The sequence below is a fragment of the Battus philenor genome, unplaced genomic scaffold (genome assembly GCF_028537555.1).
Source record: "Battus philenor isolate CCGP_79_NKW_IND1 unplaced genomic scaffold, ilBatPhil1.0.hap1 SCAF_19, whole genome shotgun sequence".
NCBI lineage: Eukaryota > Metazoa > Arthropoda > Insecta > Lepidoptera > Papilionidae > Battus > Battus philenor.
In genome coordinates this window covers 26,099-311,249 of record NW_027181681.1, presented here as the reverse complement: position 1 = coordinate 311,249, position 285,151 = coordinate 26,099, and the positions used below count along the sequence as shown (strand labels likewise).

The 285,151-nt window shown below is 41.9% G+C and overlaps 25 protein-coding genes across 38 annotated transcripts; 11 read left to right on the top strand and 14 right to left on the bottom strand.

The window, feature by feature from the left end:
• The first annotated feature begins 72,704 nt into the window (after positions 1 to 72,704).
• Positions 72,705 to 75,280, top strand: LOC137921522 (piggyBac transposable element-derived protein 4-like). Of its 2 annotated transcripts, XM_068764311.1 has the most exons (3): positions 72,705 to 72,766; positions 73,137 to 74,754; positions 74,921 to 74,981. In XM_068764311.1, exons 1-3 carry the CDS (start codon positions 72,749 to 72,751, stop codon positions 74,929 to 74,931), a joined length of 1,647 nt encoding a protein of 548 aa, XP_068620412.1. In that variant the 5' UTR covers positions 72,705 to 72,748; the 3' UTR covers positions 74,932 to 74,981. The 2 variants fall into 2 exon arrangements, with proteins under 2 accessions (XP_068620412.1, XP_068620411.1); XM_068764310.1 differs by having other exon boundaries at positions 73,137 to 75,280.
• A 4,159-nt stretch (positions 75,281 to 79,439) lies between these two features.
• LOC137921766 (juvenile hormone esterase-like) lies at positions 79,440 to 82,994 on the bottom strand. The gene is made up of 4 exons (XM_068764587.1): positions 82,965 to 82,994; positions 82,305 to 82,500; positions 80,402 to 81,681; positions 79,440 to 79,909 (listed from the first exon to the last, which is right to left on the bottom strand). The coding sequence occupies exons 2-4, from the start codon at positions 82,479 to 82,481 to the stop codon at positions 79,738 to 79,740; spliced, it is 1,629 nt and encodes a 542-aa protein (XP_068620688.1). The 5' UTR covers positions 82,482 to 82,500; positions 82,965 to 82,994; the 3' UTR covers positions 79,440 to 79,737.
• Positions 82,995 to 87,220: 4,226 nt separating this feature from the next.
• Positions 87,221 to 90,673, top strand: LOC137921481 (juvenile hormone esterase-like). Its single transcript, XM_068764256.1, has 3 exons — positions 87,221 to 87,417; positions 88,559 to 89,841; positions 90,331 to 90,673. The coding sequence occupies exons 1-3, from the start codon at positions 87,238 to 87,240 to the stop codon at positions 90,500 to 90,502; spliced, it is 1,635 nt and encodes a 544-aa protein (XP_068620357.1). The 5' UTR covers positions 87,221 to 87,237; the 3' UTR covers positions 90,503 to 90,673.
• A 9,904-nt stretch (positions 90,674 to 100,577) lies between these two features.
• On the top strand, positions 100,578 to 115,513 carry LOC137921480 (esterase FE4-like). The gene is made up of 3 exons (XM_068764254.1): positions 100,578 to 100,905; positions 111,705 to 112,978; positions 114,747 to 115,513. Exons 1-3 carry the CDS (start codon positions 100,735 to 100,737, stop codon positions 114,964 to 114,966), a joined length of 1,665 nt encoding a protein of 554 aa, XP_068620355.1. The 5' UTR covers positions 100,578 to 100,734; the 3' UTR covers positions 114,967 to 115,513.
• A 3,772-nt stretch (positions 115,514 to 119,285) lies between these two features.
• LOC137921618 (esterase E4-like) lies at positions 119,286 to 125,865 on the bottom strand. The gene is made up of 5 exons (XM_068764417.1): positions 125,495 to 125,865; positions 124,495 to 124,626; positions 122,319 to 122,499; positions 120,137 to 121,377; positions 119,286 to 119,805 (listed from the first exon to the last, which is right to left on the bottom strand). The coding sequence occupies exons 1-5, from the start codon at positions 125,863 to 125,865 to the stop codon at positions 119,286 to 119,288; spliced, it is 2,445 nt and encodes an 814-aa protein (XP_068620518.1).
• A 1,375-nt stretch (positions 125,866 to 127,240) lies between these two features.
• Positions 127,241 to 162,021, bottom strand: RanBPM (Ran-binding protein M). 5 transcript variants are annotated; one of them, XM_068764002.1, is made up of 13 exons: positions 161,786 to 162,020; positions 148,099 to 148,164; positions 140,148 to 140,312; positions 139,474 to 139,664; positions 138,803 to 138,987; positions 138,141 to 138,253; positions 137,240 to 137,391; positions 136,021 to 136,153; positions 135,572 to 135,646; positions 133,885 to 133,956; positions 131,630 to 131,742; positions 131,022 to 131,133; positions 127,241 to 129,138 (listed from the first exon to the last, which is right to left on the bottom strand). In XM_068764002.1, exons 1-13 carry the CDS (start codon positions 161,973 to 161,975, stop codon positions 129,005 to 129,007), a joined length of 1,701 nt encoding a protein of 566 aa, XP_068620103.1. In that variant the 5' UTR covers positions 161,976 to 162,020; the 3' UTR covers positions 127,241 to 129,004. The 5 variants fall into 5 exon arrangements, with proteins under 5 accessions (XP_068620103.1, XP_068620105.1, XP_068620104.1 ...); XM_068764004.1 differs by lacking the exon at positions 133,885 to 133,956 and having other exon boundaries at positions 161,786 to 162,019; XM_068764003.1 differs by lacking the exon at positions 148,099 to 148,164 and having other exon boundaries at positions 161,786 to 162,017.
• Positions 162,022 to 162,934: 913 nt separating this feature from the next.
• LOC137921617 (translin-associated factor X-interacting protein 1-like) lies at positions 162,935 to 172,443 on the top strand. The gene is made up of 11 exons (XM_068764415.1): positions 162,935 to 163,944; positions 164,479 to 164,616; positions 167,578 to 167,765; positions 168,298 to 168,473; positions 168,697 to 168,823; positions 169,064 to 169,172; positions 169,375 to 169,541; positions 169,982 to 170,177; positions 170,601 to 170,753; positions 170,834 to 171,011; positions 172,271 to 172,443. Exons 1-11 carry the CDS (start codon positions 163,003 to 163,005, stop codon positions 172,441 to 172,443), a joined length of 2,547 nt encoding a protein of 848 aa, XP_068620516.1. The 5' UTR covers positions 162,935 to 163,002.
• Positions 172,444 to 172,920: 477 nt separating this feature from the next.
• LOC137921276 (WD repeat-containing protein 89) lies at positions 172,921 to 178,986 on the top strand. Its single transcript, XM_068763935.1, has 7 exons — positions 172,921 to 173,213; positions 174,231 to 174,454; positions 174,586 to 174,761; positions 176,429 to 176,692; positions 177,115 to 177,206; positions 177,376 to 177,478; positions 177,932 to 178,986. Exons 1-7 carry the CDS (start codon positions 173,065 to 173,067, stop codon positions 178,214 to 178,216), a joined length of 1,293 nt encoding a protein of 430 aa, XP_068620036.1. The 5' UTR covers positions 172,921 to 173,064; the 3' UTR covers positions 178,217 to 178,986.
• Positions 178,972 to 184,555, bottom strand: LOC137921277 (zinc finger TRAF-type-containing protein 1 homolog). Of its 4 annotated transcripts, none has more exons than XR_011107471.1 (7): positions 183,518 to 184,555; positions 181,739 to 181,977; positions 180,286 to 180,497; positions 179,835 to 179,995; positions 179,567 to 179,769; positions 179,310 to 179,496; positions 178,972 to 179,202 (listed from the first exon to the last, which is right to left on the bottom strand). XR_011107471.1 is itself a non-coding variant. In XM_068763938.1 (7 exons), the coding sequence occupies exons 1-7, from the start codon at positions 183,713 to 183,715 to the stop codon at positions 179,469 to 179,471; spliced, it is 1,227 nt and encodes a 408-aa protein (XP_068620039.1). In that variant the 5' UTR covers positions 183,716 to 184,555; the 3' UTR covers positions 178,972 to 179,468. The 4 variants fall into 4 exon arrangements, 2 of the variants coding, with proteins under 2 accessions (XP_068620039.1, XP_068620037.1); XR_011107472.1 differs by having other exon boundaries at positions 178,972 to 179,184; XM_068763938.1 differs by adding an exon at positions 181,263 to 181,448 and having other exon boundaries at positions 178,972 to 179,496.
• Positions 184,556 to 188,864: 4,309 nt separating this feature from the next.
• LOC137921440 (SAP30-binding protein) lies at positions 188,865 to 190,463 on the bottom strand. The gene has a single exon (XM_068764201.1). It carries the CDS (start codon positions 190,350 to 190,352, stop codon positions 189,486 to 189,488), a length of 867 nt encoding a protein of 288 aa, XP_068620302.1. The 5' UTR covers positions 190,353 to 190,463; the 3' UTR covers positions 188,865 to 189,485.
• Positions 190,464 to 190,827: 364 nt separating this feature from the next.
• Positions 190,828 to 194,431, top strand: gry (trafficking protein particle complex subunit 11 gry). The gene has a single exon (XM_068764225.1). It carries the CDS (start codon positions 190,956 to 190,958, stop codon positions 194,268 to 194,270), a length of 3,315 nt encoding a protein of 1,104 aa, XP_068620326.1. The 5' UTR covers positions 190,828 to 190,955; the 3' UTR covers positions 194,271 to 194,431.
• Prosbeta6 (proteasome beta6 subunit) lies at positions 194,422 to 195,258 on the bottom strand. The gene has a single exon (XM_068764226.1). The coding sequence runs from the start codon at positions 195,156 to 195,158 to the stop codon at positions 194,460 to 194,462; it is 699 nt and encodes a 232-aa protein (XP_068620327.1). The 5' UTR covers positions 195,159 to 195,258; the 3' UTR covers positions 194,422 to 194,459.
• Positions 195,259 to 195,748: 490 nt separating this feature from the next.
• On the top strand, positions 195,749 to 196,323 carry Dad1 (dolichyl-diphosphooligosaccharide--protein glycosyltransferase subunit). The gene is made up of 2 exons (XM_068764349.1): positions 195,749 to 196,022; positions 196,150 to 196,323. Exons 1-2 carry the CDS (start codon positions 195,815 to 195,817, stop codon positions 196,278 to 196,280), a joined length of 339 nt encoding a protein of 112 aa, XP_068620450.1. The 5' UTR covers positions 195,749 to 195,814; the 3' UTR covers positions 196,281 to 196,323.
• A 2,163-nt stretch (positions 196,324 to 198,486) lies between these two features.
• LOC137921397 (E3 ubiquitin-protein ligase AMFR-like) lies at positions 198,487 to 221,873 on the bottom strand. Its single transcript, XM_068764139.1, has 11 exons — positions 221,341 to 221,873; positions 211,451 to 211,708; positions 204,677 to 204,829; positions 203,970 to 204,080; positions 203,568 to 203,746; positions 203,294 to 203,404; positions 201,702 to 201,901; positions 199,644 to 199,744; positions 199,447 to 199,570; positions 198,817 to 198,976; positions 198,487 to 198,731 (listed from the first exon to the last, which is right to left on the bottom strand). Exons 1-11 carry the CDS (start codon positions 221,638 to 221,640, stop codon positions 198,560 to 198,562), a joined length of 1,869 nt encoding a protein of 622 aa, XP_068620240.1. The 5' UTR covers positions 221,641 to 221,873; the 3' UTR covers positions 198,487 to 198,559.
• Positions 221,874 to 222,551: 678 nt separating this feature from the next.
• Positions 222,552 to 228,202, top strand: LOC137921763 (protein VAC14 homolog). Of its 3 annotated transcripts, XM_068764580.1 has the most exons (14): positions 222,552 to 222,739; positions 223,139 to 223,289; positions 223,633 to 223,863; positions 223,950 to 224,167; positions 224,235 to 224,355; positions 224,432 to 224,555; positions 224,771 to 225,036; positions 225,107 to 225,221; positions 225,293 to 225,398; positions 225,592 to 225,766; positions 225,894 to 226,012; positions 226,374 to 226,453; positions 227,479 to 227,626; positions 227,715 to 228,202. In XM_068764580.1, exons 1-14 carry the CDS (start codon positions 222,639 to 222,641, stop codon positions 227,860 to 227,862), a joined length of 2,103 nt encoding a protein of 700 aa, XP_068620681.1. In that variant the 5' UTR covers positions 222,552 to 222,638; the 3' UTR covers positions 227,863 to 228,202. The 3 variants fall into 3 exon arrangements, with proteins under 3 accessions (XP_068620681.1, XP_068620683.1, XP_068620682.1); XM_068764582.1 differs by lacking the exon at positions 227,715 to 228,202 and having other exon boundaries at positions 225,592 to 225,783; positions 227,479 to 227,565; XM_068764581.1 differs by lacking the exons at positions 227,479 to 227,626; positions 227,715 to 228,202 and having other exon boundaries at positions 225,592 to 225,783; positions 225,894 to 226,437.
• Positions 228,203 to 229,628: 1,426 nt separating this feature from the next.
• LOC137921616 (uncharacterized) lies at positions 229,629 to 230,282 on the bottom strand. Its single transcript, XM_068764414.1, has one exon. The coding sequence runs from the start codon at positions 230,280 to 230,282 to the stop codon at positions 229,629 to 229,631; it is 654 nt and encodes a 217-aa protein (XP_068620515.1).
• Positions 230,283 to 230,369: 87 nt separating this feature from the next.
• IKKepsilon (I-kappaB kinase epsilon) lies at positions 230,370 to 234,290 on the bottom strand. Its single transcript, XM_068764579.1, has 8 exons — positions 233,374 to 234,290; positions 233,072 to 233,299; positions 232,343 to 232,478; positions 231,613 to 231,764; positions 231,150 to 231,544; positions 230,903 to 231,082; positions 230,688 to 230,835; positions 230,370 to 230,597 (listed from the first exon to the last, which is right to left on the bottom strand). Exons 1-8 carry the CDS (start codon positions 234,118 to 234,120, stop codon positions 230,379 to 230,381), a joined length of 2,205 nt encoding a protein of 734 aa, XP_068620680.1. The 5' UTR covers positions 234,121 to 234,290; the 3' UTR covers positions 230,370 to 230,378.
• Positions 234,291 to 234,615: 325 nt separating this feature from the next.
• Positions 234,616 to 240,511, top strand: cactin (cactin, spliceosome C complex subunit). The gene is made up of 11 exons (XM_068763965.1): positions 234,616 to 234,751; positions 235,179 to 235,532; positions 235,628 to 235,865; positions 236,087 to 236,261; positions 237,674 to 237,807; positions 238,121 to 238,273; positions 238,656 to 238,779; positions 238,907 to 239,060; positions 239,420 to 239,881; positions 239,952 to 240,096; positions 240,243 to 240,511. Coding segments are annotated over exons 1-11 (2,130 nt in total). The 5' UTR covers positions 234,616 to 234,749; the 3' UTR covers positions 240,432 to 240,511.
• Positions 240,512 to 241,540: 1,029 nt separating this feature from the next.
• On the bottom strand, positions 241,541 to 242,951 carry ND-30 (NADH:ubiquinone oxidoreductase core subunit S3). Its single transcript, XM_068764249.1, has one exon. The coding sequence runs from the start codon at positions 242,861 to 242,863 to the stop codon at positions 242,069 to 242,071; it is 795 nt and encodes a 264-aa protein (XP_068620350.1). The 5' UTR covers positions 242,864 to 242,951; the 3' UTR covers positions 241,541 to 242,068.
• A 401-nt stretch (positions 242,952 to 243,352) lies between these two features.
• tej (tejas) lies at positions 243,353 to 249,769 on the top strand. Of its 3 annotated transcripts, XM_068764098.1 has the most exons (11): positions 243,353 to 243,457; positions 243,536 to 243,733; positions 244,036 to 244,142; positions 244,809 to 245,365; positions 245,668 to 245,779; positions 245,915 to 246,212; positions 246,450 to 246,631; positions 246,699 to 246,840; positions 246,968 to 247,186; positions 247,267 to 247,380; positions 248,161 to 249,769. In XM_068764098.1, exons 2-11 carry the CDS (start codon positions 243,545 to 243,547, stop codon positions 248,860 to 248,862), a joined length of 2,622 nt encoding a protein of 873 aa, XP_068620199.1. In that variant the 5' UTR covers positions 243,353 to 243,457; positions 243,536 to 243,544; the 3' UTR covers positions 248,863 to 249,769. The 3 variants fall into 3 exon arrangements, with proteins under 3 accessions (XP_068620199.1, XP_068620200.1, XP_068620201.1); XM_068764099.1 differs by lacking the exon at positions 246,968 to 247,186; XM_068764100.1 differs by lacking the exons at positions 243,353 to 243,457; positions 244,036 to 244,142 and having other exon boundaries at positions 243,627 to 243,733; positions 245,219 to 245,365.
• A 705-nt stretch (positions 249,770 to 250,474) lies between these two features.
• On the top strand, positions 250,475 to 252,945 carry LOC137921379 (uncharacterized). The gene is made up of 3 exons (XM_068764117.1): positions 250,475 to 251,024; positions 252,294 to 252,482; positions 252,555 to 252,945. Exons 1-3 carry the CDS (start codon positions 250,707 to 250,709, stop codon positions 252,861 to 252,863), a joined length of 816 nt encoding a protein of 271 aa, XP_068620218.1. The 5' UTR covers positions 250,475 to 250,706; the 3' UTR covers positions 252,864 to 252,945.
• Positions 252,946 to 256,012: 3,067 nt separating this feature from the next.
• Positions 256,013 to 257,300, bottom strand: LOC137921510 (uroporphyrinogen-III synthase-like). Its single transcript, XM_068764292.1, has one exon. The coding sequence runs from the start codon at positions 257,018 to 257,020 to the stop codon at positions 256,280 to 256,282; it is 741 nt and encodes a 246-aa protein (XP_068620393.1). The 5' UTR covers positions 257,021 to 257,300; the 3' UTR covers positions 256,013 to 256,279.
• Positions 257,301 to 259,174: 1,874 nt separating this feature from the next.
• LOC137921615 (hemicentin-2-like) lies at positions 259,175 to 263,280 on the bottom strand. Its single transcript, XM_068764413.1, has 7 exons — positions 263,028 to 263,280; positions 262,137 to 262,461; positions 261,045 to 261,122; positions 260,891 to 260,974; positions 260,583 to 260,717; positions 260,013 to 260,476; positions 259,175 to 259,370 (listed from the first exon to the last, which is right to left on the bottom strand). Exons 2-7 carry the CDS (start codon positions 262,407 to 262,409, stop codon positions 259,175 to 259,177), a joined length of 1,230 nt encoding a protein of 409 aa, XP_068620514.1. The 5' UTR covers positions 262,410 to 262,461; positions 263,028 to 263,280.
• A 743-nt stretch (positions 263,281 to 264,023) lies between these two features.
• On the bottom strand, positions 264,024 to 270,978 carry LOC137921468 (uncharacterized). 2 transcript variants are annotated; one of them, XM_068764239.1, is made up of 11 exons: positions 270,800 to 270,978; positions 270,278 to 270,439; positions 270,024 to 270,174; positions 269,827 to 269,948; positions 269,286 to 269,530; positions 268,973 to 269,103; positions 268,576 to 268,702; positions 268,221 to 268,316; positions 267,944 to 268,134; positions 264,292 to 264,419; positions 264,024 to 264,137 (listed from the first exon to the last, which is right to left on the bottom strand). In XM_068764239.1, the coding sequence occupies exons 1-11, from the start codon at positions 270,864 to 270,866 to the stop codon at positions 264,058 to 264,060; spliced, it is 1,500 nt and encodes a 499-aa protein (XP_068620340.1). In that variant the 5' UTR covers positions 270,867 to 270,978; the 3' UTR covers positions 264,024 to 264,057. The 2 variants fall into 2 exon arrangements, with proteins under 2 accessions (XP_068620340.1, XP_068620339.1); XM_068764238.1 differs by having other exon boundaries at positions 270,024 to 270,186; positions 270,800 to 270,977.
• A 437-nt stretch (positions 270,979 to 271,415) lies between these two features.
• On the bottom strand, positions 271,416 to 276,884 carry LOC137921504 (solute carrier family 22 member 7-like). Its single transcript, XM_068764283.1, has 11 exons — positions 276,655 to 276,884; positions 276,244 to 276,405; positions 275,499 to 275,661; positions 275,141 to 275,262; positions 274,530 to 274,774; positions 274,159 to 274,289; positions 273,655 to 273,781; positions 272,423 to 272,518; positions 272,146 to 272,336; positions 271,652 to 271,779; positions 271,416 to 271,573 (listed from the first exon to the last, which is right to left on the bottom strand). Exons 1-11 carry the CDS (start codon positions 276,719 to 276,721, stop codon positions 271,482 to 271,484), a joined length of 1,524 nt encoding a protein of 507 aa, XP_068620384.1. The 5' UTR covers positions 276,722 to 276,884; the 3' UTR covers positions 271,416 to 271,481.
• Between the last annotated feature and the right edge of the window lie 8,267 nt (positions 276,885 to 285,151).

Here is a 285,151-nt window from a genome sequence, read left to right as displayed (position 1 = left end):
AATATTTGGACAAAACCTAGAAGAGATATCGATTTGTGATAGCCTCGTTGTGATAAGCAGAGCATAGATGGCGCTACTAGTACATTGTATCGCGGTATAGTTGTTGTCGCCTGCGGAGTATTTGTTTACGTAACGAGGTTTGTCCGTAAGCTGTAAAATAAAAGTTCTTTGTAAAATAGAAATTTTTGGGAATCCCTGCAATGATTTGTCGGGATTTAAAAGTTATCACTGTCTATATTTAGAAACAGGTTCATTATGTATACTCCTTTAAAATTCGCCTGAGGTAGGAATATGTTATATTATTATTGCGTATTCTATTTAAAACAGGCGCACACACAAATACACGCCGTATCTAAACTATTGACTTTTGAAAAGAATGTTCCGTAGATCAATTCACAGAAATTGAGCTCTACATTCACCCCGGTAAAACTACCTATAATGAATCATCACCTGCATATTCGTGTTATCCCCCTTTTAAAATCCTATATGGCGGCCAATTCGGCGGGTTAGAACTTAAGTCAGTGTGATGTTAAAACAGACGTTCCATAGTTGTGCCATAGAATATGCAATTATTATGTACTCGTATTATAATCATATTCCATGCGAAATTTAAAAAGGCTTAGATTGTAAACGTACATGTATATAAAAGTATTGATAACGTGATAAGTTTCAAATCCCGGCAAACCATTGCAGAGATTTCCAAAAAAAAAATATACGATTTTGCAAAAAACTAACGAACAAACTTCGTTACGTAAACATATATTCCGCAGGCGAGAACAACTATACCGCGATACAATGTACTAGTGGCGCCATCTATGCTCCGTATATCACAAAGAAGCTGTCACAAATCGATATTTCTTCTAAGTTTTGTTCATAATATTTTATACATTAGTCAATTTATTTTTAATTCATACACGGCACAGTAATCGCGTTGTAAAAGTGCATAGTTGTTAAACACTAAATATTATAGAGTGGACAAATATTTTGTAAACAGGTTGTTAGGAATTTACTTTTGAGGGTAGGTGAGCAGAAATCACTTGTCTATGAATATCTTTCGTCACCGACTGCCGATGGTAACTTCACCTCTTAGTGGTCACCGAACGTAATCAACTTTCAAATTCAATCTTATATTGTTTTATGCGACGAATATCTGACTGTTGCTTACGACGCACTTAAAAGGATGTAAATTTCAGAGTCAGCCGTGTAGCTTGTACACCTAGTGTGTCTATTATGTCTTATATTTAATTTCCGCAATCTTGCACTTGTTACGTAGAACAGAGCCGTTACAGTTTTAGCAATCTCTCAATTCTCTCAATTAGTTAGTTTTTAGCAATCTTTTAATTCTCTCAATTAATTTCTAGCAATCTGGTTACAAAATATTTGTCCACCCTATAATATTCAGTGTTTCACAACTATGCACTTTTACTAGAGAATTATAAAACGCAACCTAATAACAAAAATTGTTTTTTTTTAATCATCGTCTAGCTGTCTTATATCAAACTTCGTGCTGTCGAAGTGCAATAAAATCAAAATGATACGACGTGTATTTGTGTGTGCGCCTGTTTGAAATAGAATTGCAATAATAATATAACATATTCCTACCTCAGGCGAATTTTAAAGTCGTATACATAATGAACCTGTTTCTAAATATAGACAGTGATAAGTTTTATATCCCGACAAATCATTGCAGGGATTCCCGAAAATTTCTATTTTACAAAGAACTTTTATTTTACAGCTTACGGACAAACTTCGTTACGTAAACAAATACTCCGCCGGCGACAACAACTATACCGCGATACAATGTACCAGTAGCGCCATCTATGCTCTGCGTATCACAACGAGGCTATCACAAATCGATATCTCTTCTAGGTTTTGTCCAAATATTTTTATCCTTTAGTCGAATTAATTTTTATGTTATTCATGTCGCAGTGACAGCGCAGTCAAAGTGCATCTAAATCTAGAAGAAATATCGATTTTTGGTAGCCTCGCTGTGATTTGTGGAGCATAGATGGCGCTACTAGTACATTGTATTGCGGTATAGTAGTTGTCGCCTGCGCAGTATATGTTTACGAAATGAATTTTGTACTTAAGCCGAAGGTCTATACCGCAAAAATACAATTTTTGAAAATCCCTGCAATGATTTGTCCGGATTTGAAAGTCATCACAATCTATAATATATTTAGAAACACGTTTAATATATCAACATGAAAATAATCACGATTTATATGTTGCTGTCACGTCAGTGTATTAATGTTATATCATAGCGATGTGTATTTGTACATATTATTAAATTGTGTGTCTGGTACACGAATCAAGCGAAACAAATTGCACTGAAATATTCTCCGAAATAACTATGACATGATGTATGAAGAACGTTTGCCGATGTCCAGTGTTTACGCCGCGTCTGCGCGATCTGCATAGTGACCAAACATTAGGTTTCATTGAAATGAGACACTGCAGCAAACACCTCGAAGAACAAGTAACGTCTTCGGTGTAGCGACAGCTGAATATTGAGAATGAACATTTTAATAAAATCATTTCAAATATTCTTCTCTGGTCGACTGTTCAGTGTGTCACTACGAAAATTGTTGCATTGGGATGGACGTGTCAATATGTTCTGAAAGTATAAACTTTGCTGGGAGTAGGAGTACATTTTAAACAATGAATAATTTTAATATACAACAATTAGAATTTTTAAAACGCTTTCTCTCACAGTATTGTCATTATATTGTTTATTATATCTGAAACTATTGACTTTTTATTAGAGAGTACCGTTAATTATTTGACAGAAAATTTGCTATACCTTCACGCCTTTAATACTTTTGTACCTGCAACCGAACATCACCTGTACATTCGTGCTATCACAGTTTTTGAATCCTTTATGGTGTTTAATTTGGTAAGAACTAGAGTCAGTGTGAAATTAAAGAAGACTTTCCACACTGTCCCGACCGAAACAGTGCGTATGCGCATGTTCGGCGGTTTTAATGGAATATGCAATTATTATTTTATAGATCATATCCCATGCGAATTTGAAATACGAATTTTATTAAACGTTGACATAAAAATATGGATAAAGTAATAATTTTCAAATCCCAACAAATCATTGCAGGGATTTCCAAAAATTGCATTTATTCGGTATAATACCCTTAGGCTTAAGTAAAAACTTCGTTACGTAAACATATATTATTTAGACGACAACAACTATACCGCGATACAATGTACTAGCAGCGCCATCTATGCTCCGCACACTACAACGAGGCTAACACAAATCGAATTTTCTTCTAATTTTTGCTCATTAATGTTTGTACTTAAGTCAAATTAATTTTTATATCATACACGTCGCAGTGACCGCGTAGTCAAAGTGCATAGATTTTAAAAACTGAATATTACAGGGTGGACAAATATTTTGTAACCAGATTGTAAGAAATTAACTTTTGAGGGTAGGCGGGCAAAACACATTTGTCTATGAGTATGTATCGTCTCCGACTGCCGATGTTAACACCACCTTTAGGTGGTCTCCAATCTTGTTCAACTTTCTAATTTCATGCTATACTGCTCAATGCGACAAATATCTGGCGTTTGCTGAGGAAGTATTTCAAAGGATTTTAGATTTATATTTATTGTATGGATTAAAAATAAATTCGACTAATGTATAAATATTTATGAGCAAAAGCTAGAAGAAATATCGATCTGTGATGGCCTCATTGTGATGTGCAGAGCATAGATGGCGCTACTAGTACATTTTATCGCGGTATAAAGTAGTAGGTAAGGTAGGAAAACATACTCGTTGATGAGTATGTTTCGTCTCCGATTGCCGATTTAGATGTCAAGTTTATGTGGTCTCCAATCTTGTTCGACTTTCAAATTTCATGTTATACTGCGTAATGCGACGAATATCTGGCCGTTGCTTGGGTCATACATAAACGATTGTAGATTTCTAGAGACACAAATGAATTTTTGCAATATTGTGTAAAATAACGCCTCGATAGTGTGCAGTATCAGTTTTTTTTAATCATTGACTCCTTCGAAACATTTCTCGTATTTTAACTTTCTAGCAGTATAAATAAAATTTAAAATTAAATGAAGTGCAATGTTATCGCTATACAAACTTTTCAAACTATAAATTAAAATAAAACTAATATTTTAATTTATAGTTTGAAAAGCTTACTTAAAAAGCGTTTATTTATGAAGTAGCAAAGAAAAGGCGTTCAATTCCAAATACAATCGTTAGTAAAACATAACTATATGTAAACTTTATACGAAAAATATCATATTGTTGAAACAGCATCTCTTCGCCTTGTTACCGCTCGACCTAATCTCGGAGCAGTCGTAAAGTTTAAAAGCTGATAAGCCGAGGAAAAAGCGAAAGTCGACGCTTAAGGTAACACCCGCCATTACTCCAGTGGGTTCATTATAGTACCGAACACACAGAGCTGTACTTGGGCAGCGGTAAAATAACTGAGCAATGAGCGTGACAGATGACCATTTGTGAGTTCATTATGATGTGTACACGACGACTTGTGGGCAAAACTTTCAGGTGGTGAAGAATTAGAATGGCTCCCAGCCACGACTTATTTATTTAACTTTAAATGAAATCTGTTGAATGAAGTGTCGCAACGTATTGTTACGTACTGTGGGTTCTGACCCGGAATGAAATACCACTTGTTCACAAAGAGTCCTTCATTCACAAATCCGATGGTCACCCCACTTTAACACAAAGTATACCTTCGCTTAGTCAAAACCTTGCTTTCAAATCGCTGAATGCAAGAAATCACTGCCCAAATAACTTACCAAAAAGTCATTTTGTGTCGCTGATTTTAGATCATGACATTATATCTCAAAAAACAACACTGCACTGTCGGCATGTGGAGTATAACTATTTATACTACGGAGAAGTTTCTAGTAAGTTCGAGATAGTACTCGGTTACAATTTCCGAGAACGGTACACAAAAATCTATAAATAACTTCAATGTCAAGCGTGTTGATGGCACTTCTTGACCTCTTACTTCTTGTTCTGTAACTCGTGCTTTGTAACGGTATGTTAACGCGGTGTGCAGCATCGTTGTTGAAGGCGAGTCGCATTACAACAAGACTGTTATTCTCTTCGCTCAAACAGTGCCAGTTACCAATTGCATGATTGTACGTAGCTTGTACGGCTAAAGAAACACTTGACATCAGTTGTAAAACGAGTCCGGTTGTTTGGACTAGAGTACTTCGGGTACTAGTAGCCCGCCCACTGCGTGAGCGGCAGATACTGTTCACTGGTGTCGGATTAGTAATGCCTATAGTGATAACTGCAGATTTTGGACATATTCATTTGCCTGGTGTTGCCGCGGAGAGTGTAGGGTCATCATTACATGTCTTACGAAAAAGCCGCACGATGGCTGATTTCTAGTAATGGTGGCTAGTAATCGACGTGATATAGCAGCTCGCGTACTTGCAGTTCAGCAAGAGGTATATGCCAAATATTACCCATCGAAGCCGGGTTTAGTTTAGGATAGATTCCGTGGTCGAAATTAGGAAGTGATCGTATCCAGTAGTGGACATCTTAGGACTAAAATGACGTTGATTCTACTAATATGTAATCTTACAGTGAAAAGGATTTTTTAAGTACGGTTATGTACTACAGTGAAAGAACTGATGAAGCTGAAAAGCCGTTTCGGACGTGCGTTGCATTATTTTAAGGTAAAGGATCTCATTAAGTGAGAGTTAAGTTTGTGTGAAATTAGTTTCCTATGGTTTCTTTGAAAGAACTTCTATATGAGTAAATATAACATACAAATACAGCTTTTATCTCTACTTATCTGTTTATTTCAATGCTATAATTGTCTGCAAAAATTGCTTTGGGTGATAAAACCACCCGTTGCACTTTTTAATACATATCTTTGTATATCTTTATTAAGTGTATAATGAAGAGTTTTAAAGGAAATTTAAATTCTTTTTTTTGTCATACACTGGCGATTTAGGTAAAAAACAATTGAAATATCTTTATTTGCGTAGGTATTTACATGCAGTTTTGAATTGTTGATATTTATAAGCAGTCGCAGTAGCTCGGAACGCTGATCTGTTGAGATGAGCCGGCCAGAAATTCAACAGTTGCTCTTTTTAAATGAAATTTAACAATTTTATGTGTACATTGTAACATCAACCATGTGGATGTGTCAAAAAAAAATTCAATAAAAGCTTTTTAAACTTATTACAATAGATTTTTTTAATAAAAAAATTTTAAAACTCAGAGACGGAATGTGTAAGAAACTTTCTGGAACTTTATTTTATACGCATGCACCTAGACACATGAAGGATTTATTGACTTTTTCGAGATGAAATTAAAATGTTACTAGTTTATTTTTATTTCTGATATGTAACTTATGTCTGTCACTGTTTTTCATATAAGCTTTCATGTCTTTTTAAATTTTTATTATTATTTTCATTAATATTTTTTTGTATTCGAAATGCGGCCCTGGCGCATGATGTCTACGCATTACGTACACAATGCAGTAGGTAAACGTTTTCGCGGAGTAGGACAGGCGAATAAAAATGGGCAATTTGGTGTAACGAGCCCGCGCCGCCCAGCCGCCGCCCGCCCACGCACTCCGCATCCGCTCGCAAGAGCGAACCTCTCAATTACTGAACACTGTTAACGTAAATGAGTGACCTTGTTTCTCGCGAGATTTTCTCGACTACCTTTATGTAATCAACTTTCTAGTAAACCATTCAACCTGATTTATTTTTATTAAAAAACATGATAACGGTCATTTAGTTTGAACCACACGACATAACGTGTAATCTCGGAAACGATTCGCGTTCCGATTAAAACCGGGCCTTTTGTAAGTCTATGGGGGAGAGTTATGTCCAGCCGTAAAAGTCCTGCGTTTGAAATGATTATGGATATTTTAGATTTTGAGTTTTTGATCATAGATCTTTTTTTTTTTAATTATTTAGTATTATTTACTGTACACGTAACATCAGATATTTCTGATGTGTTTGTGTATCATGTGATGATCTTTAACAAAGTTGTACATGAGTGTTTCTAAGTTAGTACGACCAATTTTCGACAGATGGCATCACAATCGTTCCAATGAATTTCATATATTGCCGCGACAGTTCATGCTGATTTGAATTTAAACGAAAACAGCTAACAAATGATGACATTTCGAGTTGTGGTTGTGGATATCCAATTAAAAGGAAACTTTGCAATATAACAATTTTTCGATAGTGAACAAAATCAAGAAAGTGACATAAAATGAATTGAATATTTATATAATGTCTTTCTTTCAAATTTATTTTAGTTGGTGGCGTAGCAACACAAGCATGGTACAGCTTGTAATGATATAATATACAATTGGCAGTCTTATCACTGAAGGTAATTTCTTACAGACGATTCCGGTAGGCCATTTGTTCCACTAGCTATGTGGCATGCCTATTGCCTCTAGCCAATCCGCATGCCTGTGTCGGTTACTTTTATTCATCAATAGATTTCCTTATTCCTAATTTATTCTCGTAAATAAATACCGGTCATAGGATGAAACAGATGGCCTTTCATTATTAAAAACAAATGCACGTATTTCTAATTCATTTTAAGAAGATATCAATGTTACTTTTGTCGTTATTGACTTAGTGCTTTTCTTTTGGACTGTTCAAGTCATTCAAAGTTTAATATGACAGAAACATTTTATTAAAATTTTTGTTTAAATAACTTAAAAATTATTTCAGAGTCGTTACCTGGCGCGTAGACACCGAGAAATTTTTATTTAAAAAAATTTATATGTCTCATAAATGGAAAGTGACATGTATTAATGAATTATCGTATGGATATGTTACAAAATTAATAGGCTTTCATGTGATCACAAGTATAAGCAAATAGTTCGCATCTCGTATGGCGGGGTCCAACTTTGCGTCCGAGTGTACTGCTTACCAATGACTGCCCTAGATCAGCGTAATCGTCGCAATACGATAACCCATCGGTTAACGCGAGCGTGTTGCGCGCCCGTTAAGAATTAATGGGCGATTATTTTCGAAACGCGCTTCCAGATGTTCCTTGTAGAAATATCGGGACAAGGCGAAACATGTCCAGGTTTATTTAAAAAGTAACTGTTTATCATACAGATTTCACAAATTGAACACACTTTGGTAAGCTTGGTTTTTACTAAATAACCTTAAAAAGTGGTCAATTTGGGGCTTCATTACTAGCGTTTATCAGATTTAAAGGTCGCCGAGTTCTGCGTTAATAAAAAAAAAATGAAATATCTACAGAACCATCTTTAAGTATTTATAAAATGTCCAATTTCATGTTTTTAATTTGTTAGCACCCTCGCGCAAAGGCTACTGAATTCTCAGTCACAAACAAACACTCCAACATAAAACATCACTATAATTCAAAATGTCACCACCACGCTCGTCCGAAATTATCTTATTAAGGTATATTTTTTTTATAATTTTCTTCATTTAAAAGTTAACATGTATAAATGATTACTTTCATTCTTTAAAAATGTTTAATGACTAAATTGAAAACGGCGCCATCTATCCGCGACGTGTGAAACTAAAACTGTCTTACCTAGTGTAATCACTAAATACTTTATAAACTAATGAAGTAAACATGTTGTTAAGTTTGTAATTTTACCGCTGTTGGAACACAAGCCTCTCAAAAAGAGATAACACACCGCAGTTTACAAATGCCCTGGGCGGACTGAGATATGGACTTCTTCTCATAAATAATGAGTCATGGTGATTTTAAGTAATACGCATAAAAAACATTCGGATAAATATACGCTCGGAATCGAACCTGTAATTCCAAACATACGGACCACAGACCTTAGCCACTATGATTTATTTATGTCACTACAAATCACACTACGTATGTGAATAGTGATAGTACAGTACATATAGCAAATGATCGGTAATAGGTTTAAAAGTTTTAAAGGACTGAATGTATAGCTTATAATCTTAACGTGTAATATACCATATCCAAAAATCAACAATTTTATAAACTTCATCACGTAATCATAATACAGTAAGCTTTAACACATGTAACTATTAAAGCTGTATAAGTTATACATAAATATACTTAACAGGTAACCAGCAAGTACTAAAATTTGCGATAGCAGGTCGCAAGTTCAATTCCCGATATAAAATCCCATATATTATAATTCACACTTTGTGCATTTATTATATATGATTGCCAATACTCTTAAACAAGTTTCCAGAGGATGGGCAACAGAGTCCTCTGCGTACCATAACACATTGCGATCGCCAATCCTACCAAGTGTGGCGATTAGGGCATATCCTTCCAAAGAAATTTTTTTTGGGGGGTGGGCGCTATACCTTGCAAGGGGAGTCTATTGGCTGATATGATGATAACAATAAATTTAATAAAATCAAACTCTCCTGATGATTTCGTCAGCTTGTCAAGCAGTAGCTTTTGAACGCGCACCAATTCCTGATCATCCTAATATCAACAAGGAACGTGTTCCAAAATGGAATAGATTGTATCGTGAAGGAGGAGTGGGTAAAGATGGTATCATGGGAGAAACACTTATGTAGAAAATTGCTCGTGAATCGAAGTATTTTTTTGTGTGTACTGACTACGAACTGGAATTGAGATGTAGAAAGATGAAGGAGTAGAAAAGAGTTAAGAGAAAAGTGTAGTTTGTGTATTTTTACAGTAAATGTCATCTGATGTGCCAAATCAAATGATACTATAGTGATTATTAATCAAACTATTTGAAAGCTAAAATAAATTCAAAGTCTGTGTTCTCGGGGCCTTTGGTACCGGCACCATAGTTTGAGGCATCCGTTTTTCCATTTCGTTTCGATACGTTCATTATATCGCAATGACAATTTCCGGCCGCCATATTGGATCGCTGCCGCTAGCAATCCCCACCGGATATGACGTTTCGATCGTTCAAAAACATCCAACGGTATTTCTAACTGCATCATTCCCTAATTACTGAGACAAATTTATATAACTTAATTTCTTTCTCGCTGTAAAATGTTTTCTTCTTTCATCTGCTGTAAATGATTGTAAAATAAGTTGTCGAATATCGTAAAAATAATAAAGTACGGAAAAGCGCTTTTATAATTCGTTTTACTAAATTATGTAATTAATTATTGTATACTTTCTGTTCCCGCAGACTTTGCACTGCCTGAATTTATTGCCTTGTCGCATTCCAATAGAAAATAAAAATCAATTGAACAGATTTCAGAATGATCATTTTATACGGAGTGATTGTAAATAAAAACTGATTGAAGTTGTGAAATCACAAGTGATTTTAATAAAGAGATACGATCTTTAATTTTTTTTTTACAAAATAACCATTTACAAAACATGCATACATTTCAGCATATATTCTTTCTACATATATACAGTATTTATTTGAAAACATATGTTAACCAATGACTTTTTATCAGATTTGGTCACCTCTCAATTTCTCTGCATCACCTTAGGTTGACTGGTAGAGAATGCCTTCAGGCATTAAGTCAGCCGTTACAAAGTTTTTAAAAAAAGGTGAATAAATACCATTTACAAATAAAATTTATAAATCTATGGCAAAACATCCTGTAAAAAACAAAGTAATTGGTAAGCCTGTAAGTGTATTGTGTATATTTTTAAATTTAATTTTAAGATATAGACACAATGTCCGTTAAAAGTTTATCAAGAAGAAACGGATTCCAAGTCATTTTAAATTCAAATTCAAATATCATTTTTCGAATAGGCATTTACATGCATTTTTGAATCTTCGATTATTTTTCTTTCTTTCTCTTCTTTGAGTAAGCTATCACCGGCTAGGAATGGTGATCTAAGAAGAGCTGGCCAGAATCCCAACAACTGCTCTTTTTAAAAGAAAGTTGGTAATGTTTGATGTATACTTTATAACACCAAACGAGTCAATTAACTAAGTCCTAGGCATTTCGATCAACAGTTAAATGCTACAGCGAGGGTTTTTTATGACCCCGGCTTTTGGGGACCTCTCGTTCCCTTATCATTTTTTGGGACAGGGACTTTGATTTCACTATGTTTTTCAGTATAAGTAAGAAAAAGACCAATACTTAGCCATTTCCGCACATGCAGTGGTAGTCGTGCAAAAAAGTGCACCGCTCGCTAGCCCTCTGATAAATGCGCGTGCGGCAAACAATGCGAATTACACAACTATCACCGTTAAATCACTCAACACGTTTTTCACCGCTCCCCGCGGCATCTTCAGGAGTTATGTTACAAAGTCTCTATCTTTGGCACTAATCGGTGTAACGGAAGTGGCTAAATGTTGGTCCTCTTCTTACTTAGGATGGACTGAACTGAAATAACGCCTGATTCCATTAAATGTTTTTCAGTACAGTCCCATTTTTTTATTCTTTCATCCGTCTCAATACCTGTCGTTCTTTCTTCTTCCTTCGTTCACATTTTCTTTCATTCTTATTTCTTTACAAGCCTTTAATGCATCGCCTTTTATCCTTCACCACATTTTTCACAACATAATTTATTATTTTATATCCTTCTTTACATTTTATTTTACAATGCTCATTTGATTTTTATCGAAAAACATTTAGTAACAATTATAATTTTCATTTTTTTTTATTTTTATATATATACATTTCTCTGTGCGATTTTAATTTTTATTTATATTTAATACCTCCTTTATTGTTTTTCTTGCATGTTACAAGAAAGTGTGTCGGCGTAAATAAGATTTGTTTAATAACATACTTTTAATGTTAACAGGGTTAACAGTCTTTACGGTGGTGCCAAAATCAAATGTTAACTTAGGCTTAATAAACAATACTTAACTTTAGCTCGGTCGTGAAAAAACATGTTCATAAAAGCGAAATAAAGGTTTCGGCTCTTATATAATGTAAAATTACTGTTTACGTTCTGATACTGAACAAAAATATTCACCTTTAGTTACCTTCCTGGCCGCTAGTTTAACACCCCTGGTATAAGATATCTCGTGCAACTTTATTGTATATGCATACACTTAGACACACGAAGGATTTTTTAAGTTTTTTTTAAAACTAAATGTAGGCGTTTAACATCAAAAAGGTTTTCACAAGTTTTCCAATAATTTTCAGACGAGAGATCCTAACATATTTGCTGGCGTGAAAGATAAACGTTTACCGAGGTACTCCACTCAGTTAACGTAACCTCAACTTGGCTCCTTTAAAAACTCGGCGCCGGCCGAAGCAACTTAAATTTTCTATCATGTGTAACTTCAAGTTACTTCGATTTTAAGTTTTCGTATAAACTTTGTTGCGCGCGTTCCGTATCGTCGGAGCGAGAGACCGCTCTGCCCTTCGACAGAGGTTAATTTGCAAAAGTTTAAACTGTTAAAGAAAATTCTTCATGGATTTTTTTTGTCACAAATAAGTTTCACTGTTTAAGTAAAAACGCTTATTTCATCATCATCGTTTCAACTGTAACACGTCCACGGGTGGACAAATATCTATCCCATAGATTTTCAATAAGACCAGATGAAAGTTGCCGCATCCAACATCTTTTGACGACCTCAAAAGGAAACTATCGCATATATATTGACGACCAATATAATGGGAGCATGACGTGGTCGTCGATAAGCGCTATGACGTCTGTGCTTAGAAATCTCGTGCGCATCTATCACTTACATAGTACAAAGCAATCTATTGAAAAGTACTGCCGCAACACAATACTTACCGTCAGAGGAGTGTAACTGGTGAGAGTGGTGATGATTTAAGAGCAATTGAATCTCGGTAAAAAACACGGTAAAAACAAAAAATAAATGTCTTGAGTTAATTTTTATATCACGTTTTTCTATACACATACTTCTTCTATTTCTCACCATATATTCCTCAATGTTATTACCAGTAATGACCTGCAGTAGAGAAACGTGGTCTTCCTGAGTTCCACGCTAGTTAACCGCGCACTTCGAATAGTAGTGCTGGACACGGTTCTGATCTAATTGTTTCAGAGACACGGAGGACTCGCTGACTCTGCCTAGACTTAAACTCAAGGAGAGCCCCTCGTGCATCTGTGACCCTGTGGTGGACCAGACCGTGGTCCACCTGGTGACCAACTATCCCACATTTGGACTCCGAACCAGAATAGAAGAGAGAAATATCGCATCTCTAATGGGTGACAAGGACTGTCGCTCAATTTTTTTTTAAACACTGTTTACTTTTCCAGTTACCGTTAGTATTTTGAGGTTAATTCCATCGTTCCGAGTAATGTGGCAGACAAATAGCCGAAATAAATGCATAATAATTACTACATTGTGATCGTTTAAAAATGCTCATTGTTACTTATTTAAATTAAAAAATTAAACCGTAGAAGTATAACATTTGATATGACTGAATTTCATTCAAATCTCTGGGAAGACATATGTATGAAACTCACCTGAGATCCCGATTTAGACATAAAACGCTATTACCATATACGCCGTCTTTGTCCGCCGCTCGGCGCGAGGAATTCTATAACTCAAGAGCCGCGTCACATCGCGGACCGAATTTATTGACTGATCAAAGGAAAATTCACGACAAACGTTTTTCAACGAGTTGCCTCTCGAAAATGAACCTTATTTGATAAGCAATAAGAGGTGTAAACGTTATAGAAACGGTTAATAGAAAATGAAATACGTCAAGTGCGACAATTTGGTCGAAGGCGTACGATATCGTTAGGTGAGTCAGTCGGTCGGAATGGGGACGTGTGTCGCGTCGCCTTTGTGTTTTTAAACTTAAAATATTACCCGATGAGTCACAGCTGAATCGACGCGGGCTATGTAAACATAATTAATAATGTACTCTTTTTATACCTATGTCCATAATTGGGCTTTGGCATAGGTTGTTAATCAGATCTCAAATGTTATCCGTATTTAATGGAATCAGGCGTTACCTCGCGAAATTCCACCCTAAGTAAGAAAAGGACCAATATTTAGCCACTTCCGCACATGCAGTGGTAGTCGTGCAGCAAAGTACACCGCCCGCCAGCCCGCTGATAAATGCGTATGCGGCAAACAATGTGAATTACACAACTGCCACCTTCAAATCACTCAACACGTATTTCACACCTCTACGGGGCATCTTCAGGAGTTATGTTACACCGATTAGTGCCAAACACAGAGTCTATGAGTGGGCTGGCGGGCGGTGCACTTTGTTGCGCGGCTACCACTGCATGTGCGGAAGTGACATTTAGCCATTGGTCCTTTTCATACTTAGGATGGACTTCCGCAAGGTAACGCCTGATTCCATTAAATGTTTACAATGCCTTTAACATAGTCATTGATTGAAACTACGACAAGAAAAGAAAAAAGTGGCTAATGTCATGTTTTTTATTTCATTGTAGCAAAGATTCAATCAATATCATAATCATTGTTTCAGCCATAGGACATTATCAGCTGGACATAGACCTCACTAAGAGATTTACAATATGACCGGTTCAAAGCGGCCTGCACACACTGTCTTCCGACTACCTTAACTAAGTTGGCTGTCCACCGAGAAATAATTATATCCAAGTTTATATACACCTATCGAAATATGTTACCTAAGTAAAATAATTATAAAGTAAAGCAAGACCCTACGCGTACAGCGATGTTGTGCAGATCTAAAATATTTCCCTTAAAACCAATAAAAACATCTCTATTGAATCTCTTACAAAGCGGACCAACCCGCCCGCCGACAGTGGGGACTCACATGCGTGTAAGTCCGTACATATCGCTGACGCCACCACCTAATCGAAATAGAATTCAAAAAAGCCATCACGTCACCTCGCGGCCCGTATTAATTATTACGAAAACACCCATTACCGCATCGCCATACTTAATTCTCGTCATTCCGCTTTCGAGCCCTCGCTTCTTCATATCCATACATCAAGATGACAACTCGAAATGTCACTATCAAACTAAATTATACTCTATTATATAAGCTAAGGGGTTCAGATTACCTTGTGAGGTAGACAGCGGAGCGTCAAGTAAGAATTAGTTATGCGTTGCAATGTAACATATTGTCTGCGGCCACGCTCCTGCTTTGTTTGTACCGAAATAAAATTTGGTTTACTAATCACCCAAAGCGACCGTTTTCGAGGGACGCTGCTCGTGTCGACGAATTTTCAGCCGCTTTAAAGATCTGTTACCTTTTGAACCGGCTACGATTCATGTAATGCCATACGTGATTTTGTAATAGAAACCTTAATACATCAGTGTATATCTCATTATCCCTTATTATTAATTGTAATATATTTATACAGAGCTATTGCTTATAAGTGCTTTAAATGGGTGAAAGGATAGATCATTTACTGCCAATTCACGAATAGTACACCTTATCAATAACTCTATGGTTTAAGAAATAATACATAACGTCATAACGTCGTCGTCGTAACTCTACCCCCTGCTTCTTTAGACCTCCAATACTTTAAGCTATGTCTATTACCTTAGCTCTTCTGCGGATCTCCTCACTACTAATTAATAAAATAAATAAATAAATTATTTAAAAACAAGCTTAGTTTGTCATTGTAACTTTTCTTATGTATTATCATCGTGATTTATGTCACAGGACATCTACCGCTGGACATAGAGCTACTTCATTGATTCTCTTCAGGTGGAAAGAAAACTGTGTTCAGCGTCTAGCCGTTCCGTAGTCTGCACTCTTAGAGAACCAAAAAGAAGTAAGAGAAAAAGACTCGGCAGCTTAAAGCAGAATCAAACTTAAGGCCCCAGCGACTGCCACTTTATCTTGGTAATTCGTTGAGTTAGGAGTGTTACCTTCTTTGATACAGTTTACAGTTTTATTTTGAAGAGATATTACTAGATATTTGGATAATACAAACGAGTACAAATATTTAGGTACCATGTTGCAAAACTCAGTAAATTTGGAGATAAATATACAACACCGAATCGCAGCTGGCTGGCTAAAGTGACGGGAAATATCCTGCGTTACCTGTGATCGGAGGATGCCAGTGAAGCTTAAAGGCCTGATATAAGAGCATCATGAGACCTGTTCTGACTTATGGGAGTGAAACATAGGCTATGACACAAAGCCATATCCGTTCAGTCCAAGTCGCCGAAATGAAGATGCTTTGGTGGATGTGTGAAGTAACGAGGTTCGGTAACGCGGTAGCCTCGGGGTACGTGACATCGCCGACAAGCTACAAGAGAGTCGGCTTAGATAGCACGAACACGTAAAGAGGAGATCTCCTAAACACACCGGGAATGTCGCTATGGATCTAAACATTTTTGGGTCCAGAAGAAGAGGAAGACCGAAAACAAGATGGGCAAATGCCATAGCGAAAGACATGACTGCCTGCAAAGTTTCCGCGAATGACGTATCCAATTACGCGAGGTGGAGAAAGAAGATAAGGAAAGCAGACCCCATGATCAGATGGGATTAATAATGCTAAGGAGAGAGAGATATATATATATTTCTTGGCTGTTGCAATATTATCCGTGCTGCCTCCAAGAGTATTATTTAAAGAATATTTCTATTTTTGTAAATTTTAACATATTATATACCTTTTCCGATCCCTCTGATGTTTTTCAATAGCGAAATATTCATTTATGTTTATTACACCAAACAAATGTAAAATTTTTAATGTTAAATATACAAGTTTACGGTGGGCGCGTTTTCATTTCCACACATTTAGCTTGCTCGCATGTTGAGATGAATTAGTTTATGAAATTTGTATCTCACAGCCCCGAGGCGCTGGGCGGATGAGAATTTCTATTAAAATATAAAATGTTAAATACTGGCAAACGGTTTAACGGCTTACCGAAATTTTCCTATGTGTTTATTTCTTCAAAGAGCCAAAATCATCAGCAGCAAACATTATAATGACGCGTAATTTGTTGGTGTAAAAAAAAAGATCCTTGCGGCACGCATACGCATATAGCAACGGGACGACTTTACAATATCTACAACAACATGCTTAATCCTTTACTTAGGTACAATTAGATTACTAGCATTGCCGTGGAGTCCTTAGTACAATAAGTTTAAGCAGTAACTTATCATGCTCACCGCAGTAAAACTTACTGTATTGATACAGAATGATTAATAATAGGTATGTAAACTTTGAGACGGTTAACGTTTAGTTCATTTCTTGTTAATTAATATATGGTACAATCTATCTAAAATCATTATTTTCAGAAATAATAAATAGCCTATCATTACGCATAACAACAAAAAATAACAAAATTCAGGTTCTTTCTAACGTCTCTGCAGATTTTGTACTGCCAGTAGTCATTATCCTGTCAGATTCTAATAAAGAATAAAACAAATTTCAAAGTTTTTTGCTGACCGGTGACCTATACATTTACTCTTTTAAAGCTTTTAATTTTAAAACCAATCATTATGTATATCAACTTGTTAGGTAGGGGTTTTGACGCCTATAATTACCTTAAAGCATGGTTGTACAGACTAATTAAGACTAGGGGCCACTCGGGAAAATCATGAACTGATGGCGGGCCGGCCGCCAGAAGTATAGGTAATAATTTTTTTAAGTTTTATTCTGGAATAGAATTCAATATTTTTCGAATGTACGAGAGTATTGTTTTTGCTGTCGGCGGGCCACCGGTATTCGACCGGCGGGCCGCGGTCTGTGCATCCATGTTTTAAAGTGACCACTGATAATAAGCGCTGTGTTTTGCCTATACCACATTGCAGCGTTATGCAGAGCCAATTTTTTTAACTTTCAGCAACGGGCGCTAAAAAAATAGAAGAAAGATTGAATATGCGCGTTTTGAAAAGAGCCGACCACAAACTCAATAGGTTTGTTTTTGTCACCTTCGATCACTTTTTTTAAAAAAAAACGCTTTTTTCCCTTCTTGTTTCCAGTACAGGGATATACTCGCTCCTACTTTCATCTCCCTCTCGCATTTCTCTCTTTATTCCTTCTTTCATCCTTCATATTTTCTATCATATAGCATACATTCAACATACAGCATTCACCCACATTACATTTACGCATCGCCGCCCATCCCTTGCCTTGTGATCACATTCACAAGTACTGTTAACACAGTCATCATTATAATTTCAGTCAAACGATATCCTCTCTGGGCACAGGCCTCTTGCAAGGTTGGACTAACCAGAGCAGTGTCGTGTTATGGTACATAGAAGTCGCTGCTCATCGTCTGAAAAACTTATTTATAGCCAGTGACAACCCTATATGAGGAATACACAAAGTGTAAATTATATTAGATTGTACACCGGGATTGAAGCCGCGACCTACGGTAGCTAGTCTCAGTCCTCTACCGCTGAGCTACCACTGCTCCCTCCATAGCGCCTCTTCAGTTTTAATGTCACCATACACATCTTTATAGAAACCATCAGTGAGTGCACATGCTTTAATTAGAGCTACATACATTAACTTATTAATGTCTTGACTTCACTTGACCAATATGTGTTGCCGATGATGACATGTATATCCAAGACGTGGTCACTTACAACGGGCCTAATAGAAAGACTCATGGTCAATCAGAGAGCAATGGAGAGGTCTATGCTCAGAGTTTCGCTACGAGAGCGAATCAGGAATTAGGAGTTCCGCGGAAGAATCAAGATCACCAATGTAACTCGAAGAATTGGTCGTCGTGCAACTGATGGACTTTGGGGTCGAAAGGTTTTTGAATAGCGACCACGCGCCGGTAGACGCGGCCAGGTCGACTGACCACATAGTTAAGTCTCGGGAAGTTACTGGACGCGAGCAGCGCAAGGCCAGTCATCGCCTGTGTCTTGCAGAGGCAAACATATTTTATTTTTTACTTTGTTAAATAAAACTAATTTATATTTATATATGTTTAGTCATTCGAATGAAAAAATGATTTAAACTTCAAATAACCTGCAAACCACACTTAACAGAATACACGAAGTATGCTACTTTGCAGTGGAGCAGAAAAATATAGCATTTGTTGGTAACAATTGGAGTGTGCCCGCGGAGCCCGGCTCCGTAATTGCCAATTTACTTGCCGAAAATAAATCTCGCGACTCGTTAAAATATAACAATTTCCCCTCTCTTTTTTTTCATTTCAATAAGGCGCAGGCCCTCAAAAGAATACGTGCTCGTATGACGGAGAGAGATGGTTTTAATTGAACTCTGTATATGAATGACAGACAAACACATTTTATTTACTGGCACGCGTAACGAACGATAGAAATTCTTTAATTATACTGTTTGTTGTACATCGACGGAAAAGTACTTGAGAAATATTAGGCGTATTATATACTCTATGTGTATAAAAATGAATGTTTGTCTGTCTGCACCCTATAGATTCAAAAACCATACATCTAATCGACGTAAAAATTTGTTGAACTACTAGACATATCTTCAGGAAGGTTTGTGATTTTTTTTTATTCAATTATATGCATATCAAAGGAACACGTAAACGGGAACATCCAGTAACATATAAAAACAGGCTTAAAGTGAAGATTTTGGTATTTGGCGGCTACTCCGCTCGTGGAACCTCAACGTCGGGTCCGCGGCTGGGGTACATTCTTAACCAGTTAGAAGAATGACATAGTTGAGAACGCGGTTATCACAGGTTGTGGGCAGTCACCGTGGCGATCTGTTGGGGATTGGAGGAGGGAGATGTTCACAGTGGGCGACTATAGGCTGATGATGACACGCTTAAGTAATTAGATATTATTTACATGTAAATGACGTCGTTTGAACCCGCTACAATGTATAGGTCACTCTAAGGTGATGATATACCATGTGAGGATATACCATAATCACCACACTTGGCAGGGTTGGCGATCGCAGTGTAGTATTATGCAGAGGACGCTGCTGTCCATCTTCTGGAAACTTGTAACCAGTTGCAATCCTATATTAAATGCAAAAGTATGAATTATATATAAGACAGAACCCCAGGAATCGAACTCGACACCTACAATCGCAGATATCAGTCAGTTTACGTTTTGTGCTAGAGGATAATAAAAGAAAACTGATTCCTGGGATCGACCAGGTGGTCTAAAAATTAAACCATTGTTATATAAAAGAAGTTATTTGAAACTTAACAGGGTGCCGTGTATTTTGTATTTTTTTAATAATTATCTGTTTAATAATTCATGACTACTTCCGTTACAAGGCTGTCTGCGGGCCCAGAGAGTTTTGATAAGCTGATTGTCGTAGGAAAGTTAGAGGGAACCAAGAGGGCGGTCTCTGTGCGGCCGGTGACGGGCCTCACAATAACGGGAGCATTCAGAAGAACATGTCAAACAGAACTGCGGAGGCAACTCGACGAATCCCCTACCAAGGCTTTCCAAAATACATGCGACCTTCAGCAATAAAGATAAACGAATAAGAAAATTCAAAATGTCTTTATTCATGTAAGCATTTACATGCACTTTTGAATTGTTAATTATTTTAACTTTATATGTAGTAAGATAACACAGACTCGGAACGCCGATCTGTTGAGAAAAGCCGGCCAGAAAAACGGGAATTGCTCTTTTAAATGAAATCTAAAAAAATTTCACGTGTACATTATAATATCAACCACGCAAATGAGTCAACAATACAAGTGTGTGGACATTTCGATTAATTAAAAATGTTAAATTCTATAATAAGTTTTATTAAATAACATACTTTAAAATTTTGATTAAAAAGTAAGAAATGAAAGGTCTAATATATCCCGTAGAACTTTATTATATATGCGTACACTCAGGCACATGAAGGGTTTGTTAACTTTTTAAAGACGAAATTTTGTTGTTGCCAGTTTTTTTTATTTATTTATTATATATGTAAAGATGAAGTAATAAAAACAATTCCATAAACTTGATATTTACTGAATTTTAAGTCTCTAATACTTTGCTTAATTCGGACCCGAAAATAATGTCAAGTATACTCTGTTAACCCACCGCAAAGTTTTCAAATATGTTGTATCAACAGGAAAAAACAATAGAGAACTTTTAAATTAATTTGGCTCTAGGAGGTCTAAGGTATTGATTCATTTCAGACAAAAGGTGTATTGAATCTGGTTTAACCTATAGTATTCGTATACTGTAGTATTATTACGTATACTTTAGAAGCATAGGAATAATTCTACCGCACGTTCACACCTCAGCTGCACTGGGAATGACGTAATAGCGATGACGTCATAAATAAATGACCAAAGAGGGATGTCGCGGAAGTAAAACAATATGACAGTCACCAAATTCAAACGCGCGTTCCAGCCGTCGGCGGTGATTAACGGGCGGCCCCGTCTCTCGACCGTTTGTCCCGAACCTATTAATACACTGGAGACACTCAGTGTGTTAAACGTCATGCTTTATTTCAAAGCTTTGTTTGAATATGGATCTATATAGAGATGTTCATACTCAAAATTCACGCATTCATTTCATTTCATAAACATGTAGTCTTTTCAATTTAATTTTTAATAACCAATTACTCGTATGGTATGCTTATTAATTTTAACAAAGTTAAGAAAAAAAAATGGTAGCTTTGCAATAACGCCATTATTAGATCGATCTAGTATAGATCTAATAATCAATCTGATTCTTACCAGGGACTCGAAATTTAATTTCTTTGAAAAAAATTGTAAAAATGTTAAATTTGGTTTTATGCAAATATGTGAAAGTTCTTGAAACTTTAGAAACTTTGTACTACACGTATGTCTTTATTAAATTAAAATATATCGCTAATTGTGGTATACCATATTTAGAAAAATCAGTAAAGATATAACGAATCAGAAGATGAGAACACAAAAATAAAAAGAAAAGGTTGCAAGACAACAGGGTAGAAGAAGAAAAAATAGCAAAATAGTGGAAGCGTTAGATTAATGCGGCAAGTGGGTGAACGTAGAAGGTCTATATCGTGGTACTCCTTCGATGAGAGGGAGGTCAGTGGACTGATGTAGCTTATAAGCTCTTTCTCTTAGTGCTCTCCGCAAATCACTTTCCTCTACTCCTAAACCTTAAACCTTAATATTTTTTTTAGTTGAGAAAGCTTCGTTCATGACGTTAAAGTTTGCCGTACTGATATCGCTTGGCTTTAAATTCTTCATAATACCAAGGTTTTCTCTGAAATCTCTTCCCTATCCCAACTCTCATCTTTTTCTCCATGTGTAATTTCCTTAATGAAGTGATAAGACTTAAGAATCCTCGAGATAGGACTCCGATTATCTTTATAACCTAAAATGAGGTTAGGGCTCCCAATCTCTATTTACTACAATCTGACAACATAATCAAAGGCGCGGGAAGTGGCTTGGCATGGGCAGCGCAAGACCGACCCTTGTCAATCTTTAGAACAGGCCTATATCTTGCTGTGGTCGTACATCATGAACGTTTGGAATATAAAGTCCTGCTCCATAATAACCAGCTATTTGCTATCGTATAGGTATTATCCTAGTACTGTCTCACCACACATAAGAGTTGTATCAGCTCTAGGTAGACCAAAGCCATAGTTGCGTAAGCGCATTAATGTTCCCGTATCGGCATCTGGCGCTCCAACTAGAACGTACTTACAATAAACATTTAATTATCTCGATGTAATTTCGTGTTTACTGTTCATTGCTGCATAAGTAACGAGTTTGTGCTTTCAGTTAGTTATAATGAAGTCGTAAGTATTTTTATTATTTATTCCCCTCGTAGTTTTATTTAAAATTGAATATTGTAAGCTCGGTTTCATTTAAGTTTATATCGAATAGGGCTATTCTGACATTCTTCTTTTGTCATACACGTCATGAAAATAACACGATAAGGTTAACAAATAATTGTTAATCTATACAAATAATCAAAATTGGAATGTCTGTTTGTAATATTGAAATAGCCGCTTATTACTCTCTGAAATAGCCAAACCGATATTTACAGGACTTATTCTGTCAAGTAACTGAAATAATGAGAAATAAATAGGCCTCTTTTATTTTGGAAAATTTCTTAAACGAAAGAAAAATAATCAACATTTTTTTGTTAAATTTCATGCAGACGTGGTCGCGGAAACAGGTTGTTATTAATAAAATGCGTTCCTTAAGATACTGGACAATTTTAACAATTAAATACAACCTCATGTCACATTAAGACAAGTTGACGTCTTTACAAAATTTGTATGTCTGTTTGATTTGTGTTTTGTATGTCTCCTAAAGTAACACAAACGACACAAGTATCCCAGTGGTGGGCAAAAGCCGTTTTACACTTTTTCCAGCTTCCTCCACCATACAAGTCCTCCAACATATCTAGCTAATCACACCGTCATATTGGTGTCGCGAAAACCACTTACTTTAGATCTAGTAGTACAAAAAAAACACTGGAATAATTGTAATTCAAATTACATTCAACCAGAACATGAAGTTATACAAGTTTAAAAAAATATAAAATCACTATAAAAATTATTTATTAATATGTTTACCTGCAGGTATAAATCTAGATAAAAATGTAATAAGTAAATAATAATAACATGACAAGTTAGTAATCATATATCCTTTATTTTTAAACGGTTTTATTTAGTTCGACCCGTACGGAATTTATTTGGATCAAAATAAGAAATTGAAATTTAAGCACCTTCCCGTTGTCAGATTGATTTGAAATTTGGTACACACATTTAATTTAGATGACAATACAATATAATAAAATCAATAACATTATAAATCTAAGATAGCCGCCGATACAAAATGGCGGATTACGTATTTTTCCTTAACCCCCTCAATATGGGTATCAAATGAAAGGGCTACACAAGTAAAACACGATGATTATGTCAAAATTTAAAATTCAAGATGGACGCCGTTCCAATATGGCGGACTAGGTACAAATTTTTCCACAACCACCACAATATGGGTATTAAAAAAACCGTTTAACTTAAAAGTTTTTAAATGTATTTATCTTCTATTCAGCCGATGGACGGCCACTGCCAGGCACATGCCTCCGCAAAGATCGTCACGACGACCTGTCCTGCGCTGCCGGTACCCAGCGACTCGCCACGACATTAACTACGTCGTCGCTCTACATAGTGGAGCTATTTTTGTATCTATTTACAATTAATATCGGAATATTACTCTACATCGATATTTCTTAAAACAGATTACGGATCATGTGATCACATATGGTAAATCACAATATTTAACGTATAATACTTAAAACTGATTAGTGTATTAAAGATTTTTTTTTAAGTGTACATAGAGCTCACCTGAATTAGGTATAGGCTTTACTTAGATCAGGGCACGCTTAGAGCCCAAAAATTAATTATTAACTTGCAGACCTAAATAATGTTTCACCGGAGGCGTAAGTTGTCGCTTGAGCCGCCAAAACATTGAATTGAACACATTGTTACGCTGTTAATTCAATATAAAGAAAATCAAAATATTATTCATTCGAGTAGGCTGATTACTTTCAAATCAGCAATTAAGATAAAATGTCTGCTTTGTTGTCCCTATAGGAAACTGCCACCGGCTCGGAGGGCAGTTCTGCTGAGAAGAGCCGACGAGAAACTCAACAGTTGCTCTTTGAAAATATAATTTTATAAAGGGCGCGCAACAATAACAAGCAATTTTAATTTTTTTACAACTGTATTGTATTGGCAATTCAATACAGTTTCTTGTATTGGGCTGCTTCGATATCAAATTTAAAGATAAAACAAGGAACACAGCATCCGCAAGAAAGCGTTTTAAGAAGATGCATTTATCTACTACCTCCAAAGAAAGTGAAGCTGAGCAGGTCACGTGGCGAGGTTCGCTGATAACAGATGGATGAAAAAGGTTATAAAATGGACAGGACCACGAGTTACCGGAGCGAGAAGCAGACCTAATGCCAGATAGGCTGACGAGATCCTGGATACCGTAGGTAACGGGTGGCTCCAAGTTGCCAAACATAGAGGAAAAGAGAAAGCTTTGTAGGAGGCTTTTACACTGAAGGGGTCCATACAAAGTTAGTACAAATTTATCAAAACCATTATTTCAAATTAATATTGTAAGACTTGAATTAGAGCTTTATTATCATTACTATTTTATTGGGATTTGGTTATCATCAGCAAAATTAGGCAAAGCCCACATCTTCATCATTATCATCATATCAGTCGATAGCCGATCACTGCAAGGCATAGACCTATGCTCTGACACACATATTTGTGATTTTTTTGTTGTTAATTGCTAAATACATCGGCCTCTTTCTATACTGTTATGAGTTAAATGATATAAATTTCGTAATAGTCATTGAGTCCACCCCAAGGTCCGTTGTTTTTAGGCTATATATTAATAATTAAATATTATAATTTTATGAAGCTCTTCACAGTGCACTTTAGTGGAATTCAGAAACTGTACCGTCACGCCTCCAGTTAGCTGCAGCAGTTAGAGCGCTGCTATTAAGCAGCCAATAATAAAGCTGTAATCGCGCGAACTCTCATGATTTAACGTTTAGTTAACACTTTAACTGCGCAGTTAAAGTTGCAGAGCGGGCGCCCGTGTCGAGTTCAAACGGTAATTGGTTTTATTCCAGTTGCAGTTATAGGAACCTATTAACACAACATTGTTACATGACTTTTGAGATCTTCGTTCAATTTTACCGTTATTTTTTTGGTCACAGATAATCAATAGTACAGAATTGCAATATATATTTAATTTTTATATGACATATAGCTTTACGAGTAAGCTCAAGGTCATCAAAAGAGCAAAGGAGGGGGCTATGGTAGGAGCCTGGCTGCGAGATCGAACCAGAAATGACGAGATCCGTAGAAGAGATGTCATCGATGTGGCTCCTAGAATTACTCATCTGCGGTTAAACGTGTTGAACTAAGACAAATAAAAAGCAAAAATAAACGAACGAAATCAAAATAAAATGTATTGCAGGATCCAACAGAGAAGATGATTGAAGTAAGGCGATGTACGAAAGGAACAGTAAGAAAAGGAATGCAACATACTGTAAAAGAAAAAAAGAGAAATGAATGGAAGATATTAAGAGGGATGAGAGACGGATATGACAATAATATTATTCAGTCAAAAATTATTAATTATGTAAATAGTATAAATAGTCCCTGCTTTAGGGAGAACTAGAGGTCAAAAGGTTTTCGAATGGTGACCACGAACCGGTAGACATGACGAAGGTAGACCCCCAGGGGTTTCTCTTCCTTTTATAAATAAATGCGTTTGAACGAAAGAAATATAATGAAATAATAAATAAGTTACTCTAAAGCACATATTACTGGGGCATACAAAATCGGCACTAATTACCCATGTAAGAAAGGGACTAATTCCGCAAGGTAATGCCTGAATCTATTAAATAATTACCGATGTATCAGCAACTATTCAAAAAAAGCATAGGAATTCGTAGGTAATTTTATCCAAATTATCTCAATAAATTTTTCGATCTATTAACAAATTTCAAACAGCCAAAGTCGGGGATACAAATACGATATAATAATAAATACACAAACGTAACACAAAAACAAACAAACAGCATTAAACTGAAAGATTAAATCGTATAAATGTACGACAAACACTGAGTATAGTCATGAAAAGGGAGCTCGTATGTGATAGTTATACAACTCACTATATAAATGAAGCAGTAGTTACTGCCCTCCGGCTTTGTCCGTCTTATTTTCAAAAAATACTAAATTACTAAAAGTTTTCTGACGGTTTGTTAAGTCATATTGTATAAGTATAAAGTGATCATTATAAAACATGTTACATTAGTATATTATATTTTTTTAATTAGAATGATACAGGCCAAAGGTTTCTAGTGAGATAATTTGTACAAGAATATACAGTATACAATTATTAATTTTAATGCATCGTCACTAATACTTTAAAAACGCTTTTTCTTTGTATATTATCTTTATGTTATTTATTATTTCAGTTTTGGATAGGGTGTACCATACACTAGTTGATAGCAAACAAACTATACATTCACCTCTTTAGAGAATTTATATGTATAACGAACCAACTTGAACGTATATATGATACATAGTACAAGATAATTTGTGTAAGTTTCTATGTATATATTGACTCATCACTATATCTCTGAAACTATAGAATGTAGTGATTTAAAATTTGGTAGAAATATTACTTTTATAACCTAAAAGTCCACTAAGAACGGTTTTTACAAAATTCCAACCATCACGGGGTTACAGGCATTCTGAAAATTACCCTGAATGGAATTTTCGAAATTAAACTTATAAAAGGCAATACAGGCTTCTTGATGCGAGCGAGGAACAACTGTATATACGTACATATCACTTCTGGATAGCTATAGAAAAAACAGGATATAGAAAGATTTGTTGTTCAGTGAAAGAATACGACGAGGAATTGAATCGATCCTCGCAAAGGTAAAGATGTGACTAGATAAACAGTTACTTCGGATCGAAAATGAGGCTTTATTTCTACTTAATCATTATCTCACAACATTCGAGATAAACAAACATAAAAACAAGATACTATAAGAAAAAATAATGTAACAGATATGGGTCAGATCTTAGGACAAGATATTCCACAATGTAAACACATCATAACAATACGAGATTGTTTACTACGTTATTACCCAAGCCGTACTCTCCAACTAATTAGTGAGTAAATAAAACGTATACGTAACAAAACGTAGCCGTAGATATCACGTGACAGGTATCTGTAGCTTTATACGTTATGGACACTAATTGGCGATCGGTTTGGGTGACAAATGAAAATACTGTCTCTCGTATTGCTAACATGTTCATTGTCTTTATAGAAATGACAGGCTGTCTTATGTTACATTGGTGGTATTTGTAAAGCTTGGATATTCTATTGAAAAAACCTTTCATGTATCATTTGTCCGTATCAACTTTTAAATTTCCTAATAACTCTGAGAGAATACAGACCTATTAAATATTGTAATTGTGCAGAATGCACAATGAGTACACGCATAGTCCATAAGCCTCAACATTTTTGGTACATCGCTATGTAATTTCCGTAAAGGAACGTTAACATATTAGCTGGATTTTTTTAATTTATAAGAAATGTACATGTAATTATTAGATTGTATTTTGCTTTTCTCACTTATTTGCTGTGATATACACACCTTAATCAGTTCAATTTTAAATTGCTCTTCTTCTAGTGTGTTATTGACATTGTTTAAATTCATTGATGTCAACTTCGATGACATAGACCTCTCCGTAAGATATCTTTGGACGAATATATCATAATCGTCACAATTGTCAGGCAGACTGGATCCAAGGGAAACTATAAAAGTTTTAAACTTGTGTAAACCTTCATAGGTGTGCTTACTTGCCAGAAAAAGCTTTAAAGCTTTCACACTTACTTCCAATTATTTTGTATACAGTGGCACTCGGAAATAAGTTACATTAATTTGTTATTATTTTTTAGGAAACGACAGTCAAAAAAAATATTATGTAGAAATCTGAATTTTGAAATCGTATTCTTATTAGATTGTCATTCTTTTCATTCATTCATTAATGTATTACTTATGTCTCGAAACTGACAGCAAATCAGTCAATCATTCACTCATTCAAAACTTTTACATGTATAAGCAATCCATCTGTATATTAAACATACACATAATGAAACATGAGAGTTCGTTTCGCACGTGTAGGCGCCGAGTTACATTTTCGGGCGAATAATAAGCAATAGTTGAATACATGTCAAGATCGTCCGATAACGAAAAAAGCTCGCTTCGACGAGCTTCGCAGTAAATAAGAAATCGCTCCCCGGCCCTCCGTCAGAAGTTCGCCCCCGACAGCCGCCATCAGATAATGGCGTCTCGTATGTGCCTCGTATCAGAAATCTTTATTCGGTAATTATTTCTTACCGGACTCGGCCGCTATGACAAACAGATATAGAACAACTGTGGTGGTGTAATTTGAACGTTGCTGCGTACGTATTAAGGCGTAATGTCGCGCCGCTGATCGGATATTAAGTGAAATAATGGAAAACTTTTTCAGGACGGAGTTTGTAGAACAAAGAAAGATAATTGGCTCACGGAGTGGGCTAGGTATGTCGGTGACAAGTAATCTGAGGAATGATTTATCGTCGAACTTTTTTGCTTTCGTGTTTGTTTTGTGAACTACGGAGTACGCTTGTATCTTACCCTTAATTAGAGCAACTTGCGTCACCCCAGTTTGCTTTTTTGTTTCCAAGTCGTCGATGTTTCCTCTCGGCCCGGTAAATACGTACCGCTACACGGAATATACAGGGTGAATGGTAAGTGCAAAAGCTTTATAAGTGTGAATGTACAGCTCATTTGTTGAAAATTAATTTATACTACACCACGGGCAAAAATCAACGGTTTTAGAAATATAACGGTTTTATAAATAACGAAATAATTAATATATTTTCAGTAATAAAAAGCGTTTTAAAATAATTACTGTTACTCTATCTTTATACTTCAGAAAAGGAATGACCTGCCGCATTCCATAATAAATATAAATTAATGTGGCACATTTCATAGTGATCACTATATACAAGTTGGCTGGAAATGTATTTAAAAACTATAAACCTTTTTACTGACAAAGGAGCCATACATTCCTTGTCCAAAAACAACAATTTCTTCTTAAAAACGATTTGAGCGCGGTCGCTCTGTGAATGCAACTGTCGTGGAGTTAGAGGAGGTAATCATGACAGCTAAATAATAGTTGCTGGTGCAGACAAAGACCAGATCATTCACGAAAAGAAAGGGGTATGTACTTGTGAGCACTCCGCTCTCATGTTCCCTTTGTCCTCTGGCAGACTCGGGGAACTCTGTTGCCCATGTTAGATGAAGAAGTAAAGGCGAAGAGATTCCTTCTATTGAAACTGAGACCAGTTTGGCGAGGGTGACCATCACTAGAGGGACTAGAAATGTATTTTCCACTACGTAAAATAAAAAAGTGGTTCTTTTACAAAAACTAAAGCTGGATATATATATACATACACATATTTCAAGTAAGTATTGAGTGTTATATCGGCCGTGTTTTCATACGCCTTTAACGACTATTCTGCTCTAAGATATATAATAAAGATAGATAAAAAGATAGAAATAATCATTACTCAACATTCCTTGACATCACATAAGTACACTCGCGTGGAGACATCACTACCGTTTTTACGTTTTATGTTTGCGAATTCTTGCCTAAGGGAGGGAAACTTTCCTGTGTATTTTTTAGGCGCAATGTTCGCAAGCTAAGCTCCTCCTATGTCTGACAGCAAAGAGACTGTACACTCACGTTGAACAGTGTTAACCCCACCCCTTTGTAAGCATTATGCTAAACGCAAGGGGTAGCGGAAAGATCGCAGCCCTTAACGAGCTTTTAAAACATTATCTAAGAATTATGATGGCTGTTTATTATTCATTATAATTTCCGGTTAGGATAGGCAAACAGTAATGATTGATTCTCGTCTTGCTTCCGCTTTCTCTTACCGGAATTGATTGTTTGCTTTCATTAATGTATTGGACAAATTAAAGCCTCCCCCGTCTCTGTACTAAACTAACGAAAAACTAATTTTAATCATGTTTATTTAAGAAAAGGACCAATATTTATCCATTTCCGCACATCCAGTGGTAGCCGTGCAACAAAGCGCCATGCCCGCCAGCCCGCTGATAAATACGTATGCGGCAAACAATGCGAATCACACAACCGCCACCACCAAATTACTCAACACATGTTTCACCCCTCCACGGGGCATCTTCAGGAGTTATGTTACACCGATTAGTGCTAAACACAGAGTTGTTTGCCGCATACGCATTTATCAGAGGGCTGGTGGGCGGTGCACTTTGTTGCACGACTACCACTGCATGTGCGGAAGTGGCTAAATATTGGACCTTTTCTTACTTAGGATAGACTTCCGCAAGGTAACGCCTGATTCCATTAAACATATTTATTTATTTATATACAAGGAAAGTCAATGAAATTACGAACACTACTGCTGAGAGATAAAAAAATTACTTAAACTATTTATTGTAAAAATAAGTTACAAAATAAACTTATATGCTGTCTACACTGTGTACTTCGAAGTATGAATGAGGAGTGTCTTCCTTAATATCTATTCCTTATAACCCTACCTCTGGTCACGTAGCGCTGCATCGGCAGTTAGTCTTGCGTTTCCACGCCTTCAGTATTTTGGATCGACTCATATTACACTTTAATGGAAGCAGATTCCCCATACGATACGTGTAACAATATAAACATTCAATTACTAATTATAATATATCTCAGGTCCTTATTCTCTACGGAACCCGGATCTAGTGAATATCAATATTACGTGTGTGTCTGCTAGAAAATGGATTCTAACTTACAAACGTAATTCATAGTCGTCCTATAGACACTTTTTTGTGACAGTGACAATCCTATATAATTAATGCGCAAATTGTGAATTATATACGATTGCATTCAGATAATCGAACCCGCGACCTAAGATCACAAGTCTCAGTACTTTACCTCTGGGCGACCACCGCGCGACTGAAATAGAGGTAATAAATAATTGACAGCAATATCTATAAAATTAATCTAATGTAGAAATAAATGACGTTTTGCGATCGTGTGAACGCATCCTAAGTTAATTATTACTATTGATATAACTTCGCTATACAAATAACTTTAAGTACAGAAGGGATTTGAACTACATACTTCAAACCTCTTCTTTGTACTTTTTGTGATTAAAAAACTATTGAATACAATGTGTCATTTACAAGGTCAACGTCCTGCTGGCATCTCTTAAAAAAAACAGGCCCATATTCCGGAACACGTCAATTACGTGTTATTTTCCGCACGCCCCAAAAATATCTATCAGGTGAGAAATCATATCCACGTTAGCTTCCTTTGATCTCTCCGCTTTGATGTTTACTGATTGAGGTTACACGGCCTATCTTTACAAAATGGCCTACCTTTTTCTTTCATTGCATTCAAAGTTAAACTTTATTGTATTAAGAGAGGGTTCAAGTTTGCTTGTTGAGGGCTACGAAAATTATGCATAAGACATTTTGTTTTTCGGCCGCGTCTTTGGCGCAGGTTGCTTATGAATAAACAGGTTATTACAGATCGTCTTTTGCCGAAAATGCTCCCGTAGCGTCGAGGGGGAGGCGCTCTCTAGGTATATACGATGCCATTTTTAAACCTCATCTCTTTTATTATACTGCTATGACAAATACATTCAGTTTATAGTTGGTAAGACATTCACATAATACTCGTACATCATTTACTCATTTATTTATGTATTTCTACCCTCTACAGGTTGATTGGTTAAAAGTGTAAAAGCATTACAGGTTTGAATGTATAACTTATTTTCTGTCAATTAATATACGGTACACATCCATAAGTCGATGCATTCAGAAATAATAAACAACGTAATGATAATTTTCTATCTCGATATGCGATGTTATCTATTTAACTATAAGTAACTTATATATTTGATAATTTGCATTCGAACCTGCTACCGTTCTCTTGAAACACTCCGGCGTCCATAACGGTGCGATACCGATCCCGTTGGTAACCCATGTTTTATAACTCCGGAACCGCCGAAAGATCGAATTATGATTCTATTATTTTCACCTTATCGCACCACTAGGTTAATACACTTATCAAGACCTAGACTACATATTTTAATTGACATGGAGAATCTGTCTTGTTTATTTAATGACGGGAATAAGAATTTTTACAGTAGGCGTGGTATTATTTAACCTCACAGATGAGAATAAATGTAGTGATACTATTGTTAAAGATATACATGTCGTGTGTACAAAGGTCGTTCAGATAACCTTGTAGCCAGGTACATTTCTGCTCTCGAATGCCAGTCCAATTCGGCCCTGTACTCCGCATACATTATATAACTACTCCACGTCACAATATAGTTTATGTTCTTTGTAAAAGCATTAATCTAATCTATATTTCCATTACATTGTTGAACAGGTTTTTTATTTAGTAAAATTCAACTTTAAGACACTCCAGATTCGAACCAGGCATTTCCACTAGTAATTCTACAGATTTTTGCAGTACGTGCGTATGTTTATTACAACAGTGTCGATACACCGAGACATATTCCAACAACGTTTATAAGGAAGCAAGAGAGTGTTTATATCCACCGCTTTGTAAGCGTTATGTTAAAAAGGGTATCCGGGGGAGCGCGCTCGCCTGGAAACCTCTTAACGAGCTTCCAATACGTAATCAGAGAGCCTCTGATTGCTGAACATTGTGTTGTGCGCCTCCTAGCAATATGGAAGCGAACCGGCCGCTGAAAAATTTACTAACGTTTATATATCTGTCCAAATAACCAGAAGTAATTCCAGAGACTACAAATGATGTAACGTGTAAAAAAATTGTGGGAGCAACATTACGTCATCGTCGCATCGAAAAGGGGAATTCCCCGAAATTATAGTTTTCTCGATTTAATATACACACTTATTCTTCGGACTACATGTTGTTAACTCAAGACTTACCGGTTCTAGAAAAAGTTCCACGAATTATTTACAACGATTTCTTCTTATTCTTTTAGCCGATGGACGCCCACTGCTACGCCAATCTCCCCCAATGTTGGTCACAATGACCAACCCAGCGCTGCGTGCAACTTCTTGCAACCCTAACTATGTCGTTGGTCCACCTAGTGAAAGATCGACCAAGGCCGCGTCTATCGACTCGTAGTCGCCACTCGAAAACCTTTCGACTTCAACGACCATCGGCTGCACGAGCGATGTGTCTCGCCTTGTTCAGACGAACAATTCTTCAAGCCACGTCGGTGATCTTGGTTCTTCTGCGGGCCTCCTCATTTCTCGCAGCGAAACTCCACAAGTGACCACCTAACGGATCCTTATATCAACGGCTACACACTTTAGTCAAAGACCTTCGTCTTCAAATATTATAATATTTCGCACGAGAAAAGGTTTCGGAGCTTTCTGAACGCAATCGTTTACAAATAATATTATAATGTAATATAAAAACTTTTGATGAAACACTGAAAGATAGACGACAAACACGAGGCTGCAACTCCATAAGACGGTACGATTAAGTCCCAACCATTACAGTAACCGAAGCAATAAACACCGCCCATGTCTGTCACATAGCTCATCATAAAATGTCCAAAAAGGGTCACGAGAAATTAACGCAAGGAGAAATTGATTATTTTAAACTTTTATTCAAAAAGCATATAACAAAGTCACACTCGAATAATGTTATTTATATTTAGAACCAAAAAATATGTTACTGTATTTTGACACCAAAATGATTGCTATTCGTAATGTTATTATTAAACACAAGTTGTCAATAAATAATCAAAAATAATCAAAGTGGACCATGATTGTCATAAGATCTCAATAAAAAAGTTATTTATTTATTCATGTTTTTATCAACTTTGGATCATTTTCAGTAATCACTTGTACAACAAAGCCGAAAGAGCTTAATTAAAAAACACTAGATTTACATGGATCACTTACGTTCGTTAATCGATTTGTAAATTAGACTCAAATCATTAGGCATCATAAGAAAAAGATATTGAAAGAATTGTCTTTATAGATATAACTTTTCATCATTCCATGGGTTTACCGTGCGGCTGTCGCGTTGTAGGGAGAGGAGTCAGGTATGATTCTAGGAGTTAGCAACCCGCATTGGAAACTTAAAATGGCCTTGCAATGCATTGTCCTTCACCTTCATAAACTTCTCGACCTACCTATCCAAATGAATTTTGAATCGTTGGCTACAAAAAAAAACACTTAATTTAGTTTTACTAATTTCGTCACTAAGTCATAGTATTTTTTTAGCTTAATGGTGAGGTCTTTAAATATATTTGTTTTCAAGAACAATAATTTCCTTTAGTACTACAGCTTCAATCTAAAAGACATCACCAGCATATCCTGAACAACATACTCTGAGGCACGAAAGTTTAGCATTCGACATACGTGAAATGTTATTGAATTACTCCGAAAGAAAAACTGAACGCTTAACACTTGTAGCAGTAAAATAACAACAGAGTTAGCTTTTATTTCTCGACGCGCAAATTCTACTAAAGTGGAAACTAGTCCAGGACAAGTTGTACAAAGGAAGTCGGTTTTTACCTTTACGTTAACTTCTTTGTTCCGGCTTAATTGTTCCGGGGGCGGGCGGGAATTGGCGGCGCTGAAAATTTTAATTAACGCGGATTATACTGATTACTTCCGGCCCGATTTGCTCTCAAAATAAACAGGATTTCGTTTGAAAAGACTTTTAATTATAAGCGATAAAACCTTGGCCGACGTTTCAACTAAGAAATGTTTACTGCGAACAATGGAATTATTGAAAACTGCTCCGGCGGACTCTGTACTCGATTACTTGGAAGAAATATCGATCTGTCCAGACCGACAATTAATTCAACGATCCCGTTATTTAATATTCCATATACCGCATGATTTCAGTAATAATTTTACTACTACTATAGTCCTGTACCATATAATACACAAAACTACAAATATTAACACACAAAAATGTTAAGAAAAAGTTCAAGGAGTTGGTATGACTAAAATCCATTAGAACAAGTATCCAAATTATAGTTTTGTAACGACTGCAGAGGTTTTATACTGCAGCTGGCTTGCAAGAAAATTGACAATGTCATTTATTTCAAAATTTCAAATATCAAAATTATTACATACTAGAATGCCGTTGACGACTATAACAGTCAATACAGGGGGCATTTCAAGTCAGTCTACATCCTGAAGGGAAGTGAAGAACAAGAATGCTCATAATAGTGAGAGCTGTAGGGAAAGAGCTGCTGTGGGCACGCGGCCAGTTTCGTTGCTCGAATTCTAGAAAGTTAAAAGGCGTATTTTTATTGAGTCTGCGTTTCCCTATCCCCAAGCCACGTTAGTAACATTTTGTTTTGTTTCATCAACATACATCCCCATAAGTGTGTTTGTATAGACATCTAATGTAGTTTAAGAAGCTAAGGACAGGTAAATTTATTTACTCTATTTGTTTGTAAAACTAAAAGTATTGTTTCTACTATTATTCTTTCTACTACTATTCTATTTTTTTTCCACCAGAACCTTTTCTGTAGCTTGCCGAATTTTTGACAAAAATCATTCGAACTGATAAACACCTTCGGCGATCTATTTTTACGTAGGTAGCCATACAGTGAATTCAGTTTGTATTATAACCTTATCATTAAATTCAAATTTTTAAAATCAAAAATTACGTGTCATATGTCAAAGCAAAAAAGAAACTAAAAATCTAAAGGCGGAAACTTGTAATGACTCCTTGATGTATATAAGTCATGTGATGTATATATATATATAAGTCACCTCATAAAATGTAATTAGTTTTAAAGTTTCCTGAACTAGTAAAAATAAAATTAAAAATTAAAAAATAAATAAAAACTAAGGACACACGAATTACGTTGATTGTTATTTCATACATATAAAAGCTATAACTAAATTAGCGAATATGACATTCGATTCGCTAAAATATTTAAAGAAATATTAGTATATTAAGTCTAAGGTTGCAAACCTATGAAAGCTATGTATGGTTAACATTTTAAACACCTGACTTCACAAAGAATTATTTCCTCAACCAATCATTTATGATGATCTACACTGGTTTATCTGAATTTAAGGTCCTCATAATATGTGACACGAAGAACTTCACGCGTTTAAAAATCAAGGTAATCATCCTCTCCACCAAGCACAGCGTTTCAAAGTATTAACGGCAGCTCAACGCTTCTGTAGAACTTTATTTAATATTCAAGTCATTTGTTATTCCCGTAGCGAGATTTGCGTAGCAAGGTGCTACGGAATGCTCTACAAGTGTACGGACATTAATTCCGTGAGTACGTGACCGAAATTTTGTCAGAGTTAATATTTTTCTTAACCTTTTTTTGTTGTAATGAAAAGATTTTTATGAGGAACACGATATTAAACTGTTAACTGGATGAAAAATCATCTTTCATTTGTATTCCTTTGCATATCATTGGTACGAGAAACCGGTCTACTTCTAATCTATGGTCTAATTGTTTGTAAGTCTTCCAGAAAGATGATTATAAATAAAAATTAATCAATGTATTAGTAGCACATTGCAAAGTACTTTAGTTGTCTAGAGAGTTGAGGAATCGATACATCTAATTGCAGTGTTAACGTTGTGCGATCACGAGAAAATTCAACAAAGTATATTGTACGCAGAGAATGTAATACGTTTCAAATTATGCTAAGCCTAAAAGTTTGAAAGACGTCATATTTGTATTTTGCCAACGCCATGCTCGTTGATAGGCTATCCTCTTTCAAGAAAGAGAAGTCATAGGATGAAGAACTTTGGGAACGTGAAAATAAAGTAAACTAAACGCTTTTTATTCAAAAATGTATTTTAATTAATAAATTAGTTATATTATCTAAAATATGTTTACTCAATTAGGCATTTATATGCGCTTTTGGATCCTCGATTATTTTAACATTATGTATAGTAAGCTACCACCGGCTCGGAACGCCGATCTGTTGAGCAGAGCCGACCAGAAACTTAACAGTTGCTCTTTTAAATGAAATTTGACAATTTTTCATGTGCACATTATAATATCAATCAAGTGATTGAGTCAACCAACGAAGTTCCACACATTTCGATCAACTAAAAACTCTTGAATGCTTTAATAAGATTTATTTAATAATAAACTCTAAATTTTTTAATAAAAAAGTTAAACATTTAAAACTGTGAAAAAGAAGATCAAGGAAATGTTGTAAAATTTTATTACACATACGTACAGACAGAACTACGAATATTTTAGTTTTAGAGCAAAATTTTAGAATACAAAGTTTTTATTGCCTTATCATCATCATTATGTCATCGACTAGACGCCCACAGCGAGGCAAAGACCATCCCCGAAAGTGTCTACCATACGACCTAAAAACCCTACATTTAACAGTTTTATTTACTTGCATATTAATATATGTATATATATATATATGCACCAATGCCACAAGCCACATTTTATGAGATATAAGAACAAAATAACATATAATTAGTTTTTATTTAATTAACACAACAGTTTAACGAACGAGATTATCAAAGAGCTGGGATCATGAAAATAGCCATGAACATCGGCCGCGTTCGTCCGAACCACTGAACAAACAAAACCACAAATTGAAAACTGCAGACAACTGCATGATTCTCGGGCCGCCGAGCACCGCCGCCGTCACGCGGTGCAACAACATGCGACCTCTTTACTTAAATGAATATAAATTTAAATTGTTTATAATGTTCAATTGTTAACAGTGGCATCATTTAAGCGAAGACGTTGAGAGGCACCACTAAAGACTTTATCATACAAAATATTGTAGATACATACCTTCTATACATTGCTTCAGCTGCAAGATGTCCAATCCTTGACGTAATCCTGAACCCATAAAAATGTTTTTCTTGTTCGCTAGTTGTTTCATCCTTGTCCATGTGTCACATCAATACAGTTAAGGCTCGATACACTTAATATGTACTCTCCTCTGGTTTTCTGTATTCGACCTAATTTTTTAAGTGACCAAATTTGTTTCCAGACGTTATCAATTCTTCCCTCACTTCGTTTTCTATCTTATTATATATATTATGAATTATAATATTGGAATCAAAAACTAAAGTGAATTTGTTTATGAAATGTAAATTCTTCGCTTATTGTTACAAATCTATTTCATACCCTTCAATGTTATCACTATCCGATGAAACACTTTTGCCAACGGCTTTTCCTGTAATCGACAGCCGGAATAGTCATTTTCCGGTAAAAACTTCAAGGCCGTCTTCGATTCGGTTTTTATCTCAATAATCGTGTCAAAACGACTTTCCCGCATTGGCCTTTTCGCTTGGCTATGTGGCCAGAAGTCACACGGAGCAAAACAGGCGAATACGGTGATTTCGAAACGATATCAGTAGAATTTTAGCGTTTTTTTTTTTTCAAAAAACTTTGAGTGAAACTTGGAACGTTTAAGACACAAAACAATCTTTAAAATAGTTTGGGCTGAGCTAAATTATATTCTAACTTTTAACAAACAGACACTTGGAAAATGTTAATATAAACAGTTCTACCGACCTAGGAAAATTTAACTGCCTCCTAATGTTCGGCAGTTTTAAATGACAATTTCACCTTAGTTTTTGTTCACGGTGGCAGGCTTGTTTTCGGATTTTAATTCTATATTAAACTTAAATGCAAGATTACATTAGCAAAGATATAATCTTTGTGTTTTTATATAAATTACTACACTGTACAATTAATTCATTTTAAATAATTCGGATATTGTAAATAAATGTAGTAAATCCGTGTAGTCGCAATTACTTCGACATGGCATCTGAGTTACCAAGGAGCTGGCCGAAATTATGTTTAAAATCGTCTATATACGGGATGTTTCATTTAGCAAACTGGATATAGAAAATAAAATTATTATCCATTGTTCGGTGGCGTCGTTGAGAAATATATTAAAATACATATAATTGTAGAAGTACATTGTGGTTTATACATAAATAATTTAAAGTTATCTTAAGCTATGAAACAAAAACAAAAAATATACAAGTTGTATTAATGTTAAGTACTTGGCGGTAGTCGTAAACTTGAACAAGACATGGATGTTAACTTAATTCTTTTATTAGTCCAGTTTTTTTACATCAAAATAAATACAAAAATACTCATAAAGACTGTTCCATTAAAGAAGCTTGAATCGGTATAGATTATAAAGAAAATTTACTAGTTTAGCAAGCGGAGGAGAACTACTATCCGAGCATGTATTTGTTCCTCAAAATAAAACCAAGCGCAAATACGCATCACTGACGGTGTCCGAATTCAAATCAGCATTCGAATTTTAATTCTAACGCGCAATAATTATTCAAAATAAAATGTGTGATGACTTTAGTAGCCAGAAGTATTTACTACAGGTAAGAAGGCTTCGTATTCCTGGCTTCAAATAGAAATGAAATGATCAATGATAAGTCTTATTTAAAAAGGGACACCTATTGAAACACAATCGTGGCCGGTCCAATTAACACCACTTCTCTGCGTGTAAGCGGTACGCACGGATGACCCATATCGCACCCTTGTCGCATCAACTGCGGGGCTGCGGTCCCCGCTGTCACTCAACATGCGCTGTACCGCACCGGCGCGGCGCTCGGACCCACACGTCGTAGCCCGTAGACCCCTGCGTAGAACGTTTCAAAGAATAATTCATTCGTATTTAATTTTATTTTCCTTTCCCGTATTCCTTAAGTCAAATCTTAAAAATGCTCAATGTAAATGCATACATGACCACTTCAATTGACAGCCGACATTGTATAGTATAACTAGGCAATAAATTAGTTTTAATTTATAACTATTTATTTAATTTCAGCCTTCATCATTTACCTTAAGTTGTAATTACACGCAACACAGTACCTGTAAACTTTGTTGATGTTGTTAGTTCGATCAACGCACAATGGACAGACAGTATTTTGCCGTCATGCAGTGTTATTTTTTATACATATAAAAGCTTGATAATATTTTTTTATTATACGTACACATTCTATTATATGTCACATAGGTAGAAAAATGGTGACAACTTAGTAGAATTTTCTACGTAACCACGAAATTGTAGCTCTATTCGCTGGTCTGATTACGCCCAAATAATGCACTATATCACGACAGCCGAAGCTAAACACACTGCCATAGAACGTAACAGTGGGCCACAATTTTTTCAAAAAAGAGGAGTCATAGGATGAAGAACTTTGGGAATGTGAAAATAAAGTAAACCGCTTTTTATTCAGAAATGTATTAAAATAAATCAATTAACTATATTATTTTTAAAAAAACGTCATCAATATGTAATTAATATATCACTATATTATGACACAGGTAGATGTTTTAAATGCTAGCCTTCATAGATATCACCTTTATGTATATAACCCTCGATGCATACTTTACATGGATTAAATTAAGCAGTGAAATTTGTTAACCCATTTGATTCGACAACGAACGAAAATATATAGTAGCCGTTCGACAAGAATCTAATTTTATTCACTCAATAAACATTACTACTAACTACTACTAACATTGTTGTAAACGGGTCACTTTTGACGGAATTATCTAAGTGACCACAGAAAAAAAACTTAACTGTGTTTGTTGTGGGCCCTTATCAGATTTAGACACAAATGAAATCCTCAAAGCTATAAGTTGAAGAATGCTGCTATGGAGGAGATCAATCTAATTCTAGAGTCAATTAGATTGAGGTCTTATGACATTCTTCTTAAAGCAGAAGTGAGCACTGTAAATTCTCATAAATGGATTATGAACACAAAAAAAATGTTATGACCCTTACAGAAGTGCCTCTGTAGGTGTGTACATTAGGCAACCGACAAGGCCTGACTTTATAAAGTTTAATCATCTGATAAACTGATTCAGTGAGTCGCATTGGGAAGTGTGAAACTCTTTGAAAAATTTGCGCGCCATTCGTTAAATTTTCAACGTGATTACGCTGCGTCAACCAACTTCGGCAATTAAACTAAGTTAGAACAAAGAAGACTGGCTGAAAAGGAAAAAAATAACGACTCTACATAATGACCGTCGCTCAAAGCTACGGCGACCCGTCTGCTACAAACTTAAACTGCTACGCCGTAGAACATTGGAATTCATAATTCTTTCGCTTAACTTTCGCTCCTCACTATTTTCTTAGGTGTAGACATTTGTCTGCTACTGGTTTTATTGGTTTATGACTTTATTTTCCAACTTGAAGAGGTATTTGTCGATTCGGATACTCGCGGAGCAAAAATGATCGTTTTTATAAGGCTTCCGTGTCAAAACAGGCAAATAATTTAGAAAACTCTTTATGTACACGCGCAGATTATTTTTGATCTGAACCTTGTTTTCTTGAAACTCTGACTGGATAAGATCTGTAAAGTTGAGTCAAGAAGAACTTACTTTTTAGTAAACATTAATACTTTATGAGCTCTTTGCTCTATAACAACGTAAATAATACAATGTGATATTCCGCGGACGATTTTTTGCTGATCATGACAGTAACATTTAGTGTATATATATACATGTTCATATAAAGTTTAAAAAACTCCAAATCACTTTGTGGTTTATTTGGACTATGTTTTTGTTTCGAAAACATATTCATTCATAAATACATTTTCACACACTTATGCATAAAAAAATATTTCAAGCTATTTTCTACCTTCGTCACGTTTTCCCTTTAAATTTATTATTTTGTTTCGAGTATTAATTATTCTTATTACGTAGTTTTAAACAGTAGTCTAATTATGAAATTAGAGAAGAGTGTAAAAAATATACTATCATTCATCATTTATCACATTGCGATCATCAAACTCCTACGGACCTGGACACCTTGCTGATCTGCACCTTGGGATCATCAATAAGAAGTTTTTCATGACGCAATGGATACCTCAATTATGAAAAGATGATATACTCGTAATATAGACCTTAAACATTAATTAATTTAATATATTCGATCTTATTTTTATAAACGCAAATTATATTTTTTAAATTGTTGTATCAATTTATGTCAAAAACACTAGTTGGGTGTCGAAATGCAGCAGATCACATGTATAGAGTCCAACCAAGGACTAGTTAAAAACAACCTGCATTTCCAAAGACCTTGTTTTCGTGTGTGTATAAATGTAGAACATTAAAATAAGGCTTAGGAAAATTATTGAATAATAAAAACTTTCCAAAACGAAATTAGCTATGTTTAGAATATTTTACTTATTGCATATTTAATTACTTAGTTTTCTAAGTGTTGTTTTAACCAAATTTGGCCAAATCTTTCACCACGCAGGCCGTTCGATTGTGGAATAATTTACCGCTGAATATAAGATGTGCTAACTCAATACCTAATTTTAAGAAAATGGTTAAGAACCATTTACTAGACCTATAATTATCTATCTCTTAATTAATTTTTTTTCTTCTTGTGTTTCTTTCTGAGGCAAGTACGATCGAACCAATACTGATCGAAGTCAGTTAGATGTTTTTATTTATTATTGTATTATATTTATAATATGTATTAAACTTTATTTATTGTAAGTATATATGTTATATACATATGTATGTATGTTTAATTATGTATGTTACATACATATGTATGTATGTTAATGTTTGTTTGTATATATGAATTTTTTGCACACGTAAACTACTTATTATTAGTACTTTTACCTTTTCCATACTATAGTTGTCTGTAAGAGATTGCCTTGTGTGATAAGACCACCCATTGTACTTTTTTGTATATTATTGTAAAACTTATTAAATGTATCTCAACGCGTACAATAAAGAATATTAAATAAATAAATAAATAAACTACATATACAAACATATTCGTTCACGAATCAAATTGACTCATAATATATGAAATATAGGTGTATAAGGAACGTTCGTAAACCTAGTGTTATAGAAGTCATCCGTCCTTGTGAGTGAACATTGCGATAAGTCCACGCCATGATCTTCACTTCAAAACTAACTTCAGTACACTCAAATTTGAATATAGAATTTTCTGGAAATAATATACGCTACCAATTTTCTACTTTTTGAAATATATTGTCCGAGGTAGAGTTAAATGTAAAAAGGTCACTCAGATTGTGGTACTTGGATCATGCAAAAGTCGTCAGGGATATCCTTATGGGTCATAAGTGCAAAGTGCCTCATTGAGAGAGAGAGGTCTAATGACAGTAAGAGGATAGTGTAGGAAATAAGAAACTTCATTATCATGACTCTTATGCCGAGAGCATACGAATAATAAGAAAACCAATTTTCAGGTAAAAAATATTAAAAGAGAAATGTCGCTGACGTTCGCGCCTTCGTAAACAGAGATATGAAACTGTAAAATAATTGTGTCATACAAAAAAGTTGTGAAAAGAAAAGTTGTGAAATTCGCCGTCGCCCTCGACTCGAGGCCACCTCGACGCTCTCCGCTTCTCAATCGAGATATGTCCCGAGTTACGGAAATTGATAAAGTTTCCTCCCGAACTGAGGAATTATTGAAACTTTTATCGAGCACAACAAAATTCAATAAGTGACTGTCATTGATTGGGAACAGAAGGGCGGGGGGTGTATTAAAAGTTTTTTTTTTCTCGTGTGGTCCAAGTCACGAGCGCTCGTCGAATCCATGTTTACATGATTTTTAAGATGTTACAATAATATGATAATCTCCTGTTGTCTTATATCTTTTTATAAATTTTCTTGAGATACGTAATAATTTGTGAAGTCAAATCGTCTACAAAACCTTAGAGGGCGTTGGATTTTTTATGAAGGGAGCGGTGAATCTAAATGCAACAAAGCAACTCTCAAAAAAACATTTTATATGGTTGAAAATCAAAATTTTTACAAAAAAAATTGTGGTTTAAATAAACATTAAAACGTTTATTAACTGCCACGGGCACAAGAAGCACGTCAAGAGAGAGGTATAATAAATTTTAAATATTTAATTATTCACAGCTCTGCATAAGTCGTTCATCCACAAAATAGACATGCAACCTTAAAGTCCTCGGAAAGAGCTGAATGCAGGTCGATTCCAACCGGTCCTTCTGGTTCTACTATTTGCAGCTGAAATGATGATGAGTGTTATTAAATATTGATAACAGGCGCTTAAAATATGTACTGCTGTGAGGCGGTGAAAGCTCATGCTCTAAATGCTTGTGCTCTAAATGCTCATGCTCTAAATGCTCATGTTCTAAATACTCATGCTCAAAATGGTCCTGAAAGAAGATCAGCGCTGTTGCAGTGTTTTGCTTAATGCTTGGAAGCATGCGCGGAGTCAGTGCCTTGTCTACACAGTGTTGCTAATTGTAAAAGTCCGATATCTACTGACTTATATTATTAATTTGTTACATGTACCTACCGTTGTTATAAGACTTGTAACTACTGTGTTGATCCAAAAATAATTGACATATATTTTGTAATTGAGGATGCTGGAATTTCATTTTCTTGTAAGGGAACCGACAGTCCATGAAATATCCCAACCTTTGTAACGTTTCAGTCAAAGTCAAAATAGCTTTTCAGCAAAATAACAGCATTTGTTTCATTTAAAGCAATAAATAACAATTAAATATCATAGCATGCACTAAGAGAAAGCAACACTTTTAAGGTAATAATGAAATTTATAGAATACCAAATATATAACGAAATAAAAAATAGCAATATTTGAAAAAAAAAAGTTTTTTTTAAATACTCCTGTTTATATATCTTCATCTATATGTACCATACATTACTTATTACCAGCAATGAAATAACACGTTTTTAGTTTATTTAGCCAATTGCACCTGAAATTTTATTTGCATTAAAACAAATAACTATCAAAAACAATTTTATTTAAACTTCAAACAGACTTACTAAAGAATAGTCGAAACTTTGGAGGCATCTAGCTTCAGATCACTGACTCTTGGTACAAAATATCATTGACAAGAACACAACAGCTTAGCATTACTATACATCAGACATACCATTGGAATACTTAACGATCTCTATCGCGACGTACACTGCATATGGTAACAGGGATCTTTGCCTGTCATGGTCGTTTTAACAAACATTTGTTTACTTTACGTGTTACGGGCAGTCGTTTATGCAAAGCGTGTCTGCAAGACGACGAGACAGCGGCTCCCGTACTATTCCGGTTTACGGGAGCAGCATTTTACATGTTTTTACAAGTTGCCTCCCAAAGATCAGCGATGACATAAAGGTTCTAGTGGGGTTTCTCAAGGTGTTGTGGTGACTTGAGTAATGATAATCCTGACACAAAAAGAGTGCAGTCGCAGTACGTGAGCGGTTGGAAAAACCAACCTGAAGAGACAAGACAAGTCTTAATGACCTATGGCAAAATTCGTGCGAAATAAATTTCCATCGAACCGCCTGTGAGTTGGACCGCACGCCAAGCTCGAGTTGTAAGCCTTTACGATGTTTTCTTACAACTAGAGGCCTGGAGTGTTTATGTTCTGCAACGGACGAGTTTTTTACTTTATGAGTGAATTTAGTGCCTTTTTGCGCCGACACAACAGCGCCGCTCTTTACTTGCGTATGTTTCGCCGAGAAGTTTTTACAGGTTCGCAAACTTTTTTATTCTGATCTCACACGATGTGGGGACACCGGCAGCGGCACAGCTATTAATGTTCATTTGTTTTTCACTACAGATGACGGTGTTATTTTCAGGAAACAGGCTTGACAGGGATGGTAGTTGAAATAAAACAGATTTTCAACGAAAAACATCACAGTTAATTTAATTTTTAAAAGTTTCGTTATTTAAAAAATAATCAGCTATTTTTAGTCATTGTAAATTAATTTTATTTCACAGAGAAAAAAAGTTTAGGTAGGCTGTAATTTAACGAATAAAACTCTACAAGACAACAATATAAAGCATTACGTGTAAAATGTGATGCCTTTTTTAACAATACACACGAACTGTATTGGTACGCGGTACGCGGCGCCGAGTCACCTTGGCAATTTAGTGCAGCTCTGTACGATTGCCTTTCTTAACAACCTTATTACTCAGTTACTCCACATCTGTTAGTCTAAATATCTTCTTATTTCTTTTTAGTAAATGGACACTCTCTCCAAGGCATAGAGTTCCCCCAAAGATCGCCATGACAACCGATCGTCCGCTGCCCGCATTCAGTGACTACCTGGAACCTTAACACTATTGCCAGTCTACCTAGTGAGGGGCATACCCATGCCTCGTCTACCTACTCGTGGTCGCCACTTAAGAACTTTGTAGCCCAAATGACCATCGGTTTCACGAGCGATGTGCTCCGCCCATAATATAATAAGACAAACTATTTCTGGACCTACGTCGGTGACATTGGTTCTTCTCCTCATTTCAATTCGATCTCAATTTATATAGTCATATGTTTATTTTTCTAATCGTGTCAATATTTCTTTGAGGCTTTATTTATAATTCACGTATTTCTAAAGAAAACGGCAGGTGCGGAAGGATTCATTATAAAAATAATTAACAATAAAAATTAAGTTCGTGTTGGTCCCCAGGATGTATTTTAAAACACCAGGACAACAACGATGCGTGATAGTTAAACTCAGGTTATGTTCGCAGTTTGCTGGGCTGAACCGGACTGGCAGTCGAGTGCAGCCAGGTGCAGGGTTGCCTTTCTCAACGACCGCTAAACTGTGGTAATCCGACATCTGTCTGTTAATGAATTTGAATTACTACATTGATTATAATCAAAAAATCTGTCTCACTAAACAATAGTATGCTCTAAAAATATGAAAAATACTACGGGAAGGTTATAGAATGTTGTATTCGGGGACACGAGCTCTAATAATGATTATGTAATATTATTCAGGTTGTTGGAAGGTGCTGATTGCAGGCTGCTTAAAACTGGACCAATTACAAATCTCTTGGAACACCTTTGTCCAGCTGTAGACGCCCCATGGCTGATGTAATGATGATGAATACCATCGATGCATTACTGCTTGTCAGTGTCTCCGCTAGTTCTAGGCTTCACTGCAAAGTTAAAAGACTTCACTGAATAACATACCATCCAATGAGAGCAAGCATACAATAAATATACATATGTATGGGTATATATATATATATATATATATATATATATTCGTGTATATTTATATATGTGTGTATATGTATATATATATATATATATATATATATATATATATATATATATATTACTAGCTATTCCCCGCTCACTTTGCTAACTAGATGATTACCTTGCAAGTAAATTTTAACAAAATGCGACCTTAGCTGATCTTTTCTCAGCAAAAGAAATATTTCTACTAAATTTCAAGTACCTAAGCTATATGGCTCTAGAGATATCGTAATGAATTTATTCTAAGGTGTACATCTCTTTTATATAAATAATAAAATCATAAAATAGGCTCCCCAAAAACAATTGTAACAAAAAAAATATTACGGATTTCGAACAAAGTGGCAATTAAGGAATATCCCGGCCGTATCCTCAACGTAAACGAGCGTAAGTCATTAGTCCGGGGAGAGCAGGCATTAAATTCTTGGAGGGAATTGATTAATCGGCGCAGGACAGAGGCGAGTGCGGAGCCCATAAATAAATATAAAATACGGCCTACGGCGTAGCGCGGCGTAGCGCGGCGTAGCGCGGCGTGGCCGTAGCCCTGTCTGCGGAATCGATGAGGGTTCACGTGTTAGTACAATTGCGAACCCGCAAATTATAAAATGGACCCGAGAACCGCACGGAGGTATTTACTAGAAACTTACTTAATTTCCATTATTTACGTTTCTATAAAAATAAAAAAAAATTAAAACTGCGATTTACGACATTTTAAAAATAGTAATCATCATTTCAGCTCATAAGTAAAGTATACAGCCAATGAGTAAAGCATTGACCTTCCCCTAAGATATCTATGGGATCCCGATGTTGAATAATGGTACACAAAGGATGCTGCTGCACATTCTCTAGTAACTTGCAGATAATCCTACATAATTAATGCAAATGTGAATTATATAAGATTGTTTTCCCGGAAGCGAACCCGCGACGTACAATCGTACGTCTCATTCCTCTTCCTCTGAGCTACCGCTGCTCAATAAGGATAAAGACTAGACGTTTGGAGTCGACTGCTAGGCATAGGCCTTCCTCATTAATTTTCAATAGAACCGGCTCGAAATGGCCAACTGCTGTTTTCTGATTATCCGCCTTGTGAGTGGGCCGATTGGTCTGCGGTCTCCACTCCAAAACCTAAAGGTCCCATTCGCCATCTGTTCTGCACGCCATACAAGTGTAAATGTTGCAGACTTGTTTTTATTTGTATTTATATTTGTATTTTAATCATCAATAATAAATCATAGTTTATTATATATCGAAATTATTTATGTGCTGTTGCTCTGATAATTTTTTTATGTAGTACATGCTATGCGACCTTACATATATGATACGCATAGTTTTATGCAGAATTTTTAGTAGTAATTACTTTTTTGTGTAATTCTGAGTAACTCCGCCAAGAGCATACGGTGAAGAAGACGAAAATTGTTTACAAATTTATAAGAAATAATAATACTTTTACATTTTTAATTTATGTAGACTTACCCTCCACCATCCGCGGTCGTTAATTCAGGCCTGAGAATAAGAACTGTTGCGGCCCACGGGCGTGAATTTACGTCTGAACGACTTATCTTTGATTTTCTTTAATGATATAATAAAGTTCCACAAGTTTCCACAAGTATCCGCAAGTTTCTCATTGACATTCTCTGTCGGTCATCATCTTTTTTATCCTACTTCTAAGTTACTCTCTCTCCAAAATTCTGAACCGTTCAATGGTACCAATGGAGACAGTACACCCGCCCGAGGTCAGAGACCTATTTTCGTTAGGTCTTAGCTCAGTCGGCCAATCGACCGCGGTTCCATAGTCCGATGAATAGACAAGTTGGTAGCAGTAAACAGGTCTCATAGCGCAAAGAACAGATGGCAGCTATGGTTTTAGGTTTCCGGAATGAAGACAAGTATGATTACAGCAAAAGACGACCATCCATTAGGCTCTTGTTGAGATCGTTGAAAAAGGCTGAAGCGGGTCGCTTCCAAGTAGTGCTATCAGTACATTATGAAGAAGGCTTTTGTCCAGCAGTTTATATATATCACAGATGTTAGTAACATGTTTATCAGTGGTGATGCCCACTACAACAACATATGTCTCATCTCAAACTAAAAACTAAAGGCTTAGGTCGAACTAAACCAGTGTTACCCAAAGTTGGACCCAGGTTCCTATAAGAGGGCAATTCGATTGTTTAGGGGGTAATTCTAAAGTGGACTCGACGCGCTTTTAACACCTTCTCTATAAAAAAATATGTTACATAGGGGTCGCAAGAATTTTAGATAGGCTGAGGTGGGGCACGGCACAAAGAAGGTTGGAATACACTGAACTAGGCGCTCTTGCTACAATTACTGTGCCATTTCCATAGCGACTTATCCCAGGACTTTAGAATACAAAACTACACATCTCTTCTATGCTTACGTGATACAGATTAATTGTTCTTTATTTTGGATGCAAATATGGAAGATAATAATGACTAAAACGCTGAAGATAGTGGTGATGTCTAAAACATTTGGCGACTGATTCAAAACAACTGAAGACGGATAAGTACACCGCTATTGTAAGGTAGTCTATCATTATATAATGATAGAAATACATACAAAACTACATTACCAGGCACCATCACAGAATACAAAAAGCTAAGGAACTTCTCTAAATAAATTACTACTAAAAATATTTTCAGCCCACGCGTTTCCGGGGTGGCTTATGAAAAAAAAGTGATTTCGCGACAAATACCAAAATGATATACATAGAGCATTAGCACAAGGAAAACGGGGATTAGAACGTCGCCTACAATTGATTCATTGGCGAGGGTCCGGGGCGAGGGGCGGTGAGGCGCGGCGGGCGGCGGGGGCAGGAGAGGTCGCGGAAACCATCAATAAATATAATGTACGAGTGGCGGGGGAATCCCCGCTGCCGAACACCGCCGCGGGTACTCGCGTCTGGTTATCCTCTAAAGTGCCCTCTGTAGCAGCAGCCTGCATTGATCGTGGAGCCTTATAGCGAGAACCTGCGACACTACTTCGCCGATGCAATTTTACTCACAATAGTAAGTAAAGTAAGGTATATAGATACTATATGATCTATTACATATATACTAATAGATATACAGGGTGATTGGTTACAGGTGTAAAAGCTTTAAAAAGATGAGTGTATACTCATTTGCTATTAATTCGTGTACGGTATATACACCTTAGGTAAAAATCAGTGGTTTCAGAAATAATAAACAACGTAACGATAATATTGTAAGAAGCGTTTAAAACTTCGGATGACTGTCTTTTCGGACTTTGTACTGCTAGAAGTTACGGCCTGTCGTATTGCAATGTAAAAATAAACTAAATTGGTATACTTAAAAGATGAATTTACACAGTGTGATTTCCAATAGGTGTGAAACCTTCAAAGCCTTTCGCTAGCAAATCATCTTCTATGTGAGTCGTATATATATGAAATAATGCAAACTGAAGTATTCATGAATATATTTTTAATCGAATCTATTTTCCTATCTAGTCACAGTTATCCCAAGCGGCCGTCACGTAGCGCCGTGATGTATTCAATACGGGTCCTAAACACACAGACCCCTGCCATACGGAGAGCTTGAATACACAAGGCAGAACGATTTCCTGTGCACACCGAGGACCTTACATAAAGTATGTTTTAATACTTTATTGGAACTCCCGATCGCTTGAATATTAGGCGAATGTTAAGATAACTTGAATTATAATTGTATTTAGTTTGAAAACTTTTACGTTTCAGAATTTGTTTTTTTTTTTCAAAGACAAAATATAGCCTATAGGCCGATTGGCAACGATCCTTTGGTGTGAACTTGCAGCATCGATGAAAAGTTGCCAGTTTATGGGTCTTCTGCAGAATTCATTTTTACAGCGGAATTAAACACCAAATAATTTTCTCATTTCCTTTCTTCCATCGTACAAAAAAACATACGGATACACGACGTAGACAATTGAATTTCCTTACATCAGCACTAAGCGTTTTCCTAATACTTTTATAGTGTAAAGAACCAAGGAGTGAAACAACTTACCAGTGTCATTATTCCCGGACAATTATAACTTAAGAGTCATCAAGACAGTATAGGATAGGTTTTTCTAAGCAAGCATGTAGCTTCGTAGACTGCGTCATCGCAAAACCTTAATGAGAATCAAATGCTTCGCCTATAAGGAATAAAAAAATACAAACATATACAAAAACATTACAACAAATCTTAAAAAATTGTACATTATTAAACAGATGTGCAAAACATTTACAATCTAATTTGGTACAACAAAAATATTTTCCTTATTAAAACTAACATATATATAGCTTAAATAAATTTTATAAATATCACATTTATACATCATTGAATATATGTATATATTATATGTAAACTAAGTAGTTACTATACTTTTTTGTTTCCTATATTGGCCATAATTAATTTTAATATTTCTATATAATAACTTGCGTCGCGGCGAATCCTACCAATGTTTCGATCCTCAAAGAATTCAACATGAAAGAGAGGTTATCGTATGCTATAGAAACACGAATCTTCAAGTTCTTTGGACATGTCACCCATAATAAGGACTCAATGGAACATGCGCTGTTGCAACGTGAACTGGAAGGCAAGCGATCCCGCTGCACGCCGACTGTACATAGCGAGGGCAGAGAGGAACAGAGAAGAAGAATAAGAGATTGTTCGTGTACTGTTTTACTATCGATAGGAGAGCCGCTTAACATGCCGACATAATTACGGTCAAAACTGTGTGCGCAAATATATTTAAATTGAACTTTGAAACTAATGTAAGCTTACTATATGTTATGCTGTTGGTTTGCCTATTTGAACTAAATAAATAAGTAAATAGTTTATCTAATAAATACTTATAATTACTGTATGTAGTTAATTTTATGTTGCTATTAGTAATCTATAATATATATGTTCATGTATTTTCGGCATTTTTCCTCACTTAATGATCGCGAAGTCCATCCAATGGTTGTCTAAGAGAAATCGCCTTTTGCAATAAGAACGCCCATTGTAGTAATTTTTTGCCTATTTCATCTGATTTATTATATGTCTTGTTGATGTACAATAAATACATTATTATTTAAATGAAGTACACAAATTAACATTCAGCTAGAAAATTCGAGAAAAATTCACCAATTCAGTTTTTTTTATTTCGTAAAGTACGAGGATGAATTTTAAGAACGAAAAATTTGCGAGTGAAACTGTTGAAGTAAAGCATTTCTTTCTCTATGCAAACCAGTCTCCGTGTAATCTATAAATAATGATTATTGATATAATCACATTACAGCTTATATCTTACATTGTATTATATAGACAAATTTAAACACCCGCAATTGATTTAAGTGAATATATCGACCGTTGATGAAACATCGTGTATGTAACCCACTTTTCTTTGATATATACACAAACGGAATCGAAGAATGCGTGATAGTTGCAATGACTATCCGCCAAGTGCGGTGTTACTCTTTCTTTCCACATAACCGTTATTGTCGGAGCAATCACCATGCGAACATCTGCCACCGTTTCTCTTGTAAGTTACATTCTGTTTTAAAAATGAAGAAACAGTGTTAAAATTCTACAGGTCGCAAGTTAAATGTAGCGTCAAAAAAGAAGCTTTTAAATAAGTTTGCTCTATGTAAGCCATCTCGGATGAAGACAGTATAATTATCAAGAAAACTTGTGGAAATAAAAGACGTTCCATTCATCCCCTATTCAATAACAGCCTGACCCGCCGCCCGCCGCCCGCCGCCCAACGCCCGCCGCCCAACTTGTACAATTATACTAAGTTAAAACAAAGAAGTAGTCGACAAAAGGTAAAGCTTGTGAATCTCCTCGATGACCGTAGCGCTACGAGCCGCAGCGAGTTCGCCCGTAGCGAAATTAAACTTTACCAACTACACCGCCGGCCGCCGGGAGCCGGGAGCCGGGCGCCTGCTAAACAATGATCCCGTTAAATTCGTAGCGCCCGGCGGCTCGGCGGGGCGCGGCCTCCGATGCAGAAGTACAGAAAATGAGATGTCAGTTCGACTTAATTTTGAAGTACCATTAAAAGCAAATGTTAAACCTAATCTTTGACTTTTCAAGCAATCTCTCATGAGAGCAGCTTGACATCCGCTGTTAATAACCGCGTCATTTCTTCTATTAATTGCCTCGATACGTTACGACCCTCTGCTCTCCGCAAAGACGCGTGTTCGCCTGTCGTCTGAATGCTTCAACTCCTCATTTCTTTACTTTGTTCTCGTTATTTCTCGATGTTTATGAATAAAAACACCCGAGAAAGTGCGGTGATGTATTAACCGAAGGTCAATTCCAAAAAAACAGCCTTCAACGAAGAAGAAAATAATAATGGCGAAACAGACATAGTATATTAAGAAATTGAAAACTAAATTGAACATGGATACTAGTTCAAAAGGTTATTTAACCTCAGTTTTTTATCACTTACTAGTCCGCTTTTAACCACGAACAGGCCTGTTGAAAAGCAACGAAATGGTCAAAGATGAAGCATAAACATTCAATAAGTACCTGTTCACTCTATCTAGGAAGCCGACAGATTGTTTCATACTCGAACTGTGAGTACCATCCCTTAGTGAAGAAAAACTGAGTTGTGTCAGACAGCGCTTCTAGAATGGGTTCACACTTTATATCGGACGGTATGCAAGCATTGAGATGTACAGCTCGATTTTCTTAAATGAATTACCATTATGACTCACATAAATAGCGTTTTCATAAATATATTTTACATATTTACAGAGTGATTGGGTATAGGTGTAAAAACTTTTATAAATAATTCCATTCAACCTATATAAAATGATCACACTGAAACTCTGTTGGAATATTCCAGACTAATAACTTCTGGCAATAAAGTCTGTAGGGATGGATAGTAAACAATAATAAGTTTTAATAGGTAATAAATTTTGACAACGCTTTTTCTTACTATATAATTATTACGATATTTTTTATTTCTGTAGTCATTATTTTTTGAAAAGGGCGGTCAACGCGGCGTTAATTGGCCCACCGCTGGGTGGACCAATGACATAGTTATGGTTGAGGGAAGTCGGAAGATACAGGCGAGGAAAGGCCGGTCTTTGTGGCGATCTTTGAAGGAGGCAATTGCCCCGCAGTAAGCGTCTATGGGCTGAAAAGAAGAAAAAGAGCTAAACATTCTCCGTTCAACACCTTTAAACCTTGTTACCAAATCTTATTATTACAATTTCTTTTTTTATAAATGTACATATACACCTCAACAGTGCAAGATATTTCAAACCGCTACCAATGCTGTTATAAAACCATATGAGAAATTAGTAACTGTCTGTTGTTCAATTCGATATTCTCTATCACGCTGCGTAAAGAAATAAAAAAAGTTTTCTTTTTTATTTAATAATTATTTAATAAAATTACCTGAATATGTTTCCTTACAAATGAGGAAACCGTGTGACGGGCCGGCCCGCCCGCCCGAGCCCTCCAATTAAACAAAGTTCCGTTTGAATTCGTAACGACTCCCGGGAAGCGCCCCGCGCGGAGGTACTCGCCCGCGCGTATTTAAACTTCCGTTATTTGCAAATTAAATACACAATTGTCATTTACTTTATACGCTTTGTTGGTGATTGTTACATTACTTTTATATTTACTCAACAACTGGAGACATGGGTGTTCTGTTGTAATTAAGAATGCAGTTTCATATGGCTACATAGCAATGGCAACAACAGATGGCTAGTGCTTTTAGTTCCGAAGTGGAGACCGCATACGAGCAAAGTAAGAAAAGGACCAATATTTAGCCACTTCCGCACATGCAGTGGTAGTCGTGTAACAAAGTGCACCGCCCGCCAGCCCGCTGATAAATGCACATGCGGCAAACAATGCGAATTACACAACTGACACCGTCACATCACTCAACACGTGTTTCACCCCTCCACGGGGCATCTTCAGTAGTTATGTTACACCAATAAGTGCTCTTTGCGTTTGGCACTAATCGGTGGTAGTGATTTGACGGTGCGGAAGTGGCTAAATATTGGTCCTTTTCTTACTTAGGATGGACTTCCGCAAGGTAACGCCAGATTCCATTAAATATGCATACGAACAAGTTCAGCCTAGGACATCGACTCACTTGATTAGAAGTAGGTGTTATTAAAAATCAATGAAGGAAGTCTATTTCTAGCTGTGGTCGTTATACAGCTAGTAGCTGGAAATCACATAATTGTGACGTATTTGATAATTTTAATTTTTAATTCATTAAACATTATTTTCAAAAGGTACAAACAGTTGTTGCTTGAATTCTACTCACCATGATGAAGTTGCAAAACTAACCCCATATTTATTTCTATAACGGTATAATTGAAATGCCTTATCAAATAACTTTTGGTGATTCCGATATATATGATAAGTGTTTCTAAAAAAATGTGACTTTTTTTTTAATTTCCGTCTCCGGAGCCCGCTGCCGATAAGTTCACTCATACAGAAGTACGTCAAGCTAATATAACTGAGGTAACTTTTTCGCGTTCACATTATCGGAAGTTACAAATGTACCGGAAGTCCGCGGCTCCGCTCTGTTTTTCTTTCGGGAGCAATTGAAATTGCTTTAACTTTGTTAGCTTTTATATTCAGAAGGTGGTGTATCGCAGCACTTAAGGGAGCGGGGAGCACACGGCGTATTTATGCTTACATAAATTATTCACGACTCGTCTAACATTCGAGATAAATAAAAATAATATAAATGGTTTAAATATATTGTTTTTGATTCATAAATCGTATTTGCAGAGTCTGCGAGTTCGAACTCTTAAGGCCACGGAGGAGCATCGACTCTGGGCCGCTACTTACTGCTATATTACCGGACTGGGACGCTGCCAAACTCTTACACCGATCAAATGAACACTCCATGAAGTAACCAGGCTCTGAAACTTCCATCGGTAACACCCGTTAAGCACAATAAAAGATCACGCCAGAGAATCTTACCTCTACTAGATAGGTTGCTATTGCCTGATTAATATCACTACTACCAATTAGTAAGCACCAACGCTGAGAGAAGAAGTAGCAGAAGAGAGTTTATCAATATTTCTATCTGGTATGATCGGAGGTTGGCGTATTTTGTGGTATAAATTCTGGTCTTGTTTTTGATGAAACCCGTTGCCTATCGAATGGTAAGTTGCTATTAAACAAGTAAGTTGTACCTTACTTGCTTACTTTTTGTAAGTAATCATTGTTGTAATCAATAAATTTGTATGCTGCTAAATATGAAAAAACAACAGGCGATTGAATTTAATTATTACTATTCCTCCTACTAGTGTTGTGCAGACGAAATGTGTTATTGTTATTATTTGTATATTGGAAAACTGCTTTGATATCACGTTTAAAAAAATTTGGTGTAAATACATTTCTATTTGCTTCCTAGACTTCAAAGTAAAAAAATAGAGGTTACACTGAAACATTATTTATTTATACTCTCTGTTAAATAACGACAGGCCTATAACCGAGAGCAAAGCCTGTCACGGCAGTCGTATTATAATAAAAACACATAGGATAAAACGTCTGGTTATTACACTAAATTTCGTTCCAGCGTTACGTAAAAAAATATGCAATAAATAGGAAGAGAGCGGCGCTTTCGGTTATGGAGGCAATTTGGCGGCGCTACATTGCCCAGTTATCGGCGGAGCGTGTCGTGACACACGGGCGTTAAGGCCGCCGAGCACTCGGAGAGCGGCGAGCGCGAGACAAATTATGAAGCCATTAGCGACCCGTGTGTACAGGTTTACGGGCTCGCACGCCGTAGATCGAGCTCCGCCGTAGCTCGCTACGGTCCGCACGTACAAACGTATTACGTGGAAATGTTCCATGAACCCAAAATATTTTTAACTCGCGGATTGTGCTCGTTGCTGAGTTCACAGAGACTGCTTGTACTTTAATATTTAATGAAATCAGGCGTTATTTTGCGGAAGTCCATTCCAAGCAAGAAAAGGACCAATATTTAGCCACTACCGCACATGCAGTGATAGTCGTGAGACAAAGTGCACCGCCCTCCAGACCGCTGATAAATGCGCATGCGGCAAACAGTGCGAATTACACAACTGCCACCGTTAAATCACTCAACACGTGTTTCACCCCTCCACGGGGCATCTTCAGGAGTTATGTTACACCGATTAGTGCCAAACACAGAGACTATCTATACGCATTTATCAGCGGGCTGGCGGGCGGTGCACTTTGTTGCACGACTACCACTGCATGTGCGGAAGTGGCTAAATATTGGTTCTTTTCTTGCTTGCTTGTACTTTATTCTTGCAATATTTACAATATTGTTAAATTATTGTTAATTTCACTCAATATATTGGAATAAAATGTTTTTTACTACTGTATTGACTAAGGGTACCTATGATTAATAGTAAATGAAATAAATAATTTTTTTTAACACAATTAAAATAATCTAAAGCTTCCTTTCTTTACTTCAAAGTACTTCAGCAGATTATGCATTAAACTTGCATAAAATTAATGTAACAAATACTTTTATTCTGACATAAAACCTATTAAAAGCAATACTCGACATTGGTGAAGGTAATGCGCACAAAATTAAACTTTAACCAAACAATAACAAACTCAGCAAAGAAAAGATTTATTCATTTATTCATATTACTATTCAATTTTGAACATTTATAGCAAATATTTGTGACCACCTAGCGAATAACGTGGAAATAAATCCTGAAATAAAGTAAGGATATTTTAATAAATTTCTGTTTAATAAACTTTTTAGATTAACTGCAGGGTAATTAGGTTGTTTTGTAAACATTTGTCTATTTCATGACGTGCACATTTGGTTCGTGTCAATAATTATAAACATAAAATAATATGTATATTACACTCGTAGTTTGTCCAAATTAACTCTTAGCAGGTACTCGTCCGAGCCGTGTCGTCTGATATTACAGTGACATTATTTTTAAACGGTTTTATTTAGTTCGACCCGTACGGAATTTGTTTATTTGGGTCAAAATTAGAAATTGTAATTTAAGCACCTTCCCTTGTTGTAAGATTGATCTGAAATTTGGTACACATATTTAATTTAGATGACAATACAATATAATAAAATCAATAACATTATAAATATAAGATGGCCGTCGATACAAAATGGCTGATTACGTATTTTTCCTTAACCCCCTCAATATGGGTATCAAATGAAAGGGCTACACTAGTAAAACACGATGATTATGTCAAAATTTAAAATTCAAGATGGACGCCGTTCCAATATGGCGGACTAGGTACATATTTTTCCACAACCACCGCAATATGGGTATCAAAAAACCGTTTGACTTAAAAGTTTTTTAAATGTATTTATTATAAAAAGCAGTATTCATTCTTCACCAAACAAATCATTTTATATCGACGTCCACTGTTTTTCTAACGTTACAAAAAAATCATCTTGTATGCATTCGTGCGGGCAAGTACCGAACTGTCACGCGATCCTCTACGCAGCGCGCAATCGATACCGAACGATACAAAGCATCGAATAGTTTTTACGGAAAACATGATCACTTCACCGTATCTAAGGTATATTGTTCGTTTTGTTATAACAGCGAAATCTCTATATAATCTGTTAAAGGATTTCGGCCGAGACCTGGGATCAGCTCATTTCTGAAACAGGCTTTTAAAGCACCATTGAAAGAACCATTTAAAGTTTGTGAACTCTAGTTATAAGGAAGCTTCTATATATCCTACAACTCGAGTCGTCAGCTTCCTACTACGCGATGGACCCAGCCGCAAAGCCAATCCAAGAATCAAAGAAAACTTTCAATAACGAGTAACATATAACAGGGAATAATAAAACCGCGACGAGTGAGTCCATAAAGTTGGTTGTATGTGTTTCGTAGATCTGGAAACGTGTTCTCGTCTCCAGGTTGAAGAAACCTTGAAGAATTTCCATTAGATACTTAATTCCAGATCTTGAGGTCTGGAATTAAGTATCAAGCTTATGTTTTCCTTAAGGCTGTTCTTTAGTGGTAAAAGAAATAATGTACCTGGTATAAGTGATCAATACTCTGATAATTCCAGTATTTTTACAACCTGTACGTTATTGTTCATATATCTAGTTAACAATAACATACAAGGTGATGAGTTAGAAGGCTTTAAAAGTGTGAGTGGTTTCATTTTGAGTCAATTATTGTTTGGTATATCCTCTCTAATCGATGGTTTCAGAAATAATAAATAAAGTGATGGTAATATAGTAAATAAAACGTTTTTGAAAATTAATAAAGGTTAATTATCTGTGTCTATAGACTTTGAAAGGCCAGAAGACATTTGCCTGTCGCGTTCCAATAGTTCCAGAGTGATCACTTTATACGCGGTAATTGAATCTGAAACTAAAACTTTGGAGCATTAACAAATTAGATATACATTTACCCCTTTATAACCTTTACACCTGTAATCAATCATCCTGTATATGCAATAATGTATGCACATCATTATATTTATACTCTAATATAACGTAATTTATTTTATTTCTTCCAAGTTTTAATCTGTCTTAGACCAGAAGTGTCGTCTCTTCTTATAATAGAGTTATATTCGCTAAAAGTGTAGTTTACCTGGCGGTTGAACCCGGAACCCTCTGCTCAGCCACCGCGTCGCGCAGTCGCCCGTTCAACTCTGAGTAATGTATTCAGTAATTACCGCGGACTCCGCAAAGGTAAATTGCTCTGTAAATTATACGTCGGGAGCTCCGTCAGTCCTCTAATCACTAGCGGAAGCGCCTTCGACCTGTTTCACTTTTAAAAGACCGCGGCTTCGTTTCCGGCACGTGCGCTGCGATTCAGTGGACACAAAGTTTGTACTGCCTTTTGTTTTTTGACTCAGTACGACTTATTTTCGATTACAAGACATGACATAATAAACATCATAATTTTAGTCATGGGAAATCGTCCGCTGTACATTCCTCCCCCATACACCTTCAATAAGACCGGTTGGAATCAGCCCACATCCAGCATCTTCAAACGACCTCAACAAGGATATCAGTGCACCTCGTGGGTAGATGTCTTACGTTGCGTTTGCCGGGACGTGGTCTCCACTTCAGCACCCATCTGTTCTGCACGCCTATTACTTCAACTTGCTGATCCACTAAGCAATATCAGTTTCGGTCATAATAACAAAATGCTTTTTTGTTTTACCTTTGCATATAATACCTTAGAAGAACAGAGATTCTATATCCCTAATTAAATAGAAAAACTGATGTTAAAAGTAAACTATGACATGATACATGGTTATTTATACACCTGCAGAAATAACATTGCACCGACCATCGAAATATCTGACACAAAAGAACCGGCAGGTACAAAGGACGAATTTCACGATCGAGCCAGTCGGGGCTGACGGCGAGATATCCGAAAAGATACAACTGGGTTAGTTAAGGCAATAGAGTTATGTTTGCTCTATTGTGCGTTTCTCGCTTTTTTACATCTTTCACTGAAACCGGCACATGTACAGAGATGAAATACGGACTACAATAAAGGCTTATCTTTCGCTTGGTGGCTTTATTGTTTTCTACCTCACCTCTCTGCACAGCATCGAACCGTCTAGAAATTGCTGGTCTCGGGGAAAGCCGGGAGTTATTTGACTTTACATTGCCCTATGTGGAAGTAGAGCTCATGGCGGGAATATTGAGGATGTACGGGGAGTTACGGCGTGGTGTCCGCGGAATTCCAGTCTATTGTTTGTGTAATTAAGAAATTGTATGTTAGTAGTCATTATATATGCGTTGCGATTTTTCATCTCTGTAGTTTTGAGTACTAGTGGCATTTTAATTCGAGCCATATCAATGACAGGTTACAATATGATAAAAAGTTCCCACAGTTGCCTCGTGTATAAATTACAGTCCTGTTGCACTTTAGTCAGAAAGTAACCATACTCTCGTTGCTTGAAGTGTGGCGTTGTTCGGATAAGCAATTGGGCGATATAATATGAAGGTGCAAGTGTGGCAGTTAAATATTATTTTTACACAAAATGTTGCCATATTTTTGTATTGTTATAGCACGATCGTGAATTTCTGTGTCCCGGCGAGCGCGGATATAAACAGCGATAATTAGCGAAGCTAATACCTCGAGATATTTCCGATAAAGTAGCGCTGCCCCGGCCGGCCGGCGGGGAGGCAGCGTTTTATTGCTTTGATTTATCGTTTTCTTAATAAATATGTCGAGTGTTGCTGGAACGCGCCTTCAGCTCCGTTATTAATTGTTCGCGCGTTCATTACGGTGCGTTGCGCAGCTGTGAGCCTGTGAGCTGTGCGCGCCCGCCCGCCCGCCCGCCCACCGTCACGGCTCGCTCAAATTAATTGTAGCACCTACCTCTGTTTCCTTCCCAACTCATTGCTACATAACATGATAAAACCAATAGCTGTTGAAACGTGGCATGGGCATCTTCTAAGTACTGATCTATTTTTATAAAAATAAATATCAAGTTTTAAAATAAACATTATACTTTATATAGTAAATTCGTTGCACGCAATACGATTAAATGGAACTATTTAGCATCGGACCGCGCTGGTCTACCGTGGGCCCGTGCTGTTAAATGCAAACTTATTGACGAATGTAATCAAATGAAGAACATAATGTACCGTAAACCATAACAATAGCAGCATATAATCACTATTATAACAATAACATATATTTTTTATAAAAAACTGCGAAAACTTTTTGACATTACGACATAAAGTCTGTAAATAGATTACGAAGAAATTCAAGCCCATAAACGCCCACTGCAAGACATTGACTTCCCATAAAGATATCTATGGTGGGGTATAATAATCGCTACACCTAGCAGACGGGTTAGTGATCGCCGTTTAATATTATGGTACACAGAGGACGCTTCTGGTCATTCTCTGGAAACTTCTTCATGAGCAGTAATAGTCCAATATAAATAATGAAAAAAGGGTGAATTATTTAAAATTGTATACCGACAATCGAACCCGTGACTTACGATCGCAAGTGTCAGACCTCGACCGCTGCGCTACCACTGCTGACAATACATTGCTTGTAAGTAACGAGTGGTTGGTTGGTATTAGATTCAGTTGTAGAAGATCCCGCGCGAGGCGGCGCCCGGCGGCCGCGCTCGCGATCGGAGTTAACAGTTGATGATTTGTATAAATAGGGCACGTTCTCCCGCGCGCTGCGGACCAATCGAATTACTCCACTAGTTAGCTGATTGCACCCTGCACGCCCGCGCGCCGCTACGAAACTTTGGATGCGGCACTTATACATTACATTCTTATAAAAACCTTCCTGTACTTCCACGCAAGTGTCTTCATTTGTTTTTGCGGTAGGTTTCCCTAGCTAAAGCAAGACAGATTATGCCTATCTTTGAAGAACTCCTATGCCTTCCAGTTGGCGTCTACCGGCTGACATGGTGATGGTGACCTTCATTTATTTATATTTAATTCCACTTATCGTGATTAAAGGCTTCATCGCTAAACTATTTACATCACAGAAAAAACGCCAGATAATCTGAATGCAATAAAAACTAGAATTATGCTTATATAGCATAAATTAACGTTTGTCAACTTTAAATATTTGCCAAATAATAACTATGTAGTTGACAACTGTGTATGCCTTTCTAAATGAACTACTTGCAATGCCTAAGATGGAATCTATTTATAAAGATACTCATACAGTGTCAATGATTTATAAGCTATATTACAGCTTGGGATATAATTACTCTAACTATATTATAATATAGTATACATATAACATTCTTATAAGTGTATGATCACAGAAAAAATACGGGAATAGGTTTGTTGAAGACTGCTCAAATCACTATGTTTGGAATCTTCGAAGATCCTCATTAAATCAAGCGATGTCATAATGAGAAAATAGTTGAATAAATACTTTCATATTTTTAAAACTATTTTGTGAATTGTAAATAAAAGTCGTGCGGGAAATTACCGCATCCAATCGACCTCTGCATCCCCGACCCACATCCGCGTTACGTTCGACGTCCGTGTCGGGACCTAATTAATTTAAACTTGTTCCTGCCGAGATATATAAATAGTTCGTGTATTAAAAATCGTGTTAGCCATTAGGTTTGCGGTGCACTGCCCACCGGCCGCCACCCGTTCACCACAAACTACTAGTTCAATGTTTGAACGTTTCCCCGCACGCGGATCAAGTTTTCTTGAAGTAACAAACAAGTCGATCGTTCAAACAGAGACTACACGAGCGGCGATTTCTCTGTTCTGCTTGTGCTTTTCCTGGTTAATCATTTAAACCACTTACGCCAAAGTCTTTCTTATCCTCCCACCTTGGAGATAGATAGGAGGGGAAAGCGTGGAGTTGACTTTTTATAAACATATTATATAGCAAGTTATAGGTGTCGAGTAAAGAGCTATGACTTATATTTTTCCTATTATAATTGCCACAACTACTGCGCCCTACGGGATATCTAAACCCACATATACACAGTTCTGTAAGTAAAATAATATTGTTATCGGAATTTCTAGAAAATTCCCTCAGCGATGTAACACCGGAGCGATTTCTCGGAAAATTATTTCTCTGTTGCGAGGGTTCGTTAATCAATAAATATTTCTACATTATTGGAGAAAATATGAAAAAGAATATTGTATCTACGGTATCAGTATCCGATATAGTATCCAGTAAAAATGTAAGAATGGGAATGCACCCTCTACGAGCTATAGAAAACTTATGGTGATTTAAACCCTTGGGCAAGCACAGGTTATCAAATAACGGCGTGGATGCTTGAACATTACCTCGGTAAAGTTAGATATATAAGGCTTTGATCTCCAACAGGGTTTCTTTGGATGCGCCTTTTTAATTTTTTTATTAATGGTAGAATGATTATACATGACAACTCGTGGAATCAGGCGAAGCATAACGTAACTATGTCTACAATAGAAAAAAATGTCGAAGTTATAGAGAAATCGCAATATAACGAAAGCCATAAAGTGTTTCCAGTATTTCTTCACAGCTTATAAACTTGAACGGCAAAGGAGAGGAAACGAAAGTGAATTTTCATGGAAATATGTTTCTATTGAAGAATGCTGCCAATGTCAAGGTCATGGCGCCACACTTTTTTAATCCAGGAGGAAAGGTCATACAAAAAAAGGACGATACTAAGAAACTTGTTGCCCTGGATACAGCTTGTTCGAAAGCCAGATATCACGTCGTGCTACGTATGGATTAACCATAAATCAATTCATGCAAGTACCGTAGTGACAAAAAGATGGTGAAAGACTGAAAATCGCTGTACTCTACTGTTTATGAAGCTTTTAAAAAACACAAGGCAACACCTTTGCTGATAAGATACTTGGGTAACGGTGAATATACAGTGCATCGGGTCTATGAATTTCTTTTTTAAAGATTCATGTGATAGTAAACCAAGTTATTACTAGAAATTTCATTATCATCATCTCAGCCTGCTAGACGTACCACACAGATTTCTAATAGAACTGATTGGAAGCGGACATGTTTGTCGGTCAACATTGTATACGCAGCTAAGGTTGTCCACCTATAGATGGAAGTTCATCGCTGCGCTTTCAGGTCTTTGGTCTGCAGAGGAAATTTAAACTTTCCGTGGCCATCCGATCAATAAGATTTACCTGGGCTATCTTCTTGTTGTGGAGAACGAAGGTTAGTAGCCGTTCCAAAATCACGGGACAAGCCCACTTTAAAAGTCTACATATTGACAGCGAAGAAGAAATGGGTGCGTGTGTGTCTGTGTGCTTTCATATCGTCCAGTTAAATTACAACTTAACGTACAGCCTCAATTTCCAATTTCCGGGCGACGGGTTGCAAATCCGGATCCGTTAGTTACCAAGTCAACGAACCCACCCCGCTTGAATAAGCCGATCAGCTACCGCAGACTTTGAGTTGATTGACTTTACTTAAATATTAATTCCTATAATTACCTTGTTTTAATCGTCGAGTGGGTTGCTTTAAAGGACTTCGCCTTGTTATAATATGTCTCGCTGAAATCCTATTGTATTGTGGTAGACAGATTGTAAACGAAGCAGACTAGACGCGCTCGCATCAAATCAGTGAATATTCAAAATTAATTACAAGTTGACGTCGATCTGCGGCGCGCTGTGACCACGGCTCGAGTACTCGTTATCTGGATCTGTACGAGCAAACATTATTTGAGAATGATAATATTAAGTAAGAAAAGGACCAATATTTAGCCACTTCCGCACATGGAATGGCAGTCGTGCAACAAAGTGCACCGCCCGCCAGCCCGCTGATAAATGCGCATGCGGCAAACAATGCGAATCACATAACTGTCACCGTCAAATCACTCTACACGTGTTTCACCTCTCCACGGGGCATCTTCAGGAGTTATGTTACACCGATTAATGCCAAACATAATATTAGAAAAGCCTTCTTAAATCTCTTGGAACGCATTCGGTACATAATTATTCTGTTAGGTACTCTTAGTCCTAGGTTTATGCATATCTATCAAATATTTCATTCAGGTGCAATAACGTAGAAAAACTAAACATGTTAACTCTTTTAAACTTCCATTCATTCTGATATTTATATAAAACTAGCTGCACGTGCAACTTGGTTCGCGTGGAATATTACAAACATATATATAGTTATATATATGGTTTGGTTTTAATATATATATATATATAGTTCCTTTATCTGAGCTACCTGCCAGTGTAAGTTCTATGAAAATCGGTACAACCATTTAAAAGATTAGCCGGAACAAATTGACAGACAGACAAAAAAATTTAAAAAAAACATAATATTGATATATGTATCGTATATTCCTTCATATTCATGTAATAAAAAGCGGTTATTAATATTACTTACAAACATCCCAATTTTATTTATATAGATGTATACTGTAATGTAATAGTGTACTTCTTCAAGAAAAATTCAAAACAGCACTTTCATTTCCCGAACTGTAAGAACTCTTTGATAATTTAATTTTGTGAATGTTCTGCGATAATCTGTGCAAACAATTCACATTATTTTTTTGAAAAATAATATAAGAAACATAACAAACATACTAGGTCTAACATAAATCTGGATTAATAATGCTTATGTAAGTTAAATGTTACTTTAAATTCAATTAATATTACGAGTGTATTAAAAAAAGTAATTTAATATAGTTTATTATTATACTATAAAGGCTTCCATTTTGTTGTTGAATTGTTTCATTAGTACCGGCGTCTGTAGCCCGCGGACATGGTTCTGTAGTTAGATCCCTGTTGCGGGCAGGGTCTGCTAGAAGATTATGACCCCTACTGCAAATATTCCTCTACCTGTCCGTCCGTGCGATGTGAGTTATTCATGAGAAAGGACAGTCCATCAATATTTTGAACAATGGTCACCGTAACGAACGACCAAGAGAACGATAACTAGGGAAAGTTTGATTATTTAAGTTAAGGATTACTCTGATCCCGTCGGACTTACTGTCTAACACCAAATGACCACATCAACGTTACCTATGCGACCCAGGCTTGAGGTAAATCTGCACGTATATAAAATAAAAAACAAAATTAAAAATGTCCCTTATGCGAATATGCTGTTATAAGCAATTACGAATCGTCAATCAACTTTAAATGTCGGCATTGTTCCCTACAGGAATCTACTATCGACTCGGAAGGCAGTTTTGCTAAGAGCCGACGAGAAACTCGACAGTTGCTTTTTACAAATATAGTTTAATAAAGAGAGTGCGACAATAATTAGCTTCGAGAGTGAGCATCAAAACAACATTTACTTTTACGCATTACCATCAGTATAGTATTCTTGGATAGAAAAATATACTTTTTTAATATTAGTTTCAAGTCTCTCCAGTAACAGATCTAAAATTTGTTTGTGGAATTTTATATATACCATACCTTGCGCCATAAATGATTTATTTATTTGAAAACGAAAACTAGAAGTTTACAGCTTATTTTTTATTAAATGTATTGATGCCTTGTCTGTTTCTGTTTTTTAAATAATTTTCGATGTTAAAACATGGATATTTTCTGTTGAATAAAGAATATTTTAACTTTGACCTACGATTCAAAGTCTCAGCCTTGTATCGCTGGGCTACTACTATTTTTTATTTTTACCTTTTACTATAACATATTATGATTTATTGATGTTGTTATATTAGAAAAAGGCATAAATATTCTAAGAAATAGTAAAATTCTTGGAAGTGAAATGGAGGTTAGTGTATCAGTTTTTCTTTTGCTACAGATTATGTAATGATAAATATCTACCATATCATTATTCGGAATGGGCGAAGATTCGGAATGGATGTCCAATATTTATACGGCGGGGCGGCGAATGCGCCCCGGAAGGCGATAAATCACGGCCCGTGTTAGCCTCCGCCCGCCCAGACTCCCGCCCAGGCTGCGGCGGCTCCGGACGACTGAACACCGTGTACTCAATAAACTTTAATTTACGACACGTGTTTACGGTTACGTAGCCCGTGCGGCGGGCGCGCGCGCAGGACGTCGTCGGGCGCGTTACACCCAGGTGCGAATGTGTTACAGTTTTAAATGCGCCATAATGTATTAAAGGGTTAAGTGGTTCATGATTATGGTACCTTTAAATCTACGCCAATGACGTTGTTAACATACAGGCCGTAATATACTAGGTGATTGGTTAAAGGTGTAAAGGCGAAAGCTTTGAAAGGGTCAATGTACAGCACATTTGCTGTGAAGTAATGTATGGTACACCCTATTCAAAAATCTATATTTTAGGAATAATAAATGACGTAACGATAATAAAGCTTAGAAACCCTTTTTCAAAATTGTGATTAGCTCATAATAAAATTAATTATTGTTTACCATACGTCTGCTACAGAATTTGTGCTGCCAGAAGGTTTTGCACTATATTTTTAATTATTTTCCGTGAGAATAATGTATATGACATATTTCAAAATGATCATTTTATACAGGTTGATTGGAAATAAATGTAAAAGATTTAAAGCTTTTTACTGACAAATGAGCTATACATTCATTCCTTCACCTATACCAATTAGTAATAGTTATAAATAGTTTTATATAGAGTTTGGATCACTTTTTGTACTCGACAGTGTCTAGTATGTCAACCTCATGTGCATCAATGAATATCTCGTTTTTATAATTTAGTTTGCATTGCATATTATTAAGGAACTAACAAAGCCAAGAAACTTAAAAATGCGATGCAAGTAGCTAAAGGAGTAATAATCTGTAAGAGTCAAAAGAGTTGTCAAATTTATAAGTAGTTGTGGTGAATAGCCACATACTCAGGTAAATAATATTTACTTGTAACCCGAAGAGAGAAGAAATGACAGATGGTCATGCAACAGTGTCGAACGTATAGCACTGTACAACAAAACATGAAACAAATGCCAATTGCACACAGAAGGTTATGTTATTTCACTATGAACGACGCTCTCATCATTACATGATTAACCCATATTACTACAGTTATTAAAAGTATCTTAACAGTTGAATTCACCGGTTTAACTTTCCGTGTGATCTTTAAAACTATATTTTTTAATATTTCCTTCTAAATATCTTTCGATTTATTCAGTAAGATTGATGATCATTGCTATTATTTTTTAGCAGGCGCATATCTCGTTTTCATTTCGCTCGTTTAAGAACAAAGAGCATAATTTAAAGTGAAGTATAGAGTTCGACAACTCGTTTGCGCTCACCGCTCGGCCACTATGAGCCGGGGCCAGATAACTCGCACCCACATTATCCCGGGCAGAGTCCACCAGCTTAGCGCAGGTTATCATATCGTAATATTTATTGGGAGGCGGCGCATTAGTCGCAGGTAGATAAGGTGAGTAATGCGGGACACGGGTCGCGGGGCGGGCGGGGCGGGCGGGGGACATTTTTGCGTACCTTGCGGTTAGACATAACTACGGCACAAGTTTTAACGAATTGACTTACAAATAATATTCATAATAAAATTCTGTTCCTTTTATTTTTCATCGGCAATTACTCGATTTTGTAATAATGATGGTCTTTTAAGCCTAGGAAACTAGGAGTGGAGAGATTCTCAATTCTAACTTAAATAAAACACCGTTGTGTGAAACCGTACAACTATTCCATACGGAACGCTACTACAGACTGCTTATATTGACAAAATACCATGGATGTTTATAGCTATATACTAACCCATTAAACTGCTATATCTACAATAAATGACTCTACAGAAAGTAAAATCATAAAAATGAAATTTTAATACATAAGTAAACCAAAGAATACTAAAATATGCAGATTGTACTTTATCTGTGGTATTGTGGGAATCGTCAAGAAGGAAGAGAGGCGACATTTGAAAGGTATGCGGAGAATTATAACGACGATAGTATTTGTGAAGGAGGAATGAAAAAATAATTACCTCTATGTATAACAAAGACCCTAACCATATGTGCCATTAAAGAAAAAACAAAAAAAATCTTCGTGTTTCAAAAACCTAGCTGTTTTATTCATCATTACCTTCAGTGAAATGTTCGGTACATCTAGTCAATCAAAGCTGCTTCTCCACCAAGGATGTGCGATATTACGTAACGAGAGACGAGTCTGTTATGAACCAATAAACCTGCAATTACAGCTGCGTTGAGCTAGTTGATGCTAGAAAATCTAATCTTCGCAGATCATCGTAGGAACTATAATGTCTGTTTTTTAATATCGTACAAGACAATAGGAGTCGCTCGTTTACTATTAACACATCCCTACTTTACTCTGAGAGTACAAACTTTGTTTAATTTCAAATTTACTTCATATTTTATAAGGTTAAACCTATATGTTCAATCTTAGATGGAATATAAATAGTATAGTAGCTAATCACCTTCTGCTTGTCTCGTATACAGCTTCAAGAAATCTCTTTTATTTATTTAATTGGCAATGTCTCGCTTCCGCTTGTGACGTACGCGTCGCGCGCTCCGGCGCCCGCTGCCGCTTGTGAGGCGGATAAATCCCGGAGCCAGTTTTTGGTTTATCGTTACGGTCGGCAGTCCGCTCGGCTTTAAACTATTAATGGGTGACCGACGGCCGCCATTTGCGCCGCGCGTAATGCGGACCTTCAGCGGATGTGCGCACTGCCCTACCCGACCGCAGCTGGACCTCCGCTCGTGATTAGTAAGATATCGCGGGGCAAGTGGACATTTGTTTAAATTATAATCCACCCTGTATTATTTTAATGATCACTGGTGAACAAAACGAATGACGAACGAAAGTGACCCAGTGGCTGAGGTTGACGAGTTGAAGTGACAGTGGGTAAGCCAGTTCTGGGGTTGAGACCACAATCGCAGCGTTGGACGTCCAACCACTGAGTAGACAGATGAAATTGTTAATCGGAAGACGCCGGATGCAGACTGCTTCTAACCGATTCTATATCTACTCTGATTCCGAGTTACAGACGGGAGCAAAAATAGAAATAAATAACATCGCCTCTTTAATGAGCGACGAACAACTGCGCCCGTCGCTCTTAGGTGTTTGTTGAAAGGCGGTAGTACAGAACGCTATATATAAAAACAAGACTCAAGGATAGTACAGGTGTCGGGGAAGACCCTAAGACAAGTAAATTAAGTAAAGTTGTAAAAAAGATATAAATATATTAAACGAAAACGAGTCAATGCTGTGGTATCTAAATTTCCCTGCCCTTCAAAGCGTGATCTCAGAGCGAAAACGAGGGGAAAGCGGTGAAAGGCAGATAATATGTAAACGATTGAAGGATAGATGTTGTGAAAGACAAAAGGCAAGCACGAGAGAATTTGTGAAGAATAGATGAAGAATGACAAGTAAACATTTTAACTGAAAAAACCATTTACCCCAACGTGTATCATCTTTGTCCCCCACATGGCAGAGAGAACGATAGGTCCCCGAAAATAAAATATAAAACTGATTCTTTAGGAAGTCTCTGGGGGAATGCACTTGCGGCCACGCGACCAAGGCTATAATCCCTAAAAAGACCCGTTTGATATAAGCTAAAATCAAATTGTGTTCCAGAATCACGACATTTTAACTTAAAGTTACGAAACATCCAAATGCACCCCGACATGTATATAATATGAATTTTATGTGGCCAGTAACGTTTTTTTTTTTTTCAATAACAACAATTATTCACTTTCATTTGTTTCTCTTTTGCCTTACCATTAGCAATACATACGGCTAACAAAAAATCATAATACAGTGGACAGATTTTGTAATAAAAAGTATTTTTTGTGAAACCATATACTTAAGATTATTATATCTCAACGTCCAAATCACTTTAAGTCCTCTCACAAAAACCGTCGTTTAGTACATGATTTATTGTTTTTCTTTAAATATTGAATAGAATAATCACTTTATTTAAATATTTTAGTATTTATTGATGTGCTCCTCATGAAAATTATCCTGCGAGGGCTCCATTATCGGAAAAACGTTGGGTTACACTGTCTTATCTCACGAATGTGCAGTTCTTATAACAAAATATTTGAACCTGCCGTGGCCTGCCTGCCTGCCGTTGATATCTTTCGAGTCTCATATTTTTCAGATTTATTATTTAGAAACGATCTTAATAATTCATTGTATGTATAACAGATTTATAATTTTACTTAAGCATTTTTAAACACAGCCTGAAATAAAATTACTTTTCGAAGGTAACGTTTTGAAATTAAGATCTCTTTTGGTGTCTAAAGTCGTAAGGCAGATGTATTCTCTTACGTGTGATCACGTTTCTCTTCAACTTTCTTTTTATTTGACGTAATCTGATCTTTCTACAATGTTGTATAAAATAAATTTTTAACGTTCTGTCAGTTTTAAAGCAACACATAACAGAATCATTATTTATATGGCAAATTTCAATGTACCTTATACTAATGTGTAGTGCTAGTGTACCTAAATAAATAAATAATTTATTTACACACAGTGTGATATTATGACATTTTTAAACGGTTGTATTTAGTTCGACCCGTACGGAATTTATTTAGATCAAAATTAGAAATTGAAATTTAAGCACCTTCCCGTTGTCAGATTGATCTGAAATTTAGTACGCACATTTAATTTAGATGACAATACAATATAATAAAATCAATAACATTATAAATCTAAGATGGCCGCAGATACAAAATGGCGGATTACGTATTTTTCCTTAACCCCCTCAATATGGGTATCAAATGAAAGGGCTACACTAGTAAAACACGATGATTATGTCAAAATTTAAAATTCAAGATGGACGCCGTTCCAATATAGCGGACTAGGTACATATTTTTCCACAACCACCACAATATCAAAAAACCGTTTAACTTAACCCTTAACCAGGCTATGGGTTGAGGTCCCCCCACATCGATTTTAGTATGTTTTTCCCAGGTTTTGGTAAATTATTTACCGCAATCTGTCAAAAACGCAAAAATAGAAATATTTTCTATGGTCACATAACAAAATTTGCTTGAATCGAAACGCAAATGTCACTTTTACGGCCATTTTTTTCTTTGGTCGTCCGCTCAACTGTTGTTTCTGTGAAAAGTGCGGTGAATTTTAATCGTAATGGCGGATCGAAGAAAGGTAAGTCGTACAATTTTTTTATATGCTGTAGAATTTGAGTTTTTCTAGTGATATGTGCATAAATTATACGTAAGCACTTGAAAAATATCATGATATAACGAAATAAAAAATGTGGGGAACCATATAACCTTTGCCTGTGAAGGAGGTGCACATTGTGGGAATTATATGCCCATTGCCTGGTGAATTATAATCTTTATTTTGTGCTAACTTTTTGCCGCGGGTTTTCTTTTTTATTTATTCGCTCTACAAATTATGAGGAAATTAGGTTTTGTTTTATCGAAATATAACTTGTGGGTAGTGATAAACGTGATTTGTCATCATCGATTTGTCAGTCAGCATTTACCTACTTTAGTGTATTTTTGTTATACAGGTATTAAAAAGACATCAAATTGAAAATGCGCTTCATGAGATGTTTTCGTCGGAGGACGAAAGTGACGAACATGACAATGATTATACTGATTATGTCCCAAAATCACTGAACGCAAGGTTAAACGATATTCAAGGTATGTCTAATCGACAGTTATTACTATTAGACGGCGATGCACGTCAGTCTTACGAAGAATCACCTAACGAGGAAGTTTCACCTTGTTTTGCACTGTCTGTACCATCGCCTGACTTTCCTGAAGTGCTTGCACCCGCTGTTGATGAAGAAATAGCACCTTATGTTTCATTGTCTGCACCATTGCCTGACTTTCATACTCACCCTGAAATGCTTGCACCCGCTGTTGATGAAGAAATATCCCCTTGTGTTCCAATGTTTGCACCATTGCCTGACTTACCTACTCACCCTGAAATGCTTGCTCCTGCTGTTAACGAAGAAATAGCACCATGCATTACAATGCCCGGACCATCTTCTGGCTTACCAGCTAATATTCCAACTTATGCTGAATTGCAGGCACGGGATAGAACATGGACTACAGATGTTGAAAATTTTGACGAGTTAAATTTCGGCAAGGAAATTGAACCTACTAAATCATATAGCTATCAAAGTCTTCCCATTGAATATTTTAGTAACTTGTTCCCTGATGAGATTTTTGAAATGATCGTCGAATACACAAATAAATACGCGAAGTTGAAACAAAGTAAATTCTGGAGCGACACCCACGTAGACGAAATAAAAGCATTCCTAGCTATAATCATTTTAATGGGAATAAATCCTCAGTCAGATATAGAGCTGTATTGGAGTGCAGATCCTTTTTATAATAACATAGAGATTAGTGGCACAATGACCTGCAAGAGATTCAAAAAAATTTTAGAAAATTTACATGTTTGCGACATTACAGCTCACTTGCCCCGGGATCACAAAGACCACGACAAATTGCAAAAAGTAAGACCATTACTAGATTATCTCAACAGGACTTATCAAGAAAATGCCACCAACTCGGAATCTCAATCAGTGGATGAAAGTATGATTAAATTTAAAGGGCGTGATAGTAAGAAGCAGTACATGCCAGCCAAACCCATCAAAAGAGGTTTTAAGGCATGGTGTCGTTGTGATTCTAAAACTGGTTATCTATATCAGTGTGATATTTATACAGGCAAAGACCAAACACTCAATGAGGAAGGATTAGGTTACAGAGTTGTAATGAAACTTGGAGGAAATTTACCACGAAACACACATTTGGTTTTCGACAACTTTTTCTCCTCCTTGGCTCTCATGGAAGCTCTTCATCATAGAGGTATTTTAGCAACAGGGACAGTGCGAATGAATCGCAAAGGCCTTCCTAAAGAGCTGTGTCCACCAAAACCTAAAACACCTGAAGAGCGAAGACTGGCTAAAGAGAATAAATTGGATCCGGGCGAATTCACATACCGTTTCAGTCACCCTTGTGCTGTGATCAAATGGCATGACACTAAAGAAGTTTTTGTCCTTACAACTGCAGTTAACCCAACCAAAGTGGAAGTGATCCAGAGAACTCAAAAGAACGGGCAAAAGAAAGACATGTATTGTCCCTCTGCAATCGCAGAATATACAAGGAGTATGGGAGGTGTGGACCACTTTGACCACTATCGAAGCTCATACTCTATTGGCCGTAGGTCAAAAAAATCCTGGTTTCGGATATTTTGGTTCTTGTTTGAGAGTGGCATTATAAACGCCTACATTTTATACAAATACAAAAATCCAAATCGTAACAACATACACCGTGATTTCAGATTACGCTTAGCTAGAAGTTTGAAATCGGCACATATCTCAAACATAAAACAAAATCCGGTGGTATACAAAAACAAAAAAGGAGGTGTTTTTGGGGTACCAGACGAAATAAGATTGGCGCAAAAAGGAAGTCATTTTTTATCATTGTCTACGTACAAACGATGCAGGTTTTGTAGCACCAGAAAACAGGATAAGCGGTCAAAATACGAATGCGAAATTTGTAAAGTAACATTGTGTGTTACCCCCTGCATGAAACTGTACCACCAAAGTCAAAATGTAGCAGATGAATAAAACCTTTTTTGTCAATTCTCAATATTTTTTTATTACTGAAATAAAGAATAAGTGTCTAGATGTCATATTTTATTTGTACATTGTATTTTTCTTTCCTAAGTTCTAAAACATGATGTTCAACATTTTAGGCGATAATTTGGAATGGGAAAATCCACAGCATATTGTTTATTTTTTTATTTATTAGACCGCATTGTAAACGACTTTATATAAGAACATGAAAATGACAAACATACTTGTTTATATATATATAAATATAAAAGTTACGTCTAGACAGGCAATGGGATTATGTATTCCCACATGCGTTTTTTCAATTTTCAGCTAAATTTCTAAATATAATCGATAAAATCGCATACTACAGGTTACTACTCATATAAATCTACAAAAAGATCACTATTACTGCAGTATTTGTACGAGGCCTGGTAAAGGGTTAAAAGTTTTTTAAATGAATTTATTTAAAATTATATTTCCATGAATAGCTACTACCGCTTCGCTCCATTTCGACTTGACGTTGATTTCTGGGATATTCTGTCTAATAATTATGTCATCAATGAAATTCGTATTTTTTTTCGTTTCAAGGACCAAAAATCCAGAAGCGCCACGAAACTTAACCAAAGTTTTTAACCAAAATAATTGGCATATGTAAAATCATGTATAAATATTATAAATGTATGATAGTTGCTTTAATACTGGATTGTAATAGGACTAATAAAGTCTCCAGTACACAGCCTTACTCGTTGTAGAATTATTTAATTATATTATATTATAATTATGTTATAATAATATTATAAAAATATTTAAAGCTTTTAGGTCTATATCCAATCATTCTTTTTAGTCGTTTGAATTTTTGACAGCACACTTTTTGGATTAAAACTAATTAGACCATGAAAGTCGTGTAATTTATTTTGTGTTTTATGTAAAATGTAATAATGTAAAATTAAAATTAAAAAACTATTATTATAAATTTTCCTAAATATTAAGCAAGTCATGTTTATCGTATTTAGTTATGCAATCACATGTATATAAGTGTTGTGATGTGGAAAAACACGACTGGAATAATTAATAATATGTTATATTGTAACCGCTGAAAACCAAATAAAACAAAATCATTTCGTGACAATTGCGTCGAGCGGTTAGTTTCACGAGAGACATTTAAACCATACAGCAAAGTCGGTTATAGCCCCGCATAAATTACCGGCGCTGCATTTCAACCCATATTTCACGGGCACAGGATTACGTGAAATATCAACCAAAATAATATAAATATATATATCAAGCGGGGTTTAAGTGGTTTTTAGGATTTTCGCCGCAAACCGTCGGTCCTGTGACTACGGCGTTAATCCTTATTGAATACACAGATTGTTTCGTTCGCGCTGCGGTTTACGTTGAATAGTTTATAGGCAATAAAGATAAAATATGGATTATCCAGAACTTAATTGAATAGTCGAACGTAATGCGCGACCCGTATAATGCAATATTTATATCAGCGCCATCTAGTTGTTGTTTATGGAACTCTTTCGAAAAATATTAAACAAAACTTGATTAATTTTTATTAGCAATTTATGCAAGGAATACGTATTAATCGATGACTCGATTGTTTCTATTTTGAAGTTTGAATTTTAATTTTGTATAATTTCAAATTAATACTCAACTCTTGAGAATTAAATTTACGAATATAAATTAAAATTAGTCGAGTCGAGAATCAAGGTTAGGTTGGCCTGATTTTCAAACACATTTTTACTATCCGAAACAGATTGTTGGTTGTAAATACTTATGCAGGTACTGTCGGTAATGAAAGCAAAAAAAGCAGCGGGATCACAGATCAAAACCATTACGACAGATCATGACACAAAACATGTTACAACTGTCAGTGTTCTTCTTCTAATATATATGAATACACACATTTGTATACATATATATATATACCTGTATTTCTATATTTAAATGTATCATTAATTATGTCAGGTATCAGGTTATGAATTTGGGTCCATTGACCCGTGCCCCATACATAATTAATGATACATTTAAATATAGAAATACAAGTAGCTTGACAATATATATATTATATATTCAAGGAATTTAAATTTGAGGTTTAAAGTAATATTTATGTGACAACAATGAAACATATAAACACTTATTTATAGATCGTTGATACAGAATTTGCTTAGTGTTATCCTAATTTTCTATCAGTTATGGCCGGTTTTTTTACAATTCGGATTTGTAAATATAGGTTCATTTTTACGCAGATTGCGAAGCCCGGGATTACACGAGGTTGAAAAATACCCACAAAGACTAATACCACAAACATAAACTGTACCCAGAGAAAAATAAGAACCATTCACAGCGATTATTTTCGAAAGTCACGTGAATGCCAAAGAAACCAAATTTGATAGAAACTGTAATCATATTGAGCTCCCTGTTTGTTTCACGCGTTCATGCCTCTGTCTTTCAGGTAGCAGACATATTTATATTTAAGATAATATTTTTCATGTTGCTTTTTTACATTGACACTTATTCTATTTCTTATTTTTCTAAACTGACTGGCTCTTCAGCTCTACTTTATTATTTTACAATATATCTTCTCTTGGTTTAATTTTAATTCCTTATTAGTAAGTATTTATGTCAATCTATGTTCTAAATTATTTATCTTCTCAACTGTTTTCCACTATAGTATTTTATATCTACTTTATCTTATATATACTAATTAACACTAAATATACCAGAAGGGGTCAAATGACCCATTGATCAAAACTTCTTATTTTTTGCGTTTGTAAATGAAATGGTCAATATATTATTTGGTTTAATTATAATAAATTTAATTTTCATTTCTTATTTAATAACCATACTTTATACATTCAAGCGGTAAACATAAAGTCGGGTCATTTGACACGCTATGGTAGAAATAGGTACCTAGTAATTGTAGGTATGATTAGTGTTAAATGGTACGAGAATTCCAAAGGCGATTTGAGAAAGACCGCAACAAACTCAGACTGGATTTTAATTTTAACGATTCTCAAGCTTCGTTATCACTGTTAGAAGATTCTTTTACAAGTTATTATTTGATAAACTTTTTACACCAATAACAATACAAATCACGCAAATGTAATAAAACGGTCGGCAAATACGCAGCGCCGCGAAACAATCAATATGTACCGACAGCTCGCTCCCGGCGGCGGGGGATCCCGGCTTAGCAGCCGTTCATTCATTGCATTCGTTCACCCGGTCCCGCTTCCATTCACCGGGGCTTAATAAGGAGCGGTCGGTAAGCGGCTTACTTTCGGCAAGTACTCGGAATTTGGTCGGCGGTTTTGAGACGGTATTGGCTTCCTTATAATACCTTTAATCCTGCGCCGAAATATCCCGGCGTCTCCGTCGCTCGCGTCCATCGATACGCCGCCAAATTCGCCCTTTTTACCCACACATTTACACATATATACTTCGCTTGGGCTGGTGCATTTAGCAGATATATTTATGAAAAATTGTTTGCATAGTAATAGTAGTAAATATAAGAATAATAGCGATGAACGAATGTTTAGCTGTATAAATATGGACAATATTTTCTCTCCGAGACTTCAATCTTCAAGATATGTTAAAGATACTTTACTATTTTTACTTTTTATTTATTTAAAAACTTTTTATACATTTTCATGTGACGGCGAACTTGATGCCGAAGGCATTCTCCGCCAGATAGTCGTTTTGGCGGTGCAAAGATAAATTGATAAAGGCGGTGAAAAGGTGAGACAAGATAATATCATAAAATACTAGAAATAGAATAAATAAAAAGAAAGTAGAATCATTGAGATGGAAGAGAATATATTATGCTAATGAATACGCATAATATAATTATATATAAATATACGTGTGTGTGGGCTTGTGAAAATAATGGTATATATATAAATATATATTCTACTCTATCGTCCAGGGGAGACAGTTATGTGGGATTCCTACTAAAATTATTAAAAGCTAACATTCGCAGAGCTGGTGAAAGAAGTCCAGAAACTTTTAAAAATGCTGCGCGGTGCGTTCGGAGTGTTCGTTTTAATTAATATACATATACCTTTCTCTGTCGCACACATCTTACGTCGCTTTCACACAAAAGTCACATTTGATTGGTTGTAAATAGGGATTGTGTTTGAATGTATAAATATTGTAAGCTCTTAGATTCGTTTACGTAGTTTTATGGTATATATATATAGGGTTTCAGCAAATAAAAGTCCAGTCTGTTCTCTGCACTCGAGTTTTACTTTTGACTCCACGAGACAATCTCCTAAAACGGAGTTATGTCATAGAAATCTCCCGTAGTAGAGCGTGAATTGTCCACGCTACATCCGGTATGTTCATGGTGCTACCACAAAGGTTAAGTGAAAATCGCCGAAGGAAAGGTAACTAAACTTTTAACAATATAACCACAGATAAAATACCCTAATCACAGCCGTGTCCAAGCTCGTATAACATACACGGAATGGCCGAACACAAATGCTCTAACAATTACTGGCTCTAAACTCGGTTTATAGTTTTGAGAGAGTTTGGCTCAAGATCTTCTTCTGTATTTGCTGTAGACTGTTTGCCAGTACTTGAGGGAGTCGCTGTACCGCAGCTGCCCGTACTCGATTTTCTCTCCGATGACCAGCGCTTCAGGAGAGGTGCTGTTCGTTGGATACCACTTGAACGGCACCTGCGCGGTGACCACCGGCGTCGGATCACTGGAATTAGATTAACGATAGCACAACAGTGATGTTGCGACAGCTACGGAGACTTGTGGTGTAAGATCCTTAAAGCTTACAATGTTTCTTTAAAGTATAGAAACGTGGAAAGTAAAAAAAAGTAAACTAAAGTGCATTGAAGCCACAGAAATGAGGGGGCGAAGAATGTTGCATATGTCATGGAGTCAGTATCGCACTAATGTCGTCATTCCGGTCACTCAAGATCAAAAACCTACCATTGGGCAAAATATTTTGGTCACCTTATGTAAAATAAAGTCGACGCCAGGAAGAGATTTGTTGTCCAGGTTAAAGTGAATAGCTTAAATCTAGAAGTCACCCAGATATGCAACTATGGACTCTCACCGGATCGCCATTAAACATACTCGTGCGAAGTTCCTTGGAGAGGAAAGAAGGTGTAAAACTGAGAAAATTACTCGGCTTCTCGTATTATTATTAAGGAAAACAGCTAAAGTAAAAATGATAAGTTCTTACCCGAATTTTGCGAAATTAGTCCACAAAGTTGTCATCGTGTCAATCATTGTGTTCTCGAAGAGAGACGGCAAGAAGCTTTGGCTGAACAGGTAAAAGAGATCATCGGCGTGCGTGGCCCCGGGCGCGTAGCTGTACGGCGGCCCCGACGAGAACTTCGCCAAGTTCCTGTTGCCTCCGTACGCGAACAAATAGCTGTAAACGGACTGGTCGTTCGTCCTTATTGCCAATTCCGTCTCCTCCAAAACTGAGTGGCTGAAGAAAGCGTCGCCTTCATATCTCGCTATCTCAAATAAAGAGTCCTTTGAATACGATCCATCTATCAAATACAGCTTCTCCAACTCCGACACTACCTCTCTCTTTTCTTCCGCTGTTGGGAACGTCAAGTCCTTAGGCAAGGACGTCTCGATTTTAATCTTTGGTATGGTTGTGTAGTTTTCCATGCTCGCCATCAAATATCCCTCGGCGGAGCTAAGTCCTATCATCACAGGCACTTTATTATAATCACCCTTTCTGTAACTTTCATACGGGAGCTCCGAGAGGAATGGCTCTACACCTTCGATCTCTTCCTCAACGCATGGCACGTATAAGCACTCCGATACTATCACGTTGCCTTCTTTTCTCGGAACTCTTGTCACAATGAGCTCGGCGTCCGATTTCTCCTTCAATATGCTGTACAGTTCCATGGGGTCTTCGGTTCCGTATCCCATGACTCGAGTGAGCAGGCTGGCCATGTACACGGGCCGATACTGCATCGCCCACGGTGCGAGCGAGGTGCCGCTCTGCAAGATCGCCTTGTGGAATAGACCTCTAGACATTGGAGAAACTATGTGCAGGGAGACTGAAGCGGCACCGGCGCTCTCCCCAAATATCGTCACGTTGTCCATGTCCCCCCCAAACGCCTTTATGTTCCTCTGTACCCACTTCAGGGCTGCCACCTGATCCTTCATTCCGGCATTACCCGGGGCCTCCTTTATTCCCAAACAGGCAAAGCCCTGGATATTTAATCTGTAGTTGATAGTGACTAGAATAACTCCTTTGGAGACGATGTATTTCGGCCCATACAGATGTCTCGAGCCTGAACCCTCGTAGAACCCGCCGCCGTGTATGAACACCATCACTGGAAGTCGTGACGAAGGCGTCGCGTCCATGGGCGTGTAAACATTAAGGACGAGGCAATTCTCGTGTCCAAGGACGAAGCTCGTGCCGATCCGTTGCGGACATCGCACGTTCTCGTTTATGGCTTCAAAGAGCCCGTCCCACGCTGGCTCGGGGTCGGCTGCCTGAAACAGATCTACCGGTAAAAGATCTTCCTGACTCTGTTATATGGAGTACCTACACCTGCAGTTAACATTAAATAATATTTACCGCATCGAGAGCGCGGAAAACAATAAACTTGAAGAGTGATGGATGTAATACAGAGTACGCGGAAATGCTTTAATTATACTGTGTGCCGCTCTTTTCAAATGAAATTTAACAACGTTTGATAGGCTATAGTATCAACTTATGACGTATGTAAACATTAAAATGAGCAACACATACGCACAACTACTGATATTGTTATTAACTATTCTATATTGTTTTTTGTAGCATGTTTTATCAAATTTTGTCTTTAACCTTCGAAACATAAAATAAAAAATAAAAACTTTACCAATTTTTTCTAACTTATGTGCGATTTCAGAATTCCATTGTTGTACATCTTCACACGCTTAGTTAATTACATATCACGATTTATTATCAGAAGCACAAGAAGCACGAATTAATGATATAGAGTTAATATTTGTGAATGTTAAAAGATAATAAATTCACGATAATGCTAGATAATAAAACATTTGGGAAATTGTAATGGTAGGAAGCGATCTGCAAACGGTTGAAAACGTATGGTTTAAACGAAAAAGTTACTCACTTTGAAGCGATTGTGGGGCCGCACTGTAGCGTATGGGATGGCCAGATACTGCGCGTGCGAGCCGTCGGGCGACACGGCGCCCCGCAGTAGTCCTCCGCCCACGCGAACCTCAACAGTGGGCTGCCGCACCAGCCGCGCCGCCCACAGCGACCATAGCACCACCCAGTGCTGCCGCATCACACACTACCGCCCAAACCTATTCATATCACGACGTCTCATCGCACACTGAACACGAGGGCTATCGTTATCGCAATGACTTGCGATTTGAATTTAATGACAGCAACATCAATTATGCTATATTTCTATTAAATATATAGCGCTATAGCCATGCTAATTACAAGCTCCACGGATATTAGTTGACCGACGATTATAAACTACTTTGTATCACTGGATCACTTGTCACGTCAATAAAAATACCAGAAGAGCGCGATTTCATACAAACTTTTATTAAATTTAACTCTTCTGTAGGAAATTTCTCAATTTAAAATACACAAAATGAAGCTACGCAGAATTCCAAATGCTTAATAATCTAAAAAGAGCCCACAGAAAAATAAGTCAATGTTTTGTTATCACTTTCCTGAACGTTTTTAATATATTAGTTAAAGCGATTTAATTTTAAGAGGTATTATTATTAAATAAATCCTTCACTACATACATTACCTAAATATATACAGTAAATGAATGGACTTTATACTGCGGCTACTGGCCCTGAACTTGAAGTTGATGTGTGCACGCTCTGAGACTCTTCCGCGAAGTCCGCGCGGAACACATAGTAGTGTTTGTACAGAGCTATGTTTCATTAAAAAAACTAATGCATACGCTCAAACGTTTATTAAATAAATTAGGTTTAATCCCACGACAACATATAAAAGACACTCGTAATGTTAAGTATTTACGGGATGATTGATTATAAGTGTATAAAGATGAACGTATAGCTCATTGAACGAACAGCTTCAAAGAATTCACACTTTTTCCAATAACGAGTGTAATTACTCTGAAATGTGTTTATTTTTTCAATTGAAATGCGATAAGCCGAAAACTTCTGGAAGTGCAAAGTGTGCAAAGACAGATATCAAACAATTATTAATTTTAATATGTAGTCATCAATTTTTGGAAATTGTTTCTTATTATAATCCAACCAAACCATCGATTTTCGGAATGGACATACCATGTTTGACAGCAAAAGTGTTATACATTCACTCCTTTAAACTTTTTAAAACTAAAACTAATCAACTTGTATGAAACGACGTATCAGTAACATTAAGTTAAAATATTTTTGTATAACCCACAAATATGTTAAACAATTTTAACAAAAAAAAACAGGCTTGTAGCATTAAAATAAAAAAAAATCATATGAGACATATTTGAAAGTTATCTCTTTATTTATTGATTAAATTTGTTATAAACATTTTGTGATCGATAAATGTATATGTTGATATACATATATACCAACATATCTGTTAAATGACAATATAAATTCGCAACGCACGAAGTTCAAGACGAACTCCTAAACGCGCGAAGTTCAGAGCGAACTGTCAGTGGCGACGTACTATTTAATTTAAACAAGTAAATGTCCAATAAAGCAACAATATATATCTTATTGTGTCTAGCTAAAAATACGAAACGCATGCTATCGCACAAATCGTTACACACGCTGACATTGTAAATAATAAATTCGATAAAGATATCACGAATTTGTAAAAGATAACGTTATGCCGCTGAACACGCGTGCTAGTGTGGCCTTGTCCATGTGACTTGTGCCGAATCGGCGTATGCCGCCTCCAATTTGCTCACAGTAGACGATCTGTGGCTAAATAATGATCATGATAAATAAGGTATGTAACCGTACTGAAACTTCCTCTAAGGTCTTCAGTGATATAAAGAAGTTAAGAAGCGGAGTTACTTATGCCTTTAGCTCAGGACCCCGAGTAGATAAAGATATCATTGAAAACAATAGACGACACTAATTTGAAAAAAAAAATAGATTCACAAATTGCAAAACAGAAGATTCTTCTGTCTTTGTTCAATGTATATCCTTACAATATAGATCATTACGTCTTTATAGAAAACCGATTCTTGATAATATTACAATTATTGACACAATGCTATATTTTTTTAATCTAAATTATTTGCATCAAATAAAACTTACAAGTTAATAATAAAAAGACAGACGTTACCAGTAATATTAGCCCCGGACATTTTTAATTAACAATATCAAGATTCGGTATGAAGAGGCCCCAGGATCACATACGAAGCTCATCCCGGAAGGAGACTCAACGAAGGAGACGCTTTCCCAGCATCCACGCTATATTACGGAAACTTTCTTCGTGTTACTGTCGGTTCTCGTAATTTCCTATCTCAGTAACTGATGTAACAGAAGCCTACACTTTCAAATGAACCATTTACAATAATTGATAATAGCGCCATCTATGTCCTATAGACCACACTAATAAAACGCGTGTCTTATAATGTAAGTAACCGCTTTCAAATTTGAAAATAAAACAATAAGTTACCTTACAATAGACAACTATAAGAAATTATACAGCTGTGTGAAAATATAAGATCACCGTCACATGTAAAATAAAATTATCAGTAGTTGCAATGCACTGATGAATCAAATATTTTTGGTTATTTTATACAATTATACTAATATTATATAGTATATTATCCCGCTAGTATAGACACTATTGAAATAACATTACTGGATAGCACTACGGGTGTATCTGCTAGGTCGTCCGGCAGAGAGGTGGACAGAATCAAAAATTAATTAAGGTATGTATCAAATTCTCTGCTCAAAATCACTGCGCTTTCCCCCGGCTCATCTTGCAACGTCCGTACAATCAACTGTTTCCGTTAAGAAATTATCTATTCAGGAACAACTTTCTATTCGAATCATCATCAATTGAATTTGCACTTTATTACAAAAGGTATAAAACAGATTTTAAAATGTTGACTTTAAATCCACTACATGCTAGATATCGCGATTAATGCTACTCATGCATACAAAGTTATCAATTCATTTATAATACTTGGATAAAAACGTTTTTATACTTTATCTACGTAGTAATAAGATCTTTATTTGATCAAGTAGGATGTCCAATGAAGAAAAACAGAGTTGTTCACGCGCTGCAAGCCGCTATACCGCGCATGCGCGCCGCGACTCCGGTCGTCTTTATTTCCTTAACTGTATTTATTTAGTGTAAGAAATATTCAAATATTTCGCGCTTGCGATCCGCTAAAATTTTTTTTTTTGATTATAGTGACATATAATGACGGTGAATTGATTTGTGAATAACTTCATGTGATAGATGGAACTTGATTGTGTGTTATAATCAAATCAAAGTAAGTTATTTCTATTCAAAGACGGATTACTTGAAAGTGAAGCTTCGACCTCTTCGCCGGGGGGTCACCGTCCGTTCATTACCAGTTAACTATTTAAGTTTCTAGACGACGGACCTCCAGCATGGACCCGACATTCGGACCCCGGACCCAAATACAAGTTTGATCAATTTAAGTCGAGACACATTATAAGTTTGGAGCTAAAACAATTTAAGTTAGTAGTTTATAAAACAATTTCTTTGAGTAAAACAAAAGTTTGCCCGTAAACGTATTTTAATTCTAAGTATCTGTTATAACTTATATAACTTCATATTCTGATTGGTATTTTTAATTACATATTACTTACCAAAAATAAAAAAATATATATCAGAGGAACCCAGCTTTTTTGTAATAATTCTTCCAAATGTCAGAACTGTAATTAATTCTCAAGCTTGTTTGAATAATTTTATAATTTAATATTATTTATTCAACACTTTAAAAAACAATTATTTAACCCATAGATTAAAAGTATTTAAATCCCCTCGCGGAAATGACTTGGCACGTCTGAAGAACACTTGGCTAGAAACTTGTTAATTACTTTGTCTATGCTATAGATAACATTATAGATCATAATCAAGCAATATTAACTAGGAATTTTATTTTGTTTTTTCCTTATTTGAATATCGAAGTGAACTAAATAGCTGATCCCTTGTGTCCATAACTTCAGTTTTTTTTTTTTTGAAATGCAACACACTCGTTATTTTTTCTGCCTGTCTTTTTAGAATTCTACAAATTTCTCTGTATCCTTGACCGGGCCAACCGTTACTCGACATTTCTTATTTTCGTCCATTCTTTGGTATTCCTCCAGCTATTATTTTTCCTGTGTTCAACATCTCTCTATCTTTCAAACCTATTTATCATATGTTCTGATAGAAAGACGTAATTTCTTAACATACCATAGTGTTGGAAGGGGAGAGGCCTGGAACGATGCTCTGGGCCGAAAACCGGTGTGGCGCGATCACCGCCTAAACTGCTATCCCTACCTAACCATGTTTTTTGCTGCTTTAATAACTCTTTTAAAATATGTGCTTGTGTTTGCACTTGAATGGCCCAAGTATTTCAATATATTATAGAGAAATTTCTCTGTTACGCCAACCGCTCTTACCTTCGTCACAAATAAATTCAACTGTGTCATAGTGAATATATTAATTTAATATGACCCGCAAGAGTAGCTACAAATCTACGTCCACACTCTGGACGGAAGAAGCTGGATGTGAGCCGTTTTCAACCGAGCATGTTGGAAATCTTTGTGAAAGTCTTATCTCCAAGAATAGATTTCCTGCGGCTGAAATGGCGATGATGATGATGAGAGCTGTATATACAATCACCGATTGAAGTAAGCCCGTCAAAAAGTTAATTTTAAGTTCTTAGCTGCTCATTGATCTAAGGTCAAGCGAGTGTCATCGATAAGTAACTATTTTTAACGCAAATAGACTGTTCATTAAAATCTCTATACATCGGATGTACAGGCAGCGTGCAGAGGTCTTACCATCAAATTATTGTTTTATTTCAGTTTGAGCAAACAGTAACTGTATCAAAGTTCGGATTGGCGGTAATGCGCGGGAAGAGGTGGGTGGTGCTGTGGACGCTGTGGGCGATGCGGCTGGTGCGACAGCCCACGGCGCCGGTGCAAGTGGCATCGGGACTTGTGCGCGGTAGCGTGTCGCCAGACGGCTCCCACGCCCGCTACCTTGGGATCCCGTACGCCAGCGCCGAGCGCAGCCGGAGATTTCAGGTGCTCGCTGCTCGATCTTGACATTGTTGTGTTCAACGTCAACTGGTAGCCGCCCACTGCAAGGTATAGGTCTCCCGCAAAGATTGCCACGATGATCAGACTTGCGCTCTCTGTGTCCAATAACTTAACGCCAGCTTAACTATGCCGTCGACCCACTCAGTGAGAGACCTAAGCACGACACGTCTATCGATTGTTGTGTGTTTTCTATGTTGAACCAATTTGTATCAATTCAATCATTTATCGCCTATTAATTTGATAGGAACTGATATTTGAAAGATGATTTAATATGTTTTGAACTACATTATAATTAAGTACACGTTGATGGGTAACTCAAATAAAATGAATATCATACACTACATCTATAACGGTAAAGATTCCGATTTAGTTTTCTTTAAAGCGTAATTTGTCACCTGGTGAGTAATTTATTTTTAATTGAGAGCGATGCTACCTTTAGTTGACCCAAAGAAGATGAAACTCAGGAGTTCTACAACTACCTTCTTTGTGGTATCGTAACAAATTACTTCCTTCAACTAGACTTTAAGGGCAGTCAACTTAAAGTTTTATTACTGGAATATGTAAGATTACCAAGTCAAAATAATTCATTCAATATTTTGAAGTACAAATTTACTCTGAACACCGTAAGTCGTCATCGCAGCGCAAGAGCGGTCGAGGAGATCTGGCTGAAAAGAAGAAAAAGAAGCTATGTAAGAAGGAAATACATTAAAAACATTACATGCCGGTGGGTTTGAGTGCTGAAAAATGAGTAGTGCTTTTACTGTTCATCGTGATTGTGTCTATACTAGATATAGATGGTAATTGCTTATCGTCTGAACAAGTTTTTCAAAATCAATTCGGTCATTAATATTAATAAGTATATGCTCAATATAATTGTAAGAAAAAAAAACCAGAACGATTCCTCTTGACAATCCGGTTAAATAAATAAGTACTGGTCGAAACTAAGGTTTTAAATTATAAAGCCTGCTTAAGGTAAAGAGGTTCCAGGCTAAGCGCCTTCAGTTCTGCGCTACCTCAAACCAGGTTAAGCTATTAAATGCCAACTGACAACATAGTCAATGTGTATAGTTTGATTGATTTAAGATCGCCTCAATAGAGTTATTGAAATTTGGCCATAATATTCCAGGCACCTAAACCTGCATCAAAGTGGAACGGGGTCCTAGAAGCCTACGACGAACACATCCGATGTGTCCAGAGATTCACAGCCACTACTATACTTGGCGACGAAGACAACTGCCTCACCCTGAATATCTATACGCCGCTAGGAGGGGATCACCAGAACCATCCACTTCCAGTGATGGTCTACATCCACGGCGGCGGCTTCCGGGATGGCTCCGGCTCTCCGTTCATATATGGACCAGAATACTTAGTTAGACATGGTGTCATTCTCGTAACCTTTAACTATAGACTGGAAATAATAGGTTTCCTTTGCTTGGGAATCGAAGAGGCACCTGGAAACGCCGGGTTAAAAGACCAGGTGGAAGCTTTGAAGTGGGTGAAGGAAAACATCGCAGCGTTTGGCGGGGATCCAGATTCAATTACGTTGTTTGGAGAAAGCGCGGGCTCGGCTTCCGTCTTCTATCACCTGCTGTCCCCGAGGTCCAGCCAGCTGTTTGACCGCGCCATCATGCAGAGCGGCTCGGTGTTATCACCTTGGAGTTTCCAGTTCGATCCTTTGGATACGGCCAGTGCGTTAGCGAAGCAACTAGGACATAACACCCGAGATCCTTATGAACTCTACCATCTCTTTATGAATATGACAGCTGCGGAGTTACTTAGCGCTCGCGTGCCTAGGGCCCGCGGTGACTTTGTCCTCTCGGAAAACATATTCGTTCCTTGCGTTGAGAGACACTCAACTGGAGATCACTTTCTTAATGACTATCCTTACGAGCTATTAAAACGCGGTGCCAACCTCAAAGTTCCCGTCATGGTCGGCTTCAACAGTGCCGAGGGATACATGTTCGCCGGGAAAGAAAACGACACAACTATATCCAACTTGAACATCTTTGATTCTTTAGGCAGAAACTTAGTCTTCCCTTCCGAAATAGAGAAGAAGCGTGTCGCTGATAAGTTAAACAAACTTTACATGAACGATGAGAAGATAACGAAAGGTAACTTGGAGAAGTTTGCGAGGTACGCCGGAGATATCGGTATAACGTACCCGGTGGTCGCGACGGTTGACCTGATGCTGCGAGCGTCTGACAGTCCCGTGTTCGCGTACAAGTTCAGCCACGACGGCTGGATGAACGTCGTGAAGCAGCTGTACGGGTTCTGGAGGTCACCCGGCGCCACGCACGCCGACGAGCTGTTCTACCTGTTCAAACTCGAGGTCACGTTGCTGCAGGCCTTTTTTGAATCCGAAATGATAGAAAAAATGACCACAATGTGGACCAACTTCGCCAAATTCGGGTGAGTGTAATAAAGTTCTGTATTACGCAGCTATATTTAATAATTGTTACGTAACCATTGGGGCTCTGTCGTATTATTTGACATGACCTGTTCCTACAAACGGTTAGGAAAAACATTGTAAGTAAATCGGTATTTCTTTATTTTAAATTCAAAATCTGTATGTGTATCGTGTCTCTGTCGTCTATTTCACTAAAAAGTGGTCTACCAACCTCTCCTCTTTCTTTTTCTTCGTATCGTCTCTTTCTCCTTCTCTTTCTCGCTCTCTGCACACTCTGTACACAATGGCAATGGGAAAGCTGCAAAACTCATAACATTTTAGAAGTCGTCTCTATCACAACCATTATGCAATAACATTGCATTCAATAATATTTGCTGTAAATAATACTGTATACAGAATCCATAACAAGGTCCAGTTACAATTTTGTTTCTTCTACATTATTTTTGAAACAGCACGTTGTCGAATTATAATTAACTTAACACATGTTGCAGGGAGCCGACGCCATTTGCAACGCAATTACTGCCCACAAAATGGCCGCCGACACGCAAGCAGCTGCCGCTCGTCTTCGTCATAGACAAACAGTTCTCTACCGAGCCGCTGTGGAGCGGGGAGGCGATGCTATTTTGGAACGAAACCTATTCCAAGTTCAGAAGAAAAACTTAGATGCGCGTGAACTCCGCGGAGCTTCATTAATGGGATTAAGGGATGATGTAATACGAAGTGAATGATCTTCCGAAGGGAGTTTGTGCAATGAAATAATCCGGACGATTTGCTGACGTGTCTGACGGCGCCGATAGCTTGCAGTTGGATCAGCCGGCTTAACGAATAAACAGTTTATGCGGGCGTTTGTGCATTTACTTATTATTCATAAGTCTTCACTCCATTTCATAGTCCACTTATCTTTATTTATTTGTTTATATGTGTACGTTATGAGAAGAATATCAAAGTGTCCAATAGAGGTACCACTCAAGTTAAATCAACGAAGGTTCCGAACGCGTTGTAGAGACACAGTCTATACAGTGTGCAATAAAACCTTTTCGATGAATAATATAAAGAATATGAAAGAAACATGTCAAAGGTCAGGTTAGGTTAGTAAAATATATAAAGTTAAAAAGCTACCGACACACGTTTTCGGCCGTCGCTCGAAATCATAAAGTGTCCTTTTTAGCTGGCAGACTTCTGTTTCAACGAGTTGAAGTTCGATGTAGCTGCAAACAGGCAAAATGGCTTGCAGCGTAACTTCAAACAAATAACATACTAAAGCGTCTTCGTTGAAGAAGAACCCAAAACAATCCCAAACAGGTTCTTTTGGCGGCATCTTCTACAATATCATTAACACGATAGAACAATTCATTCCTTAACTTTATTGTCACTCAAAAACTTGCTGGTGGAGGGTTTTTTTACAAGTTTTTGTTAAGGGAACTTCCTAGACATATCATATGATACTTGAAAAATATTATAAAGGAGTGTATTCTTCCTTGAGTGTGAGCGTTCAGTGATTTGTCTTAAATCACCGTGTCTCCCAACTTTCTTTCGTTTAAATAAAAAAACTTCGTTTATAAATACCCACCACTGAAAACTGGAATACCTTCTCCTAAGAGTATTCCACGTTCACGTGTTCACGTCATAGGCATATCTCTGAAGCACTATCTGTTATCGATCTTAACTTCGAAATACGTATATACTAGCAAATATCTCTAAAGACTTGTGATCTCTTGCCCACTGTATTCATTTATAAAATCTCATAGTGTCTTGTATTTTTATAAGACATGATACACTGTCATAATATAAAGCAATGTAATACAACAACGAAAAATAAATTGTTGAAGTAGGTACATGAATAAGACGTTGACCGTATTCCGTCTAACTCAAACTTGTCCAATTGTTTAAAACCGCTGAGCGTGTGCACGTAGACATCTATACCGACAGTGCTATGAACCTAATTTCAAAATATCTTTATTCAAATACCCATTTACATATGCTTTTGAATCATCGACTATTTTAACAATATGAGCAGTGACCTACCACTGACTCGGAATACTGACCTGTTTAAAAGAGCCGGCTAGAAACTTACCAGTTGCCCTTTTTAATGAATTTCAACAATTTTTCATATATATGTTATAATATAAACCATTTAAATGAGCCACTAAACCAAGTCTCACGCCTTTAGATCAAATAAAAACTCTTGAATGCTTTAATAAGATTTATTTAATAATATACTTTTAATTTAAAACTATGAAACGGAAGGTCTAAGATATACTGTGGAACTTCTTCGGCCTTAACGGCTCTGTATACCACTTGCCCAGCGTTGGACAACGGACTGCGGGAAGTACTACGCCGGAGCAGAAACTGACAGTCTACATTTCCCCCACAACGCTTAGTCGTCTTGCATTCTTGATTAAATAATAAATTTGATCACTTGGCTTCTCATTTCCAAAGCCACAGATTTTTTGGTTAATAATTGTCTACAACATGAAGTCTTATAATCAAAGTGACTTTGATAAGTCTAGTGTAATGTTTTGACTGTCTTATTCTCGTTGTACGAAGTAATAAATGGAAGTACCTAAAATTAGTGTAAATTTAAGGATGCCGGCTAGCAAATTGTGACCCTGCAATTACTATTTTTAAAAGCGCAGTAAAAACAGTACTTTGGCTACTACTACAGAGCTAGTTCATACAAACTAAATTTGCCTAGAAGACCTAATAATTCTAAGGAATTGGCTCTCTCGCCCATTTAACATTCAACGTTCACCCGACACACCTGCATTGGGAACATCGAACTGCTCGATTTTACTGTAGATCTGCGTAACGTTAAACAAGTTAATATCCTAGTTTCATTGCACGAAAGCAGAAGACCATATCCCATAGGATGTAAGAAAGCGCCTGCAAGAAATAATCTGCAATAAGAGACGTACTAATGACATTGCCACGATTTTAGTAAAAGTTTTTGTAAAAAATTAAAGGGACACCTTTCGACAAAAATCCGGCTTCAGCACACAATCGTTTTCATTGAAATTATCATCATCTAATCATAAAAAGTATCATATCACCCGTATAACGTCCACAGCTGGACTTGAGCCTTACCCGTAGATAATCATTATAATTTTGAGGAATAGAAATCTTAAGGTTTAACCCATCGTTGTAACTGTAAATATTTTCTTTATGATAAGACCAACAGATTCGTTAATAGTACTATTTTTAAATATTAAGTAAATTAAAAGTTTCGTCGTTTTAGTGCAACTCAAACTTAGCACAATGCTTTTGTTTTTATGTTTAAAACAATAGTATAATATTCTATAAATAATAGAGTTCAAATTAATTTACGATCTTTTGCGATGGCGTATAGGAAATCGAGCGATTAAATCAATATGATTTAAAGATCGAAGAACAAATCTAATGGCTCTCTTGATTATACAGGTACCTAAAAGCGAGCCACGGATTGTAAAACTGAAGGTAAAATTGAACGTCCTATGTGAGTTAGGCGCCGTACCATGTCCGTGTCCGTGGCTGCGATTATAATTACGCAAAGCCAAAGACAGATCCAACAATAAGCTGTCTGTGGACGTACACCATCGTGAGATAAACGATATGTTAAAGATAAGATAAAGTAAGCTAATGAACTTGAGCCAAATAACTATTTTTTGGAAAGACTGGTTTCGATCTTAAGTTTGGTATATACCTAGAAGACTTAAATGCTAATACTTTGAAATAAATAGTGTAATGGCTCCAAAAATTCTGAGATTGGTAAGAAGTCCAGACCTAATGCTTGGACTGATCTTCCACCTTACAACAGTAATGCTGTAAATGATGCATTTGCATTATTGCAACATTTGTCATTAACCAAAAATATATTTTCCTGTAATATTTTATTTGTTGTTATTCTACATCTGGCTGTCTCGGGGTCAGTGAACTGTGGCAGTATAAAACAAGTGCTGTCTGCCTGATGATTTCCATAACACGCAAGATCCTCCCGCGCGTTGCTGCAGACAGGAAGCTGGGCTGCGCGAGGCGGTTGCGTTTTCGTATTGTTTCCTCTGTCGGTCAAACTACACAACAGTGATGCGCTTCAATTAGTATTTAATATTTTATTTGAGTTTATCTTCCTCTGTTTTATTAACATATTTGCGTAAAAATCTGATATCGAGTGAAACGTACGTCTAGAAGAATCTATTTGTAAGTTGGCTGTAGAAGTGTTTGATAGGCAGTTTGCAGCTTTATCTTCAACTAAAACAATTCATCAAAGCAATTAAAACCATTACTTATAGTTAGACTATTTTTCTATTAAAATTTTCGCTTTTACCTTATGTTTCAATAAATGCATATCAAAGTCACGTCTTCACCTTGCAGAAAATAAAAATCGATCGATATTTTATATAACCAATCTATAAAGATATTAATTTAAAAAATATAAATAGTTTATCGCCATTTGTTGCTAAGTGTAAACTCTCAGAGCAGTTTGAACAATACATCTACCTATTAACATTTTCGTGCCATACAAGGAAGGTTCTTAAGGGAGTAAAATAGCAAAAAAAACCTTTTTCTTTCCCTAAAAATACTACAAAGTAAATAAAACATCTCTCCATCGCTGTCATCAGCATTTCAGTCCATGAAAAACAAAAAAAAATTGCGTTCACACGCCATGAAGGGAAAAATATCGTGTACGTAGAGAATCACAATAAAACATACATAGACAAAATCACTTACACAAAACTTATTTCTATAAATAATAGCTGTTCGACAATCAATCAATAACATAAAGTCATTATTTATTTCAGAGTAATCACTCTAAAATACTCTATATATTCATTTTTCTATCGACCTGCAACTGGCCAATAATTTATAACAAAAGCCTTAAAGTAAGTTATGATTTCCAGAATACTAATTTGAAGTTCTCGTTGCCGTTGCAGCCCAAACACGTCTACTGCAAGTCATAGACCTCCTCCAAAGATATCTATGGGGGAGATACTATAATCTCGGAACGGCTATCGCAATGTGGTCTTATGGGGCGGCGGAGGAAATTGGTGCCCATTCTCTGGAAACTTTATATTTAATGCATGCGTATATAATTAATGCACAGTAAGATTTTATCCCGGGAAACGATACCAACGCTACCACAACTCAAAACCTGTAGGCTTGAAATTAAAATATACTTTTGACGTTATTTTCTGTATATTGCTATTTCTTTCTTGTTGTTAAGATCCTGGGGTGTTCATCTCTTGACATGTTATTCTTAAAGCCGTTCACCGGTGGTCTCCGACCTTATGATTCATCAAGCAGCCGTTGCCGCCGCGCACCTGGACTCTCTTCATCTACGCTCACTACCCGGTTTGCCCTTCAACCGTTTGTTTGGTAATTCGAGGACGCTGTCGAAATATCATTTAACACAGCGATGTTAGTTCGGCGCATGCGCATGAATTCTGTTGCAAAACAAAAATCGAGCGGACGCAGCGAGTTCCATATTCACTGATTAGGTATTTAACACGGAGCTGTTGCTACTAGATGAAGCCTTGCTGCTGGGCGCGCGTGCAGCTCAAACCACACGGCCAGTCCGCTGTCAAATTGTTATACTGGAATATGGTCATGTAGATAATATTTGAAGTATTTCAATATTTATGCCAACTCTAACAATACCCATTTTTACTCGTTTTTTCACTTTGCGTAAGCGCCATATATAACTATAACGGACATAAAAATAAGTAAGTAAAAGATATTAAAATGTACATAAATGTTAACCCACACGTTATCCACAGATCATATAAATATATATAATACATTTAAAAAACTAGTGCAAGTGAAGATATTATGACACGAGAAAATCACATTAAGATATTTAAAATAACGTCAATTTATTCATACCTAAACAGAACACCAAAATTTTAGCAATTTCCAATTTGTTTTTTTTATTTTTTAGTTCTTATTTATAAAAGAAATATTTCACAAGGTTATTTTGGTTAAAGTAGTAAGATACTAGATAAAAAAAGAGATAATTCGACTCTATGTCTCACGCAGTGCTAATTGGGATTATTATCCTGTAATGTTCAAAACATAGTTTCCATTACTCTTACAGACCTTACTTAGGAGAACAGTGCTTCGTTGTTTTTATATTTATTAATTCGATGGCATGTCTATGCAATGTTGTTTATAGCTCCGTGGTTTTCGGACAGTTACGAACGAACTGTTCAAAGAGTGTTATGCATAATGGATAAAAGTTAAGAATGAAAACACACCGCCGAAGCAGACTCGATATTCGATCTATGGAAGTTAGAGATTTACGATAATATTTACTTTCCTTTTACATAATATTTTGGTATTAAAACTCTTAACGTCTTAGTTTTTAGTTTATTTTTAGATAATAACTTTGTTACCAGCGGGCACGTAGATTCCGAAAGACTAGCAGTCAAACATTAATTGTCGATGAATGTTGAGTCCTTCACTTTGAGCTTCACACTCAGCTTTGAGAAAGCTTCGTGACCTCCTCATTTATAAACAAATGTTTCATCTCCAGCAAACTGAAACCTTGTTTGTTTGCATTTAAATTTCGAGTTATGCTGCATGAGGAATTTATGCCTCTAGGCGCGGTTACATCAATGCGTTTCAAATCTGTCTCGGGTCCGTGACTCGGCGGGGTCCAAGAGGCGCAAGGTCGACGTAAGTCGTCCAAGGGAGTCGGCGCAGATGCCGATTAGGAAACACCGCCACGGCCAAGTGCGCTGGGACCCGGCGCTGCCGGCGCTGCCCGATCACACATCTTATGCCCACGGGCAGAATGGAACAATGCTTTCAAATCGAATTTAAAAATTAGTGTACGCTATTTTGTGTTTTTTATTGTATTTTGAATAAGATAAATAACTATTTCAAAATCTGGACATTTTAGGTACATAGCTACGCGAGTTCCGAGAAAAAACACTGACACATGGTAGATAAAGTTGAATAATGATATTATTTTTAGTTTGTTTTGTAACATATTGCGTATTTATATAATTATTACATCTCAACTCACTTCTGTTACTAATTTGTTATTGTATATCTTCTTCTTTAATATCTTTAATAAAGCACGTGTATCAGAATTTTTTAAATGAATGAATATTTTCACGTGACAGTGACATTTAAAAAGTGCCAAATATAATTATATATACATAAGTAGCCATATTACACGAACCCGACACCCTAGACCGGCAGACATAGCGTGCTATTTTCTATTTGATGTACTAGAAGTTATGCTGCTAGCCGGTCTAGGCCTTGTGCAGCTTCATCGAAATTGAGCCCGTGGAAACAGAGGTCCACGAACTAAAAATTTTACACTGGGGATCGTACCTCAGTTACGACGAAGATGTCTGCACGCGGAGAACTATGACCGTGTAGGTGTATAGTGTAGTGAGTGGGGATGACATCGCGTACGGCTTCCACTTACAACGTGAACACATGTTCTCGTTCAGGTTTTTAGAAGAAGTAAATGCAGGCCACTTCCAGTCACTCCTATCGAAAACCTATTATTATTATGTTAATGCGTGGAACTAAATATTTTTGATATGCCTCCGCCGCTCACGCGACGCTGCCGCCCATCCTCTGGGAAGTTGTTCGTGAGCAGTGCAGCAATCATATACTGCTATCACTGCTCCGGCTAGTTCTCTTTAATCATATATTATTCTTTTTACATATAGCACTTATGTAGGTTTGGCAATAAACATAAATAACTGTGAACAGGTGTGACAAACTGCGGTTGAATATTTCTCCTAATCTCGGTGCTTTGCGTTATAAAAGACCGTAACGAAATAGCGATCCGTATTAATGTCAATGGGTACAATAAACGACATTGAATGCAGAGGAATATATTTACTTTATTGCGTATTGCCACATGCCAAAACTCTGAAATATGCGCGTTGATTTATTAACACTTTATATCATCACTTTGATGTTCAACATTATCATTTGACCCGTAGCACGTGTGCTGGTGGACTTATGCCTCTCCCATAGATCTATAACAGAGCAGGCTTGAAGCGACCTGCAACCAGCGTCTCGCCATGACTCTTGCAAACAAAATCGATTGTCCATCTTGTGGTCGCGCGTCCGACGCTACGCTGGTCGCTCCAGAATGCCCACACACACACACTTTGAGGTCCTAAGCGACCATCAATTCTGTGCGCTACGTGGGGGATATTTCGATTAATTACATTCGTAGATGGATTTCCTCCAGTTATATAAATAAAAACGAAACGCAATTAATTATTTTTTCATCTCATATAAATACTAAACACTTATTTTTGGCAATTATCACTTGCTAATAAACATTTGACGTCAATGAAAACAAATAAGGCATAGTATAACATTTAGATGACAGTATAATCAAATTATTACAAGTGTATGAAATTGAAAAGCTAATTTTGTAGTGGCAATCGTTTATTAATGATATATTAAAACAATAAATAAAATGATCACTTAGAAATCACCGCCTTCGCGTCACAACAGGGAATCCCCCTGCGAAGAATAGGTTTAACTCAAAGATCGGCACATTGGCTGGTGCTGCGCCGCCCGCGTTCAGCGTCATTCTTTATGACCCCCGCTATTGTAGACCTTTCGTTACCCTATCTTGTTTGGGTCAGGGTTTTTATTCCTCTTTTATTAAAGTTTTTTCACGTTATATTTTTTTCGCTTTTCTTTTAAAATCTATCTTTCCTCTTCTTTCATTCTTCAATTTTCTTTCATTCTTTTCCATACTAATTTCCGTTCATACATAGCCTCCTTCCTTCGCCACGTTTCTTAAATATCACAGAATTATTACATTTATTTAATTATTTATGCTATTTTACATATCCTCCTTATAATATGCTATTCATTGCTATTTATCACCACTATTTTTTGTTTTATTTTCTAACGTTTAATTCTAATTCCACCTCCTGTTTGCTGTGGTGGCTTACCCGACCTGCTTTTGTTTTATTTATTTTTGTGACGTCTTTCACTATCTTCACGCAGAACTCGAGGGTTCATGCTGACCGCCATGGGCCAAGAACTTTTGGTAGTGCTACTAAGCTGGTATTGAATTTTATCTTTCCTTTCTCATTTGTAGCATCGACACGTGATACTTGTTTGAAAAAGTAAGGTCACATAGTAAAAACGTTAACATCAAATGAGTACGTAATTCTAATACTTTCATATTAAAATCCTTGAACTGATCTCAATTGATCATGTGATAGCTTATTCAATAATTCTGCATAGACATATAATTACCATTTTGTTTACCAATACCATTCCTCGCGTATAATTTATTCTTTTACAATGTGTTGCACATTTTAATGGCCGCGTGCATTACAACTCATTACTGTCCATCGTTCATCGTGACCATTAGAAGGACAACATTATTATTACCAATCCAGCTGCAAGCAGTTTTACAATAAACTTGTCTTTTCAACTGCCTTACTTCTTCACTTAAGATCATTTACAATCATCTGTTATGCGTCGAACTACGCGGGAAGAATCCAAGAAGATTTCGGTCCGATAGAAACTAAAATGAATACGTACCCTGATGTGAAAAGAGCGAGTCCACAACAAACTTTGACGAGTTTTTTATCATCACTTTCGTTATACTCTAAATGCAGAACTTAGAACCATCATTTCAATATTCGTTTACGTGCAATATCTGTCCTAAATCCTGAAAAGGATTTTTTAATTATATATGTATATATATACACATGTATTTATAAAAGTATTTTACTATACACTCACGTGCAGCCTCCAAGATCCTCTCAAATATATGTATTAATAAAAATTTGTTATTCTAATATTAATCTTTATTTCTAGCGCTATTTCCATAATAACAACATATAACTTTCACGCTCGAGCGTCTGGTGTGGTTTGTCTCTATAAATAGATGTTATTCCGGCCAATAATTCTTACAATCAATAGCGCGTGATCTTGACCTTGGCTCGCTTGCAACACCGGCCGCTCCGACGCGAGCCGCGCGACTTGCACAACCTGCTGACAGGACGACTCCACACACACACACGTTTATTGTAGTTAGAATAAACACGTGACATGACGTTGATTTAAAAGTTCCAATTACATGAGTTGAATTCAAATTGTTATAATTAACTAATTGTAGCTGAACGATGATGAAAGCCGGGGGGTATCATCATCGTATCAGCAAATAGAGGTCCAATGCAAGCATAGGCCTGCCTAGAAGATCACAGCGACTCCTCGCAGCCCTAACTATGTGGTCGGTCCACCTGGCACCTGCCGGCTCGTCGCGGTCACGAGATAAACTTTCGTCTCCAAAGGCCGGTTTGCATAAGCAAGTGTCATACCTCTTGCCACTTCAGCGGACTAATACTTCATTTCCGAAGAGATGTGTAAGATTGCATAGTTACGATCTTCTTCGTTAGCAGTTAAATTGAACACTATATGAAATGCAAAACACGATACACGCTGTCTTCAATTTTCAAATAAAATTTCTTAACTTTATTAAGTACATTCAATTAAAATATTCTTTAATATATGACCATCTTAAAGTGTTTAATGCGTTGAGTAATAAATAATGTCGGATGATTGTACAGACGCAGAATTGTACAAGACGTAGTCGCCCGCGCCCTTAACACGAATATGGCCGCCGGCGCACTCACCGCGCCGCTGCGCCCGCGCACGAACGCGTCCCCGCGCACATTAGCCGAAACACTGTTCGCGCCAAATCACGCGCAGATTATAAAACTGCGACACGTATTTCTTTAATAATTCAATGCAGAATTAAAATTAATGCAACTATTTCATCTCACTTTTTATTTATAATATTACGAATTAAATAATATGCTTAGTAACATTGGGTAATGTGTTTAAAATACATCGTAATTTTTTCAATCGGACTTTGAAATTGTTTTGAATAAACGGTGGAGGTGTCATGATCAAAAATGAAGTGGTTGGCGCTGCTGTCGCTGATCGTGGCGAACGTGGTGAAGGTGCCGACGCCGGTGGTGAAGACCAGCAGTGGTCTGGTGAGGGGCCGTGTGAGTGACAACGGCCTCTTCTACCAGTACTTCGGCATACCCTACGGCTATGTATCTGAAGAGAACAGGTTCAAGGTACGACGAATGATACATTTACTGATAAGACTACAGAATTATATATATTATATATATAATTTTGGATAGAATTAACATTCCGAACCTGGCAATAGGCTGTGTATAAATACAAATTTAAATTTACGTTATATAAACATGGTCACTTTTGGAAGATGCTTAGCGAAGCCTTTTCGAAAGAATTAATATTTGCTTCATTGTTTCACTTAAAGTATTGTTTTTTGAAGTCTGAAAAGACGCGAAAGCGCTGGTCACCGACATGACTTCTGTAAAAAACTGACTACAGCGGCCCCTGGTACAATTTTATATTGTTGCTTGGTAAAAAATATGATTTAAATAATGATAACTTATAAAAAGTATAATGGGCACGTAGTTAGTGTGTATCCAAAAACAAAAACATACATTTACATACGTACACGTGTTTTTATACATATTATTAATAGATAAAATCTATAATTTTAATTACTTTGGAATTTAAAATAAGTATAAAATATTCATAAATATGCTTCATACTCGACCATATATTAAATTAAAAATGTAACCTTTGATACCCATTATTAATATGTTATAACTTTTCACATCAACACTAATAATGGTCATTAAATAAAATTACATTTTGACATAGCGGACCAAGTTCAAAGGTCGGTATACCTCAAGAACTGCCTCAGGAATGACCATGACATAGGCACGTCCAACGCCTCGGCCCACGGAAACTGCAAACCACTCGAAACGACAACAAAGCAAAAACCAACAGCGATTTAATCTGTTGACAACCGGCTTTGTTTCATATTTTTTTGTTGTTAAGCGAGACTTCTACTACTCTATAACAACCTGAATCTTCACAGAGTAATACAACTTGTTCGTCAGCATTTAAAACACCATCAGTTTTTAGAACCCTGTGGAAAAGTCTATACAACGACTCCCATTCACTGAGCAGTGACCGCGACTAGTGATCACACGATTTGAGAATCATGCACTTTAAAAAAGAATTTTAAATAGCGCTTATGGCTATTTTTATCACATTGGTCTTCCCTTAAGACGTTCAATAGGATCGTTTGGAAGCGGCCTGCGACAAGCGTTGTCCGACGGCTTTAACAAAGTCGTGTCTCCATCTTGTAGCGTTTCCGTACCCAGTTTTGCACTCCAGAACCTCAAAGGTCCAGTGATCGTCTGTTCTGCGCGTCATGCGGTATGCCATTTGATATTTCAGCTTTCCAATTCGCTGGACTGATGAATTCTATCTAATAACTAATTTCAAAGGCTCTGTTTGGGGCTCATTTCAGGTCGTTGTTTTAGTGATTTGAAAAAGGTTATGTTTCCTTTGATTAGTTTTCCATATCAACTATGTGCTATTTACGATTTCGTTTGTTCACCTAATTTGCATTTATGTCTATTTATTTTTTATTACATCATTACTTGTGGCACATTTTGTGCCCTTATCCTTAAACCTTATTCTATCTAAATTCCATATTATAATTATTATTCTTGTGATATTAAAGTCTTTCGCGTATTTTATGACTTGTCCTTAATTTTTATCTATCTTATTCCTACTTTTCATTTAGTGTTTTCACTCCGCCAAGCTACTGGATGCCAATGCCAAGGCCAAGGCAAACGTATCATCGATGAACTGTCCACAATGTAGCTCGAGGATTTCAGCTTGTGCTATAAATGTATTTTTTAATCGATATTTATCACAAAAAGTACACAAATAGTCGCTGTGGATAATAATACGGGAAAAAATAATAAATGAATACACCGATTATTTACTGTCATTGTTTTTTTCTCGACGAATCTTTTTTCTCAGAGACTCTTTAAGTTCCGATATTAATGACATTATACACAGCTCTCTTCTGCAATACTAAAATTATATTTATATATAAAAATGTAAGCATCCAACATCCAGGTTCGAGGGTGTCCGAAACGAAACAAGGCTTCGTCGATTGCTATTGTTACATCATTTCATTAATTTGTACATAGTATTGCAGAGTCATTGTATTAAATCCACTCACCTTTGCGTTCGTGTCATCATTTTCTAGTTTATAAAGTCTGCGTACTAATTTGATAGCGTGCGTAATGATCTCTATCCGGCCTCTACAGCTGCAGAAGTGCATGATATGTGAGACAGTTAAGATTTTCCATTATGCTCTCACTGTATTTTATACTCAGCTGCTCGTTAAATAGAGGTAAAATTTGCACAACCGGCAGCTCATGAACCTGACAGCATTCCGAACAACTCGCAATCAACTTACCGAGTCGCTGAGACCGGGCGCAACTAACAAATAGTTAAACGAATGCCCGCGCCAACCAAAGACAATGAGTTTAAATATTTATTCATCGATATCGCGGAAAGTACTTCTCGAATGTTCTATTTTATTATAACTTTACTCCTTAGGCAGGCAGAAGAAGGAACAGGAAAGAATGGAGAGATTTCTCAATCCGGTGTAACTATTGTATGTAGCAGCGCGAGCGCAGGCCCCGGGGAGCGCTCCGACCTTGCTAAGGTTTTAGACCAAGCGCCCTCTGCGCCCCCTGCGCCCCCTGCGCCCCCTGCGCCCTCTGCGCCCTCTGTGCCGTGCCTACTCGAACCCGCGAAATCTGGAAGTGTTACGTGGGCAGTTGTGTACATCGGGTTTAAAAAATAAAAATTAAATATTGTTCAGTGATTTAAATCGAGTATTAATTCTAATTTTAATTCCACCGCTACTTTTAGTTAATTGTGTGACTCGTTTGTGCGGCGTGGTCTGTTAAAAAAGAAGCGTCCAGAAACCTATTAAATGTGATGCTACTGCTGCAAGGCCCCAGCTTGATCCGAAGAGTCTTCAACAAAAGAGGTTTCTTCTAGTGTGATCATTTTTAAATAATTCACTAACAATGAATTATTTAAACTAATATCACTTGTATACAATGTAAGTGTAACACCATGTGTATCTGAATAGAAACTAAAAACAAATTGTGCTCCCGTATGACAACAACATTCAAGTTAAAATCAAGTTGTAGCAATTTATTACCATGATTTATTATTACTTTAAATCTTCGATACCAGGATGTTAAACCGGAAAGATTTAAAAAAGTAAACTATACGTGGACGGCAAAAAAGTCGATGATCATAGAAACTAATATTTTTATTTTGACTACTGTATAAAATTAATTCATTATTTATATATTCTGTTATTTATTATCTCTTCTCTGATACGATCTTACCTATTTTTGGGTAAAATATTAGCCGAGACTACTTTTAAAGATTTCATTATTATTATTTTTTTATTTAAAATGGCAGTGAGTCTTCAGACCTCATAGCGCGTGCTTAACTATCGACAATCAACTACAAATAATTATAATTTTATTAGAAAAATATCGAAAGCTTTTCAGTTTAGGCCTTTATTCAAGCGGAGCTATTTACATATATGAGTACGTAGTAATGTATGTCGTACATGAACACATGTTTCTCTCGTGGAACACGGAATGGGCGATGTATCCCCGTGATCTTTCTCTCCAACGGTTGTAAAGCAAATAGTGTGCCAAATTGGAATCCGTCGGGACCTGGAATCATGACGATCAGCAATGTAATGTTGGATGAATTTGATACACCAGTCGTTCAGTTTAGTCACCTTGTCCGGGATATACCTTTAAGTTCAGATTGGGAAATTATAATTCTTTCTCTCTGAAAATTACTTGCAATTCCGTGGCTCTCTAAGGTGTCTTAAACTTAGTTACCATAAAGGTCTGCGCCCTCCGCGCTCTAACGCGGTAAAGCTGCAAAAAGCCTTCGCCAGTGACATTATAATCCAAACAACTGTTAATAACACAAAATGCAGCGGAATATTCAAACTTCATTCTGAGGCCGATACACACTCTCGATTGAATAGGACAGAAATAACGTCCACGCCGAAAAAGACTGTCGAGAAATATGAAAAGAGATTCAATTATACAAGATAAAAGCGTTGCCGGAGTTTTTCTTCACAAATTCTTCCTCGACACAAAGCAAAGTGGTAGCAATAGCAACGGACCAAGTCGAAGTCCAGTTTCCTCGGACACCCTTAAAGTAACGATCCGCACCAAGATTACCGAGAGAGCTCTCGAACTAAGTTACGTCTCCTTCCCGCCCTGCCCTCTCGTGCCCTCACATTCTGTAAATGTCAAATAACAAAATAAAAAAATCTTTCATATTCGACTCATAGTCTTCGTTCCACGTGTTTGTGTCGAGTCAATACATAATTAATGTCATCCCGTGACCTAATGGAACTATCATAATTGGTTATAGGCGAGGATCTAGACCTTTGAGGTTGCGATGAGAGGTCAAACATACCACATTCTAATCCAACCAGACTCGCGCACACATCATCATGTGTCAGCCGATAGCCGCTCTCTTGATCCCGCCATCGTTCAGCCCGCATGCAGCGCGCCGCCTGGTGGGGGGGGCGGCTCTACACTCGCCGCGTGCACCGGCTCGTGGTCACCACTCGATAACCTTTCGGCCGCCACTGTGCGCGCGTAGCTTAAGTAAATTAACAACTATTTTCGTACACTTTTATGACGACACTAAAAACTTTTGGAGCTACAATAAATATGGCGCGCATCATTTTTCTTCCGTTTCGCGATTAATTATTAATGTTATGTTAATTAACGACGAAAATACAAATAAACGCGACGCAGAGGTTTCACGGTCATCGCGCGCGTCGCGCTGGACGAACATTCTTGAAACATAATATTTGACGCGGCCGGTTCCTGTTTTTATTGCTGTTACTTTGTAACTCGTATAAACTTAAGCTTATAATGAAATTGAATTTAAAATTTCATTAATAGTTATACATACAACGACGAGTAGAAGACTGAGCCTTACGTTCGCAGGTCGCAGGTTCGATACCCGGGATACAATTGTAGTTCACACGTTTGTGCATTAATTACATAGGATTACCTCTGCTCACAAACAAGCTTCTAGAAGGTTGGCAGCGTTCTCTGTCTACCAGATTACGTAGTAGTGATTATGGTATATCCCCCTATACATATATTTGTAGAAGATCTATACCTTGTAGTGGGTGTCAATGGGCAGAAACGACGGTCAATGGATTGTAAATGAAATAGTCACACTGCCTCAGCGATCGATATTGCCATTTGTGGAAACAACAAGAAATACATACGAACGTAATATGTTCGTCCGCAGTAACATTGATTGTCAACACTTAACATATTTTATGTAAATTTTACTAAAGTTACTACCTACTCTATATAATTCTTACACGTTTTAATTCCAACGACTAAACCAAGCGATATAATAGTTGAGTGTGTGTCAACTTGTTCATTCATACGGTTGACTGTTTTGTCAGCGCATAATATCAACCCCAAGGCCCTTTGAGTCCATTAATTAGATACACACCTGTTGTATAATTAGTTATAAACAAAACTCGAAGGCAAAATGTGGTTAAATACGTTTATTACGTTCAAAGAATTGATATTTATTTGACCAAATCAAAAATGTTTTTTTTTTATCTAGTAATATTTAATGGAATCAGGCGTTACCTCGCGGAAGGCCATCCTAAATAAGAAAAGGACCAATATTTAGCCACTTCCGTACATACAGTGGTAGTCGTGCAATAAAATGCACTGCCCGCCAGCCCGCTGATAAATGCGTATGCGGCAAACAATGCGAAACACACAACCGCCACCGCCAAATTACTCAACACTAAACGTGGCTAAATATTGTTTCTTTTCTTACTTTATCTAGTAACAATTGAAGTTTGGAGCCTTTCGAATAACAGCCGGCCTCGTCGGAACCAAGGTTGGCCCGTGTATCACAAGGGTCGCCGACTTCCGATCATTCTAGAAAGATTCGTTACAGGAGCTCCTTCTTGTCCCAGGACTAACTCTTTCCGAAAATGTGTCTTCGTAAATGGTAGTAATATTAACAAGATAATGGCATCGATGTAAGTCTAAGAATTGCTGCTCGGAAGCGGCAGTGGACAGAGCACGTCGCTCGTTACACCGCGGCCCGTTGGGAACGAATAGTTCTCAAATGGCCACCGAGAGCCAGTAGAGGTGGCGTGGGTACTCTTCCACTAGGGGGACCGATGATTAAACTGAGAAGACCAGAAGTCGCTCGATGCGGGCAGCGCAAGTTTTATCATCACGGTGATCTTCAGGGAAGGTCTACACCTAACAGTGGGCGTCGATCGCTGAAAAGAAGAAAAACAACAATAACATCCCAATCGAAGGTCGGCCCTTTCGGGCATCATTGTGTCGGAACACTAAACGAGTGTAACAGGGCGCTTGAACCTAACTCCTCCATAAAACTTTCGTCTGGGCGATCTATAACCTCAAAGTTTTAGGCTTAACACCCTCCTGAACTTGCCCTCCCGAATCCTCGACGTCGTCTACAAATGCTTGGCCAGCACCATACTAAGTAAAAAAATAATTAAAACTTAATTTCAATAAGCAAAAATTTATTGGGATTCGTTATTTACGTTTATGATTCAAATATTAATTCTTTTTAAGTTTTTTTTTTTAATCCTTCTTCCAACGCGCCGCTTGATTGCTTGTGCAGAAAAAGTAACAAATGTGTTCAATGACCCTAAAAAAATCCTGCGTCATGTGCCATTGTACTGTCGTCGACTTCATTTACATTAAAACAAAATAACTTTTTTGTGAAAAGTACCATTTAATGCGTTGTCTTTTTTTAAAACGAACATATTAAGTATACACAGTAAATATAGACTACAATAGAGACTCTTCCTATAGGTAGCTTTATTGTTTAAGCGACGCGAAGTGACAGTTGCCATGTTATCGGGTGTCGAAGTTCGCGGACCAATTGAAAGCGGCCTCCGCCCTGCGTCTTCTGCCCTTAACAAGGTCATTTTAGGCTGTGTTTGACGGGCCAGGCTCTGTATTTCATAAACTTAAAGCACCAAAGGCGATATATGCTACGCGATATGTGACCTGCGTAATAAAATTTTAACTTGACTATTCGGTAACGCAATAACAAAATATAATATGTTTCTCGTGTAGTTTGTGCGTACACCGGTAAATTAAAAATAAAATACAGTAATTATACGGGCCTCTAGTGTCAAACAAACACGATTTCTTACCCAACGCGGAGAGCAGGGGCAACGTGCCCACTTGTGAACGTAGGCAGGTTTCAGAGCAATTCATTACACTTGTAGTGAGTTCAAGCGCTGACCATTATATCTACAAAACATAAATCGTCCTTGCGCAAGACAGGCCACAGCGCATTCATATCGCCTCCAGCACGAAGCGGAGCGCTGTTGTTTATACGAGTATATTAAGATCATCATTGTCGTTACGCGTTACGGTGCGTTTTAATGGACGAAACCGCAAAAGATATAATATTATCTGTTTGTGGTCCGGTGTAGATCACAAACTACGCCGCCGGGTCAAAGGGTCAAGGCTAATATAAAGATGCAAGTTAAACACTGAAGCTAGCAAACGACTTAAAACAGAGAACTTTTCCAAATTACATCCGCATGCAAAACATTTTAACCATTACATAAACAGACCATTTAAACAACAGGTAATTTAAACAATTTAATTAATACATTATACACCCATTATCTTAATTATTATACATGTTATATCTTAACGAGCGGTCGTATACATTAAGGCTTGAAATCTTCTGACGTTATTTATTATTAAAAATGTATGCAGAAAAATATTTTATAACAAAATGAAAAACGTGAAAAACACGAAGATTTTAACATCGAATAATTTTTTTTATTAGGCCTAAAGTTCCGCATTCCAGCCGAAATAGCCTTCATAATTTGGGCGAGTATTAAAAAACTTTTCTTGCAAACGTTGCGCAACTTCTTAACCATTCTAGAATCTACGTTTTCACGCTGATCTTGACTGTCCGTCTCCCAAATGCGCACTGACCGAAGCAGAATAAAGTTGGAGGTTCGGTGATGCATACGATGTCTTTTTATGGGTACACTTGAAAAATCCTTTATTGTAGTGTTCCTTAGGAGGATCTGTAACTATTTATGTTTGATTTCCTTAACCGCACGCACCGCGTCTTTGGTATTTTTGGTCTTAAAATAATAGGTTGTCAAATATCTCCCTTCCGCTTTTTTGCTCTTTATTCAATGCTTTATAAAAAGTGTTACAGTGATCGGATTTAGTTCAAATATGCGCCGTTTTGTTCGATAATTTGTTTCCATCTAGACGGCAACTTCATAATACCTCCCTCGTAGAAGCCCCCCTCCTTATTTGCGAAGAACTCGGACAGCCACTTTTCACAAACCTCTTTTGAGTTCAACTTTACACCACCAAGGGCGTTCGCCATGGACAGGAACAGGTAGTAATCACTTGGCGCTATGTCCGGGCTATATGGTGGATGTGATAAAACCTCCCATCCGAGCTCCCGTAGCTTCTGACGAGTCATCAACGAAGTGTGTGGTCTGGCGTTGTCCTGGTGGAACACTACACCCTTCCTGTTGGCCAATTCTGGACGCTTCTGGTCGATCGCCTGCTTCAAGCGGTCCAGTTGTTCGCAGTAGATGGTAAAATTAAGCGTCTGGCCATATGGGAGCAGCTCATAGTGGATGATTCCCTTCCAATCCCACCAAACACACAGCAAAACCTTCCTGGCCGTCAATCCCGGCTTAACCACTGTTTGGGACGATTCACCGGCCTTCGACCACGATTGTTTTCGCTTGATATTGTCGTATGTGATCCATTTTTCATCGCCAGTCACCATCGGCTTCAAGAATGGGTCGAGTTCGTTCCGTTTCAGCAGCATATCGCAGGCGTTGATTCGGTCCAGAAGGTTTTTTTGCGTCAAATCATGCGGCACCCAAACATCAAGCTTTTTTTGTATCCAGCCTTCTGCAGATGGTTTAAAATGGTTTGGTGACTAACTCCCATCTCCTGGGCGATGTCACGAGATGCCACATGCCGGTCTAACTCGATGTAGTCCATGATTTGATCGGTATTTGTCGTCACAGGTCTTCCGCCGGCTGGCTTATCCATGGTGTCGTTTTCGCCGGCTCTGAATCGTCGAAACCATTCCTCCGCGGTTCGAAGTGATAGAGTACCATCCCCCAAAACACCATTAATCTCACGGAACGTTTCTCTAGCGAATTTGCCTTTAACGAAGGAAAACTTTAAAATAGCGCGAATATCGGCGTTAGTGAACTCCATGTTTACACGTCTATAACTGTTGAACGCAATATCCAAACTAATCATGCATAGCGTCGTTTTGTAGGTTATGTCAAGACCTTTCAATTTATGTATAGTATTGCCAGATACGAGCTCTGTAGCGCTTTGTACATAGCCGCGAAATTCAAAAGACAAAAAGGCGGAAGGGAGATATTTGACAACCTATTATATCAGTTTTCTAACGGTTTTCTTTCACATTTCGTGAGCAATTGTGTTAAATAATCTACGGGCTGCCGGGAATCGAGCACGTGACCTGCGACCTTTACTTGGGCCACCAAAATAAAATCGTATTCATTTCATTAAAAAAATAGTTCGAACGATTTTTAACTGACAACGCTTCTTTTGTATCAGTAGACGTGATTCTTGGCTGCCTTTATTGCGGGCTGTTCTCGGATGAGAGCTCGTTCGGGACTCACGTCATTTTATTAGGAGATTTTTAGTATAGGGCAGTTCCATTCTGTTTTCTATTTAATTCGGCTGATCTGGTGTTTTTATTGTGCACATATGTGGCACGCACAGGTTTATCGCGTTGTAGGGAGAAAGGCCAAGTACGGTGGACGAGGTTGCCGACCCGTGTATTAAGTTTTGGGAAACCACCTCGCATACATCTCCACAGACTAGATTTCTCTCCCTTAAACAAATGTTAAATGCTCCTATCATAGTTGTTTTAAAAGCCCATTTCAGAGTAGAAAATTAAATGAATAAATATCAGAAATGCGACCGCAACAGTGCTTGTTTTTTTTTTAAGACGGAGTTTATCTGTGTCCAGACAGCCTCTGTACCGCACGAATCTCTCGCTTGACCTCCAGCGCCGCGTCGTGCTAAATTACTGCGCCGTAAAATACGAGTATCATTGTCATTGGTAGGTAGTTGCAGCGATCGCGAATGACGTCACAGAGTTAAAAGGTTCAAGGTGAGAAGTAATATTTGCCGGTTGCGACGACTTTCGCAACGCAATTAGAGAGCAATGCAACTGAACTACTTGGCGGGTACATACATACGGACGCAGTTGAAAAAACAATCGATTTTTGTATTATTTATTGTAATAAATTTGAATATAATAATCGCTGCAGATGGTGTTTTGTTCGACTGGTAATTAGCACTAACGCAATGTCCTAACCTGTCACCGTTTGACAGACTACATATTATATATATTAATATAGCATACTCTGAGCCTAATTCTTCATTTCAGTCTTCCATCTTACCTTTACTAATTCACATCATTACACTTTACATTATGAAATCGAATATTGTTCTATAATAGAGCTATGAGAATTCCAACCACGTCCTGGTCTAAGCAGACCTCACCACAACTTAGCGGGTTTTTCTTGTGATCACATTACTGCAGGCTGGCGGCGACGAGCCGCGAGCAGGCACGCCGTCATGCAAGCATGCGCATACGCATATACACTTAAGGCTAGTATGTGATTATGGCATAATTACCTTAAAACACCTGCAATTATTAAAGTACAAAAATTATTTAAATTATTTTTTTATGTACAATTAAGAAAATTAATGGTAGTTATTTATAATAGGTTATTATTAACAAAACCATTTCGCGTCATTGTTATTCTTTTGAGTGAACAAGGATTAAGTAAAATAGAGCGTCTACAAGTTGCTTATTTACTCTGTTTCAGGCTCCTCTGCCCCCATTGAAATGGAAGGGGGTCTTCGAGGCCATCGACGAGAACATCCGCTGCCCGCAGCGCATGGTAGGATCTGTGGTGGTGGGAGACGAGGACTGTCTGCGGCTTAACGTGTACACGCCGGTAGCGCGGACCGCCGGCGTCCTGCTGCCCGTAATGGTCTACATCCACGGCGGTTGCTTCTTCGAAGGCACAGGCACCGCCTTTCTCTACGGCGCTGACTACTTCATGGAGCACGGCGTCGTGTTCGTCGGAATCAACTATAGACTCAACGTCGAAGGGTATCTTTGCTTGGGCATCGAGGAGGCGCCTGGCAACGCTGGACTTAAAGACCAAGTGGCCGCACTCAGGTGGATACAGGAAAATATCAAAGGTTTCGGCGGAAACCCCGACAGCGTTACGTTGTTCGGGGAAAGTGCCGGTGCTGTATCAAGCTCTTACCTGATCTCGTCTCCAGCTGCGAAGGGTTTGTTCCATAAAGTGATCCTGCAGAGCGGATCTTCCCTGGCTCCATGGGCCATGCAGCACGATCCCATAAAGACTGCCAGTAACCTTGCCAGAGAATTCGGACACGAGACTGTCGACCCGCACGAGTTGTACCAAATTCTGTCCCAAAGATCACCCGAGGAACTGATACTGGCTATCAGAAATCCGCAGCACAAGAATTACATCACGGCAGAAACCCTTTTCGTGCCTTGCATTGAGAAACCTATAGCTGGCGTTGAACCCATCATCACCGAACACCCTGCAGACATCATCAGCTCCGGCAACTACACGCAGGTGCCTATGATAATCGGGTACAACGATAACGAAGGCATTTACTTCGTAGCGAAAGACTTCGGGCGCAGGGTGGAGGAGGTGGACCCGCGCGAACTATTAACGCCTGACCTGGAGTTCCCCGGTGATGAGAAGCGCAACGCGACGGCGCAGCAATTGGGTGAGTACTACTTCTCCAAGAAGGAAGACCTGGTGATGGACGTGGTGCAGCTGTACTCGGACCTTCACTTCAAGTTCCCGTGCGTGTTGGAATCGGAGCTGTACCTGCGCACGTCGCGGCGACCCATCTACTTCTACGTGTTCAAGTACAGCGGCTACATCAACATGCCGAAGCTGGTGTCGCTGTTCGGCGGGCGACGCGGCGCCTCGCACGCCGACGAGCTCTTCTACATGTTCAAGCCGTCGTCCATCCCGCTGCCGCAGCGCTACCTGGAAAGCGCCATGATCCGACAGATCGTCACGCTGTGGACCAACTTCGCCAAGTACGGGTAAGTCGAAATTTGGGTCCGCTTATAACCTTCCACCACATGTAATCAGGTACTGTTTCAACAGTAGCGTCAGACCGATCCTTTTTCTTCCAATTTTCGTTTTTTCGTCTTTTCCCTATTGTCTACTCAACTGAGTAGATCAATATCAAACAATAGCGCGAGGCTATTGTCTGCCAACACCTTTAATCGAATCTATTCGAATTCAATCGGTACCCGGAAAGTGTACACCATCACCAAAACTGCAATTTTCTCATGTAAACATAGCGATGAATTAGAAACACGATCTTCAGAGAACATAGAACGACCAGAGACAAGGAGAGAGAAAAATTTCAAGGGAATGGTATTACCCAGCACGTTCAGCTATTGCAGCGCATACACGTCAACTCATCACATTCGATATTTCTAATGGCGGCCTTACACGTACACAACCGTCGTGAGTGTGTATGTGTGTATATGTGCACTATCAACGACAATAAAACTTCTAATGTTTTTTAAGTTTTTAACACGAATCAGCAATTCAAAGAGGCCAGATCTGGGTCAGCAAAACATATCTTTTGTATTTTGGATCAATTTGTAAGTAAACTCGGAAATAATGTTCTAACCATTCAATGTATTGTTATATCAAATTCCTCTTGACTTTACTAAATCTTTATGTAATTTTTTCACAAACCGGCGCAGCTGGGCAGATTTACCTTATAAACGATAAAAAAATTCTTTCATCACCTTTACCCTGTAACATTAGTTTGCAAAGTTCTCCCAAACGTCTAATGGAGTTCCTGGAATTTCTACCTGAGTGACGAAAGAGCTTATCCATTCCACAAACAAAATTGATTGATTGTTGAAATCAATAATCAGAGCTAACATTCTGTGCAGAGATTTAGGCTAATCATCGTTCTGCCATCTTAAAGTTGCTGAATATGTAAATATAGAGGGACAAACAGCTTTGAAGAAGTAACGATACAACTAATTCCAAAGTGGCGCGTGCTGAACTACGCTTTCTTTTAAAGCTTTTGTGAATAATTCAAAGATTATAGGTATTGTGATTGCCCACGAAAGGTAAAACGAAATCGTTCATGGCACAGACGCGGCGCTCGCCTATCGCTAGGACTCTGCCCTGAGATAACGCAAATGTCCGAATTGGAGCACGATGCAAGCGCAAATAACACTGTAGATAGCTCGTCTGTTAATTTGATCGAAATGTGTCGCTCTGTATCGCCGGCACAGAACTGGAGGGTTGCGTATCTTCGTAAGGATCTTCATCATTAGCATCCAACTGCATCTGCTGGTGAATATCAATGAATGTGGCGTGTGGCCTAAAGAAGGTGTACAAGAAGAACATATATTCATCCAACGAGGTGATGGACTCCCTAAGTAGAAGTCCTTACTCTGGGAAGAATATGAGAGGAGAGAAACAACCCGTAACTGAAACATACCCAGGCCGAAATATTTTGCTCACTTTCTTTACACGCGTACAGCAAACTAGATGTTGTTGTACATTTAAATGATACTACTGCTTTGTGAACCTAAGTAAAAAAAGTGAACGTGGTTCTGATCCGCGCCGTTCAGATGCTGGTTTGAAACCATCAGTTATGGCGAGGGAGTACACCCGAGCATGAAGTAATTGCAAACGCGGCTATTCTAAGAGTTTTCTATCCGAACTGCCGTTACTTACATGAGCCACACGTATCGTGAGAGTTAAGAAAGAGTCTGTATATAAATTTAACAATTTTTTTTATAAGGTTCTAATCCGATAATTCTGTTCATACAGGGATCCGACGCCATTGTCGTCAGATATTCTCCCGGTACGGTGGCGCTCCAGTAGCGGTTGGAACCCCACGGCCCTGGTCATTGACAGCGCGGTCAGTACTGGCCCCATGTGGGACGAGGACTCCGTGCGTCTTTGGAACGAAACCTACACCAAGTACCGCCGGAAATCGTTCGGACACTACGGACTAGTGCTGGGCGCGGGGGCCGAGAGTTATCGCTAATGTTCACATATTGGTGGAGAGCGCCATCTAGTTACAAACGAACGAAACATTGCAGTGCATTTCAAGCGCCATCTGTGGAGCGTTAAAAGACTTTCTGACATGTGTAGCTGTTGTTTACACGCCGCCGCGAAGTAAGAAGGATGCAGGTGTCACATAATTTCCGATCAAAGGGTGAGAGTTTTTGGTGTTATGAACTAAGTTTGTTTATATTTCTCTACAGGGTAAATCATAAAGCAAATTGGGCAGCAAATAATAATTTGTTACGGGATAACATCTGACGAATTTAAATATTGTGAGTAAATAAAATGTAATGGTCTACAATTAGTAGCAATATTCAAATAATATCACAACTTAGTATAAACGTTTGTGTTTTATGGTTTAACACTGGGCGTTAATTGCTTCACACAAAGACAGAGAGTGCCATGTTTTATTTGTTGCCTAATTTGTTCTTACCAAGTGAATTCCAAAGCGAATGTGGGCAAGTTAGGTTTGCAAGGTGATAGCGTCTAGTCCTTTACACGTAAGTAATGCGCAGGTGGCGGGGGCCAAGGGAAGGGGGGGTGTAAATATTTATGTGATAGTTAAACATTAAATCATAAAAATATATGTTTCGTTTTATTGCTTTTCTGTCATTACAGGCCTGCTACAAAAATAAAAAAATACAATATTATATACAACTAAGTCGAGGTCCTAAGCCAAGGTCCTCTCTCTGGTACCTTTAGGACAGGTTACTACATTTGGCGCGGTGGTTTCCTTATGCGGTAATAAAGTAGTATTCCTGGGGAAACTCTCTCAGGAATGCTACCACCATGTAAGATCGACCAGTGGACATAATCCCTTTTATAAATAAGGACTCTACTCTGATGTACTTTGATTTAGTCTAGTGACGATTTTTAAGGTACAATAATCATAAGACAAAATGTATAAGTTTTGAGCACGGAAGAAGCTCGGAAATCTGCAAATTAAAATTAAATTAAAAAAATTAAAATACACTCTGCTCGCACAATTTCCTCCTAACCTGATCCGAAGGTTGACCACGGCAACGCCTTTACATATCATTAATATGTAAAGGAATTCGCAGTAGTGAAGATCGCTTTTGTTCAATTTTATTTACAGCGCTATTGTCTCACATCGCTAGATTTTGTCACAGCAGACTGTTGTGACATTTGGTAAAACAATATCAACTGGAGGTTAAACTGAGAAGATTTGATTGTAAATTAAAATGAACGAACATAAAACTTAAAATAAAGCCTCTACATGTTGTTTCTTTTGTTTGTTTAGGTAAGTAACCATGTTGCCAAACAAGATAATTTTAGTGATTATGTGTTGTAGCAGATAATAACTTTGTTTTTCAGAAACACATGCAAAATAATATCATAATATTACGAATAAATTACGTATACGTAATATATTTATAAAATAATAAATATATTATGTATACGTTATATATTTATAATATTATAAATATATTACGTATACATAATACATAATGAAGATGGGCGTCCGGGTATAACTAATTGCACAGTAACAACTGTAACATGTGATGCAATTAAACCAATTATTATTTACTCATATCATTATTATTTTAGGAGCAGCAACTTATGGATGGAAAGAGGTTTTCTATCCTAAATGAAATAAAAGACTGTTGTGTGAATTAAACCTCGTGCAATAGAGAGTTGGCATCACACAACAGCTCAACAACTGCTAGCCTTACCCGACGGGTTAATGTATGACTAACTACCACTACTAGAATAATATTTTTAATGATTAATAATTGTTTTTGCTTGTCGCCGTTACTGTTTTTGAAATATTTAGTATTTAATTAAAAAGTTTGTTTATTAAATACGTCGTAATTCATTAGTCGGCTAATATTTACACTGCGTTTAACATACAACGCTATCATCTATAAAGAAAAAAAAACTATTTAATGCCCTTATTTCAGAACATTTCTAGATTTTTTAGAAAATAAAGATTCTTATTATAGATATTACCTATATCTTACGATTATAAATATATTTAATATATTGTATTTTAATTAAGTACACACTATTATATTCAAAAGTGTATCCACTTGCCGCTTAGACGTTGCTCCGTATAGTCCGAGGCCCACACGCCGCCATCGTGTAAACATGTTCGCGCGCTGATCGCAGCGGGCACTCTACCTTGCTCCGCACAAGTGGACTTATATTTGCAGAGCAACTTGCGTACAAATAAGAGCGGCGATGTAAGTAGTTACAATTTATGGACCCAATTGTATTGTTACATCCGTCGTGTGTACAGTGAACAGTTTGTTTAGCACCTGGACAGCAATGTAAACATCAATTGCAGTTGTAAATATTTGTAAGGTGTAGATGTGATGCACTTGAAGTTTACCTGCCCACCGCTGGGCTCTCAAAGATCACTCCGCAGTTTGTTGAACGACACATGATCATCACTGGATGAACAATGAAAAGTTTGCAACATTATGAAAACTAACTTGTGGTGTAAGATTATAGTGTTGAACGGTTAAAGAGAAAGAACATAAACGCATCGGTATACTATAGAAACGTGGTGCTGGTGAAGAATGTTACGGGTGTCAATTGCTAAAGCCTCTGTGGGAACTTCATAACATCACCATCAGCGACGCATCGGACAGGGTAATCCCACGCCAGAGCGCTTTGTAATAACGTCGGGCGGAAGAGAGCGCTCTACAATACTTCTCGCCTTGAGGTTTGTTGACGGTTTTGTTGGTTGAATATTGTTTTCGTAGTTTTAAGAATCGGTATGAATATGAACTAAGATTAATCAATACAATTCTGCTTTGGACTTCGAGCTGCCATTACCTAAGAGAATTCGAAACCTCCATTCTCCAAGAGATCAAGAGAGAGGAAGCAACGTCCTCGGACAATCGTATTCTCTCAGATTTTAACATACCTCGGCTGCCTTAAGCAGACAAAAGTCGACAATATGGATGAAGAAGCTTGTTATCCAACGCAGTTTGAATGGCTCAAAATCTAGATGTCGCTGAGCTTGGTGATGGGCGGATATGCAGAACGAACCAACGGATGGTAATAGGAACCTTCACAAAATCGCACCGCGATCTTTTAGTGTGTAGTGCCCTGAAGAGGGTGAGCTGACGAGGTATTGTGGGAATGGACAAACTGACACCTAATCCAACTTGTTGCTGTGCATGAAACAATATCAAAGACCATTTAAATGAAAGAAGAGATATTAACGTTTTATCTAGAATCTTCTTGTAAAAATTTGTTATCGTAGTTGATATATGACTGCGCGGGATTCTTTCTGGGGCTGGTAGGTCTTAAAGGTAAAAACAACACAAAGTCCGAAGTAAAGTGTGCAAGCATCAAGCTTCGCATGTTTATACCTATTTAAAACTATAAAAACAATGTTCAACCAATAAAAACCGTCAGTCAATCGCAAAAAAGAAGAAGTATTGTAGAGTCTGTGGAATTCCCTCATTCGGTGCGCCGCTGACGACGACGTAATGTACTCGCTACAACTGATTGACGATTGATTTGTGCTCCCCGTATTGTACGTTGTATAAATGGTTGGTTATTTTGAATTCATTTGCCCTCTCCTTATGTTGTTGGGAACTGCGTGGCCGCCAGGAAACGGGGGTGGTTTGCTGAATGTTAGTTTTTCATAAAGTTGTCTCGCTTCGCAGCCCGAGGCCGGCGCGCCCGTGGCGATTGAATCAAAACATTGAATGTTTATAGAGACGCGGACGCCGCCTCCCGCGCCCCCCGCGCCCCGGTGTCCTAATATATATTTAAATCGAAGAATAGAAATGGAAATGAACAACTGCGGAACTGATGTATATTAACGACACATCAAAAATGAATTAATAACTAACATTTTTTAAAATAAGAATAAAGATAATGGCACTTCTCACTGTCTTCTACTCCGGTTCTGTATACTGCGCGCCGCAGCGACGCAAGCGAGATGTGTCAGCACTCACAACCCGCTTCCTCGCTTCACATGCACTCTAAGTCACACACACCCCACACACTCAGAATCAAATAGCGCTGCACTGTAGTGCATTCGCGATGGAAATATTGTCTCAACGTTGTCACACAGCCGCGTCTTTCCATCCGGTGACGTCATGATGATGATTGTTGGCGGAGTCCACTGCTTATGTAATTAATTTATACATAGAATTTAAGTATCAAATGTGATAATTAATGTAACATTTGCTTGTGGACCATACAATATTAGTCATACGTTTGGGTATTATATCTTCTATAGTTTTACAGTTTACGACGATCTAGTTAGTGAATGGTTGCCAATCTTAGTGACAACGATTCGGCGGCGAACCGACATCACGAGAGGCAGACGGCGGCACTGGCGCACGGCACGTGCCCCGCCTGCCCGTACGTGCACAGCGCGGCACGCAGCGCGCCGCCCGCCGCCGCGCTCCCCCTCGCGCGCTCCTCCGCCCCCGCCGCCGCGCTCCCCCTCGCGCGCTCCTCTGCGCCCGCCGCCGCGCTCCCTCTCGCGCGCTCCTCTGCGCCCGCCGCCGCGCACCCCCTCGCGCGCTCCTCTGCGCCCGCCGCCGCGCTCCCCCTCGCGCGCTCCTCTGCGCCCGCCGCCGCGCTCCCCCTCGCGCGCTCCTCCGCGCCCGCCGCCGCGCTCCCCCTCGCGCGCTCCTCTGCGCCCGCCGCCGCGCTCCCCCTCGCGCGCTCCTCTGCGCCCGCCGCCGCGCTCCCCCTCGCGCGCTCCTCCGCGCCCGCCGCCGCGCTCCTCTTCGCGCGCTCCTCCGTGCCCCCCAGCCGCAGCGCGCTGTGCCCGTCCGTACGCGGCCACAGGAACGGCAGCTTCGAACCCGGAGGCGTTGGGTCGCTGAAATTTCAATTAACTCATAAGTGTGAATCTACCCACGAGCAATTGCGTTTACTCAAAGAAGCTACAAATCTAAATTGGCACATGGATATGATGGAATTGTTGGACTACAGACGGCATAGAGTCCACGCTGTGACGATCACATATATCCGCGCTCAATATACGTTTTGAAGCAAAACGTTAGGAAGTATGTGGTGATTATGAGCTAATGTAATGCGTGCACGGGCGGAATGCACGGCCGACTTCTGTCATTTGTTCCACGCACCCGTCAGCGTAAAAAGCAAGCGTGCAGGAAAAGTAATCAATCAATCGAAATCAAAAGAGAGCGCACCCAAACTCCATGAAGTTGGCGATGAGAAGTGTGAAACGGTGCACGAAGGCCGCGTCGGCCGGGCTGAGTGGCAGCGGCAGCCCGCCCGGCTTGAACACGTAGAATATGTCGTCAGAGTGCGTGGTGCGCTCGGCGCCGAGGCCCGCGATCAGCGACGCAAAGTTCCTGCCGCCGCGGTACGCAAACACGTAGCTGTACACGGGCGCGCCGGCCGCCGCCAGCCGGACGAAGTCATCATGCGTGCCGCGCACGATCCAGTCCGAGTAGAACCGCACCAGGTCGCCCGCCGCACGCCGCGTTATGTTCCGCGTACCGAAGTACGCCGCCCGCAGCGACGCACCCACCATCTCCCTGTTCCCTGGGCACCACGAGAACACGGACGGCAGCCTGTCCGGAAAGCTGTCATCCATTTTTCTTAAAATATCCTGGTCCGCAAGCCCGTAGAACAGTATCCCCTCCTCCTCCGCGTGACCGACCATCAGCGGTACTCTAGCAAAGTCACCTCTGGCGAACGCGTCGTACGGCGTGGCGCTGAAAAACGGATCCGTCGCGTTCGAGTCCATACAAGGCGAGTATTTAAAATGTCTTGGATCCACCGAAGTGTCCCGAGTGGCGCGAATCAAATTGTCGAGGGACGAGTTAAGAAACACCTCGTAGACATCTCGCTCGGTGTGGGCGGGAGCTAACTTCCGCGCGTCCCGCAAGGCTGGTGCATAGGGTTCCAAGTTAAAAGCCCAGGGCGCGAACGCGGATCCGCTCATGGCTATGGCCTTGTGAAACAGGCCTCGGCTCGAGGGCGCGATCATGTGCATGGTGACGGCGCTGGCACCTGCGCTCTGCCCGCACAGGGTCACGTTGTCGGGGTCACCTCCGAACGCACTTATGTTCTCCTTAACCCACTTCAAGGCCGCCACTTGGTCTCTCAGACCTAGGTTTGAGATACCATTGACGCAGAGGAAGCCGAGCACGTTCAGCCTGTAGTTTATGACGACGACGACAACGCCTTTGAGGACCAGATACTCGGGATCGTAGTGCGCCTTGGTGCCGTAGTAGTAGGCGCCGCCGTGAATGAATACCAGGACAGGCAGGAGGGCGCGCGGCGGGGCGTGCGCGGGCGCGTGCACGTCCAGCGCCAGGCACTCCTCCGCGCCCACCACCAGCGACAGCAGCATCTGCGGGCAGCTGCCGAACCGGTCCACGGCCTCCAACACGCCCTTCCATCTGCGCGGTTCTCTCGGGGGCTATAATTTCAAACAAATTTTCGTCGTTGAAAGTACGTGTTCTGAAAAAAAATTGCTTTATTAGTACTAGTAGTAATACTGCGGACAGACGCGTTTCGCCAGAGACACATTTCTGACGCATAACCTCGCTCTGCGCCGCGTTTGCTTCGCCTTGATGCGTAGGAATGCGTCCCATTAAGTCATTTCAGCTAAGACATCTGTAACACTGAGATGTGCACAATGTTGGTGGCGACTTGCCTATGGCACTGGCTGCCACAAAGACTAGCCCAAGTATTTAGCTTTATACGCTTCTGCGACGCAAACTAGACAGGTTACCAGGGCAACCGGGGCAAAATAAAATTTGGTGCCGTTGCCACAGCTGACGCTGCAGAGCATCTCGCGTCAATGCGACCTCTAGCCGCGCGGCGATTGTTTCTAACACTGCACCGGCTCTGATCAACTCAACATCAATTGTTACATTTAGTATTTTCCTCTATCCGCAAAGATTCATTGTATAAATAACAAAATGAAATTAAATAAGAAAAAAATGAAAGCACAAGGATACATATTTCAATGTACGTCTAATTACAAGCGGCTGATGTTGCCGCAATGCACTGGACGGATTCCCACGACCCTTAATACATAAAGGCTTGTGGACGGCGGCGGAGTTTAACCAATCGATTTTCATTATTTTTTCAAAGCTATCAAATCCTAATTAGATTGCAGCCGCAACGAATATTTCCATATTAGACCAAATCATCTCATTTCTTATACGAGATTTGGTAATATAATAGAGAAATAGCTGCAGGAGGTCCACGCACCTGCTAAATCTTAAAAGTAGTTTATGTGTGTGACATGTGATAACAGTACGCCGGATCATAATGAAGAATGCGGCACTGTCTGGTGAACCCCTCTATGGCGACAACAGAGATTACTGAAAAAAGTAATTTCTAATTATTGACCTGAAACCTCTCGCTGCGCGCGTACGGTATGCCGTAGTAGCTGTTTTGACCAGACGGGCTCCGCACACCGCGCAGCAGCCCCTGCCGCGTCTCCAGCGCCGGCGTGAAGGCGAGCCAGCTGCTGCACCCGCACGGCCTCCCGCACCACAACGCCAGCATAAGCAGCCAATGCATCACGCAACTGAACCGCAAGAACAACTGTAGCTGCCACTTGAACCATATTTTATCAAAAAGCGTGCCGTCGGTAAGAGTTCACGGGTGAAATGATCGGAGAATAATATAGAGCTTATACTGTGCAGCTACACAAGCAAGGCAAACAGCATTTGCCAATAACAAAAAGTGTTACAGTGCCGGCGAAATCACCAGCCCATTGCGAAACACCACCTCCAATCTTGTTGTTATGAACGCAGAATTGCTTTCTTATTTATCGCCCATAATATTGAAACCCAACCTGTGTGCTGTGTGCAGCGGTGCTCCGACAATTACAAGCCGTGGCAATCACGACCAGGTCAAGGTGTCGCTTCGTAACATACTAGTTATGTAATAAACTAGCTTACGTCTAGTTTCCTGGGCACACGGTACAATGCGAGATTTTTTTGTCGCGGACACATGCTGCTTGACTGTTGATATTTACAGTTTTACTTGATTAATGGTGGCAGGGCGCTGAAAGCACTTGGCGATAGGCCTAGTTTGGCTTTATATACGTGAGTAAAATCGCAATATCTACCCAAGTGTTATGGCGAACCTGAAGAGGCGACATTCTTTTTCGTGCGTGAAAGTTTAGCCACGGTAGAATCCGCGGACCTCGACAGCCTCTTCAATTGCAAGACCGTGAGCGAGAGCCCAATTCACCTGCACGCAGCTAAGTCATCGAGTTTAGCATAAACTTCGTTACAGTAACTAAGTTCGAATTCCCTCAGGAGGCTCGGTTTATGCTATGCCATTATTTATCTCCAAACCATGACGCCACCTTTTATAGTCAACTAAGACCTAAGAATTCGCTATGGCGGACGTTTCCTAGGTTGACCGTGTGCCAAGGCTTTCAAGAAGAGACCTCGGCTTGTAATGTCACTAGAATAGCATTTATTCGAGGGTCCCCGTGAGGACTGACCCTCGGCTCGAAGGTTCGATATATCCTGTAGCTTTATACTAAACTACGAGTGATAACGAAAGCGCTTTTACAAAGTTCCGAGCAATGACAGTACATTAAAAACTTGAGTTGCATGTAGAGCTCATTACGTGTAGCATTATGTAGTACATTCGAGGTTACAGATGTAATCATTTTACTGATACTTAACAACTTTATTCTTATGATTCTCCGTTGCAATTAATATATTTTAACATTTAGATTTGTTCAGCTTTTTTATTGTATTTTACTTTTGTTGAAGTTACAGGTTATTGATCAATATAAAATATTACCAGATGTTAAATAGTCTTAAGTGAAAGTTGTGCTCTGTTATTACATTTATTACTGTGATCAGAAGGTAAGATGAAATTTTCATTCAAAGCTTCCGGGCATTAAGAAGACAGATAATTTTATTTGCTAGGTCTGTAGAACTGTTAATAACATTTGCCAAGCGACCCGGCCTCAACCATTTTGAGGGATGTTCTGTATGTCAAACGCGTCAAATCTCGATTGGTGCCAAAACAACTAATTTTTTGGGCAAAATAGCGTCTAAAACTCGCCTGATGTGGCTCTGTGCGATTTCTGCTTATTCAGCAAACTCAAATAGTCAATGCGAGGATGCCGTTTTGACACGATTAAAGAGGTAAAAACCGAATCGAAGGTCCTGACGGCTGAACAATACTACTCCGACTGCTTTGGGGACTTGAAAAAATGTTGACAAAACTGTGTATTACCGGAAGGAGATTAAATAAAGAATTTACCTTTTATAAACAAAAACACTCACTTTTTGACCGCAGTATTATAATTGCTTGTTGATAACTGTATACTGTTATAATTAAATGTAAGTTTACAATTTAATGTTTGTGTGAAATGCCAAATAAATAAACCCGTCTATAAGCTCCAGGAAATGAAATCTTACCTTTACGGCTTCGAATGTACGAGAAGTCTCGCAAGACTGGAGTATTGGTACAGACTGCGGCTGAATCTTTTAGTAACTTTTTAAAGAAAGTTAAAATAAGAGGATTAAGATAGACATCCATCACATCTGACGGTGTGCCAACACTGCGGCCGGCACGCTGCGCCATAATCCCCTCTGCAGCGCATCTCGCGCGTTGCGCAACCAGCGCGCTGCTGCATGGCGTCACTTCGGACACCTTGCGACACTCTGTCCACAGCGCTGCACTTTGCGCACGAGAATGGATATTCTAGTTCAAGAAAAGTTTTGAGCGCCTACAGCTTCACGCTAGGCTTATTTGCAAGAGCCCATTTAGTTGCCACCACAACCTTCGAATCCTTTTATTACCAGAATCGAATAAGCTTTTGTCCAGAATACGCTGCAGGAGCTGAATTACAAACCCGCATCTTCCCCTGTGTTTCTCTAAAGCAATTAAAAAAGAACTCCTTAGTTCTTATTTTAAATTTAATGGGGATCATCAATGAAAATTGTATCAACACGTACATGTGAAACATTTCTTCAAGTTTTGTTAAATGTCAGTAGACGTGAGATCCATTTGTTGAATCATCACGTAAAAACCATATTCCACTTCACAATAACTTTTTTTCTATATTCCACAGATATGTCTGTGCCTTTGTTTTTACTATAATGTTTATTACCAATAAAAATACTCCCGTTTATTCTTGTTCCACGGTGTTAACTAAGTCTCTTAAACTATTTACTAACTTAAGTCGTAAATTATTTAAAAGTAAGTTGAAGTCGACTAATCACTGTGGCTTTTATTTAAATCATCGGCCTATTGTTCGTTTTTAACCCTTTCGTTACTAGCGCCGGAGTTAGCCGGCGTCCACCTTGTAATGTGGGCTTATGTATAGATCCGTGTTTTAAGATTTATTACAGCCAAATAAATTACTAAGAATTATCCCAACTTCTATTTTTAATTAATATACCAGTAAAATCTTTAAATATGTAACACAAATGAGAAAATTCCAATATCCAATTACTAAGAATTATCCCAACTTCTATTTTTAATTAATATACCAGTAAAATCTTTAAATATGTAACACAAATGAGAAAATTCCAATATCAGCTTACCGCCATACAATGAGCGCACTTTGCGGCGCACATGCCCTGATCAGTAGCGTCAATTCAGCGGAACGGACTGCCGTAAGGAAAGGGTTAACGACGCCCTGGCAATGTCCAGTTTTTAACATTGCATTTCGTGCGACCTCTTCCTCATCCCTACTGCATATTGGCATCCACAGGTTGTGCGCTAGTGTCTGTGCGCCGGTTGACGTATTCGTCACGTCGATGAACCTTGCGATCGCGTCTTGAGTTTCGTCCGTGCAATGCACGCGCGAGTTCGTGTGACGTGATATCGCTACCGCCGCACGGACACTGTTACACAGCCCGACGGAGTCTGTTGTTCGACAAACAACGATGACCGCCTCGCTCTTTAACCCCATGTGCCTCGTGGATAGTGAGCGTCTTTGAACCTGCTTCTACACCGTATCCTCTGCTGGTGAAAACTTGTTTAACAGCTCGAGTGTGTTAGGTACAGAGCGTTTCTCTATTTCCGAATATTCTAGCCAGAGTTAAGATTCCTACTCTGGGTGTGCACCAGGTCCATCGACAATACCTCACAATATTAGCAGTCGTATTTGCAGACGTCTGCCTAATGGTTTTCAGAATTCTAGGTCTACTTGGCGATTTTGTTTTTAGAAACGCGTCAAATTTCCTTGAAAGACCAAGGCCAACTAATAGCGGATAGTTTTTGCTTCAGGTGGTCCAACAGCGTGACGTCGAAAATGATGTTGCACTGTTATAACTGAATTAGTTTTTACAAGAAAATACTATTCTGCACTTGTTATTGCGGCACACATATTGATCTTGAATTGTCCTGCACTGCAAGCACGCCGGCACTGAACTGACTGAAAAGGAGAAGAGGAAAAGAAAGCACTGGTGCCACAAAATGCAACAGTGTAAGCACAACTTTCTGAAAATTAACATTTGCTTGAACTGTTATAATAATACGCGTTGTGATTCAAGGTCGCTCGGCGTCTCGTGTAACCAATATAGATTTGACGATAATATGCAATCATTCTTATCTATTCTTTTTTGGTCAGCTCGTCGATAGTCACTAGATGCAGGCCACTTCATGTCGGACTTTTTGGTGGGCTGCAGAAATGACGCTGCAAATTAAAAACTTATTGATCTTAAGGGCACGCCCACTGGAACGGTTGAACTTCACACCCGGTGCTAACCGGACAGTAACAGTGAAGTTCAACACAGTGCCGACGAAGCCAATGGTCTCACGTGTGCTGCAGCAATCTGTGTAGAAAACAAAAAAGTGTGACTGCCACAGTTGAAGCTCACCCGCGAGTCCAGACGACGGACTTCGATTCAAGCCACAGGTTGATAACAGTCGCGCGGATGCTAGAACCTTCCGTAACGTAGCGTTCACGCTCCGTATCGCCGGCCAATACGTCTACAATACTTTTGTGTCAAACCATTCTTGGGCGTATGAATGCACTGCTTTCGGATTGAATTGTAAATAATTTATGTATATGTGAACACACCATCCACCACCAACACTCGACACTATATTCACCTACACTTTAAACATAATACCTGCCCTGATATTATTCCTGCAGATGCGAGCGTGCCATAATAGCGCTGCTTATGGAACAGTCGTGTGTTATTTATTAACATTTTCGATCCATAATCAACCCACTTTTACTTTACTTAACAGTTTAGTTCAAACAAAAAGATTTCTCAAGCCTACTGTTGTTACTTCGTGTTCTCGTAAATCCGGTCGAGAGACAAAATGAAACACACAGCTGCCGTTTAAACACAATATATTATTAAAAAAAGAAAACAATACAATATACGAACAATATTGTAGATCATTTATACAAGCGGAGGCGATTACGCCTGCGCCCCCGCACGCGCACGCGCACGCGCACAGGGATGCGCTGCACAGTCGCGTCTGGCACAGATTACACACGTGTACAGACGTCACATTCGCGCTGCGGGGGCGGCGCCGCAGTGTGCCGTTGCCGGCGCGCACCGCACACTGTGTCAAAGTCACGCAAACAAGATCCAACGCGCGCGTACAAATATTGGATTAAAATGTTTGACATTCAAGCAAAACGTCATATGCAACCTGAATAAACTTTAATTTTATAAACGCAGCTCACCGAGTTGGCGAGTTTGGCCGCAGCCAAGTTTATGGTCAACCAATGAATCTTTTGGGGTTATTCCAGTGTGCATAACAAATTGAGTGTGTTGGATCCTGTTTGCACAACCACATCGCAGTCTCGTGTCACGGTGCGGCGGCGCGCGGGCAGGGCGGTCCGTTACCGTTGCTCTGCGCGCAAACCGTTTCAGTTCGTTACGAGTACACCTAGCGTGGCGCAGGCCGACGCGGCTCCTTGTGTTGGCTGCACTTGTGTCCGAAACGATAAAAATTCTAAAAATATTATTAAACCTCGATCGCGTCCACTCGCGCGGCGCCGCTACTGGTTACTTCCATATCTCTATACTGATATATCTATAATATACGCTGAAAGACAATATACACAACGCACAGTCAGGTCCGCCTCACTACTGCTACATTCGATTTTTAACTTTAAACTCGTTATTCACAACGTCCATTTTCGTTGAAGTCAAACCAAAGCACACGTGTTGGGGAACACAATGCAGCGTCTGATCGCTCCGTCGCAGCGCAGGCCGCCGCTCCCTCGCGGACCCCCGCAGCCACCCCCGCACAACACTAACATTGTGTCACTACCTCGAGAAGAGATTTAATAGACTCGTCGTGTCAGTTTTGGCCTGATCTACCGACGCAGGAGCTACCATCTAAACCCTAAAGCCCTCAAGCCACTCCTACAAATCCTTACCCCATAAACGAATACAACGGCCAACTAGGCGACACCGAAACGAGATTAAACTAGTTTACAATGGTTCCGTAAGGCAACTGGTGTGCGTGTACGAGTCAGTTTCAACCTGTTACAAGTAGTTTGTTCCTCAACCCTCTATATAGATAATTATTTTATAGGACCCTTGGCTTCAGAGGGACAGAGAAATAGAATATATGTAAGACGAGAAATCTAATTTCATCTCGATCACAGGCTTCGTGAGCCAAGCAGCCGCAATGTCCTGAGCAACCCCAGGCGCTAAGTTAAATTTGGGGCAACTCGTGACCATCATTATATTACAAGTGGTAAACATTGTGTGAGTGTAATGATAATTGGCAGAAGCTCGATCCAAAGCCTCTCCCTCCCCCCTCCGGCGAGGCGCTGAGATTCATCCGAGGGGGAGAACGGGTATGAATAAGCTTTTCACACGCAGCACACGGATAAAAGCGAACAGCCCACGGGGTCCGAGAATGATGGAGATACAGAATGTAGAGAACCATGAGCGCACCGGGTGAATAGATTGTAGGGATAATTGTTCGATGCGTTGGGCGGCGGTCCGGGTGAGCGTTCAGTGCGAGCGGCGGCGGCGGGGCCGCGGGTCGCGCGGGTCTCGGGGAGGGCGCGGGTCGCGCGGGTCGCGCGGGCGGCGTGCGTCCCGTGCGGGGCGCGGCGCGCGGCCGTCCGGTCAGCGGCGCAGCAGCGCGGGCAGATCGGCGAAGGCGCAGGCGCCGAGCGCGGCGCGCGCCATGCGCCGCAGCAGCTCGCGCGAGTGCGACACGCACGCCTCCACCGGCGAGATCCACTGCATGCCCTGCGACTCTGCGCGCGCGCACACGCACGCACGCACACACGCTGTTAGTTACCACGCCGACAACACAACAGAACATGTACGCATATTGCCTTACGTCAAAGGCCTGTCGTCGACTTGTTTGACATTTAAGCCATGCGTACGTAACAATAACGGGGTTGCTGTAAACTGTATGTAAACATTGGTTTACGAAAGTGTGGTTGATGTTATTATTACGAGGGTCAAACTGAAAGTTCTTAGAAAATTAAAAACTAAGCATTCTAGCAAGTTATTAGTTTGATTATAACTTTTCAAAATAGCGTCCATTTACATCAATACATCGCTGCATTCGATGGAACCATTGAGAAAAGCACCTTGCCCACTCGGCCTTAGGGGTCTCTTCGACGGCGTTTTGAAACGCAGCCACTGCTTCTTCGACGTCCATAAAATGTTTTCCTCGAAGTTTTTCTTTTATTTTCGGGAATAAATAAAAATCGCAGGGTGCGAGGTCGGGGCTATACGGCGGGTGACCCAGTAATTCCACGTCTGAGGTCGCCAAATAGTCGATCGTTTGCCTGGCGGTGTGCGACGAGGCATTGTCGTGATGAAGGAGGATCCTGCTGCGAGGTCGTTTCTCTCGAACTTTTTCCAAGACAAGTGGCAAACAGTTGTTAGTGTACCGCTCTGCATTAACCGTTTTCTGATCCTCTAAGACAACTGTCGCGTAATGACCTGTCTTTCCGAAAAACGGGGCCACCATCTTTTTTCCAACACTTCGACCTCTCTTCACTTTAGTTGGCAACTCTTCGGAAGGAAACACCCACTGAGCAGACTGTCTTTTGGTTTCCGGATCATAACAGTAAATCCAGCTTTCGTCACCCGTTAGTATGTCGAACACAGCATTTGAGTCACCTCCGTTAAATTTTTGGATCATTTCTCGGCACCAATCAACACGGCGGAGTTTTTGAGCCTCGGTCAAATTATGCGGTATCCAGCGGGCACAAAGCTTCCTGACCGCTAAATGTTCATGGAGGATTTTGTGCACTTGACTCATACCTATGCCTAGACTTGTCCGAATCTGCTGATAGGTCACTCTTTTGTCAGTCTCTATCATACGCCGCACAACACTGATATTGTCTTCAGTCGTCGCTGTAGAAGGCCGTCCCTCACGCAAATCATCGGTGAGATTAGTTCGACCACGTTTGAATTCATAAAACCAGTTGTAAACTGTGGCACGAGATGGGGCTTCATCGTGAAAAGCCAATCGAAGTCTATCATAACTTTCTTGTTGACTTATATGACATCGAAAGTCATAAAAAATCATTGCACGAAAATTTTCTCGGCTTAAATTCATTCTGACGTGCACAGACAATTTTCAATTTGCCGCCAAATCGTAAAACAAATGACAAATGAATGAAATGTATACTCAATATTATTGGTAAAGAGTTTTATTTTCAAAATTTAAACTTATTTTTTTAATATAATGCTTTTAAGTTGCCAGTTCTAAAAACTTTCAGTTTGGCCCTCGTATGTAGCAACTCGAATTACGACTCCGGAGGTAACGCACGTGTTATCCTTTCTCTTAAATTTTCTTCCAGCCCTTACGCATCTCAACACATGCACGATAAAGTTCTACAAGATATCTTAAACCTTCCTTTTCTTAATATTAAGTGTAAAAATAAAAATATGTCAATCAAGCATGCAATAGTTTTTAGTTGATCGAAATATGTCTAATTTGGTTTATTGACTTGACATTATAAAGTACACATGAAAAATTGTCAAATTTGCTTTAAAAAGAGTAACTGCTAATTTTCTTGCCGACTCTTAGAAGATCAACGTTCCGAACTGGTGGTAGCTTACTACTTATAATAATGCATCTGACAGGGTACAAGGGACAATATAAAGCAGTACGTACCGAGTATTGCAGAGTTGAGCGCCTCGCACACGGCCTCGCGGCGCACGGGCTCCAGCTGCCAGCCCACCGGGCTCGCCCACGGGTTGCTGTATGCCAGCAGGCTGAACGCGTCCTACGAACGAACCGATGAATACACGTATATTTAAACTAACTATATTTTACTCTTTGACCGAACAATTTGCAGATTATGCGGGAGCGAGGTTACAGCCAAAGGCTTCTTTTACGGTAGCAAAGTTCGTCGACTCGCTGGGGCGACGCAGCTTGGGCCGCTACATAAAAATGTCATGAATTTGGCAGGTTGCCAAGCTCTTAAATGGCTCACGCGGACGCTCCGTGTATTTGCATTTGCTACAAATATTTAATAAAAATTACTTTTATTTTTAAATTAGTGCCTCACAGTAAACCACTGCAAAAAACATATGACATAAGTCATAGATATAGTGGCAGGCTTCTTTCAAATTTCACCCATTATACCGTCCGTAGAGGCAGTCGGCAACATCAGTCCTTCACCTTCGGCTACTGATTGCCGCCACGTCTGCCTCATCAGGTGATTTAGGCTTCACGTCGACTTATGGTACATACTGTACAGAGTGAACAAGCGGTCTTACCTCGAGCATAGCCTTGTGGTAGAGGTCGTGCTGCAGGCGCTGGCTCATGGCGTACAGCTCGCGGCCGAACGCCAGCATGCGCTCCACGGACGCGCGCGTGCAGCCCGCGCCGCCTGCGACACGCGCCACGTTACAGTATGTGCGAGCCACGTGCACATGTGCATGCACACGCGTCCGTTGCAATTAAACATACACACGACTATACAATTTGGAGAAAACATTCAATTGATAAAAAAATAGATTTCTCATAGTTACATTAGTAGCACAAAAGGAGTTCATCACGTCCAACACACGCGGGTACGTTAGAGTAAGCAGAAGAGTGAGATCAACTCACCGCGAGAAGTGTCACGGTGGAGTTTAGTTACAACTATTGCACAACAGGTCCGTGCACTCGAACTGTGTTATACAATGAAGGCCAAGGTCGCGTGGAGGCGGGGCCAGTGGTTGTAATGCATACAGTATCAAGCACACGTGTAGTACCATACAACATATGAATGTATATAAATAAACCTTGCGACACGGCGAGCGCAGCTTCATGAGACGGATGCAACAAGCGTTTGATATAGACCGAGAGCGCGCGTGATGGAGGAGAGACTACTTTCACGTTACAATGGGCAGCGGTGCAAAATGGTAGATAGTTTGTTGGATACTATGTGGAAATTCCGACTAGTGTTTGACTTGGTTGGTTGACATATAAAAGATATAATCACTGTCCATTGTCACACCAGAGAAAATACAGGCGGAACTGAAAGAGAAGGAAGCAGAACTTGACGTCACTGCACCTACACCATACTAGTATTATGGTAGTACTGTTCGTGGCAATTTTTAAGAAGTAATTCTATATATCTGAAATAAACTAGTAAAACTAAAGGACGCAGGAGTGTGATGCCTGATTATCCTGGGTGAGACCATTCCGGAATGGCACAAGTTGGCCTGATAAGAAGCCAGGCGGCTATTTGTTAAATTTTTTTTCTAATTTGTTATTTAATCATGAGTCAGTTTAGGCGGGTGTAATCGGGATAATGGGAAGACCCGGCAACGGAAAGTTTAGAAAAATTCGCGCGTATTTGAAGTAACAGCAAAAACAACTGACCCGTCACAATTCAGCAGACTTGTTAGTATAAAATTAACATGCACAAACCAGATCAAGTTATAAATAACATGTTGCAAAATAGACATCCAGACATAATACTATCAACTACTCACTACACTAGTTGAAGCTAGGGCATTTAACGTGTGGAAACAAAGTCGCCAAGAGGGCGTGGCAAGCAAAAGGCGCGGTCGGGCGCGGCCCTGCCCTTGCGCACACAGACGAGTAACCAAAATACTTACGTTTACTTACGAGTACACAGGACTTTTAACCTTGTAAAGTATAATAAAGCAAATATGGAAAGCGATGAGAGCGGGCGTGACACGCGGCGGTGGGAGGGGTTAAGAGGTGCAAGGGCCGGGAGTCCATCGGGTACTTGTGTGTATGCAACGTACAGATTGTCAAGGTTTCACGAATCTCTCGATTTCATGGGAATTAGATGTTGCTGTTTTGAGATGACACATTATGAAAAACACAAGTTAATTTCATCACCTAATTCGTTGCTGAGAATAATTTAACGAACCATGCCTCAAACATGAAAATAAAATAGAACCATTATATGTAAGTTTGGCAACGTTTGCAAGGTTTGGCGGGCCTCTCGAGAGGGAAGAGCCAGGGTCAAGTCTGTTGTTGGTTATCGTTGGTCACAATAGACAAGTGAAGATAGAAACGAACGTCCTAGTGAGGTGATCATCTGAAGGTGGAATGCTCGCGGTGGAGGTGATGGTGAGAAGCGCACAGGAGTGAGAGAGCTGGGTCTTCTGGGAATTGTTATAAATTTGGACGTAGTTATGCAAATACAATCTTCACCAAAGTAGTTGTACAATCAGACAGTAAGATTTTTTTTAAAAAATTCCTTCAAAAATCGGAATCATCTTATGATCGATTGACTATAGACGACTGCAGCCAGCGACGCCGGCCCGGCGAGCCGCGTTTGCTAAATTGGATCAAAGTCCGGAGCCACCGCGCGACAACGGTTTGCTGGTTAAACATTATTTAGAATAATTTTAAAAAGCTTCCTTATTAAAAATATTTTTTGTTGAATATTATTGCGTGACTACGTCCAATTCGACAGTCCTCTAGGTTACACGAAAGAATCGCATGTGCGGGGGGAGGCGTCGCAGGACCGCGCGGGGGGAGGGAGGGGTGGGGGCACGATACGCACCGGCTCGCGGCAGCAGCGCGGCGACGCTGGCGGTGACGCCGGGCATGCCCTTGACGAGCGGCAGCCCGCCACCTACGCAATGCAACCACCGCCCGCCGCGTCACGCACCGCCACGAGCGACCCGCGCCGCGCCCCGTGCACGCCCACACCCACGCCCACTACACCGGCGTGATTCCCCTTTACAATACAGCTGCATTCCGAACCGATCCGTATGGGCGTGCGCGGGGCACGCGCGCGGCGACGCGCCCGCCTGTAGTCGGGGCTCGCTTATAATCTACAACGTTCAATCATCAACGTGAGACAAGTCAGAATGAAGCGCGACCGAGGCACTCGCGGCTGCGGACCCTACCCAGCCGTAGCAAGCCGTGCGCGCGGCCGCGGCCGCTGTGTGGTCAGCCCCAACCGTTAGTTACTGCCCGCATAACACTACAGGTGCACCTCTAGTTAATCTATCACAAGCCAAATGTAAGCCGTTTTATTAACCGACCCCATTTATAAATAAATATTGTAGCGTTATATAAAAATAATATATATATGTATATATGTACATATCCGCGACGAAAGCGCCGCGATATATATTCGGACAACACATGCGAGACTAATAAGCGAGGAGCAAACTGAATCACATGCAGATGTGGGATGAGTTGCCGGCGGCTCGTGAGTGACGGTGAGCAAATAATAAATAATTAAAAACAATAATAAATATTAACAAAAAAAATATGTATATATATATATATATACATATATATCCTGAAATAAATAAAATTAATAATCTCATATGATATGGTATGTAAACACTTATAAAGTGGTGTCGTAGTGACAAGTGCACGGTCACGCTAAGTCGCTTCCATGTACTAAATGAGGACGAGAAATAAAATAACTTCCTTTCAATGTCATAAAGTTTTGAATAAACTTATTAGTATTGTGTATTTAGTCAGAGATCCACACGACTGGATGCATCATAACAAAAAGATATAAATTTATGATCTTTTCGAAAATAACCGCTAGATGGCACTGGTACGACTTTCTGTATAATATTGGAAAGGTCACCTCGTACCACATATCAGGTATTGAGCTGCAGGACAGGGAAGATAAACAAAATCGAGGCGTCTGTTCTTAAATATCTCGTGTGCGTCGTGTCAATCGCCTCTCACCTCGAATAGTTCGGGCTCAACTAGCACTTCCGCACATACTCTCCTCTGTCCTGCACTAAATATTTTGAAATATGCACTGGCTTAAAGTGTGAACAATGGTCTATACATTGGAAAAAAAAGGCTATCGAATCGCAAAATATTTGAAGGTTAACATAGAACATAATAAAACGCTCCAAACTTTTTACTCCCGTGACATCAAAAGATTGGTGGCATACTTTGTTATTTTCTTCGGCCAATTATTCTTATCGCTCATGTACGTCAAAGGAAGAATGTCATAAGAGCCTAATCAATAGAAATATATAATCAAATCCTTAAACTTAAAGTAAAACTGAAGCCCCCGAGTTCTTGGTCCGAGAATAGCCCACAACAAATTCCATAATTTTTATTTCTTTTAATCATTTTTACGAATGTCCTTAATAGCGGCAGCTAACAGCAAAAAAACAATACATATCTTTGTCCTAAAACTAAATGTTGGAGAGGTCACACAGCGTGGTGTGCGTGTGTGTGCGTGTGTGCGCAGGCTCGACACGTACCTGTGTGCGCGCCGTTGGCCGGTGACGTCATATCCACGTCGCCGTCACGAGTTTCTTCGCTGACTTCCGTCACACCTGCAATTCCACACAAACACATGACGTGACGATTAAAAATGCAGACGAGTGCCCGCTGTTGGGAATTTGTCGTTGAGCCTAGCCAATCGAATCGTTCCTAATGAGAAAGGCGAGTTCACAGTGACTTAGAAAAGTTGAATATATAGCTTTATTTACTGTGTGTATGATGAACCCTATACTAATTGCTATATTGTTCTTTGTGTTCTGACTTTTCGTCTCTCCAAGTGGAAAGACTAGTGTAGTTAAGCAGTACAGGCATTTGATGTAGGCAACATGTCTGGAAGAATTGCTCTGTTGTGTAGCTGATGTTCAGGCAAGCCCGTGCCTTGCAGTGGGCGTCTATCGGCCGACATGGATGAGGCATGTGACGTTACCGTTGGTATGCGGCGCAGGCTGGCCATTGGCGCGCGTGGTGTGCGAGATGACAGAGGTGGCGACGCCGTTGGCGGGTGCTCCTGCTCCCTCCGAGCCCTCCGTCTCGCTTTCCTCTTCGCCCTCCGCGCACACCTGCAGTTGACCGCAACATTTTTACTAATTGTTCTCATGCTAATGTTCAACGAAGAATTTCACGTATGTGAAAATGTGAGCAAGTCGTAGAACGACTTATTAGGGTGATTTATAACCAGAAAAAAGTGTAAAATTAGCGATTATAAGAATATCTGTCGGGTTTCTTGGCAGATTCTACTCGATAGAAGCAACATTCTAAAGGATTCTGGCTGGTGGTATCTTTATATGGTATATTTAAATCTAACAGACATGAGGCTCGAGGAAGAGATGTAGGTGAGATATAGGAGGGTTAAGGCAATTAGACTCATACCTGGCTACACTCAATTGCAAGTTCGACTCGACTCGGATACCGACAACATTGCCTTATTTTAATGGCCTTGCATACATATCAATACATATTTTTATTTACATTGCCTTCTTAGTTTTATATTTACTTAAATACAACCGTGAAAGATTACAAATTTAAATTTAAGTTATGTTAATTTCTTGAGTTTCCAAAAATATTTCATTGTTTGTTTATTTCATTATCAGGTTGATACATATACCATAGAAAGCATAACGCACCAATAAGTCCATACTCTGTCAAGCAAGCTAATCTGTCAGCATTGAGTCCTAAGTTGTTCGGCCTGATTTGAGGGAAAGTAGATGGTAACATACCACATGGACTATCACCTACCCGCTAGTTTTATCAAGTCAAATCATTAACTGGAGCCCAGTTACTACAGAATTAATGAAATACAGAATGCAAAATTCTTTATTCATCATGAGATCTTTAAAATAGAGGTTGATCTCGGAGTTGAGTCTTAGCCTGGGAAAATCTGACATGATTTTGTGAACATACAATATGATTTCATACCCACACTGAGAAACTGTATTGTCTATATTTAAACCACTTAAAGACACTGTGATTTAAATTGTAACTGACACGAATAGTTTACTACAATAGCATGTATAGCATGCATCTACACTGTCACACACATATTGAATAAAGGATAGGATAGTATGAAGAGCTCGTGATCGATTCTGTGAAGCGTTTCCAAAAGGAACACGTCCTTTACAAATACACAAACGCCAAACAAGAAGTACCTCCGAGTCGGTGCCGTTGACCATCTCGACGAACTGGCGGCACTTGAGCAGGAACAGCAGCTCGTGGTCGCGCTCCAGCAGCCCGGGGTACGCGCGCCGCGTCACCTCCACCGCCTCGCCGATGCGCCCCGCCAGCACCAGCTTTGATATCCCTGCAACGAGCAACTCTCTCATCGCACACGCGTCAACGGCCTACCATCAGCTCTTGTAACGGAAAGCCACAGTTTGCTCTAATTACATATAGTCTCAGCTGCTTGAAGGTGCCAGAGCACTGAGATGGAAGATATTTAAAATAATGATGTAACCATCAATAGTTTACATTAATAAAAAAATATCTGGTGCTGTTTGGTTGCATCAAAATAAAAGGAACCTCCCGTGTCTACTATGCTCAACTGATAGTTTTAAAAGGAGTTATTTTAATATTGTTAATCAAAAATGAAAAAACGTAATTCCTGGCCAAGAAATTAGTCTCGCAAATTTTTTATTGATGTATTAGAGAATTAGCCAATGACGATTATTTAGAAATTAAACAGCAACTCGCGCGCCCGCTCGAAACGAGAGCACGTGTGAACTAATCTTTATTTTCTTTATGAACGTTGTCGCCCACTTATATCATTTCCGCTTACAAGATTGTAGTTGAGGGTACTATTTCAACTCTTGGTTCTATATGGAATGTTACTGTGTTATATACATTCAAATTCAATAACATTTTGTTGACGTGAACTTGAGTATATCACCTGTTTGGATAAAAGTTCGGTCTCAGACCTAAGAAAAACAGGCAAAAGAAACTCATGGCAACTGTTTTTTTTTTTAAATATGGAATTACATAATAGAAACATTGAAAAAATATAGCCTGTACAGCTGGGAGGCACAGTTTGACGGAGTCAAGTGTTGCACTCACTTTGTCTGTTTTTAATGGAGGCTATGTCTTCGTCGATGGGCTGGCCGGTGGCGCGCGAGAAGGCCTGCGCCGTGCTGCAGTACCCGTGGTGCACCAAGTACGTCGACACCATCCTGCAACGCACAACGCACGCACACATCACCGCTTGCAATCCGACACCGCGCACACACTAACTAACACGTAAGTCCAAACCTATTATACATTTATAGTACGAACATCAAAGGCATCTTGAAACTTTTTTAATTATACTTTTTTAATAACTTTTTTAATTAGGTTTTGCCTCTGTTAGGATAGACACACTTAACTATTTAGCAATCACTGCGGACACATGTCAATTTGTAATCTGGCCACTTATGGTTTTGTCTGATCTTGGTCAGTGCGGGTTGGATGTCGCATGCGTGCTCATGACACGTGAACTCACGGCGAACGGCACCTGGGCCGGTGAAACATCATGATTACATTAACATCAACACACCTACCCGAGGCAATTGCGCGGTACAAAGTTTTAACAACAATTACAAAACGGCTTTGGAACTGTACAATTAACGTGTGCTATGAAGAGTTAACTGCCCTGTGTTTGTTGCCCAGTGGCAGGTAGAATTTTCTGCTCGATGTGTGTCATGCTCGCGACACGTGAAGTTACCGCGAAAGTGGTGGGGTACCTGTGCAACACCTGCTGCCACTGTCCCTGTGCGTCGGGCAGCGGGAACTCATCGATGGCGAGGCGTGTGCGCGCGCGCAGCTCGCGCAGCATGTCCTCTACGTCAAACACGAACGGCGCTTGCCCGAAGTTCGCGTCCACCACCTCGCCCGGAGTCTGCAGCCCCACCGTCGGGTACAAGTTCGGCTGCAAAAGTACAAAGTACAGTGGTAATATTAGCGAATGCCCTGTTCAATGTTGCTAATTTATGTGTCGCCTCGGCCATAAGTATTACGATGACAATAATGACAGTTACTGGAATGTACAGTCTGTGCTTTTCTTTGGATCTTAGAAATGACTATCACTCGAAGAAACTTTCCACGAGTTAATATTAATGCAAACACCGGTGAGAAGTCTCATTTTCATCTAACTCGTTATAAAGCACTCGCGCGCGCTCACTGAACGGCACGCGGCCTGACTGTCAATGCACTTAAGCAGTAAATGTAAAGCGAGCGCAGCGCGGGTAACCGGTTCACGAAGGTTACGTGAACCCGGAGTCACAGTGACAACAATCCCCCGACGACCCTTGTCCAACGGCTCTGGAGCCTGAGCGAAACCTGGCGCAGCCCGGATGCGAGATCCAATGAATGAATGCAAATGAGGTAGGTGTAGAAATGAAAAAATGCAACCGACCGGCAATCCCCTGAAGGCGATGCCGAGGTGGTGGCCGTTTTTGGTGTAGAAGCACGTGTTGTCGACGAGGTTGACACCGCAGCCGATGACGTCGCCCGTGGTGAACGTGGGCCCGTACGGCTGCCCCGTGCCCGACGAGCAGAACGAGTGGCCGTCATCGCCGTGGTACCCGTACGAGTGCTTGTCCCAGCCTGCGCGACACCCGACATACAACTTATATTATTATATTGTGGAAGCAAAACACTCACAAATCACTAATTTCACTTTATTTGTCTTATTTATAACTTAAATTACAATGCTTTCATTTGGTGTATATCGACAGGGGTGGTGATGACGATATGTTAATAAATATATGTGTATATATGTATATGAGTAAATATATGGTTCATCTTGTATACACATCGACAACTCGCTACTTTTCATTCTCTTCTCATACCTATGGTTCTTTTAAAAAAAATACCTTGAGCGATGAGTCCTGCTTGCTGGCCGTCTTTGTGTTTTTTTTTCTGATGTGATATAGATAGAGATATAGAGTATCAAACATGTACAAATATATAAATAGATACAAGTCTCTTCTTTCAAAGACTGACAGACGCTTGACGAGTGTTCGACGGGGTGTCGGAAGGTGGAGCGGGTAGAGCGGGGAGAGCGGGTAGAGCGGGGAGGCGACTGACCGGGCAGGCGGTTCATGTTGACGCCGTGCGCCGAGAGCCCGATGCCCATGTAGCCGTCGCGGCCCTTGGACACGATGCGCACCTCGAAGTAGTAGAGGCCGCACGCCGCGGGGATGGGGTGCGTGGCGCGCACGCTGGCCGCGTCCTTGTGCGTCTTGCCGTGCCCTGCGGACGCATGCCGTACATACAGTACAGCTCACACTCTTTGTCTAACTATATTTAAACCAACCTTACAACATTCCTTACATACAGTTTTCATAACAAATCGTGTTTAATGATCCCTTCATACGAGATAATTGTTTAATAATTATTAAATTTGACAAAATAAACGAAAATACTACTTAAAAAGTAAGCATTTTTTATATATTCTTTTAATGTCAGTATATCAACGAAAGTTTTTATAATGTAAGTAAGGTTGTTTTTAACTTTATGTCCTCGTCCGATCTGCGGATGAACGGCCGTTACAAGGGACTCGTGGTCGTTTCATTCCGGGACTCCTGTGCGCACGCACACATGTTTCTGTTTGACCCCTTAGTGCCTGCATGTGATTAGATATTGGCATTTATGTAACAACGGTAATAAAAGTTTACAACTGTGAGCAATTTCAACACCTTTGGTACCTAATACGTGCCAAAGGCCACATCAGACAAGCTTATACCATTGTTGGCTTGTGTTGGGAGCATGCGATAAAAAAGTTTCATATATAAAATAACATTATTTCACGTCAGGTGTTTACGGACTCTAGCGCTGAAAGACTTTGATTTCTCAACTCCAGCTCGACTTCTCTAACGCAAGACCATTAATTACGTACTTCTATGTCAATTGTTTGCCCCTGGCTAACTTAGTGTACTTTCACATAACCTCTCACGCGTATAAATCGTATGAAGCCTACGGTTTGCAACTGAGAATGTGCCTCTGAGAGGACCTACGAGACATATTGACTCAGAGACGGCGGGTGTCCGCGGAGGGCACGGAGGGCGCGGAGGGCGCACGCGCCTCGCCGCGGCACATTGCGTGAAGGCCGCGATGTTATTGGAGGACGCGGGGCCCGCAGCAGCCTACACTGCTCTAAGATATCATACTTATCATACTTTCATTTTGATTATGCAAACAAATCCAACCGAAATTGGCAAAGATTTTAGGAAATGAAATATTTACTAAACAAAAACGACCTTATCATACTTATATTTAAGTTCTACATTGTACCATATAAATAAAATGCGGGTGTGCGGTGGCAGATCGCTTAACATTTTTCCACTAACTAAACTAAAAGACTTCGGCTCGGGCACTAAATATTGCGACTAATCCGTAACAATGAGCAGCTCGCTTCCACAACAATTATTATTTTATTCTCAAACATACGCTCTTGTCAGAGCGGTCGCGGTCATGCCTCGGGCGGCGCCGGCGCCCCTGCTGCCGTCGCCATGCGTCGCCGTGCGCCGCATGGGGAAACTGAACATCCGTCTCTAGCACCACATTTTCAAGGCGAATTTTTCGACTATTCAAAATCCTCGTCGTCTCAACTATATATAGACAGTCCGGGCGAACCAATGCAACGCATTTTTATCGCATGTTTCATTAAATAACTTTTAATAGCTTGCATTGTTATACTCCACACGTTTACAGATTAAAGAGTAGCGACAGCGAGCCGGTACGCAAGCCGGTACGCGAGCTGGTACGCGAGCCGTTACGCGTGGACCTGAATGCGATGCGAGCAGCATAAGATCGGTCATTGTGGTGATCTCAGAGACAGCCCGTGTCCCACGCGGGCCGGCTGCTGGCTGACATGATGAATATAATACGTAGCACTTGAACACGAAGCCGGATCCAACCCAAAAGTGCGTTCCGCCAGCTAATACATCTATGTCCGCGCCGGGTGGATCCGCGGCGATGTCTACTACGCAGTTCGTTCACCGCTCGCATACTAATTGCGCAGTTACGCACACATATTAACTGTAGTTTATTGTAAACAACTATATCGGAGGGGCCGCTCGTTTACGAAAGCCGTGACGTTTCTCCCGCATTCGTTGATAGCAAGTGTCCGCGTTGAAGGGTTTCCTCACTACTTCCCACTCGCTATTGCGCAGCCAAAGGGCTCCCCGCCGCGAACGCGCGCCGGTCATACGGGGCTACGGGTTCGTAGGTCGCGTCGTTGATATCGAAAACACGTTATACTCGCATCTCATATTTGTCCAACGACCACGTTGGTGTGTATTATTTCGAATTTTTTATGGTGCATTCAAACCGGTTTTATTTTAAATGCACGAGGAAAGTATGTCTAGCAATAGACTTTATACGACGACAGACCCATGTACAGTTAGGCGAGAAGCTCACAGTCCAGTGTTTAATTTTATTTAATAATTAATGTTAATAAAATACAATGGACATGTGCAAACTACTCGAAACGTTTTAAAAAGCTCGTCGACCCACAAACCCAACATCCATCCGTGTACCAGGGACTACGTCAAACGCGTGTCGCGAGAAACGGAGCGACCAAAGATATTGATTTTAATCATCAGTAAGTGACAATGGCAATAAAATTGTGGTTCTCCGTTAGACTGAATTATTCCTATTGTACTATAGGCCCCGAGTTATTCATGCTCTGGAGTACTTTAACCCAGACAGATGTTTACTTCTAATGACTCCTATCTCAACAAGAAACTAACGAACAAGCGAAGATACCGCTAGGCGCATTGGCAACTCCGCGGAGAGGGCCGCACGGAAATAGCGAGGAGCAATGCCCTCCCCCTCCCGGCGGGGCCGCGCGCTCGCACCGCTACGGACATCACGGGGATCTCGGAAACCCGCAGCGCAGCATCCAGTCCCTGCCTATAAAATAACAGTAACGTGCCATTGACTTCACTGCCCGCGCGCACCGACGCTCCTGTGACAATATGTTTGCATGAAGCGGGACAACGCCATTCGTACTGTACTTCGAGAGGCCAGCTGACGAACTAGCCGTCGCTGTTCCAAGTTCATCACCGGCTGAAATTAAACTAAAAACGTTGATAATTTATGATAGAGCCAAGGAACCTATTCTATTTCACTTAAAAATTCGCCGATTTTGAAATGAATACGTTTCATTAAAGGAATAGTGATGTCATGTTTTGTCATTTAGTGTTTACAAGTTCACAATAGCATAGCGATGTACGCGCACAGAGCACGACTCTAACCTGCACAATCACTAAGTTAATTTCAAGCGAAGACAAATCCGAGGAAAGTTCAAAATGTCCGTCACCCGAGTCCCGTGAGTCAGACGCGGCCCGCGAGTCGACTGCGCTCCCGTGCGCGCTGCGGCTGCGCAGCAGACAAAGGGCCGTGACTCACGCGCCCCGCGACAAGCGAGTCGCTTCACAAGGGACCGGCGTGGCCACATCAAGTGACGTCACATACTACTACTCTATCCACCCCGGACCCACCCCGTAGTTTGGATTAGACTGCAGTACACTCACACAGTAGCGCAGCAAAAAATCACGCAGTTCAAATTTTAAAATACATGTGACATTCGACTTGATATCAAAGATAGGGCTGAAGAATGAAGTAGTCGCTCAAAATCTAGAAGACACGCAGTTTTGTTATGAACGGATCCAATGAGGGCGCGCACGAATTCACCGTCAAACGAATGATTGGCGGAGCTACACAGTAAGCGGGCCCGTGTGGCTGCCCCCACAGTCACAGCGACCACGACCAGCTCGACCACGGGGACCTGGCAGACGGAAACGCCTTTGATAGCTTCCTTCCCTCAGGCGACGGAGCGATCACTTAACACGTTAAAGCCGCGGGTTTTTGACTAAAATTGACCTACACGCCTTTTCAGGTTTTTGTTCTGTTAAATAAATAGTTTTCAAATATATTTTTAAAAAGGTCTGTAACTTCATAATAGGAAGTTTAGACATTTTTTTATTTACAAGTGACACACACGGCATTAAAAGTGTTAAAAAAAACTTTAACATCATTAAAGAAGAGTTAGACATTTTTTTTTTGGGGTCACCGGTGATCCCTACGGCGTTTAACGCGTTAACAGTTTCTTTAATAACGAGTTTACATTTGCCGACGCCGTAACCTACGTCACGCGAAATCGCTTGATCCAGGCAGCGCAAGACCAGACATCGTGACGATCGCTGAGCGAGGCGCACGCCTTGCAGCGAGCTGATCATATGCCATGCCACAGGGAGGCCACCAGGGACTGCAGTTTTTACCTTCTAACTTGTGACCAGATGTCTGTTTACTCCTTATCTAACACAAGTCACCCGAATGCTTAGCTATCCAGTTAAGATACCACCTTCTGTGCCAAGGAAGCCTAGCTACATCGCTTTATATCTATTTGCACTGCAACAAATATTTTTGTCATCAACTAATGCTGTTTGCTCGGTGAAAGCATTTAGCCAAGGCCTCTACAGTAAACTAGGAACTCGCTTAAAGATCTCACCTCGGTCCGATACAAATTATCATTTTATAAGGCAGTAAAGCTTCCAATTCCGTAGTAGGCAAACGCACCGTCAAGTAACTGGGCGCGACTTAAGCTGTCACTGAATCTCGTTAACCATCCTATTCAAAGATGCCCGAATGCGGAACAATGCTGCAGCGTGCAGAGTTCGAGCGGTTACTGCTGTTACTGTTGCAGGATTACTGCGGGCAGCTTATAAAGCTAACTCTGCTACCACTTTATAAACGCTGGGACAGGCAGCAGAAGGAGCTCCGGCGACGCTGTGATGGCTGAATCACGACTCGGTCAAGTAGCAAAGAAAAATATTGAAATGTAATCATGCAATAAAAACATTACCGCCTTATTTTGATGAATACGTGCGGCGTCAAGTGCGTCTTCCTGCAAAGGGACAGTTGCAACTTGTTATTACAAAGCGCATACTACAGCTGTGCTTCACGTCATGCAAGTTGGGCGGTTCGTGCATGCATGCGGGGGTACGGGAAAGAAAATCAAAATGTGCATTAAACTACGGATCAAACCTTTTTTTTAATTCGGTACACATATTAGTCAAATTAGTAACCAACAAATCGCCGACAAGGAAGCGCTAAACTATGAAAACCAGTAAGAAAATTAAAATAATCATAATCACAGTGCCAAGGATTTTCAAGTGACAATACAACTTTGAAATGATTTACCCTTGCTGCTGTTTTAAGAACATAATCGTGCTGACTAAAATAGAGAGAAAACTTGACTAAATTTACTCGTATCCTGGGCATTTCTATCGTGGAATCTTCAACGAAAACTTGAATGATAATATTAAAGAGCTTGTAATTTTAGTTTCTACTAAATTGGGCATTTCTGCCAACGGCGTGTTGGAGTACATGATCTACTTGTAAAATGACATGAACAATGAACAATGAACTTCTATCTGTACAATCAACACGTAGTGCATCGGGAATTTACGGATTTACGGGTCATAGCCTGCGTGGTGCGCCACGTGTCGTTTAGCTATCGATCCGTTGCATACGAACAGCTCTGCCCCTCGAAGAACTAATGAGCAATGCCTTGTCCTCGGCTTTCTCAGCCGTGCTGTTGGAGGCGCTGTACCCGGGAGGAAAAATGTATAGCCCGGGGGCCGGGCGATACTTGCATTGTTAAACGCATCGGCCCAGACCGACCCACTTTTTTGTTTCATACGGACAAAGATACGCGTGGCGGAAGCGAGAGAAAATATAAAACCGAAGCTAATGGATTTTTGAGTAAATAAGAAAACAAATTTTAATGTTTACTGTCACATGGCCCAAGGTTTCTACGAATGTACGTACAGTCGACTAAGATTTTTAAGAAACACTCTTTATTCAAAGAACTGAAATTGAAAAGATCTGATCTATTTTGTAAAATTTAATTCTCATTTTGACTTGTTACAATTTTATTTATTTAAGCAATAATCTAGTGATATATCACTGCAAGCGAAATCTACTCGGCTCGCGGACAACTCTAAAAGACGCAAATAGTATGACCCGCGAGCGCTACGCTGGAATTTCCCCCGACTCTGAATAGCTTTGTTAGCTTTGTTAACTAACTATGGTAACGTTTGCTGCGCCGGAGTGAGTTCGAAGTGGCACGCGGACCGTTTCTTACTTTTTGTTATGTTATCTACGCACATGTACACAAATGGAAGTACAACACACGGGGAGAACTGAACACTAGAGCGCGTGGGAAAACCAGCGCCCGAGCGCCATACGGCTAACAATAGCTCGCCAACAAACGGAGCGCGGCAGTGGACGCCGGCACACTCCGCACCGCGGCGAAGGCTCGCGTTAACAATTAATTAGCATTGTCCGCTCGCCGCTGCGCCTCAAACTGCGCATTCATAAATATTATTTATATCTACAGCGTGACGTAGTTAGCCCGCCGGACAATATTGATCGTTAACGCGAGCAGCGAGCAGACTACAGTTCGGGGACGTCCCGGTGCGCGGGTGCAAGGCAGAGGCGCAGGCGTTTGTTAACAAACCGCTAGAGCAGCGGCACTCAACCTTTCCACAACACCTGCAAATAAACGTTGCTGCGCCCGGAATCTATTAATGCTACGTCTTTTTAAATGTTTGAATTCAATTGAACACATTTTAATCGTAAACACGAAGTATTAATAAAAAAATGCCCAATTCACCTTTGATGAAGTATATACCGCCATGACCAAAGTTTGGATGAGATCCGACTACAGACATGCTAAATAATGTAGCGCATAAGAGCACACGGGCCCGGCACGAGGGCGGCTCAAGGCTTTTTTGTCACACCTGAAAACCCCGACCGTAAAGCGGCAAAAGGTCCCTTTTATTTTTGTATTTTTTTTATCAAACCTTTATTTATTATAATTTTGTATCCTTTCTTATCTTTATAAATGGTATGTACCCAAAACAAATGATTGTTTATAACGGGCTATAGTCTCCGAAGAACAGTTTGCTTTAGAATTAAGACTAATTTAACCCACGCCGGCGGGGCTTGCTGTCATCTCAGAGGCTCTGGTAGCATTATTAGTAATACAAGGTGGAAAAATTCTAATATTTGTTCAGATAGTAAGAGCAGCTTATAGCTTTTGGCTAAATGTACCTCTGGTATCAGAGATGTGTCGCCAGCCTATGCTAAACTAAAAAATATTCGTAGTGAGATTTTAGGAGCAGTGAGTTGCTGTCCAAATGGCATACGCAGACACGCGGGCTGGAGGCGGCAGTGCACAGGAGGGGCCTAGCCAGAGACCTCTTTCAACGCGTTCACGCCGGGGCCGATATTATTTTGTTTTGCTACGAAGCGGCGTTTAAATTATTATCGCGCTGCAATCCACGGCGCGTGGTTATTTCCTGTTCAGACCTGGATACGCGGTGATTGTTGCTCTGCAATACGGTGCAAGTTAAATAGCAAATAATTTTTTTGGCATATTGCTTGTTATGGGTGCTGTGCAATTGCCAGAAATTAGATTGTATCGGTCAAACAACGACATGAATGCGATCGCACGTATAAATAAGGCAATGAGACGCGAGCGTTTTCTATCTATTTTTGAAATTCTACAAATTACACAAAAACTATAAATAATGAGTTTAAAAGAAAACAATATTAGATTTTATGTTACTTTAACCGTATTTGAACTTTTTGCACAAATACTGTATTATTATGTTTATGTTATTTAACAAAACTTATGTTTCTGATATATAAATATTATTAAAAATAAATGTTTTAAATGAACAATCATTAAATTTTCATTATTTTAATTCTCAGAGTCTAATAGTCTAATAATCCAGAATACAATCGAATGCGGGGCCACGGGTGGCCCGCGCCGGCGTGAACGTGTTAAACTAGCGAAGCTCGAGGACTTCCAGAGGAGCTTCGGCTCGGTCGCTGCACACTATTATTGCACCGGATTGGGTGGTAGTGAGATTTCGGTGGCAGCGCAACTGTGCGTATGCGATGGTGTGGACAGTAGGTTGAGCACAGCTGAAGGAGCAAAGAGCAAGTGGTGCAGACGTACGATACATCCAGAGGCGCAAGTGGAGGTGGGGCAGATGGGGTCGGCGGCCCCCGCCCGGCGCCCCGCCTTACAACACACAAACGTCGTCCGTTAGAGTGCGCAAGCGCCGCGGCCCCAAGCACCACGCGCCCCCACCCGCACCCACACCCACCCGGTACCCACAGCGGCATCGTGGTGCTATGGAGCCGACACCTTACGCTAACATTACTATAGCTCGCGACAAACTTCTCCCCCGCTCTCAAGTGGTTGCACAGGAGTACAATTAGATTACAATCAAACAATATTTACATCACTTCAATCGTGATAAATGCAGCCATAGGACGTCTCCGCCGGATAGCTGTGAAATCGAGTAACATGAACATAAAAACTTGTTGAGTCACGATCTATTTCATACTTCATACAATTGTTCAACCAAAGACAAAGCTGCGCGTGAGCAGGCGCAAGCGCACTGACGCACGCCCGCCCGCACGCGTCGGTCACACAGATGCATATCGCTGGCTGCTTTGTTGCGATCCGTCTCGGTGTTCCGAGCGTACCAGAAGTTTGGCGCGAGCTATGCAGTGCAAATTCTAAAACTACCTTACATTCGTTAATGCTAACATATATATTAGGACATTTACTATAATCTCTTGCTAGCTGACAGACGCCCACTGAATGACATAGTTCTCTCCTACCCCCACATCAGCGCAATGACCGGTGCTGCGCCGCCCGCCTCCAGCGACGTCTCACGGCCTTCATGCCATTCCATGTCATCAATCCATCACACCACGAAATGCGACAAGTTGTTTTCATATACTATAGGACATGTACAATTTATTCTAGTTTTAAATGGTCGCGTCGGGCTGCTATCACACGGGGCAGGAGAAGCGCCTACTTCCGATGCAAACGTTTGCTAGAAAACTGGCACGATACGATACTAATATGACTCAGACAGACAGACAGAACAGACGTAATTTAATCATCATTTCAGTCGTAGGACGGCTGCTGTCGGATGCAGGCTTCCTCCATAGGTTTCCAACAAGGCCTCCCACCCGCCGGAGGCAGCCTGCATCCGGCATCTTCATACGTTCCTCGAATTGGGAGTCAATTTAAAATGGCAGACAAAACGCACTATTCCTATTAATTAAAAGAGTACTTCCTATGAGGTTCATTAGAATAAACGCACTATCCTAAAACTGCTCTCTCCAATGTCCTCGATTTCAGCAAGGGGGTGTGCCAGGAAGATAATTTAACGGTTAGGAAACACGAAGTTCACGAAGTTAGCAGTTATAACAGAGCTTGCTTACTAGTTCTTAGAAGTAGAATGTCTTCTCAAAGCGCTCTCCTCTTTGAGAAGACATCCTACTGACGTACCGACATGCAAGTACATGGAGTGGACAACTTGGATGCGAGAGTGCCGCGACAGAGAGCAAAATGATATCGTTTTTAAACAATTTCAGTGAGACGGCCTAGCGAGTCACCTCGCGACGAACTCTGCACTGCGACGCGAAATCCATTACTCTCTACAAAAAGTTCCTTTAGTGAATCCAGTTGTGTTCCAGTGTACCAATACGCGGCAAATCAGTCGTTCACTAAAATGACTTCCATAGTGTAATTATAGTTACTTTTAAAAAGGAAACTTGTACATATTTTGATCTAATTTATTTTTAATTTAACGTAAATAATAAACACAAAATCGCTAAACTGTAAACATAAGTTTTTTTTTTGCGAAAATCTTCATCGGAAATTTGTAAGACTATTTAAATTTATCTTCGAAATATAGAATTAATTTAACAAAACTTTTTATTTCATGAACGTACCCGCGTACGTAAAAAGTATTTTCTTCCAAATACCGATACCATTTCGGGGACTATAGAATTGGATTATACACACGTGTCGTGTGACAACCCAAAACAATCAAAGAGGGCTCCGAGGGATCGGTTCTCCTCACTGGCCCAGCACCTCGTCAAATAAAACAAACAAAACAAAGCGTTTCGAGCAAGGCTTCCGGAGTACGCTCGCGCGCACTAACAGCATCTACAAGCGGGCCCAAGTAAACACTGCCGACATGTTGACAAAAACGAAGAAAACCGTTTCTATCGACTGCATTGGCCGCTTGCGTGCCTGACAGCGGCGCCCGCCGCGCGACATCGATTACGATCCCAATGAGAATATCGAATGGCCACGCACTCGAGAGGCCTAAACAACGCTGCGCCATTGTTCTGCTGCGCTACGTTACGGTCGAGCGATTTTGAACGTTAAGCGGCAGTCACAAAAGCGAAAATATCGGCTGCGTCCGTTCGTGCACTAGGCCTTCTACAAGGCCGACTGCTCCGGCACGTAGGGAAATAGACCTTGCGGCTTCGTCATACAGCCTGCATTGGAAACGACGACAAAACACGTGGAGCGAGCGAGCTTGACCCAGTTCTGGGACGTACCATTTCGGAGCGAGGCGCTTTGAAACAGAGCGCTTGGCGGCGTAACCTTCGTGCGCTTCGCTGCGCATTGCTCGCATTACAGGAACCAGGAAGTGGCTGCCGAACGGAAGACATTTGCTTTCTCGTACATAACTGTTGGCTGAATCGATGGATAGTCATTTCTATCTGCTAACGGCCGCTTAGTTGACCGCGCCAGTGCTATTGTATCGAAGCAAAGCCGTCACGAGTTGCAGCGACGATTATTGATTGATTGCGGCGCGGACATAAGCGACACAGCGACGCCTACACTTGGCTCGATCGCTTTGTCTTTCAAGAAAAATAAATCCCAGGGCGACAGCGCGAGCTCTCATTACTTGACCGACGACCCAGTTGCGAGACCAACTATTTTATTGAACGGACTGGACCGGGAGCTGCGGCGACCTGTATTGGCTGACAGTAACACAAATTGACTGCGCAAAAATCAAAAACATGTTTACTTACGTCTACCCATGGACTGATTCTACTTTACATGGCGACAGAGCGGACTCGGAATAATAAGACGCTCTGTACAATGGCAGGTGATGGTTTTTACGTGCCCACAAAATACATATTAACACAATCAATAGTACAACTGTGCAACTTAAGTGAATCAAATGAAAACTAGTAAAAGTGGTAATACGTACATGTCGAAAATGAGAAATGATGACAAATGATTACAAAAATCCCGAGGAACTGCGGGATTTTCCCAGTACTTTTTTTATTTCAAGTAAAGAAATCTTAATTCGATTGCAGCTTCTAGCAGATTCTGCTCTTCTGCTGTTCTCCTCTTGACGTTCATGAATGTCCGCTATGAACGATCCGGGACACCGAGAAACAGGGTTCCGGGACAAAGCGGACGTTGGTATTAATTCATGTGCGAGTTGGTGGTGACGCCGCGTAGAGCACAATCGATGAAACAAACATTGATTACATAACACATTGCGTTAGTGCATTAATACATATATACAATTCGCTGACAGTCTGTGCACCTGAAGCTTCACACCTGCGGACGTCAAGCGAGCGAATGCATTCAAAACTTGGCTGGAGTTGATCCAAACATCAAAAAGCTTGCAATAAAAGGACACTAGACATATACAGAAATTCCTCGACAAAGTCATCCGAAAAAGAAGCAAAGGCACACCTAAGCATTAGATGCGCTAGATTCTTGCTGAGACATATCTGTCTGGATGGCGGCAGCGCGAGTCCGTGACAATATTTAAGGAAAACCCATGTCCTGCAGTAAGCGCCCGCGCCGCTGTTAAAATGATAATGAGACAGGTCTTTATACGAAGCCAACAAAAAGGCACGGAAACATTGAACAGCAAACGACACGAGCTCATTGGACAACGGCAGTCACCCCCAACTAAAAGCTGAAGAACGAAAAGATTATCAAAATATCGGATTTGTTACTGACATGAGCAGCGCAGCAAATATTTCGCAATGATTTTGATAAACGAGATATTGAGTCCCTGTTGGAGCTACGCGCGGGTAAGTAAAGTGAATTGGAGACCGGACTGCACGTCCAAAGTCAGCGTCGAGAGTAGCATTTCGGGCCTGCTCGTGTATTCTGCTGACAGATTTATTACGATTATTTTCTTGTCACTGACATAGTGAGTTAGTGATCAGGTAAAGATCTATGTTGTACCACCAAATGTTAATAACAGTTACGCACGCAAAATAATAGTTTAAGAAATCTATACCCGCGCGGATTGTTGGCTACTTCAGCCACATAGCTCGGATGCAAACAGTAGTTGTATGAAAGTAAACTGAAAGAAACCAAGAGGGTGATCACCAATCCGATGAGCGGACTGAGATGCGAGTGGTGACGGAGCTAACAGTGATGGAAGTGTTCAGAAAATCCTACACCAAGAATTTCTAGGATGGGCGCGTCCTTTAGCAGTAAAGATAAATTATAAAGAAGAAAACACAGTGTTTAGGTCGTTTATTTGTACATCCCGATGATGTACTTAAACTAAATATCAAAGCTGTCTCTGATGGAGTTAATGTTGCGAAGAACGCCCTTCGCAAACGACATCGAGGCCTGGCCGCAACGACCGAGACGACGTCTTACAGCATAAACATGAAGCAATTCCATAAATGTCCCTGTCTACAGGCCACTCGTTACATGACATTGCTAAAATTGCAAGAGAAAAAGTAAAAATGTAAACGTATTTGGTACACCGGCGGCGCGGCGCGGGGTTGCCGCCGGGCAACGGCGATATCGACGAGGAGCCGCGCGGGCAGGTCCTTGCCCCGCGTCTAGACCGCCGCCAGACGCCGCACCCGGACCTCCACGACGCGAACCCGGTCTGCACACCCCCTGCACCCCCTACCCTCAATTATCATTAATTGCAAAACCCGTCATCCACAAAACAATCCCCTCCCCCCCGGGACATTTTAAGATTGCATCGCCCTGAGAACGAGACACTATCGCGGCCTCTCTGACGATGCGACAATCACAACCCAAAATAAAAACAATGCAAGTCTTAGCCAGACAAGACCACAATAGATATCGCTTCGTAACAGGCAGGCTTTCAAGGTTAAATAACCGTAGCTAGAAGCGATGTTGGTGTTCCTTCCATCACTTCTGAAGTGGTAGTGATTGTAGCCCAACAACAGCAATCGATCCATATGCGCCGGTAAGTCCAAATAGACTCGCCCGCGGTCAAACAGAGAGGCCGATGTTTCTCGACATTCTAGCTCCTTCGAGCCATGTCACTTGAGGTATCGCTCGCCGCACAAGTTCAGGATCAATGCTACATCAAGTTATAGCGCACTACAGATCGAGTTATTAATATGCAGTCACCCATTTTATGGTCTTCCCGCGTAAAAAATAATGAAACAAAATTCGTTTTTCATCGCTATTATGCAGGGTCGCGGGCACGTTTTAGTAAACTCCGTTCGCCTACGCAATCGTCGCGAGGGAGATGAAACACCCCCTCTGCCAGACAAAGCTGCGCCGACGCAGTGAACCCTAATGCTAATCGTCTTATGGACGGTCAATACCCGATACTAGCAATGCATCCCGCGCAGAATAAGACGGGGCAAAACGTGAGAGCTCAGCAATCAATGGGTAAGGTCGTTGCGCCGCCGCCGGACGGTGAGGATAGGACGCGGTGCATTGCTCTCTTTGTTACTCGGAGGCTCAACGACAGCACGCCGGCCGAGCGAGCAGCACACGTTGCTTCGAATAAATTGCCAACGCATCCAAACGCCTAAAGAATACAAACATGCTGAACATCGTCGCAAGGTTGATCTTGAAAGCGGATCTATGTCGGCGCTAAGCGAGCATCGACAGCCGGAAATGAGCCATCGCCTCCGATTGCGGCCGCTCCGGCGGGATATCTAAACGAGTGTCTTTCACTTGAAAGAAAAATGCATCAAGAAGAGGGCCGAAATCAGGATCGTTGATAAAAACACTACATCTTTTATTTCCCTAACACCAACTGGCTTATTATTATCGTTAGTGTAAAACTGGCAACTGGTTTGTTTACGCAACCAATAACCTGCCGAATCATCTTACATTATCAATAGATCACAATTGTAGGTAATTACTGTCAGATCTTTACGCTCGGTAAGGATATCTGCATATCGCCGCGGCCCACCAGACGTGCGGTGCTCTGAATAGGAACCAGATGCGTGACGGTAAATGTTAATATTTCTTTATGTCGAACATACGAAATAACTAACAATTTTTGCACCCGCATGAAACTTTTCTCAGATATTGGATATTTAAATTCAATACGTGCAATAAATGAAAACCTTAACTTTTTTGTACAATTGGGGCTGGCTTTGGTGCTCTCTGCAGTGAATCTGCATACACGATAGTCAATATTAAATGCTGCACCAGTCCGGGCATATCAACAACTCCTAATCCACAAGGTTACCGCCGCAGTATTTACAACGTATGCGTTGTAAATACTGCGGCGGTAGTAGCTTTGTCGTCTCAGACTGAGGACGCTGAGGCTGGTGTAATACACACACATCAGGAAGTGCAGTGTCACGTGTCAAGGGCGTCAACGTGACGTGCATTGCAACACTTTGAATAAGGCCGCACCGCAGCGGCCGGCCGTATCGCATTATTGTTAACCTTCGCAATAAGGGCAAAAGGCGGACTTAATCCGATCTAGTATTTCTATGATTCCATTGGGTGAACACCTTTTTCGTGCACACATTTTGAGCAATAAAAAATAATCAAATTTCGTCAATAGGAATTTACTTAACTTGAACTTATTAAGAGTCGATTTTGAGTTTGAGTTTAAGATAGAACACTGGTGAGCAGCGATACCCCCGGAGCCTAAGTTACAACTGACTCTATCATCATTCGATGTGCCTCGCGTTGTTTTCTTCTCGGACAGGACTTCTGTATATTTCCATCATCTACCAGACAGCTTACTCACCAAAATGCAGTCTAAGAATAATACACGATATCTCTCGCTCACATTGGTCTGCAACAAGCCGTCTGCTGTCTTAGTATATGCTAAATATTTTTGTTATCAATTCGCTTTGTTGTATTCTGTATGTAAATCAAATTTTAGAAGACTGGCCCTCGCCATTCCGTTGCTAAATACAACATTGCATGCCAGTCGTGATGCATTCACTGCCATTTATTTTCAGGAACCGGCGCTGTCGATCTAAGCTCAACATTTCCATGCGCACGGTTTCGAAAGCCAGTGCACTGGTCGCACACGGTTTTGTCTAATATAGGAACTAACTTCAACGACGGCGCCTGGCAGTTGTACTTGTTTCGTCATTCGCCATAGTAATAACTTGGGAACAGTTCCAAATTTTACGAGACATTTAAAAATTATCCATTCCAACACTGAAAATGCTGTTATCTGTCAAAGGTCAAGTTGGAAGCCGAGCACTGTGCATCTTTACATGTTTTTCAAATACGATTTCTTCTTTTTAGTTATTTGCTCTTTCGGCATTCGTGATCACGGGTATCGTTGGAGGGCTCTAATCACAATTTCCCGCCATTTTCTTCTCCAAGGCTCGTCGTACGCTTTAGTTCGGGAGCCATTTCGCAGGAGTCCTCGGCTGGTCCGTTGATCACAAGGCCGTTCTGTATGTAGAACCACGCATACTACTTTAGACAACAACTTTCTTCGTAGAGTTTTCTCTATGAGTTCAAACCACTGTTTAAAACTTTTGTATGAAACAGTCTGCTATTTCATTTCACGTTTTGTTTTTTTTTCCATTTAACACGTTAACGAGTATGAGTAGAATTATTTCATTAGCACGAGATGCCCGCGCAGGCCCCGCGGACGCTGCAAAACGACTTCCGAAAACATTTGCAACTTTTCCCGAATCCGAAATCGCGTCTACGCTTACGAATGCCGGGAATAAAATTCGTATTGTTTATACAATAGCCATGTATTGGTAAGTCTGTGCTTTTGTTTATACTTTTTGGGGCAATTTTACGTGACTCATTATGTTTAAACATGCATTCAAATCTATTATACATTGCCAAAGCTAAAACGCACGTAACTGCGATGCTTTGGAACGAATTAACAGTTTGGGCAGCAGTGACACACGGAGCCGTCGTGTTGAGACCGCAGACCATACACACATACATTCCATAGCGAACACCACTAACTATAATGTGGGTATATCGACATATATTCTTATATTCTAATGTAGGATAGTTGTAACGAGTTGTGTTGTTCCCAGTCTCAATAAAAGGAAGGATGATTTAATTCCTAGACTGCCGACAGAAAGAAAACCCGTGAGACTCATGCTCAACACTTGAATACACGTTCACTTTCCATATTAACTCGTATAAAATGACCTTTGTCGTCGACCTAATCTCCGATGTAACTTTCTGAGTTACCTTAGCGCGTAGGAAAGAAATAAGTCCATTGGCAAAGCCGCGGGTTGAAATGATACTTGAACGAAATAGGTTGGTCTCTGCTACCCGCCGCCCTGGCTATATAACGTACTACCTGTACTCGGAATAGTTTTCCACTTGCCTTCCTCCGTAACCTGCGCTCTGGGCTTCTTAACGTTTTCTCTGTCTATTCCGTTCTCAATAAGATGACGCAATCATTTTGTTACAATTGCTGTCCGTGCACCATATATCGTGGAGATTGTTTTAATAAATCGACGCCATCGATCCGCCGAGCCACACAAACCTTGTGTCGTATAAACCTCGCAATGCAACACTTGAACATTCCACTTTTCAAAACTTGAATTCCTCCCGCGTGACGGTACATAACGCTATTCCGACTTTAACCGTTAAAGGGGCAGAGCAAAAACATCTCTTCGTGTCTGTGCAAGTTCTAATATAACTTTAATCCTATTATCTGAATCCGGTAACGATTTACATTAGAAAGTATTGTTCGTAAATAATATATCTAGGTATACGTAATAATATATATATCTAGGTACAAAAAATTAAAAACTAAGGTTAATGTATATTTTAATTACACGGTGCTTTTAGACCACCTTTGACATCATCGCAACAACCTGATGATTATTTAAATAATTACTTTTAAGTATCACTTATAATAAAACTCCCGCGTTAATGACAATCAATTAAATTTTTTTTATCTTTTCTTTGTTTATTAATTATTTATGCAATAAAATGTTACAGATCAGAATAGCTAAAGTTAATTGTTGGTAACTGTAGCAGTTACAATAACTAACTGCGTCGCAGCCACCAACGCCCTCCGCCGTATTGGATGGCATTGAAAAATTAATATTAATGACATGCTAATCATTGAGACCAAATGAACAAAAATAAATCATAAAATTAAAACAGTGTGACATTTTGTGTGTACGTTTACATGTGGCCGCGTGCGTGGGTGTTTAACAAATATCAATTAGAAATTTAAAATAGCTTGTGTGTGGTTCTACGCATTAGTTCCCCGCACAACTCTCTACTCAACTCCGTGCCCGTGTTAACTGCATGCTCGCTGTCGTGTGAATGCTTGTGTTATTTGGTCCGAGTAGCTCCGACGCACGTGTCATGCCATGTCAGATTTGGTCTGACAATTTGCCTGCGTGTAAAGAGCTGAGCCCTTCCCGGTACTAACGCTAATAAGCTACGTCAGTGAATACAGCACAGAGCCTAAGAGCGTGCGCACAACGTAAACTAAAAACATTAAAGAGCTATACATCCATACAATCTCTCCCGCGCATCTGTTTACATCTTCACGGTAACATTACCAAGCCTGCTGTGATGCTATACATTTTAATTAACTACATTGCCGAGTCTACCAGATATGAGCGACAAAAGGACCCAAATAACGCAGCCCCGGGCCTGGCTGCGCTCGACTGAGGCCGGCATGCCCCGCGCACTGCGAGCATTACCTTGTTTCAAAAGCCAAACACCACAGTACAGTTTCTACTTTTTGTAAATATGTTATTTAATTACATACATATATTATGCATACATTTAATTATTTACGTATGTTTACTTGAACTCAACGGTGCGAAGACTACAACGTTCATTATATTTGAAATTCAAAAATTGATAGCTACCATTCTACCTGAGACCTATCCCATTGTATGAAATACGTATAAATTTTTCTTTGATTGATACATGCGTAGTTAATACATACTAAGATAACACATTATATATACAATACATCATAAATATTGCATGAACACAATCCTCACTAAAATATTAATTAAAAATTATAATAAGAGTAACTAATTGTTCGATGCAATATTGCAAAATAGGCACCTGACTCAAAAAAGTATCCAATGCTTCTCTTGCCGGTGGAAACAAACATCATACTTATGTTTCAACCAGCTAAACCATAAACTAAGATCATTGATCACCTTTGAACTTAGGAGTTAAAAAGAAAAAAAAAGTTAATTTTATATGTCATGTAAAGCTTTTAGTGTCTGATGATGCTTTCCGGAGGGCTTTTACGTCTTCATCAGAAATGAGTTCATGGAACAGAAGGGTCCGTGAACAAAAAATTTACTGGACACATGTATTCCAAGTACACAATTGCATTCGCGTGAAGGCAGCAACTCTACATGTGTAAGTGTATAGCGCGACGTGCGTAGTGCGGGATGGCAACGCGGACCACTGGCCAATCGGCAAAGGTATAATAATGCTACCTCGGAAGGCGCCCACTCCGTTTGCTGCGGGGGGCGGGGCAATTTTGTGTGCGATTTGTCGCAGGTGCATACAATACACAGAGACTTGCAAGTGAAAGTCCCAAAACAGAACTAAATCACTTCTTTAGGCTTAACAAAATTCTGAGATTCACAAAAGAATTCAATTATTATAATTTCATGTAAATTTAAATTTATTTGCCTTTTGCAGCCATCTGTGCCCATATACAAAGTAAAATCTTTATTAAGTCTGATAACATTATATCTCTTATAAACTTTATGCCAGGTGCTCGCCATTGTTTTTTCCGCTTTAACTTAGAGATGGCAAATGGTATACTAATACTAATGGTGCCATTTTAGTCATCTGACATTAAATCGCAAACACTAAAACTTGAGCCTGTTGTAACTATCATCTCAGTTATAACATTTATGAAAATCAAGATTTGTGCCTGAAATGAAAACATAGGAAAGTAATTGTTACATGATAATGCTCAGTCTACACAGCAAAACCAGTGAAAGGCACCCTACAATTGCTCAGATGGGACATAAAGCTAAGCCCACTGCGCTGCCGAAAGATAGCGACACTGACAAGGAACCATCACATGAATAGAATGCACTTGCAGCCCCGCAAATGGTTTGCTCCAAAAGACAAGCAGCTAACATGGTAGTTGCAAGGCAGGCAGACAGTATGAGTAGAATTACCTTTATGTATTATTATACTAAGTTAAAAATGTTTTCATTTTCACCATTAAAAGCGGGAAAAAGTCACACATACACTTGTATATTATCAAAGAAATACATTGAATGTGTTTAGGCATTAGTTCATTTGTTATGCCATTTTGCTTAAAACATTGCATACATTTATTCTCCACAAATATTTACTGACATGTTCTTTAAGAACAATAATGCGGAGATGAAATGAATGCCCCCTTATCAATCTAGTACAACATATTACAGCTTGCAGACACAATATCAACATTTGAATTAAATATAACCTTTTTATACAATATTGTAAAGACAAGATGAACAGGACAATCACCTTGTGGCAACTGTTTCCATGTGTCAACCTGCTAAAATACATTCCTCCTGTTGAACATGATTACTTTAAAAACTTGACAAGAATTCAAAATCACAAATCCACATATACAGCTTATGAAGACATTATTTATGATATTCTTGAGGAATTAATCACCAATAAGATATTATAACACAACTTTATTTTTATGCAAGAGCTGTAATAAAAATATTTAATTACTGACATTTTTGTAATAAATCAGTTAAAGATTTAATGACTGAATTCAGTTTTACTGCTTTATTAAGTTGCCAAATTGATTAACTAATTACTTATTGGCTATTCCATCTTATTTATTTTATAGACTGCTGAAAAAAAGCAATATCTGTTTTTATGCATTCTATATATGTGAATCTGTAACAGGAATTTTAAAAAGCAGGTCAATTCATTGCATTTCAGGAGTTATTGATGAGTGCACTGAAAGGTTCTTTCACACATCACTAAAAGACAAAAATGTTTAAGGAAGCTCTTTTAAATGGAGGTAAATGTCAACTACATCAGTTGCATTTTGCGGAAGAACTGCTGATGCTAACAAAAAATATGCCAATCACAGTTAACTAACATTTTTGAGAATGTTCCTGACCACATCATTAAATAGCCAAGTTATGCTTCTCCTCATTGGTTCCACAAACAAAATGATACAACAGCACAATTACGCCCACCATTTGTAAACATGGCGGCCATGATTAAGTCCTCTTAGTACAATTATTATAGCAATAATTTTATTATCTCCAAGCAGATGGAACAAAAACAAAAAGTTGTAAATTACATATTCACAATAACAGAAATAAATATTAACTTGAAACCCTTACACAAATGGTAAATTAATTTGACGATTATTCAATATTTTAACACAATGGTCTAAATTTTATTAGATATATCTATCTAATGGAAAAAGGAAAACAAGAAACTAAAATTATTAGTATAAAGTATTTACACTAAGAGACCATGAAAGGTCTATATTTAATTTGTGACTACAAAAGTATGTATCAAATTCCCTTCTTATAATAAGTATACAGTGAAGAGTAAATGTGAAGAGATCATTTATTTAGTGACATTTTAAGTAGTTATTATGTGTAAGAAACAATAGAGGTGGCTTTAAAAAGATATAGAGATGTTAATGTAAAAAGTAAACTATATTTCATAGTCTACCTGTACAAGCAGGTGTAACTTGTTGTAATAACACTCTCTCAAGTTCAAGTTAACCCATCCAATCATCCTTTACCATCCTAGAATTTTTTGATATATATTTTTATACACAAAAAATACTAACTTAAGGTGACGGCAATGTGTCAATATTAAAAACCAACAATTGTGGTTCCCTTTAATCACTTAATATTAGTATACTTATCAAGGTTCACCAAGAAGGCAACCAAGCTTAATGACTTTCAACAACACCTGGACCAGGTTAACGACCCAGTATGGGCACCATAAGCACTACAATCATAGATACAATATTAACATTCATTAAATTAATAATAATGTCGTATTTGATAAAATCGATACAATTTTGCTGAAGGAAATAAAACCTAAGACACTCGTGTATCTCAATGAATGCTCAGTTAAAATTAATTGTATAGCGTTTACAATAACTTGTGTGTTCGAAATAACAATGACATGTAGAAAATTCTATTCAAAGGAACAACTCGAAGGAATTTTTGTTCCATTTAATATTAATATTATTACATATATGTCGTTAAATCCACCACGGCGATTATTTTTGTCACAAAAAATATAATCTAAATAAGTATTCGAGTTTTGTCTGCCATTTCAATGGAGGAGGGACCTTGCATCATATCGCCCGCATGTTATTAAATTATTACGGTTACACTCTATCTTATTTGCGTGTAAAATTGTTTAATATCATTACGCATAGTCGACATCTTAACTTAGTGTGTTGTTACAAAATATACGATCAGCTGACTTCTTTGTTTGACGAATGCTACAGTTTAAGCCTAACTCTGCAAAGAAATCATAACACGTCGATAATCCTAACATAAGATAGCACTTGTAACATATTTTGGATAAATAATTGTAACACTTAGAACCAAAATAAGACAAAGAGTTTCACAAATAACTCCCATAAACAAACCTCTAGAGTTCCTACCTTTGTAGTGCACTCGAAGATTATTTTGCGACAGCCCGATGTAGGTAAATTTGTCTTTTGTACTCCATGATCGAGGTAAAGGTGTCTCATCTTCGTTTACATTAGGATAAAGTAATTTTAAACGATCTACTGCTTCACTTTGCACTTTCTGGGATTCCATCGTCCCCCGTCCGCTACCCATCGCAGCCATTTCTAATTTCCGTAATTCATGTCTGTCAGTGACGTCATATCCATTTCTCACGATACCTGCAGATACCAAACAATCGAATCCATAGAGAAACAAATAACACTGAAATTGATTTGTACATGTTATAAAATTTGATAATTAAAATTATAATACATGTACATACAATACAGTTTTACTCCCGTTGTTGTAATAAAAATAGTTGAAACCCTATCTTATTCTTTTATAACATTCTCTTCAAAACTTTCACTATAGTTAGAATATTACATGTAAACAGATAAGATAATCACTACAGTAACAAAATAATAAGAAGAAAAAGTGAAAAAACAATAAATATGAATAAAATACATACAAACAAATACCTTAAACGTATTGTGAAAACGACTAAAGACAAAATTTATCTTGTTAAATTACCCAATGATCTGATTGTTTCGAAGCAGTTGTATTACGATGAAATTTTAAAGGTTTGTTATTTCATTGATAAGGAAACGCATTACACAAGCTTTTATTTTTTCTTTACTATTTACTTAATTTTTTTTTTTTTTAGATTTACAAAGATGCTTTTGATGACATAATTAAATGTTCCGTAACCTTTTCAATGTTTTTGAGCGAAATAAAGATTGCGTATGAAAATGCTTTACAAATAAGGGATGAACGTATTTCACAATTTATTATCCAAGATGTGAGTATAACATTTTTTAATACCGTTATTGATTATTTTTAAATTTAAATTAAGCTATGGGATTTATGATTACTTAAGAATCTAACATAAATACTGTTAATTTTTATTTTAGGATGAAACTTCAATGTATGTGTTTTAGTTCATTTTAAACGTTTTAAGATGATTTTTATTCTAGTTTTTAACAGTTTAATTGTATTTATTTTTCATGTAGTGGCATATATTATTTCTCTGTGTATTTTGTTGCGCTGATTTTTTGACACTGACATAATAATTTTTTATTTTCCTCTTTGGTTTTATTTGTACACATCATAATTCATTTATACAATAGTTAGTTCAATTGTTATACACAAAATGGACCGAAAGAAAAATTTATTTACCGACGTGTTGGTGCTCGATGGAGGTTTCTCCTCGCAGATTTCTCGACATGCAGGCAGCAACGCTGACGGCGACCCGCTATGGAGCGCTAGATTTCTGAAGACTAATCCTGAAGACATTTACCGGACGCATTTGGACTACCTCCGAGCTGGCGCCGATGTTATTTCCACGAACACGTACCAAGCGTCCGTTGGCGGATTCGTGAAGCATCTGGGCGTCAACACGGATGAAGGATTGCAACTCATCAAAGTGGCTGTTGACCTTGCCCTGCGGGCCCGCACTGCTTACTTAATGGAATGCAATGGGACGAAACGGAACACAATACCACTAGTGGCGGGCTCAGTTGGACCTTACGGAGCTCATCTAAACGATGGGTCCGAGTATCGCGGCAACTATGCAGATAAAGTGTCACACGAAACCATAAGAGAGTGGCATAAGCCCCGTATAAACTGCTTACTAGAAGCAGGAGTGGATTTACTGGCAATAGAAACAATACCATGTCTCAAAGAAGCAGAAGTTCTTGTTGACTTGTTAAAAGAGTACCCAAATGCAAAAGCCTGGCTGTCTTTCAGCTGCAAAGATGACATGAGCCTTGCACATGGGGAGAACTTTCAAATGGCTGTTCAGAAGTGCTGGCAAACAAATCCAGAGCAACTGGTAGCAATTGGAGTCAACTGTTGTCCTCCTGATGTTGTGTCCAACCTATTCAGAAGTGTAAACAATGGTAGACAACAAAATATTCCATTTGTAACATATCCAAACTCAGGGGAGAGGTATTACCCAAATGTGGGCTGGACAGACAAAGATAAAAGTGATTCTATAGATAAGTTTGTGCATGAATGGCTTGATCTTGGAATATGCTATATTGGAGGTTGTTGCAGGACATACCAAGAAGATATATCTCGGATACGAATGCTAGTGGATGACTGGCTCTCTAGGAAAAATATATAGCCTTTGTTGTTGAATACTTTGCAAATTATTTTTGATGGGGCTTTTAAGTAATACTTGCATATATGATTCCATATTTAGTAATCAGCAACTTTGAACTCTTAACATATGCTTATTGACATGGGATATCCCTAAGTAGTGCATCTCTGATTTTGTTAGCGAAACTTTTATTTTTGTATCCAAAAAGAATTAATAAAACATTCTTAGGAATATATTCAATACATTGACATTAAGTGTATATAATGCAATGTGCACTACATTGAAAATAGAGATGTTTTCGGTTTGAGCCACAGCCTCCAGCTACACTTGGCATCATTTGCAATTTAGATAAGCAACTTGTTGTCGTCAGCGAGACATCAGTCTGTTATATTACTCTTCTGCGTCCCAATTTTTACAATTTAATTTTCGGTTAGAAATATTGTGTTATATATTAAAGGTACAGAAAGTTATGCATATTTTTAATAAGTTTAAGGTTTAAAGTGTCAATCACTCTATTACTTACAGAAAGCATTTGGAATATCAACCAGAAGAAAAAAAAAGGATGATGCACTGCAAATGCTGTCAAATGAAAATGCTGAATTGAAAGAACAGAATTTTAAATTAAATTCAGACATTACAAGGCTGAAGAAAAACATTACTGAGGTGTGTACTCAACGGAGTATCCCTGCTTTGATATGTTAGCATGTAAAGGTGTTGGATAAATCAATGTTGAAACTCTTTGTTTGAAAGGGCAACTGGCTAAACAGAAAGTAAATGGAAAAAGTCTTTTATCAACAATTTTTAATATTTAAAACAAATTCTTTTTTTCATCACAGTAACATGTTATTAAAGAGATATAACTTATCAACTTTGAAGAGTGAATATTTTAAAATCAATTTTATAATTGTACTAAATTTTAGCAAATGGCTTATTTTTCTCAAAAATCCATCCTTAATGTGCTCATACATATTAGCCCACATTAAAACACCTACAGTACTCTAACTCCTACAGTAATCTAAAAAAATATTCCTTAATGTTACATGGTTTGACCAAGTTGCTATTTTGTTACAAGATCCAACCACTGTAGTATGAATTTGTAACAAAGTGAAATAATTGTAAGAGTATAAATTTGTGTTTATATTATTTTTTGAATTTTTATTTTATTCCCATAGTTTGTTTGTTATAAAGAACTTTTTATTAATGCATAAAGGATCTATAATAAACTAAATGTGAATATATTTTTAATATATATAGTGATGTGGTGTAAAAATATGTGTTAAATGTGTGTTGTTGGCCATAATGTTGTGTTCACTTGTTGTGAGTGTAAGGCAAAAAGTTTATAAATATATTTTGTCTTTCCTACTTTTTCTTTGTGGTTTCTTTTAACATAAAGCTAAAATGTAAATGTCACGAAAATAGACCAAACCCAATTACTTATCCAGGGTGACAGGTTATAGGTGTATAAACGGTAAAGGGGTCAATGCACAGCGCATTTGTCAGCAGAGGCTTTAATGCTGTCATACTTGTCCACTATCATCATCTTTATAAAATGATCACTATAAAAGCGGTAACATTAATGATTTTTTTATTGCAATGTGATAAGCCAATAACTTTTGGCAGTAGATAGTAAATGTTAATTATTTTTTAATATTTTCTTGCTGTACTGTAATTACCTTATAATTTCTGAAACCATTGATATTTAAATAGTCTGTACTATTCATTGACAGCCAACGGGCAATATATTTATTCGTTTAAAGCTTCTATACTTATAACCGATCCAACCTGTACAGAGATGCAAATCCTATACACGTATTGTGATCTTGCGGAGTTATTCCATTTCTGTCAAATACGGTATCTCCGGGTAGTAATTTATTTTGGGATTTTTTCCAATGAAGATTTGTTTATAGCAGTTTATTCCACCATTAATGTTTTCCCTAAAAAAAGCATTAAATCTATGAAAGTGTTTAATGAAGCTCTCTGTGAGCCGCTATCACCATAGAGGTCTGGGAACGAAACTATCGCGAGTAGTCGTAGGAGCATCGTGTTATTCGCGGGAATAATGTTCGATAATGGGTATCTCTGGCTTCTTTTCTTACTTCTTTTATAAATAACTTTACAGAATATATAAGTACTAATTGTGTACATGGATGCAGAAAAATCATATTTGATTTGGTATATAAATAACCTTCGTGTTGAATGTAATGGCAGTTATTAAAGAAATTCGGTTTTTTGTTTCTCCTGTAAAATTTAATCTTTGCGATCACTCGATTCACAGGGGGGACAATATCACGTCTTCTTTTGCGAGAGAGAAATAGCTTGCCAACCCGCTTCCTACAGACTGCTGGCGAGCCATTACTAGGCACCTCGTAAAGATATCTGAAAAAGACATGACATGCAACCACTCGTTTGTTGTTGTATGTGTACCGACAGTAAACGTGCGCATTTTTGTGTTGCGGGGGTGAAGTGCCTTCGCACATCCTTTAAAGCAACGGAGGGTCATCAGACTCGCCCGGTCCATGACCATGCCCTTCGAAGAGCCCGTGATTAACACCGCTCCGCCGAGAGCACGAGACAATGTTTGATGGTTGCAAGCCATGTCGCTTTATCGTTTTTTTATCGTCTTCCACGGAGTCGTCGTGCCATCGGGAGTTAGACACACTAAACACTCGCCACTGCGGAGGTCTTCCGTGTGGTAAGGAAACACGGCTTTTATTAAGTCCGTGACAATCGAACACGCGCATGAAACGTTACAAGACACCAGTGATTACTAAACACCTCCCGCCCCCTGCGCCACCACCCTTAGTAAGAAATCCAACCACCCATAGTCTCTGGCTCTGTGCTATTCTGAATAGCCTGTCTTATACGTGTTGTTCACAATACACCCGAAACTCTCATAGTGCTATCACGATGGATCGAGACTATGTCGATCCATCATCCACCTTAGAGTCGCTGAAGCTGGAACTGAAGTCTTCCTACCCGGACGGCGCTGTCGCCGAGTGGGATCTGCCCTCGAGGTCCGGCTCGTTACCGCTGCCCTCGGTGCAAATTCAATCTTGAACCCTCGCGTCTGTTCTCCGCCAGAATTTCCAGAGATCGCGAGAACGCGCCAGGACTGTCGCAGCCTCAAACGATATCGTGTGAACTCCGCATAAGATCCTAATAGTTATCCTCCGCTGAACACTAGTTCTACAGCGTCGAATGGCCAGCCTGTTGGCCCACACGGGTGCTCCAAATAAGGCTACGGACCGTACCACCCCCGTAAAGCCTGCGAACTTCCTTACTGGGCCCCCTGTGATTAGGCTGCAGTCTGTGCAAGGCACCCGCTATCCGTAAACGAAGCGTACGGAGCGCTCTTTGAAGCTCCAGCGACTGTCCAGAGTGACGACGAGGTATTTCATGTGCGGCAATCTCGGGAACAAAGTTTGTCACCGAAAATATAATTGTGTCCATTGACGAGAACTACTGTACAGAAAAGATGATTGCGTCGCAATCCATGACGCCTGCCCCTGGATACTCATCACTTTAACAAACACGTCTACCTACATACATAAGAGTGACTGAATAAAAACAAAAGAGAATGAGAGGGGAGAGAAATAAAAATATGCACGCACGGTTCTGTGCCAGTTAAAGGATGTCAACTTCACCGACTACCTTGCGTTGATGGAGGAGCGCGACGCCCGGTACACCCTGTACCACGAGAACATGGCGCTGGAGGCGACAGTGAAGACGTTGATGTGCTCCGCGGAGGGTGGCGCGCGCGAGCACGGCCGCGGGGACCCCGTGCTGCTGCGGACTGCGCTCGAGCGCTGCAGGTGCGAACCCATACGAGTGCCGCTGCACACCACCCATTAGCGATATAACTCACGTCAATGTGTGCGTCGCTATATCTCACTGCTATCAGTATTCATCCATTTGTATCACTTTTTACTTTGAAACGTTAATAGTGATCACTTGAGTACATCATCAAAGCGATCCATGTGGGAAGCTTATACCTTGCTACCTTGCAGTGGGTGTCTATCGGCTGGCATGATGATGACGACTGGCGGGGGTTAGTGCCAGTAGGGTTCTATTTCATAGAAACTAGAATCAAATCGATCTCCAATATAAACTGTTTATGCGCTCTTCAATATTAAATAAATCTACGAATAGTCCCCATTTGTTCCGAACAGGGAAGCACCCGCAAGACTCAGCTGATTGTTACTACTGGTGTTTTTACTGTATTATCTGAAACGCGATTTTTCATATTGGGCATGCTGAAAAAATAATCAGACCGTGTTCAAGTCCGGTGCCCGCGGATTGTAGCATTAATAAGAGATCGGTGTATTTTGCCTTGACCTTCACTAGAGAGCAGCTGTCGATATCTCAGAGCAAGCTCAACACAATGCTAGACGATTACGCGGACACGGTGCCGCGCCGCGTGCACGACGCGCTCCAGAAGAAGCAGCACGAGCTGGGCAAGAGGCTGGACACCATGAAGACAGAGTACGAAGCCCTGGAGATCCGCTCCCGGCGGCTAGCGGGTACGTCGGTCTTGTGCACGTTTGCTAACTGGCTGAATGACACGCCTTTAAAGATAGAATCAATACGCACCTACAACTTCTAATAACTTCGCGGTCAAAAACTAACTTATAGATGTGAAATTTCCCTCCACGTGGTTCCTCTTTGCTATTATAAGAAATTTGTTTTAAAATTCAGGGAAAATATTTTCGATGTTATCAACTTCTTATACTACAAAAAATTTAGCTCAAAAGAAGAGTCTGGTAGAGGAATTAGAAGAAATTAAAGAGAGGTGTCGGGAGCTGGAGAGGGCCGGCACTCCGCGACCGCAGTGGGAAGTCTGCGCTGACTTTATTGTAGGAGGGTGGGACAGGTTAGTATTTAAAAAGTTTAAAATTATTTGACATCTGTATTTGACGCCTTTCCGTGATCATGAAGCATAAATTTCTGTTTTTCCCTAAACAAAATATTCCTGGTTGATCATTGTGGCCGCTTAACGAGCGGGTATGTGCGGCGACTACTGCGGATTATTGGAACGCCTTTATAAAGCGGTTCAGATACACAGCATCTATATGCACATATGTATCAAGGCCTTGCTTTTGATTACGTATAGGTGGTGTCAACTAGCGGGGGGGCTGTCCTCGAGAGACATTTTGAGGGTTTTGCTGAAGGAGCTGGGGCCTGCGGCCGAGACCGAGCACCTGGAGTACTTTGACGGCCTGGTAATGATATTTCACTAAATACAGCAACGACGCCTTGCATCCCGGTTGCATCAGAATTTTTCCTCGGTCACTCGCAAATTTGAAAGTTACCCAGTCCGGCCTCTTCATCAATGACTGCGCTGAACATTGTCCGCACAAGAAGAGGCTTATAAATCTTAGGTCCGTTACATTAAACACTTAATAAAGTTCGAATTGAACCCAGGGCACAGACCCCGCCGTGCCGCCGTACTTGCGCTACGAGGGCAAGGTGCGCAACCTGCGCCTGTCCCGCCGCGAGGTCAGCGTCATCATCAACGACATCTGGCGCAGCAAACTGCAGCGCCGCGACCTGCCCATGCAGGACCACGTCACCAAGTACTTCGAGGAGAGGTAATCATGTCAACAGCACCGCGAATCATTCAAGGATTGTTGTCAATAATTATTTATCGATTTGAAGACGTTATTAATAAACAAGCCCATTCGCATCAACGATACGGTGGGCACTTGTTGCTTGGCACTTTACATTAATCACTCGAGGAAGTCAAGAGAAGCGCAACGGAAGAGCACAAACGTTTGCCCTTTCATGTTCGCAATCGCTATCCGCCAACAATCTGTCAACGAGTATTTTCACCTACTCTCAAGCTTCGATAATGTTCAGCCGCTCTGCAATACGCATCGAATTTTACATCAATACGTGCATAAATAAAATTAACGCCTAAAAATGACTCTTTAGGAATAAGAGATCTTTATGTATTTAACGGTTTTGAAAGCTGACCGGTCTGCGATGCGACACTGGGTACACGATACACAGGTTGCGGGGGCGTGCGCAGGTACCAGCAGGCGGCGGCGCGCGCCGAGTGGGCCTACAACGTGTGCGCGGGCGCCGAGCGGCTGCTGGACGAGCCGGCGGCGCGGCTGCTGCGCGGCGCGCTGCTCGGCCGCCGCTGCGAGCGCGTCTACTGGGCGCTGCGCCGCTCCTGGCTCGCGCTGCGCGACCGCCTGCACCGACACGCGCGGGACGCTGAGGTCGGCACCATGATTAAACTTAAAAATAAAACTTAAAACTTTAAATTTACAATCCGGCCGTAAAGAGCAAAACTGTAAAGAATTTATGCATTTCTAACACCGCGGCATTGTCAGCGTGTAGTGTTGCGGGGCAATGGCCAGGTTACATACTAATTGTTCGATCAATTACTCCGCAGAAACACGCGCCACATCAGAGCCTTCGTCCGCTACCTCCGGTGTTCATGTCCTCCACAGTCACATATTTTTAATTAAAAATCAATGGCACTTTCGTCGCGTATTTAGTTTCAATGCTTACTATTCGCGTACAATGGTTTAATATTTGTGTAATGTAGACAACGTGGGCCATGGACTACAGTTCCATGTGCACGCGGCGGCGAGGTACTCGGTTGTAAAACGTAGGTACTGATCATGGAAGTTAAACAGACGGTGACTTTGGAAGATTTCGAGAAGGTCGCAAGGTCCACGTTCCCGCTAAAGAATGAAGTAGACATCAAAAACTTGCTGGACGTCGTGCGCAAGCAGCTCAAGATGAAGATCAACCAGAACCTGATTGATTTGGACAAACTGTTTCTAGAGGTAGACGTCTGCAATTTATGCACATGCCTTTTCAATCTCTCCGTCATATTAACTTTATTTAAAAGAAACGTGATTTATAGACAGACGAAGGATTCGATCAGTCGGAGTTGGCCCGAGAACTTTACCGGCAGCAGCAACAAGCCCAGGAGAAATACATCCGGGAGGTGGTCGCCGAGCTGGGTGGACGACGAGCCTCCGAAAAATTAATAAGTGTCGACCGACTCAAACAAGCCTTCGCTATCGTCGATCCCGCAATAGGTATGTATCGGCTCTCCCCAAAAACACCCTAGCTCCCGGCAAATAGCGTACGTTAAATATTGGGTTGTTCGGAAAATAATTTAGTTTTTAGAGGTTTAATTGTATTTTTTCACAGCTAGCTTCACACTTAAGTCGCATTGTCATTATATGTTTTGACAGCTGATATAGCAAGGCTTGTGCAGTAGTTTTTGGTCGGCGCTTTTTAAATATGAATAGCAATAAGTTCAAGCCAGAAAGAAATTAACCAATGTGTATGGAGATGTGTTGACAATACGCAAGTGACAGAACTGGTTTCCGAAATCTCGATCCGGCAATTTGGATGTCGAAGATGCACCACGTTCTGGTAGGCCGGTTGAAGCTGATAGAGACACGATTATTAAAGACACGTGAGTGCGGTGAGTGGTTAAATTTATCGAATTCAACTGTTTATGACCACCAGAAAGGCTTGGGTTTAACCTCGAAGCTCGATGTATGGGTTCCCCATGTTCTCACGGAAAGAAATTTGTATCGACGCGTTGACGTCTACCCTTCACTCCTTAAAAGTCACGAAAATGATATATTTTGAGACGCATCATTACTGGCAGCGAAAAATGGGTTATATATAACAATATCAAATGCAAGAGATCATGGAACAGAAAAGATGAACCGGCTCAAAGCATTTCAAAAGCTGATATCCGTCGAAAAAAGGCGATGCTGTCTGTTTGGTGGGATTTTAAAGGAGCCACTTTTTTGAGCTTTTACCGGAAGTCTACTGACATCAGCTAGACAAACTGAATGATGCACTTCAACAGAAAAGGTCAGAATTAATCAATAGAAAAGCTGTAGTGTTCCACAAAGATAATGCGAGACCTCATACAAGTTTGGTCACTCGCCAAAAGCTTGGATGCTTGGATGGGATGTACTGCCACACCCACCATATTCTCCAATCCTGGCTCCTTCGGATTATTATTTGTTCCGGTCACTAAAAAAATTTTTGACGGTAAAACATTTACCTCAAATGAGCACGTCAAAAATCACCCGGATCAGTTTTTGGCCACCAAAGACCAACATATTTATGAGCGTGAAATCATTCTCCTTCCAGAAACGTGGCAAAAGGTGTTGGATCAGAATGGTCAATATATAATTTAATTAAATGTTTATTCATTGTACGGAGATCATCTTTCATTTTTACCACAAAAAAAAACGATATTACTTTCTGAACAACCCAATAGTTGTTAACTTCAAACTTTGTGTTTATGGCGAACTACGAACTTTCCCAGACCACGTCCGTATGGAACGCTACGTCCGCTGGGCGTTCTCCGACCAAAGCACGAAGCTGAGCGACGTGGGTCCGCTGCCACTGCGCACACTCGTCACGCGCCTGGCCGCTGGCAACATCGAACGCGTGGGACCGCGCCACAGAAGCGTGCACAGAAGGACTTTTTATAAATAAATCATAAAATTCACCTTGTTTTCTTTTAAAAGTTTAAAACATAAGAATAACAAACACGTTTTTATAAAACTATCGACAAGGGTCTGTTAAAAATAAAATGTTCAATTAGCTGGTAATTTTTTAAGCTTAGAACAAATGCAAAAATTAAGTTATGTCTATACACAATAATGTTACGTGGGCTTAATCAATAAAGATACGAGCAACGGGCATCTCTGTGGGTGTTCCTTCATCGTTGATTATTTGGCAGAAAATACTACGTAAGTTATTATCTTATTCAAAAACTGTAAAATATTATTGAATAACTAATAATTTTAAACAGTTTTTAATTTTTTATTGTTTTAATTTAATACCAGAATTAAGAAAATGCTGTTATCAAATAAAACAATTAATAAAAATGTTGTTTTGTTAAGACAATTTATTCGAAAACGCTACGTTCAGAAAAATAGCAAATGTCAATGACTTATTGTGCATTATTGACAATTTGTATTTGACAATTTCAAAACAGTAACAACGTGTTGTGCTCCTAGTAGCGATCTGTCGCTCGACGGAAATTATTATTTTCCTGTGAAATATTTAAGGATCGGCACTCTTGTTCCAAATTAAACACTGCACGGAGTCACAATGTCGGACATAATCGAGAATGAAGAAGCAGATAGAGACATAGTGGAGCAAAATGTGTTAGAAGAGCTGTTTTCGAAAAGATATGATTTGGTGACCGAAACCTCTGTGTCGCTCAAGAAAACCTACATCAACAAGATCAGTGGCACCAAGTTAGTTGTCTGCTATGCGTCGTTCATATTTCATTAAAGTCCATCATAAGGAAACACTGACATTCGCAGTCCTTGCGGGCTGCCCGAATTCGTTTCGTTTGAAAAACACTTGTTGCTAACATTTCTCGGGCACATGTATATAGTTTGTAACTTGGCAAGTGACACTGCTTCTTTTTTATTTACAATAAGTGCCAGCATGGAGTACGGGCCGCCTGCATGCTTGTGTTATCATTCATCCTGACGCGCATTGCGAAAGCACCTCATTTTTTTACCGCAAATAAGGCTAAATTAACAAATAGGTGAATTGATGTTTTTGTATTATTTATTATATTTGCAGACTCATTTGTTATGCAGTTAGACAAGTTTCATAAATCTGAGAGTTTGTTTTAAAAAAGTTGTAAAAGAATATATTTCTTATTTTATTGTTTAAGTTATCTAAGAGTCGATTTGGGGACTTTGTGAGTCTGACCTAGTAGTACTTTGGTGAGCAACGATTCCCCTGGAACCTAACCCAGAACTGTCGCTATAACCAAGCAATGTCCTTCATGTTGTTAAGTTTTGTTTCATGGAAAAGACATTGGATAGTTACGTAGTCTTGATCATCGCTTATTCTGCTAAGGGAAGTATTAGAAATTAGTTATCAAGCCATCTGCTGATTTTATAACTAGCTGCTGGAAAACTCCATTCGCTTAGTTGGCTTAAATATAACGGCTGTCAATGATATGATTGTGTGGAAAATATATGTATACAAGTTGCGGGTGCCGCAGTATAATATCTATGATTGGTTATTTTGTGGTTATATGTTGTAAATTGTTTTATTTGTAACAAAGATTGTCCAAGAGTTTGAATTATGATAAAGTAACAACTTTATTAAAACAACAATGATGTTCTTTATTTATTTTTTTTGCAAACTTTACATTACAGAATGAGTCATAGCTATTAATATGTAATGGGATCAGCTGTGCTTCAAAATTGAAGATAAGATCTAAGCAATTATGCAATCAATTTTATTTGCAGGTCATTAAAGTTTGCAATTATCCTGTTGGACAACAGCATAGAAGTGTATGAGCTCAGCAACTCATCCTTGACCCGTATCTGCCACCTCAGTGGACACGAAAAGACTGTAACAGAAGTTGTATTCAATCCCAGAGAGGAAAATATGTTATTTTCAGCATCAGAGGATGGTGTAGTGAAGATGTGGGATATCAGGGCCAGTGGCAGTTTTGTACAAGATTACAAAGGTAAGCAACTTTGTCAATTTGGTTAACTTCGGGGTTGTTGCATAGTCTGTGGCATAAAATAAAAATTATTTCATATTTAATGCACACATTAAAAAGGATAAGTTTTAAATAATGCATGCATTTCTTTGCAGACGAAGAAGAGGAAATGATCCGTCCATATGAATGTATGGACATATCTCACAATGGCCGGGTCCTGTGTGCAGGTAGTCAGTTGGTGGAAGACGATGCTTACCTTGTGTTCTGGGACCAGCGAGCTCCCAAACCCCTTGGAGGCTACTGGAACTCCCACACTGATGACATCACACAGGTATATTGGAATGATAATCTATCTGTAAAGGTTAGCTATAGGAATTGTATCACATGTGCCACATACTTAACCCTTTGAACTTGAGACCGTTTTCGCCTGCACGCAACTCGAAGCGTTTTGTGGCGCTTTTGGTGATTTTCTTACCTCCTGACTTAAAATTATTATGCACAAAAAGTAACACTTAAAACTTTTACATTTTAATATTTAACATACCTCTTTACACCTTCATGAACATAATTTCTTACACATTAGTCTTTGTAGTTTGGCTTTGTATGGTATTTCTTGAAATCCAACCTCTGAATTTGATGGTGGACTCATCCTCACAAATTTCTTGTCCCGGTGTAAAATACTTTAAAAGTTTCGCATTTATATAATCAAGAAAGCAGCTTACTCGCTGTAAACGTGCTCTTGGACACTGAATTGTTTTCGGATACAGCATCCGAAAAATCTGACAAATTCTGTCTGTCGTAAATTTATTCCAATAAAAAGGAATGTAACTACCATCATTCCGTGCCCAGTATTCTTGTAAATTTTCCAGTGGTATTGTCCTCATATTTATAACAACTCCAATAAATGCCCACATTTCTTCAACAGTCACACTGTGCCAAGTTTGCCACATCGAAAAGGGCGATAGCGTTCCGTTTTGTAGCCTTGTTCTGACGTAGTTATTTTTTTCTTTAAGTATTTCATTTACAAGTTTGTCAATAAAAAACAGTTTGAAAAAATCCAACGACCTTTTCGTCTGTGCGGTGTGCGTGTGGTCCTTTAAGAGCGTCTCCGGCTATGAACGGTATTCATGAGGGTATCTCTTCAGATTCTGTACAACCAATCCATTCAGAATTGTCAGATTGTGGGTCTCCTGCACTATCACTGTCAATTATTCTGAACTTTCGCGCTCTTACACCTCTTACTTCTTAACTATCATCACTGCTGCTCGCGGTCGCGCTATCGCCCGGCTCTCTAATTATACTTGGAATCTCCTCGTATAGTAACTCTAAATCAAACTCGTCTTCACTCGAACTTATTTAACCACTGCGTTCCATGGTAACGGGGATGAGAAATTTCAATTTTTCTATTCGTTCTGCCCGCACTAATCTCACGTGGTTTGAGGGGGACGTTACGGCGACTTTGTATGATTATATAGGCAGCGCTTAGGACCCAACTTCAAAGGACGATATCACGAGGAAACAAAGTGGTGAGCGAGCGTCACCACTCGAGTGCAAAGGGTTAAAATAGGTGCACCATGTTCTTGCTGAACAGATGAAAATGTCTTTATAACATGTTTCCCATTATTAAATGTCAAGCCAGAAGCTAGTGTTATGTAATGTATAATAATTTTATCTAATCAAGAAATATGAAAAATGTTTCTTTCACTACTTTTGTCAAACCATACCAACATTCACTCACATAAAAATATATGAGATTTTAAATTCATTTTGTGGAGTTATTTACTGTCACCTGATTTTGGCTTGGCCTCGATTTATGAGAATCCTATATGATAGAAACAAAACCATTTGTTGCCTTTATCTCCTTCTTCTTCACTCATCTCACATAGGTGCATTTCATGCAGAAACTCGCAGCCTTTCTTAATAAGCTTGATCAAACAGAACAATAGAGATTTCACTTCAAAACCCAAAAAATGTTCAATGCAATCAATCCAATTTCAGGTAAAATTCCACAAAGAGAAGATGGAGATACTGGCCACGGGATCACTGGATGGGCTGGTTAATATATTCAACATAACGGAGCAGACAGAAGCCGATGCGCTTTCTTTTTCGCTCAATGTGGAGAACTCTGTGGACAAGATATCATGGCTGGACGACAAGACGGCCGCCTTCCTGACGCAATCCAACGACCTACAGTTGTGGGACACGCGCACCGGCGACCTCGTCTGCATTTACGATCGGGAAAAGATTGCCCGTAGCATCAAGGTTGGCGTCACTTCGGCACCGTCCATTAATTGGTTACCTGGAGAAACCACAGGCCAGCTATAAATAACCAAATTATAACCGTTCTGATTGCGTAAAGAGGGGTAGCTAGGTCCTCGAATTGCTACCACGAGCCTGTAGACGGTGTGGGTAGGCCCTCCAATTTGTAAGACAGATAACCTAGCCAAGGTCATGTGAAGCTGCCACATGCGGGCAGCGCAAGACCGCAGCCTATGCATTCAATTAGGCATCTACCGGCTGACATGATGATGATGATGATGAACGTATGGTAGCGTATTAAAGGTAAGGACCTTCTCTTCAAGAAACTTGCTGTTGGATATGGTTTCTTCTGCTTTTCTTGTGCAGCTGCTAGTGAAAAATTTCTGTAATTTAGTTTAAGTGAGGCGGTGCGCGTTGCGTTGCAGAGGAGCCGCGCTGACGACTGCTACCTAGTGGACGCGTTCATGTCGGCTGATGAGGTGCCGGTGCTGCTGGCCGGCTCCTACGGCGGCGACGAGTGAGTGCCATACACATACACAAACGTACTGACATACATATACACGCATACAGGCAGACAGAGACACGTTAAGCACACTCAAGCGCCGGTCATTGGACTGGCCCCGACGCACTGATGCTCGGGTACCGTTGGTCGGCGTGCCGCCTTCAGACGGCCCTTCTCATTGCAGGGACACGCTGCGGTCGGCGCGGCTGGCCGGGCGCCGCCTGGTGCCGCTCACCAACTTCGGCAGCAACCGGCAAGTCGTCCGCAGCTGCTGGTACGACGACGATGTAAGTCCATTCCTCTTCGGGACCTCCGTAGCGCGATTTTCTCTGTCCTCCAATACATAACCACTTTAAGGACGTCACACGTGCGAGCTGGCCTGCCGTACGACCTGCCACTTGAAACATGGCACTTCAAATTTAAAAGCGCATTTGTTTGAGGCCTCGCGTCTAAACCTTCGAAGTATGTTTGTGAGATCTTAAATAAATACATAAGTAATGATTTAAATAAATTAGGTAATGCTGTGATCGCATAAGTGGCCTCTCGGCTGCTACTTCGCCTTTGTAATAAGCTCGATCAAAACTTCTTTTTCGCCCATGTTTTGCCCTTGTGCTTGGGATTTTATTTGTATTAATTACGTGCAAATATATGGTACATACATTTTTTAACTCTCCCATATTTTTTCAGATGTAGATTGAATTAGTTTCGTATTCCTGTGACATAATTTTTTAACATCGCAGAGGGACCTGCTGGTTACGGCGGGCGAGTCCGGCGCCATCAGCGTGTGGCGCGGCGAGCGGCCCGCCGGCGACGCCGACTCCGACGACTCGGACGACTCCGACACGGACATGGACGACGCGTCCATAGAGCGAGCGGCGCGCGCCGCCGCGCAGCCCGCGCGCCCCCCGCCCGCGCCCCCGGGCACGCGCGACGCGCAGGTGCAGGCCGGCGAGCGTGACGACGCGGCCGGCAAGCTCACCGACGCGCTGGCCAAGCTGCACGCCAATCGGCACAAGCCCTACTAAGCGCACTCACTGCAGCCTCCCCGCCAGCCTGTACTCTCTCTGTACATACAAACATCCTTGCAACCTTAGTCGCAAGTGCCCTTGACTGTCGCTACTGTATTTATAACCTGGACGGCGTACTATTGAATACTCTCCGTCATCTATTTCCAATTTTATCCATCCTAAACTGACCGTCTGCAGGCTAGCTGATTGCACCAGAATTAGCAAAACCCTCATCACTTCGGGTGCATTTGTTCATAAGTTGTAAGATTCTGTAAAATTTGGAGTTGGAATGTTAATGCGCTCCTCTTGAAAAAAGAACAATCGTCAAGACAGCACGACAGCCGACAAATGCCTCGCGTTCGGCAAAACGGCGCGCACCTAAAGCCTTTCCTATATTAGAACTAGTTTTTCTACTACACTGTAATGATTGATGTAAGTTAATGATTAAGTACGTGAAATATTTCAGTCTGCGCTACTTGCAAGCGGCCCCAAAATTATATGCGTAGGCGCAGCGCGGTTGGAGTGCTTACTCTCTCCCAATACTTTGGGGCCGCAGACGATACAATGCAGCAGGCGCGCACGGTGCATGCCGAGCTCGTCCCGAAGGCGACAGCTACCGGGTGGCTTCCTCCTGCAGGAGAGCTGCCTGCGGGCGCACCGAGCGGGCGGCCTCGGCTCGACAGTGGATTCAATGTCAGGACAGCGTGACACAGCGTCCGCGGTGACACTACGTGTGCTGTGTTTATACGTGTGACATAAATAAAACGACTCGACCTAGTCCTCAGTTCATTTATTACCCTGCGCCCCTCGTGCACGACGAATGACGGAGTGGACTACAAAACTAGATCACCTAAAATAAATCCATACAAAAGCCTTGCTGGCTCGCGGCGTCGCGACTCCCGGGCGCCGGGCCGGACACGCGCCCGCCGCACGGCACCAGGCGCGTAACATCGTCGCAACCACCGGGCCCGGCGGCGCCCGCTGCACTGATCATGCATTAAAAACTAAAAAAGTCAAGGTATAACTATAATTTCACCTACCTCCACCGTACGGGCGATTTAAAGCAAAAACAATGTGCCAACAATTTAATAATTTGACCAAAGAAACTGACAGATTTTAGTTATTTTGTCGCGGAGACGCGAGTGTCCACGCAGACCGGCTCCAGGCTGCCCCCTGCCTGCGTCTCGCAAGCGCAAGCTTATACCCTACACCGGCACGGCGGCAGCCGACAGTCTCTGCGCTGCGCGAGTCTGCGGCGGGCGGGCGACGATCACTTCGTCGACAGGAACATGATGAGCCTGTAAGAGCGCGAGGTGAGGGGGTGAGAGGGGTGGCGTGGGGCGTGGAGATGCGCGGCGCGGCACTCACCGGCAGTGCAGGGGTTTGGTGGCGAGCAGGCGGTTGGCGTCGCGCGGCTCGGCCAGCGGCAGTGGCAGCGGCGGCGCGTCGGGCGCGTCGTCACGGAAGCAGTGCGCCGCCACGCGCGCCGCCAGCCGCGCCTCGCCCCACGGGCCGCGCGCGCACAGCCACTGCACGTTCAGCGCCGCCGTCGCCTTGCTCTTCAGCAGCAGCTGCCGACAAGCCTCGCGTTATCCGCCGCCCCGCGCCGGAGCCGGGCGCTGGGGGCGGCCGCTACCTGGTATGTGATCTCGCGCTGCGAACTCTGCGTGGGGTCGCGCTGGTTCTTGTTGACGAACGCCTTCACCACCCACTGGTGCCCGAACGCTGAGAACCGCGACGTCTCGTAATACAGCTTGTGCACGAACTCCTCCGTGCGGTACGGCTTCAGCTGCAGATCTGTGGGCAACCGAGCGCCCGCTCAGTGAGACGACGATCAGCTGGCGCCCTGCGCGCGGTTACATTGCACGTACCGATCGTAAACACTAGCGCAAACGACTAAAAATGGTTACAATTGATTGTTCCTTGGTCAAATCGGACGCTTGGTGTCGTCGCTCTAAAACTCCTTCTCCTGCACTTGAACCTAACTGTTGAGAAGGGCTGTTTCTGCTGGTACAGGAGCCACGCATTCGAATGAAAACAAATCTGGTTTTAAAGAACTTCTGTGATAGCGAGACTCGTGCGCTTACCGTTGAAGGTAATCTTCTCGTAGGACAGCAGGTCGAAGATCTGCTCGTAGACGGCGGTGGCGTCGCGCGCGCGTCTCTCGCGCTCAGCCAGCAGCGCCAGCAGGTCGGCGGCTGAGCGCGCGGGGCACTCGCAGCCGGCCTCGTGCGCGCTCGCTTCGTGCGCCGGCCCGCGCCAGCCGCATCCGATGCACGCGAATTTGCAGCCCGTCAGCCTGCGAACGCCACGCGCCACGTCAGGCGCAACGCAATGCTGGCCCGACTGACCCGCGTCCACCACGAGCTCGCCGGATATTTCCTCGCACCGACGCTGCGGGGTAACCCTTAACCACTTCGGTACGGCGCTCGTCGGACACAAATACATTTTCACAGCCGAGCGCCCACTAACGCGGCGGCCGTAATATGAACGCGCACGGCTGAATGTACACTTTAAATCGTTGACCAAGAAATTTTCATCAATCTCTGCAATTGCTGTTTATTATAACATTAGGTGAACGTAATGCGTCGTTTCTGTTTCCGCTTGTAATGTAAAACACTCATCACAAATCCGTTTAAGAGCAAGACGGGCTCGGCGTCGCGGCAGGCGAGAGCCGGCTGTGCGTGTTCGCCCGTCGCGCGATGACCGTCGACTGTACTCGACGCTCGTACCGAAGTGGTCAAGAGCGATGCGTGGGCGCGACGGCTGACCACTAATGGCTACGGCGCTGAGGAAGTCTCCGATACCATCATACATCAATTAAACCTGCTGAAAACGAGCGCCTCGGCTGGCCTGGCGCCGACAGCGCATTCACGTCGAACAACTAGAACCGGCAGCGCAGCACAGCGCACCGACACAGTAACATACACCGGCGACACGTACAACTTTACAAAGAACTACAAGACAAATTCATGTGTTAGTGATACCAGGTTGCATCAGATATATGAAGGAGAGCGCAGGTGGTTAGGCAGGTGGCTTCTCCACCACCTCACGCCAGACGCACCTGACGTACCTACGGCGCGGGCATGAAGGGCACGGCGCCACGGGCGCGGACACGAGGTAGGCTCGTCTGAGCGCGCCCAGCAGCAGCGCGTGCACGCCACCGAGCATTCGCAGCAGGTCGTCGAGCGCAGGGCGCCACGTCCAGCACGGCGCCCCGTCCACTACGATCTGCGAGAACTTGTACCGCCTGAAGGGAAAATTCCTATTCACTCTGCTGTGAGAGTCCACCGCGCGACTAACTACACGTGGGTGCGCACCATCGCGCGCGTGGAAATATAGCGACAACACCTCGTCACGACATCTTACTTCCTCCAAAAATAGTATCAACTGATCCACTTCGACAACGCGGTGAGACGGTGCGCAGAAAACTAGTCGCGCAACACACGAAGGATCCTAACTCCCTGATTGTTTCGGATGCTCTACTTAACTCCTCCTGCGAGAGTCCGCGAGGCCGCGTCGGAGAACACGTGCGGTTACCTCTCCTCGCAGAGGCTGTCCTCGTGGTGCTGCAGCGCGTGGCGTGGGTAGACGTGCGTGCAGTACCGGCACTCGGACGGCAGCTCGGATACGGTCTTCTCGACGGCGAGGTTGCGCGACGCGGAGGTCTTGGAGATCTCGACGCGGCAATTGGGGCAGGTGGCCGCCTCGTCGCGCAGCCGTGCATCCGCCAGCAGGTGAGTGAAGCAGGGCGCGCACATAAGGTGCCCGTTCGTGCACTGCAACGTGAGGAAACCCGTCAGCGCGGGAACACGCCCTGCCGCACGAGCTTGGCCCAGCCGCTGCTTACATATTCTTTATATAATTGTGACAATGGTTAACTAAATTCTGCAATGTGGATCATGGATGCAAACCATGTGTCATGAAAAGATTAGACTCTCAAATGTTATCCAAGACATCTTAACTATTGCACAACAAATGAACGGATGATCATGGTATTTTACAAGCAATTGTAAAAACACTTTCTCAATTGGCTCCAACATCAGGGACTGTTGGGGGTCATTTTAACAATACAATATTCACAATTTTTTATTTTAAGGAACTAATAAATTTTAAGAATTGGGCCAAAAGCAGCTACCAGATTTTGTGAACTTTTATTAATTTAAAAAAATTGAACTAGTAATATTTTCTCTGGGATGCCGGGGAAATTGAATGCTGTGGCTATTGCTAAGCTATTGTCTGTGCAAACGCACATCACCTCTCACTATTGGTACTCTTAAACTTAATTCATTAAAGATATTTAAGCAAACTTTGTGTAACTTTTTGGAACTAATATAAACGGTTTCCATGAAATCATTTGCCAGAGTACTTCAGGGTTATTTTAAAACATGTAGGGTGATACTATGTTTGAAGTTCTATATTTTTTATTAATTTAGGTCCTCACTAGTGCCACCTGTGAATCTATAGATAAAGATATACAGTCACAGGTATTCATGGACATATCTGAACTCTTTGAAAGTGTTGTCTGCTTGCTTCATTGTCTTTAAAGGTTTTTCCGATGTCTACATGTGTAGAAACAACCGTAGCAAGGTTTTCTTACAATCTAAAAAAAGTGTTATCAAATTGATTTTTAAATTTTCCTGCTCAAATGAAAAACTGACAAAAAAAACTTGTGTTCCTCTATATTCAGAACAGGTGAAGGGATTTTGAAGATATTCAAAGTATATCCAAGAAAATTTATGATTTTACAACAACAGCAATACTAGAGCATAGACCTATATCAATACAATGTTAAGGCAAAAACAATTATTTTGCTTTTGGGTTTATGTACTAAGTTATTTGAATCAAATCAATTGTCTCAAAAACTTTGCCAATCAAACAAACCAATGTTTTGTAGTGTGAAGAAATGAAAAGGTTGGAGGAGGGGAGTTGTGATAAAGAAAGAACTACACGTCATAAATATCTGTTTATTGTAGTGTTTTACTAAATGCGTCATTACAACATATGCATTATCGACTAGATAATTATATAAATACAGTTACCCACTACACACTAAGTCGTAAACATCACTCCTTAAATATAACAATTGCAAACAAAAGACGTACAGGTTACACAACAACAAGTGGTGACACGGTAACAAATCAATATCGCGCGCGGAGGCGGCCCACGGCAACCCGCCCCAACGGTACTCGATAGCAGTACGCTGTAATGTCGTTCACGAGTCAGACGAGGCCTCGGCCCGATTTTGCCTCTAGAGTTACGTAAAATTAAAATTGAAACAGCTGATTAGCATGTCTGCTATCAGCTGCCTCGGAATACCTGATACACGGCTGCCGGCGGAAGGTCCAGACAAACTGCGCAACACAGAATGCCCCCCAGTCTGTGCTCCAGTTTCTCCGACTGCTCTTTCTCCGATAACAATTTACGTTTCTTAGCTAAAGGCGCATCATCTTTTATATCTGAATCTAAGTGCTCGCTAGACGATGGTACCGGTTCACTTTCTGACGTTTCAGCCATTATTATGAAAATTTATAAAAAATGCTTCAAAAGAATCAAAACAAAACACCCAAGACGACGTCAAAGCAACAATAAATGTACATTTATGAGAATTCAATGTAAACAAAAGTACAACCCTGCAGTCGAATCGCATTCGCGAACAAAAGCAAAGATTCGTTCGAATTCCTCCAATCGAGAGTTACCATATTCAATTAGAATGAAAGAAATTTATCTGCAAATTAATATAATTTTACAGAAATTCTCTTATCCTAATGGAAGGTTAGGGGTTCGGTAAAATACTTTCTTTAAATTTTCGTTATACAACTACTGTCATTATTATATGCCCGTTTATCAAATTTTATCTACAAAAATAATCAATCCTGGATTACCTTTCTAAGCTTTTTTATTCTCACCTATGAAACAACGGCTTTATACAATTTATTTGCGACGTTAAAAAAGTAAAACTACTATCTTTCCAATTTATTGTGTCATATTTTAGGCAGTTAATTTGTCGTGGGCTCGGTACGGCTTCATTTACAGAAAAAATGTCGCTGCCAACCGTCGCGTCATTTCTCTATTATTCAACTTTCTTTTTGGTATGTGGGAGCTGAGTTAGGCGTTCTGTTGGTATGAAACATTGGTTCATTAATAAATGGAGCGTCCTACAAGCGAAGAGCGGTTTTTTAATACAAATATTATGTCACAATGACATTTACCAACATGACGAAATTTGTGCTCCTACACAAATAATACACCAAGACACAAATCAAATAGTAACCAATGCAGGAACATGCCCAATCACATTAAATTCTAGAAGGCTAGGATAACAGTGACAATTTACATAAGAACCAAGAGATGCATCTAGATCAGTGATTCTCAACCCATGTGCCGCGGCACTTTTGTGTGCCGCGAGATTTTAAAAATGTGCCGCGAAAAATTTAAAATATATATAACACATATACAAAAAAAAATATTCAACGTAAATATTTATATATTGAACCAGCTAATTATATTTAATTTACAAAACGCTTTTCTTAATCCCTAATTATGATAAAGTCATGTTTATGTATTAAAAATTGTCTCAAGTCTACCACACTTGTCTTTTTCCAAATGAGCATGTTGTTTGTGTGATATTTTAAATTTACATGATTTTCCATTGTAATACTAATCTACCCTTTGTAAAATTAGAAAAGTATTTGATTCGTATCCTTATTAATTTGTTGGCATGTAGTTTCGATAAAAAAATAGGAGGTATATTGACTTTGCAATGCACGTATTCTTTGATTTACAATATCTAAGACTTTTCAGATTTTATTCCATTCGATGAATATTTCTGTAATTAAAAAAGTTTGCTGTTTATATCTAAAAAAATCCCGAGGTTTGCTGCTAAATTGTTTCACGAATACAATGGCAGCAATTATTTAAATAAAATTCGATTTTATGCATTAAAAATTGTATTTGTGTGAAAGTTATATAACTTCATAAGGGTTATATTTTTCATTTTCATAAATTACAAATGGTTACAGAATTTGTATATTTATAAATTTAAATTTATATATTCTTCGATTTTTTTGACAGTATTTTTTTTGTTTTTTTCAGACCCCTTAAAAATGGACAAATGGATAAAGAAAAAAAAGAATAATGATGATGATGATGCAAGTAACAATAATGATGACATATACGACCAAAGTAATGAGTGTTCCTCTGTTTTAAGTGAAAATAGTTCTATTTTAAAAAAGTATATAATTCCTAGAAAATATAACGACAATTTTTTAAGGGGCACACCTAGTGTGACAGCCAGAAAAAAAGGCGATTTTTGGGAATTAATAAAAAAAAAACTAGTGGATCAATCGTTTTAAAATTTTGAGAGTATATTTATACATGTTTTGAGAATACACAGTATAATTTTTAAAACAATATATTAAATATTTTTGAAACAACACGCGATCTCCGGCGGCGCCAAAAAAAAAAAGGTCCTCCACTGCTGGAGTGATTGCAGCCTTCTCCGTTGATAAAACCTAAAAAAATTAAATTCTCGTTAAACAAAAACATATTGTCTGTACGATGACCCTCGGACGAATCAAAAAATCAAATATTGACAAAATGGCGGCATGTTGAAAAAAAAAGTTAAATTTTACCCAAAATTTTGGTGGTTTTTGGCCTACCAAAATCCGATTTTTGATCAGATCAAAAAACTGGAGGGTCATCGTATGGAGAACTATATAGAGAAGATGTGAAAAAAATTTGATAGCGATCGGATAATTTGTCTCCGAGTAATCACTCCAGCAAATTCGAAAAATGCTGTTTCGAGAAAAACGCGTTTTAAGTTAAAATGATCGTTTTCACTGTTATAAATGGATTAAAGTCATACTTACAGCTAATCTGCTATTCCAGGTCCATATGTTTCACCTTCCTCTTCCTCAAAAAGGGCTTGTTGAGCTGAAGAAGCTGTCCACAAATTTTTAAAACATCCATCAAAAGTTTGATGGTAAAATTTGCTTGCTAGATCCATTAGTCCGCAAAAAAGATTGATCCCATTTATTCCGACGTCCAAAAGACGCATCACAGCAACAAGACGTCTATTTATTTCAAATGCATTATCGACCTTTGGTCCAGAATTAATGTACGAATTACCACATTCACAAATGATAGCAATTTTAAACCCCAGGCCTCTTGGACTTGCTTGATTAAAAGTAATTTCCTTGTGACAAGTTTTGCACATCACTAAATTGCTGATACCTGGAGGCTCACAATAGAAACCTGAATCCTATTTGCAAAGGTTGGAAAAGACGGTAGACTCCGAACAGTAGCTCAGGCATTTCCCGTAGCCAATGCAACTACCTAACTGCCGAGCGGCTACTCTTTTAAATGGCTGTAACTCAAAAACTATTTAAGATATCGATTCAAAATTTTAGTATGTTATTTTTAAAGGTATAACCTATCGAAATATGAAAATAAAAAAAAATCGATTTTTTGAAAATTTCACACTAGGTGTGCCCCTTAAGATTTGGATTCACCTCATCGTTAGAAAATAACATAGTAGTCCCAGAATGTATTATATGCAATTTAAAATTATCAAATAGTGCTATGGTTCCTAGCAAACTTCTTCGTCACTTGGTTACCAATCATCCCTCTTTATCAACCAAAGATAAGAACTATTTTAAAACGTATCTTTCTATTTTAAAACTTATCTTTAGGAAAAAATTTTAAAAAACAATTTTGTGTGTCCGAAAAAGCTCAGTTTGCTTCTTATGAAATCGCGGAATTGATCGCAGTAAAATTGAAGCCCCATAATTTAGCAGAAGAAATTATATTACCTGCTTGCCGTAAAATAGTCAAAACGATGATTGGTGAATCAGCCGATGTTGAAATTTCCAAAATACCCCTTTCTAATGACACTATACATCGCAGGATAAAAGATCTATCAGAAAATATCGAGCAGAATACTACAAAAAATCTTCAAAATTCCTTTTTTGCAATACAAATAGATGAAACCACCGACATCACAGGAAATTCTCAGTTAATTGCATTTGTTAGATTTATCTATGAAGATGATATTATAAATCAATTTTTATGTTGTCGGGAGCTGTCAAATTTTACAACCGGGAAAAATATTTTTGTAGTAATTAATTCATATCTAGAAAAAACAAATGTCTCTTGGAATTTTTGTATTGGAATTTGCACAGATGGTGCACCCTCAATGACCGGGCATATTAAAGGATTTGTATCTTATGTAAAAGAATTGAATCAAAATATAATAGTTACACATTGTTTTTTGCATAGAGAAGCTCTTATAACAAAGTTCCTGTCACCAGATTTAAAGATAGTTTTGGAGCAATGTGTTAAAATGGTAAATTATATAAAATCAAGACCATTGAAAAACAGATTATTCAAGGAACTATGTAAAACAATGGAGTCCAAGTATGAATCTTTGCTACTCCATACTGAAGTAAGATGGCTATCCAGAGGAAAAGTCTTATCTCGGGTTCTAAAATTAAAAAAGGAAATGAAAGCTTTTTTTGAACAAAATAATAATATTGAATTTGTTGAAATATTAGAAGATTTAACATGGACAACGAAACTTGCTTATTTGTCAGATATTTTTGTCATTTTTAACAGTATTAATTCAAGTATGCAAGGTTCAAATGAAAATATTTTAAATTCAACTGATAAGTTGGTGGGGTTAAAAAGACAAATTTCTTTATGGAAAAAGAAAGCCTAAGAAGGTAATTTAGAAAAGTTCGAATCAGTTCCTAAAGACGGGTATAAAATTATTAAACAAATTGTTCTTGATCATTTGACAACATTAGAGGAGAGAATTGTTTATTATTTCCCGGAATTGGATATTAATAAGTTTGATTGGGTTCGTAACCCATTTCTAATTACGGACACTGCTGTATTTGAGTTAACTTTAAATGAAGAAGAAGAGCTTATTTTGCTTTCAACTAATCGAGATTTAATTTTAAAACATTCTGAAGAATCACTTAATACATTTTGGATAAAAATCAGATGCATCTATCCACTTTTATCTAGAAAAGCTTTAAATATTCTATTACAATTTTCCACATCTTATTTGTGCGAATTCGGATTTTCAGCATTAGCCAATATTAAAACTAAAAAAAGATCAAGGTTGTTAAATGTAGAAGACGATATGAGAGTAGCATTGTCATTTTTACGACCAAATATAAATGAAATTATCGAAAAACATCAAGCTCAAATTTCTCATTAAAGTAGTTTAGTTAATTAGCTTTTAATTTTATATCGTTAAGAAAACTGGCCATTTTGTTGTATTTTTAGATTATTTACATATAATACAATTTTTATGGTTCTTTTTATTCAGTTTGTCATGCCAACAAAAAAACTTCTGTTGGTTTTTTTTCTTTATGTGCCGCCAGATTTCAGAATAGTTAAAAATGTGCCGCAGGTGAAAAAAGGTTGAGAACCACTGATCTAGATGTTGTTAATTAATATATAGACTGAAATTTTGCCCTGTGTAAATGTATCAATATGTCCACATGAATATTTAGTGTGATAAATTGTGCTACTAGATTTTAGCCTGGTTAACTTGGTGTAGGTTCTAGCCTTACCACATCTTAAGGAAGTTAAAAGCCTAATGCAATTATTTCTGCAAAGTAAAATTTATAATTATAATGCATTAATAATTATACTATTTTTTAATAGAATTACATTTATTGTGCAGGCAGGGTGTGCCACTGTCTGATTGTAACTGTGTGACAGATAGATTGTTTGGGCACACATCTTTTTCAACAATCATTTAATAACCAACTGAAGAATTTACATTTGGCTAATAGACACGCTAAACAATTAGGACAATCTTAACTGATGAGGCAAATGAGTACAAATCCAATGTCTGAAACTATAGTTGTATGGGAATTTTTATTACAAAATTTTTGGTATAAAATCATATTTGATTGTATATCTGTGAATGATGAGGATGTCTATTGCTAATTTATACTGAATGGTGGACATCCACCTCACATTGTCTTCAATAACAAATGGTTTATTTTCAAATATTACATTGGCAACAATGTTAGATTAAACCTTAGTAAACTAATTTGTTGTTCTACTTGCATAAGATTTATTTCAGCAGTTTTTACCAATATTCAAAATCATTAACAGTGTGATGCAATATAAAATATTAAAAATAAATATGTCCTTTTGTGAGAAATAATTGCCTGAGCTTATAAAATACTTAATTCTAAAGCACTCCCTAGTCCTTTTTAGAGTCTCAACATTCTGTGCACTAGTGCAGGTAGAACATCTCCTCCTGTCATATTTTTTGTTTCTTTGGCAAGGAACCAAAGGCAGATATCACTGTACCCTTGGTGCCAGTGACATTGCTGGTGAGCGGTTGCTGCACCAGCCCGGGTTGCTTGATGGTTGGCTTGGCTCCTACATTGGGTGCTGCTTGGTCCCATTTAGACTTTCTCTTTTTCTCCTCATCACTTTCTGATTTTTTAGCAACACCTGAAATAAAGTCTATCTTAGCCAATTTTTCTTTCTTCTCTTTTTCCCGCCTGTCCATCTCCACTTTTTGTACTCGTGCTAACTCATCATAATACGACTCTTTGCCCCATTTCAAAGGATCATATATTTCTGGTGGATAATTTGTGTCCAATTCATTAATGTCACAAAATTGTATAAGCTTTTCATAAATGCTCGGATTTCTAAAATTTTTTTTATCTTGTATTATCTTGTTCATGTCCAATCCTTCATTAACCATCCTACTGTAAAATTTGGCGATGGACTCTTGAAGTTCCTTAGGACATTTTCCTGGTGGCTCTGGAGGTATGGCCACGCCATCTTCAGAATCATCTGGGTCTGATCTGGGTACCGCTTCATCAGTGTCAGTTTCCATGGACAATCTTCTCATGTCGTCATGGTTTTCAGCGCTATGAGACGAATGTTCTTCATCAGATACCACGGTATCATCATTGTAAGAAACTAACCTTCTTTTAGGGGAATCAGGCGCCGAAGCAGGCTTCACCGACTCTTCTGCGTGACGAGGACTACTCGGCTCCGACTGGGTAGCCCTTGGTTCGTCTTTCTCGGGTGTTTGTTGTCCATCTTCCATATCTTCTTCGCCTTCGGAATCAGTATAAGTTGCAGTGAGGGATGCGAGAGCTTGTGATGTCATATTGCTGATTTTTTATAAATTAATTATTATAAGACAATATTTAATACAAGTTATATACAAATATCGCTTCAAATAATGACACGTTTAGGAGACAAAATCTTAATGCTTAAATCAAATTGTCAAACTGACAGTTTTGTTGTTTTAGCACACATTAATTTAGACATGCAATTATTTTTGGAAAAAATGCAATATAATAACAGTCTTATAATTAATTAAAACTAAAAAAATGTGAAATATTTGTGTTGCTGTGTTAACAAAAATAATTTAACAATATTAGAAACATGACTTCCATTTTCTAAACATTTTGATTGTCATTTCCGTATTCATTTAAACATAATTGTTTTAAAATGTAGAAAGCTTTAGTACTTGTCCAGTTCAATTTTAAAGTTTAATTATAAATTGTGCATTAAAAAGGAACTGAACGTTACTGTCAAAAGCCTGACAATATTGTATGTAATTTGACAACTCGTTATTTGATAGTTGGCGATGGGGTGGTGGATATTGACATCCCAAAGTTAGATTACTGCATAGGGCTGTTGCGATATGAAGTAGCAGGCGATTAACGTTTTATGAGACAGTGGCCTTTGACGGTTCGCTACAGCAATGGCGACGCAACCGGTCGACAACACAGAGTTTCCGCCCGAGGTAATACTAAAGCCACTAGCGCTGGTCGGACTGTCAGGTCTAGACACCATAAACAATGCAGTGCATAAAGCTATTTGGGATGCGTTTTCTAACAACCGACGCGCCGACCGTGCATCCGTGCGGTTCAAACTACTTAATAACACATTCGAGTTCCCCGTGGTGAAGCCCAAGAGAAACTCATATGAATGGTACGTACCAAAAGGCATTCTGAAAAAGAACTGGATTCATAAACGAGTTAACCTTATTCCGGCAGTTGTGGTGATATTTTATGATATGGAGTGGAATGATCCACAATGGAACGAAAAGATAATAGAATGTGCGTCGCGTGTACAATCCATTCGAGCAGCGGTGGAGGGACACACGACTCGCGTGGCTGTCGTCGTTGTGCAGAGCGGGCTGTCCCCGCCACCCTCGGAATACATGCTCGGCGCAGAGAGAGCACAGGCGCTGTGTTCTGCATGTGAAATACAGTCGAAATCTCTGTTTGTACTGCCACACAGTGACCACCTAATGGGCTACATAATACGTCTCGAAAATGCTTTTTATGATATTGCTCAGAACTACTACCATCATGAGACCAAGAACATCAAACAGCACAGAGACCATCTGAATAAAACTACTCATCAGTATTTATTTGTGCGCCATCAATTTAAGTTAGGGTTTCTGAATGAGCTGAAGCAGGACCTAAGCACTGCCCACAAGCATTACATGCATGCATACAACAACTTGCTAGAAACCCGGACAGTGGACACAAACATGCATGAGGTGAGAACTGTTTCTGGCTTCATAAATTATAAACTCTGTAAACTATTGTTCGCTTTAAACTTACCGAGAGATGCCATTGCACAATTAAAATCACATGTTGAACGCTACAAGAGCAGGGTTGGTCCAACAGAGCTTCTTTTTGAACATTATGCATGGATTGCAAGACAATACAGTGCATTTGGTGAGCTGTTTGATGAAGCAATCCGTGCTGGTCTTCCAGCTATTCAATCCCAGCACCCTGGCTTTTACTTTCAGCAAGCTGCACAATTTACTGTCATGAGGAGACAAGCAATGAGGTCGGTCTGTTGTGATGCACTGCAGTATCCATCAGCACCAGATCCATTAGAAGGGATTGTAGAGTTCTATGGACAAAGGCCTTGGAGACCGGGGCGACTTAGTGCAGATCCACATGATCCACAAAAAGAACAAGCGGCCATTCTAGCTTTACAGTACAATGAGAGAATTTTCAACCATTCAGGAATGATTATAAGTTTCCTGGGCAGTGCCATCTCACAATTCAAAACATTTCACTCTCCCCGCATGCGTAAGCAGCTAGTGGTGGAGATGGCTAATGAATACTACTACTGTGCTGATTATGGCAAGGCTTTGACTCTGTTGACACACATGCTGTGGGACTACAGGAGAGAGAGATGGTGGTTTTTAGCTTCTCATGTCTTAAACCGTGCATTGCAATGTGCCTATTTGTCAGCAAAAATACAAGATTATATCCAACTTTCTGTGGAAGCCCTATCTAAACATGTTCAAGTGCCAAACAATGACAAAGACAGAATATTCAGAAACATCATGTCTGTTTTAAACCTCAACATTCCTTCTCCTGAACCTGACTTGCCGGCCTCCTCGCAGAGCAAGGCTCTAGAATTATGGCAGATGGCTGTAGAGAAGGAACCATTTGTGATTACTATCGACATGGCCAATATCTCTAGTTTTTTGGAAGTAAAGACCAAGTTTAAACTGCAGAGATACAGGACAGACGAAGTGATTGAAGTTGAAACGTATGTACGGTTGACCCATGTCACATCTCTCGAGGTCAAAAAGTTGTCTTTAACTATTTCTAGTAATACAGAAACTATTGAAATTCCAATAATGGACAATGGAAGCTCTGTGATAACATTGGTAGGAGGCAAAGTTAAAAAATTTATCTGTCAATTCAAAGCTAATCCACATGACAGTGGAACTGATCTACACATTAAAAATGTGTCATTTGTTCTTGATTCTGACAGAAAGAGAAAAGTTGTGATGAATTTCAAAGTTGAAGATGACAATAAGCCAGTGGAGTCTACAGTACACCCAGAATTGTTACATTTCATTTTGAGCCCAAAGGCCGATTATGAATTTGATTGTATTGTGACATCCACTGTAGCATCCATCACAGCCAGGGAGTGTCGCTTTTTGTTAGGAATAACAAATGAATGTCCAGCTCTCCAAGGTGAATGGTTTCCTACTTCATTTTCTATCACCAACAATGAAGACACTGCAGTTGGTGATGTTGTAATTACTCTGTCACTTCTCAGCTCACCAGACAACCCTAATCCAGATTCAGTGACAGAATTGAGCTGGAAACAGGAACAGTCGGAAGGGCAGCCTCTAAACATTTCTGTGGGCACTATTGACAAGCAAGCTAGCTACACAAACACATTCTTTTTAAAATCTAACAGAACAACTAGCACCACAGTGCAGATAAAGGTCACATATGTCATTGATCTGCCAGAAACCCCAAGGCTGACGTGTGTTAAGGATTTTACCACTAAGGTAACAGTGATTAAACCCTTTGAAGTAACAACTCATTTTGTTGCAATGAACTTCAAGCCTATTACGAAATGCTTTGTAGATGATCCATTTGTAGTTATGCCACAAATTAAAATTTTGAGTCCATGGGATCTGCTAATTGTAGACACTGAGTTAGAAGTGGCAAATTGTTTTCAATATGGTGATGACAGCAAGCCATTGTCTTGCATTAGTAACCTAGAAGTAGCAGAGAAAAATATTGCTTCAGATGCCATATGTGTCCAAGCTAAATTCAAACCGAAGGATCCTCCAACCAGGGTTGGACTTTACAATATAACATGGAGGCGAAGTACTGTGGATGGGCATTGTGTCCGCAGTACAACAGCTTTGTCTGGGATTCCTGTTGATGAGTGTCCAATAGCAGTAGAGGTCAATTATCCTGAAGTTGTGGAGCTGCAGACTTCTGTTCCCCTCAAGTGTAGTTTGTTTGGAAAGTCCAACACCCCAGTGAGACTTAGTGTTGCTGTAGAAGGGACAGATGCCTATATGTTTTCAGGTTACAAAAAATTGACAGTAACAGTGCCACCACATGATAAAGTGGAGCTATGTTATAATATCCACCCACTACTGGCAGGCAACACCACACCTCCAAGATTAAAAGCCACTGTACTAGGTGAGGGTGCCAAGCAGGAAGCAGTGAAAGAGATGTTTGAAAAAATATTCCCCCAGAACATATTTGTTATGCCGAAGTACAATAAATGAGTTGTGTTGCGCTGTGTGCACACTGTTGATGTGTAAATATTTTGAACAAAGTTTGTAATGATATTGTAGTTACATTGTAATTATATTAACAATAAATTCAGTTATTTGTTACAACTAATTGTTTTAATGGGCTCAAATAAAAATACACATGTTGAAATGAGATTTTATTAAGTGAACATCTTTAAAAACTTAATCTTTACGCAACTCAAACTTCTCCTCCTGTATTCCACTGGCTGTAATGATTATGATATAAATGCTGTCGCCTGTGTAAATGTCTCGCTCAGCTGCGCTGATAAACACATCCTTCAGCAGAGCAAGAGCCTTTTCTTTGGGGACAGGTGTTTCTGTTACATTCTGCATGTTCTTAAGCCCTATTTGGTTGTCTAGAAGAGGCTGCAGCTGCGCACCCGCGGAGCCCCCCGCTCGGTACGTAGAGCGTTCGCAATGTCCGATCGGATCGTAGCTGTAGACGCAGCCTCTTCCGTCCGCGTCAAGGCCGGCCAGAACGTTCGACACATAGTAGGGGAAGAAGCGTTTGTAATATAACATAGTGGAAAGCATTTGCGCGACAGCGGGAGTCGTCATGGCTTTATTGTGTTCGTGTTCATACATCTGCATCCTCGCCTTCAGAAGCCGCGTAAGCGTGAGCGTGTCGCACCAGCAGCCCGTGGCGCCGAGAACGGTCTGCTCAGACAGTTTGAAGAGCTTCTTTTGTTCCCTGGTATAAATGGAGAAGCCGGTGCTCAGCCGAGTGTCCGCGCCGATTACGGCGTAATCCTCGCCGGCGATGGCCACAATGCTGCCGCCGTTGTCTGCGTACGGCTCGAAACGCGCTTGTTTGGCACCGGGGACCGCATATTCGGGAAAGTTGTTGTTAATACTCAACATATTTGTGACAAAATTAAAACAATGTTATTTTACTTTAAAGAGTTGAACTAACGAATGACATGCACAAATTTTCAATAGGTTTGTTGTAATATAAATTTGACATTTCTTTTAGTTGCCAGTATCCTAAGCATGATAATTTTTATTAAAAATCAATGTGTGGGATAACATGTTTTTATTTTCATAACAACTATATTATATGGATTTACAATATACATCATTAGGCAGAGTTATATAGACTGTTTTGTAGAGTTTTTAGAAGTGCAAATACTGACAATTTAATAATTACTTTTGAATGTACTTACTTTTACCATCTCAATAGTAGTGATTGTAATTAAAAAAATCATTACTATTCTATATCTTGTAAAAAGTAACAAAGGTTGTGATTGATACAATATTAATATACTTATATCCCAAAAGTAAAAAAAAAAATATGTACATATATACATGGCGCTGATATAAAAATGCACAACTTGGTAATCGTTATATACTTAATATTCTAGTTTTTCTTGTTATTTTATTATAAACTTTATAATTGCAAAAAAGTTTATACTACATTTTTTAAACTTATTATTTAATCTGTTCAATTTATTTAACCACGTATCACGTCAAAGAGAGGTGTATCTTTTTAAGAGCCGGGTGTAACGTAAATCGCTGAAATGTCGTCATTGACCTCCGTTATTCCTAAACTCTACCAGGAATACACAACCAAAACTCCTAAGAAATTAAAGATCATTGACGCTTACCTGTTGTACGTGTTCTTGACGGCCGTGATTCAGTTCGTGTACTGTTGTCTTGTCGGAACATTTCCTTTCAACTCTTTCTTGAGTGGATTTATTTCCACAGTTAGTTCGTTCGTACTCGGTGGTGAGTTCCTGTATCTAATAGCCTCTTAGATTACCTCTGTTAACATTATTGCATGAAACCAATACGCAAGCTCGAGCATTATATTAAAGTATAAGTCATTAACCGTAGTAAATGTTTTCGGTTTCAGTTTGTCTGCGGCTGCAAGTGAATCCTGAAAATAAAAATGAGTTCCAAGGACTGAGCGCGGAGCGGGGTTTTGCCGATTTTATTTTCGCCCATTTAGTGCTGCATATAGTGGTTATAAACTTTATCGGTTAAAATTGTTTTCTTTAAATTTTAGTAATAAAATAATTTAAATTTATATCGAGTGTACTCCTTTTCGTTGGTTCTACAAATTAGTTGCTAATGATTTTTTCCATGCACATATGACTGGGTTATGATAAGAAGTTACGTATATAAAACTGTCGGTCAGAAACCATCACCATCATGATAGGCTTCCTCTAAAGATTGCCATGTGTATATGACCAGATCTGTCTTTGGAGATCGCCGGAAGCAGGCAAGCTTCCGGCAACCTTCAAAGACTGTCATCCATCTACCTGTTGGGGGGTGCAGCCACACCATGTCTACTGGCTCATGGTTGCCACTGAAGAACCTTTCAGCCCCAGCGGCTCTTGGTTGTAAGTGACAATGTGAAAAATACCACTTCAGAGGTGTGATTCTACAGGCTGTTGTACATTATACTTTAGTTTTTGTGGCTTCCCTTATTTCCTTTCCACAGTGAAAGTTCAAGCCTAGCCATTTGCTCTCGAGTGATAAAGTAGCCTGTAGCTACCACAACTCACGGTTTGGATTGTGATAGATTCATTATGATAACATGGTTGAGTTACATTTCTTCAGTTAATGATTAAATGCATTTTATATCATTGGGTCAGTTTTTTATTTGAGACAGAATGCCGCCAAAGTCATGCTTTCTTCTATATTATAATGTTTCCATATACATACATATACAAAAAGCATGCAACTGTATGAACTGTTCAAGGTGAATATGGGAAAGTTAAATCAAAAGCCGGAAAATATTGAAATATTTATTTTGACTAGTCTCCAATAAATTTATTTGAATATAAACATATTGGTATAATATTAAATGGACATTGCGTTGAGCAATTGAGAACATCTCAATTGCAATGAGATGGCCAAGTGTGTCTGCAGAAAAAAAACACATGTACAGAAAAAAAGACGGCATGGCTGCGCGGAGGATTCTCACTTCGTGTAGCTTTATTTAGCTTGTAATTAGTGCGAGTACGCGCAGCACGCAGCGTGTGCACTGCGACTACGGGTTAAATCTGATACTACAAACATTTTTGTGCACATGAACATGGGGGAGCGGGATCGCAGACGAACCGTCTCCTATGAGCGAGATGTTTCTGGTAGCTTCGCCCGGCCGCCGGCGCAACCCGCGGCATAACGAGCCACTCAAGTGTAGTTCTACCGCGGGCAGCGAGCAGGGCGCGCCGCCCGTACAAAAATACTTTCCTAAAAAATACAGCACAAAAATCTGCCTGCCTCGAGTGCCGGTACGGCCGGCAGCGGGCACCAGGGACCAGCTTCACCCACTGCTAGGAGGTGCATACAAAAATTTTTTCAAATATATAAACCGTACAAGACTAAAGTTCCACCATCGCGAGAACACGCAGTCTGCGGCAGCCGGGCGCCGCGGAGGAGCACGCGAGTGCGGCCGCACGCAGTATAACTAATTCTTAAATAATTTCCGTGGCTATCACAAATAATACTAAGATTGAAGGACGCGAAGTTCAACTCGACACGCCGGCGCCCAGTCGCCTCCGACGGCCTTTGCGTCGCAGGTAAGCTTTTTTTATTCACATACAAATAGTTTCTGGGGAATTCTTTTCCAACAGGACATTAATCTTGATAAAATTCACCATCAAAATACATCTCCATTACACTAAGAGTTAATTAATTTAATAGAACACTAAAACATAAGAACTATCGCTACTTATGTAATAAGAGTCGGTCGTTGGACGGACCGCGCGCGCGGGCCGCCGCACGACCGGCGCTGGCACCGAAATGAACAATCTCAGAGTGTTACGCTTTATACAAAACAATCATATCTCATGGCAGGAGGGTTTAAGCAAGAAGAGTGCTGGTAATCAGGGCACCAAGACGTGGACGTTGGCTTCGTGCGATCCACAGCCAGCAGGAAGGCATTATGAATGCGCGCCCGCTAGAGACTGGTGACAATCTCCGGCGGTCCATGGAAAACATTGTTTTCTTATAGTTAATGAAGACCAACTCGAGCACTGCCTGCCGACCGGCGCGCTCGCCGCCGACGCGCGAGCAACGGCTTCGAGAAGCCGGCCGCGCATTCCACGTGGCGGTGCAAAGCAAGCCGAAGGCGCAGTGTATTGGATAAAGTTTAACTTCAAAGTCTCTGAGAAACACATAAAAGGTGACATAGTGCGTGATGCTTGTCGGTGGAGGCGCGCGCGTCGCCGCGTGACTCGCGTGCGTTGTTAAGTGCTGGGTGAACGCGCGGCGTGCGCGTGCAGCGCCAGGCGCCGCATCACGGCGCGGAACACTCAGCTGCGCGACGCGGGCTGGGCGGGTTGCGCGCGCTGCGCGGGTTGCGCCTCCCGCTGCAGGTAGCGGCGGCGCGCAGCTGCCAGCAGCTGCTCCTTGCGGCGCCGCAGTGTGCGCTCGCGCTCGGCGGCGCTGCTCGAGAACTGCGCCCCCGCCAGCGATGGCTCCGCGCTGCGAACCCAACGCCACTCTATCAGTACACGCGCCCGTTGCCGGAACCCTACGCACGGAACTATTCTGCAGTAGCGAGGCGTACTGGTCGTCCTGGTCGTCGTGGAGCGCGGCGGGGTCGGGGCTGCCGGGCAGCTGCTCGCTGGCGTCTGCGTCGGTGCCGGCGCTGGTGCTGCTGGTAACGCTGCTCGCCGCGGTGCCGTCGCTGAGCGCAGAGGCGCTGGGTTCGGAGAGCGCCGGCTCTTCTACGGACACATGCGCTCAACGGTCAGTACGAAGTCGGCTCGTTTTAGCGTTAGCAGCGCGCCTTACATTTCTTACAGTTCCGTTGGACATAATTCGCGACCTTGTACGTCAAACTATTTGCGGAAAATATTTAGTAAATTGAAAATGGAATATTGGCACCCCATTACTTCATTTTACTTCAACAATTGTTATTTAAGTTTATGTATCGATTGATTTTAAAATGCGCGGGAGGCCACCGAGAAGACCTTGACCTTGAACTCGTAGCAAAACTTAAAATATGGTTGACCTTGGCATCGATTGAAAAATGCACAACCATTGAATGACATCACGGCCACGTCTCCCGTTGCTCCTTTTCGTACGTACGCATGTTGACGTAGCGAACTTTCAAAATTAGTAGTTATGTTTACGCGTGTGAGTGTACAAGAGCGCGGAGGATATGTGCCGGGGCATCAGGCGCGTGCGCGCATACCGAGGTGCGCGCGCAGCGGCAGGCGTCCGGCCAGGATGTTGTCGACGGTGAGGTCGGGCGAGCGCGTGCGCGCCAGGTCCGCCACCAGCGAGCCCACCGAGTACTGCGGGAACACCTGCTGCACCTGCACACGACACATGTATTGGCACCGTTGCAACACTGCCAGCTTATGTAACAACATCGGTGCCGGCGCTCACCTGACGCGCCATGGCGTCCAGCTGCGAGGCGGCGGGCGGCTCCGCGCGCACGCGCGTCACCTCCACCGAGAAGCTGGGCAGCCACGACACGTAGCGCGAGCCTGCAACACACGACCGCTCTTGTATTCGGACGCACCGCGGCGCTGCGTGCCCGCCCGTCGCGCACCTGCGGGCCCGCAGCGCAGCACGCCGCCGCGCAGCAGCAGTAGCACGCAGCACAGCGCCGCGTACAGCAGCACGCGCCGCCGCATGGAGCGCGCCGCGTCACACTGACGCGCGTTTCTTTTTAACTGTCAACGCGCTGCACCGGCCGGTAGCTGCGCCGCGTTCCGCTAAAACCTTTGCTTTATAATCTATATTTTTCTACTTTTGACACTAATATTAATGTCTTATATTTTAATAGTTCCGTGTAGAAATCGTCAACATGATATTTAAAAGTTTAAGCAAATGTATGCTTTTTTACGCAAAATAAAATCATACAAATTTGTTGTACTCCGCTCTGTGCTCTGCAGCGCGCTGGCCGCCGCTGCTTCAGTTTCCAAATAATGTGCAGGTGGTGGGCAAGAGGGGGGGGGACACTCATCTTCCGGCCAAGGGTACTGCACGAGCAGCAGCGCCGCACTTCAAAAGCTCTCGGCCGTGATAAGTCCGGCCACCACCGCATGTGCGCTTATCAGTTCGCGACAAGAGACGCCACGCCTCATTATTTATTACCCAATTTCCCTCCAATCCACAGCTACTCGTGGTGAGGAGTTGCAGTAGCCGTGGCCGGGGTACTCACAAAAAGCAGTTTCTGCTTAAGGCTTATGAGCGCTGATCTGAAGGAGACTGAGGTATGCTGCAGCTCGAGCGCTGGGGCCTTGCCCAGTACTTAGCCGAAGAGTGGTCGAGGAAGAGTGTTGGTATTTCGGTGCACCGTGCCCCGTGCTGCGCGCGACTGGTTGGGGGTGCGTCGCCGGAGTGAATCAAAAAGCGCATGCACTCGTCAGTACTCGCTGCCTAATGCTTTTCTCTTTCGGCGAGGACTTGCGGAGTACGTTGCTCTCGCTCGACAACGAAGCCGCAGCGAAAGCGCTTTTGCGCTTGTCCTGGTCGAGCACGCGAAACGTTTACCACTGCTGAGGGTATATATAAAGGTTTACTCAACTATGGCATCCCGTAACCTGCCTGTGAAATGCCAACTTGCTGGTTTACACTCGCTGCTAGTTGCGCTGTGAACATATTTGCTGACCCGCAAATAGTTCCGAGCGATGTAGTGCACAGTTGTAACGTTCCTTTACGTTTGGCGTTATTTGCTTACATTTCTGATTGAGGTGAGCGCCAGTAATGAGCAGACCTTCCGACAGGCAGTGTCGGCAGTCAATATTTGGTGGTTTGATCACCGACACCAGCTAAACTATAAAATAGTAGAAGGTAGGGCTGTTACGAAGCAGCAGTGAGAAAGTGAGTTTTTTTATTTATACTCTTAAGTAGAAAAGTATAAGTACAATAAAAGGCAACAAGTTTTTATGCAGCGAGCGATGCCGGCGGACGAGCGGAGCCAATGTTTAACGACTTCTGCACGACTGCTAAGAGCTGCGAAGCCGCATCGCACGCCGCCCTCCTGCTTACTCACGGGGGCGCGGCGTGCCGGCCAACTTGTTTATGAATAAAACTTGCTGAAATTTCATTCGCCAATTCACTCAACGTCAACCCTTTCCAAAATGCTCTCAAGGATACACAAACAACAGCAATTGGCTGAATCTAGGGACGGCTTCACGAGACCTCGTCTATCGTGTATCTAAATACATTTCAAATTCTCAGACCCCCAGTCGTTCTTGCTCCCTATTCCACGGAGTGTTCTCCTAGGTTCAAGGGCTTAGTATTTTCTTGATCCGTTGAAGCAGAAGTCTTCCCGTAGAAGTTCGAACCGCGCAGTCTGCGCTCTGCCACCTCGTACCCGGGAACGGTGCTGGCGTAAATGTTTGACCAGCGGTGCCGGCCCGTGCCAAACATATGTGCTGAAACAATCGACTCTAAGGAAAGTTATCGCTAGCAAGTGCTTTTAATGATACTGACCGTCGAAGTGGAAGAAGTGGTTGGGTCGCGGCGCGGCGGTGGGCACGAGCGGCGGCAGCGGGGGCAGCGGCGGCAGCGGGGACAGGGGCAGGGGGTCGCGCGCGGGCTGCGGCGCCTCCGTCGCGCCGGCGCCGGCCGCCAGCGCGCGCCGGCACGTCGGGCACGACGCGTCCTGCTGCACCCAGCGGCACAGGCACGAGCTGCCGGCGACGACACACTGTCAGCAACATCCACGCGCACACACGCGGCTTGGTCGCAGCTCTCGACGACCAAGCGATACATTCAAATAATTCCATCCGGATTTGCTGTTGGGAACCGCATGGCATCGTCCACTAACAAACAGGATCAAATTCAATCACGGCTTAGCTTAGCACAACAGCGACCTATGGTGCAATAAGGTCAATATCATCAAAATTCAAGAACTTTTTATTTAGTAGGAATATTGACATGAAATTTGAAATAGGAATAGACGGATAAGTAGAAATTTAAAATATATTTAAAATATTTATTTTATATTGTTAAAAATAATTAATATAGTCATGAAAAATGTTTATAATATAAGAATAAACGAAACTTTACAAGCGAGAATAATTTATCATAATTATGTATAAATTTTAAAATTATTATTAACTAGATATATTCACTAAATATGTATCAACAAAAAAAAATTAATACCTAACATAAATGTCCGAACGTGTAAGATGTCTGATAGTGAAAAATAGTTGCTAACAACAGTGATTTAATATGAAAATTATAATTAAATAGGTGAATATATTATTAACTTACTTTATAAAAATTACAAAATAATATTCTAATTCATAGTAATATAAAAAAATACGTTTAAATAAACATTTCCCTAAACATTATCTAATAACAATTCATTTCATCCTCTAATTCTATAACTTTTCTTGTTTTTGACCAACTTTTACTAGAGATGTAAGGATCTGTAGTGTACAAAAGAGTATGCATGACGTCTTCGTTTGTTGACGATCGTGAGCGCTTGCTTGCGTGGTGTAAGCGGTAATATAATCTTTATTCCTCGCTTCTTGGGCATCCTGTGAAAGTTGTCCCACAGGCAATAAAGAACAATGCTTAATATTATTCTCTATGTATTAGCACCTTATGCACTGAAGCAGGCATGTAGTACCATTCCTACTCCTGTATAAAAGACGTGCCGTTGCTGCTGCATATTCTCCAAATTTTTATGTTTGTCTATCGTTTTTTCTTGCCGACTGGCCGCGGTTTCCTGCTGAAAGCGTTTTTGGCTTGGTCGAGCGCATCCGTCTGACATGTGAATTATCTGTACACAACACGGGGCTTCAGATTTGGATTTCCGCACCGCTGACCACTCGTGGGCTGGTGCACTTACCAGTTGCTGGTGTAGTTGTAAAAATGTTCTGATATAAAACAGCAAAGCATTTTCTACAGGCCCACGTCCTACTGAGCCTCCACAAGACATTCCTATGCAGGTTGTTATCTAAAGCCTACCTGCTTTAGCCATCGTCGCTGCCGCACCTGGCACTGCAGAAGGAATAGACAATAATAACTGAAATAATAAATGTTTTTAATGCGTCAGGTCCGAGAGAGCGTACTTGTGGAAAAGGTGGGCGCAGGGCAGCTTGCGGGCCTCCTTCATGGGCTCCCAGCAGATGGCACAGTTATCTTCGTTCTTCTCTACCTCCTCCTTACTCGCCATCGGGTAGCTGCAAAAAAATATAACATCGTTTACGTTTTGTCTTGTAGGCTTCCGACGGCAAACAGCCGATGCGCGCGCCATACCCAGCGGTGGGCACCGGCACGCTGAACGGCAGCAGGAGTGCGCGTGCACCGTGTGCAGGAGCGGTCCGTGCCCGCGTGCATACTCACTTGCGGCTCATGTGGTGCGCGAGCGCGGTGTAGAGGCGGTGGCGGCGCAGGCGCGCCAGCAGCGCGTGCACCAGGTGCCGCAGCTGCATGAGCAGCACCAGCGACGCCATCGACACCAGCGCGTTGCTATGCACCACCATGTGCGCCACGTGCGCCAGCTCCGTCACCAGCGCCGCCATCTGCAACACGCGGGCAAATCTCAGCTGCTTACATTTCCTAACACTTTAGCGGCGGTGCGGTGTCGAGCGCAGTTGCACCCGGCACGAACATACTGCTTATAGGTGCTCATAGTCAGTCATGTTGTGTCGTAGTGCGACGCGGCGTTGCGGTGTGCCGGCTCTTGGCACTAATGAGCCAGAACGTTCGTATGTCGTGTAGTGCGGTGCAATGTGCAGTGCTCACGTCGAAGAACAGGTGGGTGTAGTAGGCGGCGGGGCCGGCGGCGTCGGCGTCGCGCGCGCTCAGCCCGAACTGCGCCACCACGTGCAGCGCCGACACGCACACCAGCACGCACTATAACAAGACGCCGCGCAATCGTTACCATTGTTATACCACAAAACATAAAATAACACAACGAACTTTGTTTGCTGAGCACACAGCGGCCAGCAGCAAATTGTCCTTTTATTTTCATACTGTGGTTGTCTGCAGGAAAATGCAACTATTTTATGCATCTATGCATATATTTTTTCACGTATACAATAAAGAGTATTAAAACTAAATTATAAATAAAAAGTGGGAAGTTAATTTAGCCACGGCACTATCAGGAGTCCCCGTGGGCAGGCGCGGCAGGCTCCTGCGAGCTGCTGCCGCCCCGGGCTTGGCGTAACGCAGGCGCTGCGCCGCGCGCTGGCTTCTGCGCCTGCCCACGGGGTCAGTAGGGCTATTAAACTGAGCAATTGGGCAAGTGTCAAGTACTGGTTGGTTACTGGTACTGTTCCCGTGTGTGAATGTAAAGGTTCGCCGATATGCGTAAGCGCCGAGGCTCGCGTCAAGCAATTTGTACGTCAACGGCTAAAGTGATGAAGATTTATAACAGAGTTAAAGCTTGTCATATAGTCAATGGTCTGCAAGCTGTCTTAATAATAAATAAATAAGAAATGATACCGCACCTCCGCGGCCATGAAGGCGAAGGTGTCGCGGCCTGCCGGCAGCGCCCAGCGCGCCGCAGCGGCCAGCAGCGCGCCCGCGCCGCACAGCACGCCCACCAGCAGCGCCAGGAGCCGCGCGCGCGCCCCCCGCGCCCACGCCGGCGACGACGACAGCTGCCCACCACATTTATCGCATTAACATTCGCAGATCGATTTGTATATGCTTTAAAAAAAACAACCAAACGACGTTGTAAATTTTTCTTCTTATAAATTCATCAAATTCATTAAGCACAAGTTCTGCCAATACTTACGCCATTTTATTTCACAGTGTTCACGATAAAGGTGTATGTCGGCAAAGAATTGTTCCGAATTTAAGGAAGTAGAAAAAAATTGTTTTCAAAACCTTCATGAAAAAATACAAATCCTCCTGAGTTCTTGTTGTTGTGCTTGTTGATTCTTTTCAGCTCGTGACGAGCTAACGTAAACATTATTTTAAGTTGACGATTAGAAACAATTGTAATGATGTCGTGTAATAAAGCTATTCCGACTTTCACTTTATCGAGTCGTGTTCGTTCTTCATCGGAGCGGGTCAGGACCACGGAAACACGCGCGCGAGGTGGGGGTTGGAGCGCGGATGAGGTTTTGCTCCGTATTTACCGCTGATCCGGGGCCGCGTGCCCAGGGTGCCGGTGCAGCGCGCGACGTATCCGCGGGCCGCGCAGTTCTCTCCGGCGCAGAGGCGATTGTTTGCGTAGCGGTCGACGCGCGCATCGGGCGACCTCGTTTCCTTATAGAATCTGAAACGCCGCGCGGTCAGACATTGTCGGGGGTCATTGTGCTACCGCCGCACACGGCATCATCGAGCTCGCCACCGCCAGTTTTTGTGCTTGCGTATACAGTATCGTTCGCTGTAGTCGTTCTTCTTTTTAGCCGATAGACATCTATTGTTTCGTATCGGCTTCCTCCAAACATTGCCACGACGGTTGGTCTTTCGGTTCCAAGGTGTTATCTCATTTTTGAGGAACAGCATCACTTTCGTGGGGGACGGTGTAAACAACTTCAGTAGAAGTTTCAACACTGATCGTCTAGCTGCCTAGAGAATGTCCATCCACACCTGGCGTCTTGTTGTTTTTTATCTGTTTGAGGGCCGTACTAAAGTCGAACAGGCTGTTGTCTGGAAGATCTTCCATATAGCGACGAGTTATTGTAGCGTAGGTTTCTAACTTGATAAGTAAAAGGTCCGCGAGTCGAAGAGTGAACTGCCTCTCTCATCACCACGGGACAAAATGATCCGATCCTGCCGACATCGGTCTTCAGTTGGCTCTGCCCGTCTGGTGCATTGCGAAAATTTCGGAGCCCCAGTTCCGCTCTGTTGCTTCTTTAATACAAATAGTATTAAATTAGCAGGCCGCAGCGGCTCGCATCACCGGACAACTGCAGAACCCTGTCAGGTTTGTGAACGTTAGCGGCATTTTGTGGGTTGGCTTCTTACTCAGTGCCGAGGCTCGAGGAATCTTTTGTTCCGCTATTGCGTACATTTTGTCAATGGAGCGCGTCCCTGCGAATCTCCCCGAGTGCGCACGACAAACTGGTCAGCGTCGGCGGGCGTTCGGTGCACGCACTGCAGCGCGGCGCCGCGGCGAATCGCGTTGCGTCTAAACCTACCGGCTGTCAGTTCGTACACTGATTAACAAACAACGCCACGCGGATTTAACAGTTAACGGGGTTTTATTGCGACGCGGAGCGTGCTCTGCTTGTGCACGTGCTTCTGGGAATAGGCGCGAGGTCGGCCACCGCGGGTGTCGCGATAACCACCTTTCGCTTCGTTAGCTGAAGTTAGATAAGACGGCAGTCGTTCTCCGCGCCATCTGGATCAAAAGGCGTTCGCATTCGCGTCGGGCCGCCAGCGCGCGCGCCTCTTTTCAGGCAGCGACGGCTCGCGGCCGCACGCTGCCGCACGCCGCCGCACGCAACCTCGCGCGCGTTTCGTCGCGCAGAGGGTTAACGTACTTTGGAGCAACATCTCGTATAAGTTTGCTTTCACTTGACGCAACCTCGCTGAAATATTCTTAATTATTTCGCACGATTGCCGCGCAGCGCTGTAAAGTTATGCTGCGGGTATTCCCGCGCGGGTGCTTTGTGTTTACCGGACCTGTTGCCGGCGCTCTGCGCTGCGCTTGTTTCTGTTCGTCTAACACGTGTGCGCGTCCCGCCGCGCCGGAACACTTTGACATCTGTATCAGTACCTTGCGTGTTATTTGTAAATTCTGCATCGACATAAAAATCCTTTCATTCAAGACAATCAATTCAATATCGACTTTATGTATTTTCTTCTCGATATCTCTGTATAAATAACGCTGTTCGCTTATTCCTGACCTGTAATTGTCTGATGTTTAATGTAAATAGAGAAATACCGGCTGTCTCACGTCATTGCTCTGCAGCGTGGGAAAATATTCAGTATTGTATGCGTCCTCTTGTAAACATTATTTAAAGTACATAAACAAATAAAGGCAAGTCGACACCCGCAGAGCATTACGCATCGATGAGGGAGAACATTAGTCACGCGACAACATACAACAACAGACAAGGCAACGACACGAGGCGGCGGGCATCTCGCTCCTGATGCGAAGTAGCATTCTTATCTGCTTTTTTTCTGAATCGTGTGTTCTTGCTTCAGCAGTGGCCGCGAGGGGATGGATCAATAGTCTTTTTCAGTGCGCGCGCGCACACTCGGACTGGCTTCGTGATAATACTTGATCCATCAGGCGTAAAGAGCGCGCAAACCTCTCCGTGTGGAGCCGGTCCCTCGACCCTCCGCTTGCCTTTTTCAACGTCTCACGCGAACAGATTTTTGAAAAAATATTAAAACCTCTGACACTCGATAGTTATGCTTCGTCGTTGAAATTGATTAATTGAAGTACGTGAGCAAGCAACGAGACCCGCGGGTCCGCGCCGAGCGCGCTCGATTTCCCGCGCAGGTCGGCCCCGCAATGTTTGTACGAGTGTCGATGTTATCGTTTGTCTGAGAATAAAATCTGTTCACATTTCCACTTCCGTATTGGCCGCAGTGGGGACAGAGTGCCGCGCTGCACTTGCACTGCTAACCAATGGATCGGATAATGTTGTAATCCGTCGGTGGCTGTTGACCGTCGCAGAGCACCGGCACCAGTACAGTGCACCGTATCAATGCAGCGCACCGCCCCGCACCGCCCCGCCCCGCACCGCGCCGCCCCGCGCAGCACGGCGAGCACAAACGTACGCTCGGATACGAGCAGCCGACTCCCAAGGCGAGCTGACGAAGCGACTTATAATCAAAACTTTAAATTTCTGAAACGCTTATTAAATATCACCATATCGGAGTTGTTCACCTTCGTTGCTCTTACAGTTTCATTCAGCCCAGGACGCGCCGACACGACATGTGCCGGCTGAGATTTGCGGTAGATGGCGATACCGAAAGACTTGGTTTCTTGGGCGCTAGGGGGCGAGGGTCCTCGACAACACGAAGTGCTTCTGTGTTATTGTGCGGAGCGAGGGCGCGAGAGGAACAAGCTCTCCTCCATGCCACCAGGTGCGGCGCCGAGTGCCGAGTACTAAAGTGCTTCATACCATGTCTTAGTCCGTAGGAATTTCACAAAACCCTCTTCACTGAATTCAGCGGATGAAGTATTATATGTATACACACAAGATTTTTTTTTGTTTTGTCTCTAATTGTCTCTAATCTAAACGAGTGAAAGGGCGGATACGAGAACAACGGGAAGTAGGCCGCGGGAAGATCAAGCTCTGCGTTAATTTGTAGCAACACGTCACACGGCATCGCACGGCTACCAGCGCTCGTCTTCCAGAGGCATGCAGTACGCGCGAAAACAGTGCGCTTCTTTTCAACTTGACCATATGGTGATTTTTGGACTTTGTTATTATTTAAAACTCTCAGAGGTTTCGAAGAAAAATTGGTGAGACACAAAAAAAACTTTGGAAACCGTTGCGGCTGAGTAACGTACATTAGCAGTAGATAACAGTACCGCGCGCCACAAGACGGATGCCGCCGATACATATTGATGCGGCGCGTCGAGCGAGTCGAGCGGGTGACTCACGCGCTCTCTGAGAAGTTCGACGAGGAGCGTCGCCCGGGCGAACCGGCCATCGATCAAGAGCGCGCGCGCAGCGACAGCACCATTTGTTACGCGACCGCTCCATTAGGAGAAGTAGCGACGTGGGGCGCCCCGCGCACGCCGCGCCGGCGCGTGACCGCGACGCGGGACTCTGTCGACGCCGCAGATTCCCGTCGTCTGCGGCTGCACGTCCGGTTACCAACTAAGAGATGAATTCGACGGCACACGTGGCTGCGCACCACTTGAAGCATTGCACTGCGCACCACTGGCCGCAGTTCGATTAGTAGCCGCCGAAGCAGCTGCTGCCGCGCTTAAGATAGGGTAGCTTGTTATGGCCTGCATGTTCTTAAAACTTACGAAGCCCTGCGATTGAGACTTCTTCGCCGCAACACCCACAGACAACGTTCACCCGTCATACACCTGACGACGGAGCCTCACCTCGGTGTTTTCATTGTTTTCATTACGAGGTTAATAACGTTTGTGACTTGGTATTCCGCGGGTTCGTTTTCTTATCACAAATCATAATCGAAAATATCATTATTGTGGATGCGTGTCTGTGCGAGTTATTAATTTCCCCGTCGTGTTTTCCTTGAGCAGGCGCAGATCATTTTATATGTCAAAATCAATTCTATACGTTTTCTTAGCGCTGCAGCCATTTGCCTATAGCAACTACAGTTTTAAAAGCAAAGAAACGGTGTACCATTTCTTTGCTTTTACATTTGCTTCCATCGAGTTTCAAGTAGGCGCTCAGTCAGCGAGCGCAATCCGTAACCTTAAGAAAATGATTTGAAGCCTTCTACTGCAGTACATACATGCAGTACATTTAGAGCTCCGTCCGAGTGGTTTTAATTATTCTTGTTTTTTTATTGTTATTTCCGCATTTTCATTTAACGCGGCCGCCGACTCGCACTTACTTCCGCCATATAGCCGGTAGCCGTCGCTCCTCCGACAGCCGCTGCACGGCCGACGCCTTTCGCCGCGCGCTCCACTCGCTCCCAGCGCGCATTTATTTCGTCGTTTGCATTAAAACACGCGGCAGAGTGCGACCATCTGTGCGGTGTGACCATGTGACCATCGACGATAAGATTAAGAGTAATTCGACAGATCGAGTAGTTCGAAGAGGCCACTTGTGAATGTTTCGATGTGGCGGCTGTTTGCAGTTTGTGTAACTTGTGTCACAAAATCGCTGTTTGTTAGCGTTACCAAAATGTTTAATGATTTATTTGTTGTTTATGGAAAACGCAGATAATAAAAGCGAGAAAAAAACTAACGCAAACAGAAACAAAACAAGTAACTGTAAGGTTTTCCGCGGCCGCAGTGCCAGCAACGAGCACTCAGACAATAAGTCCGCGTCGGCGGCGCGATAACAACGAACGAAGCTGTTTGCGTACGATTGATGATGCTTTTTGTTGCCGACGAGCGCGTGCGCGGCGCGGGTTCACGGCGGTGCTCGAAATAGCCCCCGCGCCATTCACCTGCCAGTACAAAAACAATGACAAATGGCTCGCGTAAACTAAACTACTTTTTGTGCTTGTTTTTGTCGCGGGCGTGAGTCAGCGGCGCTCTACGCGCGCGGCGCATGTTCGTCCAAACAAGTGAGTGATCGCCGCCGATGGCCGCGAGGTGGTCGCACTGGGGGCTAATTTATTGCCTCACGAGGAACTGCTAATGCGCGGGAGCAGGGCGGGAGACTGTGGGCACTTGTACTCTCTCGCCGCGCTGGCCGGTCGGCCCGAGGCGCAGGGGACGTTGCGTGCTCTACTTCTGTGCCGCCGCTGCGTGCGGCGCTGCAATTCTACTTGCAGTTCTCGTGCGAGACGGAATAATAACAAAATAAACCCTTTGATTCCACTTTCCCCCGCTCTTCAACTGTTTGCTCATCCTGTCGGTGTATTTACTTCCCCTGGGGCGAGCGCGTTGCATTCTACAACTCTCCACTAACGACTTCGCGTATATTATGTTATATTATTCTGCCATGGATTCTTTCACACGTTGAGGGCAATTCAAAATTTCAAAATTTAGTTGCAGCGTCATTTTTGATTTAAGGCGTGAGAGTTTTTATTGTATGATTTTAATTCGCCGTAGTGTCAATCTCATTGCAACCGCGGCCACACTAATGGCTGTGCTGCTCCGCAGCGGCCGCGTCCCTCGGGCACCGACTACAGAAACTAACTTCGAAGCCGTGCGGCGCGCGACGGAGCGACGAGCGAGGTGCCAGTAAATCAACGCAAGTTGGGGGCGATTGCCCAAATTATTTTATTTAACAATCAATAAGACGAATTCATAATATTTTGTAAAAGCAGTGCTAGTTGGAGACCTCATATTTCCACCGCAGCTCAAAGCGTCCCGCGTGGTGACGACGTGGCGACAGGTGCCGTCAAGTGATATTTAAACAGGACGATGATGCCTGCGACCTGACATTTGTTCACCAAAGTAAAAGAATATTTCGTATAATTCGCGGAACATTTTGGAAAACAACTGATAATTTACAAGTCGATGTTCAATTTTACTTTTGGCAGTTTGAAAAGGTTTCTATAATGGATATTGAAACCTTTTCAAAGCTTTATCTTCGCTGTCATATCGTCAGGGCACCGTGTCGGCCGCCGTGTCGTTTCTCTTGGCGGTCAATCGGCTGCTAAGCGCGGATATGTAATACAATATAAATTTTGGGCGGAGGAGTACTCACATATTCGAAGCGGTCCTTGCACAGCTGACCGAGCAGGTGCAGGCAGCCCACGAGCGTGAACCAGGAGCACCAGAGCAGCACCTCGTCCATGTACTGCACGTTGACCACGCCGAACACGAAGATGAACTTGTAGAAGACGTAGTTCCAGAACTTGTCCTTGACGCGCTGCGCCTCGGCCACGCGCAGCCGCCCGAACACCAGCCGCTGCACCGCGCTGCCCGCCACCGCCAGCGCGCAGTACGCCATGTTCACCACCGTCTGCAAGCCGAGGGCGCCATTCAATTGCAAGTTATACACAGTACAGCGACTCACCGGCACCCGCTGCGCACGGGCTACTCAACACGACCATTGGACGAGAAACCTTGTACACAAGCAGCATGTGATGGCGCATGAACAAGTAGGAGCGACGGAGGCGCGGCACCGTCGAGGCCAACAGCTGTGCACGCCGGGCGCGCTGCACGACTGCCACTTCAACTTTTTATGTTGTGTCAGGGACCCTCGCAACGCCACTCGACTGATCTAAAGAGACCACCCTGGATTGGATTTACTTTCGTTTCAAGAGATAATAACGCGCAGTTTGTTCGCGGCACAAGAAGCTAAGATAGCACGCAACGTGTCCAACAGCGCGGCAGGAGCTGACCGCGCGCCTGCGTGTGTATATCCTGTGTAACATGCTTGTTATATTTATTTATTTTAGCCGTGGTTCTGTTTGGAGGTCGCGTGAATGCAAGTCGAGTCCTTTATCCTATGTACTTTCAGTGTAAAACCTTACTAAGGTACGACTTTATTATTGCAAAGAGCATTATTTACATTACAACAACTGCGGAGAAACCTCCACGGGCAGAAAGGAAAATAGGAAAGGCTTTACTTCAACGTGCTAATGTAGCGTGCTAAAGTATATTTCTTTTTAATGCCTAAAAATCATTTTCCCTCGCGGGTCGGAGTGTGCGCATATATAATAAAGCTCCACAAGAAAATCTAAAATTAAAAGTATATTATTAAATACGTCTTATTATATTATGAGTTTTATGTTGATCGAAATGTGTGGAACTTGTTTTGTTGACTCGGTTACATGACTAACATTATATTGTACAAGTTAATTGATACCTTGGCTGTTATCAACAGATCAGCGCAGCGAGCCGGTGGCAGTTCGCTGCTTATAATGTTAAAATGATCGACGATTCAAAAGCGCATGTGAATGTGTACTCGAATATTTTTAATTTTGATTCGAGTACGCGCTGCAAGAGATTACGCAAACCTTCCGAGCTTTAATAACGTGTCGTTATTTATTTGTTTATTCAAGTGATCTGGATCTGACGAGGAGACGTCAGACGTCAGTCAGACAAACCCCAATTTGATAATTTAAAAAGAAGACGCTGCCGATGCCGAATCCGTAGCGCTCCTGACTGTAGCGCAAGGTGCCTTCAGGTCGTTAAGCTTTTTAAACCTTAGGGCAATCAACGGGCTGTGGCGCTCAGGCAGCACGGTAGCGCTTTAAATAAAACACGAATAGAATTTACTAATAGTCACAACGTAACATAAATATTGTACACAATAAAAAGCTGAGGAAAACAGCGACGACCCCCACCCGAGTGCGCGCGCGCAGCAAACGCGACCACCCCCGCGGCACGATCTGTTTACACCGAGCCTGCTGGCGCACTGCGATACCTCTCGACGGAGTGGTCGCGACGTTTATGTTTCCGGAGACTTAGAAAGAAGAAGACTAAAGCGATATCGTAAGGACGTGCGCGTGCACCCGCAGCCGATGCCAGAAGCCCGTCGTCTCTGTCAGCTCGTCAGGAGGGAGAGATTGTAATGTGCGACCCCGTCGCCTCATCGCCGAGCGTGGAATGTGCACCGAGAACACACGAGTCCGAGATTAACAAAACGTTCATCTGAGTGCATGAGGACACAACCGGCACGTAGTGAGCAAGCTGCGAGCGACCGCGGGCCGCAGCACAAGACCGCAGCGGCACTTTAGACAATCTGCTGCCAATCGGCGCACTCAAAGTGTCTTCGCCGCTCAGCGACCGCGCGCCGCCTCCGCTGTTGTTATGGCCGAGAGACTCCGCCGCCGGTCCGCGGCTCCGGTCGCACGGCTCGCGCCGCAGCTGCACAAACAACATCGCACAACACGTACATTACGTCGTTGGACGACCAACCCTGTTCACATTGCAGTTTTGTTGCTCAATAAATTAAAGACTCTTAACTGTACTTGTAATGTCCGCGTGTCAGGATGTGCATTTGTGTGCATGTGTGAGCTGTGTGAGCATTTGCTTAAAGCACAGCGCGGGGTACGGATCTATGCTTTAAAGTTTAAACAATCACAAGAAAAAAAATTCAGGCGGCCACAATAACATTTTTAGAGCGTTTGCCTCTGGACGCACTGTCTCCTCCCCCCTTGGGTACACGCTGCTCTAAATGATTCACAAACAAAACAAGGCAGTATGAGCAGTGTCGTGATTGTTAAACTTTACAACAATTACGTTTTACGAAGTACAAGCTCTCGCCGTTCGTTTGACTTATTTAGTCGCGCAACCGTAACACACGTGGCAGGCGGCTGCCGACGGACGCTCTGTGTTATCATTTCTACTAATTCTACTCTTTACCTTGACGTTGCGCTATTTTGAATGTTTATCTGTACATCTTTACATTTTACAGTATCTTTACCTAATCTACCTGCTAAAATAAAATGAAATGAAGCATAATATAAGTAAAGCTACGTGAAAGTTCACCGGCCGGCCACGGGGGCGCGAGTCCGTGCGCTGCGGCGGCGATATTGCTCGCACTCACGTTGTTTTGAACGATTACATGTTTAGATTAGACATCGCGCGCGACACGAGGCGGCGCGGCGCCAAAACAAACGGCCGCGACGACTCCGCTATCGCACGCGGCCTCCTCAACAATATTATTATATTGCGCAATATTATTAGCCGCAGCGTCGCACCACCGCGTCGTCATCATCGCCGGCATCATCAATGGCAATATAAACGTGACGTACTCCTCCGAGCCGGAGCGGAACACCGAGGCCTCAAGCGACGATCATTTTGGCGAACGCCTTGGCTCAAAAAAAAAATAGTCTTTTCGACCAAATTTTCCGAATTTTAAGTCGAATTCTGAGAAGCGTGCGCGATGAACATCAAATCAAGTGGAGGATCTACATTCCTGCGTGACTCATCGATCTCCTGTGTGGCCGTCGACAGCCAGGCTGCAGGCTAAGGAATACACAAACAAGGCGATCTCGCCTCCCAGAGAACGACGAGAAAACGGTAAAAACCTGTACTCTACCCTGTACATTTCACGTATTTTGAAGTTTTGTGATTAACGGTATGGTTATTATAATCGGCGATGACAAAATGAAAGAAAATAAAATGATGAAATGAACCTTTTGAGTCCTCATGTACGACTACATGAACAACATTTCAGCTGCAGAACATCCACCGCTGGACACAGGCCTCCGCTGCACCGGTCGGAAGCGACCGTCGCCCGACGTTCCCCGACGAGCGACGGATCGCGCCACGGCTCCAGTGCAAGTCCTCGCTTACCAACACGAGCTTTAGGCCGAGTGCCACCAAGTGGTGGGCGTCTCCAATCCACGGTAAAAACAAATGTCACCTTGAGTCGAATAAAAACATTTTGAGATTCATATCTCCCCATGGGCGATATGAATGGAAGGAATATTTGTTATAGCCCCATCGAGTTTGGTTCCGTTCGAGGAGTTCGCCTCATTCGAACACGAGTCAGTCTAAGGTGTCGCCGTGCGTCCGAGCCGCGGCCCCCGTGCGCCGCGCGTCACGTAGCGCGTCACGTAGCGCGTCACGTAGCGCCGACTCGACCGCGGCGTCTGTGCTGTCTGCACTCTATACGTTTTAGAAGCTTTATAATAAGAACTCCATTTGATCCTTTCTCTCCACAAGAGGGTTAGGTAGCATATCGTCGCGTTTTCACCGCAGCTCCAGGGCGCGCTGCGGTGCGGCATGTCGGTGCCTCAGATACACTGCAGTGTCGTGGCTAGACTTTATTACAGTTTTCGCAAAGCAACTTTGAATATATCTATCAGCATAGCTGACTAGCCGTGGAGGGCGAGAGACGACTGAAGGAATGGTGCCCTTTACACGTTTCGAGTCAAAGCCCGGAACAGATGTCGGTCTCTGTACCGACAAGGGGCCTATTACTTAGCAAGCACACTTTAAAACAATATGTGATGATGTGAGATCATCTTTTTGCGTAATATTTACTTTATGCGCTAACTTCAATTACGGCTACGGTGGAAACCATTAAGTAGAAACAGATGAAACAGTAAATTAAAAGCAATTAAATCGTAATTAGAGGTTTGTGTTCGGTTAATAACTGAGCAATTAGACTCGTCGGATGCGGCGCGACTGCCGCCGTCTCTGCCCTCGCTGCGCAGAGGTGGCGATCTCAAGAGCTTTCAGCAAGGTGCGGATGGACAGGCGCGGGCACTGCAGGCGGCCGGTTGCAGGTTTACAACATTTTCAGAGTTCAAGAAGCTCGTGTGTTTGTTATAAACAGCGACATCGAGGTCGGGGAAAAATAATTTCGTATTTAATATGCATACAAACTTAAAATCGCATATTTCTGAACCAAACTTTAGACTTTTCTTAAAAGGTAACAAAGTATTAAGCGCAGAGACGGTAGTGCGATGTTTATAATGCTTGGCATTTGATTTGCCACGTCGGATATGTTAATTTTTTACAAACACAGTAAACCGAGTATACATACCTACCTAGCCGTACCGAGCGCTATACGATAAAGTCAACGCTACACAAAACCTAAGCCAGTCGATTTTTGCCGTAAGCCTTGCCCTTGATTCCGTTGCGTCAAATCAAACGCCGTGCAGTATATAGTATTCCTTCTAGAAGTGAGCCGTTACGGTTGTCGGTGCGCAGGCGCCGGCGCGGCGACCGGTTGCCGACCGTGACCTGCCGCCGTTTTCCTTCAGTCCGCTCGGCGTTAGCTACAGACAACTGTTGACTTATTCAAAACCCGCGCGTGTGCATTGACAACATTTCTCAATAGATAACATTGAAATAAATTTGAACCGATATGTCCGATTTCCGGCACTCGGGCTCGCCCCATGTCACGAGGTGCGCCGGCGCAACTCGCTTGATGACATCCACAGCGTTATTAGAACTTCCACACATCCGTCCGGTTGTGCTGGTCGACTTTACAACACACTCGCGACCACAATGCGGACAGAGACGCATTGTCTTTAAGAGAGCAGTAACTGGAAGATGGCGTCCAACGGCGGCAGTGCTAACGGCGAGAGAGATTTAAATTAGAATGAGGAGACCGGCTCGCTGTAAGTGCCGGACGCGAATGCCACGCCATCCGAATTGAAAGCACGTGATTGTGTTATGTATTCCGTCGTCTAATGTAGTAAACACGGCATGACCGCAGCCATAAAAAAAGTAAAAAATAAAATATGAATATAAGTTATTAGAATATTGAACGCGCGAGTGTGGCGGAGAAAGTATCTCGCGCGGCGTTACGCGGCGGGTTGCGCAACCCGCGAAAGTCCGCGCCGGGGAGCTTTGCGGCGCCGCACAGTCGGCGGCGGCGCAAAGTGCGACCGGGACCCCGCTCTACTCTGCTCTGCGTGCAGCGACAGACAGGCCAGGGGCTCCGGTTGAGTCTGTTATCCGCGCTTACCGGTAAACTGCTGTTCTTATTGGATTGTGTAACAACTCATTGTCGACAACAATGGATCTTCGACATCGACTTGGCAAATTATACAAACACACAACCTAAAATAAATTTAACTCTTATAGCATATAAAGCGCGCCGAGCAATAAAGTTTCAGTTCGTTAAAAGACCGACCTCTTTAGCCCAAAGTTTTAGTACTCTGCCCCGCTATAATTACGCGTGCTAAATAATTAGTTCGCAAATAAGTCTCGAAGAGCTTCATCAGCGCGTGAGAGCGTGTCCTCGTGCACCTCGCGTACAGTCGAATAACGAAGGCTTGTAACATTGCAACACTCGAAAATCGATACGAAACCTTCCTTCAAAAATAATTAATTGGGTAATTAGGCGTATTTAAAAACACTGTTACGTTACGGACATGGAAATTATAATAAACATAGCCGAGGCCGGGCGGGCGCTGCCGTCGCGACACGTGTCACATATGACCGACCATCAAAATATCCCGGCTCGAGTCCGCGCGACACATTGCGCGTATGTTACATTTCGGACCTTCGCATGTGCATCTTTGATTGCGATTTCTTCGGACAGATTACTGTTTGCCTTATCAGTAACAACAGTTTCTGCGCGTGCGCCGAGTTTACACTCCCAAATGTAAACTGAAAATCCCAAATTCAAAATGTGGCTGACTATTACTGTCTCTGTCAGTTCTCTTGGGCATTGCTATGGATTGGAAGCACCAGCGGAACCTCCATCTCCCAACAAAAGCAACACAACTAACGGACACTGGTACGACTCGACGAGTATTTTAATTATTCTCATGGCGTGTTTCCTCGCGGTATTTTAATTAGGGGACAGTGCCGCCGACATTAATTCTATATTTATTTTACAGAAAAAAAAGTACACCGCTTATTTATAAGTTAAAAGCTAGAGGTTCATCGACAGCTATTTTTAAGAGATTGGTATTTTAACAAATGTTTCGCAATACATTTTTCCTAACATAAATATATGCGCTACAAAATAAAATCTTATGTGGGAAACAGTGACAGACGTTTATATTAAAGAAATAAAAAGTTAACAAATCCTTCACGGGTCCGAGTGCACATATAAATAACAAAGTTCCGCAAAATGTTTTTGACCCTTCGTTTCCTAGTTTTGAATATAAAATTAACAGCGTGTTATTGAAACAAAATCTTATTATAGCATTGAAGTGTTTTTAATTGATCGAAATGTCTGGCACTCGGTTTGTTGACTCATTCACAAGGTTGATATTATAATGTACACGTGAAAAATTGTACAGTTTCATTAAATGAGCAACTCTTGAGTTTCTGGCCGCCCTTCTTCTTAATAGATCGGCGTTCCGAGCCGGTGGTGGCTTATATAATGTTAAAATAATCGACGGCTCAAAAGCGCATATAAATGCCTACTTGAATAAGGATAATAAAAATTGAATTGAATGGAATTTCTCGGATCGGACGATGAGAACGCCTACTGTGGCCCTCCTTTGTGGTAACCAAACACCGCTCAGTCCGGACCGGCCAGTTTTTAAGTGACTCGGCAGCACGTTCCGCGGACTGACTGAGCGTATGGGTCTCTGCGAGGAGGTCGATGCGCATTCCGCGGATGCACACGACACAAGTATGACAAGTGTGACACAAGTAACGCGGCCACGGCTCGACTCGCAGAGCGGCTTCTGGACTATTTTAAAACTCTACACACAGACGCGCCTGTACGTGCACGTCGGAAGGCACGCACACGCGCACGATGTTTGCGTTGCCTAGCAATAAACAAATCGACCACCCGTGCGGTCGCGTTCAACGTTGTTTGTGTCCGCACGCGTCGCAAGCCGTGCTGGCTGCTGCGCCGTACCCGGGCCTCCACGACAAAGGCCTCAGTAACAAAGTAAACCCGATCACACAATCCAGCGGCAGCTCGGCGTCTTCGGGCACCCCCAACAGATTTAGTCTAAAAGCCCCCAGCGGTGTCGTCTCATGCCGGATGAAACTATTAATGCCAACAGACAAACGTTCGACAAATTCTGAGCAAATGTGAAGCTGTGGTGTCGCGGGCCGGTCTCCAGCCTCTGCCGGCTGCTGAATAAATATTTAAAGTTAAATTCGTTCCAATTTCACTCGGCTCCGTGTACACACAAGCAGCCGGGTCGCAGAACCTTTTAGAACGAATAAGTCGGTGATGGTCCCGCGCCACTGAAGTCTTTTTTTTCTTCTTTAAATGTGGCGCTGGCGCCGAGGTGTTTCGAATTGTCAAACGATCTTCAAAAATTATGGAAGAATGCGAAGCGAGCGGAGTTTTCATGCTCAGCGACGAACGAGAACATTCAAGAGGCTCTCCGCTCTTTTGGAATATTATACGTTAAGGACGGAATATATTATTTCCGGAAAAAAACCTTTAAAATTAGGCAGCAAGCAGTCCAGAGAATGTAGCCGGGACATTTCCTCTTATTTTGAACGTAGCAACAGGAGTCCTGTCTGAAAAGTCTCCAATAAGATTCCAGTCGGCGCGTGGACGCGGCGCCCCGAATTCCGTCTGTATTCAAATAGAGGTGGGTGTAGCAGGGTGTACACACCTCTTGGACTTTCGTTTCCGGCCATTGTAAGCCGCGTGCGCCATTCGCATCGAAAGTGAAAGTACCAAAAATGTGGGAACAACGAATAACGGTTCGTTTGCCTCGGCCCGAAGGCGCGCAGTGCGAGATCGTTCAATGTCCAAAGCAACGCCACCGAGTGGAACTGTTTGTTAATAATAAGGAACCTAGCGGCCCAGCGGTGGACCCGACCGCAGCCGATTAAGGCGCAATCGAATTCGAATAATCAATCGATCAACCAGTCGCAGCAACGAGCGCAGACGTCACAACACTGCAGCTCATGTTGCCGGCTTCCCGACGAGGGACGTGGGACGAGGCTCCCGAGACCTGCACATTTGTCTTGTCTAATAAAAAAAAATTCTGACTGAACCACTCTCTTCCCTGATAGTCTATAATAAATAAAAACTTTCCCACAGGTCTATTTTGCTAGAGGCCTACAAAGACAGATACTTGCATGTACGGCTGTCATTGCCACCAAATAGAAATTCATATTCTTGTTCTTTTTTTTAATGCACCAAAGAAACTAGGTTGTCCTTGAATTCTATTTGGATTTGGCACAGGAGGAAAAATGGACAATTTTGTATCATTTACATTCTGCCTTCACAAATAACTTCCGGCTGTCACACAGAATAGTCACCCTATTCTGGAGATACTTGGGTTTCAATAACATAAACAGCACAAATGCATGTTTAGTTTAGGCTGACCTTTTTTTAAACAAGGTCAATACCAGTCACTTGCCCCCAACAAAAATCTGCTTGCACACAACGACAATCAAGCTCCTGAACAGAGAATAAAAACATGACAATCAAAACAACCTCCATGTTATTGATAAGAACTTATATGTGTATCACAAATACATGTGTGTAATGTCATCGCAAATATTTAGATAGTGTAATGCCAGAGATATACAGATTTTGATATTTATTATGACCTTTGAACAAATTTAGTATGCATATACTTTTTGTTTTGCACTAATTGCTTCCTCCTCATTCAACAACCTTCCCTTCTTCGACAAAGCTAAGTAAGGATAAATGCTTACAAATACTTTACCTTATGATTTCTATAAAAGATTAAGTCTGAAGAAATGCATCGATTGCTCACTTGCCCACTTATTTGCAATTTCCTCACACTCCTAACACTTTCTACATTTTATTTGAAACATGTAATGCATGCTTCATGAACACAAAATGTATTTCTAGAATTTTTCTTTCCTGATATGGATGCAATGCAGGGGCAGAAAGAACACTGTCCAGATATTACATCAGAGCTACAAGCAAAAATACCTTGAGGCCAGTGACTAGAGTAAATTTAATTTAAATAAATTTTTTTAACTAAACCACAATGATGCAGCAATTCATCAATTTTGTTAAAAATTGAATAGGGGATTCCTTTGTTGATAATGAATAAGAGCCAGAACCAGAGCCCAGGCAGGAAGTATGTGCAAACTCAGAGCTGCAGATTACATATATTGCAAGTGAGCTGTTTTTATATAACATAGGTATGATGGATTTTTTTTTGTTAAATGTACCTATAAATAAATATATAATATTATTTAATTCCTGTGGTATTTAAACAATTGTGTTGTACTCAATTTGTAACTGTTATAAACAAAAACATTACTCACCCACATACAAAGTGGTTCTTGCATCATGAACGTCATCACTTCTACAATTTGTTCAGTCATATTTCTGGTATCGTTAAGATTATCCAGGGGCGCTCGCGCCGCCGGAACTGGCTGGGATGCTGCGCCGTCAGCACCCGCTGCGACGGCTTCTTGTCGCTGCATAGTGGCATTAGTTCTCCAGTTGGGGTCGTTCGTTACACTCACAGCGTAGTACATTGCAACCGAAAGTAATAAAACACTCCCCGCTGAATAAACCTTGAGATTTGGCAAGGGCAGCCTGTCTACTAAAGTCACAGGCATCTTGAAAGTTCTATTATACTAACACAAACAAAACCAACAAACGACGGGCGTCCACCGCGGACTCGGACTTACTGACATTTGACCGTTCGCGAGCTCCTTATTTAAATACATTAGCTACGTGCGCCGAAACCACATCTGCTAACAAGACGAATGTCTAAAGGCAGACGGCGGACCGCGATCGCAGAACTGTGTCCGAGAACTGCGACTGTTGCTCTGTATTGTTATCTATGCCCGAGAACGCAGCGCACATGACAGATCAATCAGTCAGTCGTTTCAGAAAGCATTTGCTATAGACAGCTAAGATACACAATATATTTACCCACTTCGAAAGAAATTTTATAAGTAAACTTTCTTCCAAATGTAAAAAAGTACTTTCGCTCGTTGTTTTTTTTTTCGATGCCCTAGATTCATGTATAAAGAATTAAGTTAATTAGTCATTGTTTTTCAACTTATGTATATTTATAAACCTACTCCTTTAGTATTTTTTCTTTCATTGTATTTGTTAATAATAATAATAAAGTTTTCTTCCAATCTCAAAATGTTGGCAATAATAGGAGTAATGTTTTATTAACTTGTGAAGTTATAAATTTAAACACTAATTATTGATAATTTTTTGCAATCATTTGGTACAAGATATTTTCCTGTAATATATGTTACCTCCATTTTGAACAAAATTACTAATTAAACAAGATAAACTTTTAAATTTGGAGTAAAAATTAAAGAACTTGTAATAGAAAATTGTACATTTATTTTTAATATCTATTAGTAACTTACGCAGCCAAATACCATCATAATAAAAAAAATGATAATCATATCAATTTTTATTATAATCATAATATAAAATTGTTATACAAAAGATGAAGTTCTTAGATTTAAGACAGCTGTCAGTGTGACATTTGAATGACATTCGATCTGTAAATTTAGTAATTTTGACTGTTTCAGTGGGCAGCGGTGTTGTTGTAGTCAATTCAACATCAAATATATGAAAATTTGCAACCATGTCAGAAAGAGACTATGCGCCTTTGAGTTCAGCGTGCGTGCGGGGACTTTGTGATAAGCTGTATGAAAAAAGAAAATTTGCCGGCGTTGAAATAGAGAAGTACGCGGACTCAAGCTACATTTGTGCTCATTATTGAACAAAACACTGAATAACCGTAATGTTGTTTACGATAAGTCAAATTTTGTTTAAAAAATTAGTCAATAGAAACATTTCACAGACACCAGCTCTGTTGAATATCACATGTCGCTGGTTTATGGAAAAAGTTTTGGATATAAAAATAACTTAATTTCTTTTTTGTGTGGATTGTAGTCTTAATTGCATTATAGTCGGAAACTTCTTTTATTAGTATAAAATAATATGTTACATTCAGAATCAAATTTAAATTATGTTTATACAATTGAAAAATGTAATTTATTCAGCTGAAATGACTGACTATATAACCTTATACCTATATAAGAGGTAGTTTGAACCATTTGAATAATGCAATTATAATTTCAGAATGGTAAAAGATTTTAATGATGCCAACAACACAAGTCAAATTAAGAAATTGATCCGAGTGCTGGGGCAAGACTTGATGTCATCAACCAATCCTAATGTGAAGAATGGTGCTTTGATGGGCTTATCATCTGTTGCTGTTGGTTTAGGCAAGGTTAGCCATGTTTTGAAATTCACTAAAATTATTGATATATTTTTTATGGTACTCCTGTAAACCAGGTCATGTAAGTTTTTAGGTATAAAACTTAACCCTGATTGTTGAGAGTGATTATTTGTAAATAAGTTGTTGCATTTAACTTTATTCACTCGCAGATGTGTCTAATCACAGTGTAAAGTACAGGGTTCAATTTAATAATTGCAATTTTTGGACTTCACTGTTTCCGTTCATGCCAGCAATACTTGGAGGATATTGTGGCCATCACCTGATAAAAAAGTTTAATGGTGAAATGAGTGTTATGTGTGGTGAATGATATTGAGAGTGTAGCGATTGCGAGCAGGGCTGCACGGCGCACCTGAGCGAGCTGCTTCACCCGATCGCGGCGTGTGTGAGCGAGGGCGAGTCGCGCGTGCGCTACCTGGCGGCCGAGGCGCTTTTCAACGTGTTGAAGATCGCGCGCGGCGCAGCGCTGCCTCACTTCCCGCTCGTATTCGACGCCCTCGCGCGCCTGGCCGCCGACCCCGAGCCGCAAGTGCGCCAGGGCGCGGAGCTGCTCGACCGCCTCGTAAAGGTACTTGCACTACATCCATTTATTTAACTGCAGTCATATCCGTGCCGAGGTACGTAATGTTTGAGGGAGATGTGGTGATCGCCCAGGACATCGTGACGGAGAGCGGCGCGTTCGATGTGGCTGCGTTCGTGCCGCTACTGCGCGAGCGGCTGTACGCGCGCGGTGCGTGTGCGCGTCAGTTCGCGGCCGCGTGGGTGTCGGCATTGGACGCACTGCCTGCGCTGCCGCTGCTGCCGCACCTGCGCGACCTGCTCGACCCCATGCTACAAATGCTGGACGAGCCGCACCCGGAGATCCGCCGCATGTACGTGCCTAGGCCCCTTGCTCCTGCCACTTGCTAACTAAAGATAATCTCATGAAGCAACTTGCAGGTGCGAGGTGCAGCTGAATGAGTTCCTGAGGAGTATTAAGAAGGAGCCCGCACAGGTGGACTTCCAGGCGATGATCAATATTCTAATAACGCACGCGCAGTCAACCGAAGAGCTCGCCCAGGTCGGTGACGTCCATGAGCTGGGCTGTACAGGACATATACTTAGGAAACATTTTGAGCGAAACTATCTTGTTGTAGCTGACGGCAATCACATGGATCAAGGAGTTTGTGGAGCTGGCGGGCGCCAGCATGCTACCGTACGCGTCCGGCATCCTGTGCGCCGTGCTGCCATGCCTGGCGTACTCGGACGACGCCAGGAAAAGTATCCTTGTAGAAATCACTAGTTAAAGGGCGGCGCGGAGGCGTGCCCCGCTCACTGAGCAAATTTTATCTGATACTGTATACCTTGATTAATGATTGATCAACTCGCCGGGAAGTGGGCGATGTAATTGCAAGTATTTGCACTTCACTGGTTACTTAGGATGCAACATTATCAGAGTTGTAAATAAATGCAAATAATTCCTTAGCGCGCTGCAGGCATACGCGAGACGGCGGCCATCGTTAACTTTCAGCTGACGAAGCTCGTGGGGCCGAACACCCCCGAGCCCTGCCCGCCGGCGCCCGCGGATGCTCCGCTAGAAGGAGACGCTCTAGGAGACGACGAGCCTTTGAACAAGGAAGGACAGCTGAACCTGGAGGCCGTGGTGAAGGTTCTCACGCAAATGCTGCACCACAGCTCTGTACACACCAAGGTCGCCGTCCTGGACTGGATCCTGCACCTGTACAATAAACTACCCAGCGAGGTACTTCCGCGTGGCATGAGCTTGCGATACTTTAGTTTGAGCATTGACCACATGTGGGCCGCGCGCGCAGATGTACGCGCAGACGGAGGCGGTGTTCGGCAGCGTGGTGGGCAGCCTCACGGACGCGGCCGACGACGTGGTGCGACGTGCGCTCGCCGTGCTCGCGGAAATCTGCTCATGCCCAGGTGCTCGCCAGCCGCAGGTTGACCAGTAGACCAATCGAAGGTATCGCCACTAAACTCCGCGTCGTTCACAGGTGATTTAGAGTCCAGTCCTTATTACTACAAGTTCCTGCAGGCGCTACTCAGGTTGCTGGCGGCTGATGAAAATTTACTGGAGGACCGAGGGGCTTTCATCATTAGGTGAGGACCTCTGCCTGTTCACCCAATTATTACAGAGAAGCCGTACCGATCCAAATATGAACATAGACAAGTTGTCAGCGGCACTCAAAGTTCCACAGGCGGCCTCCACCTTGTGTGCGGCTGACACTAGGTTCCTTTTAAGGCGCTCGCACCGACTAGTAGTTGATTATGATTGAAAAACCTGTGATCGTAGGCAGCTGTGCGTGCTGTTAAGCGCGGAGGACATCTACAGCGCGCTGTCCGCCATCCTGGTGCAGGAGAAGAACCTGCGCTTCGCAGCAACCATGGTGGACGTGTTGAGCACGCTGCTGCTCACCGCCGCAGAACTTTACCACCTGCGCCTGCAGCTTCGCCGCATGGACAAGCCCGTGAGCCCACCCTCTCGGTTCTGTCTTAATTAAGATAACATTTATTTTGCATTTATGATGCACGTATTGTTTTCGCCGCACGGGTCGGCTCCCGCGGGCCGTATGTGATGTGCGGGGCTGTGCGCAGGGCACGGCGGCGCTGCTGCGCGGGCTGTACCGCTGCTGGTGCCACAGTCCGGTGTCGCTGCTGGCGCTGTGCCTGCTCACGCACCACTACGCGCACTGCAACCGCCTTATACATACCTTGTATCCTTTTCGTATCTCGCGACAACAACAGCCGGTGCGAATGGAAAGCCACACCCGTACACTCGCTTGTTTCAAACAAGCTACCAGTAACGCTGCTAATTGGTGACATTTCTTAAGTTTAGTATTTTTAAATTACATAATGAATGTGTTCGCGAGTGCGTGTGCGTGGCGCGCAAAACAGCCGATTGTTCATTTGAAAATGATTACTGTACTTAATGATACGGTGCCGTTGGTGTTTCAATAAAAAGAGAGAAGCGAGTACAAAACAACACGACACCGTACGTATCGTACCTATATCCGCATGGGAGTTGCATCGAGTGATATATATTTGTTTCATAATTTGGCCTTAACCGCGCACCAGCGGCGACCTGGAAATTACAGTGGACTTCTTGACGGAGGTCGACAAGCTGGTGCAGCTAATCGAGTCGCCGATATTCGCATGTGAGTGCCCCGTCACCGCCCTACTCTCCATTTAAGTCATACGATCCTGACCTTTCGTGGACTACCGTCACAAGATAAATAACAATGCTAATTGTATGTCTGTGTGAAGACCACGGGCCGGCTAGAGCAGCTAGTACGTGCACCCACAAGGTGGACATACGCTGCGCGCATGCCGCTTCTGATCGGCCTCTGTGGGGACAGACCCGTGTCCAGCATTTTGACTTCCTGAAATGATGATGTCTGTCCATTGATCTAATATTAATAATAACAAGCTAAACATTAACTGACTGACAACACTATCAAATCTAAACTGGCTGCCGCTAGTTCCCACGAACGAGGACCGAGGCCTCCGTATGTACGTGGTATGTTAATGAAACATAATGATTTTAGTGACATTATGTTCGAATCTACTGTATGAACCATAAATGCGCCGATGCATTTCTCATATTAGCTATACATATACCCCCTAAGGTGAATCTACCCGGGGCCAAAGCAACGTAATCGTTCATAGCAAATATTTTCAGAAAGTGGCCAAGGTGATGTACAAATAATTGCCGTCCGTACTGGCCGCACGTCACGAAAAAATGATGACACGATTGCGCTCGTATTGTCTTGACTGACCAATCGTCGAATCATCGTTAAAGAAGTTGTTGAAGACAAAAAATGTTGAATGTTGGCGCTACTACATTTTAACCAGTGGCTTGGACAATTGCTCGCTTTGGATTACAAACAGTGTACTGCAACTACTTCCGATCCTACTGATCTTGTCCCCCCTGTGACTTTTTCTTTGTTCTCATTTTTAAAATACTCATTTTTAAACCTAATTTTTAGTGCCTAAATTGCTACCGCGCCGCGTCGTGCTTCCATGTTAAACCGATCGCCGCCGCTACTATTTAGTTTCATGGTTCGCCGCTACGCAAACTTGAAGTATCGTGTAGCGCGGCAGTGTCCAACATTTCGCAAGGCGTTCAAAATTTCATAGAGTGAACTAGAGAGGAATTGAAAGTGGTGGTTTGTGTGTGCAGACCTGCGGCTGGAGCTGCTGGGCGGCGCGCAGAGCGAGGCGCTGCGCGGCGCGCTGTTCGGCCTGCTAATGCTGCTGCCGCAGAGCGATGCCTTCCACGCGCTGCGGCACCGCCTGCACTGCGCGCCGCAACACCCCTATCTCGGCAGGCAAGTGCGCGCCTCCACCCTGCGCCCTTCGTTCTCGCAGCCCCCCTTCCCCCGCACCGCCAGTGAGCGTATCAACGTTTTGTTCCAGGGAGGAGCCCACGCCGAGCGCGGGCAACGAGATAGACCTGGAGCCGCTCCTGGAAGAGTTCAAGCGCGTGCAGGCCGCGCATCGCCAGTACAAGCTGCTAGAGCGCGCGCGCCCCCATCGCCCCGACAAGCTGCACCCGTACACGTAGCGCGCCGCCCACCACACCGCGCACACACCACGCGGCCTCTAGCAATCGCCGTGTAAATAATATATTTGTACCAACTCCTTGGATAAAAAATCCGAGGCAAATAATGTAGATAAGAAACTGCTTCGACCATAGTAAAATGTATTTATATTCACTTAGCAATAAGCAAAGGTTATGATGCGCGCGCAACGCGTCGCTACCGATCCGTAACGTTGTTACACACGATCGTCTTGTACAGTGCTGCCGCCCCGCGCTGACCAACTATGTAATTATTGTCATTAACGTCGTCACGCCCGTCGGCTGACGTCTATAAGGTTTGCAAATATATAATATAACAATCTCACATTCCAATATTTGTATTATTTTCCGCACTAAGTTGAGCGGCGCTTGTACAAACTTGTCGGCGAGGTGTATTGCACATGGAAGGTGCAATGCGTAGCCCTACGCATTTCGGCCTTGGGATAAATGTAGCGAAACAAGGGCAATGGACTCCATGTGCGTCACTCAGAGGCTAAAGGTACTGAGCCTCTTGCTGTGAATCCGTCTGAATGACGATTATCCCCGAGCGCTTCTGCCCCGACACATCCGGCACATTTAATCACACTGTAGTGGACGTTGTTCCGCCCGCTCCCCTTTACCGAATAGGCAAGAAAAACAAACTGCTTTTGTAGCAGCATGTATCCTGCGCAAGAATAAAAATAACAAAAATAAAAAGTACTGAGTATTGCTGTTAACTCATTGCTATTTATGTTGACAAGTGAGCGGCATAGCTCTTCGGTTAGACAGGTTGAAGTGGGAAGAGACACTGATAGCCACTGAAGTCTTAAGATTTTTGAGGTTACACCGCGGATGCACAGGCGCAGCATAGAACGACCACCAAGACAAAAGACGCTTAATGGAAGCGGATCCTTTTGGAAATTTATGGGGAAGGTCTGAATTTAACGGCAAGCGCGGTGTAGGACATACAGCCAAAAGGTGGACCGACGATCTCGTCGACGGAGGACGTCGGACGTGAGCTGTTTCCATTAAGTTTCATGGAAATCTCTAAGGGAGGCCAATGTCACAGCGGTCGTCGTGGGATCGTGGTGGTTCCCAGCAGCATTGAGCGCGGTGAGAGTGCTGATGGCACTTGACTTAAAATTCTTTGTGGTGACCGAGTCTGAGAGCTCCCCCGCGTTATGTACGTCAGATTCGATGGCATCCGCGAGGATCGAGTGTCTGTTTGCTTTATTGTTATCATTGAATTAAATAAGTATATTAGGGATGGTAATGAAGTAACGATCCACTAATTACCCATCAACTGCTGCATCGCGTGAACATTTGCAAGTCTACCTGCATGCAAATGCTCCAGGTGCATATGCATGTCGGCAGCTCCTCATTGCAAAAACTAGGCCACAAACTCGTCGCACATGTGCCGCATACTTCATATTTCCTCATATTCCTGTCAGTTTAAAGTGCACCGAACGCGCGGATCATGTAAAAAAAGTAGGTCCCTTGGTCGATAATTTAATGGCTTTTCAACAATTACAAAACTCATTAAACTGTAATGGGATGCTGTTCATCGCAGTCAATATAATTTATTTACAAATTGGCTAAGAGAGATGCTGTACATCCGAGTGTCCTATTGCATTAAAAATTGTCCTTTCGGTAAACTGGCACACCCTACGACTCGACAGCCACGTAATGACGCTGGTTGCAGGTCCTCGAACTCTAAATGCACTCGACCTGCCTAGTCGCTTTTCGGCAACGATACATAATACTCAAATTGTTCATGTTAAAATACATGACGATTTCGTAGTTGATTTGACGTCATGAATTTTATTTTGATCCGGAAAACCGGGGCCGAGTTCCGTCGAGCAAGCCGAATCGCAGACGACTGTAGAGGTGGCAGAGTCCAGGGACGTCATATCTTCGTCGGCACTGCTGGAGCCGGTGCTGGGGGTGCGCGCGCCGGCGTCGTCGCGCAATGCGCGCTGCAGCCGCCGCCACAACGAGTCAGCGCTGCTGTCGGTGTCGCTCTCACTCGAGTAGCTATCGGCGCCAGCCGCGCTCGGCGACAGTGTGCACACGCAGCCAGCGTTGCTGGTACGCGACTCCTTCGCCGCGGCGACACATCCTTCGCCTTCTGTCGCGTCGTTAGCCCCTGCGCGGCGGAGGTCGCTCGCCGGCCCCAACTCCCGCCCGCGCTCACCCCCCGCACCCACGACTGCATGCCTCTTTACTTCCAGATGCAGCGAAGCCATATTTTCCGAATGCCGAACATTATCGGGCACAGTCTCTGAGTGTCGCGAGTTTGTATTCGAATTTCCATCGACGAGCTGCACACCGACCTCATTCCCGTGGTCGTCGTGCGCGGGCCGCGCGTCGGCTAACTTCACCACGATGCTGCTCAAATCGACACTGGTATCGTCCGAAGGGTACATGTCTTCCTCATTAAACTTCGACCTGAAAGCGCTTGCAGCACTATCAGTACGTCCGTCGTCAAGAGTGTTGTGAGCGGCGCGGCGCGGGGCGGTGTGCTAGGGCCGCAACGCGTGCGCGAGCTGCAGCAGGCGCGCCACCAGCGCCGCGTTATTGGCCACACCCGCGGCCAACTCGTCCTGCGCGCCCAGCAGCACGCGCAACCCCGCGCCGCTCGCTCCTACTCCTGAGCCCACGCCGGCCGCCCCTGCTTTGCTCTCTTGCTGCTTGCCGCGCTCCTCCTTTTCTTTTTCTGTCGCCTCGGTTTTGCTACTGAGCTAAAAATAGAAGATCACGATTGTTAGCTTGTCGCTCTGGTCTAAGCTTGTGACGAGATGTATACACAACTGATGCCTGAGCATAGTTACCAGCTGATGCGCGTCACCTACGGCCGCCCTCGCCTTCAGCTCCATGTCCTGCAGCCGCGCGCCTAGCGCCAGCAACTTCAGCTCCATGCTGGACACGTCCTTGTCCAAGATCTGGGTCTGCAGGTACACAGTCTGTGCCACCTTATACCTGTGCGGCGAGTATGCTGTGAATGCCATGCTTTGGCGCCAGGTATGTGTGCGTGCGCGTGTCTCACCAGTCGGCGATGGCGTCGGCGCGTGCGCTTGCGAGGGGCGCGGCGCGCTGCAGCAGCGCGCGGACGCGGCGCCCCGTCTCCGCGACAGTGATGCGCTCCAGCATGTGGAACTGTTCGTCGTTGTAGGTGAGCGAGCGCGTGGCGCGGTCCCGCACCAGGTGCTGCCATGAATCGCGCAGCCTGCCGGGCAAAGCATTGGTTAGTAGGCGGGCGGCGTCACGTCGACGCAGGCACGGGCCGCTCGTACCTCTCTACCAGCGTTTTCGCCTTGAGGTGCAGACGCAGCTCTGAGGGGCAAGGCTCGTGCGCGGCGGCGGCGTCCCATTCGGCGCGCAGGGCGTCGGGCGAGTGGCGTGCCCGCAGTGCGGCGGCGGCAGCGCGCAACGCATCGGCCTCCGCCACGAGCAGCGCGGCGGTGGCGGCGGCGGGCGCGGCGTGCGCCGGCGAGGCCAACGCGAGCGCACGCGCTGCCAGCGCCAAACAGTGCGCGCGTGCGGACAACGCGTCCGCGCGCGCGTCCACACGCTGCAGCCGCGCCGTCAGTAGCGCGCCCCAACGCGTCACGCAGCGTGCGCACAACACAGCGCTCGCGCAGAGTGCCTCCACGCGCCGCCGCACCACATGTCCCACGCTGCACGCCGTCTGTGGGTGCACCGAGCATATGCATTAGAACGAATCGTGAGGGGCCATCTTGCGCAAATGAGTCGTACCTTAGCCTGACTGGCGTCGTTCTCCACAGATACAATGTTGGGGAAGACTGGGAACTTGGGCACGTCGGGCTCTGGCGCCATGCTCACGTTGTTGTTGTTCTTGTTGAACAGCATCAGCGGCTCCTCTGCCCTCGTTTCCGGGTACCGCTTGCCTGGATGAATAAGTTCTTACAGAGTCCTGGATTTATGTCATTAAATTTTGAACTAATAAATTCTAAATAAACAAAACAGTGGCATGGATGCTTCTATAGCTAGGTTCTCAACCTGAACATAAAATTATGTAGACATGTTGTATATGTAGCACTTCCTGGCAATGAGATCTATCCTGTAGATATTGCAGTAATTTTAAAATCTTTACAGTCATCCTGAATATGAAAGGTATCTATGACTACTAAACCAATAGGTCAAAGTATTTTCATGTCATCCAAATATATTACCATTTTAAGTAAAAAAACAGATATGTTACTATTTTTGGCAATTGAAATGACAAATCTGTTTTATTTCTATGGCATGCTTAAATTTGGAGCCTCGACAAGGACCCTTGTGGAAGTAGTTAGAAGACATGTGCACCACAATCATACACATGATAACAAATTTGCTGACATTTATTTAATTAATGGGTTTGTCTCAAACTGTTTAATTTTGTAATTTCACTTATACATAAAAATAATAAAGAATTGTAAGTTATACAGGAAATGCAATAATTTGGGTTTGGGATTTGTGAATTCACCAGGAGTGTTGTCATCTATCTCAGACAACAGTAACTTCTCCTGGTACAGCAGGATCTGAGACTCCGCTACCACACTGGTCTGCTCACAGATATATGTCTGCAGATGTTCATATTTTTCTTCTGGCTTCAGGAACACCTGTAAGGATACATCTTCAAATTTAGTCAGACCACTACATGGGAGTGTGTGGGCAGAATTCAGATGGTGGATCTCCGATGCAAAGAGGCTCTTTATATAGAAACTACTATTTTATTAGTTTCAGCCTGTAACAATTTAGATTCATTTGTAGTTTAAAAGGAACTAATACTGGATCTATTGGTTGCATCACAAAAGTTTCAAAGCACTAGATAACTTAATATTATGAGTGGGGCATATGATTTGCCATTGGGCAACTTCTCCAAGGACTATGAACAGTAATATCAGATAATTGCCACATTGGACATACAAATGGACACAAAGTGTGTGTTTCATTAGCAAATTTTTGCAGGAGATATTTTACAAATTAATAGCTACTTACATAGCAACCTGTCATGTGACAATAGTATTATAGCAGCATTTGGTACAGCTGCACTTGGTTGTTCTGTGAGTTCTGGCATTTGCACTGCATGAGCTCAGCTTTTTTAACAATCTCAGACTTTATTTAACATTCAAGTAGAAACAAAATTTCATCAATACTATATACTATATACATTATATACACTAATAATAATATATGTATTATATACACTTACTTTGAGGCTTGCAGCTTTGTTTACATGGAATATATGAACAGGTTTTGTGGATGTAACAGTTTGGACTTCAGAGAAAAACCTCTCAAAGTTCCATATCCGATGTGGATCCACTTCAAGCAGACCAGCCAGCAATGGCGTCACAAGCTTCCTTAGCCCTACACTCAGCTGACAGTGTGATGGCAGCTCTCTAGACCACTCTATTGGACCATTATCAGTAGTTTGAGTGCCCTAAAAAAGGTTAAACTTTGCCAATATTTTCCACAATGAAAACAATGAGCACTGGGAAATGGTTGCACACTTACAGAGATAACTCCTGAAGCCTTTTTAGTGGTGATGAAGAACATTGTTTCTTTATTCCTCCTACCTCCATACGGCCTAAATGGCAGCTGCCCCGTGGCCACATGGTATAGAGTAACACCGATTGACCAAAGATCTACAGTTGCACCAAAGCTTTTCCCAACAGGCTTCCTTAGAACTGCTCTTTCATACATGTCTGGATGTAAATATTCTTCTGTACCATACAAAGAAATAAACTGTTCCTCCTCCTGAAGCTCTCTGGCCGCACCAAAGTCTGTGAGCTTGTAAGTTGTTGTACCATCTTCATTAATAAACTTCATGATATTGCCTGGCTTTAAATCTCTATGCACCAGATTATTGTCTCGCAAATGCTTCATGCCGGCGGTCAAATGTTCTAAAACTAATAGGAACTCCTGCTCTTGCAGCCCATATGTGTTCTCAGGATCGTCCAAAATATTGAAAAGGCTGCCACCAGTGCAAAGCTCCATCACTATCACTTTTCCGTGACCCTCCTGCTCCTCCTCGATAGCCAACAGCTTCACGATGTTCTCATGCTTCACTTTTTTCAAAACCTCGAATTCACGCATCTGCACGTCGTGCGGTCTCATGTGGCTCAGCTGGTTGAACGTTTTCACGGCTACGGGCTCGCCGTTGTTCTTATTCACGCCCTGGTACACCGCGCCCGTTGCTCCCTTCCCCAGCACGCTGGTAGTACACCACACGTATGTTTGAGAGCCGCGGAGAAACGACATTTTTAAAAGAGATAAACTTGAAGATAACTACAAGTTAATTTATTACTCATCAACTGTTGACCGACAGTACACGAGCTCTCATTTCAATATGACAAACTTTTATCCAAGTAAGCAGTAGTAGTACGTAGAAAATGAATAATTAATATTATTTTAATTAACAAGACATTCACTTTCATTTAGAAGCTGGACTATGAAAGAATAAAACATAATGACAAAAACAAATTTCTTACAGATTAAATAAAGTTATTTGGAAGAAACGTCAAAAGACAAAATACTTTCAATTTAATTCATTCGCGTAAATAAGTTTTATCCAAAATTTTATGAAATCGATCTTTGATTCATAAATATTAAGTTTAGATATGACCGCAGGTTTTCACTTAATATATACATTTCTACTTTAATTTTATGGACAGTGCTGAGCATTTCAAGCCGCGGACTACATTATCTACCACCGTAAGGCGACTTATTGTCAATGTCAAAACGTCTGAACTTCATCACAGTTTTTAACAAGTTCTTGAGTGGTTATGTTATACATTAACAGTAGTTTTGGAGCCCTAATTCCAATGTAATTCACAAGATCTTGTAAATTCAATAATATTTTCAGTGATATTTAAGTTTCACACTGCAATATGTAAGTATTGATTACAAAATAATATGAATACTATACATGAAAAATTAAAGGAGCTTTCTGTAGCAAAACATTTTATTGTTTATGCACGGACAAATCATGTTAAGTCATTTTATAATAATATTTATCTTGTCAGTTGTTCAGACATTTGAATACATCAGTTTTGAACTACTCTGAACCGAAAGACAACTCATTAACCAAGTCTGTCTTCTTGTAACTTTTACTATTTTAAATACTGTGGTAGATAGACATATATTATTCAGTGAGCAGTAATAGCTTAACCTGACCATTTTCTGTTCATGGCTATTTACAATCCATTTATTTTTTTGGAAATACCTTTAAAATTCAGAGATTTTTTTTCTGGATGAACTATTTACTTTGATTATGATATTTTGAGCGAGTTTCATTTTTAACTTTGGATTTGTTGTAGGTCATCAAAACGTGAAGTTACCAATTATAAAGAAAACTCTAGAAGTCACTCTCCAGTGTGCAGGAGGACTCATCACAGCAACAACAAAAACAAATACTCCAAATCAAAATCTCCCGAGAGCACAAGCCACATGTCTTCTAGTAAAGAAACAAGAAAAAAAGACTCCTCAAAACATAAGAAGAGCAAGAAAAAGAAGAAAAGGCACAGAAGCTCCTCAAGCAGCAGCAGCAGCGACACGGCAGAGGAGGAATTAAAATTATTGCAACGGCTTGAAGCTGAGAGGTTAAGATTGAAGGAAGAAAAACAGAAACAAAAAGAACTGATGAAAGCCAATGAGACACCAGAGGAAAAGAGGTTTTTATTTTGTGTTAATTGTGTATAATGTTCAACAAATTCTGGTATTACAAAATAAAAATTTTGTTAACTCATGTAAATTGGCTGACTTACAGAGCTCGGCGTCTTAAGGAGAAGCAAGAGAAGGAGCGTAAACGACGTGAGAGAATGGGCTGGGACACAGAGTATCAATGCTATACTAACCAAGACAATCCATTTGGTGATTCTGCCCTCACTCATACCTTTGTATGGTCAAAGAAGCTTGCAAAAGAGGGTGTGAAGAATGTCTCAAGAGATGAGTTGGAGGCACTGAATAGGCAAAAGCAGTTAGAAAACAAAATTGAATTAGAAAAGGTAAAATTTCTAGACTTTCTGACACTTTTTCATTGAGTCCTGGGTTCTCTATTTGGGCAAGGGTTTCTATGGATATATTATCTGTAACAATTTTTTGTATAATTTTCTTATAATAATATGGCAGAACCAAGTCCTAGTGGTGGATTTGTTTGTTTCTAAGAAGAGTCTATCAAAATATTTCGGGAATGTTGGATAGGATTGCAAATGTGTGCGCATTGTAGGTGAAACAGCGGCGGCTGGAGCGCGAGGCAGAGCGTGCGGCGCGTGAGGCGGAGGCTGCGGCGGCGGCGCGCGCACGCGAGGCCGCTCAGTTCAGTAGCTGGTCGCGCCACGAGGACGCCTTCCACCTGCAGCAGGCGCGCCTGCGCTCGCAGATCCGCATCCGCGACGGCCGCGGTCAGTTTCGCACATCCGCTTTCATCTGGTTTCATTGATTTCTCTGCAGAATACATAAATAAGTTTTTCCTTTATATATTTCTGAATTTTTTGCCTTAACTAATTTATTTTACTATGCCTTTGGGCAAAGGCTTCCTCCAACTTTGTCCATTGCCTCCAGAGAGCTGCAACCCTGAGCCACATGGGGCCTGATTTCATTGTTAGTTTTATCATCTTCTGGCCTTTGAACTCCAACTTGTATGGCCGACCCCGGGGTACCAGATAGTCACCCTTAAGCTCCATTTTTCATCTTTGCTTCAGAACATTTGACCTGTCCACCTCCATTAATTGTTGATTAATTCAAGTCAGGATGTTTGTTACTCTGTCTGTCTCTCACCTTCCGTTATAGTGTTATGCCAAGGATATTCCGTCTCATTGCACTCAGGCATGTTACCAGTTGCTCACTATGTTGATTTATTAGGGCCAAGTTTGCGAGTATGTGATGCAGGGTAGGATGCATGTATATATTTTTTTCTATTATCTATTTCTTGCCACCTAGTTTGCTTTTTATAAATTCTTCTGGTGGTCAATATTACCTCTAACCAGTAGCAATTCATTTAGCTAGTTCTTAAGACATTTGATCACTAGGAAATATTTCCAGATCCATATTTTGTGATGTACAACCATTTTTTTCAATTAAGTTTCTGGCCATTGATTATTTTCTACTGGTACTGAGTATGTCATTATTTTTGTTTCGAAGGAGTTTAATTCTAGGCACAAATCTATTAGCTAGCATCTGAATTATAGATTCAAATGTTTTTGGATTTTCTTCCTAAAACAACTGTGTTGTCAATAAATCCCAGGTGATTTAGTCACATTCTGTTTTTATTTAGCCATAGACCATCCCAATGTAATTTCCTAAATGTATGTTCTAATACTGCTGAGAATAGCTTTGGCGAAAACGAGTCACCTTGTCTGACTCCATTATTGATTGGAATGGCATTCCATAGAAAATCTAGTGTGATACTGGCTTTGCTTTCACTGTAAATGTTTTCAATAATATTGATGTATGCATTTTAGAATATCTTTTCCTTAAGACTTTGGTATACTGTTTCGTGTTTGAGGCTGTAGAAGGCTTTTGAATAATCCATGGAGGTCAGGTAAATAGGTTTGTTATACTGATTGTGCTTTTAGAGATGAGCTGTTTGACTGTGCGAACATGATCAATTGCATTGAAGTTTTTCTTAGACCCTGCTTGTTCAACTGGATGGTTTGCATGTAGCCTGTTTGTTAATCTATATAGTAAGACTTGCAATGATCTTATGTATATCTGAAATGAGTAATATTGATTAAAACTAAAACTTTAAAATTCCCAGAAATAGTTTTTTTTTAAATTTAATTTGATTAACTGACACAAATTTGTTTATTTTTAGCAAAACCTATTGACCTGCTAGCATGGTATGTGAGCTCGGAGGAGTGTGTGGATGCATTGGAAATGCATGAGCCTTACACCTACCTCAATGGGTTGCAGATGCAAGACCTGGAGGACTTACTGGAAGACATTAAGGTAATACATATTTACCTAAAATGGTAGTGGCCCTTTTAAGTTTATTGAAAATATATTATATGGATATTATCAGATTGTTTACTTATTGCTAAAAAATATTATTAAAAATAGTCAAACAACAATGGCAGCATTGATTTTATTAGCTATTATTATCATTTTTTAATATAAATCTAAAAACATTTAGCCAGCTAATTATTTAAGTCTATTTTATTGACAATAGGATCGAGTGTAGGTATCTTATATGCAACACAATCATTTTAAACATATGAACAGTAATGCAATAGTGTTCTAAATGTAAGCGGTGTGAACGCAGGTGTACAAAGAGCTGGAGAGCAGTGGCAACCAGGCGTACTGGCAAGACGTGCAGACGATCGTCCTGGACGAGCTGGGCAAACTGCGGCGCCTGGCCGCGCCTGACGCACGCCGTGACGGCGTGCATCGCGCCGTCGCCGACGACGTCACGCAGGTACCCAGCTGTCTGCCACGTCACTCAGGCACCCCGCGGCGCGGAGCCACAACCACCACACCCTAGTTGTTGTGGCCCTCGCTCGCGACAGGACGACGCAGGGAGCCTCGTAGGTTTACTTTACATTGAACAATACATTCCAAAGGGAGGCTGCATTTGATTTTCGTTTGTGTTATTTGGCACAAGTGGACGCTGTCAACGATTCAGTCGGAAAAAAGTAATCGATGTTTGCCCCACTTACGTCCATTGAGCTGCCAAAGTATATCACAAGCCGTAAAAGCAACCGCATTTGGCGCTGACTGTCCTGAACTAGTGTAATGAAATTCGTCGCGGAGAAATTTTTAAAAATATATCATTTGAACTATTCCATGCAAATTTACAGATTTTCAAAGGAAAGACCGGCGCCCAGCTGGAGGCGCTACAGACACAGATCGAGGAGAAGATCAGCGGGCGGCGCGACGGTGTCGACGTCGGCTACTGGGAGAGTCTACTTAGCCAGCTCAAAGGTTTGCGTCGACTTGATAACATCGACGGCTGGACCAAAGCGACGGCCTAGCCGCTGCCGTCCGCGAACGAGTCATAATTGACGGATGACTGCTGACGTTCGCAATTTTCATTTGTGTACGTGTACAGCACACATGGCTCGCGCGCGTCTGCGAGACCGCCACCGCCTCAACCTACGCCGTAAGCTGCAGCTCCTGAAGCGCGAACAGGGCGTGCGGCCCGCGCCCCCCGCCGACGGCGCTGTCACCGCTGAGCAGGATGATCGCGACGAGCAGCCGCGCGAGTAAGTACAGTGTCCGGGTTTCTCTACCTCGACATCGTAGTAACCGGAACTACTGCACTTGCGAGGCAGACAGCCGGCGAGATATACTTCTCCGAGGCTAAAGACGAAAGATCTGTAATGGATCCTACCCATAAATGGGAGGGAGAAACGAGGTCGCGTTCGGAAAGCCGGGGCTGCACCTCCGACAATGGAGTTACCTTAAACTGCGTTACTACTAAATATCGTAACTACAGAACGATGTGGCGCCATTTGTGACTAATGCGTTTATTATTGCTATGCAAATGTGAATTGAACTGCAAATATAACACTTTTAAATTAATTCCAGCAGGATGTACTAAATAATAATACAATTGTGACAGAAGGCCGACTCCGGAAGCATCCGCCGACGCTGGTGAGATGGACAGGGCAGGCGAAGCAGGCAGCTCACAGGCGGGAGCGGAAGCGGAGGCTTTGCAGTGGGAGGAGGAGGAGGAAGGTCGTGAGGGGCGCGAGGCGTGCGTAGCGCTGTACCGCAGCGGTGCGTACTCGCCTGAGTTGGTGTCTGGAAGCGCGTTGGAGCCCGGGACGCTGCTCACGGCGCCCGCGCACGATCGCCAACGCCTGGCCTACCTGCGCGCCCGCTTACACCACGGCGCACGCCCACCCGAAGCCCCGCAGCCTACCGGCTCCGGCACTTCCGCCGACGCACTGGAGCGCGTAGCGCGCCGCGCCATGGGCCCCGTAGCAGACTCCGCGCAGTTCAGCGTGGAGCACCCGCTGCCCGAGCTACCGTGCCTCTGGGCCGATAAGTACCGCCCGAGGAAGCCTCGCTATTTTAACAGGTATGGTCGTGACACCCGCGACCTAACAAAGCGCAAAGTATCAAATTAAGAGTATGATTGCACATTGCAGGGTGCACACGGGCTTCGAGTGGAACAAGTACAACCAGACGCACTACGACATGGACAACCCGCCGCCCAAGATTGTGCAGGGCTACAAGTTCAACATCTTCTACCCGGACCTTATCGACAAGAACTCCACGCCCGAGTTCTCCCTCGTACGTATTAACCCGAACGCTGACCGTACGTGTCCGGCGGAGCCCGGCGGCATGCGTCACGCGTCACTTTGCTCCTTTCCTTTTGTCCACAAGCGGCTTACCAGGCAAAACCTAATGTAATAGTTGCGCTTTACCGCGTTCCGCAGAAGCCATGCGCCGACAACCCGGAGTTTGCGGTGCTGCGCTTCCACGCTGGCCCGCCCTACGAGGACATCGCGTTCAAGATCGTCAGCCGCGAGTGGGAGTACTCGTACAAGCGCGGCTTCCGCTGCCACTTCCACAACAACATCTTTCAGCTCTGGTTTCACTTCAAGCGCTACCGCTACCGCCGTTGAGCCCGCTCGCGCTCCGCACCGCACATCGGAAACTAACTTTAACCTAACCGGTTTTAATGCGCCTCCAATATCCTGCACAATAAAATTAATCTGGACACATTGAAAATAAAACAAATCTTTTTCGTACAGTGGTGCTGTTAAATTATTTTAAAATATCCACACTAATAATGATGTATGATACATAAAAATATGATGCTCCTGTAGCAATTGGAGAGGCTACTCTTCTTCTTTCACACTAGTTTGCAATCAGGGATAAGTGTTGTGTACCAACCCGAGTGATGGTGCTGGCTGCTGCTTCATCATGAACCAGAGAAGAGATCAATTGATATTTCGCAAGCTCTACCGCTGGGATGCTGTTGCTCTCATTAAAAAAGAGCCCAAAAGTAAATATTAATAGAACAGTAAAGTTAAAACACAGCAGAAGGATAATGACTTTGAGCTATTTAACCATTAAAAATGTTGCCAGTACAAAACAAAATAAACTGCTACTTACTAAAGAAACCATTTTTCAAACAAGAGATAAAGAATATTTCTATGACAGAAAACAAAACATTAAATCAACCATATTTCCTTTAAATCCAGTAATCTCTTCTACTTTTTGAAACATTTCTTTTACATTTACATACTATTTGTTTCCATTGATCAAATATAGTGCTAACTTATGTTACTTATGAGACTGATTCAGGCGAAAGCATTGCTTAAGAAACCTTTGTGGTTTTGGAGTTCAAAGGCTAAGCAGTAAACCAGTCATGGCGGAAAGCCATTTTAAGCCATCACCGTCTGCACATGTCTCCTTTAAGTCATTAAGTACAGCACATAAAATGAAGCTTTTTCAGTACTTAATGTGAAATGTTTTATTTGATTATACAAGTAGTGTAATTGAAGAAATAAATCTTCCAAATCCTTTTTCATGACACCTGTGATGATCGCTCTTAACATAACAACTGACATGTTTCTGAATGGGTGACATTTGCCAGCTGAGTAATTGTATATATTATATAGTTAGCTGCTAATGTGCATATCAAATAAAATAATCATGTAAGGAGGACATAATGACAAAAAAATCTATTTGAATAAAAGGTTTTTTTGGTAATAAATAAAACACTGAAAAATGTCGAACTTCTTCATTTAGCAAAATACAGTAATTCAGGGAGATAAACACTATAGATTACTTATGTATTGTATGAGAACATTTGCTAATGAAATGCATTTGTATGTTATAACACAGTGTACAAATTACTCACATTTAACTACTCTTATTGAAGAGGAAAGGCCTTTTTAACAAGAACCAAAAGTACTATTGAAATATGAGGGAAATCAAAATAAAAAATATAGATACATAACTTAATAACAACATCATTCTAGCAGTTTCTTGTGTTCTTTGCTGTCAGTGATGTCTCAAATAATGTTTTTGTTATTGAGTTTATTTCTTAAAATTTATGCTGTCTAACAAGACAAAAGATCCAGTACACAAACAGTCACTTATTACAACATATAATTCCCAAATATAAGGGTAGAGGGATATGAATCAGCGTAACAAGGCAATTTGTATAAAATGTGACTAAAATCATATTTAATGATCACAAATGAGAGGCCATTAACTAAATATTGATTTATTCTTCATACAACAGAATTTATTACTCTTTCTTAGCGCCTGTGGCATCAGCAACTTCCTCCGCAGCAGGGTTTGCTCTAAAATTAGGGAATTGTTCCCAGGGAGCACTCAATTCAAAGCGTCTGAATTCCTGAGCCAGCTCCAGTGGTTCCACAACTACACGCTTTTGCTCATCATCATATCGAACTTCAACATATCCGCTGAGTGGGAAATCTTTTCTGAATGGGTGGCCTTCAAATCCATAATCAGTCAAAATCCTTCTTAAGTCAGGGTGATTGGCAAAGAAAACTCCATACATGTCCCAAATCTCTCTTTCATACCAGTTCGCAGCTTTGAACACTTCGCAAGCGGAATCCACGGGGGTGAGCTCATCAGTGTAAGTCTTAACGCGAATTCTTGCGTTATACCTTAAAGACAACAAGTTGTATATGATCTCGAATCTGTTCGCACGAGTGGGGACGTCCATGCCCGCGATGTCGACAAGGCTGGCGAACTGAGCGTTGTGATGGTCTTTCAGAAATTGTAAAATAGGAATAACGCCGTCGGGAGGAATCAGCAGCTCCAGTTCGTTGCCAGCAGTAATTTGTACCTTTTGCACATACTTCGGCAAGCACTCCGCGATGTACTTGCCAAAGTCTATGAGCTGAGCTTTCTGCAGCGGGTCGAATTTAGCGACGGTAGGCCGCGTCTCCGCTTGCGGTACCCCTTCGTCGCTCTTCATAGCAACGCGCTGAACACTAGGCAACCTCGTGTTTTTTAAAATGACGCGAGCTAAGGCGGAATTTGCGCCTATGGCGCGTTTGAGAAAAAAAGACATTTCTGTTCGATGTTTTCGTAAATCCTTACGTAAGTCGTTTTCAATCACAGTCACAGACAGAATAGCACAACACGAACCAAGTTATCAGATGACATTGACAAGTACTGACAATGACAAAAGCATACTTTTATTACCACGTTTTATAGTAAAAATAAATTTGATGAGTATGTTGATTAAACAGCAAAATATGACTATTATTTAGTTCCTAATAAATGAATTTCTAATTTAGAAGGACAACGGCAGCTGAGAGCTTTTGTTGAATAATTTAGTTAATTTTGATACAAAACTGTAACATTATAATAAAAAACCAATGCAATACATTTGATACTAAAGAAGACACAAATAAGTAAGTACCTGCCTGTTTATTAATATTGAATGGTTTCCGAATCAATTCCCGTTGACATGACGTTAAAATGAACACATAATCTGTAAGAAATTTTTAATATGTAGTCTGTACCATTGAATTCAAATAAAGTTTAAATTCAACACTTGTTCACAATAAATAAAAAAAATAACCTTTTTATGACATAAAAGAATAATTTGAAGCTACTTATTTATAAATAATTTAAATTTAAGGGCTTCGTAGAATATTCAGTAAGTATTTTCTATATTTTGATTCATGTTTTATTTCACGATGAAACCATTTCAATTTATTACAAATTTTGATTAAAGGTGATCAGTATGGAGGTTGAGATAAAAGAGTTGAAGTCGGTGCTCCGCTCGCTAGTGGTGTCGAGCCCGACACAAATGGACGTTCGCTCTCTAGTGAAAGATTATCGCGAAATGATGGGCAGCCCGCTGCCGCTGTCTAAGTTCGGCTATAGGGATCCTGCCTCGTTTCTGAGGGAAAGATGCAGCGACTGCTTTTTAGTGAGTATCATGCCCGAACTTATTTATAATTGAATATAGCTTCTAGTTCAAGTGACAGATTTGAATAGACGCTCTTGATATGTAGCATGAAGCTGAAATGAGTTTAGTGATTACCACATATGTCAAGGGCAACTACAGTCAGTCTAGGCTTTATAAGCGAGTCTATATGGACTCAACTTTTGGAGGCTTTCAAAGTTCCCTCTGCTCTTGTTTCATAAATAATTTTTATATAGTGATAAAATATTTACATATGCTTATGCTCGCATTATGCTTTTTGGATAAAACTGATGTTCTGTGCACAGTTTCAGGGGTCACTAGGAAATCCAGAGTTAACACTGATTGTGCCGGAAACACTGAAACACATTGACAAATTTGTTCAAAAACAAAGGGTGACAGTCTCACAAAAATGGTGGGTGGTTACAATTGAGATATCTTCATGATTTTGGCATAATTATAATAATGGCATGGTGTGATGCTCACCTATTTCTGTCTCTCAGTGCAAAAATTAGTTCTGTGAACTTTCAAATAAAAAAAATAGGAAAGCAAGTTTCTTCTTCTTCTTGTTTATGTTGAGCATTCAACTCAAGACCATTGATAGTAAAACACAAAAATAACTTTTCGTTTAGCAAGTAGCACGGGCTAATGATAAATGTAAAGGCTACTGAAATGAAATTGCCTGAAAATAATTTTGCAGCACTTGTTACTGTGTGGTACATATCTCTGTTGTGCAAGTTGGCATTCATTATCTCTATTGGCTGGTTTCTGCAACAGAACCGCACTGCATGCATTTTGTTTAGGACGTGTGTAATGTAAGTTTGCTAACAGTTCAGAAGTAAGTGTTTCTGACTTGTGCACAGTGGTTGTTACATAATACTGTTTGCTAGCAGTTGATAGGACATGCAGCATATTAATTGTTTTATTTACTATATCAGAATCTGTTCTGATTGGTGCAATAATAATATAAAATAGGTTACGGTGATAAGTACATGATGAGGGATTTTGTGTTGTATATTTTTTTTTCACACACAAAGCAAAGAGACAGTTAATGGCAAACACAAATGCTTACCGCTTGCAGCAAACAAAAGAGGCGTAGCGTAGCGGCTCCGCCGGAAAACCTCGTGCATGACTCGTTCGTCACAAAGGGTAGTGCACATCCGAGGCCAGCGTCCAACCAGTTCCCGCGCACAACAGCTTCATCTGAACTGAGTCTACTCACTAAATCTGCAACTACACAAGCCCAGTTTCCAAATTTTAAAACCAGACAAGTACAAAGTTCAAATATAGAAAACAGTCAAACCCAGATACCATATTCTGCATCCCAACAAACCCAAAATTCTTCAACCATTCAAGCTGAGCGTCCAAATTGCGCAGCCAAAAAATCGCCGCTTCCTACTTCCTTTAAAAAATCCCAGCCTCCCAGTCTTATAACTCAGTCGAGTGCTGCCAGCCACGAAAACTATAAACACAACTACATCCATTCAGAAGACACTAAAGCGAAAAGCGACTGCCAGCGCAAGTACAGCGGCGTGTCAGGAACTGCGCTCCAGAACTTCATGAGGAAGCGAATGCCCCTGCACCGCGACGCGGACACTCACAGCGGCGACAGCGGCCCCTCGCGTCGGACGTCGTCCAGTAAGTACAGAATATGGCAGCTCTCCATGTTTGCCTTTATTACCCACTGCAGTTTCCTTGCTTTTGGAGCTCTTCGATCGCTTCCAACTTAGTTACTTGGATGGCACACGACTGTCGCGTAGTTGACGCCTCGCAATACGTGCCGCTGCCAGGTGGCGCTGGTGATTGCCCACAAGCACCTTGTGCGTGCCGCTTATCTGTAACGACTATGGGATCGATGGGCAATGGACATTGCATCTTGTATTTTGATTTTTTTTAATTACGCGGACTCACTCAACCGCAGCCATTTTTACCTTCTGCAGGCGGGAGCAGCTCCAGTTGGTCGCGACTGGAAGAGTTAAAGACAGAAATCGGTGGCCTCATCGAAGATCACCCGGACGGGGTGTGGTGCGCCGACCTCGTTGGGCTATACAGGTACCGTTGCGCGGATCTGTCCTACGTCACAAAGCGGACAGAGGACGGGACAATGAACAAAGTGTTTCACTAGTGTGTCACAGATTTTGAACCTTTGATGACAACTGCAATTAGTGGTGGCGCGCGGCGTTGCAGGAAGCGGTACGGGCGAGAGCTAAACATCTCGCGGTTCGGGTACACCAGCGTGCTGAGCCTGGCCTGCATGCTCGAGGACGTCCTGCATATCTGGCGGCCGCCTGGCGCCGCTGACTGGCGCCTGCAAGCACGGCGTGTCATGCTGCCCCACGCGCCCCCTAGCGCGCTCCCCAGCGCGCACTCCGGTGCGGCATGTACGGCGCCCGCCGGCGTGTCCCGCGCCGTGCCTCGCCTTGCGCCCGCCAGCGCGGAGTGCGCTACGCACGACCCCGATGACGCGCTGCCCGGCATTGCTTACGTAAAGTTCATATCGTTTTCCCCCCACGCTGTGTCGATGGTCTGCCGCGGTCACGCGCTGCGTCGGATTTATTAAAATCATGTACCTGGGCTAAAATGACGTTCTAGAGTTAGACAAGACTAGACGATACAGCTTTGATGGCACAATTTATTTGTGAGATGGAGGGTGTACCGTAGTTTGTGTGTAACGGTAGCCCCCGCCACGACGACGTCAGTTTAGCAGAGCGTGCGTGCGCAGGATGAGGACGTGTTCCCGGCGGACTGTATGCACTACTTGGAGAGTATCCCGCCGCCGGAGCCGCCGCAGGGCGACGCCCTTGAGGTGCTGGTGGGCGAGGTGTACTCGCCCTCGCACCTGTGGCTCGTGCGCCTGGGCGAGCGTTACAACATCGCCATGGAGGATATCATGGACGAGATGAAGTGAGTATGACGGCGGGCGTGTGCCTCGGCATGCCCGCGGCGCCGCTGACGTGCGCGTCCTGTGCAGTGAGTACTACGAGCGCGGCGCGGGGCGACAGCGCGTGCTGGCGCGCGGCGCCGTGCGCGTCGGCCAGTACTGCAGCAGCCGCTACGACGGCGACTGGCACCGCTCGCTCATCGTTAAGATCGTCGACAGCGACACCGTCAAGGTGGGTCTCCTGCGCTGCGTGACACTGCACTCTGCATTCGCACCGTCGATATAAACCGGTGCTACGAGCCCGTGAGCATTGCCTAGTGTTTGATCGTTGGTTCGTTGTGCCGGGCCGTGCGCGACAGGTGCTGCACGTGGACTACGGTACGGTGGAGCGCTGCGCGGTGGGAGGGCTGCGCGCGCTGCCGCGGCGTTGGGGCGTGCTGCCGCGGCAGGCGATGCGCGCACGCCTGGCTGCCGTGCGCCCGCCTGATGCTGCGCGCCGCTGGCCGCGCGCCGCCGCCGCGCACTTACTGCAACTCGTCACGCAGCGCCGCCTTGTCGCGCAGCTGCTGCCGCGCAAGGTGAACCGCGCCTCACTTTACGCGCCGATTTAAACAGAGAGAGAATGCAATGCCAAAATTTATTTGTGTTCGATTCACAGGACGACGTGTTAGAAGTGATGCTCGTCGACACTTCTGCCAGCGAGGATGTCTGCATCAACATCGAGATGATCAGGTCCGGTCACGCCGAGCGGCGGCCGGACACCTGTGTCGGGGTAAGTGCGCCGCTCCGAACTCCTCCGGCTCACTCGACAGCTATCCGAAGTCCGACTTTTGAAGTCAAGCTTCGCGGCGCTGCTCTGCGACCGGCTCGCCTCCTCGGCACATCCTGTAGCACCAGCTCCGGCAGCAGCTCCGACATATCCAACGAGCTCGAGGATGGCTCGCCAGAAGTCATCGCGCAGCTCCCACGGCACCACACGGACACGTCAAGCGAAATATCCGCATCCGCCAGCGAGGTGCAGCGCCCGCGTCAACTGGCGGCTTGGGCCTGCGACGAGGCCGCGCCGCACCACCCGCCGCGCCCCCCGTGTCCTCCGCGCTCTCCGCGCCTGGCCGCGCTGCACGCCAGCTTCAAACGCCCGACTCGCGGCTCTCTACAATAATTAATATATACATCATGTCGTGCTGCATACATAGTATCTGAGTTTTGCTGTCTGCAGTTTGCTTCCAAAAGTCACCAGCGACCCCTGCCCCCGAGATTAAGATTACGTATGTTTAGCTCTCCAACCGCAAACGAGATGATTTTTCTTACTTGCCCATACACACGTGTCCGTCGACAAGGCATACCATGCCTGGCAAGAACATCATGGCTTAGGATTCCCGAATATCGGCCCCATGTATACAAGAAGAAACATGCTTACTTCTTATTTGGCATACTTTTTTCTTGGTCGGCGCATAACCTGCGAGGTCTGAACGCCCACCCGAGTCCTCCTCGTATACAAGGCCCCGTCCGGTCAACAACAAATCACCGCTAACCGGGTGGATTGTTTCAGACGTCGGAGTGTTACCTGTACCCCAGTTTCGAGGCGCTGGAGAGCGGAGACACGCCCAGCTACGCCGAGATACACGACTACCTGCGCAACGGCATCACCCTAGACTGCGTGGAGGACTACCGCCGTCACGTGCCGGCCAGTCTGCCTCCGGTCGCCTCCACTTCCGGCCTCTCTGCGCAGTCCCCTCTCTCTTCTCCGGCGGTTCCCATCGCCCATACACTCTACCAGTTCGACTGCGCATTTACAACGAGGTCGTCCAATAGCCTGTTCCAATTGGACTCCCTCTCGTGGGCAAAGCAACAGCTCGGAGCGCCGCGGCTCTCAGTCGTGCCTCCGCATCAGCCCTGGTTGCTGCCTCCTTCCCCCGTCTCCCGGCACTGCCAGCCCGCTAATCCGACGCGATGTTCTACGCCCACCAACCGCGAGGCGCACTGCCCTGTGACTTCTCAATCGAACCTCTTTCCTCAGTCGAAGCTCTCCAATGTTACCCTTACAGCATCCGAATGTGAAATGTACTCTCGTCTCGTCCAGATGGACCCTCTCGCGGCACACAGATACATGATGGAGGCCATAGAGCGCGCGCTGGTCAACTCCGACGTGGCCGCGGCACAAGCCGGTGGGTCCGAGAACACCCTCACCCCGCACGCCGCTCCCCTACCGACTGAGGAGGCGACGTCCACTCCCCCGACGGCGTACGCTTGATGCCGCCGGCGAACTCTACTTTTCCGTCCAGCTTCCGCTCTGGTACGCGGGCCACCGTCGGCACCTGCTAAGCGGGCATCCTCTTTCGCCATGCAGTCATCGAATGTCTGCATACTTTTTGAGACAATTTTGGAGTTCATTATAACTTAAGTTTTATTGATTTTAGTCATAAGTTTAATCAAAGGTCAGTCGAGTTTTGCCTGCCACTCTCAGCAGGCAAGCTCGGAGCAGAACTCCCTGCCGTATCGATGGCGCTACTTAATATATTGATCGACGATTTTACGGCGTATCTACTATTAACTCGACATATAAATAATTTCACAGAACAACAGTACATCAACTCCTTTTGTGGGAATTACACGTGTACCCTCGCCGCTCGCCCTTATATTTTAGAACCAAGGTAATACTAAAACGTGAAAGATGTAATATCTGTAAAATGGAACCTCGACGGGCAAATCTGATTAGTGCCCTAACACTGGCCACGTGCGCGATAAAATGAAAAAAAAAAAATCTCTGTTATACGCAGTCACGAGTTGGTTAGGTTTTGCTTTTGCACAATAACGGACAATTGGAGATACCTAATCATTGATTACAAAAGATACAGTCGTGAATTGCATTGACGAACATCCAGAGGGCGCGCGCCGCGGACGATATTCCGCCGCGCTCCCATCACAGATTTATTTTTCTTGAATATAAAGGGCTAATGTAGCTCCACCTTTTATAAACTATCTGCCGATGAAAACGATAATTCCACATGTCAAAATAAAATATACTATATAATGTACAGAACTATGTTATTTTTGCATGTAAACTTATGTTGAACGCAAAGAGAGTGATTCTCATTCATTGAGTCTGTGATACGTGTACGACGCAATATATATTTCTATCTATTTTTACGAATAAAGCAGTTGACAAGTATTTACTGATTTATTTATCATATCCCCGCCCCAAATATTTACGTCACTCGACGCGATCCGAGTGACATTTATCTCGTGTCAGATGCTCGAGGTACAGGACGCACTCAAACTGAATTGAATGTTAATTGCTCTGGCAGCGCAATTCGTCTCACCAACGTCAAATTATAGTAAAAATGATGTTTCTTTGAGATTAAGGCGTCCGATCTCTAAATAAACAAAGACTTAAGTGCAGTAATTATATTTATTTGCGTGTCTTGCTCCTACGTTTGCTAGTATAGTTAAAAAATTCTTTAGTATTTATATTTTCTTTAATTTTTACATACCCTAGGAAAATGATTTCGCAATGTTTATCGATAAGTACGAGCAATAATAAGAGCACCATTTTTTAAAAATGATTTAATCCATTATTTTAACCCGTAAGTGTAGACGAAAAACGATACCGGATTTTCTGTTACAATGCTTTTCGTAGCACCGTTCCTCTTTGGTAAACGGTATCATCAATTGTTAGGTGAACCCACCAGGTAATACATAATTACTTGTTTTATTAACAGCACATTTTAAATGCTTAGTTATAATAATTTAATACACATTCATACTTTATTAAAAATTTTCGTTTAATGCAGATTTTTTAAACTTGCACACAAACCTTAATCGTTTTCACAAAAAATATCCGAATGTAGTTGTCTATGGTACAAATAAGCATAGATTAAAATTGTTTGAAAAAAAATATGATAACAAACATGGCGTGCTGGTAGAGCGTCCCTGAGAAAATCTGTTTACGATTCGGCGCGTCGGTAGATACAGCACGATCTTGAGTGCCGGAGGATGCGGGAGGGCGCGCGCGGGCCAGCACCGTGAAGCGGAGGAGCGGAGAAGGGATGCGCCGCGGGCAGGCGGGGCGCAGGCAGCGGGCCGCGCGCGGCTGACATGCAAGCGGCGCCGGCGCGCTACGTGTCGTCGAGCGAGCTGTACTCGGCGGACGAGGTGGAGCTGCTGCTGGAGGAGATCCGCGAGCTGGAGCCCGTGAGCTGCCGCGGCGAGGAGGTGCAGGACTTCGAGATCGCGGGCAGCGGGTGCGGTGCGGGCGGGCGCTCGCCGGCCGGCACGGAGCTCACGGAGCGCTCGTGGGACTCGCACGCGCAGTACTCGCGCGCGCCGCCGCGCAGCCCGCGCGCTCTGGCGCCGCTCTACTGCCACCTGCGGCACCTACGCACCGCGCGCGGCGCCATAACGCTGCTCGTCGTGGTACGTCCCCTCGTCCCCAGGCAACCCAATCTGCACCCAGTTTGCAAACTTGTGTCAACAGTACCATTCATTTGATCAATACAAAATATTGCATGATGAAAGCACGGTTATGGTGAGCCTCTTCCTCACGGACCACTCACTGAAAGCATGTACTAAACTGTCTATCTGTCATTAAAGACCAGGTGTTGCGCATCGCCAGGGATGAGAGGCCATTGCCTGGACGGAATGCAATATGCTCTGCATACAATGATGTAGTTGATGCTGTATAGGTTTCATACAAGATTTTCAAAAGGAATTGAAAATCTTGCATGAAACTTGCTGCTTTTTTAAACATAGAGGATTTTATTAATCCAGTTGAAGCAACTCGCAAACCTGAACATATTAACAGTTCCTACTTTTTCATTATGCAATGAGCATATTAGGTCTCACCGTAATCCTGTTTGCTTCACCGGCACATGATTCATAGCTTGCCAGTACCTAAACTAGGCCATCATAGCAAAGTTGTGCAAGTGTGTACTTATTGTAATCACAAATCTCAAGGCAGGATACAGTTTTGCAGTGTTTCTAGGATATTTAATATATAAAAGATAAACAACAAGGTTTATGTGGCCAGTTTTGGTGGAGAGGTGGCATTCAACTGAGGCTTTCTTTGTATACATCCGTTGGCAAGTTAAGACTTGTGTGTTTTTATTGGGTTACATTTAAAAGAGAAATAGTGATTTACTGTTGCTAGTTGTGATAAGCAAAACTTAGTTGCTGCACCTGTGCATATGTAGCACATGATGGTGCCCCACTAATTTGTTCACAAAGCAATGTTAAGGGGCAGTTAATATTTAAGCAGCGAGCAGCCACTGCTCTACTGGCTCTCGCGTGCTGCGGAGGTATTTAATAATTCATAAAAAGATAAATGTCTGAGTGAGTTCATTGAAGTTGAATGTTCAAAAGCCATTTTGGTGTGTAGACAATGGCACACAATGCCGTCCCCTGAGAGGCGTTTTGTTTTGTAGACAAATGGAAATAATGCCTTAGGGAATATTAATAGCAGAGCTTTTATATTTACAATGGTTGTCACATTTGTCTCATGAATTAGTTTTTAATGAGCGAGTGTTGTCATTTGCCTAGATTGTAAAGAAGTCTTAAGTTGTGGCATTGGAATAGTAACTGTGGAGTTGTCACAAGCAACTTTAACATTAATGTAACTTTAATGTTAATGCGAGTGAATGTGCAGAGACCATGTGCTGCTCTTGACTTTGCCGGTGCGCGGCGCAGGTGTGGAGTCTGGGCGCGTGCGGCTGCGTGTGGGCGGGCGCCGGGTTGCGTGCGGGGCAGCTGCCGCTGGCGGCGCGTGTTCGCCTGCTGCATCTGGCCGCGCTCTCGTCGCTCATGCTGCACGCGCTACTGCTGGCCATGCACGTCACTCGCCTTGCGGACCTGCTACCCATCGACTGGAACAAACTGGTAAGTGCACCGCATTGCCCGCGGCGCGCACCAGCGCAGCGTTGTGTGACGGTTTGTACGTTGCTCCGGCAGGGAGGGTGCGCTGGCGCGTGGAGCGCGCTCGCGCTGGCAGGCGGCGGCGCGCTTACGCTGCACGCCGTGCTGCTGGCGCCCGGGTACCGGTACGCGCCGCGCCAGCTCGCGCATCTGCTGCTGGCCGCGGCGGGGCTGGGCCTGAGCGGCGCGTGCTTGGCGGCGGGGCTGGCGCTGGGCGCGGTGCGACATGCGCGCGCTGCCTGCGCGCCGGGAGCTGGGCGCGACGGCTCGCGGCGCTCCAGTGGCGCCGCCTACCGCGCTGTGCCTCAGCCGCAGCCCTGCACGTCGCGCGACCACCCCTTATAGCCCACGGAGTTCTGAACGGGGCGGCGCCCCCCCCGTTCGCCGCCGCCGGAGCGACGCCGCTGGCGAGCGCGGCGACACTTCCCCCGTAGAGACCCCGCCCGCGACACGGCAGGCCCCGCGCGCACGAGCCAAATCCGAATTCAGAACACTTTATCAGATTCCTAACTTTTGTATTTTTAATATTCTCTTGTAAATTGTTATATATAAAATTATTTCCCGACAGCTAATAAAAACGGGGCGTTTCGAAAGTTGCCGTCGTTGTAGCCGGGGCAGCCCCGCGCCGCACTCCACATTCGGTGTTCAGTTGTCGGTGCGCATTGTGTCGCGGGAGGCGAGGCGAGGTAGGCAGGTTCTTGTGTGTGCGTGTATGTACGTGTAGGCCGCTTCTGATCGCATCATTTGCACGACTCGAGTTGTATAGGGACATGTAACTAGGAGTAAGGGACACCTCAGACGTACCCGCAGATGTTTCTTATAGGAAGTCATTTTATACTGTCCGGTGTTGCGCTCGCCGCGTTACCGCGACATCTGTACCGTTGTCGGGTCGGAGCCGCGCCGGACGCCCCCCCCCCACACGGCCCAATCCCGCCCCCCGCGCCACTTACATATCACGACACGGCGCCGTTCGTTCGACACTATCGTGGTCAGGCCGCCCCGAACGTGAGCGATGAGCTGACGGGCACGCTGGTTTAACGAGCGGCCCTCACATTGTCACGTCTGTTTCGGAGAGCCCTATTGCAATACGCGCGGGTAATGCGGGTAATGTTCGCGACCGTCTGCGAGGTTACGGGACGCGGCGTGCACATTGTGAACCAGCGTGCGACCAGCTCCGGCCGGGCCCGCTTGCGCCTTTGTTTTCTTGTAATGCACGTGAGCGCCGAGGCGGCCGCTGTCTTAAGATTGTTTGGTCTACCGCTGCGCGTGTCGCGGGGGCGGGCTGGGCAACTGAATCATTTTTACTTTTAAATTTTAACAATAATATATGGTTTTTATACAATCTAATGTTGTCTTTATTCAAATTAATCCTCAACAGTAAAGTTCCGATAAGAAAGTCGGGCTCCTGTGTGCGACGGAACGGGTCGCGCCGCAGAGAAGTGTGGACGGTCACTACCCCATACATGGAAATTAGTTCAGAGCGCGCGTCTGCCTGACCAATCTGTGGCGTCCATCGCTTTGATCGCGCAACCGACGACGCTAGCGCTCCGCGGTGTTGTGTTATGCGGCTCCCGGCGGCCCTCGCGACTGCTCCTTTCATATCTAAGCTACGAAATGCCCGCGACCTGGGTCAAAGTAAAACGCGAAATGTCATCCAAATCCTGCGGACGGCCATTCAAGTGGACGAACTATTGTGTTCAGCCGCCGCGAGAGCAGTCCTGCGGACGGCAGTTGCGGCGGACGTAATTAAAAACACAATTGTAAAGAATATTATTTATTTGTTTAATTTCCATGGTAAAAGAAACTAACAATAATGTATACGTAAAAATATAATCATCTTAAATAATTCATTTCTCGATTTTGTTCGAACCGGAGTCTTCGTTTGAACGTCGCCTCTGTTGCAAGACTGGCCTGTCCGCGGGTGCAACTCGCCGCTGTTGAATTTTTTTTGATAACAATTTATTTTTATGGAGAATCGAATGCTCTGTGAAAATGTGTGATTATATTTGCGTGGATCAGAAAATGCAAAGTCATGGTCCCGGTGCAGACGTCGTCGAGTGCCCCCGGCGCCGCAGCAAGCGGTACAGGCACGGGGGGGAAGCTACTGCTTTAACTATGAACTGTTCAAAAATCCCGGAGCCAGATACTTTTTTATAAACTGTTGGAGAGGACGATAGTTGCAACAGGCGCGGCGTGTCGAACCTGAAGCGACACGACGTGTAGGTGCGCGCATGCACACCTGTGTCTGCGAGTGTGTTATTAATGTTTATCGGGTGTTCGGACATAACGAACGTGAAGCGCGGACGAGATATAGACGGAAGGTGCGGTGTCGTTGGCGCTAGTTGATAAAATGAAAGCGCCGCAACATGCAACGCGCGCAGTAGCCTCCGCTGCCCCAAGCCGAGGAGGCAACTCGGCCCGTTGCGAAGGGGACGGACATGACGCCACGCGAGCCCGCCTCCGTTGCGCAGGCAGAGGCAGGTGCGTTCACTCGTACACTGTAGCCCCGGGTGCGTGCGCCTCCGAATGAGCTCAACGCACTCTAAGCGACTGCCAAGAGTTGGCCGTGTACATTTCGTTAAGTCCATACCGGGCATACCAGATCACTGCTACTGTAGCCCCCGCCACCTCAGAGGGACCGGTCGGGGACGAGTCCAGTGTTACCTGCGAATATTGTTCGACGTAAAATCCAGATCTAGGTTCGAGTCACGTTCAGAGTTCTGTCGCTCTGTGCTAATGTCCCGCGTGCTTCAGAGAGGCGCGGCGGCACTCCCAAGATGACAGAAAATTTAAGTATGCGGCCAATCTAACCAATGCTTAACATGCTTTTGTAGACGAAAAGTTCGCGACGAGCCCGTGGGTGTGCGGCATCGAGTTATCTTAAACACATTAACGTGCGACATCTATGTGGCGGGCGCGGTGTGTCCGCGCTGAGGCTCAACGTTGCATGCCTTTAAATTCATTACTTATGAACTCAAGTATACATTGTAGTCAAGAATTTAATAAAATGTATCTGGGTAGCATAAATTTTACATTCACAAAAATCACGCAAACCACATCATGAAGGCAAAAATGGCGAACCTGTTCAAAGCAATATAAGTTCACGGGAATACCTCTGCTCCTGGCCGAGAAAACTACCTAATATACCATAGGAAGTTAGGTGATTTTGTAATTAAAAGTAGTACTGCATGTTTAAATGTCTGTCAACTTTCCCACTCAAGCCCGCTATTGACTAGGCCTTATCTCTTGCACGGCAATTGTATTTACTAATATCTTATAAGGGAAATGTGTCTATAGCGCAGTCATTGTAGAAACTAGACATTTTACTCGACCAAAGCATCCCAAACAAGAACACCATACATTCAGGCACATGCCAATCAGAGCAAGTGCCGTGCTGTTGCAATTACAAAGCTGTACCTGTTTGAATATGGGTTGATACCAGGAGAAACACTGACATGGCCAAATGTAAAGGGTTGTTTAAATAACAAGAAACATTCCTTTTTAATAACAAAGCTTATATTCCACCCCAAAGTTCACCTCATTTTACATTAGTTTAATTATAAGCTGCGGTATGCAAAAGTGCCTGTTAATAAGATGATACACTGCTCCCTCTGGTACCAGAGAGATGTCTGGCTTTGTTGTGGTAACACTGAACAGGTTTGAGTGCTTGCAAATTATATACACTAATGCCCATTACATACAATTTTACAAACTGTAGCACAACCATTTACAATCCTTCACCATAAGTTTCAGGTGCCATCTCACAGAGTCCTGAAATACTGTTCTAGAGATTCTATGACACACCCGGCGCTGGGTCGGACTGCCACGCCTGCTATCTCTAAGCCCAAGTTCTCAATCTTGTGTGCAGTTGAGTTTCCAATGGCAAAGTGTGGCAGGGTAGACAGCTTGTTGTTGAAGGTCTGCAGCTGTCGGTGGATGTACTCACAGCCCGATGGACTGAAGAACACCATGCCACAAGGATCCTCTTCTTCATTTACTGACATGAGATCTGTTCTCAGTTTGTCATTCTCCTTAGTTTCATACACCATTAGGGAGTCAACTGTTACTCCACTAGACTCTAACATATTTGGTAACACTTCTGAACTTAAGTTACCGCAGGGAAAGAGGAACTTTGCGGGAGCGCAATTTTCCTTGATAATAAGTTTTGCCAAATTTTCAGCGTTTCCTGTGGATGTTCCAAGAGCTTCTAAACCTAACAAAAATTTAACCTTCTGGCCGCTGGATTCACCGACTGTGTAAACGCGTTTCGTGTTCCACACCACGAACTTGGAAGGCGCCCAGCACTCGGAGACGGCGTCGATTGCGCGCGGGCTTGTCAGCACCAGGCCGTTGTAGTTCACGTCTTGAAGCCTCTCTCCCAGCTCTTGCGAGTTTTTGTACACGAATTGCAGCGGCTCAATGAAAATAGGCTCGTAGTTGTACTTGGAACAAGCCCTTTCGTAGTCCTCCGAGGCTCTCTTAAAAAACAATATCTTCTTCATGGTCGTCGCTTTGTTCTAGACATTAAAATGGCGAACAGTTTATTGAGTAGGGCACCACTAAGCAGGTTTGACCCTGAGAGAACAGGAAGCCGTTTGAGAAGTGTAGGCGAACTCTAGATATTGAATTTGATATCATTTGCAAAGCGACCGCAACTCACAATCATTAAATGACCGCTGATAGCGCGTGATATAATTATAATTTAAATCTTATTATTAGTAAATCTTTAGAGAATACCACTTCGCGAGAAAATTATACAATATATTTATTTCAAAACGAAGTTTTTTTTTTAAGTCAACATTTGACAGGTGCAAGGTTTGACAGCTTAGAAAGTTTTTGCATTTGGATACTTGTACCAATATAAGATATATATGAAACATTTAGTACGTTACCGTGATTAGTTGTTTATAATGTAATAATGTTTAAATCTCAAAAAATCGTAACTACTTTAATTATTGTTCTTTTAACAATCTGTTTTGTTGATTGTGTTCTTATTTAATTTTTTTTTACGCGATTTACACTTTACCTCCAATCCTTATTATATTATCTCGACATGATGTTTTGCTCTGTTTGAATAATATAATTCGAATTATCACTGGCGGGAAGTACATGTAATTTAATATAATAAAAAAATGTAAATGAAAAGTATCGCGGAATATGGGGCACTTATTATTTACGAGATTAGAATTTTATGTTTACATTGTTCTGATTATCAAATTTAAAATGTGTTATTCATTGAAAAAAAACTTCTGATTTTCATTTAAATTATCTTACTTATTACAGATCGAAAATATACACCACAAACAACTCGAATTAACCTTGACGTGACATTCACTAAAGACTTGTAAAGAGAGTTACCATAAATCAATTTTTCAGAGCTTCTATGAGCATATAAACGTAACTAATGAACAGTTATCGATAGAGACTATACGGGGGTCTTGTAATGAAAGGATGCCTATCCTAGAGTTAAATATTATATAAATAATATATTTATTAGCGAGGCCATTAATTCCTCGCAGATCTTCATGCCTAACCGGCATTTTGAGTCAACCCCGAGTCCTTCGAATGCGAGACAGTGGGCTACCAGGTGGACCACGGTCTAGTCCACGCCCAGTTCACAGAAGCACGAGGGGTCCTCCTTGAGCTTAAACTGGTGAAAGTACTCGGAGAACCCCCCGTGTCCCGTGAAGAGCCGGACTAAGACCGCGTTCACCTCGATACTACGGAGCACGCGGTAGGCTAAGACGGCGCCCGGAAAGAACTTCCGCATTGTCGATGCAGTCCTACTTTCCATATACCTCTTATTCTATAGCGTTCCCAGCCTAAGCTGTCGCTTGACGAATGAGATGGGGCATTCTTCGTAGTCTGATCTTCTTTTGCACTTCAGGACCGCGTCGTTGGTCAGCTGATCCGCCTTCTCATTCCCCTCCGTCCCCGCGTGCGCTTTTACCCAATAAAGACTTACATCCCTTCCCAATTTTTTCTCGCTTTCATTATATTCTCTTTTACTCTTAACGCTAAGGGATGGGGGGTGTCAGATCTTGCGACTGTTTGGAGGGCGCACCGCGAGTCGCTTAGTAAGGCGCATGACTGCGCCGATCCGCCGGCCGCGAACGCTGTCGTTCCCACTAATGCCAGCAGTTCTGCCTGGTAAACAGTGCAGAAGCTGCCAGACTTGAGTTTTTCGCCGTGCAGCTGTGCAGCCTCCTGCATAACGCAGAACGCCGTAACCACATCCTCTATGCGGCGGCCGTCGGTGTAAATAACCAGATCGGCAGCCGCGGTGGCAAGTAGGCAGCCCCCTCACCTTCCTCCAGATAGGAGAACTCTACACCAAACTGACCAGACGGGTTTGGAAGTCTCAGTTAGCTAACCGGTAACTCCAGATCCCGGTTCCCTACCACTTGCCGAGAAAAGCCTCTTTTTATTTCAATTATATGTGCTTCTCCATGGACCCGTGGTCCTGTGGGTCCTCGCAATCTTCTGCACGAAGCCCCTCTAGACCGCGCTTAACCGCCTGCGTACTAGCAGGTTCCTAGCTGCGGGAGCCCATACACTCGCTGCATATAAAATCGTCGGATCAAGCACTCTTCGAAGTAGTTGTACATAGGCTTGAAGGACACCATTTATTTTAGGCAGCTTCAGTAGAAAAATATCTAGCGGACTAGTGACGGGGGTTGCGGCGTCGAGCGCGAGGCCGCGAGGCGACACATACGAGGAGGATATCTCGGGGACGGCGTCTTAGTGGTGTAAGCGTACTTTTCATCCGCCTTGAGAGTGCGCGGAAATGGTGCGTCATTGCTCAGCAGAGCTACGCGTCGCCATTCTGATGGCGAATAGCTCAGGGGCCGGCTGCGGATGGTTTACGATGCAATACAACTTTGTTCTCATTGTTCTACAAGTAAAGCCAGGAAAAGTTTCGTTTTTATGTTGTGTTCAACTCACCCGTACGTTGTTCATTAGATAGATAACGAGAATGTAGGACGAGCGAGTCCGATCAGGTTTCAGAATATTGATGTATGCAGTATTAGATTTTTTTTCGTTTAGGCTTAAACACAGACGCGTCGTCAGCAAAAACGTGGACTTGTTTCTCTCCCTCCAGTACCGAGGCGCCGGGTGCGGCATCTCAAGATGCGCTTTCGCTTTAACAAGCCTTAAACGATGCGAATAAACTGGTGCCGCGCGGGCGTCTGGCTGTTGCCGTCCGGCTCACGTTCACGTTTTAGCGACGGAATGCAAAATGAAACAACGTTAACGGGAATACATCAATTTATTTCTCTAGTATTTACAAGTAATTTTCCTTCGTTTTTTGCGAGTTACGATCATGATAATATTCGGCGCATGCGCCGACATACACAACACATGCTATTTGCAAACACAGACAGTATATGAAACTCACGCTTTATAAACTAGAAATGATAATTTTGATCTAAGGCGAGTTATGAAATAATGTACAATAGTTCCATTCGCGTTGAATAGTTTTGAGCAATTCACTTTAGTAGTTGCAGTGTACGGCGGGGAGCGGCGGCGCGCGGGCTCATAGCCACGCGGCCGCCAGCAGAGCGCCGGCCGGCAGCGCGCACGCCAGCAGCGCGCCGGGAGCCGCGCGTGGGCCGCTCGCGCCGCGCCGCTGCGTGGCCGCCGTCTTGTCGCCTGCAACAGAGGCGCGGGCTGCAGGCGGCGTGCGGAGCAGTGCGCGGGCGGTGCGGCGGCGCGGTGCGCAGCGCCTGGCGCGGACACGTACTGCCCTCGGAGACGTAGACGGTGACGCTGGCGGGCGGCGCGTTGGCGGCGCGGCACGAGTAGTTGCCGGAGTGAGCGGGCGCAGCGACAGCTACGCGCAGCGCAGAGTGAGTGCGCGCGCCGGGCGCCGTGGCCACGCTCACGCCGCGCGCGGCGTCGTAGTTGACCATGCGCCCGTTGTGGTACCAGAACACGTATTGCGGCGGCGCCGGGCTCTGCGGACACGTGCCGTCGTACAGTCGCGAGCGGCTCGGTCGAGCTTGTTGCGTTGCCGGAGCTCGTTCACAACGTTTTTAAGTAACACGAAATGCGTTCATGTACCTTTTCAATGATGCAAACGAGGTTTATTGTGGAGCCGGCGTCGACGTGGTACTCCTCTGCGCCCAGTATGAAAGCCTCGGGCACCGCGACGTGCAAGTGCACCAGCCGCGACAGCGTGCCCGTGCCGCTCGACACCTGGAGATACGGCAGTCTAGACCCGTCGGCGGCGAGGACGCGCGCGTGCACGCCGCCGGCCGGCACTGCGACCGTCAATCTCATGCCAAGTATACACAATAAATAAAAAGATAAGACAGAGGTGGGTAGCCTTACTTGTCGCAATATGTAATACTTAGTGGTATCCGACGCACCTGGCACTCGTAGGTGCCGTTATCTCGCTTCTGCACGTATTTGATCTGCAGGATCCAGTCGTCGGAGCCCTCGCTGTGCAGCACCTGTGCAGATAGACAAGAGGTCGGTGAGGCGTGCTCGGCGGGCCGTGGGGCGCGTGGCTGCCGCTCGCACCTGGAAACGCTCGTCGTTGGTGTACATGAAGACCCCGGAGCTTATGATGTGCCAGTCGCGGCGCCGCACCCAGGACACCTGCGCGCGCAGCACGCACAGCACCCGGCGGACAAACTTTTTAGTCAAAATGACAAGGCAAACTGAAATCTTGTCCAAAATAACACATTAGATAAATACATGTCTTGTCCGTAGGGCGGATTTATTAATTGTTTACTCTCTAAAGTGAAGTTTCACTATAGAAAGCTATCCAAACGTTTGGGAACGAAGTTCCTGGTGGCTATTTACTCACGTTTATTTTTAACAAGTTCAATGCATAAATTTATAGAAGCTAATTTAATGACTGCTGGCACCCGGGGCGCTGGCGAGCATTGTTCGGAAAATATCAGCAAACGTCGGTGCACCGCACGAGCGGAACCGCGCCGCGCCCGCGCGACTCACGTCGCCCCCGGCGCTGACGACAGCCGCGTCCGAAGCTATCGCAATCGCTGTGTTATGGTTGCTGAGGAGCAGGAGCTAAAATGCTTACATACAATCTGCGGCCCCTAGTCTTAACAGAGTGCGTAGAAAGAATTCGGAGAAACGTCAGAAGGGTTATGCTACGCGTGCAGTTGACGATCACGCGGCGGGCTGCCGGCGAGCGCCATGGCGCGCCGGTCGAGTTGAAAACCGATCTGGGACAGGACAATCAGCACTTATCATTTCGCCATTGGAAGGCATGTCGGCATTGAAAGAAGTCTCCGGCGTGAATCTTTCAGAGTCCAAAATGTCCAGAGTACACAATCGAACAACAGATTAAGACGGCGTAAGTGGAACTGGATTAGCCTCTCTGCGCAGGACTCTTCGGTATATACTAAAATAAATCGTGCAGATGGACTTTAAAGAAAATCGTAAATATGGCCGTCCCACCGATTTTGAGGCCGCACCGTCACGGGTGACAATAACAGATCGAGGATAGGAAACTCAGCGGGGGCGCAAGACCCCGAAGGAATTATATCCAGAACGAACGCTGCACTCTATGAGCCACGATAGTAATGAACGCGCGTAGGCTGCGCGTAGGCGCGTGGGCTCAGTCGCGGTGTGGCGGGTACCGACCCCGCGTTCGCCGAGGTTGCGCACGGGGCAGTGCAGGTAGGCAGGCGCGCCCAGCTGCACCAGCACGTCTTCCTGGGTCTCGTTGATGCTGGGCTCGCGGCGCAGCGCTTCCAGCGACGCGCGCCACAGTTCGCGCCACGCCGGCACACCGGCCGCCTCCAGCTCCGCCGCGCCCAGCTGTGCGTCCGGCTCCGCATCTTCCCCCTCCGGGGCATCCGCAGCTCCCAGCGCGAACAACAGCACCAGCAGCGCTGCGAGCCGCGCGACACGCATCGCCGTCGCCCAGCACCTGCCCCCCTGCCCACCTCACCCTCAGCGAGACGCGCTGCATTCAAAATTACAACTGCTTCTTACGACGTCGATACTTTTTGTTCATTAACAAAAATATAGTAGAAAATGTATAAAAAACGTATTATTAAACTTCTAGAATTATTTGTTTATTATCATTCAGTAAAGCAGATGTCAGCAGAGCGACAGCGACATTTGCTCGGCGGGGTTTCCTCGCGGGCGGCGGGCACGAATGACAGCAACCACTCTTCGCTGCTTAGTACTGCCGACGCGCCCGACGCGAGCGCACAGCGTGCAAGCCCTGCCGCCACCGGCACCGTCGGCGTACCGATCGACACTAAGCTGTCGTTGCGATAATTTACAGGCGAGGTGGCGAGGTGGCGATGCCGCGGCCCGAGTCACAGCGCGGCGTACGCTTTCTGTTTCTTTCACGTACTACAACACTACCACACTACAAAAACGGGCGCGGCCGACGCCGGCTCCCGCGGCAGTACTTTTGGCTAACCTTTCAGGATGACAAATGAACTGTGTCAGTATAATTTTTAAGCTTTTTGAAATAAAAGCTCGCGAAAATTAAAAGAATACTCCAGTGTTGCAACTCACCGCCAGCGACAACTCCGCGCGTCAGTGAACACCGGCCGTCGATGTAATTTTAGAGCCATGAAAACACAACGACATTTAGGTAAGCTATCAGTTTTGAATTTTGAACCGAAGTCTTCCTTATTTTTTAGGCTGTCGCTGAAAGTGATCATATTTGTTTCGGTTATAAGTATCCTTCGCGGACATTCGCATCGGCGATGTGCAGCGCCCTCCGGCCGGGCCGCCCTCACATCGCACAGGCAGTCCGCGCCGCGGTGCGACGTCACTGCCGCCCCGAGCGCGCGCTACGGAGGCGGCGGTCGGGCTCCCCCGCGCCTCCCCGCGCCTCTCCGCGCCGCCGTCGGCGCGCTCTCCGCTACGTATCGACTTCTGAACGCAAAATTAATTTAATTAACAGCCAAAGTGCGACCGGCCGGCGCGAGGCGTGTGCTACGCTTGATGCGTGTTATTATTCACGCCAAACATTTCTAAGGACTTTTATGCGAAATTGTGTAATTTAATAAGACGCGGTGGTGCCAAGCGTGCGAGAGAGAGCTGCTCGCGGTGCCCGTGCGTGCTCGCGGTCAGAAGGGTGGATGCTGGGGGAGGGGGGTGCACACAATGACGTCATATGGCCTTACGTGAAAGAGATCCATGGTTCGTCCGGTTCAATAAACGATAAGTTATGTTATACTTAAATGTTTACATTTCTTTATCCCTATTTCTCCCAAAATTTGTTTAGGTATAGTATCGTTTCAGCCCTTAGTCATTTTATTTTGTTTATTGATACTTAGATCCCGCATTTGTTTCAATCCTAACGCAACTTGATGTCGCGGTGCACCACCCGCGCCTGCATCGCTACAACAAAGATTAGCGACAATCTAGACGCGGCATTTGATTTGTATAGACTGGTTCTCAATTATTGATTTTCTCGCTATCTTATAAATTGTAATAACTTGATCGAGCGATGGCAGGGGCTAAGACGAAGGAAAACAAATCAATGTTTTTTCGATTGTTTTATTTAAAATACATTTGCGTGTCAAAACATCCTTAACTAACAGTTTTCCAAGTCCTTCATGTGTCCCTTTTGCAAGCGCCTGTCGTCAGGTAGGAAGGCCAAAATGAGGACCGAAGCTGCGAACGAAATGGCCGTTAGATTTTGTTTTGGTTATATTGAATCCTTAAAGCTAGGAAGCTGACAACAACTGACACACACATACACACACATTAACTTGTTGTTTGAACCAAAGTGTAAGATCAACAAAAAGGAAAGGCCCGGCGCGCGTACCGGCGAAAAGAGAGTTGAACACGTAGAAGCCGACGTCACAGTTGGACTCGAGCATCAGGTTGAGCACCTGCACCCCGGCGAAGGTCACCAGCCTGCCGGCCGTCATCGTCAGCGCCACGGCCAGCGCTCTGCGACACGCGGGGGAATTGGAAGCGTCGTGTGAGAGGCTCCTCACGTGACGATTATTGTTTTAGAAGAAACGCCTGTAGCTAATAATTTTATTTTATTGTATTCTTTACGATTTTGTTCGGCAATATTTCCTAACTAAAATTTTTTGATATCAGTTTATAAATCTCATTTCTTTTGAAAAGTTTATATGATTACTTTGAAGTAATATATCAATATTTTTTTAAATCATCGATTTTTCTTTTGAAAAGCTGGGCCGGCGGAAGGCTGTCTGCTAGGCAAAACAAAAATACTGACGAAGATACAATTTCAGGAATCGCAAATAGATAAATATACTCAGTCCGTTTTGAAGAATTGTATTTGGAATAATAAATTGCTTATAAACCATTTTGTTCATTCGCGATTCAATCTTTTAACAGTGAAGTGTGAAACAAATTATTAGGGTGTCGGTGCATTTGGAGAGTTTATTATAGGTAAGTATATTATATTACGTATTATAGATATAGATGTTATTATAAATGCTATTCAGAGTAGTAAAATGACTTTGCCCTTTTCTATACATAATATACTATTTATTTCGACAAGTATAGTATTTTTATTATATATCCCTAGGATGAAACGAGTAAAAGAAAGTGGTGTGTCATTTAGAAAGAAAAGGAAGAGAAGGGAGGAAATACAGATTAAAAATACTGGAGCACTACTCAAATATACCTCCCATAAGTCAACTTCTAGTTCTTTTAGTATTGTTGCGGGTTACGGGCGAAGAAGCAGCCCTCAATGTTGTTCAAGAGGAAAGACCTGCTTCACATACTGGCGAAGAAGTAGAAAGTTCATCAAGTTCTGATGAAGAATCTGCTGCACAAATTCTTCCGTCTATTTCTATGAAAGATATTGGATTATGGCCTAACAAAATTGATGACAATATAGTATTTCTGGTACGTCAAGGTCCCTTTGCAATTCAAAATTTTGACGCCGACTTCAGCGAAGTAATATAATCAAAGCCAAAGGTGAAACAAGAAAACTGAGTCAGGGCTGTTTTTTTTTCAAATTTTGCCTAATGGCGAAAAGCTCTTAAGATCGTGAATGATATATTCACCATCGAAGAAAAGTATTTATTGTTTCTGCTGCAAACTGTTTGATAATCTTTGTCAAGCAGGTTTTAATACGGAAAATGGTTTTAACAAATGGTGGAAACTCAATCCCAAAATTAGTCAACATGGGGTGAGTCCACTGCACATTCGATCATATTCCAAATGGAAGGAATTAGAAATAAGACTTGGACGTGGCACAACTATTGACAAACTACAACAACAGAATATTGATAAAGAAATAAAAAAATGGGAGGTAATTCTAACAAGAATACTTGATATAATTATATTCTTAGCAAAACTAAATTTGGCGTTTCGAGAACATCGTGAAAGTGTTCATCAGCATAACATCTATTCAAATGGAAAATAGAGGAAATTTTCTTGAGCTTGTTGACTTATTGGCTAAGTACGACCCAGTATTACAGGAACACGTAGTAAAAATTAAGATTGGTAATAAAGATAGTTATCTCTTATTTGTCGCCGAAGATTCAGAACGAATTCATAGAGCTATTGGGAGGCGCAGTCAGAAAAACAATTATGGATCCAATAAAGCAGGCTAAATACTTTTGTATTATATTTGTCAGCACTCCTGACATTTCACACAAAGATCAAACCAGTCAAATTATTAGACATGTAGTTATTGATGGTAGCGAAGTTAAAGTTGTAGAATCGTTTATTGGCTTTGTAGAAACTAAAGGAAAAACTGCTGGTGAAATCACAGATATGATTTTAACGAAATTAGAAAATGACGGTTTAGACATAAAAAATTGCAGAGGACAGGCTTACGATAATGCTGCCGTCATGGCAGGAAAGCTCAGCGGTGTTCAAACTCGTATTAAAGAAATAAATCCAAATGCAGAATTTGTAGCATGTACAAATCATTCTTTAAACCTGGCATGTTTACATGCAGCTTCTACAGCTATCAATTCCATCACATTTTTTGGAACTATCTAACAGTTGTTTTCGTTGTTTTCTTCTTCCACTCATAGATGGAATGTTTTACTTTCTGTCACTAGTCAAGGTGTTAAATGCAGAGTAGAAACTCGCTGGAGCGCTAGAGCTGCCGCGGTAACTAAAGTAAAAAAACATTTTTTTTACATTTTAAGTGCTTTGGAAAAATTGACATCTGAAGAAGAAAATAGTAAAACGAGATCAGATGCTGGAATATTACTCAATTCTATGCAATCTTTTTCTTTTCTATGTTATCTTCATTAATGGGAACCCTTCCTTTTGGAAATTAATGACGCTCAAAAATACCTGCAAATAAAAGGGTTAAATGTCCGCCAATGCTATATAAAACTAAATTCTTTGAAAACACATTTCACGGAACAGAGGGGTACGCTAGTACAAAACGCTGTTATAGCAGCCAAAATAATTTGTGAGGAGTTGGAGATATCGACTGAGCGACGAGTTAGAAGGATTTTAATATATGAGTGGGGAAAATTCGCGAGACGTGGGGCTATCCTTAGAAGAAGAAGTACGAAGAGAAATGTTTTCATCTATGGACAGAATTATAAAGGAAATATAACAAAAGAACGCTTCGATTAGTTGCATGGCCTTGTAAGAAAATATTCATGTAAAATACTGTGCAACCAACCAAATGAAGAATTTGAATGTCAAATAAATGACTTGATTTACATTGATAAAGAACAGTTCCATATTGAAAGAAAAAGGATCCAGGTTCTTATGGCTGTACCTACACTAAAAGTAGAGGCAAAACATTGGAAAAACGGGGAGAAGGCAGATAAATTTTAGCAGATCAAGAGGGCCCTTTTTCAGCAGTATAGGTTGGAAAATTCTGTTCCCAACATTGTAATTTTGTTAAGATTTTTTTTAACAATTTCAACCAGTGTCAGTAGTTGCGAAAGATGCTTCTCAAAATTGAAGTTGTTAAAAAATTATCTTTGTTCTACAATGAGTCAGTTAAGACTACAAAATCTAGCAATATTGTCAATAGAACAAGAAATTAGAAATAATATAAATTTTGAGAGCATTATACACGATTTATCTAGTATGAAAGCCAGAAGAGTAGATAATATATATAAATATGTTTACGAGTGCATACAAATATGTCTAAAAAAATTTACTCTGTGTATTAATTATATAACCTAATAATTTATTTATGTGTATTTATTGATAAAAACCACTATTTGATTGACTTGTAATAGAATGGGCGGCAAACTGGAGATCGCCCCGGGAGACAAAAGTATTAGGCACGCCACTGAATGTTGTGTCTGAGGATAAAGGAGCTGCACTTTTTTGCCACGGTCAAAGGTTACACTTTTTTTTGTTGCCAAAGGCGGCTGCAAAACGCTATCGGGAGATTCATTTCGTACATCACGGGGTAAGCAACGAGAATGCTGTAACCGTCCGGCCAGTTACCCCGGCACACCTTACTCCGCCTTGTGTCATTAACAAAAACAAAGAGAGCGCAAAACCTGAGATGCGTAGGGAAGAGTGCGACCGCTATAGCTGCGTACAGGCCCGAAGAGACTACACCAGTCATGAAGACGAACAGGAGCGCCACGCTGGCGTAGGCGTTGGGCACGAGCGCGCTGAGCACGCCCGCCGCGCCGGCCACCGCCGCCACCGCCATTGACATGTTGCGTCGCCCCGTGCGGTTCACCACCTGCGGACATCGGCCGCGCGTCAAGCGCGTCCGCCGAGCTCGCTCCGCCCGAAGAATGGCTTCTGTAATGCTGCGCTACAACTCACCATGCTGAGCAGCACGTTCGTTGACGTTTGGGCGATGCCCAGGATCAGTATGAAGAGCAGCGTCACCAGATTCAGCGAGCACGGTGCCGCGTCCGGCTGCGAACATTCGGTACACTGTACTATCAGTCATTTGCAGAGAACAATAATAGTTTTATGAATTAATACATGGTGTGTATCTAAACAACAAGTTGTCGGGCTGCTACGTCGAATAGCCTCCGGTTTTCGCACAGTCATGTGTGGTTGACTTACGAAGCCCGAGCTGTTCTAATGCTACATCAGGCGATAAAAGTGAAAGTGGCCAGCAAAGGTAGCTCCTAACTGCTGAATTTCTCTCGCTGATGACCATGGCACTTACGTCAGACGGCAGGTTACGGCTGTCACTGAGGATTCCACAGATGCTCTTGTTCAGGCCTTCGCCCGTCTGCACCACGCTCACGAATTGGTTTGCGATGGACGGCATCCACGTCGTGAATGCTCCATGCCTGCCCAGTACGGAAAAACATCATCTGTGTTGCCAAAAGGAAGCGTGCACCTATCGCTTTTCATTTTAAATACTTCTTAACCGTCAACGCCCTGGTTTACAAAGTAGCTCTAACATATAAGTTAGAGCAATTTTGGACGCAAACTTCGTTGTTCGGAATGCCAATACGTGTGTTTATCGCTAACTCGTTGCGTGGTTAGTGATAGAGAGAATTTATACATTATTTTTTAAATGTAATCTTCTTGTACATAAACAAGCGGCGGCTACTCACTGCTGCAGCGAGAAGAGCGCAGCTAGAATGAAGGTGTACTTGAGTAGCGGCGGCTTGAACAGCGGCACGATCTGGCCCTGCGAGCTGGCCGGGGAGCTGCGCTCGTGCTTGTCTATCAGCAACTCTTTAATCTGGAATTAAGCAAGCAATAGACTGACACCAATCATTTTGGGTGATAAACAAAAGGAACTCATGACTCATACTAAGTTTATAATTGCTTAGTTCCTCTTTTGCTTCCAGAAAACTCAACAGGTTACCAACTAGATTCAGACTTGGCTTCCATAAGTGAGCGATTGAATAAACTCGGTCTTACGTTTAGCTGCTCTGCTGATTTCTTGCGGTTACATCTGTGGATGGCGTTGATGATGTCGAGAGCCTCGCGCTCCCGACCCTGCGCGAACACGTACTTAGGGCTCTCCATGACGCAAGAGAGCCATAGCATAGCCAGGAGGCTCGGCGCCGAGTACAGGAGCACCAGCGTGCGCCAAGAGTTCCAGTAAATGTTTAGCGCCGGCAGGTAGATGGAGAACTCTAGCGGAGCTATCGGTATGGCTACGGCTGCGAAAAAGGCCTTCGAAAACATTTCTACGGTATTGCGTACTCTGGCATCGCAGATCCGGACATCTATTACTTTAAATTTTGATTTCACTTTTAATGGATATGTTTTCATAAATATGGCATCGAAAACTTAGACAACAATTTCTCACATGCGCTGCACATGTCGTTGATTTCACCAACACATGAACATGAGAAACGGATCGACCGGCTTGTCAGCGGCGCCGCCTCTCTGTTCTCGCGCTACTGATGACGAAATCTACTAAACTTTGACAAACGGTGGTTAAAATTATACTTACCCGCCATTAGGCCCTGACATAGTAGGAAGGAGCTGTTGACGAGTAGCACCGACAAGTTGCGCTTGCCGGCCGGCACGCTCTCGCTGAGGTACGTCACGGCCAACGAGAACTGCCCGGCGGCGCTGCGCAGTGAACAGGGTACGAGCCGGGGCTGCAGAGCCTGCTGCGGCGCCCGCCCCGCCCGTCCGTTCACTCACCAGAAAGACGCCGCGGTCTGCAGCACCACCAGCATCACCCAATTGACGGAGAGGCTGGCCAGTGCGTTGAGCGCGGCGGACGACAGCAGCGCGCCCAGCAGCGTGCGTCGCCGCCCGTGCTTGTCACCCAGATAGCCGCCGATGATGGCGCCTAGTATTATACCTGCCATTGATTATCTGTTAATCGTTGTAACAGAAAGCCGACGTCTGCTAGCTGCGGGCATGCAGTGGAGTGCCGGGGCCGATTTACGTACCAGCCAACGGTCCGGACGATATAAGTCCTTGCTGAGCGACGGTGGTCTGCAGCTCGCACGCGCTGGTAGGGATTATGGTGGCGGTGCCGAACGCGATGCAACCGAAGGCGACGACGATCAGACCGGCCAGGCCCGTCAGCTGGTGGCTGTATAAGCCGTGACCTGAAACGTTGAACAGATAGATGCGGCAAACGATTGCGCCGCACCTAGGTGCTCCTCGGAGCGCGGGGCGCGAATACCGTTCACTTTGTCACTCGTAACCTCTCAACGTACTGCACGCAACGAGCGGACAATCATAACACGAAATCTTTTCTGCTTTCTGTCCACCACTAGTCTGCAATGCGGCCCGTCGCGCTTACCCACGACTAGTGTGCCATCAAAAACGTCACCATCACCGTCACCATCACTGCCACTACTAACAAAAAGGGCTATGAGATATTTGTATAAGATTTCTTATTTGTGGTATATTTCAGAGCGCACAAAGCTGTGGCTACCGATATTGCCAGGCTCGCGCCGAGTTACCTGCCAGCGTGAGCGCGTCTTCGAACGCCACTTTGCCGTTACGTTCGAGCGTTGCTTCACTCGGCATGGCTGAAAAGCGAAGCCTCCAGGAATAAAATTAATTGTGTTACGAACTTCTATATCGAACTACTCTTCGACACACTTTCTTCCGCGTTCCCAGCGCAGATTTATAGAGCGCGGATTTATATAGCGCGACATTACGTGGGCTTATCTGCGCCGCCGACATATATCTCGACCGACTCGATATCGACGGATTAAAGCGCAGTTATCGTTTCTTTTAATCTCAATTATTAATCTAGAATTAAATGTATATTGTGCTCTAGCTATCGGAACGTTCGTAGCTATCGGGCACCGAATGACACCCGCCGCCGGTTGCTTTTTATGATTCGGCGTGGTTTGCCTCCGGCTCAGTATTCCCATTGCCCGCGGCGCACGTGACATCAAAACGCGTTTCGTGTGCTTTCGCTCCGCAGTCCGCGGGTAGAAACACGGACGCGGGCGCGGGCAGCGGGCGCGGGCAGCGGGCGCGGGCAGCGGGCGCGGGCAGCGGGTGCTCCGGGCCGGTAGCGGCACTACGGCCACGTAGGGTTGTAACGTGTTCAGACAAAACAAGTACTCAATTCAAACTTTTAATAAGTAATTGAAAATTATTATTTTTTCCAAAAAAAATAAGTAAATTATATCATGAACTGGCTTCCAAATTGATTTCGCTTTTCTGCTGTGGATTCCGGAGGCGTCTGTCGTCTGGCAAGAAGACCAAAATAACGGCTGATGCTGTGAACAATACGGACCTTTGTTTTCATGGGTTCTGAGTCAGTTGCACACATGCATGTCGGAGACCAGCGTACTTACCGGCGAAAAGTGAGTTGAAAACGTAGAAACCAACGTCGCAGTTGGACTCGAGCAGCAAGTTGAGCACCTGTATGACAGCGAAGGTCACCAGCCTCCCGACGGTCATCGTGAGCGCCAAGGCGAACGCCCTGCAGATAAATTTGGGAAGTTGTTAACAGAAAAGATACACTAGGCGGAGCTGCTTCAAGCTGCGCACGAGTGTTCCGCTGACGAGCGCCCTGCGATTGCTAGAGCAAAGCAGCCCGCAAGCGGCGCCGTAGCACCGCCAGGAGCACCTCCAGCTTACTTCTACCAAGGCTTCCTGTTCCGTGAGAAACCTTTTTTTTTTTTAAAGTAGGTTTACATCGGCCCTTTTATTATTTTAAAATAAAGATAAAACAGCATTATCTAACGACGTGCTTACAGTAACCTTTTGGTTACGTCCAAACTTAATAAAAATACTTTTTAAATGATATGTAAGTTAATAAATATTTCTGGTTAATAATGCAGCTCACCTGAGGTGCGTGGGGAACAGAGCAACAGCTATGGCGGTGTAGAGGCCCATGGAGACGATTCCTAACATGAAGACGACCAGGAGCGCCACGCTGGCGTAGGCGTTGGGCACAAGCGCGGTGAGCACGCCCGCTGCGCCGGCCACCGCCGCCACCGCCATTGACATGTTGCGTCGCCCCGTGCAGTTCACCACCTGCGGACACCGGCCACGCGTGAGGCGCGTCCGTCGAGCTCATTCCGTCTGAAGAATGGCTTCTGTAATGCTGCGCTACAACTCACCATGCTGAGCAGCACGTTCGTTGACGTTTGGGCGATGCCCAGGATCAGTATGAAGAGCAGCGTCACCAGGTTCAGCGAGCACGGTGCCGCGTCCGGCTGCGAACATTTGCTCTGCTATTGACGTAATTCGTCACAAACGTTAGACCGCTGAGACAGTGACGCGTGCAGCAAATACATGAACAACGCCCTGGGCCCTGTGAAGTCGTCTGTGTGCCCCTCGGTCAGCGGCAGTGAAGCCCGTCGCAAGTTTACGTCTACAGACCAGTTCACAGTTTCCCAATGAGAGGATCAAAAGCAAACGGAGTGGGCATTACGAAAATGGACTCGACACGATTTTAATCCTTTCGTTCCAGGCCATTTAAATGCCATGTTAGAGGCGCTGCCAAACTTAACGTTGAGATCAAATTCTTAAATCAAAACCGAAATCAAAACATTCTTTATTCAAATAAGCTACAATAAGTACTTTAGAATCTTCAGTCAACACAAAATGTTAGTACTGTTGTACCTACAGGAAGCTACCGCCGGCTCGGAAGGCAGTTCTGCTGAGAAGAGCCGGCCAGAAACTCAACAGTTGCTCTTTAAAAATATTGCTTGACAACACTTAGCTTCTTGAGTGGGCATCAACAACATTTATTTCCACGCATTAACATCAGTATAGATTAGAATAATATACTTTTTTCAATAATATTGGTTCAATATTGGTTTCGAATTTTATTGTACACACGTATTGTATATACCTTGGGCCACAAGTGATTTATTTATTTTTTAGACGAAGACTACGAGTGTACAGGTTATTTTTATTTCTTTTATAAACACCGTGCCCGTCACTGTTTTCAAATTTTTTTTTAAATTAATTTACGATGTTCTTGCGAACATAGTAAACATTATCATAAATAGCTTTATTAAAAACTTCTTGCAAAGAATATCGGAAACCAATGCAATAAATGGCTCGAACACGAATTTTTGTATTACAAATATTAACCCAAAATCTGCCGCGTTATCCCAGAATGCCAAGGTGGGGCATGTCACAAAAAAATTTTGGAACACTCATGTAGTTGATGTAGTTGGCCTGCTGAACTAGTAGTCTCGGCGCATGTTGCGGCAAAAGTGCATTTGCGTTGCTGTACTGCTAATAAATGCGGAATGCGGAACCAACACGGCGGGAGAAACGACACTGCGCACCGCCGGCTGGGTGCCGGACTAGTCTGTGGGGGGGTGTGCAGGGGACTTACGTCGGGCGGCAGGTCGCGGCTGTCGCTGAGGATGCCGCAGATGCTCTTGTTCAGGCCCTCGCCCGTCTGTATCACGCGCACGAACTGATTCGCGATCGACGGCATCCACGCCGTGTATGCTCCGTGCCTAGCGAGTTCAAAACGATGCAAGTTCAGAAGTGATTTTAATGCTGTCTCAAATTCATTACCTTAATTTTCTTCATAATATTTCCCGTGCGTTGCACCCGGCAGTAGGCGGCAGCTGCTGCGGCTTGCAGCAGCAGGTCGCGGATGTAAACTTTAATTATTTGTATGATGGATGTTATCACATTTAGTTAGTGAAAGGAAAACGGGCGCGTCCATGAATCCAGAGTCCGAAACATCGAGGACAGGCAAAATGGCAACGGGGACACTGCGCACAAGGGTCCGGCATGCGCTCGCCTGACCACCGCTGTGCACATGCATGTATGTTACTGAGCATATATAAATAAACAAAAATAGCAGAGAGCTCCGCCGGCCACTCACTGCTGCAGCGAGAAGAGCGCAGTCACGATGGCGGTGTACTTGAGCAGCGGCGGCTTGAACAGCGACAGCACCTGCTCCACCGACGAGGCGGGGGCGCTGACCTCGCGCGCGTCCCCCGCCAACCGCGAGATCTGAGGACGTCGGACGATTTAAGGGGTTTTGTAGGTTCCTTGACTGTAAAGTACTATTATAGTATATTTAATTACGTGGGAGCCGTCGGTGGCCTCGCCGCCAGCCGGTGCGCCATCTGCCGTGCGGAGCGCGGTAGTGAAAGCAAAGCGACGCGGCGAATGTAGTAATGTCGAACTGTAGGAGCGACTTCGCGCATTGCAATGCGATCACTTGCAGAACTATTTAATTCTAAATCTTACTCGTAGATCTCCCGCTGACTTCCCGCGGTTCCACCTGTGGATGGCGTTGAGGATGTCAAGGGCCTCGCGCTCCCGACCTTGCGCGAACACGTACTTAGGGCTCTCCATGACGCAGGAAAGCCACAGCGCAGCCAAGAGGCTCGGCGCCGAAAATAGGAGCACCAGCGTGCGCCAAGAGTTCCAGTAAATGTCCAGCGCCGGCAGGTGGATGGAGAACGCGAGCGGGGCGATCGGTATGGCGACGGCTGCAAGGAAACGTCCAGAAACACTAATTACAGCCTTTATAACTAAACAAAACGTTTTCCTTTATCGCATCTTCCTTATTGCGTAGATAAAGATAAATATTTTTCAGTCTAAAACTTTATATGAACATTTCATAAACATCCTCGTCATTGAAATAACTTAAAGGAAAGCATGGAAAGATTGTCGCGGGCGAGTGGTGAGTAACTACTGGCACACGATGCGTAGCAAGCGTCACGTCAATCGTAGCTCCGAGTGGGATATAACAACGTGCGACCTCGGGCAGACGTCACTCGCGGGCGTGCAGCTCCGTACAGACGCCAGGGCACTGGTTTTATTCCTGACTGAAAAATATATTTGTATAATCTTACCCGCCATCAAGCCTTGAGAGATGAGTAAGGAGCTGTGGACCAGGAAAACCGATACGTTGCGCTTGCCGACCGGCACGCTCTCGCTGAGGTACGCCATGGCCACCGAGAACTGGCCGGCGGCGCTGCGTAAGGAAGCACGGATGAAAGTCCAGGTCGACGAGCGCTGCTCGAGCACAAGTTAGAAGACAAGCGCATAGCTGATACAGAAATGACTACAAGGTCGTCATCCCGAAACAAGTGAATAACAATGCTTTGTTGTGTTTAATCTAAATTGTTGTTTTGTCGCGTGTTTGCCGAGCGTATTAGGTACGTTGGTGGTGAATAGTCTGCTCAAAGAGGATGTCAGCCGCGCGCTTACCAGAAGGTAGCTAAGGTCTGCAGCACCACCAGCATCACCCAGTTGACGGAAAGGCTGGCCAGTGCGTTGAGAGCGGCCGACGAGAGCAGCGCGTACAGCAGCGTGCGCTGCCGCCCGAACTTGTCGCCGAGGTAGCCGCTGATGATGGCGCCAACGATGATTCCTATCAACGTGCTTCTCCAATTAAACAGACGTGGAGTACGCTGGTGATGTTCCGCAACGTGTAGAAACGTCGCTACACGTGGCAGAGGAAGTGCATAAAGCTAAAACGCTAATTGCAAATGCTGCAAATCCAGAGATCATGTCCCCCGGCGCAGTGCACGCGGTCGGCCGGCCGGGTGCTATCGCATTGTCGCTGCCGTCGCAATAGGAGGGCCAGCGCGGGGTTTAAATTTGCTCGCACTTTACTGGAGATTACGAGGAATATTACTTAATCTCTTCATTATTAAAGTTAATATTTTCTTAAACTATCTTGAATTCTGACAAGACTGAGTGAGAAAACTCTTGTCAATTTAAAAAATTAACGATGGAACGAGAATGGTTCGCGCGCAAATCATTCAATTGGTGGCTGCAGTCGGAGAACAAACGGGACCGACGGCGACCACTCGTCGTGGCGCGTTCCACTCTGGGGTGGTCGAAGCTCTTCGCGCTGGAAGTTTCTACCGGCAGGTTTCATTTTAACATTAGTTAGATACAATTATTACCTTGTCGTGCGTAACTTGATCGTGTCTATTACATGACGTACCAATTATTGGCCCAGACGATATAAGTCCTTTCTGAGCGCCGGTGGTCTGCAGCTCGCACGCGCTGGTGGGCATTATGAAGGAAGTGCCGAAACCGATGCACCCGAAGGCGATGATGATCAGGCCCGCTAGAGCCGTTACCTGGTAGCTGTACAAGCCGAAACCTAAAAACATGGAATCATTTGTAGCTTACAAGTATGCTTTCCTTCGATGTCTCATTCGTGTTATTGCATCGTAGCTTATCGGCAAGAGCTCGGCAAATCGACGCGCGCACGAGCGACGCGCGTGCGCGCCGTTGCCCGAGTCGCACCGTTTGCATTTTTTAAACGGATTATTTTGACTCGCAACAAGCACACGCGCACACAATAACGCGCCTCAAGATCGCGCCGATGCTGCCATCGGCGCAGAGTTACCTGCCAGGTCGAGCGCTGCTTCGAAAGACACCTTCCCGTAACGATCATTCTTGTCTTCATTCGCCATGTTCGCTCGAAGTTACTTCCCATATAAACTCCAGCGCGCAAGTATTGAGTTCGGTTCAAAAGGTGCCGCGGCGTCGGGCCCGGGCGCGCGCGCGTTAGACAGTCTAACGTCAAATGCCCAACACTTTGTCGCGACTCCGCGATACACTATCTGCGCGAAGATATATTACTTGATATGCACGGATTAAGGCACAAAATACAACGCCGGCCGGCGCGCTCGCTCTCCACGCGAGCCGCCACACCTCGGCTTAGCTGCTCTACCAACAGTAGAGAATAGTTACAAATTTATGAACTAAAATCGAACTTTTTATCACAAGATCAATGTCTACACAATCAAGATCAAAATTGTTGAAAAGGTAGAAGTACTTATAATTAAAAAAATTCTAATAAATTAATTAAATTCAAATTGCGTGTGTTACTTCCAACAAACGAAACTATTGAGTTAATAACATAAGTAGAAGAAAGAACTGATTATGATCACGTTCTCTATCTGTTCCGCAGGATATTACGGGGAAACATCATATGATTAAATGAGCCAATCGGAGAAAATCCCGTTTGATCACATTTGTGTCGCCACGTCTCAACGAACGTTCACAGGGCCGATTGCGTTGCGTTGAGAACTCTCATAGATGTAGTTAATGCAGACGATCAACAATCAATCAACAACAGACAACTCTCCGCAAGTGGGTTTGCTTGTTATCGTTTTGTTCTGCTGTCGTTGTTGTTCTTTTGTTTTGTCAGTGTCTGTCCGCGGGCGATCTGCACTTGTCTCTAAACGTTCTCCGACCTCATCGTTTCAAAGTGTCAGCTCGGAGAATGTAAAAAATGAGTAGTGTCAGCTTCTGGTGGGGAACGATCGATTGTGCGATTGGGTGCCTATTGTTGAATAGAGACTTGGCTTGGCAAAACGTAACCTAACGGCCGGCGGCGTTGGTTCCGCGGGCGATGCACAGCGGCTCGGGAGGTGCGGTCGCTGAGCCGCGCTATCTGTCGATAGTAACTAATCTTCGTCGCGTAAAAACTACTGTTTCCATGTCAAAGTCAAAGTCATGCTATGAAATTAATTATTTTTTTTGAAGCAACTATTTAGTTACTAGTAGAAGAAGCAGATGCGCAACGCGATAGCGCCTTAGCTCGTGCCGTCGCAAGTCCCTGCAGGTCTCAGTGACAGCCGTTCGTTGTTCGATATAACAGAACCGTTTAATTATTGTTCGGCTGGCGGAAGCTGGCAATGCATTACAGCAACTATGCACTACGAAGTAATTACATTATGAAGGTGTTTCAAAACACTACTTCAGAGGCAGGTGTGCGCGGCGGGACGTCGCTGCTGCGCGTAAGGCGCGGAGCACTGTTCGTTCGTCAGGCCCGCGGGCGGGATGCGGACGGGTCACGAGAAACTCCCGAGGATTCCAACACCTTATCGTTATCTCTCCAAATGAAGCTATCTGCGTGGTAATCTCCGAGTGCATTACACGTTTGCGATAACGATTGCTGAGAACACAATAATAAAATACATTGTTTCACTTTGTTTGAGGCAATATATAACTGATTAGGCAACAAAACTGTGTGCTGTGCAGGGGGGTGGGGGCGCGGGCGCGCGGGCGGCGCGGCGTATGCGATCGACCACTTACGGGTATACACACGTTCTACTTTTCCCTGTACTTTGGTGTAGCAAACACCTGCTGCCGCCTCACAGTCTGCTCGGAAGCGACACCTTCATATTAAATTCCGCTACTAACAAATATATTTTACTAAAATTAAAAAAGAATAGTAGAGTGGAGACAGGCAGCTGTGTTTTAAAACGCACTTCGATCTCGAGACTGTTTACATTGTCTTGAAGCTTTACCGGGAACCCTAGATGTTAAGCCCGGCAGTGCATCTAAAGGCGTTTCTGTGTAAAATAAAAACTTTTTTATCATTTGTTTTGGTGTCTATTCTTTATTGTGTTCAGAAATTCCGAGCGTTTACAAATTCGTTGTATAATCGCCCAAGTACAATTTCATCCTGCAAACATCTTATAATGACGAGCCCCGCGAATGTAACGTTGGTCACGGAGAGAGCCGAGCCGACTGTCGCCGAGACGATAGAACAGAGAGTTATAATTATTGAGTCACGCGCGCGACGCAACGACTGTTTCGTGATCACAAGCTCCCCGCGGCGGACGATAGCTGGCTTGATCGTCGTCATCATTTCAGCCGCCGCAGGTCCGCAGCCGGAGGGGCAGGCCTCCTCATACATTTCCAATAGGTCCGGTTGCTCGTAAATAATGAAGTGATCAAAACAGCTTACACTAGTCGAGGCTGGTAACATTTTCCCCGTACATCGAAATAAGTAGGTTTTCTTGATTTCGCTCTCGTTATGTACGCTGTCCGGGGGTCGAGGGTTGCTTGTCTTTTTTGCGCAGCGCTCCGCGTGTGCCCCGCGGGACGAGCGCGGAGTGAGAGATTATCAAAAATATGTGTATCTGTACAACGTGGCGGTGTTGAATACTACTTATACGTCCTACTACTGTCCTACTGGGTTGCTCTGTGTGCTCGCTGCCGCGCAGCTCGCGTGCACCTGCTCGCCTGTCAAAGGCCACACTTTTTTTGTGTTGTTAAGAAAAGCATTATATACTGTCGCGAACTGACCTCACGCACACAGACACACGCACACGCGGCCCACGAGGTCAATGAGCACCGGCAGACTAGCGGCAGCCCAGCGGCAGTGGAGCGACTCGCGGGCGCGGCTCGCGGGTTCGATTCACCAGCTCTGTACCTGTAAAAACTAAATATTTATATACATATATATATATACATACACACACACACCTATATATATATGCGTGTAAATGTCTACGTGGATATAAGACATTTTGATTTATTTCAAATTAAAAATGTAGCAGTTTTTTTTTTACTCTCGTTATAGTGATATTAAAAAAGTATCAGTATTACAGAACACAAGAACTATTATATTAAAAATTGTGAAAAACCGCCTGAGAAAAACTGGAGAGCTACGTGTGGTTCGCGGCACACGTTGCCGACCCTTTGTCTAATGTGATCCGTAATTATATCAGCTTCTAACCGGAGACACATGTCATGTCATTAATTGACAGAAAATAAGTTAAACATTTACACTTCTTGAAAGCTTTTACATTTGTATCCAATCGCCCTGTAAATAAAAGCCGGCAGTACGGGATGTTATTTAATAGTTATTTTCACACTTAAATGCGATGAATTAACACATTTTAATAATATACCGTAGCATATTGTTATATCCTAATTTTAATTTTATGACTTGAAGTAGTAATATAAACTAGATTTCAATAAAATAATCAATTTAATTCCGAATCATATGTCATAATCATAGACTTGATCATCATAGACCGAAGCGTTGCTGGAGTTCGTTCCACCGCTTCTTCATCCAGCGCTAACACTTCCGAAGTGGTAGCGTTAGCCAAGCACCAGCGACTAAGTAGAACTTCTTGAGTCGGAATACTAGACGCATACTGAAAGTCCAAGCCGAGGCTGCGAGATTCATACTCCAGGTCATTCCATGGAAGGTGCGCTCAAGCGATACAAGAGGTCGACGTCGTCCCAATTCGAAAATAAAATAGTATATAACGGCCTGAGCCGAGAGACGATCGGGCGTTGTGATTTAAGAAGCTTAAGTTAAGCGCCACCTGTGCCTTGTCTTAGTAGACTCGCGCTGTCTATTAATATCATTAATACTGCAGTGATAAAATTAATTACTAAAAGATGGCGCTGTAATTACAATTTTATGTTGCAAATCATTTCCTCTGAACCGAATTAATTTTAAAGTACAATTAAAATCAATTTCACTATTGCTGCCATTTGAAATAAATAATATTTAATTAAAATAATAATACGTAATTTAGTATTTTTAGCCTCATTAGTAACGGTTCTTATGCTTGGGCGTGAGTTAACTCCCGCGGAAAACTTTCGTCTTTATGTCTGTATGCTATTAATGTATATAATTAATCAGAAGGTGATTAATCTGGACTTCATAGTGGACCTCAATGTCATCTCTTTGATGTAACGTTTCTTGGGAATATCTCTCGTAAAACCTCCAACCTGGTATAAGAAACAAATGGTTAAAATTTTAAGAAATGCGAGACATACACCTCCGTTGTCGTAACCCAAGGAATTTTGTATTATTGTTTAAAAATGGACGTTTTTTTTGGGTCAAGCTGTGTTTTACAATTAGGCAGAGACTGTCTTAACACAAGCGGGTTCACTAGGAGGAGGGCTATGGGATTCCCTGTCTATCGTAAGAGATTAAAACGGTATCGAGTTCGAGGGCGTCGAGAGTGGGGCTTTTATCATCCACTCAATGCAAACTCGAGAAGGATAGCAACGCTAAGTAGTCTCATAATGCGGAGTCGAGGCTTCCTCTCGACACGTGTCTTGGTGAGTTGCAAGATCCGTGCAAGTCGCGCTGCAGCCTCAAAGGCTTTTACGTCTTAGCCGAAACCGTAGCGGATCGAGAGCATGTGAGTTAATGTATATTTATTTAAAAAAAGAAGTGACCAGCGTAACCGTAGCGTAATCTCATTCTAATGGTTATAATTTTTGTCAATTTGTCTGTCTTTGTCGGTCGGTCGGCGAGCAGCCTATGGGCGCGTTTTATTGACATTTGGTTTCAACTTGAAATAAATGTTATTTCGCGAGTTGAACGTTTAGAAGCGGCCAGCCAGTGCAGGGGTGGCAGTAATGAAAGCGAGCGCCCTATGGGCGCGTTTTATTGACATTTTGTTACAACTCGAAATAAAGGATATTTCGCGAGTTGAACGTTTAGAAGCGGCCAGCCAGTGCAGGGGTGGCAGTAATGAAAGCGAGCGCCCTATGGGCGCGTTTTATTGACATTTTGTTACAACTCGAAATAAAGGATATTTCGCGAGTTGAACGTTTAGAAGCGGCCAGCCAGTGCAGGGGTGGCAGTAATGAAAGCGAGCGCCCTATGGGCGCGTTTTATTGACATTTTGTTACAACTCGAAATAAAGGATATTTCGCGAGTTGAACGTTTAGAAGCGGTCAGCCAGTGCAGGGGTGGCAGTAATGAAAGCGAGCGCCCTATGGGCGCGTTTTATTGACATTTTGTTACAACTCGAAATAAAGGATATTTCGCGAGTTGAACGTTTAGAAGCGGCCAGCCAGTGCAGGGGTGGCAGTAATGAAAGCGAGCGCCCTATGGGCGCGTTTTATTGACATTTTGTTACAACTCGAAATAAAGGATATTTCGCGAGTTGAACGTTTAGAAGCGGCCAGCCAGTGCAGGGGTGGCAGTAATGAAACGCGAGCGCCGTATGGGCGCGTTTTATTGACATTTGGCTTCATCCTTTTGGATATAATGTTAAAAATCGCGTCAATAGGGCGTGATCGTTTTAGAACTGCTGCCCCTGCACAGGCTGGCCGCTTCTAAACGTTCAACTCGTAAAATAAGGTATTTTTCCAGAAGAAACAAAATGTTAAAAAAACGCGACAATAGGGCGTGATCGTTTTGTAACTGCTGCCCCTGCACTGGCTGGTCGCATCTACAGGTTCAACTCGTGAAAAGAGGTATATTTCGAGTTAAAGCCAAATGTTGAAAAAACGCGTCAATAGGGCGTGAGCGTTTTATAACTGCTGCCCCTGCACTGGCTGGCCGCATCTACACGTTCAACTCGTGAAATAAGGTATTTTTCCAGAAGAAACAATATGTTAAAAAAACGCGACAATAGGGCGTGAGCGTTTTATAACTGTTGCCCCTGCACTGGCTGGCCGCATCTACACGTTCAACTCGTGAAATGAGGTATTTTTCCAGAAGAAACAATATGTTAAAAAAACGCGACAATAGGGCGTGAGCGTTTTATAACTGTTGCCCCTGCACTGGCTGGCCGCATCTACACGTTCAACTCGTGAAATAAGGTATTTTTCCAGAAGAAACAATATGTTAAAAAAACGCGACAATAGGGCGTGAGCGTTTTATAACTGTTGCCCCTGCACTGGCTGGCCGCATCTACACGTTCAACTCGTGAAATGACGTTTATTTCGAGTTAAAGCCAAATGTTAAAAAAACGCGTCAATAGGGCGTGAGCGTTTTATAACTGCTGCCCCTGCACTGGCTGGCCGCATCTACACGTCCAACTCGTGAAAAGAGGTATATTTCCAGTAAAAACGAAATGTTAAAAAAAGCGTCGAAAGGGCACTCGCGTTTTATAACTGCCGCCCCTGCACTGGCTGGCCGCATCTATACGTTCAACTCGTGAAATGACGTTTATTTCGAGTTAAAGCCAAATGTTAAAAAAACGCGTCAATAGGGCGTGAGCTCTTAATAACTGCCGCCCCTGCACTGGCTGGCCTCATCTATACGTAAAACTCGTGAAATTACGTTTATTTCTAGTTGAAACCAAATGTCAACAAAACACTAATAAAACGCCGGTTATGAGATTCGAACAGAACTAACTTTTTTATTATACGTTCAGAAACATACCTACATTTTACTTTATAACAATGACGGTAGGAACACTATACAATCTATGTTCCAATAGATGGCGTTACATGTATATTAATTAATAATTATTTGTATATAATTTCAACACCCCCACTATATCAAATAATCACATAATGACAATATGTTAACTGAACTTTGATCTATTTTACAACAACACCTGATACATTCATAAAAGTGTGATGCCTTTTAGAACACAAACTCTTTGTGAGCATATCAGCAGGCATATCAGCTGTCGACAAATATTTTAATTGAATAATATTATTGGAAACACATTCTCTAGTAAAGTGATATTTCACGTCAATGTGTTTAGACCTATTATGAAACACAGGATTTGTTGATAGCTTCTGTGCACTCTGATTGTCATTGTATAAACACAAACTATACATTTTATTTGTTATTTCAAACTGTAAAGCCCGCAAATAAATGGCTTCTTTACAAGACTCTGAGATAGCCATGTACACAGCTTCGCAACTTGATAGAGCCACAGTTTTCTGTTTCTTGCATTGCCAAGATATTATACCATTGGCAAGTACAAAACAAAACCCAGTATAAGACCGTCTATCCAAAAGATTGTTTGCCCAATCAGCATCAACAAAACCTTTAATCTCAGAACTTCCATTTGCACAATATTTTATACCATAGTTTATAGTCCCTTTTAAATATTTTAAAACCCTTTTAGCATAACCCCAATGCTCACTAGTGTGACAATGATTAAATTGACTTAAATAGCTAACCGCATAAGTTATGTCTGGTCTTGTTAAAACAGATAGATACATCAAGCTCCCTATGAGCTGTTGATAAGGTACTTGGTTATTAATATTTTGTTTGTCTTTCACACTTAATTTACTCTCCATGGGTGTATCAACAGCCTTACAATCTGTCATATTAAACTTTCTTAACAAAGTATTAATATAATTCTCTTGACTTAAAGTTACTGACTTACTTTTTACTGAGGTAGGTAGGTAGGTAGGTTTTTTTTTTTTTTTTATAGAGGTTTAAAAATACTTTTACGTATCATAGGGCCTGATGTTGGTGCCCCGTATGTCGGACTCGATCTAGATCAATACCGACTAAAAACAATCCTCTCTCAACAATATTTTCCACACGTTTCTCTTGCTCTCTTTAATGGATTTATTTAATTTTAATCGCGCTTCCTTATATTTTTCGTAGAGCTGCTCGAATTGTGGTGTTTTCCGAGCCCGTTGGGAGGTTCTACGCGCCTTAACACATATTTTCCTAAGCTCAGCAATGTTATCATTCCACCAGTACACCGGTGGGGTTCGGTTGTTGTTGCGTCGCCTTGGCATTGTTGCATCGCAGGCCTCGGTCAGCCTCCTTATGATTTCAGCCGCCTTTTCACTGGCACTTTTGGAAAACAGTGGTCGATCCTCGAGTGCTATCTTGAACAGGCCGGGATCATACATGCTAGTCCTCCAATCCACTGAGCCAGTTCTTGTGTGTGGTACTCTATTTGTATTTGGCTTACATGATACCTCCCAGTATATGGCACAGTGGTCGCTAGCGGTGTAAGTATCCGAGATCTCCCAACTGTTATTTCCTCTTGCCAGTGTACTGCTGACGAAAGTGAGATCCACAATTGAGCTCGCCTCGCCTCTTGTGAACGTGGGTTTATCGCCTGTATTAAGTAAGGCGACGTCCAACAGTGACATCGCTTCCAGAAGCTGGCAACCTCTAGTGTTAGTAGCTTTACTACCCCAGTCCACTGCCCAAGCGTTAAAATCTCCAGCTATAGCTACCGGGGAGTACATTCGGGCATCCTTCACTAATTTGGCCAGGAACCGGACGAACTCATCGTGTGTTAGGCTAGGTGGTGCATAGCAACTGTAGAAATGTACTCCATTAAATTTGGCTCTTACAAATCCAGAACAATTATTTTGATTACCCTGGAGAGGTTTAGTGCCACATACCCAGATGACAG

Excerpts from the sequence above, each read along its gene's own strand:
- LOC137921766 (XM_068764587.1), bottom strand. The coding sequence starts at position 82,481 with ATGCGGCAGCACTGGGTGGTGCTATGGTCGCTGTGGGCGGCGCGGCTG. Across the intron at positions 81,682-82,304 it reads GGCCCCACAATCGCTTCAAA|GCAGCCGACCCCGAGCCAGC; the intron begins GTGAGTAACTTT and ends GATCTGTTTCAG. Across the intron at positions 79,910-80,401 it reads ACTAATTTCGCAAAATTCGG|TGATCCGACGCCGGTGGTCA; the intron begins GTAAGAACTTAT and ends ATCTAATTCCAG.
- LOC137921481 (XM_068764256.1), top strand. The coding sequence starts at position 87,238 with ATGCGCGGGAAGAGGTGGGTGGTGCTGTGGACGCTGTGGGCGATGCGG. Across the intron at positions 87,418-88,558 it reads AGCGCAGCCGGAGATTTCAG|GCACCTAAACCTGCATCAAA; the intron begins GTGCTCGCTGCT and ends ATAATATTCCAG. Across the intron at positions 89,842-90,330 it reads ACCAACTTCGCCAAATTCGG|GGAGCCGACGCCATTTGCAA; the intron begins GTGAGTGTAATA and ends CACATGTTGCAG.
- LOC137921480 (XM_068764254.1), top strand. The coding sequence starts at position 100,735 with ATGAAGTGGTTGGCGCTGCTGTCGCTGATCGTGGCGAACGTGGTGAAG. Across the intron at positions 100,906-111,704 it reads CTGAAGAGAACAGGTTCAAG|GCTCCTCTGCCCCCATTGAA; the intron begins GTACGACGAATG and ends ACTCTGTTTCAG. Across the intron at positions 112,979-114,746 it reads ACCAACTTCGCCAAGTACGG|GGATCCGACGCCATTGTCGT; the intron begins GTAAGTCGAAAT and ends CTGTTCATACAG.
- LOC137921618 (XM_068764417.1), bottom strand. The coding sequence starts at position 125,865 with ATGGGGTTAAAGAGCGAGGCGGTCATCGTTGTTTGTCGAACAACAGAC. Across the intron at positions 121,378-122,318 it reads CGCGCAGCGAGAGGTTTCAG|CCCCCGAGAGAACCGCGCAG; the intron begins GTCAATAATTAG and ends TTGAAATTATAG. Across the intron at positions 119,806-120,136 it reads GCCAACTTCATGGAGTTTGG|CGACCCAACGCCTCCGGGTT; the intron begins GTGCGCTCTCTT and ends TTGAAATTTCAG.
- RanBPM (XM_068764002.1), bottom strand. The coding sequence starts at position 161,975 with ATGGCTGCGATGGGTAGCGGACGGGGGACGATGGAATCCCAGAAAGTG. Across the intron at positions 148,165-161,785 it reads TCTTCGAGTGCACTACAAAG|GCGGGGCGCCGGGCGGGGGC; the intron begins GTAGGAACTCTA and ends GTGTGTTGTAAG. Across the intron at positions 133,957-135,571 it reads GGCCAACGGCGCGCACACAG|GTGGCGGGCTGCCGCTCGTC; the intron begins GTACGTGTCGAG and ends TGCATTGCGTAG.
- LOC137921617 (XM_068764415.1), top strand. The coding sequence starts at position 163,003 with ATGGACCGAAAGAAAAATTTATTTACCGACGTGTTGGTGCTCGATGGA. Across the intron at positions 164,617-167,577 it reads TGAAGAAAAACATTACTGAG|TTAAAGGATGTCAACTTCAC; the intron begins GTGTGTACTCAA and ends GTTCTGTGCCAG. Across the intron at positions 168,824-169,063 it reads ATTGTAGGAGGGTGGGACAG|GTGGTGTCAACTAGCGGGGG; the intron begins GTTAGTATTTAA and ends GATTACGTATAG.
- LOC137921276 (XM_068763935.1), top strand. The coding sequence starts at position 173,065 with ATGTCGGACATAATCGAGAATGAAGAAGCAGATAGAGACATAGTGGAG. Across the intron at positions 176,693-177,114 it reads AGATTGCCCGTAGCATCAAG|AGGAGCCGCGCTGACGACTG; the intron begins GTTGGCGTCACT and ends GTTGCGTTGCAG. Across the intron at positions 177,207-177,375 it reads GGCTCCTACGGCGGCGACGA|GGACACGCTGCGGTCGGCGC; the intron begins GTGAGTGCCATA and ends TTCTCATTGCAG.
- LOC137921277 (XM_068763938.1), bottom strand. The coding sequence starts at position 183,715 with ATGGCTGAAACGTCAGAAAGTGAACCGGTACCATCGTCTAGCGAGCAC. Across the intron at positions 181,978-183,517 it reads CGCCGGCAGCCGTGTATCAG|TGCACGAACGGGCACCTTAT; the intron begins GTATTCCGAGGC and ends CTCACGTTGCAG. Across the intron at positions 180,498-181,262 it reads CCGCGCCGTAGGTACGTCAG|GCTGACGGGCTGCAAATTCG; the intron begins GTGCGTCTGGCG and ends TGGCGTTCGCAG.
- LOC137921440 (XM_068764201.1), bottom strand. The coding sequence starts at position 190,352 with ATGACATCACAAGCTCTCGCATCCCTCACTGCAACTTATACTGATTCC.
- gry (XM_068764225.1), top strand. The coding sequence starts at position 190,956 with ATGGCGACGCAACCGGTCGACAACACAGAGTTTCCGCCCGAGGTAATA.
- Prosbeta6 (XM_068764226.1), bottom strand. The coding sequence starts at position 195,158 with ATGTTGAGTATTAACAACAACTTTCCCGAATATGCGGTCCCCGGTGCC.
- Dad1 (XM_068764349.1), top strand. The coding sequence starts at position 195,815 with ATGTCGTCATTGACCTCCGTTATTCCTAAACTCTACCAGGAATACACA. Across the intron at positions 196,023-196,149 it reads TAGTTCGTTCGTACTCGGTG|TTTGTCTGCGGCTGCAAGTG; the intron begins GTGAGTTCCTGT and ends TTTCGGTTTCAG.
- LOC137921397 (XM_068764139.1), bottom strand. The coding sequence starts at position 221,640 with ATGCCTGTGACTTTAGTAGACAGGCTGCCCTTGCCAAATCTCAAGGTT. Across the intron at positions 204,081-204,676 it reads TCGCCTTCATGGCCGCGGAG|TGCGTGCTGGTGTGCGTGTC; the intron begins GTGCGGTATCAT and ends GTCTTGTTATAG. Across the intron at positions 199,571-199,643 it reads TGGACGCCATGGCGCGTCAG|GTGCAGCAGGTGTTCCCGCA; the intron begins GTGAGCGCCGGC and ends TGTCGTGTGCAG.
- LOC137921763 (XM_068764580.1), top strand. The coding sequence starts at position 222,639 with ATGTCAGAAAGAGACTATGCGCCTTTGAGTTCAGCGTGCGTGCGGGGA. Across the intron at positions 225,222-225,292 it reads GGAAATCTGCTCATGCCCAG|GTGATTTAGAGTCCAGTCCT; the intron begins GTGCTCGCCAGC and ends CGTCGTTCACAG. Across the intron at positions 227,627-227,714 it reads CAACACCCCTATCTCGGCAG|GGAGGAGCCCACGCCGAGCG; the intron begins GCAAGTGCGCGC and ends GTTTTGTTCCAG.
- LOC137921616 (XM_068764414.1), bottom strand. The coding sequence starts at position 230,282 with ATGTACCCTTCGGACGATACCAGTGTCGATTTGAGCAGCATCGTGGTG.
- IKKepsilon (XM_068764579.1), bottom strand. The coding sequence starts at position 234,120 with ATGTCGTTTCTCCGCGGCTCTCAAACATACGTGTGGTGTACTACCAGC. Across the intron at positions 233,300-233,373 it reads AGGCTTCAGGAGTTATCTCT|GGCACTCAAACTACTGATAA; the intron begins GTAAGTGTGCAA and ends AACCTTTTTTAG. Across the intron at positions 231,545-231,612 it reads ACGACGCCAGTCAGGCTAAG|ACGGCGTGCAGCGTGGGACA; the intron begins GTACGACTCATT and ends GTGCACCCACAG.
- cactin (XM_068763965.1), top strand. Across the intron at positions 235,866-236,086 it reads ACAAAATTGAATTAGAAAAG|GTGAAACAGCGGCGGCTGGA; the intron begins GTAAAATTTCTA and ends TGCGCATTGTAG. Across the intron at positions 237,808-238,120 it reads ACTTACTGGAAGACATTAAG|GTGTACAAAGAGCTGGAGAG; the intron begins GTAATACATATT and ends GTGTGAACGCAG.
- ND-30 (XM_068764249.1), bottom strand. The coding sequence starts at position 242,863 with ATGTCTTTTTTTCTCAAACGCGCCATAGGCGCAAATTCCGCCTTAGCT.
- tej (XM_068764098.1), top strand. The coding sequence starts at position 243,545 with ATGGAGGTTGAGATAAAAGAGTTGAAGTCGGTGCTCCGCTCGCTAGTG. Across the intron at positions 244,143-244,808 it reads GTGACAGTCTCACAAAAATG|CAAACAAAAGAGGCGTAGCG; the intron begins GTGGGTGGTTAC and ends TACCGCTTGCAG. Across the intron at positions 246,213-246,449 it reads CGCTGCCCGGCATTGCTTAC|GATGAGGACGTGTTCCCGGC; the intron begins GTAAAGTTCATA and ends GTGCGTGCGCAG.
- LOC137921379 (XM_068764117.1), top strand. The coding sequence starts at position 250,707 with ATGCAAGCGGCGCCGGCGCGCTACGTGTCGTCGAGCGAGCTGTACTCG. Across the intron at positions 251,025-252,293 it reads CCATAACGCTGCTCGTCGTG|GTGTGGAGTCTGGGCGCGTG; the intron begins GTACGTCCCCTC and ends TGCGCGGCGCAG. Across the intron at positions 252,483-252,554 it reads CCATCGACTGGAACAAACTG|GGAGGGTGCGCTGGCGCGTG; the intron begins GTAAGTGCACCG and ends TTGCTCCGGCAG.
- LOC137921510 (XM_068764292.1), bottom strand. The coding sequence starts at position 257,020 with ATGAAGAAGATATTGTTTTTTAAGAGAGCCTCGGAGGACTACGAAAGG.
- LOC137921615 (XM_068764413.1), bottom strand. The coding sequence starts at position 262,409 with ATGCGTGTCGCGCGGCTCGCAGCGCTGCTGGTGCTGTTGTTCGCGCTG. Across the intron at positions 261,123-262,136 it reads GCAACCTCGGCGAACGCGGG|GTGTCCTGGGTGCGGCGCCG; the intron begins GTCGGTACCCGC and ends CTGCGCGCGCAG. Across the intron at positions 260,477-260,582 it reads TCGTTTGCATCATTGAAAAG|AGCCCGGCGCCGCCGCAATA; the intron begins GTACATGAACGC and ends ACGTGTCCGCAG.
- LOC137921468 (XM_068764238.1), bottom strand. The coding sequence starts at position 270,866 with ATGCCGAGTGAAGCAACGCTCGAACGTAACGGCAAAGTGGCGTTCGAA. Across the intron at positions 269,949-270,023 it reads CAGACCGCGGCGTCTTTCTG|CGCCGCCGGGCAGTTCTCGT; the intron begins GTGAGTGAACGG and ends TTCACTGCGCAG. Across the intron at positions 268,703-268,972 it reads GCGCTCTTCTCGCTGCAGCA|GCATGGAGCATTCACGACGT; the intron begins GTGAGTAGCCGC and ends CGTACTGGGCAG.
- LOC137921504 (XM_068764283.1), bottom strand. The coding sequence starts at position 276,721 with ATGGCGAATGAAGACAAGAATGATCGTTACGGGAAGGTGTCTTTCGAA. Across the intron at positions 274,290-274,529 it reads AGTCAGCGGGAGATCTACGA|ATCTCGCGGTTGGCGGGGGA; the intron begins GTAAGATTTAGA and ends CGACGTCCTCAG. Across the intron at positions 272,337-272,422 it reads CGAACGTGCTGCTCAGCATG|GTGGTGAACTGCACGGGGCG; the intron begins GTGAGTTGTAGC and ends CGGTGTCCGCAG.